At 41.0% G+C, this 288,358-nt stretch overlaps 4 protein-coding genes across 7 annotated transcripts; 3 read left to right on the forward strand and 1 right to left on the reverse strand.

Annotated features, from left to right (window-relative positions):
- The first annotated feature begins 7,402 nt into the window (after positions 1–7,402).
- Positions 7,403–177,079, forward strand: TAF3 (TATA-box binding protein associated factor 3). Its single transcript, XM_084869257.1, has 7 exons — positions 7,403–7,806; positions 13,833–14,075; positions 131,429–133,245; positions 147,273–147,355; positions 171,753–172,008; positions 174,811–174,917; positions 175,877–177,079. The coding sequence occupies exons 1-7, from the start codon at positions 7,641–7,643 to the stop codon at positions 175,989–175,991; spliced, it is 2,787 nt and encodes a 928-aa protein (XP_084725383.1). The 5' UTR covers positions 7,403–7,640; the 3' UTR covers positions 175,992–177,079.
- Positions 158,067–158,640, reverse strand: LOC311619116 (non-histone chromosomal protein HMG-14-like). Its single transcript, XM_084877118.1, has one exon. It carries the CDS (start codon positions 158,503–158,505, stop codon positions 158,233–158,235), a length of 273 nt encoding a protein of 90 aa, XP_084733244.1. The 5' UTR covers positions 158,506–158,640; the 3' UTR covers positions 158,067–158,232.
- A 38,398-nt stretch (positions 177,080–215,477) lies between the features above and the next one.
- GATA3 (GATA binding protein 3) lies at positions 215,478–234,265 on the forward strand. Of its 4 annotated transcripts, XM_084872054.1 has the most exons (6): positions 215,478–215,746; positions 216,186–216,812; positions 218,977–219,513; positions 224,675–224,820; positions 229,011–229,136; positions 233,073–234,265. In XM_084872054.1, the coding sequence occupies exons 2-6, from the start codon at positions 216,572–216,574 to the stop codon at positions 233,355–233,357; spliced, it is 1,335 nt and encodes a 444-aa protein (XP_084728180.1). In that variant the 5' UTR covers positions 215,478–215,746; positions 216,186–216,571; the 3' UTR covers positions 233,358–234,265. The 4 variants fall into 4 exon arrangements, with proteins under 4 accessions (XP_084728180.1, XP_084728181.1, XP_084728182.1 ...); XM_084872055.1 differs by lacking the exon at positions 215,478–215,746 and having other exon boundaries at positions 216,423–216,812; positions 224,678–224,820; XM_084872056.1 differs by lacking the exon at positions 215,478–215,746 and having other exon boundaries at positions 216,423–216,812; positions 233,081–233,279.
- A 9,695-nt stretch (positions 234,266–243,960) lies between these two features.
- On the forward strand, positions 243,961–244,389 carry LOC311630145 (cytochrome b-c1 complex subunit 10-like). Its single transcript, XM_084898959.1, has one exon. It carries the CDS (start codon positions 244,020–244,022, stop codon positions 244,185–244,187), a length of 168 nt encoding a protein of 55 aa, XP_084755085.1. The 5' UTR covers positions 243,961–244,019; the 3' UTR covers positions 244,188–244,389.
- The last annotated feature ends 43,969 nt before the right edge of the window (positions 244,390–288,358 follow it).

A 288,358-nucleotide genomic window follows, 5' to 3' on the forward strand; every position in this document is an offset into this window, starting at 1 on the left:
ACGCCCCCCATTGGGGACTGAGACCACAACCCAGCCATGTGCCCTTGACCGGAATTGAACCTGGGACCCTTCAGTCCACAGGCTGACGCTCTATCCACTACCAGGGGTCCTCAAACTTTTTAAAGTGGGGGCCAGATCACGGTCCCTCAGAGAGCTGGAGAGCCGGACTATATGAACTACTAATTCCTACTGTAACACCTCGGCTGCGCTCACTGCCCAAAAAACCTGGCGGGCCGGATCAGACTCCTCTGCGGGCCGCATGTGGCCCGCGGCCCGTAGTTTGAAGACCCCTGCACTAAGCCAAACCAGCTAGGGCAAAAGTTTACCCTTGCATTATTATTGTATATTTTTCTTTCCATATGAACAACTAAACTTTTGCCCACCCCTGTAATTTCCAAAAAGACTACAGAACAATAAAAAATAAAATAAAAACACACACATTCTCAACAATTTAATGTATAACTGTTGAGTTTTAAGTAAACTTTAAATAAAATACATATAGTGTGGCTCAGTGGTTGAGCACCAATCTATGAACCAGCAGTTATGGTTCAATTCCTGTTCAGGGCACGAGCCCAGGTTGTGAGCTAGATTCCTCGTGTCGGGTGTGCAGGCCACTGATCAATGATTCTCTGTCGTTGTATTGATGTTTCTCTCTCCCTCTCGGAAATCAATAAATTATCTATATAGTAACCTAAGTGAACATTATGGCAGAATGACAAGAATGACCAGTCAGTGTACTGCCACAGTGGCTGTGCTTCTCAACCAAAAGCCAGGCCCATGGCTGGCAAGTGCTGTGGCAGTGGCAGGAGCCTCCCACCTCCAAGGCAGCAATGAGGAGCAGTTTGCTGAGCAGTAAGGAGCAATGGGTCCTGACTGGGAGAGGATGTCCGACTGCTGGCTTAGGCCCAATCCCCACAGGGAACAGGCCTAAGCCGGCAGGCAGACACCACCCAAGGACACCCAGACTGCAAGAGGGCACAGGCTGAGCTGAGGGACCCCTCCCCACTGAGTGCATAAATTTCGTGCACCAGGCCTCTGGTGTGTGTGTGTGTGTATGTGTGTATTTTTTTTTTTTTTAATGAAAAAGAGTAGAAAAAATGATAATGCATTCTTATCCAACAGCAGTAAGACAAACTTCCCTAGTTGAAATTGCAAAAGAAATGACAGAAGTGTTTGTCACTGCCCTGGCTGGTGTGTTCATTTGGTTGGAGTGTGTTTCTGTACACCAAAAGGTTGTGGGTTCCAGTCAGGGCACATACTTAGGTTTCTGGTTCAATCTCCAGTTGGGGTGCATCTGGGATGCAACAGATAAAATTTTTCTCTCCCTCTCTCTAAAATCAAATAAACAGCCCTACCCGGTTTGGCTCAGTGGGCCTGCGGACTCAAGGGTCCCAGGTTCAATTCTGGTCAAGGGTATGTATCGATTCTTGGTTGCAAGCACATCCCCAGTGGTGGTGGGGGTGCAGGAAGCAGCTGATCAATGTTTCCAACTATCCCTCTCCCTCTCTATAAAATATATATATATATATATATATATATATATATATATATATATTAAATGAAAAATAAATAAAATCAAACATATCCTCAGGTGATGATTTAAAGCTGGGTATGTCACTAATATACTAAGAAATCCTATGTCAATGAAAAAAAGATGTCAGTTTTTAAAATGGGCAGTGAATTTGTAGTCAACTGGCCTTTTTATCCATCAAATTATTAAAGATTAAAGATAGACAAAGTTGCCTGTCTGGTGGGGTTGAGCATCTACCTATGAACCAAGGGTTCAACTCCCATCAGGGTACATGCTTGGGTTGCAGGCTTGATCCCCAATAGTGGGGCATGCAGGAGGCAGCTGATCATTCTTGTAATTGATGTTTGATTCCTCTCTGAAATCAATAAAAACAAAAAAAAATTTAAATGGTTTAAATGGTAAATGTTTTTTTAAAAAGACACAGTAGAAGGAATCAATCTCATACACTGTTAGTGCAAGTTTACCATCTCTTTGAGTGATTTGGCAGTGCCTATTAAATTTCAAAATACACATAGTTTGTGTCATTTCCGCTTCTAATAGTCTAGTCTACAGAAGTACTCATACTACAAAGACTTGTCCAAGGATGCTCATTCAAGATCATCATGTGATCTTTCAGAGCAATGCAGGTAGAGACCTAAAAGCTTTCAGAGAAGAACATCACAAAGTTTCAGAAATAAAAATGGCTTCAAGCCAAGGAGAGAGGACTAAGGAAAGCCATTGTGATGACACTGATCTTGAAGTTCCAGCTTCCACAACTGTGAAAATAAATGTTTAAGCCCCCAAGTCTGTGCCATTTTGTTATAGCACCCTAGCAAACTATACTTTTTATTTTTTTAAAATATGTGTATTGATTTTTTTACAGAGAGGGAGAGGGATAGAGAGTTAGAAACATCGATGAGAGAATCATCGATCAGCTGCCTCTTGCATACCCCCTACTGGGGATGTGCCCGCAACCAAGGTACATGCCCTTGACCGGAATTGAACCTGGGACCCTTCAGTCCACAGGCCGAGGCTCTATCCACTGAGCCAAACTGGTTTCGGCTAAATATACTTTTAAGGAGACCAGTCAACTATTTAGCGAGTAGAACACAATGCTCATCCCAGAAGGAGCAGCCATTTGTTTTGACAGGAATAGGCACATGCTCAGGATTTACGGATATAGATATGCCTTTCCTGCTTATGGTGTTTGATGTACGTACTGGTGTCCTGTATTGCTGTGTCAGAGCAAGGGAACCATTTACAACAAAGGAGGTTGGGAGTGGGCACATGATCGTGGAAATTTGGTCAGAAAGACCAGTAGAGCTGTCAGCCTGACAGTGTAGGGGAACACCCTTTGAAGGAACATCTAAAGCACTAGCTCATAGGCAAAGTGCCCCAGTATGCCACATACACTTAAATCCATGACTTACTTGCCTCTGCTGCTGGGTTAGGTAGATCACACACAGGTGGAAGCTAGAGTTTCCCTGCTGGGAAACTGTTCTGGTCTCTGCAACTCTGGCTTCCCCAGGTTGACAGTTTGATTTCCAAAAGGGGGGATGTTTTCACCAGGGTAGGCAGAGTCCCACTGAAATTTTACCTGGGCACTTTGGCCAGGAGACAGCATGTAGAGAGGAGTCAGTGTTGGCAGGAATAATCGACCCTGATCACTGCTATTACATAATGAAGGCAAGGAGAAATGGTACCCAAGTGGTCTGGTTGGGTGCCTCTTGCCTAATGTTATGGTCTACAGACAGGTTTAGCAGCCAGTCTGAAAAGGGCATAAAAACCAGGGGCTCAGACCTGCAGAAATGGTCTGGGTGGTGCCACTAGGTAAGCCACCGAGGACCAATAGTGGTGCTAGGTGAAAGTGAGAGAAATTTAGAACAGTGGAGGAGGAAGACAGGATCAATGGAGGCCCTTCTGTGGCAATAAGGGCTGTAATTTGTCTCCTCTCTGATTTTTCTTTAGGAAAGAAGTCCCTTTCTCTTCCCCCTCTTCCCCCACCTGCCTCCTAATTCCAGGAGGAGCTGTTCCTCAAATTTATACCAAGAAGTAAATTTAAGGTTATAAGTGGACTATAGTTGCCATGGTGTGAATACTTAATGTACTGCCAAAATGCATGTTGGAATCTTTACTCCCAGCATGATGGGATTAAGGTGGAGCTGTTAGGAGGTGATTAGATCATGAGGGTGGAGCCCTCTTTAATGGGATTAATGCTCTTTTACACCAGATCCCACAGAGCTCCCAGGCCCCTACCGCCTGGTGAATATATGACAACAGAAGATGACTGCAGACTTCCCACTCCAGAACTGTGAGAAATAAATCTCTGTTGATAAGTTACCCAGACTGTGTACAGTGGAACCTCAGTTCTTGAACCTAATTTCATTCCGGAAGGCTGTTCAAGAAGCAATTTGTTTGAAAACCAAGTCTTTTTCCCATTAGAAATAATGTAAGTTGAATGAATCAGACCCCCAAATGATTCCTTTTTCACCTTTCTCATGTACACAGTATATGTTTAATGTACTGTTTAAAAATTAATTCTTTTCTTAAATTTATCAAACCACCCCCTCCTAGCCTAAAGTGAATTTTTTAGAGGCTGGATGGGTGGATGGGTGAGTGGGAAATGATTGACCAAAGAACCTATATGCATATATGCATAATCCAGGGACACAGACAATAAGGTAGTGAAGGCCTGGGGTGAGCTAGAGGGGGGTGGGGGAAGGGAAGAGGAACATCTATAATACTTTCAAAAATAAAGTTAATTTTAAAAAAAGAATATTTTTCATATATCACTGCCTCTGAAATGCCCTCACCAGCTAAATGCTTATCTTTTTATCCAATCAACAAGAGTTTTCTACCCATTCAGTTGCCTGTGGTTATTGTTTTGTGAGCACTTTCACGCCCTCAGCAACATTAGCACTCTGGATGGCCTCTTTATGTTTTAAAACTGTGCTAATTGTCACTAGCAACAAAAGCATTCTCTCTTTTGTTCGTTGCCTAAGAGAGCCTCAGGATCAGCTTGAAAGGGCTGTCAGGTTGAAAACTGGAGACATTTTCCCTGTAAACAATTTTGTAAAGAACCCAATTGTTTGAGAAGGCAGACATTAGAGAAATGAGTTTTGACTATATTCTGTCATGGCAGCCCAAAAAGACTACGATAGTAGGGAATATTGTAATGCTCGGCTTAGATCCCCTCAGGACTGAAGGACTTCCGCCTTCCTTGGCATGGCCTCTGCTGCAGAAAGCACCTTTGCCAATGATTACACACCCTTTCCAGGAAAGCCTTCACACAATGAGGGCTAACATTATATTTTTTACCGACACAGGAATATAAAGGTCATCTGCCTAGTTTCACCTCAGAGAACAACTGAAGGGCCACCAGCTCCTTATGGGATTGGCTGAAGTCCTCCTTGAATGTGCATTGCAAGAAAGGGAAAAGTTAAAAACAAAAACAGCCCGGACTGCTTTGGCTCAGTGGATAGAGCGTCGGCCTGCGGACTGAAAGGTCCCGGGTTCGATTCCGGTCAAGGGCATGTACCTTGGTTGCGGGCACATCCCCAGTGGGGGGTGTGCAGGAGGCAGCTGGTCGATGCTTCTCTCTCATCGACGTTTCTAGCTCTCTGTCCCTCTCAATTCCTCTCTGTGTAAAATCAATAAAATATATTTAAAAAAATAAAAAAAAAATAAATAAAAAAAATAAAAACAAAAACAACAAAGAAAACGAAAGTGCTTTGCAAGCTCTTTCCCTTGAACGGGGGTGGTGGTTCCAGAAGCATTCCTTAATAAACCTGCAGTTTGAATTTCATCTCAGAACTGGCTTTCTGGGGGAACTGAACCTGTGACATATAATCATGTAGGGGAATGTCCTTATTTGGGGAAGATACAGATTGAACTGTTTCTGGGTTAAATGCCATGAAGTTTGCAAGTATTTTCTAATTGTTCTGGAAAAAGACAGGGATTTGTATGTGTATGCACACAGTACATGGCAAAATGTTAACAACTGATGAATGAAGGTCAAGTGTATACCTATTTATAGTTTCTTCTGTAGGTTTAAAATTTTCCAAAATATAATGTTAAGGGGTTAAAGCACACACATGGCAAATGAAGAGAAGTCCAATGTAGAGCTATAAAAGGAAGCTCCAAAAGAATTGACTGAACAGCAAGAGAGGGGTGTATTCTGAAAATCAAGGTACCAAAGTTTCAAAATTAAGACAGTGTTCAACATTATCAAATAATTACAAAAAGTGGCTCACCCATACATTTAGTATCCAAAGGTCCCTGATAATCTTGGGGTCAGAAAGGTCAATGAAAAAAATGTTATAGGCCCCTGCCACCTAGCACCTTGCTCCTTCTCTACAGATGATCATTTAGTTGAAGTACCATATATTCCGTTATATTGTGTTTGTTTTTTTTTAATACTATATTTTATTGATTTTTTACAGAGAAGAAGGGAGAGAGATAGAGAGCTAGAAACGTAGATGAGAGAAACATCACCAGCTGCCTCTTGCACACCCCCTACCGGGGATGTGCCCGCAACCAATGTACATGCCTCTGACCGGAATCGAACCTGGGACCTTTCAGTCCGCAGACCGAAGCTCTACCACTGAGCCAAACCGGTTTCGGCTATTGTGTGTTTTTTAAAATATATTTTTACTGGTTTCAGAGAGGAAAGGAGAGGGAGAGATAGAAACATCAATGATGAGAGCGAACCATTGATTGGCTGCCTCTTGCAAGCCCCTTACTAGGGATTGAGCCTGAAACCTGGGCATGTGCCCTTGACCGGAATCAAACCCAGGACCCATCAGTCCACAGGCTCACATTCTATCCACTGAGCAAAACCGGCTAGGTCTGTTGGGTTTTTAAGACTTAAAAAAAAAATAATAATAATAAATATATATATATATATATATATATATATATATATATATATATTCTTGAAGGTCTTGAAATAGTCCCTGTAGGGGTAATATAAAGCCACTCGGATATTCACAATTTATTGGGAGAGGCATATAAACTCAAATACTTAATGCACTGTGATAGGTATAAGAATGGAGAAACTGAGAATACAGAGGAGAGAACAAGGGGAAAGGAAGAAGTTAGTAGGGAACACACACACACGTTTACTCTGTATATTTAAGAAACGGTAAATGAGCCATTACAACCTGTCTTAACCATGGGATTAGTTTGCTTGCAAATAAAACTTTAGAAATGTATTCCCAATATTTAAAAATCGAGGCACTTATCACAAAACCCCAATTTCTGGCAAATTGGACAGATCTGGTAACGCTGGGCTGAGGCTGGGAGAAGGCTCTGGTGGAGGCAAAAGCTCCCCATACCCTCAGCCAGCTCCATGGATTTAAGGTTCTTGTCATTGACCTTGATTGGATTTCTGATGCCCCAAGGCCAGTGCCTAACTCGTCTCACCCTAGTCCCCACCCTACTTGTTAAAGGCTCGGAGTGGCGTGCTAAACATCCTGGGCAATGCCATTAATCTACATAATGGTAAAAAGCTCAGGTTGTTGTTTTCTTTGTTTTCTTGGAGCAGAGGCCAGACGGATGAGATTCGCGTTTGGGGGAGCACTTAGGTTCCCACGCCCCAAATCCCGCCCCTTGACTCCGGACCACTCGGTTTCCCACTTCTCTCTAACACTCGCATTTTCACTTCATTCCTGATTTTTGCCCCTAAAAAACCACCGACGGTCCCCTCTCCCTTTCTGGCCAAGTGAGCACCCACCCCCCACCCGGAAGGCCCGAGCACCTGCCTCTCCGGCTGCCTCTTCCACCTGCGCCCGGCAACGACGTTCCCTGAAGCTCCCCAGGCTCGGGAGTTGATACCGATAGCATCGCTCCGCTCCGACGGGGCGGAGCTTCCCCATCGGTGCGCTCGGCACTAGGCTAGTGCTGCCTAGCCCCGGCCACCATCCAGCGGGAGGCGGAGCGAGTCCAAAATGGCGGCTCTCAGGCTGGCGCGCTCCGTGCTGCTAAGGTTTTGAGGTGGTCGCCAGGGGTCGGGGGGAACGATTTCCCCGCCGCGGGGGCCCTAGAGGATGAATCGGGGGCTCTGCTAAGGCTAGGCGGCGGCGGCGGAGAGAAGTGGCAGCGAGTGCTGCGGTGGAGTCCACGGAGCGGGATGTGCGAGAGTTACTCCAGGTCGTTGTTGAGGGTCTCGGTGGCGCAGATCTGCCAGGCGCTGGGCTGGGACTCCGTGCAACTCAGCGCCTGCCACCTCCTCACGGACGTCCTGCAGCGCTACCTGCAGCAGCTGGGACGGGGCTGCCACCGGTACTCGGAGCTCTGTGAGTACCGGGCTGGGTGCGGGAGGGCTGCCGCCTCTGGACAGTCCCAAGTGACACCTCGCGTCTCCCGGTCGCTGCTATCCCGGCATCTCCGAGGCGCCCGTGTCCTTCACCCCCCTGCCCGGAGTTCGGGTATCTTCCCGGCCCCTGGCGCCCCATCCACTCCCACTGTCCCTGGAAACTCTAGTCATCATCCCTTCGGTGCGTCTTCCTCGTCCGCTAACTTCCCGCCTCCAGCCGGGAGCCCGGTGCCGGCTCCCAGCTCCACACCCTGCTCGCTCGCTCGCTCGCTCGCCTCGGATCTCAAACGGCGCGTTGTCGCCGGTCTGGCTCACGGTCTGGGGTCTGGCTGCGTGCAGGACCACCTCCAGGATGTCTCTTACTTTGCTTCTCTCCCTGCCTTGCCTGCAAACTACAACTAGTTGTCACAGGCGCTCCGTCTACCGGCCGCTTCGTACGAGGCTCGCCACCCTCAGCTCCCCGCACGCTCCCTGGTTGACAGCTCTGCTCCGTTAGGGACTCTGTCTCCCCTTTCCGCGTCTGCTCACTTCCCACACAGCATCTCTGCCCACTCTTAACCCAGGCCAGCGTGGTCAGTGTCACTTGGATGAACTTTCACTGAGAAGAACACGCACCCATAGGTTTCCTCCTTCATATTTTTTTGTCTGGTTATCAAAGTGTGGTGGGGTGGTTATAGACCATTTCCAGGTAATCTGAGACACAGTACTTTTTTGGCTTGTAAGTGAATGCCTGAAAGTGTCTTTTAGCTGGGAGGTACTTGATATTTTGGGGATGTTTCATAGAAGCCACACATCGTCTCCTTGTGATGGGATGGTCTTGTTTGGAGAGGGAACTAACTACCCCTTATTTAAATTTCAGATCCTTAAGGCAGTACACTGGAGAACTGGGTGAAGTGTTTCATAGGAAATTTTGTTTTTTGTTCAAGTGAAAAATTGAGGCCCATGGAGGATACACTTTACTTCTTAGTCCCAAGTTCCATTGCAGCTTCCATGGTGCTGCCAAAAATAATGTATCCATAACACAAAATCTTTTAAGAATGTGTTTTAGTTGTTCACAGGCTGAAGACAAACAATAAACAGTTCCTTTTGTGGGCATTTTTCTTACCTTCTGCTATCCTTGCCATCCTATTTGCAATCATGCTGAGCTACCTTACCTGCCTTTTCTGAAACATTTGAATCTATCCACTCCTATGTGCATGCTGTTTTCTAGAGTGTCCTTCACCCCCTGGCCCACCAGTAGAACTACTTATATTTTGAGATTCACTTATCACATTTGCTTTAGGAAACTCATGTTATCTTCTCTCATAAGTCTGTGCATATTTCTGTTGTTATTTAACACCTTGGTTTGTAATCATGTGTATTTAGCTCTCATCTTGTCCCATCTCCTCTCCAGTAAGCAAGTTTATAATGTTTGTATTCTGTAACCTAGCATGCTAGGCCCCCAGGAACTATTTGTTGAATAACTAAATGAACTGATAACCCACTACCATAATACCTATGTAATTTTTGAATTTTAAAAGTGTGTTTTTTTTTTTTAATGTTTGAGTGCATTGATACTTCTATTCTAAATTTGAAACTGCTCATAGCTCTTATAGCTATCTTGAAAGTACACCACCAGCACACTTCTTGGCTTTTGCTTCTTTTCCTCCCCTACTTCCCTCCCACCATTTCATGATCCTTGAGAATATTGTTATGGTTATGCATAGTCCAGATTATATTTTTGCTACCAATTTCCCTAAATAAGGACAGATGTACCATACCTTAAGGTTATCAGAAAATCCCCTGATTATATAGTTACCTTTTACACCTGAAACAGAATATGTGCTGGCAATAGAAGTAACCAGGTATTCCAAAGTCATTAAGTGATTTTTGTTATGAATTAATGTGAACCCCTTTTCTAGTTGCTCAGTTTCTGTAGTTGATTTCCTTGCTTTCAGTGGGAATTCAATTATCAGATTCATTAATCTCCATTGTGGTTTGGTGACTTAAAAATGCCAATTTTTGGTATACTTATTCATTACAAACTTTTAAAAAAAATATATTTATTGATTTTTTACAGAAAAGAAGGGAAAGGGATAGAGAGTTAGAAACATCGCTGAGAGAGAAACATTGATCAGCTGCCTCCTGCACACCCCCCCCATTGGGGATGTGCCCGCAACCAAGGTACATGGCTTTGACCGGAATCGAACCCGGGACCCTTCAGTCTGCAGGCTGACACTCCATCCACTGAGCCAAACTGGTTTCGGCTCATTACAGACTTTTTTTTTAAGATTCTAAGATTTTTTTTTCTTTATTATACTTACTTTAACCTCGAATTCTGTAACCTCACATTACCACTATACAATCTTATATCCAGGGCCTTTAAACCCTTTTTGTCTTTTTTTTTTTTTTTTTTTTTTTTTTAATATTTATTGATTTTTCACAGAGAGGAAGAGAGAGGGATAGAGAGTTAGAAACATCGATGAGAGAGAATCATCGATCAGCTGCCTCTTGCACACCCCCTACTGGGGATGTGCCCGCAACCAAGGTACATGCCCTTGCCCGGAATCGAACCCAGGACCTTTCAGTCCGCAGGCCAACGCTCTATCCACTGAGCCAAACCGGTCCCGGCCCTTTTTGTCTTTTTGACAAACAGTTATTGAGCACCATTTATGAGCTAAGCACTGTGCTAGGTTTTGGAGACATTAAATTACTTAGGCACAGTCCCTGCCCATAGGTTTGTACATGGCTGTCAAAATGTCAACAACAACAACAAACTGATGGTATTTATTACTTTTAAAAAAATTATCTCAAGTTAAAGCAAGCATCAGAAGTTACTATAAATTCAACAAATAATGCATTTTTAGATTTCTCTAAGGCAATGATTTGTCAAAGCATACATGGGCTTTATATGTTGTATTATGTATAAAATATGTATGAGCTGAAATCAGATGCTAAATATTTCAGAATGATTCTTAGCACTTGCACTATAATTTTTGTTTGTTAATCCTTACCTGAGGATATTTTTTCCTTTGCTTTTCGGAGAGAAAGAAGGGGACACACACACACACACACACACACACACACACTAGTTGCCTCCTGCATTCACCCCGACTAGAGATGGAGAACAAACCCAAAACCCAGGTACATATCCTTGACTGGGAATTGAACCTTTCACCCTCTGGTGCGTGGGCCCAACACTCTAACCACTGAGCAACACCAGCTAGGATAGGAATACTATAATATTTGCATAGCGTAGGCAGTAAAATGCAAAAGGAATAAGGTAAAGGAGAGGCGGTTGTGGGCTATGGATTCTGGGGCAAGATTACACAGAAAAGATGACATTTGAGTTGAACTATGAATTATGGTTGTCTAGGAGGAGAGCATGCCAGGTTAGAGAAAAACATAAACTAAGATACCCAAGTGGAATTAAACATGATAAAAGTACTAGTGAGGTGGCCCGCTTGACATATTTAGCCAGTTGAAGCATTTTAGAGGAAAATGTTAAACAGAGTGAAATCAGGTAAGGGAGGAACTTAAAAGACAGAGAAGTTAAAGTGTGGTAGAAATCACTGCATACTCCTAAGGAGGGGAACAGTGCGATGAAAGTGATATTTTAAGAATATTGTGCTGTCAGTCAAGTGCAAGAAAGACTCAAGTTGGGAGAACTTGGAACTATACTGAGATCATGATTTTAGGAATAGACAGAAAAAATTCTGAAATCCAGGGCCCAAAGGGAGTTTCACCCCCTGAAACTATTAACAGTTGGATATCCTTCCAGAGCTTTCCTCATGTTTGTGGGCAAGCAAGTATCTAATTTTTACAAACTTTTAAATTATTCTTTTTTTATTTTTCAGCATGATTTAGTTTCAGACATAGAAGTTTGAAGTAATCATAGGTGATTTCAGTAAGAAAACAAAATTCTTAGGGTATTGAAACTCAGAAATTGAATTTTCATAGAAGCTTTGAAAGATGCAGGGGTCCTCAAACTTTTTAAAGTGGGGGCCAGATCACGGTCCCTCAGAGAGCTGGAGGGCCGGACTATATGAACTACTAATTCCTACTGTAACACCTCGGCTGCGCTCACTGCCCAAAAAACCTGGCGGGCCGGATCAGACTCCTCTGCGGGCCACATCGGGCCACAGTTTGAAGACCCCTGAATTGTAGAGAGACCTTAAGTTCTGCTAAGGGTAGGCATAGGAGAAACTACTTTTTCTGAAGAGTATCTCACTATATCTAACTTGTATTCTTTTTATCTGTATGTCTTATAAATTTTTATAAGGAAAAATATATATATTTTTAATATATATATATATTTCATTGATTTTTTTACAGAGAGAAAGAGAGAGGGATAGAGAGCTAGAAACATCAATGAGAGAGAAACATCTATCAGCTGCCTCCTGCACACCCCCCACTGGGGATGTGCCCGCAACCAAAGTACATGTCCTTAACCAGAATCGAACCTGGGATCTTTCAGTCCGCAGGCTGACGCTCTATCCACTGAGCCAAACCGGTCCCAGCTAAATGGTGTCTTTTAATTACATTAAAAAATTTTATATGTAAATTACCTTTATGATCTAAGTTCTTTCTCTAAATTTCCTTGGGTTTAAAATGATTCAGCAAGCAGTGAATGATGAATAAGTAAAGTAACAAATCAATATCTCTCTTCCTCCTTTCCTCCCCCTCTTTAAATAAATGAAAATTTGACTCAGCAGTATAATTCATTCAACAAGTATTTATTTTTAATATATTTTTTATTATTGATAGTATTATAGTTATCTCCCATTTCCTCCTTTCTCCCCCCACAAGTTCTTTGGTTTATCTCTTTTTGTCTCCCCAACCCCACATCGAGGTATGTCAGTTTGTTACATGTCTCCATGCTTAGGCTTTCATTTTGTTGGTTAATTCATTTTGCTCATTAGAGTCCACAAATAAGTGAGATCAAATGATATTTGTCTTTCTCAATTTGGCTTATTTCACTTAGCATAATATTTTCCAGACTCATTCATGCTGTCCCAAAGGGTGAGAGATCCCTCTTTTTTATAGCTGCATAGTATTATAGCATTAATAGTGTAAATGTTCCACAGCTTTTTTCCACAAGTATTTATTGAGTGCCAACTATATGCTAGTCATTGTCTTAGAGATGACTAAGATGCATCCCTAAGAGATCATTGAATAATAGAGAAAATATAATGGTCATTTACTTAGGTAAGTACAGCATTCTAGTTATCTAATAAAAAAATACTAATAATATTTATTGGGCATTTAATTGTGTCAATCACTGTTCTCTAAACTTTGTTTAATACCAGCTGATTGTTAGTATGAATTGTCTGTGGTATTCTGGTTGGTCGTCAGATCATATTTAAAATTGATTTTAAAAATCAGCTTTCTAGCCCAGGGTGGTGTGGCTCAGTAGCTTGGGCATCATCCTGTGTACTGAAGGGTTGCTGGTTCGATTCTCAGGTGGGGCCCAAGCCAAGGTTGCAGGCTCAATCCTCAGGGGCATGCAGAAAGTAGCTGGTTGATGTTCCACTCTCACATCAATGTATCTTTCTCCCTCTCCCTTCTTCCCTTACTCTAAAAAAATCAATAAAGATAATTATTTTAAAAGAGAATCAACTTTCTAATATATATTTTAATATGTTTTTATTGATTTCAGAAAGTGGAAGGGAAAGGAAGAGAGAGATAGAAATAATCAGTGATGTGACAGAATCATTGATTGGCTTCCTCCTGCATGCCTCCCCGTGGGGATCGAGCCCGAAACTTGGGCATGTGCCCTGAAGGGGAATTGAACCATGATTTCCTGGTTCATAGGTTGACACTCAACCACTGAGCCACACCAGTCAGAAAACTCTCTAATATTTAAATAATATGCTAAAATTTATTCAATTCTTTCTGACAGCTAGGTCTTGAATATGTAACATACTTGATTTTGATACATATTTACCTAATATTTCTTCTTAATATTTTTTAAATATTCATGGGATTTTCTTAAAATAATTTGCTTTGCTTTTGACTTTGTTTCAGATGGCCGAACAGACCCAATTTTGGATGATGTTGGTGAAGCTTTTCAACTTATGGGGGTTAATCTTAATGAACTAGAAGACTATATTCACAATATTGAACCTGTCACTTTCCCACATCAAATTCCTTCATTTCCTGTTAGTAAGAACAATGTACTCCAATTTCCTCAACCTGGAAGTAAAGATGCAGAGGAAAGAAAAGAATACATTCCTGATTACATGCCGCCCATTGTGTCTTCTCAAGAAGGTTTGTGATGTTTTTGTTTCTTACTCATATATATAGTTTAATGGGTTTTTAATTTTTTTAGTTTTCTTAACTGAATTATGTAGAATGCCATACTAATTTATAAATTCTAGAAATGCAATAAAAATATTTTAATTCTAGAGGCTTAGTGCACAGGCATGGTCCCTAGGCCTGGCCAGGGATTGAAGTGCGAGCTTCTGGTGTAGCTGACTTCTGGGCCCTGGGTAGCACCTGGGTCCCCGGGCCTCCTCGAGCCCCGCTACACCTGCAGAGATGCAGTGAGTGTGGCCAGATGCCTCACTGGGCCGCCCAGAGGTACCGCACGGAACCCAGGCGGGCAACGCTCTCTCTTCCAGCCATCCTTACAGACGGGCTCCTGCACAAACCCACAGGGAGCCTGACTGGCCCAGCTTACCCAGAGGCCGAGAGAGTGCGGGTGGGCTCCTTGCAGGCTCCGAGCATGTGAGTGCCTGCTGCCAGTGCTGCGTCGCCAACTCCGACCATGTTCTGCACCACCCCTGGTGGTCAGCACATGTCATAGCAAGCGGTCAAACAACTGCCTGAGGGTACAATGTGCATATTAGGCTTTTATTATATAGTATTATTAACAAATTATCCTAATCTTTAAGTTAACAAACTTGCAGCTAGCATCACCAGGTAGACATGTGGCATAATCAAGGTTATGTCTGATGAGGCACTTATTTCCTTTGTAAATTTCATGAAGGGAGAACAGAACATGACCACAAAAAAGCCTATTGGAGAACTGGAGACCTGGTACACGAATTTGTACACTGGTGGGGTCCTCTCAGCAATCATGGCTGATTGGGACCAATGGGGGCTGGCTGGCCTGGTCTAGGGACCACAGGAGGTTTGGCCAGCCTAGGGGAAAGACCATGTGAGGTTGGCTATGGGAGAGCACTGACCACCAGTTCTGCATTGAGCGTCTGCCCCCTGGTGGTCAGTGCACGTCATAGCTACTGGCCGGCTGTCCAGTCATTTGGTCGCTTAGGCTTTTATATATAGAGATGAGATGTTTAAGTAAATAGAAAGCCTTTGAAGCAGAAAAATTGGGGTAGCTCTTTTTCTCCTGCTTATTAACCCTTTGCACTCCGTTGTCCCCTCTCAGGGGACATTGGAATTCTAGCATATCACTCGGATGTCCCCTCTCAGGGGACATTGCAGTTTATTAGTGATTATGGGGAATTGAGTTAATTCAACGCACGTTTCCGCCGCAAAGTAGCGTCGAGTAGCTGGTAGCCAATGTCCAGAATGGTTTGGAGTGCAAAGGGTTAATAATGTGAGTCATATGTTCCTGGGACATTCACTAATATTTTACAGATTTACCTCCATTTTTTAATGATATGTAGACATGTTTGGTTATATAGAATTTTTTATTATAAAATAATAGCTAATCAGGCATAGAAACTACATAATCCCCTCACCCAGCTTCTTTGTAACTGCCTAAAATTCTGATTCTTCCCCACTTTTGAATTTATTTATATTTGCAGTCTTTATTGCCCTTGAGGATACCTTACTGTTTATAATTCTGTAAAGTCATTCTTTCAAAACCATTATTCCCTAATGTCATTGTTTTTTTTATCTTGGAGACTTATATTTGTTAGGACTTCTCTAAGCATATATTTACTTCATTTTTAAAAATCTTTTTAAAAATCTTTTTTTATTGATTTCAGAGAGAGATGAAAACATCAATGATGAGAGAGAATCACTCATCAGCTGCCTCCTGTACGCCCCCTATTGGGAGTCAAGCCCACAACCTGGGCATGTACCTTTAACTGGAATCGAACCAGGGACCCTTTCATTACAATCTGAAAGGCCGACACTCTGTTCACTGAGCCAATCCAGCTAGGGCAATATACTTACTTTAAAAACATAACAAATGCATTTCAATATCAACATTATCGAAGGAAGATTTCCTGGTCAGAGGCCTGATTGAAAAAAACTGACATTTTTCCTTATGGACAAGTCATGAATGTCAAATAGGCCTGGAATTCCTTCTTTGCTGTTGTCATTAAATGTAATTTATTAAGCTTTCTAGGCATTTTTTATGAGGGTCATACGAAATATTAATCCATGATATGTTCTCCTGTACTTTAAAAATATCAATACTATTTGCGTGGCTCTGGAATTTTTAGGTGAAAGGCACTTAGAAATACACAAAATTTGGATTTGTGCTAAGAAAACTTAAGGCATTGTGTAGGAGAAAGACACTAATATGTGAATAACTGGCACATCAGTGGTTCTCAAAATGATAGTTGATTATGAGTTTTCTATCAGTGAAATAGACAGTGGTAAAATTTAATGACCACACTTATGCACATTATCAAATGGCATGTGATTGCGCCGAAACTGCTATCTTCATTTAAAAAATTTCAGCTCAGCCTAGCCATGTTCAGCCAACCTATGAATCAGAAGGTTATGGATGGATTCCCATCAGGGCACTTGCCTGGTTTGTGGGCTCAGTTCCCAGTAGTGGGCGTAAAGGAGGCAGCTAATCAATGATTGTCATCATTGATATTTATCTCTCCCCCCTTCTCCCTTCCTCTATGAAATTACAAAAAAGACATAGAGAAAAGAAATTTGTTTAAAAAAATTTTTTTCAGCCCATTTTGTCTCTGCCTTTTGGAGCTTTCTAAATCTAACTATTTTGTAATTTGCATATCTTTCTGTCTTGTATTATACCTTCTATTTAATAGTTAAACTGATTTTTTTCTGGCCTCTTTAATAATTTGGACTCAGGTGGACATTTAATCTAAATCCTTGATGTGTGCATAGGCTATGTTTGGTTCATACATCACCGTATTTAGAGAGTGATTTTATAAATAACCTCTAATAAGCTCATACTCAAAACCAAGGCTAGGACTTTGATAATAATTTCCACTTACCCATTTGGTCCTTTTGTTTTATATTTATAGCATGCAAATAATACACAATAAAATTCTCTCAAAGTGATATAGTTATCATGTTTAAATATTGCATAGGAAGTATAACTAAGATATCAGATTTATATTGGGAAGTGAAAGAGTATGAAAAACAGGTTAGTAATTTTAGGTCTGAAATTACTACAGTAAATTTTGAGTTTCTCTTCTAGAATTTTGAAGCAAAGAATCTTATTTCTTTTGACTTTTTATGCAATCTATAATAATAAAAACATAATTTGCTAATTAGACCAGGCGTCCTTCTTGTTGACCTTCTGGACAAAGCCGAGCTGTGAGGGAAGCCCAGGTCCTGGGTGTCAGAGGGAAGCAGGCAGCTGGGGGAAGGAAGGCCTACTCTTCACAGGTTTTGTGCATCGGGCTTCTAGTATAAATTATAAACATTTTAAAAGGAAAATAACAAGCTTGAACACTGTTCTCTTTATTTTTTTAATATTTATTTTAAATAATTCTTTATTGCTTAACGTATTGAACATTGTTCTCTTTTAGCACATATGGATTCTTTAAGGAGTAGGAATTTGCTTATCCTATGCATATGATTCATAAGGATGTATTAGTAATAGGCAGTATAATAAAATGGCAGTATAATATAAGCTATGCATATGATTCATAAGGATGCATTAAGTAATAGGCAGTATAATAAAATGCTTATCAAAACCTTTCCCCTATTCAGGGGAGAGGACATAAAATGTAATCCTGTGGTTACTATTTTTTAAAAATATAGCCACAGAGGTCATCTTAAATCATTACAATCTGAAATTTCTTTTTCATGGGTATAGAATGTTAGAAAGTTCCTAGTCTTCTGTTAGTGGTGTGAAGTGTGACAGACATGAAAAACTTCGATAACATCTGTTTGCCAGAGTCTTTATTTTCCTTTTATTTCCTCAAGAGCCACATGTGAGATGCCTAACTTTGGTCATAAAATATTAGCAAAGTGCTGTCATGGGACTACCATTTTATCAATCTTTCAACTTGGTTCATGTCAAAAAAAAGCACTAGAATGGCTTCTCTATGATGGTGAATGTATAAGAATAGAAGGACTTAACCACAGTTAGGGAAAAAAGGAAAAGACTAGGACTGAAGAGGACAGCAGGATATATACAGTGTTTCCCCGAAAATAAGACATCCTTCGAAAATAAGACCTAGCGCATGGAAAGATAAGACATCCCCTGAAAATAAGACCTAGCGCAACTTTGGGAGAAAAAATTAATATAAGACACTGTCTTATTTTCGGGGAAACAGTGTAGTAGAAAAAGCCTGGGCTTTATGAAACCATTCAGACATGATTCAGTAGTTACTGAGTTTATAGTGTTATCAAGTTACTTTACCTTTCTGAACCTTATGTTTATCATCTGTAAAAATGTATCACAATAAATAATTTTTAAATACAAAAACACAAACTCATAAATACAGAGAACAGATTTGTGGTTGCCAGAATGCGGGGGGTGGGGTGCGAAATGAGTGAAGGGAGTAAAAAAATTCAAATTTTCAGTTACAAAACAATGTCATGGGATATAATGTACAACATGTTAACTGTAGTTAATAATACTGTATTGCATATATGAAAGTTGCCAAGTGTATATATCCCTGACCCTTTAGGTTTTTTACACCACCCTCTGTTTTTGCCTTAAATGCTTTTTAGGCCCCTTTTGTTATAGCTCCCCACCTACCAAACCTGCCTCTGCTGAATCTCTTTCATTTTCTTCCAGTGTATTTGTTGAAGAATCTGGGTGGTATGACTTACAGGATTGCCATAGTCTGGATATTGCTGACTCTATACTCATAGTACAGTTAAATGTGTTTCTTGCAAATAGGCAGCGAGAATCTGAAGCTGGATCAGAACTATAGTTCAATACCTTTGGCAGGATATATGCAGTGTTATGTTCCTTCATCAGGAGGCTAATTTCTAGTTTTCACTTTTTTTTTTTTTTTATATTAGCGGTGTTGATGCTCAATGCCTAAATCCATTCATTCATTAGGGGTTGCAAGGTAGAGACATTCATCATTTTGTTTTTATTTCATTCTTTTTTTTTTTTTTTAAATATATATTTTATTGATTTTTTACAGAGAGGAAGAGCGAGGGATAGAGAGTTAGAAACATCGATGAGATAGAATCATCGATCAGCTGCCTCTTGCACACCCCCCACTGGGGATGTGCCCAAAACCAAGGTACATGCCATGCCCTTAACCGGAATCGAACCAAGGACCTTTCAGTCCACAGGCTGACATTCTTATCTACTGAGCCAAACTGGTTTTGGCTATCTCATTCTTTAGTGGAATAATTTTATAAGGAAATCCTTTCCCTCATCTATTATTGAGTTATTTAGTGGTACAATTCATAAAGAGAAAGGAAGAGAAATGCTTGATTCTTTGATTTTATATACCTAGTTTTTAAGAAAATGAGTTGGTTCTTGGTCAAACATAGCTGACTAATTATACCGTATTGCAACACAGATTGTCCCATCTTTGGCCAGTGGCAGCTTCTTCAATCAGGCTTCTGAGTATTTTTGACATGATTCTAGTAGTCTGGTAGAGCCCATCTATCTGCTATATCAAATTGTTCTAAGCTCATTTGTATATTCTTGTCCTGTACTTAGAATCAGTCTTTTACCAAGAAATCCTGGCTTCTTGAGAAATGGCATTTCAAATCCACAGTCCACATGTGTCAAACACAAGGCCCGCGGGCCAAATCCAGCCCGCCAGGCCTTGCAATGTGGCCCGCACCGCGCTGTCATCACTGCACTCCGCTGTCAGTTTATGACATTGTCAGTTTATGACTGTTCAGTAAACCATTCGGCCCGCGATTTAGACTGGATTTTAGATTTTGGCCCCTTCTCTGATTGAGTTCAACACCCCTAACTGAGCACTTGGTGTACTTATTACAACTGGGTCATCATTGTTACCAGACAATAGTAATTAAATATTTATACTTAAAACATACATGTAGATGTATGTGGATAGGTAGGTAGATAACCGATAAGGTAGCTAATGAGTTTATATAGATGTTTCCAATTCAAATTCAGGACCATAGCGTTTTTACTTTTATGTTACACCAATAAATAATTTTGTTCATAACAAAAATTTAGTTCTCAGAGATATAAAAAGATGATAAAACATTCTATAATTATTTATTTGCCATATCCTAGATTACACATACAATATTAATACTGTATTGTTCATGATTACTGAAATGGGTAAAAAAAATTTTATTACTTCTGTCATCCTATTCACTCCCATTTTTTAATGATTGTACCATGTGCCCATTGTTAGATCATGTAGCTACTTTCTTGAGTTCTGTCACCTCATTTTCTGAGTTCTTCTAATTTAAAAAAAAAAAAAATGTTTTTAATGATTTCAGAGAGAGAGAGAGAAACATCAATGAGGTGAGAGAATCATCAGTTGGCTGCCTCCTCTCTGCTCTCCACTGGGGATTGAGCCCACAACCTGGGCATGTGCCCTAACTAGCAATCGAACCGTGACCTTCTGATTCATGAGTTAATGCTCAACAACTGAGCCACACCGGCCAGGGCTGAATTTTTCTAATTTTTATTTTTAGTCTTTCATGCCTTTTAGGCCATTTTAAAATAGAATATTATAGTTCTCATCTGTATTTTGACTATGTGTTTTTCATTTGCTTTCATTTTCTAGATGCTATTTTGATATCTTTTTTCCTATAGAAATTGCACATGTGAATATAGTTTTTTGAACATCTAGAAGGAAGTTCAAGGTAGTTTTCTAACTTGACAATGCTCTTCGTGTATTGTTCAAAAGTAGAGTAGCTTTCTGAAATTTTCTATGTTCTTCACCAATTTTATCTGAATTTTCTCTTTCCTTAATACTAGTTTTTCTTTTTTCTTTTCTGCCCAGTTGTGATTCTAGTCCCAGCAAGTTTCCTCTCAGTGATCTCTGTCCTAGAGAGAGTAGCAGAAGGTTGGGTTTAAAAGCTCAAGGGCTTTTCCTCTTCTCTCCCCTGTAGATCTCACCCCTGCCCTTGTAGCCAGACCCTTAGCCTTAGCCACTCTTCTCACATGACCTGCCAGACTTTTAGTGAATACCTATTAGCTTTTTTGAGGTTCTTCTCTTTCGAGCCAGTCTCCCATTGCTTCTCTCCACTTGTTTCTGTACAAATGGGGTAGTACTCAGGTCTCATGGCTTTTGGTGGTTGGTCATCACCCTCTTGTATTATGGCATTGATGCATATACTTTTGTCATCTTGTAATGTAAATTGCTTTATTTTATGTGATGTTTTGGGGAGATAAAAAAACTGCATTACCACACCTGCTACTTTCTTCCAGGATTCCCTTTATTGTCTTTCCTTGCATTTATCTCTTTTCTTCAGTGATGTCATACTCTCTTCATTCTCATTATATGACTAATTCTTTTTCTGTGCCTTTCATGTACTCATCTTCCATAGATCTTCGACCTCTAAAATATTAGTGCTCCCAAAATTTGTTTCTTGACCTTTTCTCACTGTACTCAGTCTCAGTGTATGATCTTCTCTACTTTCATCTATCATTTGCATACTGTTGACTCTCCAAACTGTATCTCCATACCACACCTTTCAGACTCTATATCCAGTTGTCAGTGGGCCATTTCCACATTTCCCAGAGGCACCTCGAATTGGTATGTCAAAGGCTATACACATTCTTATTCTTAATACACCTCTGTTATTTAGTCACTTAAGCTAGAAATGTGAGGCGTATCTCTGACCCCTTTCCTCGTTTTACTTCTTCATTTCCCATTCCCAATTCTGCTAATTTTGTTTTCTAAAAATTTCTAAAATACTCTCCTATCATTCCCTTTGTTTAAGTTTTTATCTCTTGTCTGAACTATCCTTATCTTCCATGATAAATTGTTAAATAGAAGCAAGTATATTCCATAGCATAAAACAATTTATTAGCTTTCTCTGCTTACAGTTTCAATAAGCAACCATTTTTTCTCAAGAAAAACAAAAAATGTCTATGGAGAGCAATTTCTTTTTTTCATTCAAAATAGAAACAGCTTTATTCATTGCAGAGAAAAGGTGTTTATTCTTACAACAGAGTACTTAATGAATAGAAGAATGTTAATGCGGAAATTTGCACTGCTAAATTATTATCACTAAAATATTAATATTGTGTTTATTTGCCAATCTACACTAATAAAAGAAATATGCAAATTAACCACCACTCCACTACACCCATCAGCCAATCAGGAGTGACTATGCAAATTAATCTAACAAAGATGGCAGCGGCCACGGAGCTGGAGTGAGCAGGAGGCTTGGGTTGCCTCCCTTGATGGAGGAAGCCAAGCTTCCTGCCTGCCCCGGTCGGCCCTGGCTTCCGCTCAAGGCTATAAAGTTTCAATTATAGAAGATAAATAAATCCCAGATATCTGCTTCCAGTCAGCCCTGGCCTCCACTCAAGGAGGGGCTGGGAACTTGGGTCACTGGGGGCTGTGGCCAGCCTGAAAAAGGCTATCAGCCCCTCACCCAGGTCACCCTACGCCTCAAGGGAACCCCCACCCTGATCCGGGACACCCTTCAGGGCAAACCTTCAGCTGGCCCCCACCCATGCACCAGTCCTCTATCTATATTAATAAAAAGGTAATATGCTAATTACAATGGGAGACCTTCCAGGAGACCTTCGGATGTTCTTCTGGACAAAGCCATGGTGGCAGGGCCGAGGTAGAGGTGATTAGAGGCCAAGAGGGGAGGGCAGCTGTGGGTGATCAGGCTGGTGGGGGGCGAGGCCATTGGGGGTAAGCAGACTAGCAGAGGGGCCAGTAGGGGGTGAGCAGTCCATCAGTGGGGGTCAGTTGGAGGTGATGAGGACAGTGGGGGGGGGGACAGTTTGGAGTGAGCAGGCCAGCAGGGGGGAAGTTGGGGGTGAACAGGATGGTGGGGCGGGAGTGGGGGCAGTTGGGGGTGAGCAGGCTGGCAGGCAGAGTGGTTAGGGACAATCAGATAGGCAGGCAGGCAGGCAGGTTAGTGGTTAGGAGCCAGCAGTCCCAGATTGTGAGACGGATGTCTGACTGCCGGTTTAGGCCTGATAATTTGTAAACCAGCAGAAGGGCATCCTTTGAGGGGTTCCAGATTGGAGAGGGTGCAGGCTGGGCTGAGAAACACCTCCTTCCCTAACCCCCCTTGCAAGAATTCCATGCACCAAGCCACTAGTAGAAATATAAAAGCAGCTTTCACCGAAGCCGGTTTGGCTCAGTGGTAGAGTGTCGGTCTGCAGACTGAAGGGTCCCAGGTTCGATTCTGGTCAAGGGCATGTACATTGGGTTGCGGCCACATCCCCAGTGCGGGTGTGCAGGAGGCAGCTGGTCGATGTTTCTCTCTCATTGACATTTCTAGCTCTCTATCTCCCTTCCTCTCTGTAAAAAATCAATAAAATATATTTTTAAAAAAAATAAATTTAAAAACAACTTTAAGGTAATTTGTCCTTGATATCACATGGTATATTCATAGGCATTATCTCATTTAATCTTGAAACAATCCTTAAATAGCAGGTGCTGCTATCATTCCCACTTTACAGAAGGAGTGGAGTAGTGGGAGTTTTTTAAAAAAGGATGAATTGCCGAAACCAGTTTGGCTCAGTGGATAGCTTGGGGACTGAAGGGTCCCGGGTTCAATTCCGGTCAAGGGCATGTATCTTGGTTGCAGGCACATCCCCAGTAGGGGGTGTGCAAGAGGCAGCTGAGAGAATCATTGGATTCTCTCTCATCGATGTTTCTAACTCTCTCTCTCTCTCTTCCTCTCTGTATAAAATCAATAAAATATATATTTTTTTAAATAAATAAATAAATAAATAAATAAATAAATAATTTTTTTTTTTTAAAAAAGGGTGAATTAACTTGCCTTGTGTTACATTGTGCATTGGGAGCTGAGCTGGATTAGGATAGTTGATTTCATTCAGCGTGTAGGGTCCCCACTATATATCGAGTCCTACACAAAGAACCGTAATTAAAGGTAGACACATGAATAAAATCTTTCTCCCTCCTCACTTTTGGCCTTGCTTTCTGTGGTTGTTGGAAATCTCTGCTTGGGCAGGACACTCCTAAGTGGAATAATAGTACCATCATTAAGGCTGTCTTCTTAATGGGCGGGCTTGCAGAATGCCCCGGGCCCCAGATTTCAACCTCACATCTAGCTGCTCCCTTCACCCTCTCAGATACTTTCCCTTATGACCTTGCAGGGCTGGAGTGCAAGGGTCTAGGCAAAGCTTTCTGTGCATCCACAGTAGTTGCCCAGAGTTATGGTATTTGTTTGTTTTTCTTCTGAGCCATAAAGGTTGTATGTGAAATAAAACCAAAGGCTGATTTGTGGTGACTTGTCTATGACATGCATTACAAATTTCTTTTTATAAACCTGTAGGGCCCTCCATGGGGAGACTTCTACCTATTTTTACATAATAATTTTCTTCTCATTGCTTCAGTTTTCAGTCTCCAGAATCATTAACTTGCTTCTGCCTCCCCAAAGGGACGATGCACCTCCATATCTTTACTCAGGCAGATTTGGAGTTCCCCTCCTTTTGGTGCCCATATGATATATCGGGAGGGGCAAAAGTAAATTTACAGTTGTTCATATGGAAAATAATACAATAGTTAATAAATAGTAATATAAGAATAAACTCTGTATTTCACATGTTCACAACTTTAAATCTACTTTTGCCCCGATATATTTCTGCCATAAAACTTCATATATTTTGTTATAATTAATAGTTGTATTTGTCTCCAGAGCTTACACTGGTCTTGCTTCCTACTTATTTATTTATTTATTTATTTATTTATTTATTTTTGTTAAGTCTCACAGTCTGATATTTTTTCCCCATTGATTTTTGAGAGTGTGGAGGAAGAGAGACAGATAGAGAGAAACATTGATGTGAGGAAGATACATGGATTGGTTGACTCCCACATGGGCCCTGACCTGAACTGGGGATCAGACCTGCAACCCAAGTATGTGCCCTTGACTGGGAATGGAATCAAAGACCCTTTGGTGCACAGACTGTGCTCTAACCACTGAGCGCACTGGCCAGGGCTTGCATTTATCGCTTTAAATCCTACACTCATTCTCCATTTCACTTTTTGCACAAAACCTAAGTCCTATTACTCTACCTGACTGCTATCCTTAGGAAAATTTGTTCAGAATTTTGGGGAAGCAGTCCAAAAAGTAACTTACTTAAAGTAGCAAAGCTGTTAAGTGACAAATATGGCAGTGGAGTCCCAATTTCTTAGTCTTAGCCCAGTATTCTTTGCATTTTTTCATTACCATTATGTTTATTCTCAAAGTACAAGTATAGAAACGGAAAGATGTATCTTGTGACACTTTAAGTGTTTTCTTTAACTTTCAAATTGACTTCTTGAATAGTTACTTTTTTCAAAACCATGTTATGATAACATTTTATTAAATCTTTTACTCATTTTTCTTAGAAATGGTTTCTTGACAACATACAGATTAAATTAAATAATTTTAAAATATGGGTGTTTCTTGCTTTGCATTCAAACCACCAAAATTAGCCCTTGCCTGGCCGGTATTGCCCAATGGTTAGGGTTCGGCCCAGGAACCAAGAAGTTGCAGGTTGATTCCCAGTCAGGACACATGCCCGGATTGTGGCCTTGATGACTAGTAAGGGGTGTGCAGGAGTCGGCCAATAGATGATGTTCCTCTCATTGATGTTTCTAGCTCTGTATCCCTCTCCTTCCTCTCTCTTTAAAAATCAATAAGAACATACTTTAAAAAAATAAAATAAAAAGTAGAGGTATATACATTTCAAAGGAAAGATTAACAGTACCGGCATACACAGATTTGACAGACTCCAATTTATAGTGGACTTGGCCAAAATTTTTTCCTCCACTGAATTTGTTTTCCCCCTTTAATCTGTTGGATTTATAAAAATAATACATAATAATAATAATAATAATACTGTTATAATAAAATGATTTTTATGTTCCTAAATCAACAAGTAATCCATCTTATCAAGTGCCTTAGAAAAATTAAGAAGAAAAAAATCCTGATGTTTTACTTACCACAATCACCAAAATTGTCAATTTCCCTTTAGGCATCCAGATCAAGAAAAAGGTTTTATTGTTTTTCCCCAAATTTTTAAATTTTCCAGAAGCATAGCATTTTTGCTATCCAGTCATATTTCTTGGAAATTTTCGTGTGTGTGTGTGTGTGTGTGTGTGTGTAGGGAGGTCAAGGAGTAGTAGGGCAAGAGATGTGCAATGGCTGATTTAGCATAAGACCCCAAAGTTAGTGCTTTTTCTGTTGAATTAGGATTCATTCTGTCTTGTTTTCCTATATTGGAATCTTATTGGGGACAGTGCAGTGATTCTATTTTACTTAACTAATTACCTGCTATGGCTACATAGAGCTTTCCTATTTCAGACAATAATATTGTTATTTGCTTCATTTACTGTGGTTATTTGTGCCACTGGTGCTAAAACAAATTTCAGAATCATTTTTTCATTTATTCATCAAGTACCTCTGGAGCACTTATTGTATGCCAAGCACACAGCTTATTTCTGGAGATATAAAGGTGAACATAAAAGAAAGGGCTGTCTTTGCCTTCCTAGAGCTTCCAATCTGTATGGAAAAAAAGTTTAGACTGATATTTTTATATAATTTCAAATTATAATTTGTAATATTTCCCTAGTATGCTATAAGGAATAAAAAAAGCAATGGATATTTTTGAAAAATAGTTAAGATAATTAGCTTGGTAAATTCTGGTGGTAATGATTATGAATTCAAGAGAGAGACCACTGAAAGTATTGATACAACTTGTTGCAGTTGTTCAGAGAGAGATGATGGGGCCTGAATTCTGACTGAGATGTAGAGGAAGGACCAAATGGGAAGGATGTTGACTGGACAGGATTTGATGATAGAGAAGTTGTGGAGAATATACTCGAGGTGAGCCAAGGTTTCAAGTGTCAGAGACTGGATAGGTAATATAAATGTCTAAATATCCAGGTCTTAAACAGACTGATCTGATCTGGAGGTAAAATTTAGAATGTACATTATATCCTTCAGGCAATGCTTTATTATTATTACTAGAGGCCTGGTGCACGAAATCCGTGCTTTCTGGGAGGTCCCTCAGCCTGGCCTATGTCCTCTTGCAGCCCGAGAGCCCTTGGGGGGTGTCTGATTGACAGCTTAGACCCGTTCCCTCTGGGGAGTGGGCCTAAGCTGGCAGTCGGACATCCTTAGCGCTGCCACAGAGGCGGGAGAGGCTCCCACCACCACCGCTGCATTCATCAGCCGTGAGCCTGGCTTCTGGATAAGTAGGCAGCTCCTGCATTGAGCCTCTGTGTGCATCAGTCAGAGTGCATCAGAGCGACTGGTCTTTCTACCGTTGGGCTAAAACCAGCTCTCTGACGTCCTCTGAGGGGTCCCAGATTGTGAGAGGCCACCTACCAGGCCAAGGGACCCCACTGGTGCACGATTGGGGCTTGGGACGAACACAGGAGGTTGGCCAGCTAAGGAGGAACCATGGGAGGGCTCCAGGGCATATCCAGCTCGTCTTGCTCAGTCCTGATTGGCTAATCTTCCAGTTGAATCATCTTCCCCCTGGTGGTCAGTGCACGTCATAGCGAGTGGTTGAGTGGCCTTAGCATATCATTAGCATATTACGTTTTGATTGGTTGAACGGCCAGCTAGATTACCAGACACTTAGTATATTAGGATTATTTTTTAAAAACACAAATCAGCCCTGCCAGCTTGGCTCAGTGTTTGAGCATTGGCCTGTGAACCAGGGAGTCATGGTTTAATTTAATTCCTGGTCAGGGCATGTGCCTGGGTTGGTTGCGGGCTCCATCCCCACTGTGGGGCATGCAACCAATCAATTCTATTTCTCTCTCCCTCTCTCTTCCTCTCTGAAATCAATCTACATATATAAAAGCCTAAGTAACTATTACCACTGATCAACTGGCTGGTAGCTGTGATGCACACTGACCACCAGGGTGCAGAGACTCAATGCAGGAGCTTCCCCTGGGGTCATTGTGCCACCACAGCCAACCTCCCATAGCCAGTCAACCTCCTGCTCCCTTCCCCACCCCACACTGTACTAGACAGCCCAGATCAGCCCCAGTTGCCAGCCAGGCCGAGGAACCCCACCAGTGCATGAATTCATCCACTGGACCTCTAGTAAATATATATATGTATATAAAAATAGGGTTGTCATCCTGAAAACACACTTACAGTATAATAATGCTGATGTGTGAAGTGCTATGGCACATAGTAGGACTCAGTTCTCCTCTACTTGGGGATTTTTCTCTATTCTGGTTACATGAGGTATTGTTCCATCTTTCCCATGTAAAATGAACTTCCAGCTGTCTCAGGTTAATTGACTCAGGCCTTGAAGACTATAGCATAACTAAAAATTTTATAACATTGGTTAGCTTTGAGAGAAGTAAAATGAAGGTATTTATAAATATGCAAGTTCTATTGGCCAGATCTTTATAGTTATCTTTCAAAAACCAGTCTCTTCCATTGTTTTTTGGTAGTGGACTTTAACTAATCGTTTTTAGTAACTTCTAATGAACTTTTGCTTTTTTTTCCCCCCAACTTTTTCTAACCCTGAGTCATATTTAAGAATTTTTATTTTACACAAAACATAAGTAGTTATTTGCATATAATTTTACCACAGGAAAGAAGCAATGTTTCTCTTTTTTGTTGTGAGCACTGTGATGTTATGTTACAGTGTTGAATAATTATGTCTTGTTTTAATACATTGGCATGTGCACAATTAACACACTAAATTATTTCTCCCTCATGTAATCAGATTTGGTTTAAATTTATAATTCATTTTTATCAAGTATTATGTTCTAAAAATGTAGTACTTAAATATACTCTGCTAGTTAGTAATATTTAATTATCATTCATGCTGGAGACTTCAAATTCTACAGAATAAATAAGAAAATTAATTTCTTTTTTAAAAATGTGGAAATGATTACAGATCAGTAGGTGGCACTCTTTCCTTTTCTGTTAGTGTTAATGAATATCCACTTAAATGCCAAAAACTGTATTCAAAGTCTTAAGAAAAAGCATACAAATTATACCACTGCTGGCTTGTTTTAGAAAGAATAATACAATTTTGTTAATAATTTAGCTTCTGTGTAATTTTGTTAGAACAGTTACCTATGAATATATTTAATATTTATTTTCCTTAAAGAAACTTTTATACCTAGAACAGGATTCCTTTTGTCATTTATTAAAGGCTTTATGTTATTTTTTCTGAAACTCTAGATATTCTTTCTTAAAATTTGAAATTATTATTCATTAATGTCTATGTTTCTAGTTTTGATTTTTAAACGTTGTTTTCAGAGCCCCATTATAAGATAACTTTTAAAATGAAGACATTTTCCTCATTTTAACATAACAGTTTTCCTTATTTTTTTAGTGTGCCAATTCCTTTTTTATTTATGAAGAGAATATTTGGTTTGTTGAAATAGTTAATACCATTTTATTTTATTCTTTTTATTCAACATTACTTATGTTCCACTTTTTAATCTTAACATTTTTGTTGTGTTTTCCTTATTCCTGTCTTTTATATTTACTATTTTTAAAGAATTTTCTGTAATTTACTTAGCCATTCTCTTATTTTTAGACATTTTTAATGTTTTAAATATTACACTGTTGCATCAAATATCTTTGTGCATGTTTTTCTTTTATATTATTTCCTTATGATAAATTCCCAGGGTAGGAGTTTTTAGGTCAAAGATATAAACACATTTATGGCTTTTGACATGTATTATACATTGCTTTCCAAAAGAATTGTATCATTTTACGATGCCATAATGAATGTGTAATTATACTAATATCGTAGCAGTCTCACTGGAATTGAATTTCAAAGTATAATTTTTTTTTTTTTTTTTTTTTTTTTACAAACCTAGATTAAACATATTTCAAGGGGGCATTTTGTTTTAAATTTCTTAGTTAAAATTTGGGAACCTAAAAAACTCCCACTAGAATATAACTATTATTAGTACTGTGATATAATCCTCCAAGTGTGTGTGTGAGTGTGTGTGTGTGTATATGTGTGTGCATTTATCTACACACAAGCCAATTTTAACATAGCTTAATCAAGGCGTGTAACCTTATATACTGGATTTTTCCCACTTAATTAGCCCTCCTACTTTATGCTCATCATTAAATAATTTCTATTTGCCTAGACAGTGTTATGTGTAGGAGTGAACAGGAAATGAATAAAGTGGACTTAAATGATTTGGTTTGGGTTTTTGTTAGTCATGAGAAGGGTGTACATAAGCAAGAATATGTTGGGAATAGGTTGGTAGTATAGAGATAATGCAAGTTTGTTAGATATTTCAATTTGAAATACTTAATTACTGAATATCTTTGAGTATATGCCTCATAGTAGTTAGCTATTTCACTACAGAATGATGATTGAGAGATCTCATTAGATATAAAGAGGAAGACTATTATTCTATGTTGCTATATAATCTTTATAACCCCAATCTTATTTTATGTATGTACACACACACTCATTTAATCTTCACAGTACTATGAGATATGCATTATTAATCCTCACCCAAGGATGTGCCCCCCAATTTTAGAGAAAGAGAGAAGGAAAGAAAGAGAGAAAAAAACACATTCATTTGATAGAGAACTTCGATTGATTGCCCTCCCAAGTGCCACGACCAGGGATCGAACCTGTAACCCAGGCATATGCCCTGATCAGGAATCAATCCACAACTCTTCAGTATATTGGATGATGCTCCAACCATCTGAGCCACACCAGCAGGGCTATAACCCCATTTTAAATGGCTGTATAAATAGCCATCCCTTAGTGTTAGATATTGAGACCTCTTCTAATTGCTAACTTATATGATTGCCACTGCAATAAAAACTTTAATTCATACGATTGTCTCAATATTCCAGATTATTTCTTATGATTGAATTTTTAAAAGTTTGATTACTGTGTTAGAGTATTAAAGCTTCTAAAATATGTTTTTATTGAAATTTCTTTCAGAAGTGTTAATTGACAGTACCAGTAGTAATATAGAATATTCATTCCTTTCATTTAAAACAGTGTTTCTAATTTAATAGATGTGTTTATTTTCATTCTTATTTTTAATATATATATATTTATTGATTTCAGAGAGGGAGAGATACCGTATTTTTCTGATCATAAGACCCACTTTTTTTCCCCCAGAAGTGGGGGGAAAAAGTCCCTGCGTCTTATGGTCCAAATATAGCCTACACATATACTGTAAAAAAAAAGTTTTTTTACTTGCCCTGCTCTGTGTGGTCTCTGTGTGCTTGCCCGGCTCTAAAATGGTTCTAAATGCTGCTGTTTACTTTACAGGGTTGATTACATGTGTTTATGACTGTGATGTTGGGTTTTAATGCACATAAAATATTTTAGGGCACTATTTGTTTCAGAATCTTTTTTTCTTCATTTCCCTTCTCTAAAAACTGGTGCGTCTTATGGTCCGGTGCGTCTTATGGTCCGAAAAATACGGTAAATAGAAACATCAGTGATTAAAGGGAATCATTGATCAGCTGCCTCCTTCACACCCACACTACAGATTGAGCCCACAACCCTCGCATGTGCCCTGACTAGGAATCAAACCATGATTTCCTGGCTCATAGGTTGAATGATGCTCAACCATTGAACTATGCTGGCTGGGTTGCATTTTTATATTAAATTTTTTTGGTACTAATATTTACATAATTTGAGAAAGTGTTCTTAACCCTCAGAGGTCTAATTTTTTGTTTTTGAGTTTTGTTTTTAAGCAGTTCTTACTATTTGAAAGATTGGCATTTTATGATTTATACTCTTTCTTAAAGGCTTTCAAAAGAGAATAGTTACTTTTTTTTTTTAATTGAATAAAACTGAGTCTGTCTTGTCATTGCCATATGGGTCTGTTGAATTGTTTTATAATTCTGAGTCACATTATATAATCTTAAGGATTATATTTTCCTCTATCTTGAAACATTTTGCTATTTTATCATCATAGGAATTATTATTACTCATAATTATTCATTAATTATGGCCAAGTATGCTCTGAAAAAAAAAAAGACCAAAATAATAAAATGAAAAATGATGAAATCTCCCAGATAAGGATGATTCACTAGTGAAATAAAATTCCACCCTTTATTTTTGTAATTGTGGCACCAGAGTACTGTATTCTATTTCAATAGTATATTAAAGAATATTGGAGACACTATCATTTTGGTCTACTTTTAGATTTCATTTATAATGAAAAAAAAAATTGGCATGTTTCATAATTATTGGACATATCAAAAAATAAACGCAGAGATTGTAACATTTCTAGATGGGATGATGATGATGATGATGATGATGATGATGATGATGCTAGTGATGATGAAGATGAAGAAATTGGACCTATATATAAAACCTCAAACTCTGAGTCTTCAGATGACAGCATCCTAGATGAACTTTTTTCAACTTACATTTGATAAGTGAACAGTATTTTTCAGGACAGACAATAGATATGATGTCCTCATCAAGTTAGTCATTCACAGGAATCACTTCATGCAATAATATTTTTATGATAAGAACCTAGACCATCCCATTTTGCTAATACACCAAAATTTACATGATGCAAAGGGTTTGCAGTGTTTAAATTCTTATTTCAATTTCAAATAAAGTTATTCATCTGTAAATTATTCATAATTCTATAAATGGCTTAAAAAGATAAAGGTTCCATTGGACCTAGATGTCAAATGGTAATGGCCATTTTTCTTGATATCTTGAGGGTTAAAGGCAAGAGAAAAAAAATTGTCAGATTTAATAGCATTTTTGCATCTTAACACTTCTTTTTAGTGTGTAATTCTAAGTATGCCTGACAGACACAATTGGGAATAGTTAGAAGGAAATAGTAGTTCTGGACCAATCAGCAATGGAATGAAAAACTCAGGAAGTCCCAGTGCTATGGTAAAGGAGAAAAACTCACTTTTCTTTTCCTTTCATGTACAGTGTGTTCAGATTAAATTTAAAGGAGACTTGAGATGTAGGTCAGAAGATTTTGTCTACAATTGGGTATTACCTATGTGTGGAGTCCATCCCAGCAGGTCATCAACCAACAAACCTTTCCAGGTCCCTTGATAGCTGCTGGATATCCTATTGCAAGTTAAATATGTAACAGAGATATACTTAGTTTTGCATTAAGCGATTTCTTAAAGTTCAACTTCAAATGAAATTGTTAGTGCATTAATTTCTGTTAAAGCTGGCTTTGTTAGGAAGAAAAGGATAGCTAGGTCTGTCCTCTTTGGTAGTAAGAAAAATGGTTTGGGAAAATGAGTGGCGTAAAATTCTATACCTTTATATACTGTATGGTACATATCATACGTCTTTTAAATACTATACAATTGGCGAGCCTGCCACAATGGCATTTAACCCACTGTGGCAGAAGAGCCTATCAGTAAACAAATGTTTATAGTTTAACAGATATTAAATGCTTCAACAGATGTTTTATGGCAGGGTTTTGTTTTTTTTTGAGACTTTTTCTTTTCAACTTTGCCCTTCTAAATTTTAACAAAGAGAAATAACACCTGGTGAGTTTATATCACACCTTGAGGCTCTAGTGCTGGCAGCGGGTGCAAGTGGCAGCTCCAGCGCTGGCAGTGGGTGCTAGCAGAGGTGGCACCAGCAACAGATGTGCGCATAGGGCAGGACTGCAACACTCGGGAGCAAAGAATTTTCAGTAACCAGCAGAGGCTCGCCCCCGCTCACCTGCTTCACCATCCTGCCATGGCAGACATCGCCATGTTTTAAGCTCTGCCTCCTGCTGATGCCTGCCATGTTCCACGCATGTCCCCTGGTGTTCAGCACATGTCATAGTGACCGGTTGTTCAGTTGTTTGGTTTTTTCGCCAGTTGTTCAGTCTATTTGCATATTAGCCTTTTATTATATAGGATGGTTGGGAACTATTCAGTGACATATTACAGGATTTGCTTAACATGTGGATCTTTGTCTCCTGATAAATCCTCTCTGATGGGTCAGAGTAAATTGCTAAGCTAACAATATCAATGAAACTTTGTGTTATTTTCTGTTCTCATTGATGTACCTGTAGTTTAAGTCTTTATTGTGTTTTAATTAAGATGCACACATGACAGTTACTATACTTTGCATTGATTTGCTCTCATGAATGAGCATTCATTTTATTTTTGGAATTGATAGGACAACTCATGCTGTCAATTTGGGAAAATCATATGGGGGAGACAAAATCCATACTGTATGTAAATTTAAAGTTAAAATTGATATTACTTAAAATATACTTATAATACATCTTCTAGTATTTAAGAGATAAAATTTTGCCTTAGGATTTCAGATTTATTTTCCAGTTCCAGGGATTGGTTGATATCTCTCTCTTTCTCTCCCTTTTCCTTCCTCTCTCTCTTTTCCTTTTCCATTTGTATTTGCATATTTATTGAAGAAACTAGGTTTTTTGTCCTGTAGAGTTTTTCCTACTCTGAATTTTGTTTATGGCATTCTAATGGTTTTGTGTTACATGGTCTTCTATATATCCTCTAAATTGATAGTTGGACCTAAAAGCTTCATCATTGTTAGGTTTGATTGCTTTGGTAACACTATTTCATAGTTGGAGATGTGTGTACTTCCATCAGAGGACACATAATGTGTGTGTGTGAAAGAGAGGGGTGGGGGGGAGAGAGAGAGAGAAAGAGAGAGACTTTATTAAACATTGAACCTTTAAGTCAACAGAACTTGGAAAATAGTTACAGTATATTCTTCATTTTTTATTTAGAGTACTTCTAAAAGAAAAATTGCTCTTTATTTACTATTTGGTTACCTAATTGGTACAGTTTATATATGAAATACTGGATAAATGTTTGATCTCTTTTCTTTGTCAGTTTTTCTAAGTAATAAATTAGTTCCCTAGTTTCTTGCAGCAGTCACCAATTAGTTATACATGTTTTTTTGTTTGTTTGTTTTTGTTTTCTAAGTATCATTAAGAACTCATGGATTCAAACACATTTGGTGGTGCCCATTGCAGTTATTATTATCCTTATTGGTGTTCGTATTGTCCAGTCTTTGGCATGTGGGACTAGTGGCATACTGGTATTGGCTCATACCCACTTGTCAAATCTGATTGTTAAATATTGTTAAACTAGAGGCCTGGTGCACGAAATTTATGCAGGGGTCTGGTGCTCTCCCTGGGCCTGGTTGGTGATCGAAATGCGAGGGTCTGGTGTGGAAGGGCAGGTCCCAGTTGACCTCTGGGCCCAGAGCAGCACTCAGGCCCCTGCACACCCCTCTCCGTGACCTCATGTGGAGATGTGGTGAGTGCTGCTGGACACCAAGGGCTGAGGCACAGCATGGGCCTCTGGGCCACCCAGTGGCACTGCATGGAAGCCTGGCGGGCAGTGCACTCTCTCCCGGCCGGCTTCACAGACCAACTCCTGCATGAACCCACAGGGAGCCCGACCAGCCCCTGTGGTCCTGGCGGCTATGGCCCAGCTCACCTGGAAGAGACTGTGTGTGTGCGGGGCGGGTTCTTTGTGGGCATCCCGCACCTGAGTGTGGGGACTTCCCCAGCGCACAAGCCCTGGCATCCCAGGGGAGGGTAGCAGGATGAGTGAGAGTGAGCTCGGAGGACACTCAGCATTCTCACCGCACCTCTGTCCCCGCCAGGTAGCCAGCGAGAGGTCGCAGTGTGTTGCTGATGCCCACCATGTTCCGCGCCGCCCCCTGGTGGTCAGCACAGATCATAGTGAGCAGTTGAAATCCTCATCTCCTGGTTGACCTCCTAGTCGAACAACTGCCCAAGGGGACAATTTGAATATTAGGCTTTTATTATATAGTTTGTAGGTTTGTTGTTTAACACAGATTTTATTAAATATTAAATCATGTAAACTTACCATTACATAAATTATATAAAAAGCAAAGGTACTACTGTACAGAGATCATACATTTATACATTTTTTCATATATAAATTATCTTCTCCCAATTCCACATTCAGAGACATCAGATTAGTAGCTTGAAATCAGTGATGGTGGGAGTACTTATCTCACAGAAATCAGCAAATGCTACAAAAGCAAAGGCCTTGATTTATTGTTTTGTTGAGAAAGTGATAGTGAAAAATGTTGGAAACGTAGATTAAACTTCCAAATGTGTAGTGCCTGTAGTACCATTATAAATAGTACCAAAAACATGAGGAAATATTCTTTCATTATTTTAAAACTATTATATATGATTTAGCTAAGAAGTACCTCACATAGCTATCAAACAAGTGAAGTTCTAACATAAGCCTTTGTTTTACTTAAGGTTAAATCAGAAGTTTACAAACTATTCCTGGCCAGCTTGATTTAATAAAGAAAATTGTATTGGAACACAGCTATGCCTATTTGTTTATATATTGTTTGTGGCTGTTTTGTCATACCAGCAGGCTATCCAAGAAAGCTATCTGAAACTGCTAGGATAGTATGAAAAGGACTTAGAAGCCAACTTAAAGAGGTCTCACTAACTGGTATTCTGGTGAATGTTTCACTACTGCTTCTCAAAAAAAAAAAAAAAAAAAAATTAATGCATGTATGTGCATTTACAGTTTATAATAAATCTAACAAAAATGTGTAGTACATAATTAATAGATAATAATAATAATAATAATAAGCAATGCTCTCTGTTGTAAATTCCATATAGCCAACTGATTTTCACAGAATACTCTTGTTGATTTTTGCTAAACTCTCACATTAATGACCAAACTACAGATATAATGGCATACTATTCTAACACTAATGGTGGTTGATATTTTTCCTTATGTTTAAGACAAAAGTGAGACAACAAATATGTAAGTTGAAACTTCACCTATTTATTAATATGAGTGAGTTCTCAGTAGGATACTGGTTTTTGAGTACTAAAAATGAGTGTGCTATTTACAACGGAATGGCTATAGACACAACACACTTTTAAATTAAATCTGCATTTTCAACATTTTCTCCATTTTCTTAAGTCAAGGCAAGGCAGCATTTGCCCATTTCCATGCTATAAATACTCTCACCATGGCCAATTTCAAGCACCAATGCAATGTCACTGAATACAATGTTGGGAAAAGAACTGGTGACTTACACTATCAAACAGATGCAATTGATGTAAATTATTGAAAGAATAATGTAATTAGGAGTGATGAATTCTAAGCATTTATTAATTTTATTTTTATGTAATTTAATTGTAAGCTTACAAGATTTAATTTTAAATTATATACCTACTCCGGCACACCAGTAGGTCTCCCTTTTTGCAATAGATGTATATTTGAAAAAGTTGATGTTATCAGATTTAAACAAATATTTCTTGATTGATTTTAGAGAGGAGAAGGGACAAAGAGAAACATCAATTTGTTGTTCCACTTATTTATGTATTTTTTTGTTTATCCCTGTATCTGACCTCCGTGTATTGGAGGTTATGCACTAAACAACTGAGCTACCCAGAAAAAGGCCATATTATCAAATTTTTAAAAATAGAATTTAAAATAAAGCCAAAATACTTCCTACTTAAAGGATGCTTGCCCCAAATTCTTTCTAAAGTCATGAATCCTTCTATAAAACAAGTAATGATCTCAGCTTCAGATTAGTTTTTTGAGGACATCTATCCATACACAATTAAGACCATAAAACCAAGAGAACTTTCTAGAACTCTTAGGGGAAAGAGTTGGTGCTCACTAGGGGAAAGATAGATGGTGCTTTGTATTAAGAATATTATGATAATGATATTATAGTTCCATCACAAAAGAGTACCTTGAAAACCATAAATTCCGTAGTTATGTTTAAAAATACTTTAAAAACTTACTTCTTTATGGAATTAAATACACTCCTCTTTTTATGTGAATAATGACTAGTGCAAGTAGGCACTTTGTGATATTATTTGGGTGGCCATCCTAATGCCTTAAATAAATGCAAAAGGAAGGAGAAAACGAAGATTGAGTTAACTTGCAGGATCTGCAGCAGGCCACGTAAACATTTTTCTGAAACTGTGTCTTTTCTATCACAGGTACATCATTTTATCCCATTAGCAAGTTAGAACTGGTTCTCACTACTGCTCTCTTAGACGATCCGTCTAGGAGAAAGTTCTTTGGAATTGGAGGAGAAATTGGCAGGATGCCTGTGGAATAGCAATAGGTACTCCCAGAGAGTCAGAGACTTGGTGCCGGAAAGTCTTTGGAACATTAAAGTAGACACTGGATAGTGTATTATTTGGTGGACTGTCACAGGACTCTACTTAGACATGTTCTAAAGTTTTAAAAGGCATTTTGATTTTATGTTGCTTGAATTCTTCATCCTATTTGTGAGTTATTTCATGAAAGGGTAATTGTATTTTGATTTGAGGGAAATAATTGCTTTTTTCTTTCACACGGGTATAAATATCACCCAAGCAAAGCTCTTAGCTTTCTCCTAGCTTTTTTACATGTTATTTGTCTCAGTATCTTAAGTAATGTTTTGTTAAGGTTAAGAAAGAAAAAGGTAGAAGAAAATTAGAGAAGTTATGAAACTTTATTAGCTTTCTAAATTTATTAAGTGAATGCTCTGATTTTCAGTTTACCACATCCCAGAGTTCTTTTTAACATTTCTGAAATTTTTTTTTTCTACCGATCTTAGGGATTTCTCAGATAAAGGTATTTCTTTATCTATTTGTCAGATGAATTATTTTGGGGAGATAGGAGTGGATAAAAGTAGAATTTGAGGATTAATGGGGTTGACAGGTTACAAATCAGTTTGAAAGATTTCAATAGCATATTAACCTTTGAGCTCTGTTTTGTTACAAATGAGACATGAAATTATATTACTCTCCCTTATATCTTATCCCATAAGGGAACCACTCTTTCAAAATAGCAGTTGATCTAGGAGTTAAAAAGAGTCTTTCCCAAAGAATTTTAGTGTAAATTAGTAAAATTCTCATCTTTATTCTAAGCCACTGGTTAATAAATCATCAAAGAAATGAGTGATGTGACAAGCAAGTTCCAGGAATTTTGTATACTTTGGACTTGGATTCTGGTTCTGTCATTGGTTTATTTGTTTGTTTTTTAGTTATTCTCTAAATTATGTATGTATGTATGTATGTATGTATGTGTATTAGAGAGATCAATTTGTTGTTCCACTTATTAATGCATTCACTGATTGATTCTTGTATGTGTCCTGACCAGGGATTGAATCCACAAACCTTGGTATATTGGGACCCAGTCCAACAGCTACCTAGCCAGGGCCTAGATTTTATATAATTAGACTGTCTGCCTGGTGCATAAATTCCTGCATGGGTCAGGTCCCTTGGCCTAGCTGGTGATGGGGCTTATCAGGGCCATCTCACCTACTCCCAATCAGGGTGATCAGGGCCAGCTGGTAGGGAAAGTCGGGGAGGAACCACAGGAGGTTGGCCAGCTATGGGAGGTTGGCTGTGGGAGCACACTGACCACCAGGGGACAGCTCCTGTGTGAGCAACTGCCCCCTGGTAGTCATTGCACATCATAGCTACCAGCCAGTTGTATGGTCATAAAGGTCACTTAGGTGTATATATATTCTATATAGATTTCCTTCCTGACACTTGGTGCTTTAGAATCTCCTATATGAGATAATCATGCCATTGAAGCTGTAGTTACAATCTTTGACAGGGTTGATTTATTCTTAGATACTAAGTTTTTCACAAGATCTGGCCATTATCCATTAGTTAGGAAGACTCCAGGCTTTCTTATTCGTGAGAGGGTGCAGAATAGAACACTGAATTGGGATTCAGAAAACTAAGTTAATCCTTGAATTCCCAGGTGTATCATGTTGAACAGTGTTTTGGTTTGTTAACTGAGTTCTGTCTTTTTGTAATTTTTGATCCTCAAAGACACATCTATTTAAGAGAGAGAGAGGGAGAGAGAGAGGAAGAGGGAGAGGGAGAGGGAGAGGGAGAGAGAGAGAAACATCAATCTGTTGCCTCTATATGCACCCGGCCTGGGGATTGAGCCCAACCTGCTACCTGGGTATGTGCCCTGTCTGGGAATCAACCCTTCAACCTTTCAGTGTATGGGATAACACTCCAACCAGCTGAGCCACACAGGCCAGGGGGACACATAAATAGTCTTGTTAATCAAGACTTACTTTAGGATTGTTGTGATTTCAATATATACAACACACTTAGAGTAGTACCTTGAACATAGTCAAGCACCCAGTATATGGATAGCAGCTATTAATTGTTTTAATGTCAACATCATCATCAGATCCACTAGAACATTATAGGCTTTCTTTCCCTTCTTCTTTCTTTCTTCTTTCTTCTTTCTTCTTCTTCTTCCTTCCTTCCTTCCTTTCTTTCTGCCTGCCTGCCTGCCTGCCTTCCTTCCTTCCTTCCTTCCTTCCTTCCTTCCTTCCTTCCTCCCTCCCTCCTTCCCTCCCTCCCTCCCTCCCTTCCTTCCTCCCTTCTTCCTCCCTTCTTCCTCCCTTCCTTCTCCCTTCCTTCTCCCTTCCTTCTCCTCACCCAAAATATTACTTTACTTGTAGAACAGGAAATTGAGAAAGTCCTTGCAGACTATGCCCTTGGCTCTGCTGCCTATGTGAAAATAGCTCTCAGAGTGGATTGAGGTAGAGAGCTGTGTGTTTTCAAATAGGAAAGAAATGAGAACTGAGCAGGTCTCTTCCTTTGCCTCCTCAAATAATGAAAACAGGTTTTGTTATTGTTTTCATAGTGAAAAAATTCTACCCTTTCACTTCCTTATGTCTTTTATTGGCAATGCTGTCTGACCAAAAATGACCAAACCCTTGTATTGTTATAGCCCACTCGTTTCAAGAAATGTGACTTAGCAAAATGCCAGTCTAAGCACAAAATTCACAGTCTCTTATGGTTTGTACTAATCAAACTTTGACCTACTGTGCCTTAAGACAGTACTTAATTTTGAAGGCTTGATAGCATCAGATTTCAAACAGAGACAACAGTTGACAGTATTGCTGTAGCACTTGGTTTCTGCTTTGTGAGTGGAGCTTTAAGTGGAATTTTATGTATGACATTTAGGAATGAACCAATTTACTGTATGTTGAACATTCACCATGTGTTGCAGTCTCTGCTTATTGCTGCAAATACATCTTTTATTTAATCATTACATTCACACTGTGAGATAGGTCTTCATTTTAGATGAAAAACTAAAGGCAGAAAAGTTAAATAATTGTCTAAGTCCTACATTTCTTATGTGGCAGAGTCAAGTTTTAAAGTGAGGTTTCTAGGACTCTCCATGTATCTATTTTAATTGTTTCTTAACTAATCTTGTATTAAATAAGTATGAATGATAATTGGGGATGAATAGGGCTTCTAAAAATTTGTGTTCTTTCTCTCCTATTCAAGTTACATGATCATAGACTTGTTGGGTATGACACCAGAACTTTGCAGTATCTTTATGTACATACTTGTGTGTGTGTGTGTGTGTGTGTGTTATTTTGCTGCTTGCTTCTTCAGGCCTTTATTCATATGTCATCTTCTCATTGAGAACTTTCTGGAACACTTTGTTGAAAATCCTAGTCCTTTTTCTATATATCTATGTTGCTCAGATTTCTATATTCCATATGAGGCATTGCTAATGCTGATGTTTTTATTGGGTCGGCAAGTAAGTAATTGCGGATTTTTTAAAGAAAATCAAAGACAATTTTTTCATGGAACTAAATAACTTTATTCTGTAATGTATTGCCCATTTTGATCAATGACCTTTTGCCATCTTTCAGGCAGCATCATAATCCCACGTTCAAAAAACTTCTGGTTTTTATTAGCAAAAAACTGAATCAGGTACGATTTGACATCATCATCATTATTGAAATTTTTACCATTCAAGGAGTTTTGTAAAGATTGAAACAAAAAGTAATCAGATGGTGCAAGGTCAGGACTATATGGTGGATGTGGCAAAACATCCCAACCAAGCTCCATTAATTTTTGCCGAGTGACCAAAGATGTGTGTGGCCTTGCATTGTCATGATGGAATACAACACCTTTTCGATTTGTCAATTCGGGCCGCTTTTCTTCAACTGCATTGTTTAATTTCGTTAGTTGTTCAATGTAGACATCAGAATTGATCGTTCGGTTGGGTGGTAAGAGTTCAAAGTAGACAATTCCTTTGTAATCCCACCAAACTGATAACAAAACCTTCTTTTGATGAATATCAGCTTTTGATGTTGTTTGAGTTGGTTCACCTGGCCTGCTCCACGATCTTTTCCGCTTCATATTGTTGTAAACAACCCATTTTTCATCGCCAGTTATCAGTCGTTTTAAAAATGGATCATTTTCATTACGTTTCTTTAGCAAATTGCAGCTGCTAATGCGTTGCGTTAACTGTGATTCTTTCAGTTCGTGAGGAACCCATGTATCAAGTTTTTGAACATAGCTAAGTTGTTTTAAGTGATTTTCAATGCATGTATGTGATACATGAAGCTTCTCTGCAATCTCACGTGTTGTACTGTGACAGTCTGAATTGATTATTGCTTTGATTAGGGCGTCATCAACTTCAACTGGACGACCAGAGCGTTTTTCATCTTTGAGTGAAAAATCACCAGAACGAAATTTGGCAAACCAATTTTGACACTGCCGTTCTTTTAAGGCTTCGTCACCATAAACAGCACATAACTTTTTATGAGCTTGCGATGCGTTTTCCCTTTGCGGAAATAAAAAAGCAAAATATGACGAAAATGTTCCTTTTGATTTTCCATTTTTCAACGAACGCCAAACGAAAACCACAAAACAGATCAAAAAACTTTTTTTACTGATTAACAGCTGAATAGCCAACTATCAAATAACAAAATGTGTTTTACATTTGTACTACGTCTGCAAACTAAAAATTCAACTGAAGCCATATATGTGTGAAACCCGCAATTACTTAGCTGCCGACCCAATAAATTGAAAGGTTCTATCTGCCTATTTTGAAAGCAGTCTTCAAAGTTTAGAACTATAATAGAAAACTGAAATGACCTATTAAGTTATTTTGTCCCATTCCAATCACAGCTTCTTTCTTCCTTTAAAAATAACCTCTATACTGACTTCTGATTATATATAGAAATTATTTTACAAGAAGGCATTTCCTCTCATATACTACTTGGTTACACAGAAGGGTACTTTATATAAAAGACATGACAAATGCTAATTTATTTTATATACCAATTTTTAAAAAATCTTTATTGTTCATATTATTACAAATGTTCCTCTTCCCCCCCCCCCCCCGCCCCATTGCTCTCCTCCACCAGGTTCCCACCCCACCCTCTGCCCTTTCCCCACCCCCCATTGTCCTCATCCATAGGTGCACAGTTTATGTTTAGTCTCTTCCCACATCCCCGTCTCCCCTTTTCCCCAAGAATCGTCAGTTCACTCCCCTTCCATACCTCTGATTCTATTATATTCAACAGTTAATATTGTTCACCAGTGTTTTTTTTAAATTTCCTTGTTTTTTAGATTCACTTGTTGATAGTTACGTATTTGTTGTTCATAATTTTTTTTTCTTTCTTTCTTAATAAGTTTTTATTTTTCATATTATTACAAATGTTCCTTCCCCCCCCCCCCCCACCATTGCTCTCCTCCACCAGGTTCCCACCCCACCCTCTGCCCTTTCCCCTCTCCCCATTGTCCTCATCCATAGGTGCACAGTTTATGTTCAGTCTCTTCCCACGCCCCCCTCTCCCCTTTTCCCCAAGAATCGTCAGTTCACTCCCCTTCCATACCTCTGATTCTATTATATTCAACAGTTAATATTGTTCATCAGATTTTTTTAATTTCCTTGGTTTTTAGATTCACTTGTTGATAATTACGTATTTGTTGTTCATAATTTTTATCTTTGTTTACTTTCTCTTCTGAAAGAACCCCCTTCAGCAATTCATATAATTCTGGTTTGGTGGTGATGAACTCCTTTAGCTTTTTTTTATTAGTGAAGCTCTTTATCTGGCCTTCGATTCTGAGTGATAGCTTTGCTGGGTAGCTTATTTTTGGCTGTAGGTTCTTGCTGTTCATCACCTTGAATATTTCTTGCCATTCCCTTCTGGCCTGCATGGTTTCTGTTGAGAAGTCAGCTGACAATCGTATAGGTGCTCCTTTATAAGTTACTACCTTCTTTGCTCTTGCTTCTTTTAATATTCTCTCTTTATCTTTTGCTCTTGGAATTTTAATAATGATGTGTCTCGGTGTGGTCCTCTTTGGATTCCTTTTGTTTGGAGTTCTGTGCGCTTCCTGGACTTGTAAGTCAAATTCTTTCACCAGGTGGGGGAAGTTTTCTGTCACTATTTCTTTCAGTATGTTTTCGATATCTTGCTCTCTCTCATCTTCTGGGACCCCCATAATTCTGATGTTGGTTCGCTTGAAGTTGTCCCAGAGGTTTCTTACATTATCTTCAATTTTCTGGATTCTCTTGCCTTCTAGCTTCTGTGGAGGAGTGTCTTCTGGCTCTTTATGTTCCAAATCTTTGACTTGATTCTTGCGATCTTCCCTTCTGTTTTTAGGACTCTGTAGAATATTTTTTATTTCAGACAATGTATTCTTTATTTCTTGTTGATCCCTTATCATTTCTTGTTGACTCCTTATTAATTCTAGTTGATCTCTTTTCATATCCTCATAGGCCTTATCCATCTTTTCTAGGAAATTCTTGAAAAACCTTATAAGCGTAGATTTGAACTCTATATCCAGACGCTTTTTGTCCTCCATTTCTTTCGTTTGTGATCTATTTTGTTGTCGCATTTCGCAGTTACAGATGGGACGGGGTTTCAGGGTGGAGCCTGCAGCTTTGGCTTCCGTCAGCCCCGCCCTATGCGGGTCCTTCAGTGCTCGCTGCTGGCGCCTCTGAGAGAAAGGTGCCCTCGATTTTCGCCTGCTGCCAAACAGTCTATGCTCTCCCACAATGAGCCCGGTATTGGGGTTCAGTTCAGTTGGAAGTGGAGTTGGAGGTGGCGTTCACAGCAGTCTGGAGCCCCAGTCTCCTTCCCGTCAGGGCAATCCCGCGGCACAGCCGGCCGTCCCTTCTCTGGGCGCTGTGTGCGCGCCTCCGGGACCTCCTTTCTCCGCTACCCCGGGGTTCCGACTTACAGCCCAGCTCCCTATGGCTGAGCCTGGGTCCCCGGGGTCTGGCCCAGAACTGGGGTTCAGAGCAGTCAGGGGCCCAGCACAGTCGGAGTTTTATCTCCTTTCCGCTAGGGAACGCCCGTCAGGCACTCGGCCTCCCTCCTCTCCGGCTCCGTCCTCTCCGCGCGCCGCGTGTCTCCGTACCTTAGGCTTTTACAGCTCCTCCGTGCTTCCTTCTGGTTTTCTCCTTGCTTCTTGTTGTAGGATTTCCAGTCAGTCGACTTTCCTGTAGTTCTGGGTAATGTCCATTTTATATTTTAGTTGTATTTTATTAAAATTGTTGTGTGCGGCTGCGGCTAGTTGCCTACCCGAGCAGCCATCTTGGATTCTCCTCTGTTGTTCATAATTTTTATCTTTATTTACTTTCTCTTCCGAAAGAACCCCCTTCAGCAATTCATATAATTCTGGTTTGGTGGTGATGAACTCCTTTAGCTTTTTTTTTTATTAGTGAAGCTCTTTATCTGGACTTCGATTCTGAGTGAAAGCTTTGCTGGATAGATTATTTTTGCTGTAGGTTCTTACTATTCATCACCTTGAATATTTCTTGCCATTCCCGTCTGGCCTGCATGGTTTCTGTTGAGAATTAATATTCTCTCTTTGTCTTTTGCTCTTGGAATTTTAATTATGATGTGTCTTGGTGTGGTCTTCTTTGGATTCCTTTTGTTTGGAGTTCTGTGCGCTTCCTGGGCTTGTAAGTCTAATTTTTTTTACCAGGTGGGGGAAGTTTTCTGTCACTATTTCTTTCAGTATGTTTTCGATATCTTGCTCTCTCTCATCTTCTGGGACCCCCATAATTCTGATGTTGGTTCGCTTGAAGTTGTCCCAGAGGTTTCTTACATTATCTTCAACTTTCTGGATTCTCTTGCCTTCTTGCTTCTGCAGAGGAGTGTCTTCTGGCTCTTTATGTTCCAAATCTTTGACTTGATTCTTGCGATCTTCCCTTCTGTTTTTAGGACTCTGTATAATATTTTTAATTTCAGATAATGTATTCTTTGTTTCTTGTTGATCCCTTATTATTTCTTGTTGATCCCTTATTATTTCTTGTTGATCCCTTATTATTTCTAGTTGATCCCTTTTCATATCCTCATAGGTCTCGTTTATTTTATCGGCCTTTTCTAGGAGATTCTTGAAAAACCTTATAAGTGTGGTTTTGAACTCTATATCCAGTCGCTTTTTGTCCTCCATTTCTTTCGTTTGTGATCTATTTTGTTGTCTCGGCATTTTTGCTGCTTCCCTGATGGGGCAGAGTTTCAGGTTGGAGCCTATAGGCTTGGCTTCCATCAGCCACGCCCTATGCGGCTCCTGAGTCTCAGAATTCCTTAGGGTCCTTCAGTTCTCGCTGCAAGCACCTCTGAGAGAAAGATGCCCTCGATTTTCACCTGCTACCAAACAGTCTATGCTCTCCCCCAATGAGCCCGGAACTGGAGTTCAGTTCAGTTGGAAGTGGGGTTGGAGGTGGCGTTCAGAGCAGTCCGGAGCTTTTGTCTCCTTCCCGCCAGGGCAATCTTGCGGCACAGCCAACCTTCCCTTCTCTGTGTGCAATGTGCGCGCTCCAGGACCTCCCTTTGCCGCTCCCCCGGGGTTCAGCCTTGCAGCCCAGCTCCCTCTGTTTGAGCCTGGGTCCCGAGGGCCTGGCCTAGAACTGGGGTTCAGAGCAGTCTGAACTGGGGCCCAGCACAGTCCGGAGCCTTTGTCTCCTTCCCGCTAGGGCAATCTGGCAGCAGAGTCAACAGTCCGTACTCTGCGCTCAATGTGCGCTCCCCCGGGGTTCCACCTCACAGCCCAGGCTCCCTCTGTTTAAGCCTGGGTCCCCAGGATCTGGCCTAGAACTGGTGTTCAGCGCTGTCGGGTCTGGGGTTCAGCACAGTTGGAGCTTTTATCTCCTTCCCGCTAGGGAACGCCAGCCAGGCACTCAGCTGCCCCTCCTCTTCGGCTCCGTCCTCTCTGCGCGCACCGCGTGTCTCCGTACCTTAGGCTTTTATAGCTCCTCCGCTCTTCCTTCTGGTTTTTTCCATGCTTCTTGTTGTAGAATTTCCAGTCAGTCGACTTTCCTGTAGTTCTGGGTAATGTCCATTTTATATTTTAGTTGTATTTTATTGAAATTGTTGTGTGTGGCTGCGGCTAGATGTTTACCTGTGCAGCCATCTTGGATTCTCCCCCTATATACCCAATTTTCAAGTTATCGGTGATTTGCTGTCACCTACAAAAGGTAGCAATTAAACTTTTATATCATTTTGAACACCTTGAGTTAAACATGTGATGTATTTTAATCCATTTCAGCTCTTATCCTTAATAAAGCCCAATTGCTCAATCTTTTGCTAGCATAAGCCTCTTCATATTTGCTTCTTATTCCTTTTTACTTGATCCTAGCAATCTGTGATAGGTTCCTTGCTATCTAACATGTCAAAATGTTACAAGCTCTTACTTAGGGTTGGTTTCCATTGATTGCCTTTTCTTTTGAGTATGGATCAAATTTTCCTTTTTCTTCATATATCTGATAATCTTGTATTATGTTCTTGACATTGTGAATGATAGTTTAGAGAGAGTATGTATTCTGTTGTATTCCTCTGAAGAGTTTTGATTGTTTTGTTGTTATTCCCAGCTCAAACGAAACCATGTACCAGGCCTGTAGTATGCATATAATATCTTTGGTTAATCTCTTCCCTCCCTTCTCCCTCCCCCCTTCCCTCTGAGATTCATCAGTCTGTTCCATGTTTTTGTGCCTGTAGTTTCCGCTCCTGTGTTGAGCATCTGCCCCCTGGTGATCAGTGCATGTTCATAGCTACCGGCTGTTGGCTGGTTGCTTAGGCTTTTACTAGTATATATATAGACTAGAGGCCTGGTGCACAGATTCGTACACATTGAAAGGAAATTAATTAGAAGGTGGCTGATGGGGTAGACTGGTGAGACGGGCCAGGCACACCCTGGAGCCAACCTCTCATGGTCCCTCCCCAGCTGGCTGCACCTGGGGCAGTACTGGGGCTCGAAGGGTGTCTGTGGAGTGAGTGGGGTGTCTGGGCAGGTAGGGTCCCTCAGACTGACTTATGGAGATCGGGCCGAAACTGGCAGTCCGACATCCCCTGAGGGGTCCCAGAGTGCAAGAGGGCACTCTGTAAAATTGCTGTTGCTTGGCAGCTCCTGCATTGAGCGGCTGCCCCTTGGTGATCAGTGTGCATCATACATACCGGCCTGTTGGCCAGTTGGCTGGTTGCTTAGCCTTTTTATATATATAGATATCACAATTTGTTTACCCATTCTCCCATTTATGGACACTGCACTTGTTTCTTGTTTGGGGGTATTTCAAATAAAGTTGCTATGAACACTTATGCTTTTTTTTTTGGATGAATACCCAGGAGTGGAATGTTTATGACTAATAAATTATTCTTTACCTGTGAGCCTGGGGTCTTATAACTTCTATCATAATTCATGAAACTGTGGCAGACTTAACTTCTTTAAAAAAAAAAAAAGTTTTTATTGATTTCAGTTTGGAAGGGAGGAGAGAGAGAGAAATATCAATGATGAGAGAATCATTGATTAGCTGCCTCCTGCACACCCCCTACTAGGAATCAAACCCACAACCTGGGCATGTGCCCTTGACCAGAATTGAACCCGAGACCCTTTAATTCTCAGGCCAATGCTTTATACACTAAGCATGTGGTTGGCAAACTGTGGCTTGTGATCCACATGTGGCTCTTTGGCCACTTGAGTCTGGCTCTTCCACAAAATACCACAGCTTGGGCCAGTCTATATTGAAGTGGCGTTAGAAGAAATTTAAGTTTAAAAAATTTAGCTCTCAAAAGAAATTTTCAATCGTTGTACTGTTGATATTTGGCTGTTGACTAATGAGTTTGCCGATCACTGTATTAAGCCAAATTGGCTAGGACCAGACTTAACTTCTTAACTTGCAAATAGGGTAGCAGTTCAGACTTTAACTGTTTAGTTTTTTGTTTTTTAATTATTATTATCTGAGCTGCCTGGAATCTGCCCCGCACAGGCATAGTGCAGAGGTCAATCAGAGACTTAGCCAGAATTTATAAACAGAAACTGAGCTCCCCCCCTTAGCTCTCCCATTTGTAGGACTCTCCCCTCACTTTCCAGTTGTTAAAATTCCAAAATCTGTTGGCTGGTTCCTCAAGCCTGTGAAATTGCAGGTTTCTATCTCAGTCTAGTCATCTACCTAGTGAAGCAAAGAAATCAATAGAATTGGGAAATTCATCAGTGCCTTTTTTCAGCTGATGACTCCCTTTCCCAATCTACTTGCTTTTGGTTGCTCTCCAGTACCTTCAGATAATAGCATTTGTTTATTTACTTATTTACTTATTTATTTCCTCACCTGAGAGGAGGTGGGGGGGAAGAGAGAGAGAGAGAGAGAGAGAGAGAGAGAGAGAGAGAGAGAGAGAGAGAGGGAGAGAGAAACAGAGAAACAGAGAAACAGAGAAACAGAGAAACAGAAAGAAACATTAATGTGAGAGAGAAAGATTGATCAGTTGCCTTCTGTGCATGCTGGGCTGGAGATCGAACCTGAAACCTAGGTATGTGCCCTGGGAATTGAACAGGCAACCTTTCAATGCACAGGATGACACTCAACCAACTGAGCCACTCCAGCCAGACAGATAATTGCTTTTATTCTTTTGTCCACAGTTCCTGATCGTTTTCTGGGAAAGGCCAGGTCTGACATGTGCTATTCTGTCATTCCTGGAAACTAAACTTCATTCACCAATTTTGGGGTGAGGAAACTATTTCAAACCCACAGTCTGGGTACGGGACTGCTCCTTGTCATTGGTTTAACTTGTTCTTTCTGGGTCTTCTTTTTCCTTATCACTTATTCTTTTTTATTAGATGGCCAAGTATATATATATTTTTCTTTTTTTCTAAAACGTCTGTTGATTTTACCAGAGTATTTTAACATTGGTTGTTCTCAGTTGATATTCTTAGGTACATTGATCGTATTTCAATAGATAGTTAAAAAATCTTCAGGAAAATTTTGAAGTATTGCCTTAGTGTTAGTTACATTCCTTTACTTTGATTTTCTTTTTCAGGACTTTTTATAACTACCGTGTTTCCCCGAAAATAAGACATCCTCTGAAAATAAGACCTAGCACATGGACAAATAAGACATCCCCTAAAAATAAGATCTCGTGCATCTTTGGGGGGGGGAAATTAATATCAGACACTGTCTTATTTTTGGGGAAACAGGGTAGGACTTCTTCACCTTTTAGTAACATTTCTCTTATTAATTCTCTTTAATCTCTTAATTTTGATTTTCAGAATTTTCCTTTCACCTTCTATCTTTCTTCAGACATTGTTTATTTGCTCTTTTTTTTATTTCCTAGTTTAGCCTTTGTTTCTAAAATGTTTTTGATTTCTAATTTTAATTCTATCATCTCATTTCTGAGTTTTTCTATTCTAACTTATTTTTCATATTTTACATAATTTTAAAAATTCTTCTTAGCTGGTTTTGAAATACAATACTTTTTAGTGTTAACTTTTCTGTTCTTTCAATATGTTTTTCAGTTTTTCTTTTGTTTTTGGTGGGATATTAATCTGCTGCTTCTCCTTTTCTTAGATAATAATTTTGTTGGGGTTTTGACCTTGATACTTTTCTATTGTTCGTTTTTGTTGGCATTAGTTGACTTCTAGAAAAAGGCCTGATTCAGAGAGCCGTTCTAACTTCCCAGAGCTCCCTCTCTTGGTGTTTGCATGTAGTGTTAAAAATACAGCTGCTTGATTTCTGCAATTAGCAGGCAGCATATCTCTGCCCACTTTCATCCCCTGTTCTGCTCAAGTTCGATTTTATTCCCAGGAGTTTCTGCTCATTATGGGGCCCTGTTCCAGAAGGGAGCTCTGGAAGGTCAGTTCCAGGGTTCACAGAAGCTAGACTTCACCAAAGGGCCCTGAGACTTGTCTGGTTTGGAGTAACCAGAACCCCTGCAGTTTTTGACACTGTTCTCAAAGTCTCCCTGCCCTTTGCAATAAATGTCTGTTGATTGTTAGGAAAGGGTTTTTTGTTGTTGTTCTTAGTTGAAGACAAAGGCTCTGTTGCGTTCCTCTACTTTTTCTGTAACAGATGTGATAATGTACAGGACTTGTGTCTTTTAGTTGGTTGTCCACATCTGTGTGTATTTTGGAGTTGCTGGGGGTTTCTTACCTCTTAGTTTTGTTGTAAATACTATCAATGGGTTCCTGATTTTGCTATCTCCTTGCTCTACTGTTTTAATGCTTCAGAGCAGTGGTTCTCAACCTTTCTAATTCCGCGACCCTTTAATACAGTTCCTCATGTTGTGGTGACCCCCAACCATAAAATTATTTTTGTTGCTACTTCATAACTGTAATTTTGCCACTGTTATGAATCGTAATGTAAATACGATTCATAATGGTAGCAACCCACAGGTTGAGAACCGCTGCTGTAGAGCCTAAGACCATCGGAAAACACAGATATTTACAATTCATAACAGTAAAATTACATTTATGAAGTAGCAACAAAAATAATTTTATGGTTGGGGATCACCACAACGTGAGGAACTGTATTAAAGGGTCGCAGCATTAGAAAGGTTGAGAACCACTGCTTTAGAGATTTAGAGAGATCCAAAAATGCTGCTGTTACTAGCTACCAGCATATCCCCAGAATTTTCAAGATTGATTCATTTTGTATATACCAGTTGTCACTACTTTTTGTTACCAAATTGTATTCCATATTATGAATGCCACAATTTACTTATCCATTCACCAGTTAATGGATACTTTTGAAAGGGATTGATAATTCTCAGGGGGAAAGAGGTGTCTGTGTGGGAGTATGGGAAGAGACTGGACAAAAATCATATACCTGCCGGGACCGGTTTGGCTGAATGGATAGAGCGTCGGCTTGGGGACTGAAGGGCCCCAGGTTCGATTCCGGTCAAGGGCATGAACCTTGGTTGCGGGCATATCCCCAGTAGGGGGTGTGCAAGAGGCAGCTGATCGATGACTCTCTCTCATTGATGTTTCGAACTCTCTATCTCTCTCCTTTCCACTCTGTACAAAAATCAATAAAATATATATATTTTTAAAAATCATATACCTTAAAATATATATATTTTTAAAAATCATATACCTATGGATGAGGACAGCAGAGGGGTGTGGGGGGTAAGGGCAAAGGGTGGGGTGGTGACCAGGTGGAGGGGAGTTATGGAGGGGGGAGGCAGGGGGGAGAAGAAGAAACAATTGTAATAATCTGAACAATAAAGATATATTAAGGTAAAAAAAAGTTTTTAGTGACTATGAATAGAGCTGTTGTGAACATTCGTGTATAGCTTTCTGTGTAACCATGTGTTTTCATCTGTCTTGGGGAAATGTCTAAGAATAGCATGTAAGGGTCATATGACTTGCTTGTCTTTCTGTCATTGAACTGTGAAAGTTCATGAAAGTTCTTTGTGCATTTGGTCACCAGTTCTTTATTATATATGTATTTTGCAGATATTTTCTCTTAGCTTGTGTTTTGTGTTATCATTTTATTAATAAGTTCTTTCAAGGAATAGGTATTCTTAATTTTGAGAAATTTTATTTTTTATGATTTTTTTAATGATTTTTATGTCCAATGAAATACTTACCTAACCCAAGATCACAAAGGTTTTCTCATGTTTCCTTCTATAAGTTTTATAGTTTTAGATTTTACATTTAGTCTATGATCCATTTTGAATTCATTTTTGTATATGATATAAGAATAGTTTGAAGTTCCTTTTTGTATGCATATGGATAACCAATTAGTTGGTATCTGCACCATTTGTTGAAACGTAATTAATTCCTGGTCTATTGAATTTACTTGGATCCTTTGTTGAAAATAAATTGGCCGAATATGCATGGAGAGATTGTCTTTGATAAGATATTTCTCTATTACTATGGGAGAATTACAGTAGAGATACAGGTTGATTCCTGAATTTGGTAAGGTTGTTTGGAAGAAGTTCTGAGTAAAGTGTGATTCAGAGGGATGAGTGGAGTGAAGTTAGTGGGAAGTGAGAGGCAGAAGTTTAAGGAGAGTGGAGAAAGTATGAAAGTGTGGTTCATAAAGTAGCAAAGCAAGCAGGCTAGAAAGACAGTGAGGTGACTGAGCTATGTGAGAGCCTTAGTTGGAGTTGGCACTAATACTCACCAGATGATGTGTTTCACTTTAGCAATGTCTAACATTGTTTGGAAACAGGCACAAGCAACTTGGCAATTGGATTCATCCAGGTTTAGGGTTTTCCTAAATGAGTGAAAGAGAAATAGAAAGGTGGTCAGTAAAGGTATTTCTCTTGAGTGGGCAACACTTTCACTTAACTAAAAAAATCAAACAATATAAAAACTATGCATTAAGAAAGTTCCTCCTGCTGAGACCGGTTTGGCTCAATGGATAGAGCGTCGGCTTGGGGACTGAAGGGTCCCGGGTTCGATTCCGGTCAAGAGCATGTACCTTGGTTGCAGGCATATCCCCAGTAGGGGGTGTGCAAGAGGCAGCTGATCGATGACTCTCTCCCATCGATGTTTCTAACTCTCTATCTCTCTCCCTTCCTCTCTGTACAAAATCAATAAAATATATTTTTTAAAAAAAAGAAAAAAGAAAAAAAAAAGAAAGTTCCTCCTACGGTCTTTGCCTCTCCATTTCGTCCACTTCTGCTCCCTATGGGTGCTCACTTTTATGTTTCTCTTTGCAGTGTTTATTAATGCAGATACAAGCAACTATATTTTATTTCCCCCCATTTCCTACACAAAATGCAGCATACAATGTACACTGTTCTGCACTTTGTCTTTTGTTCTTGTGTGTGTGTGTGTGTGTGTGCTTTTTTACTCCGAAAGCACTCTGGGAGTCTGTCTCCATTCCAGAAAGGACTTTTCTTTTTTATTTGTAATATACTACTTAAATTGATTTCAGTGAGGAAGGGAGAGGGAGAGAGAGAAACGTCAGTGATGAGAGAGAATCATTGATTGGCTACCTCCTGCTTGAGGTAGCCAATCGAGCCTGCACCCCGGGCATGTGCCCTTGACTGGAATCCCAACTTGGGACCCTTCAGTTCACAGGCCTACACTCTATCCACTGAGCAAAACCAGCTGGGGCTGCACTTTGTTTTTTAAAATTTTTACTGACTATCTGTTGGTGGTTAAGAACTTTTGAGTTATCTTAATGATAGATTTACCAAAATATTATAGCAGATTTATTTGGGATGTAAAATAATTTAAAATGCTTTCCTTTACTTTTTAAGTTCCTTCAGTGTGCCTCTGTTGCTTTCATTATTAGTAAATTTAAAATGTTTATCTTAGTTCTTTTAATAGATGTCTACTCTGCTGCCTAGGCAGGGGAGTGCTTTCATGGCACTTGCATTCTAGTGTGGGCCAGTGGTCACTGAATAAGAAAATAGGAATGATAATAGGTGTTGTGTATGCAGAAAATTAAAATACAGAGGTATGATCGTGACTTACCATGGGATTTCAGGGAAGGCTCCTCCAAGAGGGAACATTTAGGTTGATGTCAGTGATAACAAAGAGCAGATCATGATTCTTTGGAAGAGGAGTGTGGGAGGTAAAGGAGTGAGCTTGTGCCAAAGCTCTAAAATAAGATTGCACTTGATGTTTTCAAGAAACAGAAATATGTCTAGAACCTCCTGAGAGGAGAGTAGCATGAGATGAAGCAGGGGTCAGTTCTTATCTGGTAATCAGGGAGAAGAATGAGGATTTTAAGTGCAATGGGAAACCATTGAAAAGTTTTTAAGTTATTAGAAAGAAAATAGAGTTATAGGAAAGGCTTAGTTGACAAATGGATGGAAAGGGAACCTAGAAAGCCCAGTTAGAGACAAGTTTCAAGAATAGCTGCACTGTTAAATGCATCTGGTGGGTGCTTAGGTTGAGGACCAAAAAGAGGCTCATTAATTTGTTTTTATGTTGTACTCTAAATGTAACCCATCTGAAATGTAACTCTGAACTTAAAAGATAAATTTTAGATCAATATGCACTTTAAATTCCAAGCTGGAGAAAGCAGTTTTTGAAGATGTGATTTCAAGTATTCATTTAAAACCTATTTTATATTTTAGAGCACATATGTCAAACACAAGGCCCGCGGGCCAAATCCAGCCCGCCAGGCCTTGCAATGTGGCCCGCACCGCGCTGTCATCACTGCACTCCGCTGTCAGTTTATGACATTGTCAGTTTATGACTGTTCAGTAAACCATTCAGCCCGTGATTTAGGCTGGATTTTAGATTTTGGCCCCTTCTCTGATTGAGTTCGACATCCCTATTTTAGAGTAAGGAATTAGTAGTACTTAATTGCTCACTTTTAGAATTATTATTATTTGCTTCAGGAAATCTAGTGTTTAAATTGAAGCTCAAAAACAAATATTTCCTGCCCAGCAGGTGTGTCTCAGTGGTTAAGTATTGGCCCATGAACCAGGAGGTCACAGTTCGATTCCTGGTCAGGGATCAATCTCCAGTAGGCAGTATGCAGGAGGCAGCCAATCGATGATTCTCTCTCATCATTTTTTACTGCTACATGTTGAATAGAAGTAACTTTGAACTTGCTCTTAATAGGAAATAATAAAACTCTAATCTTAAGAATGGGTTATTGGGTCCTTTGTGTAATCTGTAACTCATTTACTACTAATTCTGATATTCTTATCAGAATTGTTGTACTTTGGAACTATTCCTGTATACTATAAAAAACCAGTTCTGACTTTTCAGGGAGAATATCCTTTAAAAAGAATCTTCAGATCCATCAGCATTTATTCTTCAAATTTTTACTTTTAATGTAATTCTCTACTACTCTCTACTTATTTTTGTGTTTTTTTCCTCCCCCCCCCCCCCTTTTCCACTGGTCAGTTTGAATACATTTCTTACAGGTTATTGCCTAATTAAAAATAACTTAATGGTGGTTCATTATAAGTTTAATTTTCATAATGTAAATTTCATTTTTTTTATTGCTTTCCACTAGAGAATTAGAAATTAACTGGTAGTGAGAAATGAAGTTCTTTTTGTTGAAGAAGAGTCGGTATGGTAACTAGTTAAGCCACCAACAAAACTCTTCTGACTTGAAAAGTTTTAGTCTTTACCTAAGAGAGCTTGACACATTTCTGCTTCCTTCTCTTTTTCTCTGTCTGTTCCATGGACCTCTCAACAACCCTTCTCCTCCTTTCTCCTCCCCTGTCCTCCCCCACTTCCACCAAAGACTTTACACTCTTGCTGACAGTTTCCTGCTTGTGGCTGCTTTGTTCTTGATCCCCTCTTCCTCTACACCCTCCAACCCCCATATTTAAGTTGCTGAAAGAATGTATTCTAGGCATCACCTTTCTTGAAGCTCAGAGTCTTATGTAAAACAAATTGGTTTCCTTTATAGTCAAGAAGTTCTTGTATTGCTTTTAAAAGTACAATTTCCATAACTTAGATTGTATGTATCTGTGATAGAAATTATCTGCTTCTCTATAAGGAAAGGCAGACAGGCAGTTTTCTTCAGTTCTAGGCATAAGGAATCTTTTGTTTTTGACAGAGATTAAAAATAGTAATACATTGAGGTCATTGAATGTTTGTTCTTAAACTTTATCAGTTCACATTTTAAAAATATTCTATCTAACAATATAAGAATGAAAGATTAAAGTACATATATGTAACTTTAAGTCTCGTATTGATTTCTTGTGGTAGAGTGTTTACTTCAGACAGAGGAGCTATAATAGTGATTATGGTTGTTTTGTTATTGAGATCCATGTGTTAAGCATAGATTGTTAATTATTGCTGGAACCAAAGGCATTCTTATAGAACTAACTTATTGGTATAAAGAAATACTTGCTGATTAAAAGAAATAAGTGGGAGAGATAAATTTTCTCTGAGTCAAAGTTGATTACAAATAACTATTCTATTTTGATATTACCACATCATGATGGGCAAAGGATTAGATTTAAAAAATCCATATATTTAATTAATAAAATTTTAGGTTTTTCTACTCGATATGCAAATTAGATTAAGAAATATTATTATTGATTAATTATCCAAATATTTCTAATTTTGTTCATCACTTAGAAAAAGTTTGTCTTTTAGCCAGATGGTATATAATTTGAAGCCATATTTCTTGAGTTTAGTTATTTCAAAACTATAAATTTTATCAAGAAACGTTTAAGATAAAAAATTAAATGATTATTTAGGTTTAAAGTAATACAAATTGTATTTTATTGTTTATATTAAAGAAAGGCAGCAAAAGTCCCATGAAGTTCTTGGCTTTCCTTTTCTAAGGTTCTCTTTTTACTGCAAAGGTCTACACTAATCAGTAGAGGGCACTGTTGTAACACGATAGAAGTGTTTTATTGATTCACTAACTCCCCCATCTGTCTTTGCAGTTTGGGAAGTGTTTTTAAAAGCAATGTTCTCTGTGTAATTAAAATCAGTTCCCTGTATAATTAGCAATGGAGACTTATTCTTTGTGGCTGAGTTTAGGATGGCGTTATTTTTTTTTTTACTCTGTATTGTTCTATAGCCAATGCCAAAATTGTCGCCTATTAAAATAAAGAAAGTTGTATTATGGTTTATCAGCACTAAGCAATATTGTAGATGGAAATACATAAAATTGCAGTATGTTTCATTCAGGTGCTCTGAGCAAATTATTACAATAAGGAACATTTAAAATTCCTGGTTCTATCTTGAGAAATAGCGGAGTTAATGTGCCATAGTAATAATACTAGTGTTCAGGTGCCTTGAATAATAATAGAGGACAACAAATTCTTTCAGGGTTTTAAAAATGAATCAGCATTAGTACACTGCTTTAAAAACCCATTGATCTACTTAGCAGATTCTTTATATAATTTCTTTTTTATGCTTCCTTAAAACCATACAGTACTGATATAGATTCTAACTACTAAAATAGTGAATATTAAAGCACAATTAAAGTTATACCCCTCTTAAAAAGGAACGTAAATGTCATATAAAACAACAGTAAATGTGCATTCATTGCCTGGCTACGATAGGAAGTGTCTAGGGGCAGGGAGTTTAGAGATGAGATTCCTAAAGATATAATTTATCCATAAACCCCAAAGTTTCTATAAGTAGTTTAAAAATAAATCTTATTTCAAATCAAATTATAGATTATTAGCTATAAAATTTTCAGGAAATTATAGAAATTTAATCATGTTTGAAGTTAATTTCATTCCATGCTTTAATGTTTATTAAAAAATGTTTGAGAATTAGGAATCTTTATGGTTTATTTTTTAATCTTTAATTGGTAGCCACATGAAATTGTAGCATTTTCTTTAAGTTATTTCTTTAACTTTATGAAATAATCTAGGTAAGGGCTGCAATTGAGTTGATCTCGGAACAGGCCTTTATTCTTAAAGGTGGAGAAGGGCTTAAATTGGCTTACTTTGTGTATATTACAGACTTTGAAAAGCAGAATAGGTAATTTAATGTTGACTTAGCTATTTACTTTTACAAAGAAAATGTAAAATTTGAGAGTGGAGTAAGATTATTGAGGAAAACTACCATGTAAAATTCTTTTAAACGTTTAGAAATATCTCCTATGTTTTAGTCAACGTAGACGTAATTTTAGAATATTTTAGTGGAATTGAAATAAAGCATGAGCTGAAAATGTAAAACCATCTAAGAAAGCCCTCTCAGTCACTTTTTCCTAAGTTGCTCTGATGTTATAGATGTCTCCAAAGAAGACATTGTCATATTCTCCCCTTCCTCACTCTAGTCCTACAATCCTCTGTGCTTAGGGTATGTCCTGGAGCCAAGGGTTTTGAAAAAACAGTGAAATAATAGAACACTATAGAAACTGTACTTGTTTCAAAACTAAAAGTATGGTAGGTCGATTAGGAAAGTAACTTAATGCTATTTATCCACAGATATAAAACTACTGTTTTCTTGTTTCTTATTACCAAAGTGAGAATTAAACAAGTTTTCATTTTGTTGAAGTATTTGTATTTAATACTTAAGACTTCCCCTATATCATTTTGGTAATGATTATTGTTGTGTTTTCCCCCCAAAGAGGCCGTCACAGGTTTTAGTCTTGACTATTTGTATTCAGCAAGGTCAAGATAAGTTTTATCTCTTCAGATAAGTCAAGTGCATTAGGATAGATAGGTAATAGTAAAATGCACTAAAAATATTATTGCAGAGCTCTTAATGAATTTTTAAAGCTTTAAGCTTGTCATGTAAAATGTACCTCTTATTGTTTTTATTTATTTGTATGGAGCTCTAGAGTGCAATTAATTTTGCAGACATTTTAAAGAAAAGACAGGGACAGATTAAAGTAATGTTTTTAGAAATCCTTAATTGCTTCAGATTTAAACCTGTACTGATTAAATTTTAGAGGCTAATTTTGTTTAAAGAAAAAAATACAAATAATAGATATTGTAAGGCATTTATAAATTACAAGTATAACTTCACTTTCTTGTTAAATTAATCATTTTTATGAAGTTATATATATCTCAACCATGGTATTTCCTGCATAAATCAGATTTCTGCTTCCTTGGTTGGGGAACAGTGGTTATCAAGAGATGGTGGTATTTTATTATTTTATTAATTTCTCTCCTAATCTAAACATATAAATAAACTATATTTTTAAAAACAAAAAGGATTTTTTTTTTTTTTTACTTTTTACACAGAGGAATACTTTTATGGCTTACACCTTATATTTATGAATATATGAGAAAACATAAACTCTAAAATATGTTTTTTAAAGTTTTTCAGTTAATTTTTTGTGGGAAACATGATCACAACATTAGGAGAAACATTAATTAATTCAATCAATTAAATTACTATTTCTAGGTGCAGATTACATGGAAAGTTTCCCACAGGTTAATTATCTACAAATACCACATAATTGTTCACAATACATATACTAAGAAATTACGTATTGAAGTAAAATTCTTTTCCTGCGTAAGCATTGCAATGAAACAGAAAGCCTTTCTAAACTTTATGGGCTTACGTACAGTTCAGAATTATACTGTGCTTGCTGATGTTTGCGTTTCTTCTTAAAAATTTGCTGTTTTTCCTTTGATGCTCATTTTACCAGTTTGTAAGTTTAAATTGACACCAGTTTGTTCGTTTTTCTTGTTTTAAATGAAGTTTGCTTATCTTACCTGTTAATTGACATAAGATCAAAACCAGTTTTGACGTTTATTTTAGGCACTATTTTTCAGTCATTATTTGTATGGTGGTAATATATACTCTATTGCTGTCATAATTGTCCCTTCCCCCCCCCCTATCTACATATTTCATACATTGTTTATTTATTTAACCATTTAAATTGAAGGTAATATAAACATCTGGCACCATTTCTGGAAAGTGTTACCATTTTCTTTGAAAGTTCCTATAAATGATTGGTTTTAGCCTTACCTTTATTAATCTTTATAATATGATGTACATTCCCACCTACTTATCCATTTCTCTCTCTGGCTAAAGAATGACAATTTCCCCCAACATTAAGTTGATTTATTTTATTGTTGGATTAGATAGATTGTGCTATAACAAAGCAAATTAAAAGGTATGAAGGAAAATCTGGAAAATGGCACTGAAAAGCAGACACTTCTAGAGTGAAGTGTGCTGCTGGTCTCCAGTTGAAAATAGTTTCAAATAGAAGTTGACTGTCTCTTCAAAAGTTATCTTTGTGTGGTGGTCCTAATGCAATATTAGGAAAATTAGAGCTTTAAAAATAGAACAATGGTCCTTTTAAAATATATCTAGTTTAGTGAATGTACCCCCCAAAATCTTTGGTGTCTAATTACTCAAAACAGAAACAAAAAAGGAGAAATCCTTATCTACTAAAGGAAAAGTACACTGCAAAAAGTGGCAAGTTATTGCATCTCTTTGTGGAGAACATTTTAACTCTTCTTAATTCAAGAGGGCAAAAAAATGCAAACTTGATTTCAAAAACAAACACATTTTAAAATATTCATTTTTTTCTTCATAGGACTGATTGTACTGACAGAAAATAATCAGACTCCAAGCACGTGATAGTAATATCAGATTACTATTAAGCTTAAAGCTTATATTTACAAAAAGAAGGTTTGTTTTCCTTCTTACATATGGTTTGTCTCTTCTGTATACCTAATGACCAAAAGAAAAATGTTATGTATATATGTTAGTTTGTGCAGTAATTTTATATTTTTCTTTTCTTCATTTCTGAATGGTCATAAATTAGGAAATTCTAATAGGAGGAAGATGAGACCATTGTTTAAGGTTAATTTCCTAAAATAATATAAAGTGGATTTTTAAAAATTATTATTTTAAAAGATTGTTAGCCAAAAACAGTGCTTGAGCTTCATGATTAGGAGTTTCCATACTTCTAACTGTGGACCTTAATTTTTTTTTAACTGTTTTATGTATTTTATTTTTAATGAAATGGGCCATGTGCAGATATTTTAAATTACAACTTATTTTCTAAAAGTTTTCTGTTGGTTTTATAAGAATTACATTTGGAAGAAAAACAAATTTATTATCACAGTAGCTATGAAATGCTGTTATTAGAAATGGGTTTATTATCCTCATAGGAGAAACAGGTGAGCTGTGTACACAGTCATAGGTATTAATTATGTTACATTTTGTGTATTTCTTTTTAATTAGCTTATTTGAAAATATCAATGTATTGTCCTAAGAGTTGCAAACGTCCTTTGGTTATTTTCTTTATCTTTGGGATATAGCGAAAATCTATTATTTACTGAAATTTTCATCTTATGTTTTGAATGTTTTCCCACCTATTAAGATTTCTTCACCTCCCCAAATAGATTGCTTAAACTTGGGGAAGTGCATGATTCTTCCTACAGACCTTTTTCTTGTACTGGAAATAAGACAATGCTAAACCTATCACTTTTACTTAGATTTGCTTCCTTTATCTTTAGTAAATCTAAATAAAACTGTCATCCTGATTTTCAAACCTCTTGAACTTTCTGTTCATTTTCCAATCTGCTCACTACCTTTCTTCTTCTTTTTTTAATGGAGATTCTACATCTGGTGTTTATTTTTTTCTATTACTATATTTTTCTTTTACATTTTTAATAATACTTTTACTTTATAACTTATTACTTCCTTTTTGTAACCACAAATTTTGATAAGTTGGGAATTTTACAGAAGAAAAGAGAAAATTGCCAGGCTCTGAGAATATTGAGGTGTAAATTAATACTGATTTATTAAAAACTTTTTAAAAGAGCCTGAATTTGTAACTTTGGAACTCATCAGTAGGGATTTGAGGTATATTAGTGTTATGATTATGGATATGTAGGAGGTATTTTTCCACTCACATTTGAATGTATTTCTTTGTATTTTAAAAACTTTGACTAAAATACGAAGACACATTTCTTAGCCCAGAATTGTCAACAGAAATTTGTTTTGTTTTTTATGTTGAAATTTCTTGCTCATTTCTTTAAGACATATAGAAAAATTATTGTAAAAAAGTACCTGTTTATTTAATTCATAAATATTTAGATTATGAATGAGAGCATTTTGAGATTATGGCATGATGTATTATTAGAGTTTTCAAATACCCTTTTAATAAAACAAAAAAAATAGAAATACTTTTCCTTTATCATTATCTTACATTAAGAGAATCTTAAGAATTCTGAGATCACAACCTTTCTATTTACAAAATAAAGCTACTCAGGCCCATTGTGATGAGGTGTCTTGATCAAGGTTAAAGCTAGTTAGTGAGAGAAATAAAAATTGCTTGGTTGTTTTTAAAGACCATATGATAAATCGGTCTCTATCTCCCCTTCAATGCCTATTAAACACCATATATGTTGTTTTGAGAAGGGACCAACTAGAGAGGTAGTTCCTATAGTGTAATAACAATTCTAATCTGAAATACTTTTGAGCTAATGTTTCTGTTATCTTACCTGCCACAGTTTCCTTTGAATGCCTTTTATTGTACTTTTCAATTTGGCATTTATTCAGTAGACATATATGAGTACACTAGAGGCCCAGTGCACAAAATTTGTAAATGGGGAGAGTGTGTCCCTCAACCTAGCCTGCACCCTCTCCAATCTGAGACCCCTTGAGGGATGTCCAACTGCCCATTTAGGCCCAACCACAGTAGGGCAGTTGGACATCTCTCTCACAGTCCAGGACTGCTGGCTCCCAATTGCTCACCTGCCTACCTTCCTGATTGCCCCTAACTGCTTCTTCCTGCCAGCCTGATTACCCCCTAACCACTGCCCTGCCAGCCTGATTGATGCCTAACTGCTCCCCTGCCAACCTGTTTGCCCCTAACTGTCCTCCTCTGTAGGCCTGGTCCCCCCCAACTGCCCTCCCCTGCAGGCCTGGGTCCCTCCCAACTGTCCTCCCCTGCTGGCCATCTTGTGGTGGCCATCTTGTGTCCACATGGGGGCAGGATCTTTGACCACATAGGGGCAGACATTTTGTGTGTTGGAGTGATGGTCAATTTACATATTATTCTTTTATTAGATAGAATACTATGTGCCACTGGCATGTAAAATGATATAACAGATAGTGCCTGACCTCTTGTGTTATTAATTATTCTAAAGCATGACTTTAAAAAGACTGCAAGAATCCCCTACATGATTTGGCTCAGGGGATAAGGCTTTAGCCTGGGGACTGAAGGGTCCTGGGTTTGATTCAGGTCAAGGGCAAATGCCTGGGTTGCAGGAGCCAGGAGGCAGCTAATCAGTAATTCTCTGTCATCATTAATGTTTCTTTCTCTTGTTCCCTTTCCCTTCCTCTCTGAAATTAATAATAAAAAAATAAAAAATAAAATAAATAAAAAAAAGACTGCAAGCTATTTCATTGTGTAATGTCTCCAGGAACAGATTGAGGCCTAATCCTATCTAATAAAAGAATAATATGCAAATTGACCATCACTCCAACACACAAGATGGCTGCCCCCATCTGGTCAAAGATCCTGCCCCTATGTAGACACAAGATGGCCAGCAGGGGAGGGCAGTTGGGAGAGACCAGGCCTGCAAGGAAGGGCAGTTGTGGGCGATCAGACAAGCAGGGGAGGGCAGTTGGGAGGGACCAGGTCTACAGGGGAGGGCAGTTGGGGGCAACCAGGCCAGCAGGGGAGGGCAGTTGGGGGGACTAGGCCTGCAAGGGAAGGCAGTTGAGAGGGACCAGGCCAGCAGGGGAGGGCAGTTGGGGACAACCAGGCTGTCAGGGGAGTGGTTAGGGGGTGATCACACTGGCAGGCAAAAGCAGTTAGGGGCAATCAGACAGGAAGGCAAGCAAGCAGTTGGGAGCTAACAGTCCTGGAATGTGAGAGGGATCCCCCCACCCCAGCCCCTGTGCACAAATTTTGTGCACCAGGCCTCTAGTGCTTATATAATTTTAGGAGTCATCTTTTAATAGGTAAGGTAAAATACCAAAGAGTCAAAGTCCTGTCAATAATTGAATAGATAATACAGTGTGGAACACTATATAGCACTGAAAAAATATCCAACTACACATAATGTAGAAAATCTCCCAAACTATAAACTCAGATAAAAGAAGCCAGACGCACACAGCACTGCTTATGCTCTTATAAGACTGTGTGCTGACCTTGGGAGGATGTGAGTGACTGGGACAGGCATGAAAGAATGGGCGGCTGGTAATGTTCTCTCTCTCTTTTTTTAAAAAAAATTAATTATTTTTAATTCTTTATTGTTTGAAGTATTATATATAGTATTACATATGTCTCCTTTTTCCCATTGACCTCTTCCTAGCAACCCCCATTCTCTACCCCCCACATATGCCCTCACCCTCCCTAGTGTCTGTGTCCATTGGTTTGTCTGTGTGCATTGGTTATGCTTATATGCATTCATACAAGTCCTTTGGTTGATTTCTTATAATCCCCACCCCCACCCTCCCCTGCCTTCCCTCTGAAGTTTAACAGTTGATTCAGTGCTTCTCTGTCTCTGGATTTATTTATTTTTTTTTCCCATCAGTTTATGTTGTTCATTATATGCCACAAATGAGTGAGATCATTTGATATTTACCTTTCTCCAACTGGCTTATTTTGTTTAGCATAATGCTCTCCAGGTCCGTCCATGCTGTTGAGAATGGTAACAGTTCTTTCTTTTTTATAGCAGCATAGTATTCCATTATGTAGATGTACCTCAGTTTTTTAATCTACTCATTTGCTGATGGGCATGTAGGTTGTTTCCACATCTTAGCTAGTGTAAATTGTACTGCTATGAACATAGGGATGCATATGTCCTTTCTAATTGATGTTTCTGATTTCTTGGGATATATTCCAAGAAGTGGGATTATTGGGTCAAATGGAAGTTCATTTTTAAATTTTTTTGAGGAAACGCCATACTGTTCTCCACAGTGGCTGCACTAGTCTGCATTCCCACCAGCAGTGCACGAGGGTTCCTTTTTGTCCACATCCTTGCCAGCTCTTGTCATTTGTCCATTTGTTGATGATAGCCATTCAGACATGTGTGAGATGGTATCTCGTTGTCGTTTTGATTTTCATCTCTTGGATGATTAGTGACTTTGAGCAAATTTTCATATGCCCCTTGGCTTTACATATGTTCACTTTCAAAAAGTGTCCTATGTCCTTAGCCCATCTTTTGATTGGATTGTTTATCTTCCTTTTGTTAAGATGTATGAGTTCCCTAATAAGTTTTGGAGACTAGACCCTTATCCTATCTAATAAAATGGTAATATGCAAATTGACTGTCGCTCTAACGCACAATAATGCCGCCCCATGTGAGCACAAGATGGCCAGCAGAGGAGGGCAGTTATGGGTGATCAGGCCATCAGGGGAGGGCAGTTAGGAGGGGTCAGGCCTGCAAAGGAGAGCAGTTGGGGGCAATCAGGCCTGCAGGGAAGGGCATTTAGGGGTGACTGAATCTGCAGGGGATGGTAGTTGAGGATGACTAGGCCTGCAGGGGATGGCAGTTGGGGGTGATCATGCCTGCAGGGGAGGGCACTTAGGGGTGACCAGGCCAGCAGGGGAGGGGAGTTGGGTGTACCAGGCCTTCAAGGGAGTGCAGTTGGCGGGGGGGACCAGGCTTCCAGGAGAGGGCAGTTGGGGGCAATTAGGCCTGCAGGGGAGGACAGTTAGGGTTGACCAGGCAAGCAGGGGAGGGCAGTTAGGGGCATGCCTCCTGCATGTCCCCCCACTGGGAATTGAGCTCACAACCTGGGAATGTGCTCCGATTGGGAATTGAACCGTAGATCTCTTGGTTCAGGGTCAACACTCAACCACTAAGCCACACCAGCTGTATATATTACTTTTTTTAGTTTGCAGTCAAAACTACTTTGACTATATATTAAGTTAAATTAGAATGTTTATCCCTATTTTTGTCATAAGATTAAAATTAATAATAACAAGAAACTTCTATTTGGAAAATGGCACAGTTATTATTTTAAATGATATTTAGAAATGTACTATATTAGTAAGCCCCAAAGTGGACTCCAGAAAGAATTACAAAATGTAACTGCAGGCTTTTGGTAAGAGAATTCAGCAACATTAGAAATAATGGAAGATGTTTATAGGATATTTAGTTTGCTTCTTCTACCTATTACTGTGGTCGGCAAACTGCGGCTCATGAGCCACATGTGGCTCTTTAGTCCCTTGAGTGTGGCTCTTCCACAAAATACCATGGCCTGGGTATTGAAAAAGTGGCATTAGAACAAGTTTAAGTTTATTTTTATTTTTTTAATTTTTTAATATATTTTATTGATTTTGTACAGAGAGGAAGGGAGAGAGATAGAGAGCTAGAAACATTGATGAGATAGAGTCATCGATCAGCTGCCTCTTGCACACCCCCTACCTGGGGATATGCCCGCAACCAAGGCACATGCCCTTGACCGGAATCGAACCCAGGACCTTTCAGTCCCCAAGCCAACGCTCTATCCATTGAGCCAAACCAGTCTCGGCAGAACAAGTTTAAGTTTAAAAAATTTGGCTCTCAGAAGAAATTTTAATCATTGTACTGTTGATATTTAGCTCTGTTGACTAATGAGTTTGCCGACCAATGATCTATTAGGTAACTCACTTTGGCCATAATTCTTTTTCTGCCTCAAGTGTTACTTTTTAAATATTGCTTTGGTTTTGTTTCTTACTCTTATAAATCTATATTATTAATAATACCTATAACAAAAAATACATACTTGGATTTTAAAAGTTTCATTCCTTAGATTTTTGGGAAAATAAAATCTTAATTTATTAGAGTACCTTCATTTGAAACATTTTTGCACATCTGAAAACAACAACAAAATATTTTCTAGTTAATATGATTATCTGTCATGAAATTTAATGTATTAGGTTAGGTGATGGTCTGGAGAGAATTCGTGGATGTACGAAATAAAAAATATACAGTTACTGTGACCAGTATACCCAATGCACTATAAAACAGTGCTTACGAATATTTAAGATAACAGAAGATAAGAGTAATAGAAGCTGTTAATAGAATTTTCTTGTATTGTCCCCACTGTCAGATTGCATGATAGGTATCATCTTTCTGCCATTGTTTCTTTTGAGGGTTATATCCTAAAAATGCATTCATAGTCCTAGAATAAGCAACTTGACATAGAATAAGTTGCTTCTTCTTGTGCTTTAAATCCCTCAGCTATGTTCACTTTTTGAGTGATTTCTATTCTGACCACCAAGTTTATCAGAATCAGCTGCTTACTACTCATCACTAGAATATTTACATTGTAATTTGGCAAACATTTTTTTTGATGATGAATACTATAGAATGTCTAACATTTAAATGACATAATCTATTAATATTAACTAAATTTCTGCGAATCCAGCATATCAGTGGCCAGAGGGACAAAGAGGTAAATTAAGGAGAAACTATTTGCCCTACCAAAGGATTCCCTTAAAAAGTTAGCTCATATGGTTTTCCTACCAGGTGTTGTAATACTCTGGTAGATCTTAAGAGTATTCAGTTATATATTAATATCCTAGATCCCTAACCTTCAAAGGTGCCTTTAATTAATGCCTCCACATCATCAGTATATCAAAATTCCTTTAAAAGAACCATATGCTATAAAATAGGGTGATCTAATTAAATTAGGAAGGAGATAAATAAAAGACTTTTTGTGTCTCAAACACACAAAAAATGGACAGCAATTTTAGTACAAAATTTAGCAACACAGCGTGAACTTTATAGGTAATTTGTTTTCTTATATCAAATATGTTTATATGTTTGACACATATAGCAAGACACCCTTAATTTTTAGAAAGCCCCTCAAATGTGATCGAGTAATAATTATGTGTTGACATATAATAACAAGATTATCCTAGAAGGAAGCATTTTAGTGTCAAATGTCAGTGAAGCAATAGACAGAGCTCTTATAAGGGGAGGCTTAAAGCTTGAGTTCTAGTTTCAACAGGAAATCTAATTTACTGTGCAACTTTGGATGTTATTTTCTTTACTTGGTTGACTCATTTTTTAAAATTACAAAACTGTATTCTGTAATTCTTATGTAGAGATATTACTAGAGACTGTTAATGCACGATGTTGACCAGCGTACATTTGAGCTGTTTGTATAAATTCACAGGTGTGTCAAGGGATGAATAATGTAAAGAAGTAGTAAGTTCAGTTAAACAGATATTGATTGGAATTCAACACTAAATCAAGCTAGTTTGATTTATCCACAAGTTTTCACAAACACAACTATATCATATTTTTTGCTGATCTAACAAAAATCCTATATAAAGGCTAATATTCAGATTGTCCCTTTGGGAGTTGGACCACTCGCTATGACATGCACTGAGCACCAAGAGGTGGTGCAGAACTAAGGAAGGCCCTAATCGGGTCTGATTCCCGGTAAGGCCTAGAGGCCCTACCTGTGCACAAATTTTGTGCACTGGGTCTCTAGGAGAGGTATAATTTTGATTCATTCACACTGGACAGCTATTGTGTTGGCTCTTAGTGTGTGTGTGTGTGTGTGTGTGTGTGTGTGTTTGTGTGTGTGTGAGAGAGAGAGAGAGAGAGAGAGAGAGAGAGAGGGAGAGAGAGAGAGAGAAAGAGAGAGAGAGAGAGGGAGAGAGAATCTAAGAGAAAAGAGATCAGTGCTTCCAACTCATAGTCCTAGAATAAGCAACTTGACATAGTCAGGTACTTCATGTTTTAAAAATTCTTGCAGCACACTGATTGAAAATCACTACTAAAGTGATGGCACTATATATTTTATTGAATTATAGGGAAACTATTAGAAACTTAAAGGTTTTTTATCCTTATTTACATTTTGGAAAGTTATATGTAATTTGTGGCATTGTGCAGGATCTGCTTATTGGAGAATATAAAAGAAAGATTGATTTTAGTATGTTATTTTAGAAGTTCGGTCAATTCAACACATGTATGCCTCATTTATGATATGAGGTCATACTCCACAGTCCTTGCCTCTAAGAAATTCACAGTCTCAAGATAGGATCTTAGAGGCTATCTAGTCCATCAATTTCATTTTATTGTGGTGGAAATAATATTAAGAGTATGAGAAAAGGAATCTTCAGAAGCAAGCAATAAGAGCAAGATGTTTGGTCTTTAGAAAAAGAACGTGTTACAATTATTCCTAAAGGATGGTGGAAGGCCTTGGAGAGGATTTAAGGAGATAACATTGTAATCACAGGAAAAGGCATATAAATTTGATGGATGAAACATGCACAGGGATAGATTTTGACTCAATTCAAGGAAGAATTCTCTAACAATGGAAGATGTCTAAAGGTGTGGATGTTCATATCAAAAGGTGGTACAAGTGGTGACAATTCAAGCTTTGCCCAAGTGATCAGATCATGAAGTTCTTTTTTTTTTTTTAAATATATTTTTATTGATTTTGTACAGAGAGGAAGGGAAAGAGATAGTCAGAAACATCGATGAGAGAGAGTCATCGATCAGCTGCCTCTTGCACACCCCCTACTGGGGATATGCCCGCAACTAAGGTACATGCCCTTGACCGGAATCGAACCCGGGACCCTTCAGTCCCCAAGCCGATGCTCTATCCATTGAGCCAAACCGGTCTCGGCCAGATCATGAAGTTCTTGCAAAAAAAATAACCATTAATAACTAGTTTAATACAATGAATTATTTTTATATTACTTTTTACTTTGAAATAATTACAGACTTAGAGAAAACCTGCAGAATAGCATAGTCTTGGCCAGGTGACTTGGTTGGTTGGAATGCCATCTCATACACTAAAAGATTGCAGGTTTGATTTGCTTATTCTGTTTCTGTATATATACATTCTGACTTGAACACCCACAACTGCCCTCCCCTCTTGGCCTCTAACCGCCTCTACCTTGGCCCTGCCACCATGGCTTTGCCCAGAAGAACATCCAGAAGGTCTCCTAATCTAATTAGCATATTACCCTTTTATTAGTATAGATAGAGGCCTGGTACATAGGTGAGGGCCAGCTGGTTTGCCTGGAAGGGTGTCCCAGATCAGGGTGGGAGTTCCCTTGAGGAGTGGGGTGGCCTGGGTGAGGGGCTGAGTGCCGTTTTCAGGCTGGCTACGCCCCCCAGCAATCCAGGCTCCCCAGTGGGGACCCTCACCCCCTGGGGGTGTGGCCAGCCTGGATGAGGGGCTGAGGTCTGTTTTCAGGCTGTCCACGCCCCCCAGCAATCCAGGCTCCCAGCCCCTCCTTTTTTCTTTTTTCTTTTTTTACTGCCTCCTTGAGTGGAGACAGGGCCACTTGGAAGCAGGTATCTGGGATTTATTTATCTTCTATAATTGAAACTTTGTAGCCTTGAGTACAGGACAGGGCCAGCCAGGGCTGGCGGGAAGCTTGGCTTTCTCTATCACTGGGGACAACCCAAGCCTCCTGCTCACTCCAGCTCTGTGACCCCCACCATATCTGTTGGGTTAATTTGCATACTTGCTCCTAATTGGCTGGTGGTCATAGTGGAGTAATGGTTAATTTGCATGTTTCTTTTTTATTAGTGTAGATACAAGCTAGTTTAGAAAATGATTAGGGAAACTGAATCTAAAGCAGCTTATAAACTGATTACCATTGTTAATGGGGTTGCTGGGAAAATTAAATTACAGAGGCTTGCCATCTTATGTAAAACAGGATAGCCATGAACTGGCTTGAAATTTTGCTTACAAAATTGTTGCAAGTGTGGAGATAACTCTCTGTGATCCCTAAGAATCAAAAAAGGTTTTATCCTCATGATGAAGGGACTCTGTGTGTAGCCTTCTCTCTTTCTTTCTCTTTCCCTTTTTTTTCTTTCCTCACTTCTGCTGCTTATAGGGAAAGGAAGTAGGAGATCAGAAAGGAGAGTAGATGAAAATGCAACCTAAGACTTTCCTGGTGATAAGTGTAGACTGTTTAGGAAAGATGAATTGACTGCCTGTGACTGAAATAGATAAGCGCCCCAGGAGTGGTTTAGTGCTGAATCATCTGAAGTCTGAGAACAAACCTCAAGGAAGGCTTTTCATTCCAAGTTAAAATTGGGATGATAAAGGAAGAGTTAAGGATTAGAGAGGAAGATACTTGATTATACCTGTAGAATATTAAAATCCTTTATAATTTTAATTGACTATTAAAACAGAACCCCATAGTATATTATAGAGTTGAAAAAATGAAGGCATTTTAAATCTGTTAAATACAAGACCCTTTCTCTGAGCTCTGAGTCAGTGGTTCTAACTTCATTCCATGGACCAGCAGTATCAGAATAACTTGGGAGCCTTGTTAAAAATGGAGATTTCTGGGCTCATGAATTCATCTTTTAAAATAGCCCTGCCATCATGCTGGTCTGACCCACCTGTCCAGTTAGGGTCCATTGCTCTGCATCCCATCACCTCTCATTTCCAATTCCCTCTCCATCAGTTTCTTCTCATAGCCTATAGACATGTTCAGATCTTTCCTATCTTAAAAACATTTATTTAAAGCCCTTCTTTAATTCTATCTTCTTCTAGGCCAAGATCTACACCCCATCTTTCTTTCTTGTACAAGGAAGTTTTCCAAAGCTGTTAGCACATGTTTTTCCGAATCTACTTTTTAATGAACCTTTTCAACAGTGGTTTCCAAAGATTCATTGGGACACAAGGAGATCATGTTTAACTTCTATTTATTTTTATCTAGATTTATTTAAAAATTAAACTTTATTAACATTTGGTACATTTTACTATGTTTAATTTATTTACATGTCATACATTTAAACATTGGTCAGTACCCTTTATACAGTGCTTAGGCATTGACTGCAGTTATTCACTTGTTTGTTTGCTTTCAGTGTGTGAACAGTTTATATGGGCCCAGGTAAGTGAACTTATGGGTTATGTAGTTGTTTCCCAGATGAAATTGCCAATATTTGGCTATTTTTCACCTAATATGAAAAAGACACTAGCCTAAAAAACTTTGATCTCATTAATGTTCAACACAAGCTTAGTAAAGTAACAAGAAAGTGGCCATGCTTACATGTCCTAATATGAAAAAGACACTAGCCTAAAAAATTTTGATCTCATTAATGTTCAACACAAGCTCAGTGAAGTAACAAGAAAGTGGCCATGCTTACATGTCCTAGTGCATGCTGCTTGTTAGCCACATTGTGCTTTTAAAGTATCCAAATATTCTGATCTAGCAAGAAATTATCCCTTGTGGGAGAAATCAAGATGGCGGCTTAGGTAAGCACCTAAGCCGCCATCTTGCACAACAATTTCAAAACAACAACTAAAAGACAAAATGGACATCATTCAAAACCATAGGAAAGCTGGGTGAGTGGGAAATCTACAACCAGAAAGAAGGAGAGGCTCACGGATCAGGGGAGCCGCAAAGCGCTGAGGTAGGGAGACGTGCGCGCAGAGGAAGGGCAGCTGAGTGCCTGGCTGGTGGGAGGGGAAAGGAAGCCCCCAACTGCACCAAACCCCAGTTCTGAATGCACTGAACCCCAGTCCCGGCCGAAACCCCGTGGATCCAGGCTCATACAGGTGGAGTCTGGCCTGTAGAGAAAGGCACCCAGAGACTCAGAGACTGGGAGACTCAGGGGAGCTGGGAGCAGCAGTGAGCCGGATCTAGACACACCCATGGGCTAATGAGTGCACCCAGAGAGGCCTGACTGTGGAGGTTGCTGCAGCCTCTTCATAGTGGAAGGATTTAGAAGCTCAGGACTGCACCGGGATTAAAAGTATTATACAGAGACCCAACCCAATTCCGGGCGAGCCCCTGGGGCACCCACTCTCTTGCGGGGGGAATCTGGACTGTCAGGCAGAAACTCAGGGTATCCGTGGAAGGCAGAGGTCTGAGGCGTGCACACAAGGGCAGGACTGACAGGAAGCCAAGACTGTCGGTTCACCCCTGAGACTCCGCCCCATCCCAGCTGAGCACAGAGGCTTTTGCAGTTTTGCAAGTCTGATTCTATAATATAAGACTGTCTCCAATACAAAAGGTATCCCAGCGTAGACACAGACACAGCTGATACTCACATCCAATTGGCCTGGAGGTCAATTCCTCCCAGTGATACCAACAATAATCAAGACTTAACTACAAAAAGGTTATATATGAGGTCCACAAAAGGGAGCATCAAGAGTGTCTACCTCATCAGGTAACTGGGGAGGCTGACACACCGGGCCATATAGGACACCAAACACACAAAACCACCCTACCAACTCAGGGAAGCAGCAAAAATGCTGAGACAAGGAAACAGATCTCAAATGAAAGAAATGGAGGAGAACAAAAGACTGTATATAGAGTTCAAAACCACGGTTATAAAGTTTTTCAAGAATTTCCTAGAAAAGGCCGATAAATTTAACGAGACCCTCGAGGATATGAAAAAGGACCAACTAGAAATTAAATATACACTGACTAAAATAAAAAAAATATTATACAGAGACCCAACAGCAGACTAGAGGAACGCAAAAATCAAGTCAAAGATTTGGAAAGAAATAGACTTACAAGTACAAGAAGCACACAGAACCCCAAACAAGAGGAATCCAAAGAGGACCACACCAAGACACATAATAATTTAAAATGCCAAGGGCAAAAGACAAAGTGAGAATCTTAAAAGCAGCAAGAGAAAAAGTTAAGTTACCTAGAAGGGAACACCCATACGATTATCAGCTGATTTCTCAACAGAAACAATGGCTGAGAGCACTCCCCAAATATGAAGAGTGAAGAGACCAAAGAGGAAATCCTAGAAACACTAAGGTTTAAGAGACAGAAAAAGTTTTGGGGCCATCCTCTTGGAACTGCTTTTAGTAAAATCGCTGGTGACTTCTTGATTTCAGTAAACATTTAAGAACTTTATTCATATGGCTATGGCCTCAACATTACTGACTTTTTCCTTTTCTCTGAGAAAACTCTTCCCCCTTCTACTTGCTCCCCCCATTTTCTCCTTTGCTTTTTCTGCCTCTTAAACCTTAGTGTTTCTAGGATTTCCTCTTTGGTCTCTTCACTCTTCACATTTGGGGGGTGCTCTCAGCCATACAGAAAGCTTTGATTACAATATCAACAGCAGGAACAACTAATACACAACAGCACTTAACTACATGCCAGTCATGTCACTTTAAAAATTTTTTTTCTTTATTGATTAAGGTATTACGTATGTGTCCATATCCCCATATTGTCTTCCCCACCCCCTCCTGTCCTCACTCCCCTGTTGTCCTGTGTGCACTGGTTAGGCTTATATGCATGCATGCATGTCCTTTGGTTGATCTCTCCCCCTTATGCCCAAACTCTCCTGCCTTCCCTCTGAGGTTTGACTGTCTGATCAATGCTTCTTTGTCTCTGGATCTGTTTTTGTACATCAGTTTATGTTGTTCATAATATTCCATAAATGAGTGAGATCATATGATATTTATCTTTCTCTGACCAGCTTATTTCACTTAGCATACTGCTCTCCAGTTCCATCCATGCTGTTGCAAATGGTAAGAATTCCTTTTTTTATCGAAGCATAGTACTCCATTGTGTAGACATACCACAGTTTTTTAATCCACTCATCTGCTGATGGGTACTTAAGCTGTTTCCAAATCTTAGCTATGGTGAACTGTGCTGCTATGAACATAAGGTTGCATATATCCTTTCTGATTGGTGTTTCTAGTTTCTTGGAATATATTCTTAGAAGTGGGATCACTGTGTCAAATGGGAGTTCCATTTTTAGTTTTTTTTAGGAAAATCCATACTGTTTTCCACAGTGGCTGTACCAGTCTACATTTCCACCAGCAGTGCACAAAGGTACCTTTTTCTCCGCATCCTCTCCAGGACTTGTGTGTTGATTTGTTGATAGCCATTCTGACAGGTGTGAGATGGTACCACATTGTCATTTTGATTTGGATTTCTCAGATGATTAGTGACTTTGAGCATGTTTTTCATGCTTTCTTATTGTTTTGTTGATGGTTTCTTTTGCTGTGCAAAAGCTTTTTATTTTTATGTAGTGCCATTTGTTTATTTTTCTCTTTAGTTTTCCTTGCCCTCTGTGCTGGGCCAGCACAACCAAGAGTTCGGTGAGCTTGAGTTGGGGCAGTGAAGGATTAAAGAAAAGACAGACTCGATGGATCCCCTGTGCCTGGCTGAGGCCACAGAGAGTGATCCAGATGGCAAGCTGAGCCTTTATTTTACAGTCAGAGGTAAACATGGTAGTGGTCACCATAGTTACAATGTTCTTGTGAGTTTCACTTGTTTTGGCAGCACTTGCTGCACCTCCCATAGCCCATTAGCTACACAGGAAGGATCTAGGGAGCATCAGAAGGTCACGCTTAATTATGCTAAGAGGGCTGTGCCCTCTAAGCTGGGACTTGTTTGTGCCTTTGCCAACAAGTCAATCCGAGGCTTAACCCTTTATCTGCTCCATACAGACATATGTCTGAGATTTTGCTGCCTGTGGATTCTTCTATTATTTTTATGGTTTCCTATCTTTGTTTAAGTCCTTTACCCATTTTGAGTTTATTTTTGTGTATGGTGTAAGCTGGTGGTCTAGTTTCAATTATTTGCATGTATCTGTCCAGTTTTTTCAGCACTATTTTTTTGAAGACACTGTCTTGACTCCATTGTAATTTCATGCCACCTTTGTGAAATATTAATTTATCACAGCTGTTTGGGTCAATTTCTGGGTTCGCTATTCTATTCCATCAATTTATATGTCTGTTTTTGTGGCAGTACCAGGCTGTTTTGAGAACAGTGGCTTTGTAATACAGCTTGAACACTGGTATTGAGATCCCACCTACTTTGTTCTTCTTTCTCAGGATTACTGCAGCTATTCAGGGTCTTTTTTTATTCCAGATGAAGTTTTTGAGAGTTCTTTCTAGGTCTGTGAAATATGCCATTGGTATTTTAATGGAGTGCAATGAATCTATAGGTTGCTTTCAGTAGTATGGACATTTTATGATGTTGATTCTACCAATCCCTGAGCACAGTATATTCTTCCATCTTTTTATGTCTTCCTCTATCTCTTTTTTCAGTGTCCTGTAGTTTTCTGTGCACAGGTCTTTTATCCCTTTAGTTAAGTTTATTCCTAGGTATCTAAATTTTTTGGTGCAATGGTAAATGGGATTGCTTTTTTAGTCTCTCTTTGTAAGTTCACTCTTGGTGTATAGAAATGCCATAGATTTCTTGGTGAATTCATTTATTAAGTCTAGTAGTTTTTTTTATGGAGTCTTTGAGGTTTTCTATGTACAATAGCATGTCATCTGCGAATAAGGACAGTTTTACTTCTTCATTTCCAATGTAAGTGCCTTTTATTTCTTCTTCTTTTCTAGTACTTCCAGTACTATTATCGAACAGGAGTGATGAGAGTGGGCATCCCTGTCTTGTTCCTGTTCTTAGTGGAAATGGTTTTAGTTTTTACCCATTGAGTATGATGTTGGCTCTGGGGTTTGTCATATTATAGCTTTTATTATTTTGAGGGGTGATCCCTCTGTTCCTATCTTGCTGAGAGTTTTTATCAAGAAAGAATGCTGGGTTTTGTCAAATGTTTTTGTTTTGTTTTGTTTTGTTTTGTTTTGTTTTGTTTTGTGTGTGTATGTGTGTGTGTGTGTGTGTGTGTTTTGTTTGTTGTTTGTTTTGCATCAATTGATATGACTATGTGGTTTTTATCTCTCAATTTGTTTATATGATGTATCATGTTTATTGATTTTCAGATATTGTACCATCCTTGCATCCCCAGGATAAATCCTACTTGGTCATGATATATGATCTTTCTGATGAATAGCTGGATCCGATTTGCTGGAATTTTGTTGAGGATTTTTACATCTATGTTCATGAGGGATATTGGCCTGTAATTCTCTTTTCATTGTTTGGTCTTTATCTGGTTTTGGGATTAGGGCACATGTGTCAAACACAAGGCCCGCGAGCCAAATCCAGCCCGCCAGGCCTTGCAATGTGGCCCGCACCGCGCTGTCATCACTGCACTCCGCTGTCAGTTTATGACATTGTCAGTTTATGACTGTTCAATAAACCATTCGGCCCGTGATTTAGGCTGGATTTTAGATTTTGGCCCCTTCTCTGATTGAGTTCGACACCCCTAGATTAGGGTAATGCTGGCTTTATATAATAGAATGAGCTTGGAAGTATTCCTTACTCTTGGTTTTTTTTTGTTTGTTTGTTTGTTTGTTTGTTTGTTTGTTTTAGTAGTCTGAGAAGGATATATTTTAGTTCTTTGAATGTTTGGTAAAACTCCCCTGTGAAGCCGTCTGGTCATGGGCTTTTGTGTGCTGGAAGCTTTTTGATGACTGCTTCAATTTCCTCCATAGTTATTGGCCTATTGAGATTTTCAGATTCTTCCTGATTAGGTTTTGGAAGGTTGTATTTTTCTGGGAGTATGTCTATTTTCTCTAGGTTGTTCATTTTGCATTTTGTTGGAATAAAGTTGTTCATAGTATTTTTAAACAATCCTTTGTATTTCTGTGGGGTTTGTTGTAATTTTGCCTCTTTCATCTCTAATTTTGTTTATTTGGGTCCTCTCTCTTTGCTTCTTGGTGAGCCTGGCTAGAGGTTCATCATTTTAATTTCTTATTTGATTTCATTGGTAACCCAATCATTGTTTATTAGAATGCTATTCAGCTTCCAAGTGTTTGAATTTTCAGGGGGAGGAGGGTTGCTTTTTTTTTTTTTTTTTTTTTTAGTTTTTTTCTAATATTATGCCATTATAATATTAGAAAAAAATATTCTGTGGTCTGAGAAGATTGATATTATTTCAATCCTCTTGAGTTTGGGGGACTTTGCTTGTGACCCAATATGTGGGTCATGTGCACTTGAGAAAAACATATATTCTGTGGCTTTGGGGTGAAATGTTCTGAAGATGTCAGTTAAGTCCATCTGATCTAGTGAGTCATTTAGGATTGCTGTTTCTTTGCTGATTTTTTTGTCTAGAGGATTTATCCAGTGATGCAATGGTGTATTAAAGTCCTTTACTATAATATGATTGTATTGTTGTCTATCTCTCCTTTGATACCTTCCAGTAGTTTTGTTATGTATTTGGTGCTCCTGCATTAGGTGCATATATGTTTATCAGTGTTATATCCTCTTGTTGTATCGATCCCTTTTGTATTATGAAGTGGCCTTCCTTATCTTTTGTTATGCCTTCACGTTGAGGTCTATTTTGTCAGATATAAGTATTGCTTCCCTAGCTTTTTTTTTTTTTTTTCATTTGCATTTGCCTAAAAGATATGTTTCCATCCCTTCACTCTCAATCTGTGTGAGTCCCTTGTTCAGAGGTGGGTCTCTTTTAGACAGCATTTATATGGGTCATGTTTTTTATTCATTCAGCCCCTCAATGTCATTTGATTGGAGCATTTAGTCCATTTACTTTTAAAGTTACTATTGAAAGGTTCTTGTTTATAGCCATTTTTATTTTTTGTGCCTGTGTTCTTTCCTACCTTTTTATTTCTTCTTTTCTCACCAGTCCCTTTAGCATTTCTTGCATTGCTGGCTTGGTAGTGATAAACTCCCTTAGCCTTTTGTTTGTAAAGTTCCTTATTTCCCCTTCAATTTTGAACGATAGCCTTGCTGGATATAGTATTGGATTCAGTCCTTTGCTTTGCATCACTTTGTAGATTTCCTTCCATTCTTTTCTGGCCTGATTTGTTTCTGATGAGAAATCATTTGATAATCTAATGGGAGATCCCTTTGTAGGTAACTTTTTGTCTCTTTCTTGTAGCCTTTAAGATTCTTTCTTTGTTCTAAACTTTTGCGATCATAATTATGATGTGTCTTGGTGTGAGTCTTTATGCGTTCATCATGCTTTGGACTCTGTGTTTGTGTGACTTTTTTCTTCCCCACATCAGGGAAGTTTTCTGACATTATTTCTTCATATAGGTTTTCTAACTTTTGTTCCTCTTCCTGTTTCTCTGGACCCCTATTATTTGTATGTTGCTTCGTTTCATGTTGTTCCTTAGCTCCCTTAGTCTCTCCTCCTATCTTTTAAATTTTTTTTTCCTATTTCAGTTCTATTTGGGTGTGTTTTGCTTCTCTGTCTTCTAATTCACTAATTCGGTCCTCCACTTCTCCTAGTCTACTGTTGAAACTTTTCATGGTGTTTTTTTATTGCAGCTATATCACTCTTCATTTCTTCTTGATTCTTACATAAGTTGTTAATTTTTTTTTCAGCCATCTGGTTTATGAACTGAGTGACCCTTTTTCTGAATTCTTTTTCTGACATATTGCATGCCTCTGTTTCACTGAGCTGCTTTTCTGGTGATTCCTCCTTTTCTTTTCTTTGGGGGTTTCTTTATCTACCCATTGAAGAACTGCTGCACTGGAGACATGCTTATGGTGCAGGCCTTGTTTCAGTGGGGCTTTGGTGCTCACTGAGTCCACATTCTAAATGTGTCACTTTTGGATGTGAGGAGTTGAAATCTGGTGTCTCACCCTGACCACTAGGTACACTGGCTTCTGGATCTCCAATGGGGTGCAGTTCAGCTACTGTCTGAGGCCACCCTGCAGGAGCTACAGCGAGAACCACAGTCCTCTCCTCCCTGCTTGGAGCTTGGAGGCTTTGGAGCTGTCTGCACCAGGTTGCCGGTTTACTTGGTTAAACTGCAATAGAGTAGGCCATTCATATGCAACAGCCGCTACTTGGAGCTTGGGTGTGTTTGTAGATTGTGTGGGGCGGGGTCTCAGGGTGTCACTAGGCTAGGACGTGGCAAACAGCGATGGCTGCCCATCAGCCTTCTCTGCCTCTCTGACCACATCCCCATGTCTCTCACCCCAGCACAGCAAACAAATTCTTGCACGCAGCTCTGCAAGCACGCCACCCTCACTTTCTGACCTGATGGCAGATATTCCAGCTTCTTAACAGGAACTGGATTTCAGACAGATTGGGAGCTTGACTCTCTTTGGGTTGAAGAAAGCAAGGCCCTTCGCCAGCCGGGATCCACCGCCAGCCCATATTGCATGTGCGCCCCTGTACCTCATTTTTTCAGTACTTATGCCCTGAATGCTCCTTTCTCTTTCAGTCTAGTTGTAGAGCTTCCACTCAGCTAGCTTTCCCATGGTTCTGGGTGATAGACGTTTTGTCTTTTATTTTTTATTATTTTTTATTATTTATTATTTTTATTTTTTAAATATATTTTATTGATTTTACAAAGAGAGGAATTGAGAGGGACAGAGAGTTAGAAACGTCGATGAGAGAGAAACATCGACCAGCTGCCTCTTGCACACCCCCCACTGGGGATGTGCCCGCAACCAAGGTACATGCCCTTGACTGGAATCAAACCCGGGACCCTTCAATCCGCAGGCCGACGCTCTATCCACTGAGCCAAACCAGTCCCGGCGACGTTTTGTTTTTTAGTTGTAGTTTTGAAATTGTGCTCGGCAGCAGTTTAGGTGTGTTTACCTAAGCCACCATCTTGGATCTCCTCAAACATAAGACTTTTAATCCTTCTAGTTTTTGAAATACTTGCCCCCACTTATATCAACATATACCCCCCCCCTCAATGATTTGTCTATTGAGTCTTTCAGAAGCATTCAATTTAGTTTTTATTAGAAATAAATCTCTTTTTTACTTACATTTTCTTGGTTAATATTTAATTAAGTAGCTACAGTAACAAGTACAACTGACAATAAGCTGGTTTGAGCATAGTGCAACTAATTTTTGGTGAACATTTTTGGATGGTGATATTTATGGAACTGCTGCATGAATTCTGTAGACTGGATGTGTCAGTGCATATGTTTTAGAGCAGAATGGAGAGCAGTAATTAATCTAGTGAATCAATTAAATAGAGGTTACAAGTTTTTTTTATATATAGATTAATTTATCTCCCCTTGGTTGCTAGTAGTTAATTGTTTTAACTGCTTTTATAATTTTACCTATTTTGATATGAGGGAGTAACTTTGTGATTTATTTCTATTACTAGTTACTTGCAGAAAAGACTTATATTATAGATGCTTATAGAAAAAGCCACAGCCCTAGCCAATTTGGCTCGGTGGAAAAGCATTGGCCTGCGGACTGAAGGGTCCCAGGTTCAATTCAGACCAAGGGCACATACCCTGGTTTTAGACTCAATCCCCAGTAGGGGGCATGCAGGAGGCAGCCAATGAACGATTCTCTTTCATCATTGATGTTTCTATTGCTCTCTCTCTCTCTGAAATCAATAAAGAAAAATATTTTTTTAAAAAGGAAGAAGGGAGGAAAGGAGGGAGGGAGAAAGGGAAGGAAGGAGGAGGGAAGGAGGGAGGGAGGGAAAAAAGAAAAAGCCACAGAGCCCTAGCTGGTTTGGCTCAGTGGATAGAGCTTCAGCCTGCAGACTGAAAGGTCTCGGGTTCAATTATGGTCAAGGGCACATACCTGGGTTGTGAGCTCAAGCCCCAGTGGGAGGTTGTGTAGGAGGCAACTGATCAATGATTCTCTCACATCACTGATGTTTCTATCTTTCCCTCTCCCTTCCTCTCTGAAATCAATTAAAAAATATATTTAAAAAATCTCCAAGAATTTGGAATTTAAAAAAAGAAGAAAAGAAAAAGCCATGGATACAAGTTAAATGTACCTACAACCATTTTTAAAACCCTGCAAATTATATCATTTTCCAAAAACTCAATAAAAATTAATTTTTTAGTTGTTTATTTGTGTGCTAACTGTCCCCAATGGTACAAACTCACTAATAATGTGTTGAAAAGAATGGTTGATGCTTGTGGTATACTACTTACCTAAATACATTTTTTCTAAAAATATCATTAAGCTCTTTGAAAATGTTTTATTTCCCCTCTTCTTTCTCTTTACCCTCTTCTCTATATTTCTGTTAGAAACTTTTTTCTTAAGATATTTGATTATGGTATAAGGCAGCTAATTTAAGCATCTGTTTATCACTGCCTGGCTAGTCAGAATGTAAAATTTCAATTGAATTACCTCCCTAGAGAGCTTTGAGCTCTTAGGGTAAAACACATCATTTTCTCTTTTCTCCCCTGAGATTGTCAGCAGAAAGAATTCATCTAAATAGTTTACACGCATTTTGAAAATGTTGTATCTACTGGACTTAGCTTTGTTGTTTGTGGAACATTGCCAATATAAATGGAATACTTTGCTTGTTAACTCAAATGTAGTATTACAATATGTCTATAAATTGTAGCAGTGAATGACTTTTGCTGATAGTTAACTTATAACCAGTTTTCATACTAACAAACAAGATATTTCTTCTTTTAAATTTTTAATTTCAAAACCAGATGTGTAATTATTCATTCAGTCATTAAATATTTATTGAACAATTACTATGTGTATAACTAACTATATATTACAAAATTCAAACTATATATTACAAAATTCAAATATACATTATAAATAGTTGTTTTGCCCCCTTTTTTTCTGGAAGACTTTGGGTTTTCTATGTACTTTTCTCATTTTTGTAAGAAGTAATTAATTGAACTAAACTGAAAATATCAGTAAGCAAATTCAGTGGAGACTGTCTTGTCAGGGGTTGGGGCACAGATTAGTGTGTGTGAGCTCCTGTGCTTTCAACATGGGGACTCTTCATACCTTTTTTAAAGTACAACTTCATTAGAAAGCACCATAATTTTCTTTTCCTTGTTCTATTTGGTTAAAAAAAAAATTGCAGATATTAAAAAATAAAACACCAAATGAAAATTCATTTGGTCTAGTTTTTCTTCTGTTACAATAAAAAATTATGATTTTAGAAGTATCATATAGTATTTTATAACTTCTTTTGGTATAGTAAAATATCAAATCTTAACCTGGTAAAAGAGCATCAAATTATTAAAATTAAAGTATTTATTACATCAGATTATCAGTTCTGCTGTGAAATTTAGATTGGTTTTTGAAACATTATTTCTTACGAAGTTCCAACAGTACCTGTTGGTTGGTCTTAGCTGTCTGTTTTTACTTTGAAATCTCAATTGGAAATGGAAATAATTCTTCATTATTTCAATGTATTTCATTAACATTTATTTTTTTAATAGGCTTTCAAAATACAGCCTAAGTATTTGAGATGTATATTGGGGGAAATGGTAGTATTTCTTGAATTACTCAGTAGTATATGTTTTAAGAGAATAATATCAGGGCTTACATTACTGAAAGAAAGCTTTGTTATTTAATGGAGGCCTATCAGGGAGAAATGTTTAATCTTGGTGTGTTTTTTTTTAATTTGGTAAGTTCATCTCTTGAAAAACATGGTGCTTGCTAAGAGGAGATAAACATGTAAGTAAGGAGGAGCTATGAGTATGTAATTTGCTGCAATTCTGTCCGATGTGTTGATACTTTATCAAACTTTCATCTTCTCAGATATTTTCTTGTGCTTGTACCCTATTTCCCCGAAAATAAGACAGTGTCTTATATTAATTTGTGCTCCCAAAGATGCTCAGGGGATGTCTTATTTTTCCATGAAGAAGAATACAGTACACATTTATCTTTAAATGAAAATAAAGGAAATTTATTACCTGTATACAGTACGGTAGTACGGTAGTTGTCAACACAAACCAGACAAACTGTGAATCCTACAGTATCAAGAATTTACTCATTTATTCAATGACAATCATGTCATCATCTTCTGGAACATCATCATAACAATCCAATTCCTGAATTTCCTGGTGAATTTCTTGTGACTCCATTTCTTTCAGAATCAGTGGACCAAATCTCTCATGTTTAGCGGGGGGGGGGGGCTTATATTTCACTCAGAAGGAAACCTGTAAGTAGGTCTTATTTTCGGAGGATGTCTTATTTTCGGGGAAACACGGTATATCTTATATGGCTCCTGTGACTTAGCAACTTGCTTTCCTTCATATCATTGATTGTATTGTCACTTATTTTTCATTCCCCAGACCAAATGTCTCCTGGTCATCTGCTTTGACTGTTGCCACTTCCTTCTCATTGGTCCCCTTGCTTCCAGCACTGTCCAGGCCTATCTGATGTGTGTTTACCAAGGTTATCTTTCTTCTGCTCTTTCAGCTTCAATTTGTACCTCTGTTTGGTTCATATCAACTTTTTATCAGCTATTCTCAATCCTTATTAGGAGCTTTTTTATATAAATTTACCCCCATAATTAAAGTACCACTTCTTTTTATATTTCTATATAGCCCCTGTCTATTTAATCATCCTTTTCAAAAGACCCCTTAAGAAAAACAGAAAGAGATAGGATTGGTCTCTTTTCCCCTGGCTTTAACCGAATGCTTTCACCAGCAGAGTAGTGAAATATATTTCTTCTTTCCAGCTGTAATCTGCCCTTTTGTAATGTGCCCACCAAAGAAATTGTATTTTATTAAGACTAAAATTATCCTTTTTCCTTTCTGTTTTTTGTATGTTATTTTAGAGCAAACTCTCAATTGACAATTAGCAATGGAATATAATACAAAGTTATAGTTCTCTATATGTGATTTTGGAATGTTGCACATTTATAATCTTTCTCTTCCCCTACCCAACACACATATTCTTCAATGACATGATTACTGTCTACTGTCTGTCAGCAGGGAGGATCAGCCCTCAAGAACATATTAGGTCATAAGAGCAAATAAGAAATGACCACATAAGGTTGAAAATTACAATAAATAAAAACAGAAACAAACAATAACTGTTGCCTATATTATGCCTCAGTGCTATCTGGTTTCAAATGTAGGTCTCTGTGTGGAGAGGAGTTATCTGTTCATCCTAGCAAGTGTGGCATGGAATGTAAGTGAGCTTGTGGATTCCCAGAATGACTTTCTATTGATCAGTGTTTTTATTTTATTACTAGTGGCTCAGTGGACAAAATTTGTGCACATTAAAAGGGAATTAATTAGAGGAAATATTTTAATATTGCTATTTGCCCTTTTTCTTTTAAAAAAATATATTTTTATGATTTCAGAGAGGAAAAGAGGGGGAGGGGATAGAAGCATCAGTGATGAGAGAGAATCATTGATTGGGTGCCTCCTGCATGCCCCCCACTGGGGATGGAGCCCACAACCCAGGCAAGTGATCTTGATTGGAATTGAACCTGGGACCCTTCATTCTGCAGGCCAAACTAGCTAGGGCTGCCCTTTATAATAGAAGTGTCAGAAATGAAAGAAAATTAGTAAAATGTATATGAAAATCTCCCTCCTGTCAGAGTCTGGGCACACTGCAGGACCTAGAGATAAGTCCCCACTCACGTCCTGGCCGGTTTGACTCAGTGGATAGAGTGTCGGCCTGCAGACTCAAGGGTATGTACCTTGGTTGCAGGCATATACCCAATAGGGAGTATGCAGGAGGCAGCTGATCAATATTTCTCTCTGATTGATGTTTCTAACTCTTTATCCTCCTTTTCTCTCTGTAAAAAAAAATCAATGAAACATATTTAAAAAAATTAAAAAGTCCCCCTTACCACCCGCACACGCTTCAAAAACGCAGGAGACCCAGACCTGGCCGGACCCCGCCTATCTATCCCCTTCAGTGGGGGTGGCGCAGCCTCAGGTCCCCCAGACTGGCGCCGGGTGAGACTGCAGTCTCAGGTGCCCCGTCAAGACCTCAGGGGTCACAACCTGAGGTCTCCCGGCCCAATGCCTGGGCAGGGGGCACAGCCTGAGGTCCCCCGGCTTGGAGCCAGGGTGGGGGATGCAGCCTGAGGTCCCCTGTCAAACCCACCGGACAGAGGGTGTGGCCTGAGGTCCCCCGCCCAGGCAAGGCGCCATGCAGCCTCAGGTTCCTGCTGTTCGGTTGTGACGTTACAGCATCCCAACTAATTTGCATATTCCTCTATCATATAGATTATTATTTTTTAATTCTCACCCAAGGATATTTCCCCCTTTTTTTTTCTTTTTCTTTTTTCTTTTTTCTGTTAAGAAAAAAAGTAGAAGGGAGGGAGGGGGCGTAAAGAGAGAGAGAGAAACATTGAGGTGAGAGAGAGACATCTGTTGGTTGCCTCCTGCCTGCACCTGCCACCAAAGTATTGCCCTGACCTAGAATTGAACCCACCACCCTTCAATCCACCAGCCAGTGCTCTAACCACTTAGCAAATGGGACAGGGCTACTGGTCAGTGCTTTAAATTGGAGTTGGCTGGAAATCTATTTTCTATTCATTTATTCAGTCAGTTGATACTTATTAAACATCTATTATAAAAATGTCCAAATCATCTATAAAAATTTTATATACACTTGTTGAACATATAAAATATGGAACTGTTTTAGTATATATTTTCCTTAGAAGATTTTTCTTGATGGGCTAGCTATATAGACCATGATTTTATTTAAATAAATAAGTTTGATAATGTTTTGAAAAAAGATGTTTTCTTCTTTTACTTTGTAAGAAGTTTTCATTACTCAACCTTCAAACTATTCAAATTAGGGCCTTTTCCGCTTGAAAAAAAATTTAATATTTTTTTTAATGTGCTTTCAAGCCTCTACCTTTTTTCAAATGGCAAATCCTAAATGAGGGGTAGTTACCGTGGTGAATGAAACTTTTCTTGCATATAGTAAAACTGTCATTTCTAAAATCTCATTTTTGGACAGAGTTAGCTAACAACTTTCAGTTAAGTAAGGGATCTTTCATAAAGTAAATATTGTTTTTCCCTTTCAGTATTGAGCTTTTAAGGAAAGAGCAATATATACAGAGGTGGGTAAAGTAGGTTTACAGTTGTGAGTATCTGAAACAGTTTATTATTTATGTATTAAGTATTGCATTATTTGGCTTATTACTATCTCTGTGTCCATAGGTAAGATCTTTGGTTAATCTCTTCCTACCCCTACTTCTCCTTTCCTCTGAGATTCATGAAGTAGTATTGATTAAAATATAATTTCTTTCAGCATGCTTATGGAAACTTTTCCAATGTTCATTTTTTTTAAAACTATAAACCAATAACCTAAAAACTATTTTTTAGGTTACATATTTAAAGTTACTAAGATGCATTGCATTTGATTATAATTTACTTAAAAATGCCATATATTATAAACCTGCTTTCTTTATTAGGGATTTATTTAGGCATGTGGTGTCAATGATATTAAAGCTATTTGTAATGGAGCTTAATAAGTTTACTGTAACACTATAATGTATATCTTTAAGATGAAGGAAAAAATACTAGAAGTAAAATTTTAAAACGAATAAAAACATTCCTGGAGTGTTTCCAGACCTAAGCATAGTCCATGCCACAAAAGTAAGAGGTCTTTTTTGAATGAAGTTAATTACCCAAGGGATGCATGTTGGTCACTCTTTAAAATTCTTATGAAAACAAAGAAATTAATTATCCCATATAAAAACAAGTCCTACTCTTTCTGGCAAACATTCAATTAACTTTTTAGTGCTTGCTATTTAATGTTGTTTTTGACCAACCAACCATTGAAAACTACTTTCCTTTGAAATTGGGCTTGAGTGGAAAACAATGTTGTGTGTAGCTGTTTAGATGGCCAGTTACATTTGATCATCAACTGTTTTCCCATGATCTTTGAAATCAATGGCTCGTTTTATTTCAGACTAACAGTGATGTGTGCCTTATGCACGGTTATTTTGTGTGTTTAGTATTTTAACAGAGATAACCTCTAACATCTATTGGGGATAATCAGAAAAAGTCTCAACTTAGTATTATTTCATATTAAAATTTTTCTATCTGATCCACTAAGGCATGTGACAGTTACATTTAATTACTTTTTTTCCCCCATAAAATAAGTGGTTGACTTATTCTTTTTTGTCTTTTTTTTTTTTTTTTGGAAGTTATATTATAAATTTGATAATTTTAACATTTTTGCCACATTGGCTTTCTTTCTCTTTGAACACACAGACATATGCACACACATATACACACATCCCAAGCTTTGTTTTCTGAATAATTTGATTGCAGATATTGTTCAACCCGGTATGTTCATGTATTTACTAAGAGCAAGGACATTTCTTCTACATAATCACAAAGCAACCCATTTAGAAATTTAACATTAATATAATGTTGTCTAATATTACATTTTCTCCAGTGTTTTTAATTTTATTTGTAGCCATCTTTTTATCTCTCAATTTAAGTTATGTCTTTTTAGTCTAACAATCTGTTAGCTTTTTCTCTAAATCTTTTATTACAGTGATATTGTTGAAGATTTCAGGCCAGTATGGAGGCATCTGGTTGTTTCCTCATGTTTAGATTCAGGTACAAAAAACTTGGCAAGGATACCTCATTAAGTAATACTGTTTCCTTTTCAGTGCATTACTTTAGGAGGCATGTAATATCGGTTTATTCAGTTTTTTTGGGGGGTAGTGGTACCATGTTTCCCCAAAAATAAGACATCCTCCAAAAATAAGACCTACTTACAGGTTTCCTTCTGAGTGAAATATAAGGCATCCCCCGAAAATAAGCCCCCCCCCCCCCCCCCCAGGCTAAACATGAGAGATTTGGTCCACTGGTTCTGAAAGAAATGGAGTCACAAGAAATTCAACAGGGAATTCAGGAATTGGATTGTTATGATGATGTTCCAGAAGATGATGACATGATTGTCATTCAATAAATGAGTAAATTCTTAATACTGTAGGATTCACAGTTTGGTTTGTGTTGACAACTACCGTACTACCGTACCGTATACAGGTAATAAATTTCCTTTATTTTCATTTAAAGATAAATGTGTACTGTATTCTTCTTCATGGAAAAATAAGACATCCCCTGAAAATAAGACCTAGAGCATCTTTGGGAGCAAAAATTAATATAAGACACTGTCTTATTTTGGGGGAAACAGGGTAGTTATTAAATTAATACAGTCTGTCTGATTTTTTTCATTTACAGATATATTGTCCCCTTGTAATTAATGACTAATAAAGTGATATTTTGAGACTGTGAATATTCTGTTCTTCAGCATTTATTGATTATTCTTGCTTAAATCAGTTATTACAATGGTGGTTATAAAGTGTTGATTTTTCATTGCTTTTATTTCTTCTACATGAAATTTTTCTGTTTAAGAAATAAAAATGATTGTCCCTCTCCCATTCCTATCTTCTTTTTAAATTATTAGACAGGACTCTGGATTATTATTATTTTTTATTCAACTAGTTATACTCTATTTCTATCATTATGTCATTTTATATCTTGTTGCTAAATTATCAAAAATTTGCCCTAACCAGTTTGACTCAATGGACAGAGTATTGGCCTGTGGACTGAAGGGTCCCAGGTTCGATTCCGGTCAAGGGCATATACCTTGGTTGCGGGCACATACTCCATAGGGAGTGTGCAGGAGCAGCTGATTGATGTTTCTCTCTCATTGATGTTTCTAGCTCTCTATCCTTTTCCCTTCCTCTCTGTAAAAAAAGAAAAATTTTTAAAAAATCATAAAATATATATTTTTTAAAAATAAAAGAGACATGAAGTCTACTGGCCTCCAGTTTGAAAAAAAAGTTATCAAGAATTTGTCCATTGAACATTTTCTTACTTTCTGTCACAACAGGATGTTCAGGCTCACTATACTTCCCTTTTCCTTGTTTCATCCTTGAAAGCAGCCATTTCTCCATGAAATCTTGTTCCTCGTAATGGGAAATGTTAGCCAAATTTATGAATTTTACTAAGTTCAGAAGTGTTCAACTATATTTATAAGTGTGTGGTTTAATATGCTCTTATCTTAGGAAATCCTTATCTTTAAGGCAGGGAGATGTTATGGTTAGTTATCTTTGAAATTGCTTAAATGGTGCAGAGTTTAACATTGTATTACACATGACATTAGACTTAATTGTAGAAGTAAAATTTTAGGAGGAATACTAATATAGTCGATGGGAATATTAATCTCTTGAATTTAATAATCTTTTTCATGCAGACAAAATTATTTTTTTATTAGCATGTGTTTATTTAAGAAACATTTATTATCATACTAGGTAAGTCTGTGAGTATTGAGGTAAGTAGGACACAGATCTTACCCTTGAGGAACTTTCATTCTATTAGACAACATACAACAAGTATTCAGATACACAGAATGTGAGTTAACTATAAGTATCCCAAAAAAGTTAAGGTGCTGTAGGGATTTAGAAAATAGAGATTAGTTCTGATTTACAGAATATGGGAGGTTTCATGGGGTGTTTGAGTAGAGCAGAAACAAGGGCCACAAGGAGGGAAGTAGTAGAAATGGCTAGAAATGAGATTGAAACCAGTTTGGGGGAGACCTTAAATTTCAGGTTCAGCTTGTTCTGAATCCAGTAGGCAGTAAGGGACTGTTTATTTTTGAGTAGTGTTGTTTGGATATGTTTTTCAGAGCTAGTGGATAGATGTCTTTGGAAACTAGTTTAAGCAAAAATTATAGGGGTGCACGCAGTAAAGCTGTGTCTTCCTTAACCCGGGAAGATAGGCTATGTTTTACTTATGCTTTTTAGTCCTAATACAAAATGAAATTAAATCATCTTGGATATACGTATGTAATATGTTATTATATGTAAATGCTATGAGGAATGACCTTCTCTGTCTTATTCATGATCAAATATTCTCACTCTAGCATAGTGCTTGGCACAGTAAGTATATATCTTATATTTAAATACTCAAATGAATTAGAAAGTGAGTAAAAGAACAAATAAAACTTAGATGGATGAACTAATTATGCAGATAGTAGTAATAGGAAAAGTTGGAATAAACTTTTATTTTGAATAGAAATATTAAAGAGAAGAGACCCAAACAGAGGTTGCAGCTGGCAGATGGTAGGCTGTGTTTCATTTGCACAAACTGTTGGCCTTTGTGGGGTTTTTTTGTTTTTGTTTTTAAGAAATTTGAAATAGTTGCCTGCATTTGAAATTTTGGAATTTTTCTGGTTCCTCTTGAATAACTGGTAGATTTGGCAATAATGGACATGAACAAAGTAAAGTAGCACCTGGCTTTCCTCACTTTGGGTTGGACATGTAAGCTTCAGTTCACCCAGTGTCCCCCCCCCCCCCCCCCCCCCCGCTTCCCACTACTCCTCTATGAGACTGTCAGTTGTATAATATTTATCATCTTGCTCACACTGTCCTTTTCCTGTCCTTTCCATTTCTTTTAGTAGAGGTAAGAGAGAAAATGAAATGTTTCTTATATCCATGTCTATTTTAAACGTGGGGAAAAACTTATTTTTTAGGAAATAAGCATGAAAAGTATTCTTAGTCTTTAAAATGCAGTAAAACATGTCTATATTGAAAGAATACACACCAAGGGGCTGTTTCCAAAACAAACCCTGTCTACCACCTGAAAGCCTTAGAGTTTGAGATCCTAAGTAGACTGTAGGGAAACGGACAAGTGTTAGATGAAGTAGTAGACAGGAAGAGAAAACATGAGTCTTAGTGTTCGAGTACGCGTAACAAGTGTTGTCTCGAGAGTCAAGAGAGGCATGTGGTTTGGAAATGAGCCAATGATTTTGACAGAGTTTTTCCTAATTTTAATTCAAATAAATTGTTGATTACTTTCTCTTTTTTTAAAAGACATAATCTATTTATTTTCATGTGTATGAAAATGTAAGTATTCTTTGTGATCCAAGTTCATTTGCATTTTGAGTCCAACTAGGAAGAGTTCAGATGGTTAGATATACCTATCTCTATTTTTATGAAGTTTACAGCTCAAGGGGTGAAGCTATTAGAAGGCAATACATTCCTTTAAAAGCTTAAAATTGATAAAAGATTCTGCCTTATATAGTTTTTGCTTTTAAAAATATGTGGTAAAAGAAAAAAAATTGTGTTCCAAAAGTTTTTTGGCAGTTTCCAATCAGGTAAATGGAAACTTAGTAGAATTTGATTTAATAAATTGCATGGGGGTAATTAAAAATGCTCCTGGAACAGAAGTTAATCCTATGAGAAAGACTTCTGTTTTTGCTACTTGAGTACTTTAGAATATATAGGTGATGTTTCTCCTCAACTCCTAGCTTTCATTTAATTTTTCCTACTGAAGTCATTGTTTTATAGTGTCTTATATTTTAATTTGAATATTGGGTAGTAACATTCCTTTCAATTTATTGGCACATCATCCTAGCCAAGAAGTAAAACAAGATATCTGATAATGCCTGCATTTAAAGAGAGCCGGATTAGATTATTCAATACCCATTCTGACAAAGCTATCAGAAACAGGTGGTAACTACAGCTACATGGTTCTTATTCAAAGGAAAAAACCTGATGTCTGATGGGAGAAGGGTCGATTTGCTGATTAAGATTATTACTCTGAAGCTCTCTTTTCTTTCAGAGGTAAACTTTGAAAAAAACAACAACAATAAAAAATCTAGATGGATTTCAAAAGGTGACTGTTTTAGGAACAAATTACAGATTTCTGCTAAAATTGCTGTTAACCTGCTTTGTGGAACCAATGTGGTATCGACAAAGACACTTTATTCTTTTGTGATCTCTTGTAGCTCTTGACATCCCTTAGTAAGGTGTTTCTTATTCAGCACTGTGCATGTGAAGTCTAGCCTTCCATGACTTTACTTTTTTGCATTTTGGGCTGAAATTTAGGTGACTGTCATTGGGTGAACAGTGTTAATTGAGTCAACTGGCTTAGCTTCCTGTAGACTTGAATAGCTTGAATAACTTTTAGCAATTTTTATAGAATCAAACCCAGGTTATGGCACATATGCACGATACCACAGCACACAGAATCTCTAGAGTTAAAAGCCTATGCGTATTTATGTCTCCATTTGTTGTGTTGTCACCTTCTAGTTTTGGAGCACCACAGAACCAGCAGCCCTTTAGGAGTTTTCTCTTTGAGACTGGACTCAAAGCATAGAATTGTAATTCTAGTGAGATTGTTTACACTGTATTCCGGAGTGTGAGGTATATGTCCCTGCTGGCAAGTGAGGTGGTATTAAATGACAAACAGACCAGTATTTAGGTTTATTCTTTTGTATTTTACAGTTTATTAGATCTAGTGATTTCACAGGTATAATTGCTTATAACATGGATAAAGTGGACATGTAAAATAGAAATTTACTGAATTTTAAGAGAAATAAAGGGATTATAGTAAAGGTACTATGCCAATATTCCAAAAAATTATAAAGACCAGTTGTTTGGGAAATATTAACTTAGTTGGACCACAGGAAGAAAAAGGAAAAGTAAATGGCTTTCCCATAGTTAAGTAGGTGGTTTGTAGTAGAGCCTTATTGTGCCATATTCATTGTGTCCTGTCCCTTCTATCACATTGCCTTTTATTCACCGTTTATACCTCAGGAAAAAAAAAAAAAAAAGTAAGTCACTTAGTACTACCTGTTTTTGTTTTCAGGATGCTGCTCTTTTAGACAGGCTATCAGATTTCCTTCTGTTTCTGTTCATAAAAGGAATACTAGTTTTCTGTTCCCCATACTTTCTACATGTTGTAATCTGCTTTGCTCTACTTTTTAAAATTAGGAAATAGATGCTACCATCCTTACCCCTTGCATTTGGGAAGGAGAATTCTTACAAATCCCTTTTCTACCAACTTTTTTCCTTCCTAGAATACTCAATATGTTCATTGTTTTGTTAATTTGGGTATATGGGTGGTTATTTTAGTTTTTGTTATTTTGGGAAGCATAGAATTTTTCTAGAATTTAAGACCTTTAGTTTATCACTACCTTGCTTTCTAAAACGGTGGCTTAAATAAAACAAGAGTTTAATTCCCTGGTTAACAATGTGGTTGCTATAGGCTTGCAGGACAGCTTTCTTCCAGGGACTCAGGTCTTCACATCATCTTGCTTAGCGCATTCGTCCTAGACTACATGGTGTAAGCTGAGTTACTTCCAGCTCTGTGTCCCCAAATCCAAAGAGGCTAATTTAACATGGAGATGACTCACAAGTAACACGCTGCCTTTCATACATACAGGTGCCCTGCTTATTTACATGGCCATACCTGGCATCAAGGAAGGCCACAGTGGAATCTCTAGCTGGACAACCACAGGTGCCCAGGAAAAAAATGAGCACTAAATTCTAAGGGACGACCAAGGCAGTTCCATGTTCATCTTCTTAATATATTTACCTCCCAGGCTTTGCCTTTTCATTAAAGAAAGGTTCTTTGTCTTAGTTTGAAAACTGCTACTATGATCATATGGAAGGAACCATGGAAGATTTTTGGCAGGAGAGCATAAGTGATTAGATCAGTGTTTTAGAAAGAACAGTCTTAAGGCGGTATAGAAGTTGGATTGAAGCTAGAAAAGACTAGGAAAGGAATATGCAAAGTGAATTCTGTAATAATCAGCAAAGATTGTTGAAGATTTAAACTAAGTCAGTAGCAGCAGGAAAATATAGAAAAGATGGTCAGTTCTAGAGATATGTAGAAGTTAGAAATACTAGTAATTTACAAAATATAGAGTTTGCCCTGTGCCCATCAAAACATTTACTCTGCATTTTCAACTTGCTTAAATTCCACTGTTCCCTTTCTTTCCTGTCCCCATTCTCTCTGTCTCTCTGAGTGTGTGTGTGTGTGTGTGTGTGTGTGTGTATTTTTTTTTTTTTTTTTTTAAGCAGGGACTACCAACTCAAATGCCTTCCAGAACAAGGAATGAACATGTTTAAGGAGCCAGGGGGTGGATCTAGATATTTGAACTAGAAAGTGCATTTGCTGTCTGAAAAGTAGGTGGCTACTGCTTAACTCAACTGATTATGCCCCAGACAGGAATACAAGCCCCCTGTTGCTAATTTTTTGAAAATGGAAATCAAAAATTCAAATTATTGCTTGAAACTCCTGATTTTGAAATGTTGGTAACTTAAGTGTTAAATTTTAACAATAGCTATTTCATAGGGTGGCTACGAAGATTAAATGGTTTAATAAATAAAAAGTTCTTAGAATAGTACTTAGCACTTTATGAATGTCATCTGTCATTATCCAGTATTATCATTGTCTTTATCCACACTCTTATATCTTTCTCTCTTCCTCTAAATTTGAGTCAATGGCCCTAGCTGGGCAGCTTAGTTGCTTAGAATGATAAGCCAAGGTTGTACATACAAGAATTAATTAACCAATGAGCCCTAGTTATTTTGGCTCAGAGATTGGAATGTCGCCCCTCAGACTGAAGGGCCTTGGATTCGATTCTGGTCAAGTGCATGTACATTGGTTGCAGGCTCAATCCCTGGCCCTGGTCAGGGAGCGTAGGGCAGGCAACCAATCTATGTGTCTTTCTCATGTCAGTGCTTCTCTCTGTCTCTCCCTCTCCCTTCCACTCTCTCTAAAAATCAGTGGGAAAATATCTTTAGGTGAGGATTAACACAAATGAATGAATGAGTGAAATAAATCTGAGTTAATTGCAGTCGCTGAAGAAGAAAACCCATACAAAGCTTTTTCTCTATAAAGCATCCAGGTTACTCCATGCTGCCAGAATCTCAAAGCACGTAATGAGACAGAAGCTAATGTAAAATATTTTTCAAGCCACAGAACCCTTTCTTCAACAAATGCTTACATGGGAACCTGATATGGAAGAAAGATTAATTTGAATCTGCTCTATTTGAAGTGGTTATGGGTACACTGAATAGAGCAGTGGTTATGCAACCTTCACTTGCATCAGAATCACTTAGATGAACCCTGACTGGTTTGGCTCAGTGGATATAGCATCGGCCTGCAGACTGAAGGGTCGCAGGTTCGAATCTGATTAAGGGTATGTACTTTGGATGTTGACATATCCCTAGCTGATCGATGTTTCTCTCTCATCGATGTTTCTAACTCTATAACCCTCCCTTCCTCTCTGTAAAAAATCAATTAAAAAAAATTTTTTAAGAACTACTTAGATGGTTTATTATAGCATAAATTTCTGGTCCTAACATCATGGTTTCTGATCAGTGGGTCTGGAAAGGGCCCAAAAATTTTCATTTCTAATAAGTTCCTATATGATGCTGCTGTTGCTCCTAAGGCACCACAACTGAGAACAATGATGCTTAGAGCTTACATTTATGTCAAGAGACTTGCTTTGAACCGTAGGGGGTTTATTTTTAGCTAGTGTATGGCCATTTCTTCTTTCTTGGAGGCCCGTTGTCTGGAATGTGTTTGGCAATCTAGATCAGTGGTCCCCAAACTCATTAGTCAACAGAGCCAAATATCAACAGTACAACAATTGAAATTTCTTTTGAGAGCCGAAAACCGACTTCTGCGTATGGGCCAGAAAGTTTCAATCGCACTGTACGTGTGCGCCGCACTTGGTATTTTGTGTAAGAGCCACCCTCAAGAGGCCAAAGAGCCGCATGTAGCTTATGAGCCGCAGTTTGCCGACCACTGGTCTAGACAAAGCAAGATCCACTGACCAGCAGCAACATCGTCACCTGGGGCTTTTGTAAATTCAATTCATGGGTCCCCATTCAGACCTACTGAACCAGAATCTCCTGGGCACCCAGGATCTGTTTTCAGAAGGTTTCTGGTTGAATGTTTTACATGTTAAAGTTTTTTTTTTTTTAGAACTGCTGAACCTACTCAGAAGTTGGGAATATCTTAAAAAACACCGTGGATAGAACTATACTAGTTTTTATCACCATCAGGATTTGACCTCCACCACTTTCTATACCTCAGAACAGCATTCTTGCTAAGTGAAAGGTCCTGATTGTACCAGAAGCTTCTCTGGCCTTCACTGTACTGGTATCATTGGGTAAACTGCTGGATCAGTTAGCAACTTTAATTTCGAAGTGATTCAAGTTATAGAAGATGAGAATATGGGAGGACAAACTAATTATGTAAATAGGATGCTGAATTAAGTTTTAAAAATATTATTTGTGAGCTGAGACCGGTTTGGCTCAGTGGATAGAGCGTCGGCTTGGGGACTGAAAGGTCCCGGGTTCGATTCCGGTCAAGGGCATGTACCTTGGTTGCGGGCAAATCCCCAGTAGGGGGCGTGCAAGAGGCAGCTGATCGATGACTCTCATCGATGTTTCTCTCTATCTCTCTCCTTTCCTCTCTATACAAAATCAATAAAATATATATATTTTTAAATATTATTTGTGGTTAATAACCACAAATCTAGGCCAAACGGAAACTAACATTTTAAAAAAATATATTTTTATATTGATTTCAGAAAGGAAGGGAGAGAGAGAGAAACATCAGTGATGAAAGAGAATCATTGATTGGCTGCCTCATGCATACCCACTGGCGAAGATTGAGCCTGCAACCTGAGCATGTGCCCTGACAAGGAATGGAACTGGTTCGTAGGTCTACACTCAATCACTGAGCCATGCCAGCCAGGCCAACATTGTTTAATAGTTTAACATATGCCAAGTACTTTACTAGGCCCCATTTAATTCTTGTAACAACAGAGAATTACCACTGCAAAGTATATAAACATATCTTCATCTAAGAATCGGAATCCACTAGGAATTGGCACAGCCAGGATTTGAATCTATGTCTGACACTGAAACCTATGTTTTTTCCCCTTTGTGGTCATAGTTATTGCCCAGAGCTCTCACAGTCCATCACTCTCCTCCTTATTGTTGAGCACTAAAAATTTGAAAAACCCAGTGTTTATGGTGTGTGATGTATGTTGTACGTAGGCAACACTAACTACTGCAGCCTAATAATTCCTAAATATTGGGTCGGCAACTAAGTAATTGCGGATTTTTAAAAAAATCAAAGACAATTTTTTCATGGAACTAAATAACTTTATTCTGTAATGTATTGCCCATTTTGATCAATGACCTTTTGCCATCTTTCAGGCAGCATCATAATCCCACGTTCAAAAAACTTCTGGTTTTTATTAGCAAAAAACTGAATCAGGTACGATTTGACATCATCATCATTATTGAAATTTTTACCATTCAAGGAGTTTTGTAAAGATCGAAACAAAAAGTAATCAGATGGTGCAAGGTCAGGACTATATGGTGGATGTGGCAAAACATCCCAACCAAGCTCCATTAATTTTTGCCGAGTGACCAAAGATGTGTGTGGCCTTGCATTGTCATGATGGAATACAACACCTTTTCGATTTGTCAATTCGGGCCGCTTTTCTTCAACTGCATTGTTTAATTTCGTTAGTTGTTCAATGTAGACATCAGAATTGATCGTTCGGTTGGGTGGTAAGAGTTCAAAGTAGACAATTCCTTTGTAATCCCACCAAACTGATAACAAAACCTTCTTTTGATGAATATCAGCTTTTGGTGTTGTTTGAGTTGGTTCACCTGGCCTGCTCCACGATCTTTTCCGCTTGATATTGTTGTAAACAACCCATTTTTCATCGCCAGTTATCAGTCGTTTTAAAAATGGATCATTTTCATTACGTTTCTTTAGCAAATCGCAGCTGCTAATGCGTTGCGTTAACTGTGATTCTTTCAGTTCGTGAGGAACCCATGTATCGAGTTTTTGAACATAGCCAACTTTTTAAGTGATTTTCAATGCATGTATGTGATACATGAAGCTTCTCTGCAATCTCACGTGTTGTACTGTGACAGTCCGAATTGATTATTGCTTTGATTAGGGCGTCATCAACTTCAACTGGACGACCAGAGCGTTTTTCATCTTTGAGTGAAAAATCACCAGAACGAAATTTGGCAAACCAATTTTGACACTGCCGTTCTTTTAAGGCTTCGTCACCATAAACAGCACATAACTTTTTATGAGCTTGTGATGCGTTTTTCCCTTTGCAGAAATAAAAAAGCAAAATATGACGAAAATGTTCCTTTTGATTTTCCATTTTTCAACGAATGCCAAATGAAAACTACAAAACAGATCAAAAAACTTTTTTTACTGATTAACAGCTGAATAGCCAACTATCAAATAACAAAATGTGTTTTACATTTGTACTACGTCTGCAAACCTAAAAATTCAACTGAAGCCATATATGTGTGAAACCCGCAATTACTTAGCTGCCGACCCAATATATCAGAGCTTTTGAAATGAATTCTATACCTTATAAATTTTAAGCATGTTTAATTCTGAATATTAAGCTAAATTTTTTTCAGGGACATTAGCCTAACTGCTAACCAAAAGCTAGAAATAACTTGGTGAATTTTGAACTGAATTCAAATATTTATTTGCGTATGTAATCATGAACCAGGGCAGAATTTTCAAAAATTATATCAGTAAGTTGAAACCAGATATAATGCATATTTTCTTTTTCTTTTTAAAAAAAATTTTTATTGATTAAGGTATCACATATTTGTCCTCATCCCCCCATTCCCATCCCAAACCCATCCCCACGCCTGCCCCATTCCCTGTTGTCCGTGACACTGGTTAGGCTTATATGCATGCATACAAGACCTTTGGTTGATCTCTCCCCTTTTCCCCCAACCTCCTCTACCTTCCCTCTGAGGTTTGATAGTCTGATCAGTGCTTCCCTATCTCCAGGTCTGTTTTTATTCATCAGTTTATGTTGTTCATTATTTCCCCTAGATGAGTGAGATCATGTGATACAAGAAATACACTTATAAGAACCGAATAATGAGACAAGCAATAATGGTTATGCTGAGAGACAAATGAACCAGTCTGTAGTGAGTTCCTTTCTGGGCCAACAGTTCTTTTGAGTCCCAATTTCAATGTCAAACAATTCCTTATGTGTACATGTCAGCAATGATATTTCAGTTCTGGATGGTGGACAAATGGTAGTAATGCAGGTCTGACCCTCTTCTGGTTTGATCCTGGGCAACCTGCAGCGACAAAGAGAGTTGAGAGACGGCAAGAATGATTCGACTTTGGTCATGGTGTCTAGCTTGGAAAAGAGGGAGCTAAGAACATGAGTTGGGTACTGAGTACTGATTATGTAGTTGAGTCTGATTAACCTCCTGTTACACATGAGGAGCCAGCAGTTCAGAGAGAGAAAGCCACATGCCCACTACTTAACCAGGTACTGAAATCTTCCAGAAATGAAGAGCACTAACCCCTGAGTCCCAAGTAAAGAGGAGCAGACGTTGTTACCTAATGGCATGTGCTTCAGAGGGACTGGGGCAGGGGGGGCAGGGGTTGATGATTAAGAAGCAAAATGAGGAGCAAGCAGGGACTTACCTCACTATATACCACATACAAATTGGTCTATATTATATGGGGAGAAAAAAATGCCACCAGTTGAGGAGGCTGGATAAACACATCCTCAGAGATTTAACAGGAAGGTGAAGCGAGTATAATAGAGAAGACCCTGGACGCAGGAGATTCTGCTATGGATAATCATGAGTTTTGGAAGGCACTGAGTCCAGAAAGCATGGGAGATAGGGGCTGGAAAGTCACCCAGGCATCAGAATCTAGGTGATAATGGATGAATAGACTGAGAGATATGGCTTCTGGGATGACAGGTGACTGAGTTAATAGGGGACGTCAAGTATGCCATTGGTCTTGATTTTCTCTTAGAAGGAGGTGATAATCTGCTTTATGATAGGTCCCTTCTGGGGTTTGGTCTGTTTCACAGTTTATGTCAGTGAGGTAGACAGTATTGAGTAAGGGAGGTATGGCCCTACCAAGAACTTAGCTTCCATCTTGCAGAGTGTGCTGTACTGGTGTTACTTAGATTAACTGTACATTGAGCAAGTCGTATGACCTTCTCAAGCCTCAGTGTTTTCGCTTCTAAATGGAGATAAGTCCAGTGTTACAAGTATCTAAGATTTACAGTTAATGTGTATATAGAGCCCCAAGAGGGACTAGGGTTATAGTAGATGCTTACTGACATTTCCTCCCAGGTATGTATGTAGAAAACTATTTTATACATTCCTAGTCATATTCTATGATGATTTGTTCATTTGTTGTTATCAAAATATACATGCACACACATATACATGCATATATATCTCTGTATATAAAAGGCTAAGCGACTGTCCACAGGCCAGTAGATATGATGCCAACTGACCACCAGGGGGCAGGCACTCAACTCAGGAGCTGCCAAGCTGCAGTGACTTACCCTGGAACTAGAGAGGAGGGAGCCTGATTCTGGGGTGCGTCACCCGAGAACCGTCTTCTCTTAATCCGAGACTCCTCAAGGGATGTTGGAGAGCCAGTGTTGGCCCGATCCTTGCAGACCAGGCCAAGGGATCCCACCTGCCAGAGAGACCCCACTCACTCCACAGACACCCTTCGAGCTGCAGCACCAGCTGAAGTGCAACCGGCCTGTTGGGGAGGATCTGCGGGAGGTTGGCTCCAGGGCATGTCCAGCCTGTCTCACCCAGTTCCTCCCTGCCAGCCACCTTCTAATTAATTTCCTTTCAATGTTCACAAATCTATGCACCAGGGCACTATTCCTACATAATAAAAGCATCATATGCTACTAGTAAGTGTCTGACCAATCCACCATTTGCTCATCCGCTCGACCACTCGCTGTGATGTGCAATGACCACCAGGGGCCAGAAGTTCCAACCAGTACGTTAGCTTGCTGCTGGGGTCCGGCTGATTGGTACTGGGTAAGAGGGCCTGACATGCCCTGGAGCCCTTTCGCAGTCCCTCCCTGTCTGGCCTGCCAACTTCTCATGATTCCTCTCTGAGACAGCCCCTGATCACTGGCCAGGCCGAGGGGACCCCACTGGTGCATGAATTTGTGCACTGGGCCTCTAGTCTATAATAATAAAAACATAATATGCTAATTAGACATGACATCCTTCCAGATGACCTTCCAGACAAAGCTGGGGCTGCGAGGTAAGCCCGGGTCCCAGGTGCCTGCCCGCAGCCGGAGGGAAGCCTGGCTCCCAGATGCCACAGGGAAGCCGGTGCTGGTAGCTGGGGGAAGGAATGCCTACTCGTGCACGAATTTTGTGCAACAGGCCTGTAGTCTACAAAGCCAGCAATCAGAATGCCATAATGACTGGAACAACCAGTCACCATGATGTCCACTGCGGCCAGTGAACTGGCCGATCTGGTGCAGGGCCAGCCAGCCAACCTCCCTTGGTCCCATTCAGGACCAATCACCCACGGCCCCTCCCCCAGCTGGCCCAGCTCTGATCAGGCCCATCTCCTCCTCCCAACAGGCCTGGCCCCAATCCACCTTGATCGGGGCCGGCCAGCTGGACCCCACCCATGCACGAATTCATGCACTGAGCCTCTTTTGTGTGTGTGTATATATATGTATATATTTATATAAGTAAATAAAATGCTTGGTTCATTTGTTGGATTTTCCTCCCTAGATGAATGGTATGGGTGAATTATGTGTTCCCAATCTTTATTTATAATGTTGAGCTTTTCATGCTGTTCATATTGTTCTGAGAGATAAGTGATAAAAGGTATTTCTAGACATCTTATCCCAAATAAAGTCATATTGATTTTTGTGTAGCATAGAATGAAATAGAAAATAATCTCCTGATGTTCTGTTCCATATTATTTACAGAAACAATTTTGAAAGAGCAAGTTTGTATTTGTACAATATAAATGCCTTATCTTGTTTACTTGATATAAACTGGCATTTTTGAAGTCAGAACAGAGAAAAAAGTCACAGTTAATTGTTGTTCTTTAACATAGTATGGCTAAACCTGAAAAGCTTTTTGACTTGCAGATAAGACATACTTGAAATAAAGCTTACCTTTTTGCCAAATATTTTAAGAAAATTTGGTAGCACTGAAGTAGATTGAAACTGTTTTTGTTCATTTAAAAAGTTAAAAATTATGGTAACAGTTATTCAGATCATAGCTAACAAACTGTTACTAGTTTCCCATATTTTAAAGCTAACTGACTTTGCATTTGAACCCAACTGCAATGCAATGTAAATATTTTCTTGAAATGGCATGGGGTAGGGCCAGCCAATCTGGAGGATATTAGTGGTGTTCTGTTTGAGTAAAGTTTTAATCCCTAGGTAATTCGCAAGAGCACTTTCTAGGGTCAGAAGCTGTCTTAGACATTATATATTTCTTAATTTCTCCTTGGTCTTCTGAATAGTGCATGTGATTTCTCTTGGAAATCTAATTAGTAAAAGACATAATTACTTTGAAATAGGAAGTAAGGACAGTTTTATTTGGTTATTCTCCTATCATTTTATTTCGTTGCTAAAAATATAATGTAGCATTCAGACTACTGGGCTTAAGTTATTTTAAAAATTCTTTGTATTACATTACTTACTCAAACTATTTAAATCAGAAGTAAACTAAAAGAATTTATTAACTCACTTTGACATCCCTGCCCCCTTAAACTTTTTTTTCTTTCTGAGATGTACTGAGCAATTTTTTTCAAATTCAGATCATTACCCATTAATGGTTGTTAAAAACAGTTTAGTGGGTTGAAATCAGCATTTAAAATTTAAATAAAATACATTGCTCATAGTAAGGATAGGTACTATTTATTTCATGACACTTTTGTTGTACGTGTGTGTGTGTGTGTCCGTCCATATGTAATGTGAAAAACCTAAAATATTTTTTACTGTGGGTCACCATCAAAGTTTGAAAACTGTTACTAATTTAAGGTTAAGGTTTTATATTCTTTTTTACAAGTTTACATTTTAAAATCTTGAGCTTTCAAGATTTTAATGTTTGAATGTTTTGAAGAAAGTTAAATGATAAAAATGATAAAAATAATTTTTACTTTCTAAAATTATCATATGATCAAAAGGCCAAATGCCAGAGCTAAGCAAAAATCATGCTTCTTTTCATTTTCTTTTATTGATTTGAGAGAAAGGAAGAGAGAGACAGAGAAAGAGAAGCATCAGTTTCTTTTACTTATTTATGCATTCATTGGTTGATTTTTATATGTGCCCTGATTGGGAACAGAATCCACAACCTTGGCATACCAGGACAACACTATAATTAGCTGAGCTACCAGGCCAGGGCCAAAATTATGCTTCTTTTAATTAAAACAAAAAAACAGATACCTTTATTAAGGATCTCATGTTAATTAATTAATTAATTAATTGACATATTTAACTGTATAAGATGTACTGAGCAGTTTTTTTCAAATTCAGATCATTACCCATTAATGATTGTTAAATTATAATTTTCCATTTCCAAGAAGTTACAAATTTTTGTCAGGCCTGTGTGAATTTTTTTTCTTTTTAATAATTTTTTAATCTGTTTACTGAATAAATTCAACTCTTAGTATTCAAACTCAAAGGAAGTTTTAGAAGTTTTTGCCTCTGTAATTGTCATATTTCTCAAAGCTATAATTAAGTACTTCTTACTTGAATTTTTTTCTGCTCACTAAATAAACTATCATTGAGCTAATGTTATTTTTTTTTAATATATAGTATATTGTTGATAGTATTAGAGATGTTTCCCATTTCCCCATTAATGTTAATTCTTAGAAGGCTTTAGACTAAGTTTGTATTTGGGTTCTAATATTGTGGATATCTTTATTGCTTTTTCTGAACTCAGGGGAGGACCAATATGTGAGTTTTAAACTTGTAGGATTTTCCCATTATGATATTTGTAGAACCTTTTTTTTTTAATTAATCTTTATTTTTGAGATTATTACAGATTTCCTCTTTTTTCTCCCCATAGCTCCCCTCCTCCCAGTTCCCACACAACCCCATGCCCTCACCACCCTATTGTTTGTGTCCATAAATAATGTATACATGCATGTAAGATCTTTGTCTAATCTCTACCCGAACCCCCTAAACCCCATTCCCTCTAAGAATCATCTGTCTGTTCCATTTTCATGCCTGCTGACAGAGTGGAGTGATTGGGGCCTGTGCCAGCAGTGGGTGCAAGTGGCAGCTGCTGCCCTGATTGCCCCTCAGGAGCAGGTGGGTGTGTGGAGAAGCCCTGAGGGGCAATCACGGCCAGCAGCCATTGTTCGCACCCATTGATCTTGCCGAGTGATTGGGGCTGGCGCCAGGAACTGGCAGCTGATGCAAGCAATGGCTCTTGTGCCAGCGGCAGGTGTGAGTGGGGCCAGCACTGGCAGTGGGTATGAGCGGCGGTTCCAGCGCTGGCATCTGGTGCAAGCGGGGCCAATGCCAGCGCAGGACCAGCACCAGGTGGGACTGCAGTGCCAGGTGGGACTGCAGTGCGAGGGAGCAAAGAATTTTCAGTAACCACCGCAGGCTCGCCCCGATGACAGCAACTGGTGCCCCACCTTGGTCTGGTGCCCTACTCACCTACTCCACCATCTTCCCATGGCCAAGCCCACTATGTTCTGCACATGCCCCTTGGAGGTCAGCACACATCATAGCTACTGGTTGTTGGGTTCTGGTTGTTTCAGTTTATTTGCATATTAGCCTTTTATTATATAGGATTATTATATAGGATATGCATAGCCTATGGACAAACAATAGTGCAGGGAAGATCTGGGGAGGGGGCAACAGCAGGGTGAAGGAGGTTAATGGGGGTGGAGAGGAGACATATGAAGTACTTTCAACAATAAAAATAATTTTTTTATTAAAGTACAACATAACCGAGATTACTGCCTGGCAGTTAAGCCTTGATTGTTGACTCAAAGCAATTATACTCCCTCCTCACTTAGATAATCAGTTTTTAAAGCAAATGGCTAGCTATTCTTAGTCATACTTAGCTATTGGTGTTCCAATATATATTTTGACTACCGAATGCCAGTTTTACATATTGAAGCATATAAAAGGTATTCTGTTTTCAAGCAGTATTACAGGATAAAAACGTTACTCCTTAAAACATTTAGAAATAACTTGGAGTTCATTCTGTTTCAGTTATATGTCACTTTAAAAATACAAAAGAATATTACAATGCATAATTGATAGGATGTATTGGTCTTTCATAATTAGTTTATTATCAATAGAAAACTTGTATCACAATTTGTACATTTAAACCACTTAATAGCATTAGGTTTTCTTACTGTGTATAAATCTTCTACTATATAAGGTTTCTGGTCTACTTACCAAACAGTTCATGTCCTCATACTATGTTTATTAAAAGCTTTTTTCTTTTTATTAGTATTTTTTAAATATATTTTTATTTTATTTTCAGAGAGGGAGGGAGGGAGAGAGAGAGAAAGAGAGAGAGAGAAGGAACCATCAATGATGAAGAGAATCATTGAATGGCTGCCTCCTGCACGTCCTCTACTGGGGATTGAGCCTGCAACCTGGGCATGTGCCCTTTATTGGAATCGAATTTGGGACCCTTCACTGAGCCAAATCGGCTAGGGTACTTTTTTTTCTTTTTCTTTTTATATGAAGAAACAAAAGTAATTGAAATGGACAACTATGTTTAAATCCTATTATGCTTATGACAGAAATCTCCCAATGCAAAGCAGTTTAAATTTAAGGCTGACATTCTATAACCTTGATTCATGGCATATGGACAAAAAAGTTGTAAGAGCAGGGTATCAGATGTAATTGAAAATTGCTTTTTGTCACATCTTAAATAATATATAATTTGTGTGTCTGTTTCTAAACCTTTCTGTTACAGGTTTTGTGTATGTTGTGTGTGTATGTGTTTTTGTGTGTGTAACAAAAATGGACTACTATGCTCTTTGGAGGAGTCTTTGTTTATTATCTGTAATCTATAACACTAGTTGATGAAAACTACTACTAAATTTTATTCTAGTGTTTGCCATCGTTTTATATTTAAATCGGTAAAAGTGGCTAAGTTATTTTTTCTGAATTTATTTTTGAAGTTAGTATTACTGTGTTTGGTATGTAGCAAAATAGCCATTTTCCCCCAACACTAGTGGTCACATTACTTTCTAGTACTTTGGTTCATCCTGAATTAAATACAGAAGTTGATGCATGATATAAGCCTAACCAATGGACACAAGACAACAAGAGGGTGAAGGCATGAATGGATTGGGGGGATTGGGGGAGTGATGGGAGGGGGATAAGGACAAATATATAATACCCTAATCAATAAAGAAATTTAAAAAAAGAAGTTGATGCATGATGATAGTTTTTTAAAGAGTACCTTCCTGATTGGAATACAAACAAAACATGAACTCTTGTCTCTAGTTTTTTTGATTCCCTGTACAAATAGTGCTGTAGTTAATAGTCCATCTTATTTTTTTACATTTTTGCACACATGATTGATTCTTTATATAAAAACTAAGGTTAGATAATCTCGAATAAGAAATTTGTATAGAACTAATATTTGATGTGAAGTTATAATGGAAGTTTTTATTTTCATTTTGAAAATACAGGGACATTCTTAGAAATTATATTTCACACTTGAATTTTGTGAAATCTAATAGAAATAGAGAACTGGGACAATATTTAGGCTATAATTGCATTTAAAATTTTTAGTGCAGTTGACAATATTTAGGGATATAATTGCATTTGAAAGAAATTTTTGGTTACCCTCATGCCATTCAAAAGAAAGCATTCAACTTATTTACTATCAACATAGATAAGTTTAAATATATCATTTTTAGATGGTGTGTATTATTTACTGTTTTATACTTGGTGTCAGTGTTTAAGAGATGAGGAAGAAACAGAAAGCAAAAGCTGATTTTTTTGGTAGACTATACCAAGTTTGTTTCATTTGTGCTAACATGATGAGAAAATATATTGGTATAAAAACATTGAAGAAAGTGACATGTTTTGATTTTAAGTACTACATCTGAGTAGCCTGAGCTTTTTGTCCTGCAATGTAGTTGGGTTGGCTTAGTGTCTATGTTTCATTTATCATTTAGGAGTTTGAAATTCCCTATGAGCCTTGCTTGTTAAGTCCAATGGCCTGCCTATCAAACAATAACAAACATAGGAGTCAGTCATGTAGGTCATTTACACATCTTTATGGAGATATGTCCACCATTTTCTCTTTAATCTTTTCCAACACTAAACTCATTTCCTTTGGTAGAAGTTAAGATTTCACTATCTTGGTGATTGAGCCTGTAAGCAATCACATGTTCTTTAAAAACATATTCATATATTTTTTAAAATATGCACAACATTACAGAAAAATTTAGGAAGTAGAAAAGAATAACACTCATAACCTCACCACCCCAATGCAACAAAAACTATCTGTGTATTTTTGTGTGTATGTGTATTTTTTGTTGGGTTTTTCTTTCCTTCCTTTCCTTCCTTCCTTCCTTCATTTCAGAGGAGGGAGGTCAATTTTAAAACTTAGAGAGAAATCCTGACCTCTAGAGAAGTAGGCATATTATAGATAGGTATATAGTTGAAGGTGTGCACTTAGGATAAAACTTTTATTTACAAATCAGAATGATTTTTGTATTGTTAGAAATTATCTATTGAAGATAATATTTACTGTTTAGTTGTTATAATCAACAAATTCTCATAAACTTGAAATTTTTATTAGTACTTATTGGGGTTACATTGGTTAATAAAATTATATAGGTTTACAGTGTAAATTCTATAATATATCATCTGTATATTGTATTGTGTTCACCACACAAATTCATGTCTCTTTCCATCACTATTTATCCCCCCTTTTAATTTTTTCTGCCTCCCCCACTCCCATTTCCCTTCTCATATACTTAAATTTAATGTAATAACTGTATTTGTTCTACAATGCAGTTATGTTTTAAGGGAGGGATTTTTTTGAAATGAAAAAAAAAATCTCTTTCTGATTTTCATTCCACTCAAAAGAAAATGTTTTATACAGGACTTACTAGCCATAACTAGAATTATAAGATGTTTATATTAATTGAGAGAAGTAAATGTTTTCTCTATTTTTATAAAAATCTTTCAAAATCTCTATTATTGTTATCAACTCAGTCCTTTTGAGTTAAGGATGATTGAATGATTAAGATGAATTAAAGTGGTTCTGAAGTAGTAAAATGCAAAAATAATGTGCAGAGGTGATAAGAAAAGGGGAAAATAAGTCAGAGTGGATAAGCCCAAGTAAAAAATTAAATATCTGTATAAATATAAAGTATACACCTTGAGAGAGATCCCAAAAGGCTAAACAGTTACATAAGAAAAATATATTTTGAGGTAAGAGGCAGGTATGTAGAAAAGGAGAAAGAAGCAGACAAATATATATTCAGCTGAATTCTATATAACTGATTCTTGATGGTTTTAGTATTATTGTTTTAGTCAGCAATACTAAAGGTGTATTTAACACTGTTATTCATTTTTTTATTCTCTTTACTACAGAATTAGCTTAGGAAAATATAGGGGTTGTATTTTTGTAGCACATATAATATGGTAATCTTTCTCTAGGGGAGAAAGGATTTTTATCTTTAAAAATCTCACAGCTTTCCTGGCCTGCGTAGCTCAGTGGTTAAGTGTCAACCTATGAACTAGGAGGCCATGGTTCGATTACCCGTCAGGACACAGGGGTTGCCGGCTTGGTCCCCAATGTGGGACATGTTGGAGGCAACCAATCAATGATTCTCTCTCATCATTGATGTTTCTATCTCTCCCTTTCCTTTCCTATCAGAAATAAATAAAAAATCCTATATACTAAAGAGGTAATATGCAAATTGATCATCACTCCAACACACAAGATGGCCACCTGCATGTGGTCAAAGATGGCCACCCTGTGGACACCGGATGACTGCCATAAGATGGCCAGAAGGGGAGGGCAGTTGTGGGTGATCAAGCCAGCAGGGGAGGGCAGTTGGGTGGGACCAGGCCTGTAGGGGAGGGCAGTTAGGAGCAACCAGGCTGGTAGAAGAAGGCAGTTAGGGGCTACCAGGCTGGCATAGGATAGAAGTTAGGGGTGACCGGGCCAGCAGGGAAGTTGGGGATGACCAGGCATGCAGGGGAGGAAAGTTAGGGGTGATCAAGCATGCAGGGGAGGGCAGTTGCGGGCAACCAGGCCTGCAGTGGAGCAGTTAGGCATTGATCAGTCTGTCTGCAGAGTTGTTAGGGGCAATCAGACAGATAGGCAGGCAAGCAGTTGGGAGCAAGCAGTCCTGGATTGTGAGAGGGATGTCCCAAATTGGAGAGGGTGCAGGCTGAACTGAGGGACACACGCCTCTGTGCACGAATTTCATACACTTGGCCTCTAGTTATAAAAGAAATCCCACAGTTCTCCCTTTCTAAATTGTGTGTGCCAAATCTGTCATATACTATAAATTTAACAAGGAGAACTTAATGTGAATATACATTATCAATTAAGTCTCTTTATTGCCATCTGATGCCAATAAGAGCAGCTAATATTAGTAGTAGCATTGTCTAATTTTTCTTGTGGTTTTTGTTTTATTTAGATAATTATGTTATTTATTAAATACCCAATACATTTGAATAATAGTTCAAATGTATTGGGTATTTCATTTGTATCATATGTCTTATTTAATTCACTTCTCACAGTAACTAAGAACTGGTTTTATTATTATCATCCCCATTTTACTGATGATGAATGAGGGTGTGGTGAAGTCAAGGTGTAAACTTGGGTTAAGAATGAACTTAGAGATCCCCTACATTTTCACTCTGGGATAAATCTTTCATGGATACTAAGAGAACACAAATTTTCATGAAGATTCTAAAATGCGAGAAGATGGTAATTATAACTTGAAGATTGCAAAATAGAAGTTAAAAAGCCCATAAAATCTTAGCTTGTGATAACATTGTATGTACTGCAGTTTAATTGTGTAAATTCATTCTAGACAATCAGGCAGTGAGTACTGATACTGAGAGCAGATTTCCTTTGTTTAACAAACACTTATAGGCAGTTATAGTATGCCAGATACTGGATACGCAGAAATGATTATGATAGCTCCTACCTTTTCTGTATTGTCTTTGGCCTTATGAGTAAAACAAATATGTAAATTGATTGTTTATCATGCAGTGTGGTAGGTGAAATAACAGAAATGCACTGGGTATTTGAGGAGTGCAAGGTGCTATGAATATGGCATTCTGCCAGAATATATTTTTCATGTTATAGTTTTTCAAGAAAATTACTATATTACAGAGTGTGTGTTTGTGGGGGCTGCGGGGGGCCGAGAATGAGTCTTAGAAATTTAACTAGAGCCATATTCAATACTGGGAGTGTAGTCAATTTTTAAAAAAGTAAAACAAGATGAGCATGCAATTACATACACTGTTAACCCAATTCTTACTTGTTTGTGTTATTGATCTCATTTTCTCTTGACCGAATATTTTCAATTTTCCCCTTCCCACCATTTCCTTACATTCTTAGAAAGGAAAAGTCATCTATATCAGTCATAGTATCACTTGGTCCTATTTAAAATCGTATGGGGGTTAGATCTGTGCACTAAAGAGGTATCACTTTTCACCTGGGCTGATAATTCTCTGCCTTTCTCCCCTCTTAGAAAACACAAAAGCTCATTGAATGCAGGGTATGTCAGGCAAGTTTGCATTCAGTCCAGAAGAGAGAATGGCATCTCAGTTAGTCAGTATATCATTGGATAATACAAACCCCAGAACTAATGGTGAAATGTTTCCTGCAGCAAATATCCAAAAGTTAAGACAGATAGACACTGATTGATAATTTATGGAACTAGAATATAAATGAGCAACTAGAATCACCAATAAAACTAAAACATCGCTATATTCTCTAATGTAAAGTAATCCCAAATGTAGAGACCATTAATTATGTTAACCTAATTCTTAGCCTAAAATATAAATGTTTAACCAGCATTGGTTTGTTATACATAATACTAAGTGAACAAGATTAGAAGGAAACCCAGTTCTGCTTAACTCCTTATAGTTTGAGTTTGACAGCCTTTCTCTAAAAATTTGCGATGGGAGGTCTCAGAGAGTAAGCCCCAAATAGCTGGTTACTCTGAAATGAGTAGGTATATTCTCTTCAGTGTTTCCTTCATCTGTTGTGTATTTCCTGTTACTAAAATACTATTACTTAAAACATACATTTACTCTAAGAACACAAACTCTATGGCATTTTGCTTTTTAAAATGTCAGTTCACTGAAAAATACAAGAGGTTACGTGAAATAAATTCCAGATCAGGATACACAATGGAAAGAGTTTATCTCATCACTTATGCTCACATCATAAAGTTTTTCATGCCACGGCTTTATGGAACTCACCTAAGGTATGGAAATACCCAGTGTAGAGCCAAGTGCTGCATTGTAAGCTGTGGTGCAGCTTTTGATGAAACCTCACTAGTGCCGTTGGAGAGCAGATCTATTACTGAAAGTAACTTTGCCAGTAGTGATAACATCTACAAGGGGAATTTCTGTGTGGGTCCCCTTTCTCTCCTTCTTTATCTTGTCCTCTTCCCTCCTCCCCTGCCTCCCTAAATCCAAATAGAAAGAAAAATAGGACACTATTCACAGGGATAAAGTGATAGTAAAAACTTCCTGGGCATTCTCACAAAGGCGTGAGCACAACACACACGCACATACATGCGTGTACACACATACACGTGTACACACACATACATCAGTGATCTGTTATAAGTCTGTAGAGATGATCCTTTCTGTTCTAATTCTCAATGGGGAGGAGGGGTAAAGAAAAGGATCATACATAAAATGAACATATAATACAAACTACATATAAAATTATGAAAAACATCAAGCATATTTCTTTACTATTATATATTAGAAAAAAAAACATGTTTTCTAGATTCTATAATAAGATGCTCATTTTTTCATATTTCGCATTTTTGAAATCCAGACGCCTCTATGGTCACTGCCTGGCAACTGTCCTGACATAGTTGTCACTGCCTGCACATATGCACTAAACTTGCAGAATAAGTGTCAGAGGTGCTCACTGAACACAGACTGCTGTATGTAACACTGAATGCATAAAGATTGATATTATGTGTTAAAGCATGGATTTTTACAACTCAGGGTTGAAAAATAATTCAGAAGAATTAGACACTAAAAGTAAAGTGTTTTAACAAATTTATTTAACTTCTTTTTAATGTTTGGATGATATATTAACATCTAAGTCTAGAACAGCTTGTTCAGTTAGTCTGAAATAAAGTTTCTAAGTGATAAAAATGCATTCTCATAATTTCATTGTCAGGTTTTTTCCTTAATGGTACATTAAATAAGTGTGTTTTATAATTATGGCATCTTATTCAAAGGAATATAGTAGTTATTCACTCCTTATATAAGAGTCTCCATCTCCTACTTTTTAATATTAAAAAGCACTATGGTAATTTTTTCAGAAGTAATAGTTGGTATTAAACCACAAATCTCAGTAGTACATTCATTGTTTTTTAAAATAGACATTGAGTCCCTACCACGAGGTAGGCACTGTTCTTGGAGCCGGCCTAAGCCGTCAGTCAGTTAGACATCATTAGTGCTGCCGTGGAGGTGGAAGAGGCTCCCATCACCGCCACTGTGCTCACCAGCCGTAAGCCCAGCTCAGGACTTCTAGCTGAGCGGCGCTCCCCCTGTGGAAGCATACTGACCACCAAGGCAGCTCCTGCATGAGTGTGTGCCCCCTGGTGGTCAGTGTGCATCATAGTGACTGGTGGTTCCACCATTTGGTTGATTTGCATATTACCCTTTTATTATATAGGATTTTTTGGAGAGAGAAAGAGAAACATCAATTTGTTGTTCTACTTATTTATGCATTCATTTGTTGATTCTTGTATGTGCCTTGACCTGGGATCAAACCCTCAATTTGGAATATGGGGACAGTGCTATAACCAACTACACTACCCAGCCAGGACAACAGTGTAAAGGAGTATATGATTAAGGATCAAACATCGGTTATTTTTCAGTTAAAGTAGAGAATTTGGTGGCAAGCTTAACAGAAGTTGTAGGTCTTGAATTGCATTTTTTTTTCAATAGACTACTTTTTAGAGCAACTTTAGATTCACAGCAAAATTGAGCAGAAAGTGCTAAGACTGCCATATGCACACATCCCTGACGCCCCAGCCTCCCCCATTATCAACATTCCCACTAGAGTGGTATGTTTGTTACAATTTTTGAACCTACACTGATGCATCATTATCAGCTAAAGTCCATAGTTTACATTAGGGCTCACACTTAGTGTTGTACATTCTATAGATTTTAACAAATGTGTAATGACATGTATCTACCCTTATAGTATCATACAGAGTAGCTCCACTGCTCTAAAAATTCTCTGTGTTCCACTTCTTCATCCTTCTCCCCCCTGATCTATTTAGTTGTCTCCATAGCTTTGCCTTCTCCAAGATGTTGTGTTTGGAATTATATAGTATGTAGTCTTTTCAGACTGACTTTTTCACTTAGCAATACTATCCTATATAATAAAAACATAGTATGTAAATTACCCCCTGGACTCAGAGTTGTCTGGGAGTTCAACCAGAGGGTGGGACTGGCCGGGGGAAGGGAGGGAGGCACAGGCCAATGGCCAGCAGCCGCTAGGGACCCTGCCAGTGCATGAATTTTGTGCATTGGGTCTCTAGTGTATTTACTATTTTATTACCTGCATGTACTACAGTTTATTTACCTATTCACCACTAAAGGACATCTTGGTTGCCTCCAAGCATTGGCAATTATGAATAAAGCTGCTTATATGTTCAGGTTTTTGTGTAGACATGAGTTTCCAACTCCTTTAAGTAAATGCCAGGGAGTATGAATGATAGAGAGTATGGACAGAGTATGTTTAGTTTTATAAGAAACCACCAAACTGTTCCAAACTGGCTATACCATTTTTCATTTCTACCAACAATGAATGAGAGTGCCTGTTGCTCCCCATTTTTCATTGTTTTAAATTTTGGCCATTTTAATAGGTGTGTAGTCTCACATTTTAATTTAAATTTTCCTGATTACATGTAATATTGAGCATCTTTTCATATACTTATTTGTCATCTGTGTATCCTCTTTGGTGAGGTTTGTTCAGGCCTTTGACCCATTTTTTAATCAGGTTGTTTTCTTATTGTTGATTTTTAAGAGTTCTCTATATATTTTGGTTAACAGTCCTTTATTAGATATATCTTTTGCAAATATTTCCACTCAGTCTTCTCTTTATTAAGCTGCATCTTGAATGATGATGAAATAGGCAAGAGAGGGAAGCCCTTGTACAGAATGGTAATAATAGCCTAAATTTATCGTTTCTGGGTTTGTACTTTTCTTGTGGGCATTTTGAGGGTCTTTTACTTATTTCAGTTTTTAGCACTTGATGCCCAGCACATAGCAGGTGCACAGCAAACACTCACTCTTTTGCTGTTCTTTTTCACATGGCTTCCAAACCCGATACCATTCTTCACTGTTACTGCCATTTCCATTCTAGGAGTGTATGAGAGCCACCAAACTGAGACACTACCAGACACAAAGTTAATATGGCCTTGAAGAAGAACTACTTCTCAGTTTTCTCTGAGCTCAAGGCTTACAGATGTAGGTGATGAGTAAATATTAAATGCACAATTTAAGCCTCTTGGGTTTTTTTCTTCTGTGCCAGTGAGAGTTCTAGGAGGAACTAAAGGTAAGCAAAAATTAGTTATGTGGATTTTCAGCTTTCTGCTAGGATGCATTCCAAAGCAATTACTAATGAATTTGGAATAATTGTCTCAATCATTTCCAACTATTAAAGGAGATAGTCAAGAATTGGTGTACGGGCCCGGCCGGTGTAGCTCAGTGGTTGAGCATTGATCCATTAACAAATAGGTCACTAGTTAGATTCCCGCTCAGGGCACATTCCCGTGGTGCAGGCTCAATCCCCAGTAGGGTATGTGCAGGAGGCAGCCTATTGATTATGTTTCTCTCTCATCAATATTTCTATATTTCTATCCCTCTCCCTCCCTCTTAAAAAAAATCAATAAAAACATTAAAAAAAAGAATTGGTGTAATAAATAAAAATTACTCCTTTGTAAACCATTTTTAAATCAACTTAATATTATAAGATTCTTGGTACTTTGAAAATGGGGTGAGTTTTCTGTTTTATCTGCAATTCATATTAGGGGGAGAATACAAACCATGATTTCATTTTTTAAGTGGTGTGTGTGTGTGTGTGTGTGTTTGTGTGTGTGTGTGTGTGTGTGTGTGTGTGAGAGAGAGAGAGAGAGAGAGAGAGAGAGAGAGAGAGAGAGACTAACTTATTTAAGAATGATTATCAATTTTCTTTTATTTTTTTTTGTCTACTTAATGCTTTGGATAAACATATTGGAATACTGCCAAAAATTTAGGTGGCTGAATACTAATTTTGCTGAAATTAGATGGAACAGCCATCTCCTGCCAATTTTCTTTCTAAATTATGCACATATTTGACTCTTGCAAGACATAAATCTGGTTAAAAAAAAAACAAAAAAAAAAAAACAGAGTCCTAATTTTCTGGTTAGTAAGACCTTCAACAGACTATTCATGTTTCAGCTTTAATTTTTATGTAGAAAAATCAAAGGGAAGTGAAATTAGTAAAAAATTACTAGTCATGTTTCTCATGTGGCCCAAGTATTAATTTGCAGTGTTAAATAACTAACATTCATAACTTGTCTGACACGAAGGAGTGAGCCATGGAAAACAATTAGTGCATCTTTCAAATGTAGGATAGTTATTGAATAATTACTTAAATAATGGTCAGTAATGGAATACAAAGGGTTATCTTTTAGCTAATCCTCAAGTAATGGAATTGGTATATCTCTGATTTTTTTTTTTTTTCCTTAGCCTTTCAGGGTTTAGAAGAATGAGACAAAAGTGATTATGGGAACTAGAGGGAGCCACTGGAGGCCAGCAAGGAAAAGGAGACCTTATCTTAAGCAATTAATCAAGAAACTCATATTGTAGGACAATTATTCAGAACTAATTCTAAAATAGCTTTAGAGCCCCAGGTCTTTGGATATTTTTTTCCAGAATTTTGTCAAGGTCATTTAGAGCACTGGGACAGTCTTGCAATAGAATAAAAGTTGGTTAAGAGCACATATTACTCTGTATCTAGGAGTATGTGCAGTATGAAAATATAGCATCAAACAACTTAAATGTACTTGTAATTTTTTTTTACTTTATTTTTATTTTTATGGTAGTAAAAGTGCAAAATAGAACATGATATCTCAACGATTAACAGCCTTGCTCAGTCTGCTTTCCTAAGTACAGTGGCCTTTGTCTGGCTTGTTTGCTTCAATGTGTAAAAGTTGATAATAATGTTGATCATGTATGCATAGTAATTTTTAAATTTTTATTTATTATAATAAAAAAAATTATAGCATATTATAATAATTTAATTTCTATCGGGTATGATTGTCTTAAAATCTGGACAGCCGTTTTAAGCTTCGTATTACTTAAAAAATATTTTAATTGATTTCAGAGAGAGAAAGGGAGAGAGAGAGAAAGAAAGGAAAAAAAAATCAATGATAAGAGAGACTCATCCATTGGCTGCCTCCTGCACTCCCCCTACTGGGGATCAAGCCCGTAACCCGAGCTTGTGTCCTGACTGGGAATGAGACAAAATATCCCGTGTTTATGGGTCAACCACTGAGCCACACCAACTGGGCTACTGTTATTTTTTTCTTCTTCTCCTTAGTGGAATAAACAACTTCTTTTATTTAATAGTTTATCTTCTTTATATGCACAGTGAGCATTTTGAGACCTTTCCTTAGCTTTCTTATCTACCTTCTTCAATCTTTCCCTTTCTTATAACAAGCTTCCCTGCTTAAAACTCACTAGTGGTTTCCCATTGAGTGAGTGCTCAGACACACTCTAATCATTGGGCACAGCATTGAAGATAAGGCCGGCTCCCTCACATGCATGCTTCTCACCATTTTCTCTTAACCAGCTTTTCCTCCACTCACCAACTGTACAAGGCTGTTCCTACAGCAGGACCTTGGTCTTGTTCTCTTTCCCCTGAAATACTTATTCAAAAGATTATCCTCTGGCAATAGTTTTCTCATGAATCTGTTCTCAGCTGAAACATCACTTCCTCAGTGACTGTTCTATCTAAAATACCTCTTTCCCTTCCCAAATGTGACATCCTGTTTTATGATCTTCCTGGCACTTCATCACTATGAATTATCTTTTGTATTATTTATTGCCTATGTGCCCTCCCAGCATTTAAAGTCCATGAGAAAAGAAGCCTTGTCTATTGTTTACTTAAATCTGTGTTGCCTGTTGTACATAGGTCATAATAAATATTGGTTGGGTGAGTGTGTGTGTGTATGTGTGTGTGAGAGAGGGGGGGGGGCTGTCTTCGTATGTCTTTATTTTGTGTACATTTTTATCCGTACTCTCCTCCAGTTTTTGTCTTCACCACTAGACTTAAGCTGTTCACTCAGATCACCACTTTACAGAGCTGCTGGGGTAATCTTTTTATAAAGCATATCAAACGCTTTTAAAACATTCAGTGACTTCCCATTAACCTTTAAATGATATCTTAACTCCTGACCATGACCCATGAAGCCCTGTTTACCTATCCAGTTTATCTTGTTTTATCTTCCCCTCACTTACTCTGCTCTTGCCACACTGGAATCCTTTCAGTGCCCTAAACATGTAAACTCATTATATTATGTGGCTGTTTCACATGCTGTTCCATGAGTGGATAATACTGTTCTCCTAGTTTGTCTCTGACCAGCTATCCTAATTATTCAGATCTCTGCATAATTAATCAGCTTCAGATAGTTTCTTCACTCTAAGAAGGTGTCACTCCTACCTTCCTACTTCTTCTAATTGATTTTTAATTTTTTTAATTACAGTTGACATATAATATTACATGTTTCAGGTGTATTACCCAGTGATTTGACATTATTTAACTTACTAAATGATCATCCACATAAGTCTAGTACCCATCTTACACCATACATAGTTATTGTGATACTAGAGGCCCGTTGCAGGAAGATTCCTGCAAGAATAGGGCTTCCTGAGGCCTGAGCAAAGCAGAGAAGGGAGTGAAGCCCCCCGCCCCCGAGGCGGGATTCCCTCCCACAGCCACCCCGCAGTTTCCCTCCTGCCACCACCGCCCTGCTTTCCGCTTTCCCTCCCTCTTCCTAGCATTTTTCCAGTAATTTTTATACCATTGTGAATTTCTTTGTGGCTTGTATATGGATGGTTTCTTAGGAGTTTTTGTTTGTGTTTTGAGTTATCAAATTTTAAGAGGCCAACAGCAGATTTTTATCTGCTACTAGTAAATATGAGGATGTTTGGAATTTATAGCATGAAACAAGGAGAGATACATAAAAATAAAAAAATTTAAATACTGATTTTTCTTTCTTCCTATCAAATTTATAATTTGGCACTGAATTAATGTTTCTCTTACCATTTCAAACTAGAGTCACACCAAATTTGGTCTTTTTTTTTCTTTTTTTATTGATTAAGATGTTACATATGAGTCCTTATTGGTCTTCTTTCTAATCTTGCTTTTTAACAGCCATTGTATAAATATACTGAACTTTTATTTTTAATTGTTTTTGCTAAAACCTCTGGGACTAAACATGCTTAGTTGGGAGAAAGAAAAACAGAGAATGTGTGGGAAAAGCTACAGGGGCTGGCTCTTGATAGATGCTAAGAGAATGATGGCAATAAAAGGCGCATGTGCTGCTGTTACTACTACTGACATTGACTTCTATTATTTGAACAGTTTTCAAAATGATTTTACATTGTGTGTTTACTTATTACACCTGTGATAGTCCTATGAAATAAGTAGGGTCAACATTATTTTGTGTGTATACAGATAAAGAATCTTGTGCTCATCAATACAAATTAATGGTAAAGGGCTGGTTCTATAAACCAAGGTCATCTTCTAGTCCATCACTGTTTCCGTTGAAAAGAAATGCTGCCTTAATAGTAAAGTATGGTTTGGGATAAAGTGTGTGCTTCTAAATACTAATCCAAAACCCAGAGGTCATGAGGCAAGTTAGTGTACTAGAAAGGATTGTATACAAGAGCTAATTGGTGAATGGGATGTCTTATATAAGTGGGCACAAGAAGGGAAAGAAAATGGACAACATGGGGCAACAACAAAGTTGTCCCCTTCTGGACCCTTGACTTTAAGGATGTCCAATGTAATGTTATTTTAATAACTAAAACAATTTCTCAGTATTAGATAAAAGGACCATAGTAAGCATTTAATAATAATTTAGACAACTGACATATTTCATTGATCCTGACACACCATCAATCATAAGAAGCACCATTATTTTATGTACCGCTAAGAAAAAAACAAAACCACACAATGTGAATAGACTATGAATTGATTCTTTCTTATTAGACAAAATGTTTTCTTGTAACTGCACAGAATAAATATTACTTCTTTAGATTTTTTTTAATGGTTTGTTGATTGAAACATTGAGGAGTTGCAATGTCCAGTCATTCTACCAAGAATGACAAGTTCACCCATATGCAGGCCATAACTGCTACATCACTGACACTTACTCAAGTAATAAAGACAAGGATGCCTTTGATTATAAAACACATCCGTTTCAGAGTTGCACATTTTAACACCATTAGAATCAATAAAATATGATGAAATTATTATTATTTTTCTGATAGTAAAATATATATTATTATCCTGTTGATGATTGCTTAGCAGCTAAAGGCAAAAGTGGTTCCTCTCTTTGTGAAGCTTAGTTGGGGATACAGATAAGAAATATATTAACCATTAAACACTTTATTTTGGAGGGAGAGAATGACAAGATAATACTTCTTTGAGAAGACAATAATTAAGCTTAAGACTTACAGGGTGAGAGAGAGACAAGCATGGGAATCGTGAGGTGTTCCCAGCAGAGAGGAACAGAATCTGTATAAATACCCTAAGGAAGGAAAAACTTGATGTATTCCAGAAACTCAAAGAATGATCATGTGGCTTGACCAGTGTTCTGCACATAGCTAGTTCTTTGAATTTAAACTAAAATATCTCCCAGTTTGGGTTTAGAAGAATGTCTTGCCAGATATGGATGGTCACAGTGTTAAAGTTCATAAGGCACATTTAATCTTTTCATTAAATGCCTTCGGAGGCCTAGGATTACTTTCAAGCAAAATCTTTTATTTTAAATCAGTTCTCCATAAAAGTATTTGATGTTAATGAAGTTATAGCCATATAATTAATTATATACAGTTGATCCTCATTATGCATGGATTCCGTGTTTACAATTTTGCCTACTTGCTAAAATGTCTGTGTAACTTCAAAATCACCTTCACAGTTATTCAGAGTGGCAAAAAATTAGAGGTACCCCCAACATACATGTTTGCTCTGAGTTCGAATAAAGTGGCCCTCTGCCTTGTTATTTCAATTCTCATATTGTAAACAAGTGTCATTTTCAAGGTCTATTTAGTGCCACATTTTTCATGTTTTTTGCTTTTTGTTGAAGATTGTGCTGTTTAAGATGATCCCCAACCACAATTCTTAAGTGCTGACTAATGTTTCTAAGTGTAGGAAGGCTGAGAGGTGCTGTACAGAGAAAATGAGTGTTAGATAAGCTTCATTCTGACATGATATAGTGCTATTGGTCATGAGTTCTATGCTAATTAATAAACAGTGTATATTAGATGAGATGTCTTTAAAACAGAAACACACATAAAATATGTTATGTATTGATCTGCTAACAAAAATGTTTGATCAAAGCCTCGTAGGAATCTTTCCCTTAGAAGCAATGGTTCCGTTTTCACTAATTTAGTTTTGTGATAATTTTATAAGGACATAACCATCACAAATAACATGAATCCCACTGTACATGTATATGGTGTGAATGGATCGTTAATATGTTGCTGTGTAGCAAGCCATCTAAAAATTTAGTGGCTTAAAACAGCAACTATTAGCTCACAATTCTGTGAGTTGGCATTTTAGGCTGGCTCAGCTGTGCAATTCTTTTGCTGTATGTGGATGGGTTTGGTTATACATTTATGATCAACTGCTGATCAGTGGCCTCACTCATGTCTGATGATTTGGCTGGGGCTCTAAGCCATACACTTCTCATCATCCAGCAGGTTTGCTTGGCTCATTCATGCGAGGGTAGTTGCAAGTTGCTCCAAAGCAGCAAGAGGGCAAGCCCCAGGATGCAAGTGGTTTTCAAGCATCTGCTTACGGTCACATTCACCAACACTGAGCCCTCACGTACAGGGTCACCTAAGTGCAAGTTGGCTCACCTCTAAGAGCAGCCCATAGAAAGGGCATAGGTGCAGGAAGGGAAAGAATTTTTCTTATTTTTGTACAGTCTAACTCATCATTAAGCACTTTGCTGAATTCTTTACATAGTTTGCCTTACTGTTATTCAGAAACCAAAGAAACAGTACTATCTATTAACCCAAATTGGCATAAAGGGAAATTGAAGTTCAGAAAGATTAAGCATCTGCATAGCCAGTAAAGGCAGATCACACTTGTCTGTGTGATTACAAAGTTTTTATTTTTTTCCCCCTCTTATTATTTTGCCTTCTGATAAATGAATGGCTAATTTGCCTGATTTGTCTTATTCTGGGAACAAAAAGAAACAAAAGCAATAAGATTATTTTCACAACTATAGGAAAGACACAACTTCCATTGTCTCTTAGAAAAAGAAACCATGTCCTATGCAAAGTCTTACAGTTGTAGTAAGTTTAAGAAAATCATGGTAATAGTGATTTGTGAGTATGTGTACTTGATTTTGAATTCGGTTTTCACAAAGGGCTTACATCCTGGATGTGGAATCTTAGTTGTAATCGAATTTATCCTGAAAGACTTAAAGGAAGATGATGAAAATATTAGAGATATTGACATTGTCTGACGAGACCTTCTTGTATTTATTTCTTTTTTTAAAAATCCACAGTATTACCATAGCCTGGCCCTTTTATGCTATTGTAATCATTGTTGAACTGAGAAGGGTGATTAACGATAGCAATTTATTGTATCTGAGGAGGAGAGAAAATAGGAGATGTTGTCGTTATCATAAATCATATCATAAATAACCAAAAAGAAGCACTCAGAATGCTTGTGTGGTGTCAGCAGCCGGCCCTTTCAGGCATGTTAGACCAGGATGTAGCCATAGAAACCCCAAAGTCATATTGTTATCTTACTCTTGCTGCAGTTATGTGATACAACAGTATTAACATATAGATTAGGCCATTTATAATACTAGGTGTCATTGCAGGGTGGCTTGCTTATATAGCATTTTAGTTTCTTATTGTGCAGAATGTTAGTGACGTAGTGCTTTTTTACAGGTCAGTTTGTGTAGAAGTATTATAACACATCTTCATTCTGCTATTAATTTGTGTTATTGATTTCTTGTACTGTATGGATTGTCATTGCCCAATTGTCGTGTCTTTGCTAGTAATTTTTTTTTTTAAGTAAATGGGTTTGTTTAAAAAATACCTACTCACTTTTGCGCATTGAATTGTGTTTTAAGGGTCTAATTACTATTACATTATAGACAGGATGATTTAAAATATATTTTATGAGGGAACGTAGCTGGGACTTTTAAGATTTTAGCCTCATTTGGAACCCAAAGATTAAATGTTGAAATGGATTAAGATTGTTTTTATATTGTTCTCATTCCTGTCTTTTCCAGGCATACAGTGTCTGCCTATCTTCCAACTGCCCTAGACCTTCCCTCCTCACAGTAACTTCCCACCTGAGTGTTACCCTCCTGGCAGTACCCTACGTTCCAAACCCTTTTAATCCTTAGCATTCCTTCAAATTAAGTTTCATTTTCTTATAGTTTCCTTCCTCAAAAAGTAGGAAAGTATCATTCACTTTTTAGGTTTATGGCCTTAAATATATGTTGGTGGCAGACTTTTAAAGATCTGTCTTTATCCAAGACATAAATCAAGTGGTGAGAATGCCAAACGTTGTTGCATGAGGTCAGTGAGATATTGAGGAGCAGAAATAGCTCCATCATCCCTTTGGGACATTCCACATGCATGGTTAACTGCATGTAGAGATGGCCCTAATAGTGAAGATCTTCAGCTCTTAGATGTTAATACTTACATGTTACAGATGAGAAAACTTAAGTCTGGGAGAGGAGCGGGTTGTGCTAGATTACATCATGGAACTGGTAGCAGAACTTAAATGTAGTGTCAGTCCATCTCCCTTTCTAGTTGACATTGTGATTTCTGTCTTACATGACCCTGGATATAGCCACATATGTACCTTGTACCTATTCCTGCCACAGCATTTAAACTGATAGCCACAACATGTGGTTAATTCTTAAGGATAGTAAATCATATCTCATTTGACTTTATTTTCCTAGAATATAACATAGTGCTTGCCACAGTGGTATTCAGAAGACAGTGGGTAGGTGGGTGGATGGATGGGTGGATGGACTGACAGATGGACGGGTGGACGAGTGAATGAATAAGGAGTGAATGAATGAGCATTAGTAGTATTTAATTGCTTCAAAGAATTGGTTATAGTAACTATACTTAATAATCCAGACAAGTGGAATGGTGTTTCTGAAAAATATATATATTTTAATGTTTTTTTAAAATTGATTTTAGCCCTAACCGGTTTGGCTCAGTGGATAGAGCGTCGGCCTGCGGACTCAAGGGTCCCAGGTTCGATTCCGGTCAAGGGCATGTACGTTGGTTGCGGGCACATCCCCAGTAGGGGGTGTGCAGGAGGCAGCTGATCGATGTTTCTCTCTCATTGATGTTTCCAGCTCTGTATCCCTCTCCCTTCCTCTGTGTAAAACATCAATAAAATATATATTTTTTTAAATTGATTTTAGAGCCCTAATCAGTTTGTCTCAGTGGATAGAGCGTCGGCCTGCAGACTGCAGAGTCCCAGGTTCGATTCCAGTCAAGGGCATGTACTTTGGTTATGGGCACATTCCCAGTATATATATATATTATAACCTGGGACCTTTCAGTCCACTGAGCCAAACCGGTTTTGGCTATATATATTTTTAAAAATTGATTTTAGAGAGAAAGGGAGGGATATAGAAACACCAATGAGTGAGAGACATTGGTTGGCTGCCTCCTGCATACACCCCACTGGGGATTGAGCCCACAGCCCAGGCTGTGCCCTAAATTGAACTATGACCTCCTGAGCCACTGAGCCACACCAGCTGAGTACAAAATATATTTTTTAAATGAATCCTTTCATACTTGTTAATAAAAGAGGACTCTGTTATAAAAACAGTGGGATGCATAAACTAACAGGAAAATGGGCAAATTTGTCATCATTTGCTAGAAATTAATTTCTGCACATGTATTTTTAAAAAATCAGAAATCTTATTTTAAATACAATTAATTTTGAATGAAATATATGCAGGTAGCATTTTATTGTCTCAATATTTAAGGTTTAAAAACACAAGTATATTTCCTGCTTAATTTAAGATCATGCCTCTGAATTTTAAAGTTGCACTCATCTGTGCAGTTAAATGAGATAAAAAACTTTCATGCCATATGCAAGCAATTACTTTTTTCCCCTAATATCCATGAGCGTTTTAGATTACCGTGTTTCTTTAAAGGCACTTACTATTCTAGTTAAAAAGATATTTTGTTCTAAGTCAACATTTACAGTAGCTTAAAAGCAACCCCTAAAAAATCCTTTTGGTGTATTCAGACCTTATTTATTGCCTTGTTTTGTTTTTGTTCAGGAAGTTTGGTGAAGAAGCATGTTTTTTCTCATTACTCCTCTGGGATATAGCTGTGTGAATATTTATCTGTGTCATTAATGAAGGAAAATTAGAATGGGCTTCATAGTGTCTCCCCCTGCCATCAATATCTATGAAGTTTTTAAAAGATGTACATTAATATGGATCCAATTTATTTCTTGTATGTAATTTAAAAAGAATTAACTAACTGAAAATGTTAATTTGGTGAACCTTGGTGTAGGGTGTTCATGAGTTCTTGTATTCTGACACCTTTTTCTATATGCTTGAAATTATGTGAAATTAAAAAGTTAACAAATAATTTTATAATCAAATATTGACTTGGAATCATGGATTATTTACTTTAGAAGTCATATCTGTCTTCCCTCTCTTTCTTAAGTTATTCTACCAATGAAATACCTGTTTTAAGTCTCTTCAGCTGTGCTGCTAAGTTTGTGCCGAGTCATTTGTGTTATTGCACATATTTCCCCCTATTTGACAAATGAGAAAGTGTACTATATATGCAAATCATTTGGCAAAATGAAGTTTCTCCTTTAAAGAAAGAATGAAGTTACTTCTTAATGCAGCAGTATTTTCCTTTGATTGAATTATAACAGTCATATTTTAGTTAATTTATATGACAAGTAAGTTTGTTGATAGTAGACATGAACCTCTACCAGGAAGCAGGAAATTAACCTTTTTTTTTTTTTTTTTTTTTTTAACAGTAGGGGTTCCTACACTGCTTTAAGGTCCTTAGTATGTCTTTGTTGGTGGTGATAGAGTCTTCTTTTCCTCCTAGAAGTAAAGAAATGTAATCATTTATGATATTTTTTGGGGGGGTGCGGTGAATGACAGTGCTAATAATCACTTATAGCAAATAGAATGTCAATAGTCCTATCATTGTCAACTTTGGCTAAATATTAACACAAGCAGAAAAGGAAACACTTTTTATAAATAATTTCTTACTATACCTTTAGCAGCATGAGCATTAACCCTTATCCAGCTACCCTTACTACAATGTCTGTTATCCTACAAAGTCTCCAGGCAGCTCCAGATTGCTCATCGCAGGGAGATATATTAGGGCAGATGGCTAAGGTGATAGCCTCTCCACCTGCAGATGTTAATTCTGGACTTGCACTCTTTTATTTGGTTTGCAAGAGATTTGAGTTAGGAGAGGATATTTTTGTTTGTTTTGTTTTTTAATCTTCTCAAAAAGGATTTCAAGGTTATGTTTATTTTACAATGTATATATCTATTATTGACCAGTATCCTATATAATAAAGAGGTAATATTCAAATTGACTGTCACACCATTATACAAGGTGCCTGCCCCATGTGGTCACAAGATGGCCACCACAAAATGGCCAGTAGGGGAGGGCAGTTGGCGGCAATTGGGCCGGCAGGGGAGGGCAGTTAGAGATGACTGGGCTGGCAAGGGAGGACGGTTGGGGGCAACCAGGCCTGCAGAGGAGGGTAGTTAGGGGTGATTGGGCTGGCAGGGGAACAGTTAGACGTTGATTAGGCTGGCAGGAGAACAACTAGATGTTGATCAGACTAACAGGGGAGTGGTTAGTGGGTGATTAGGCTGGTAGGCAGAAGCAATTAGAGGCAATCAGGCAGGCAGACAGGCAAGTGGTTGAGAACCAGCAGTGCCAGATTGTGAGAGGTATGTCCGACTGCTGCTTTAGGCCTGATCCCTGATTGTGGTCCCAGAGTGGAGAAGGTGCAGGCTAGGCTGAGGGACACCCCTCTCCCCCATGCATGAATTTCATGCACCAGGCTTCTAGTTATTTAATAGTTTGAATACTTTAAACATTGTATTTAAAATATTTTTGAACTCTAATAATCAGTTTTCACTGTACTTTCAAGGTAAATGATGCTAATGTGCTAGTCATCCAGATCAATGAAGTAAAGCACTAAGAATTTGAGACACTTGTTTAAAATCTCACAACTAATAGTTTTCCTTGAACTTGTTTTCCCCCCAATATTTGTTTATGGCATAAATACAGAGGAGTCTTTTCCTTCCAGTTTCCAAATATTGAAATAGTAGAAAATGAGTTAGTTCTATGGAAATAAACACCTTTAAAATACTCATATAATAATGTCACATTTCTTTCTTTTTTAAAAAAAAATATATTTTATTGATTTTTTTAGAGAGAGGGATAAGGACAGAGAGTTAGAAACATGGATGAGAGAGAATCATCGATCAGCTGCCTCTTGCACACCCTCCCACTGAGGATGTGCCCGCAACCAAGGTACATGCCCTTGACCGGAATCGAACCCAGGACCTTTCACTCCACAGGCCGACACTTTATCCACTGAGCCAAACTGGTTTTGGCAAGAATGTCACATTTCTGACTTTGAAATACAGCTTTTATTCTGATATCTATATTTGTATTAAATTAGAAAGAGCATATGACTCATATTTTCTTTTCTTTTTTTTTGGTAATTTTTTAAAATTTGTCTTTATTATTGAAAGTATTACAGATGTCCCCTTTGGATTTCTTGTTGTTGTTGTTGTTACTATTTTTCCCATTGACCTCCAACTCATATTTTCTTCCCTTTTTTCTTTTTTTTTTCTGATTTGAGAGAGAGATATTGGTTTGTTGTTCCACTTATTTGTGCATTCATTGGTTGATTCTTATATGTTCCCTGACTGGGGATTAAACTACAACCCTGGCACACCAACCAACCAAGCCACCTTTATGTAATAATGTATCAAGATCAAATATCTTGTAATATTAAACTTCTGTTAACCAAATTTTGTGCTATTTTATAATAAAACTTTATGAATGAGTATAGGAGCATGTTGAAATACTTTTAGGGTACTTTACAGATTATTGGTAAATGCTTATTATAATTCATATTCACACAGAATGCTTTACTATCCTAGTTAAAAAGAATAGTAAATTGTTATCAAACTGAAGATAACCTTCAAGTTGGGGTTTGGGTGACCATAAAGGATAAATCATTCAATAGCCATCATATATTTATCTTATTCCAAACTTAGAACATTGGATTAAAATTATTCATGTAATGAAAAGCCAGAAAGACATTTGTATAATCACCAATTAAGTCTGATTTTGAGCAGAGTTGTATTCATTTGGTTGAATTTTGTGGTATTTTAAAAATTAAAATATATTCACTCAAGTGGAAAACTTTCTTATCAAGAGAATGAGTTAGAAAGGAAAGTACAATCTTACAACAGTGAAAATGAATAACTACAGCTACCTGCGTCAACATGGGTGAATCTTAGAAACATATGTTGAGTGAAAAAAAGCTAAAGAACATTGTAGTGTGATACCACTTATAAAGAGTACAAAAAGAAGCAAACTAGATACAAATATGTAAAGGAACAAGGGAATGATGAGTATAAAAATCAGGTCAGTAGTTATTTGTGGGTGAGAATGGAGAGAGCAAAGGATGAATCAGAAACAAAAGAGTTCCAATGACATTGCTTCTGTTCTATTTACAAAGTTAGGTGGCAACATCACAGGTATTCATTCATTGTTATGCTGTATGCCTTCCATGTACATTGCTTATACTGTCTGGTATGTATCAGATGATTTCTAATTCAGAAATTTGTTGGAAATTTCACACCTTTCCTGTTCTTATTAAAGTTTAAGGCTTTCTCTTCCAGCACAATTACTTTTTCATCCTGAGGAATTTTGATGCTACAATTGAAGCTTTCTTATAAAATCTTTAAACATAAAAGTAATTGTTAATTAAACTAATCAAAATAAGAAACATTTACATGTTAAGTATTCCTAAAATCAGCAATTGTAATAGGTTAGCTTTATAATTTATTTATATCCTTCTAACCATGTAAAGCATATAGATGCATATAAGTTAGCAGCAAGGACTTGAAATAAACAACAACAACAAAAAGAAAATAAACAATAAAAATAACAGAAACAGAATAACAACTCCTGCTGATAGAGACCCACTTTGAATCAAGCTTTATGTTTTTGTTTTAACTTTCTTTTTTCTCTTATGAGAACAACCACCATTCTTTTTTCTAAAGTGAACCAATCTGTTTTCTCAAGTATTTGCAGGAAAGGAGTAGTTTTTCCTAGCCCTGCCTACATACCTTTTCTTCTGTTCTAATGCCCATCTGGTGGTCATCTTGCCAGTTTCAATTTGAAAGAATCTTACACTAGTAAAATAATACACTGTGTAGAAAACTCAGATTTTCAAGTTGTCCTGCCTATAGCACAGACATTCCATCTGGTAGACCTAGCACTGTCTCACTAGTAGTTCCAGGAGTTCCCTTTCAAGGGACTGCTTCTCTTAGAGCAGTTTCCTTTGCTCTTCCAGGGCATCGACCAGGGAGATCTTGGTCCAGATTAGGCTCCAGAGTGAGAAGAAAAAGGTGCACTCTAACATATTCTGAAGGTCTGCTATGCTACTTATTGAAACCTTCCTCCTTCTTCCTTCCCTGTTTCTATTAAGGACTGCATTTCTCACTCACCAGGGCTCAAACCTTGAAATTGTGTTTGAATTCTTCCTACACTCTTACACCTAATCATTTATCAGATTCTATTCATTCCACATTCAAAATAACATCTGCCTCTACTGCTTCCTATTCATTACTACTATTTTATATCAGACCCTTATTGTCACTTACCTACATCATTTCAGTAATCCGTAACTTGTCACTTCTCTATTACTATCTGTTACTTCCTATTCATCATATACCGTATGTTCCTGCCAAAAATAATTTTGTGAACAAGTACCCTGTTATTTTTCTCCCTTATCTAAAAATCTTCATTAAGTCCAAACTACCAGTAGGATAAAGATTATGTTCACTTTCCCAGAATTCAAAACTTCTGGGACCTAGATGCAACCTCAGTAAACTTACTTTCTATTATTTTCCATCTTGCACCCTACTTCCCAGACAAATTATTTCCACACACTTCCTATGTTCGCTTCCATCTCTTTGTCATCTGTTCTGTACTTCATCATTCCCAATAGCCAGAAATCCGAAACGCTGCTTAATTAATTAATTGAGTCTTCCCCAGACCTTTGACATTTCTCCTTTGAACTACTGTAGCACTTCATTGTCTTATGGTACTACTCACTTTCTATGTACTTCATACACTTTGTCTCCCTGCTAAACTACAAGCTCTCTTAGGTTATGATTTATTTTTTACTTATTCCAGTAGTTCTTTCAGCCTTTATTATTGTGGTATATGCTTAGTTAATAGGTATAGAAAGAAATAATCCGATCTTACAGCAGCCCAGTCAAGTAGTCAAGGCAAGTAACATTAGCCCCTTTTGAAAGGTCAGGAAACGGGTTCAAAGAGGTTAAGAGATTGCTGAAGGCCTGTTGCTCTATAGTGTCAGACCACCAGCTAATACACCATTTTTCTGATACCACAGCCAATATGTATTTCACTGTACCACTTGCCTCTCATGGTGGCTAGCATTAAGCAAGCAAACTAGAAGACATAAGTAGTATATGAATTCTGTCCAAGTTGGAGGAGTGCATTTCCAAAATCCAAGAATTAAACTTCGTTATAAAAGTCCTAAAAAATATGCATTTTTATCATTTATGAGGATAGTAGTCATATAATAACCAGTATCTGGATTTTTTTTAAATATATAGTTTATTGATTTTTTACAGAGAGGAAGGAGGAGGGATAGAGAGCTAGAAATGTCGATGAGAGAGAAACATCGACCAGCTGCCTCTTGCACACCCCCTACCGGGGGATCTGCCTGCAGTCAAGGGACATGCCCTTGACCGGAATCGAACCCGGGACCTTTCAGTCCGCAGGCCGACGCTCTATCAATTGAGCCAAACCGGTTTCGGCTAGTATCTGGATTTTTTAGAAGTGTTAATATATGTTTGTTTTTGTGTGCATGTGTATGTGTACGTGTACATATACACGAGAGGAAGAGGAAACAAGAGAAACAGCATTTACTCAGGTTAGGAAAAGAATTAATAAAAGGGAGCCGATGACAAATAGGAAATACTTAGCAAACTCCAGATTCCGAAAGTAGGGCCAAGCCACTTGAAAGGAAAACAACTGTTTGCCTCTGCTATCACTAATTTCCACTCTTCAAAGAATGACGGCATGGAAGTTTGGAAGATCCTTGAAAACGTAATCGCTTTACTTTCTAAAAGAGTCAAAAAAATTTCTTCAAATCATGTTTACATTTACCTAGAAATCATTACTTTTATTTGTTACAGGTTTGTTTTTTTGTTAATATTTCAGTAACACTTTTTTTCTCTTCCTTTACCAGAAGAAGAAGAAGAGCAGGTGCCCACTGATGGGGGGACATCAGCAGAAGCTATGCAAGTTCCCTTGGAAGAAGACGATGAACTTGAGGAGGAGGAAATTATTAATGATGAGAATTTCTTGGGCAAGAGACCATTAGATAGCCCTGAAGTTGAAGAAATGCCTGCCATGAAGCGACCACGACTAATAAGCACTAAAGGAGACACCCTGGATGTAGTGTTATTGGAAGCTCGAGAACCGCTCAGCTCAATCAATACCCAAAAGATCCCACCGATGCTTTCTCCAGTCCATGTACAGGACAGCACAGACCTCACACCTCCATCACCAGAGCCACCAATGTTAGCTCCTGTTGCAAAATCACAAATGCCAACCACAAAACCTTTAGAAGCAAAGTCATTTACACCCAAAACAAAGACTAAAACTAGTTCTCCAGGACAGAAGACTAAATCACCTAAAATGACTCAGTCACCAGCAATGGTCGGAAGTCCTATTCGGTCACCAAAAACTGTACCCAAAGAAAAGAAATCTCCTGGACGTTCTAAGAGCCCTAAAAGCCCCAAGAGTCCCAAGATTATAACTAATATTCCCCAAGCGCCAATCAGACCTGAAACACCAAATAGGACTCCTTCAGCTATAATAAGTGAAAAAATTAGTAAAGAGACCCTTCAGGTAAAACAAATACAAACACCCCCTGAGGCTGGGAAGCTGACCAATGAGAATCTGCCAAGAAAAGCTTTTGTGATCGACAAAACGATTGATGACTCTATTGATGCTGTGATTGCACGAGCTTGTGCTGAACGAGAGCCAGATCCTTTTGAGTTTTCTTCTGGATCAGAATCAGAAGGAGACATTTTTACCAGCCCTAAGCGAATTTCAAGTTCAGAATGTACAACTCCAAAAGCATCCACTTCCTTGAACAATTTCACTAAGTTAGGATCCACTCCTCTGCCTCTTTCAGGTGGAACATCAAGTTCTGATAATTCCTGGACAATGGACGCCTCCATCGATGAGGTTGTACGGAAAGCAAAAATGGGAACAGCTTCCAATGTGCCCCCCAGCTTTTCTTACCTCTCCTCTCCTTCAGTCTCTCCTCCCACACCCGAACCTCTGCACAAGCTGTATGAAGAGAAAAACAAATTGCCTTCCTCAGTGGACATCAAAAAGAAGTTGAAAAAGGAACTAAGGACGAAAATGAAAAAGAAAGAGAAGCAGAGAGATAGAGAACGGGAAAGAGACAAAAGCAAGGACAAGAGTAAAGAGAAGGATAAAGTTAAAGAAAAGGAGGTTAATAAGGAAGCCAAGTATCCATGGAAGGAATTCCTGAAAGATGAAGAGTTAGATCCCTATAAATTTAAAATAAGAGAATTTGAAGAGGTTGATTCCAAAGTGAGATTGAAAGATGGACTTGTCAGAAAGGAGAGAGAGAAGCATAAAGATAAGAAGAAAGATAGAGAAAAGAGCAAAAGAGATAAAGATAAGCGAGACAAAGACAAAGTTAAAGATAAAGGTCGTGAGGAGAAAGTGAAAGTGGCACCAGCCCCCCTGGTACTGCCGCCCAAGGACATGGCTCTGCCCTTGTTCAGCCCCACTGGGGCCGTGAGGATCCCAGCCATGCTGCCCTCTTTGTCACCCATGCTTCCTGAAAAATTGTTTGAAGAAAAAGAGAGGCCTAAGGAGAAAGAAAGGAAAAGGGACAAAAAGGAGAAGAAGAAAAAGAAAGAGAAAGAGAAGGAAAAGGAGAAGAAGGAGAAGGAAAGGGAAAAAGAGAAAAGAGAAAGAGAGAAGAGAGAAAAAGAAAAGGAGAAACACAAGCATGAAAAAGTAAGCTGTTTCTCATTTTCATCACTGTCTGAACAAAGTCCTATTGAAAAACACAGGTAAACAAAGCCAGCCATTTTATCTGTAATTTGGATGCAAATCACCCATAACTTAACTGGAAATATGTTTGTAATAAGGTTACAAAATTTATGTTTAATTATAAAGCCCATAAACTTGTTTGTTTTTTTTTTGTTGTTATTTTTTTTTAGATGAGCATCCTTTTCTGTTCAGGTTTCTTATAGCATATTCTTAAGTGCTTTTCCAGCCTAATTTTATTATTTTTTTCTAATTTTTTTTTTAACAAAAATTTTTTTTAATATATTTTATTGATTTTTTTTTGCCCCCCTTCCTCCCTCCCATACATACCCTCCCTCCCCAGAGTTTTATGTCCATTGGTTGTACTTATATGCATGTACACAGGTCCTTCGGTTGATCTGTTATCTCCCCCAGATCTTCCTCCCCTCCCCACTGTAATTTGACAGTCTGCCTGTTGCTTTACTGTCTCTATATCTGTCTCTTGGTTCATCAGTTTATAATGTTCTTTATCATCCACAAATGAGTGAGGTCATGTGGTGTTTCTCTTTCATTGATTGGCTTATTTCACTCAAAAGCCCATAAACTTGTAATCAAGCTCCTTGTGCACTGGAAAGTGTTAAAAACTCATAGCTTAAAAGGACTCTAGTTACAGAGTATAAACTCTATTAACTGCACTATTCTCTGGCAGTTTTAAGAAAAATCTGTAATCTTAAACTGAATAATATTTTTGTAATTATCAAGACTACATACTATTTTATGTAGTCTACCCAAATATTAGATACCAAAAAACACAAAAACAAACAAACAAACAACAACAAAACACACCAAGCATTCATTTTTCTAAGAGCATGAGAAACTATGGCACTTAAAATTTTAAGAGGATAGCAAGGCCTGAGGAGTCCTTCACTGATTTTCTTTATCATGAGCCATTTTTACAAGTATTTAAGGTTATGGCTGCCCATTACTTTCTGTAATATCTACTATCCTTCTATTTTCTGCTTTAATAAGATTAGGACATGTTTCTTAGTATCAAGGCTATTTTAGTATCAAGCCTGGATGGTGGCAGAAAATAATTCCAAATATTTTATAATGTAAGCAAATCAGGCTTTCATAGAGTATAGCCAAAGAAACTGATATACAGCCTACAGTTTTGTAGAAACTATGACCTCAATTCTTTGGGCTCAGAATGTGACCTTTAATGGCTTTGCTTTTCAGTCCATGGTTGTTTGGATTACAGTAGTTGGTTGATTTGAAAAAAATCTTTTTAACTTTCTTAAAAACTATTCAACTATTTATGGTACCATACACACAGATCATTAGAGATTGTTTTCCTGACTTCTGGAAGCAATCCTTCTTGAGTTTGACTACAAAATAATACATAGTGATTTTTTCCACATAATAAAATATGATGTATTTGACCTACAGTAGATCTATTACTAACAATTCTGCAATATTTTAAATTTCAAACATACTTAGGAAAATTAGTTTAGCTAACATGAAGTGGGAACTCTCACATTTTTCTGCCTAACTTTATTCTTTCTCTAATAAATAACCCTTGGCTATTATCTATATCTGTATCTATATATCTATATATATATCTATATATATAGATATATAGATATACACACACATACACACACACACACACACACACACACACACACACACATATATATATACATATACATATATATAAAAAAGGCTAAGCATCTGTCCAACCATCTGACCCAGGGGTCTTCAAACTACGGCCCGCGGGCCACATGCGGCCCGCAGAGGAGTCTGATCCGGCCCGCCAGGTTTTTTGGGCAGTGAGCGCAGCCGAGGTGTTACAGTAGGAATTAGTAGTTCATATAGTCCAGTCCTCCAGCTCTCTGAGGGACCGTGATCTGGCCCCCACTTTAAAAAGTTTGAGGACCCCTGAATGATGCACAATGACCAGCAAAGGGCAGATGCTCAATGCAGGAGCTGCCAAGTTGTGGTGACTTGACAGTGGTGGTTCTTGAGTGACGACCCCAGAACCAGAGAGGAGGGAGCCTGATTTTAGAGTACATCACCACAGAACCACCATCTCGCACTCCGGGACCCCTCGGGGGATGTCAGAGAGCAGTTTTCGGCCTGATCCTCACAGGCCAGGCTGAGGGACCCCACCTGCCAGAGGGATCTCAAAGGGCACCACTCTGCAGATGCCCTTCAAGCTATGGCACCACCCCAGGTGCAGCTGGCTGGCCGGGGAGGGACCCTGGGAGGTTGGCTCCAGGGCCCATCTCACCCAGTCCCACCCTGCCGGCCTCCTCCTAATTAATTTTCTGTCAGTGTGCATGAATCTGTGCACTGGGGCACTAGTAAAATATAGAGAAATAAAATGGACATTCTGATAATAATTGAACATTGGCAAATTAACAAAGCACAGAAGTTCAACTTTTCTTTCCATTTTAAAAATCATTTTATCACTATGTTATTTTATGTAGTACCTGGCACTTCCACATACCTATTTTCTTCTCCCAACACACCTGTGACATAGGTTTAGCAGATATTGCTATCAAACATTTACCAATGAGAAGCTGAGAGAGTGACTTGCCCAAGTCACAATCACACAACCATCAAGAGCCAGGTTATGTACCAGGTACCTGCAGATATACCTCACCTCTCCGAATATTTACTAGTAGAGATCTTGTCTGGCAGCAATTAGTCACTTACCATCATATACCTAGTAACTTGGCACCTGAGCCCTCAGCAAAGAGGATACTGTTGCTTTCATCACCATCTTAATTTTGAAACGTCAGTGGAGTTGTTTCAATGGAATTTGAGTATTGTCCACCAGAGTAGGTTTGTAGCAGTGGTCTGTGCCTTTCCTCAGCATCTGCTGGCTTTAGAAAGGAAAAGTCCCTCAGAAAGCCTTGGTTGGAGGCAAAGTCTCAGTTACGAGTTGCACAGATTTCACCTAACAGAAGCCTACAAATCCTTGTGTGAGTTTTGATGGGTATGGATCAGATAAGTGCCAAATATAAGAAATTATAAAGTCAGCTATCTTACGGTCTTTAAAAGTAATAAACAGCCGAAACCGGTTTGGCTCAATGGTTAGAGCGTGGGCTTGCGGACTGAAAGGTCCCGGGTTCGATTCCGGTCAAGGGCATGTACCTTGGTTGCAGGCACATCCTCAGTGGGGGGTGTGCAAGAGGCAGCTAATCGATGATTCTCATCAGTGTTTCTAACTCTCTATCCCTCTCCCTCTCTGTAAAAATATCAATAAAATATATATTAAAAAAACGAAAAAGAAAAAAAAAAGTAATAAACAGTATTGTCTCTAGAGTTAAACCTGGGTTGAAATTTTGACTTTTTAGCTGTATGAAATTAGGCAAGTTGTTTTTGTTAGGATTAAATGAAATATCATCTGAGATGTGCTTCATGCTGTATCTGGCATATAAGTGCTAGGTAAATGGGACATGAAGGTAATAGTGGTTGTGAGTGTTATTATTCCATTCTGAATCAATCACAAAAAGGTAGAAATATAGAGTTTGCCACTCATTGAACTTTATGAGCTAACTTAAGCATGATAGGGTGAGTCAGCTGTGGTTATATTTTTTCTGCTTTCTGGTCATGTTTCTTATTTTAACTCTTTATGCAGATAGTAAAGTATAAAACCTAGTACAGCCCATGGAAATGCTATTGACAAAGAGTAGAAGTTGAGATATTAACTTAAACATTGACTTCTTTTTCAACTTCACTTAATTCCCCCACAAGTCATATGAGTTAATAGATCTCAAACCATATGCATTAATGAAAGTAGACCTGTAATTGGGTCACATATGGTCTAAGAAACCTCTTATATATCCATAAAAGAAAGACAACATGGGTAAATAAAAATGAAGGATATCTAAGCTGCCCCAAGGAAATGTCTTTGTCAAAAGAATGAGGGACAATAATCTCATTTTTCCTTCTCATCCCAACGAACTCAACAGGAGCAACTCTCACAGACATTGACCTAGAACAGCAAGCAAGGGCATTGTTTTAATAAAGAAAATGATCTTTTATATAGTTATTTTACCTACCTATAAAGTTTTTACCATCTATACCCACGTGGTTATCAATATAAGAATAATAAAGATACCATTAATTAAACAGGGATCTGCATGGTAGGTAGAAGGTGCCGTGGGCTTTGGAATTTAGCAGATCTGAGAGAAGAGCCAGGATAAGTTTTTTAGTTTCTTTAATCCTTAGGTACTTCATCTTTAAAGTAGGAATATGATAATCACTCTTTTTAAAAAACAGCTAGAGTTAAAATGTATGAGTAATTATACGCTAAACAGTATGTATGTTTAATTCCTTAACACAACTCTGTAATATAGTTACTATAGTTATCACTTTAAGATGAGAAACAGAGCCCTGGACAGGTAGCTCAGTTGGTTAGAACATCCCCATATGCCAAGATTACATCCCCATATGCACATACAAGAATCAACCCATGAATGCATAAATAAGTGGAACAACGAATCATTTGCTCTTCTCTCTCTCTCTCTCTCTCTCTCTCTCTCTCTCTCTCTCTCTCTCTCTTCCTTCTCTCTCTCTCTCTCTCTCTCTCTCTCTCTCTCTCTCTCTCTCTCTCTCTCTCTCTCTCTCTCCCCCCTCCTCTTTTCTTCTCTTTCTAAAATCAATAAATAAATAAAAATTAAGATAAAAAATGGAGACTTAGAGAGGTTAGTAAACCTGCCCAAGATCACATATATAGTAAGTGATTTAAAAGGAGCCACAATTTCAACCCAGGGCATTGGGTGCTATAATTGATGTTCTTAACCACTATACTCTCCTAATTGAATTACAAATGGATTGAGTGAAATAATATATGCAAGGCATCTGGCTCAGTGACACATCAGAAAAAATGGTTTTTCTAGCAGTGGTAATAATACAAAGTGTGGTGATTTATGTACATTCTTTCAATTCCTCTTTATAAGCAGTAATATGCACTAGTCAAGGTTAGGAATGTGGTCTTCCACCTTTTTACGACAGGATCAAACTGACGTTTTATGGAAAACATATTAAGAGTAGTTATGTTTTTTTTTGTTTTCTTAATATATTTTATTGATTTTTTACAGAGAGGAAGGGAGAGAGGGATAGAGAGCTAGAAACATCGATGAGACAGAAACATCGACCAGCTGTCTCTTGCACACCCCCTACCGGGGATGTGCCTGCAACCAATGTATATGCCCTTGACTGGAATTGAACCTGGGACCTTTCAGTCCGCAGACCGGCGCTCTATCCACTGAGCTAAACCGGTTTCGGCAAGAGTAGTTATGTTGAGCAGTCACAAATATAGCCATAATGGCTTTAGCAGTGATAAATCTAACAGTACATTTCAGAGCTGTTTAAAAATCTTGTTTCAATTTGTGTCAGTGTATGTATTGCATAAGTTGTTGTTGTTGTTTTTTTAAGGGGGATCACTGTGAAAAAATAAAATGGCTCATCTTTTATATTAGTGGAATCAAATAGTTATATATATATAACCTTATATTGAAGATAAGCCAAAATTTGTCAAGCTATTTTTTTATGCTCTTATTTGAATATGATCTAAAAAGTCATGGTAGAGTTTCACTACCCCCCAAAATGATGTCACAGTCTGTAAATAAATAGGCCCAATGCTGGCCCACAAACAGCATGGGCTTCGGAGCAGGCTGATTTGGTAGATACCATTTATTAGTTATTCACCAATCTCTCTAACATCTCTGATCCTCTGCACCCTTCTCTTCATCTCCTTCCTCCTGTTCAATACTTGGAAAAGACAGCAGCATCATAAAGTATGGTTTCCATCTGCTTAAAAACAATAGTTTCATTCCTTCTCTAAGCATATTTTGGCTTGAAAGGCCTTCTTCTCTGCCTTCTCAGAGAAAACAAGACTAATTTGTGTCATTTCAGACAAGTTAAGTAGATGACTATGACAATTCTGAATTTTCTTACAACTAACCAATAACGTTGATAACCCATAGGTGATTGAATTTGTTTATAATGAAAAGCTCATCAGTTCTCCAAAAATTTTAAAGGGTTCTCCAAAAATTTTATTCTATCAATTAATGAATTGTATGTTTTTTGGATTTTTGGGGGGAGGGGGAGTTCATTTTGTTTTGTTTTGAGCTAACATCAGCTATTGTATGAACTAACCCAGCTAGAAAATGCTACTAGCAGCTGCTAGTTACTTGAGTGCATACACTTGGTACTTGCCAGACCTGACCAGATTTGATTAGTTAATTCTATAAGAGCTCTGAGGGTTTGGTACTGTTGCTCTTATATTATAGTTGAGAAAAACAGAAAGGTTGAGTAACTTGAAGTGTCTCATGAGTGGAAGAGCTGTGTCTTGGCCCAGGTATGTATGTCCAACCAAAGCCTGTGTGTTTTGCTAACCAAAATGGCTCTCTCAGGCCAGTCACCAGTACAAGCTGATGAGAGGGATAAAGCATGGCTTCATACTCTGGAGCAAGGTAGGGAACCCTTTTTCTGCCAAGGGCCATTTGGATATTTACAGCATCATTCCCTTCATATAATTCACTTAACATAAATTTATGTTGCTATGAAAAAAAGCTCCTAGATTTATTTAATTTCGAGTCCTGTCTATGGTTGCCTTGGCATGACCAGACCAAATGATTTCTTGGGCCATGGACAGCCCACTGGCCAGACATTCCCCACCTCTGCTCTAGAGCATGCTGACATTATGATTTTAGAAGATTTTAGTCCCTGAAGATGTCTTAGAGACCTCCTGTTCAACTGACTTATTTTAAAGAACAGACAGTAGAAGCTTTAATAACTTCAGTAATCAGTTAAAATGTTGAATATATCTTTACTCTATCCCCAAATCCTTTAGTAGTATTTCCCCCCAAATAATCTTTTATTGAACTTAAACAGTTTCTTTTTCCGAGACTGATAAATAATCTTACTGATTCATGCCTTTAACCAATGGTTGTCACCATTTTTCTTTCTATTTAAAGTATACCTTATTTCCAGTCTTTCTCATCAGCTCTTATAATTATTGAAGGGTTTTAGTAAATAAAATAACACAGTAAAAAGGGGAAACATTCCCTTCCTACTTCTTACAACAGTCTGGTCCAAGAGGAATCCAGTAACTAACGTTTAAATGCTATGTCTGAATTTATAGAAATTTACCAAAGGCCATCTTCAAGTCTTCATATGAACTCTGAGTGCTTAATGATAGCCTGAGTTCTCTTTCATTTGTCCTTGCTGGATTCCACTTATTTATCTTGGCCACAATGGTAGATTTCCTTCTGACTGTCTTTTTAATATTTTAAACACAGTATCAATATTTTTAGTTAGACTGTGTTTCAAAATGGAAATAACCTTAATTGCAAAGGAAGACAAGAAGATGGTCACCAGTGTTATAGTTTAGCATGCAAAATGTTAGGTTATTAAATTTGGCTTTTATCACTACTATTGTATTTCTGTGTATTTTTCTGACATACTAGCATAGATGGGAATCTGAATTAGCATTGGCTGAACTTGTTGCCACCCTACCTAACACTCATATGTGGTTGTTGTTTTTTTTAATGAAAGAAGTTTAACATTAAAAAAAAATAGAAAATAAAAAGTTGGCCAGATTATATTGACAAAGCTGCCCATTACCTTTGCAGAAAGTCCCTGTCAGAAGATAAACTTTAAAGCTGGAATGCATGAAAGAGTTCCAAGATAGAATTTAAATTTAAACTGATTCTTTATAGATAAGCTTTTTAAAAATCCACCTCTTTGCTTCAAGTCAGGATTTTAAAAATAAATTTCCCCTTTAAATCTCTTGAGCGATTTTCATTTTTTGCAAGGCCGCACTGCTGGTGTCCTGGAAAAATGGAGAGTTAGAGCTTTATCAGTTGGTGCCCTGAGGTATGTGGCAAAGAAGCTAAATCCTTGAAGATTAGCAAAAAAAATGCAGCACATGGCAATAAGGGGCTTATATGACTACTAGTATTAGTTCAGGTGAAAGAAGTATTGCTTATACATAAAACTGGACAAATCCACTGACAATGTATTTTTAGTTAGCTACAAAGGAGTCTTATATTACTGGACTTTGCCTCTTTGGTGAATTGGGAAGCTTAGTAATCCACTGTAAATGCTCTTCTGCGTGCCCCAATTCTCAGCATCACTCTAAAGGGCTGTTCTTTTATTTTAACCCTTAGATGCTCATGTTTTTCCACATTTTTGGCTTGCAGCCATTATAAGATAGCATTAGTTATATTGTTTAAGTAGCTGAATTAGTTACCCTTTAGTTTGTTGATTCCTGAAAAGGACACATGAGAAATAACTTTACTATTGTAGGAAACATCTCTTATTTTGGTAGGCATTTGGATAAACTTATTGTAAACAAAAGTCTGGTAAGAAATTTTTATTTAGAAATTGTACTTTCTATATATTAGAATCCTTATTAATTTTTCTAAATGCTTGAATTTTATATTTAGGTTAATCTGATTTAGCTTCTTTAAGGATGAAATTAAGGTCTGTAAGTATTTTTAAGTAGAGTAACCAGATGTTCTGGTTTGCCTGGGACAGTCCAGTTTACACCTGTTATGTGATATAGTGCCCACTTTCTCTCTCAAAGGTACCTCTGTTTGCATGATGTCTTCATCCTCATTATAGCTAAAACTTAGCTAAGGTCGAAGTTCTAAGTCATTCATCAGGTTTACTAAATATTTATTGTCTTCAGAGCACATTTTTTACCATTTTTAATTTTACTTACAAAATGTATCTCCATTTTTTTAAATTTAATAAATCTTTATTCAGATTATTACAATTATTTCTCCTTTCCCCCCCATAGCTCCCCTCCCCCCATAGTTCCCACCCTCTGCCCTTACCTCCCCCCCACTGTCCTCATCCATAGGTGTAAGATTTTTGTCCAGTCTCTTCCCATATCATCCACACCCTTTTCCCCTGAGTATTATTAATCCACTCCCATTCTATGTCCCTGATTGTATTATATTCACCAGTTTATTCTGTTCCTCAGATTTTTAATTCACTTGATTTTTAGATTCACTTATTGATAGACATGTATTTGTTCATAATTTTTATTTTTACTTTTTTCTTCTTCTTTCTCTTCTTAAAGAATACCCTTCGGCATTCCATATAATACTGGTTTGGTGATAATGAACTCCTTTAGCTTTTTCTTGTCTGTGAAGCTCTTTAGCTGACCTTCAATTTTGAATGATAACTTTGCTGGATAGGTAATCTTGGTTATAGGTTCTTACTATATTCATCACTTTGAATATTTCTTGCCACTCCTGTCTGGCCTGCATAGTTTCTGTTGAGAAATCAGCTGACAGTTGTATGGGTGCTTTCTTGTACGTAATTAACTGTTTTTCTCTTGCTGCTTTTAATATTCTCTCTTTATCTTTTGCCCTTGACATTTTAATTATGATGTGTCTTGGTGTGGTCCTCTTTAGATTCCTTTTGTTTGGGGTTCTGTGCACTTCCTGAACTTGTAAGTCTATTTCTTTTACCAGAGGGGGAAGTTTGCAGTCATTATTTCTTCAAATAGGTTTTCAGTATCTTGCTCTCTCTCTTCTTCTGGCACCCCCATAATTCTGACATTGGTATGCTTGAAGTTGACCCAGAGGCTTCTTACAATATCTTCAAATTTTTGGATTTTTTTTTTTCTTTTTTGCTTTCCCAGTTGAGTGTGTTTTGCTTCTTTGTATTTCAGATCTTTGACTTGATTCTTGTGTTCCTCTAGTCTGCTGTTGAGTCTTGGTATAATATTTTTTATTTCAGTCAAAGTATGTTTAATTTCTAGTTGGTCCTTTTTCATATCCTTGAGGGTCTCAATAAATTTATCAGTCTTTTCTAGGAAATTCTTGAAAAACCTTATAACTGGGGTTTTGAATTCTATATCCAATCTTTTGTTCTCCTACATTTCTTTCCTTTGTGATCTGTTTCCTTGTCTTCTAATTTTCAATGTTTCCCTGAGTTGGTAGGGTGGCTTTTTGTGCGAGGTGTCCTATATGGTTCAGTGGGTCAGCCTCCTGAGATGGACATTCTGGGTGCACCCCTTTGTGGACTATCTGTACAGCCTTGTTGTAGATAAGTTTTGATTGTTGTTGGTGTCACTGGGAGGAATTGACCTCCAGGCCAATTGGCTGTGAGGACCTGCTGTGTCTATAATGGATGAACTCCTGCATTGGAGACACGCTTATGGGGCAGGACTTGTTTCAGTGGGGCTTTGGTGCTCACTGAATCTGCCTCTTGAATGTGTCACTTATGGATGTGAGTAGTTGAAATCTGGTGTTGTCTCACATTGACCACTAGATACACTGCAGCTCCACTTTTGTTAGCTAGTTTTTTTTTACACACGGTATCATTTAACTTTTTTTTTTATGGTAGATCATAAATAAACCATGTCTGGATTCTTTTGCCCTGCCACATCATTTAAGACATCAAAAATCCATCTACTTTAGTTGAATGGAAGGAAACCCAAAGTTAATCTCTATTTCATATAAACTAGTTAGTCTTCCAAAGAGAAAAGAAATATTTTACAACCAACCCTTGCCATCTCACAAGTACATTAATCAAAAAAGACATTGTCAGAGAACGTGAACAGCTTTGTGCAAGACATCAGCATTACCAGAAAAAAGAACTCACAGTGTATGGCAAAAAGTCAAGGAGCTATACTGTAGAGCAGGGAATGAATTGGTGTCAGGAAACCTAGATTTAGATGATTTGGTTACTAACTTTGTGGCTCTTGGCAAACCACTAAACCATTTTGAGCCCTCAATTCATGGGGATAATAATACCTTCCACACCTACCTAATAAAGTTGTGAAAATTAAATTGGATCATGTGGATGGGCGATACTTTGTGAAGTGCTATACATGTGTGAGTTATAATTATAGTGTAGTATGGTAATAGAAATGGGTCAGATATACAATGTGAAGCATAATAATAATGAAGATTTCTTAAGGGTAGAGCAGTGAACAGCTTTTTTAAAAATTAAAGCTTAAGTGTTATATAATAATTATATTGTGGATTGAAGGAATAAGGAATATTACTCTCAATACCTCATCACTTATGAGTTTGTGACCCTAAATTTTTTTAGAATTGAAGAAATCTAGGAACTTTATGTAATTTTTCATTCTTTGAATCAAAATAACTATTCAATCCTACTTTTGCTATTTGTGTGATCTTAGAATGGAAAAGGGAAAGAAAATGGAAAAGAAAAGAAAAAATGGTGATTTCATATATGATCCCTGTAAAATGAAAACCATAATATGTATCCCACCTATTTATTTAAAAACATAAATGAGAACATCTGAAAAGTAACCAAGTGCAATGGCTGCAAATAGTATGTGGTTTATAAATGTTTGATTGTAATATATTTGTTTATTCTCCCACTGATTACACAGGAAGGTGAGAAAAATACAGAAGCCTTAATAATTTACAAAGTATACTGGACCATTGGTTTTCTGATTGGTTAGATATGGAACTTTTGTTTTTGTGGGGTGGAGTAGGGTGGGGGAAAGTGAATGCCAACTTAGCTGCTTATACATGGATATTGCCCTACCCCGACCCCAGGGACTTTGATCCCTGAGGGCCTTAAGGGAAACCACTGGACTGGACTGTCCAAGAAACTGGGCAAATGAAGGAACCATCTTTTCAAAATGGGACCATCAAGAGGAGCAGGGTTTTATGGGGACATTGATAAGTTAAATTTTAGATGTGATTAGATGAAATATTCATAGGCTATTTAGTTGAAAACGTTCAGTAGACATTATATTTTAGTCTTAGGTTCATCATTGCTAATCTAGAGGGGAAGAGTTTAAAGACATGGCATATTTGAAACTTAAGATGAAAGCCATGGACATGGATGAGATCACTGAACAAACTGTAGAATGAAAAGAGGAAAGGACCAAATAGAGTCAGCACAAGTAGAGGGCTTTGTAAAGGAGAAAGGAGGAAATTGATAATATGTATAATAGAAAAACATACTGGGACATTAGGAAATAATTCATGTCTAAAAATAGTGGTTTCAGTGGTATTATTTCAGGGACTGAAAGTAGTTTGTAATGGGCTAAGGAACCAATGAATTGGAAACTGAGAAACATGAGAGGTTGTTAGCCAGAGATTGAAGAGAAGGTAATTTAAAAAAAAAAAAAAAAAGTCAAGCACATTTAAAAGCTAGATGAAAATAATGAATAGAACTTAGAAGTTGAAAATGCTATAAATAAATAAGCTAATTGATGGAGGAGGTTTCTTTAGAAGACAAAAGGAGATGGGCGCTAGTGTATTTGTGGATATAGAAAAGTTTGTAGGGAATTGAAGGACTTCCGTAGCTGCCAAAGTCATAAATCTTAATCTAACAATGGATTAAAAATAAACTTTAGAAAGGGACAGTTAAAAACATGAAAAAATAGTAGATTTGGTCAATGTACAATATATATAAGTTATATGAAGATAATATATTATTATGTTATACTACAGGCCTGATGCACAAAATTTGTGCGATAGTAGGCCTTCCTTCCCCTGGCTGCTGGCATCAGCTTAACTCTTGCACGGAGGACCCGGGCTTCCCTCTAGCTCCTGGCACCCAGGACCTGGACTTCCTTCATAGTCCCACATTCGTCCGGAAGGACGTCCAGTCTAATTAGAATATTACGCTTTTATTATTGTAGATAGCCATTCTTCTTTAGAACCACCAGACTGTTTCATCATTATTTAATTCTTGCACTTAAAATATATAATCAGTGATCTGCAATTAGTTGTCACATTGTGGATAGTAATACCCAAGATCAGGGATATTAAACACATGGCATTTCCTAGAACAGTTTTAGTCAAAGAACTATCCAACCAAAAATGGCAATAAAGCCCTATTGAAAGATATTGATATAGATAATAATTTGGAACTGCAGAGTTATTGTCCAGTTTGTGCATTCAAAATATTTATTACATCATAGGACCATCAAATCAAAAATTGTGAAGAACCCTTTTAACATCATATTTAATTTATATACATAATACCTTTCTATTAGTGAGAAAGAATAGTTTCAAAACTTGTGAGATCTTTTAACTTCTTCAGCAGTTGCCTTCACCAAAAGTCTTTTGTAAAAATACGTATTTTTTATTTTACATTATTTCAGGTCTTTATACTATTGGCAAAAAAATGGAATGGTTTAATGCTATAAATTACACTTGGTGTTTCAGATTTCCTATTGTATATGATAATACAAACTTAAGATGAGTTTAATGCCTTTTACTTTACAGTGGCAAAATCATTGTTTGTTTTTTCTATTTTTGCTAGGCCTGGAGACTACTTAAATGCTCTACCAAATGGTTTAGATAACAAGTTTTGTTTAAATAATTCTAATAGTGTAATCCAAGAAATGAACTAAAACTAAGAAAATACAGAGTTTACTGCCACATTTACCTAAAGCAATTAAAGTTTGTAGAATTTCTCATGATGCCAGGTAGCCTTTAGTTGTTAAGAAACTAAAACATTGAGTATTCCAGATTATCTCTATATCTGGCATGTTAGCCATATTTAAGGCTTACACCTGCTTGTCAAGTTTATGGAGATGGGGAAGTAGGAGAAGAGGTAAGAGGTACTTCTGTTGGGGGGTAAACACACACACACACACACACACACACACACACACACACGAGGTCTGGTGCACAAAATTCATGCAATCGGTGGGGGGTGGGGGGGTGTCCCCTCAGCCCAGCCTGCGCCCTTTTGCAGTCTGGGATCTCTTGGACATTCTTAGTGCTACCACAGAGGTGTGAGAGGGTCCCGCAACCACCGCTGCACTCATCAGCATGTGCTAGCCAGCTATAAGCCTGGCTCAGGGCTTCTGCCTGAGCAGTGCTCCTCCTGTGGGAGCACACTGACCTGCATTGAGTATCTGCCCCCTGGTGGTCAGTGCACATTATAGTGAGCGGTCATTCAGCTATTCGATCAATTTGCATATTAGCCTTTTATTATATTGGATATGTATATATTAACATTTAATGTCCTAACTTCAACAGATAAAAGTGGAACCAGTTGTCCCAGCCCCAAGTCCAGTCATCCCCAGATTGACTCTCCGAGTTGGTGCTGGCCAAGACAAGATGTAAGTAAAAACGTTTTGAATTAGAGTGAAATAATATCAGCTGAATCTTCTCTATTCTTTCCTAGTGGATTTAGAACTCTGCAAACCTTTTCCAAGTATGAACATGTGAGAGTCTTCATTTTCAAATTTTTATTGTTGTCTTCCTCAAAGTAAATGTATATTGTTTTATTTAACATATAGGATCCTTTTGTTTCTCTTGTTCTTTTTTTTTTTTTCTTTCTTTTTTAAAGACTAGCACATGATGTTGATTCTACCTAGTTTTATAGGTTCTGATTATCTGAAAAGTTAGTAACTGTGTATTTAATAGACTAACCACCATGTTACACTCAGGAGGGATGTAATGTTACACTTTCTCAAGTATATATTCTCTATCACTATAACAAAGAACGAGATTCCCTGCTTACTCAGATGGCACATGGCTTTATTCTGTGTCTATAAAACAAAGATACTGCCAAAAGCCTGGTGAAACAGTATATAGTAGTAACAACTGCTGTGTTTTTTGTTTGTTTGTTTGTTTGTTTGTTTTTTGAGAATGGGATATGTAACCCCCATGTGTGCTTTTTATTTGTGTTCATTTTCACACAACCCACCCTTTTTTAAATTAAATTAGTTGTCTATGTTTCTTTCATTCATTTTTATGAATTAAGGCCTATATGATGATAAGGTGATAAAACAATGATTTTTATTTTTTTGTAAATCATGTTCAAATCATTCGTTTTATTCTAAAATCATATATCATTTAAATGAATTTCACAAGTTAAATATACAAGTTTACTAAGCCTGAAAATGAATTCAATTACATTACAAACAATCAAATACTGTATAGAAAATAGGCTTACAAAGCATTTAATTTTTACTCAGTATTAGCATAAAAATGAAAGTAGAACTTATGAGTGTATTTAGTGGATAGAATAGACAACAGAAATATGTCTTGTGTTCTCAGTGGTTCATCCCATCTTAAAATTTGTGTTTATTTTATGCTGTTGCTTTTGTTAATTCCATATGCAATGTATTGAAAAAAGTTCAGTATCATGATGATGAATGGTAGCATAGTCTTCTAGCATCATGGTCTTCTGAAGATTCAAGGAAGAAAATTCAGATAGTTCATTATTTTCTTTACTAAATTAATTGTGTAATTTCCATGTTTCTCTTTATGGTTGTGTCAGTAGAAATCTGAACAGTGGATGGTGTTATTGCTGACAAGCTTAGAGACAATGTAAGAAAAATACTATAGACTCAGTTCTTTTTATCCAACCACTGGTATACCTGATGCTCTCACTCTTACCTACAAAAATTTAAATAAACTTATTCCTATCCCTCAACCAGTAGAGGACATATAGCCGATTATTAACAAGGAGACCCAACCAAAGTAACTTGCTCGTACTTTCTTCTTGAAATTCTGTATTTGGGCTCATTTCTTTTGGGGAAAGATCTTATTATTATTTCTCTTTTACTGGTTCATATTTATGCCTATTTTCTCAGTAATTCACCATTATTTAATCTAGGGGTGTCGAACTCAATCAGAGAAGGGGCCAAAATCTAAAATCCAGCCTAAATCGCGGGCCGAATGGTTTACTGAACAGTCATAAACTGACAATGTCATAAACTGACAGCGGAGTGCAGTGATGACAGCGCGGTGCGGGCCACATTGCAAGGCCTGGCGGGCTGGATTTGGCCCGCGGGCCTTGTGTTTGACACATGTGATTTAATCTTTACTTCCACATGAAAGTTTGGCTTATTCCCTTTAGAGAAAGAGGGTTTGTAAAAAAGCATTGATAATAATAATTGTCTCATCCATCCTTACTATTTTTCTCTTCTCAATAAATCACTCATAATGTCTAAGATATTGGAAGACATGAGAAATAAAATCCTGTTCCCAATGTTAGGGAAATTATAATTTTGCTAACATTCTAGACAAATGTCCATGAAAGTATAATATTATTTAACATATGAACTTTCAGACATTTAGGTAAATAAAACCCCTATGTTATATGAATATAATCATTTAGCCAAAGTCTGACTCAAGTACTTATAATGAACAAAAGAATATATTAAGTGAAATATATTATATTTTAAATTAAAATAAGACAGAGGAAAAAGAGTCACAAGTCACATAGTAATAGGAGGGAGAGACACAGATTTTGTATTTTTATAAAAGCATGCTAGAGAAGCAGAGCAAAGAAACTAGTTGGTTAAAAGGAATGATCCTTAGAAGTAAAGTTAAGGAACATTTCAGAGCATTATCTTGTCACAAAAGGAAGGCCTTTTATTGGGTCGGCAGCTAAGTAATTGCGGATTTTTTAAAGAAAATCAAAGACAATTTTTTCATGGAACTAAATAACTTTATTCTGTAATGTATTGCCCATTTTGATCAATGACCTTTTGCCATCTTCCAGGCAGCATCATAATCCCACGTTCAAAAAACTTCTGGTTTTTATTAGCAAAAAACTGAATCAGGTACGATTTGACATCATCATCATTATTGAAATTTTTACCATTCAAGGAGTTTTGTAAAGATCGAAACAAAAAGTAATCAGATGGTGCAAGGTCAGGACTATATGGTGGATGTGGCAAAACATCCCAACCAAGCTCCATTAATTTTTGCCGAGTGACCAAAGATGTGTGTGGCCTTGCATTGTCATGATGGAATACAACACCTTTTCGATTTGTCAATTCGGGCCGCTTTTCTTCAACTGCATTGTTTAATTTCGTTAGTTGTTCAATGTAGACATCAGAATTGATCGTTCGGTTGGGTGGTAAGAGTTCAAAGTAGACAATTCCTTTGTAATCCCACCAAACTGATAACAAAACCTTCTTTTGGTGAATATCAGCTTTTGATGTTGTTTGAGTTGGTTCACCTGGCCTGCTCCATGATCTTTTCCACTTGATATTGTTGTAAACAACCCATTTTTCATCGCCAGTTATCAGTCGTTTTAAAAATGGATCATTTTCATTACGTTTCTTTAGCAAATCGCAGCTGCTAATGCGTTGCGTTAACTGTGATTCTTTAATTTCGTGAGGAACCCATGTATCGAGTTTTTAAACATAGCCAAGTTGTTTTAAGTGATTTTCAATGCATGTATGTGATACATGAAGCTTCTCTGCAATCTCACGTGTTGTACTGTGACAGTCCGAATTGATTATTGCTTTGATTAGGGCGTCATCAACTTCAACTGGACGACCAGAGCGTTTTTCATCTTTGAGTGAAAAATCACCAGAACGAAATTTGGCAAACCAATTTTGACACTGCCGTTCTTTTAAGGCTTCGTCACCATAAACAGCACATAACTTTTTATGAGCTTGCGATGCGTTTTTCCCTTTGAGGAAATAAAAAAGCAAAATATGACGAAAATGTTCCTTTTGATTTTCCATTTTTTAACGAACGCCAAACGAAAACTACAAAACAGATCAAAAAACTTTTTTTACTGATTAACAGCTGAATAGCCAACTATCAAATAACAAAATGTGTTTTACATTTGTACTACGTCTGCAAACCTAAAAATTCAACTGAAGCCATATATGTGTGAAACCCGCAATTACCTAGTTGCCGACCCAATACTTTTCTATTTTTAATTTGTTTTCTTTTCAATAAAACTGCTTTTGATTCAAGGAGAAAAAAAGGTTGAAAAATGTTACTAGCTTTGTTTTGCCTTGGTTGACTTGCCACTAATACTGAAACACTTCATAGATATTTTTTCTATGTTAGAAGCTAAATAACAAAAATATGACCAATAAATCTTAAGAATGACTATATTTAAAGTTTATTCTATTTTTAATGGGAGTGAAAGATGAATGAAATTTCCTAGCAGTTGAACAACTGGAGTACAAGTTGTTATTGCACTTAAAAATTTAACAGATTCAAACCTATATGTCTCAGTATAATTCCAAGAGAAAGCAGATATTAAAAATGTTCTTGTTCAGTCCTTCAGCCCTTTTCTGATTATTATAGACAAGGAAGTGTTGACCTTTTTATCTTACTCTCTCATTTTTATTGATCTAAAATTATGATGGAATCTCCCAAGTATAATTTCTTCTCTTGGCACATTGTAGTTTGTTCATTAACAAAAAGATGCTGGGTGTTTAAGAGAAAAAATAGTATACTGTTAGAAGAACTGTCTTTAAGTTTTGGGAAATGCTTTTACTACTTAGTAAAACAAGTGGGAAGATTATAATCAAAGCATTTCCATCTTACTTGTAAACAATTACTGCAGTTCTTACACGGATGCCACATTAGAAGACCTGGGAAAATTTACTGGATTCCATTCTAATGCAATTAGAGCTAATTTTGTTCTTTAAATGAATAAAAGGTCAGCTAGTAAATCTAGCTTATCTTGAGTCCAGACTTCAATAAATTGTTTTATTTAATTTGTTGTAAAAGATCTTATCCTAAATGGGTCTAGGTCTTATTAGTTCACTTAGGTTTTAAAATATTTATGACCACCTTTTTAGATATGATTTGAATGATAGTTGGAAAGTTTCTCTCTGCAGTGTTATCAAGGCCCAAGATCACTAATTGAGTGAATATAAGAAGGTACTTAAGATTTGTTATCTAGAAAAGCTGACCCTGAACTTCCAGAATTTAAATATTCCTTAACCTGTGATGGCAGAGATAACTTAACTATATCATGGTAATCTTTTGGATATTTTCTGACTATAATTTTCCCTAAAGATCAAACTACTCACACTTCTAGTGTTTAAAAAGAATAAGTACCTACTGGAAACACTTAGGCACTCTTATTATTACTGACAACCACATGGAAATTTTAAATTCTTTGCCTTTTATTATTTCCTGTCATTTTATGGGGCTAAGTAATATTAAAATACATAAACAGTCTGCCCAGTTATCTGCTAGAAAGTTCTGACTGGATGGATTAGGGGTACCTCAAACAGCATTTCTATAACTGAACACACCATTATTTCTCCAACCTTATTCTCTTTCTTGTGTTTATTATCTTAATATTGAGACCAGAACCTCCATTTTCAGTAAATGTTATTATATGTTTTCTTCTTTTTAATGCTGACTGTGTTTTATCATCCTAAATCATTCTGGATAAGATGCATATTACAAACGTTTTTAAAAAGTACTTGATTATGGCCCAACCTGCATAGCTCATTGGTTGAGTGTTGACTTACAAACCAGGAGGTCACGGTTCTATTCCCTGTCAGGGCACATGCCTGGGTTGCAGGCTTGATACCAGTGTGGGAAGTGCAGGATGCAGCCAATCAAATGATTCTTTCTCATCATTGATGTTTCTCTCTCTCTTTCCCTCTCTCTTCCTCCCGGAAATAAAAATATACGTATATATTTTTTAAATATATATTTGATTATGGTCTGTCCGCTGTGGCTCAGTGTTTGATCATCGACATATTAACCTGGAGATAACGGCTTGATTCCCAGTCAGGGCACACGCCCAGGTTGTGGACTCAGTCTTTAGTAGAGGGAGTGCAGGAGGCAGCCTATTAATGATTCTCTCTTATCATTGATGTTTCTATCTTTCTCTCCCTCTCCCTTCCTCTCTGAAATCAATAAAATATTTTTTAAATACTTGATTATGAAAATTCAAAACATAAAATAATAAATTAATAAATTTTCACTACCTTGCAGACTTAACACCTGAAGATTTAATTTTGCCATACTTGCTTGACTTAATCTTTTTTCTTCTATTTTTCTGAATAGGACATTTCCAAGTAAATTCAGCCTAATGTCATTTTACCTCTTTTTTTTTTTTAATATATTTTATTGATTTCTTACAGAGAGGAAGAGAGAGGGACAGAGAGTTAGAAACATCGATGAGAGAGAATCATTGGCCAGCTGCCTCCTCCACACCCCCCACGGGGGATGTGCCTACAACCAAGGTACAAGCTCTTGACCGGAATCGAACCCGGGACCTTTCAGCCCGCAGGCCAACACTCTATCCACTGAGCCAAACCGGTTTCGGCTCATTTTACCTCTGAATTCTTTAATATGCAGCTCTAAAAATATAGTAATTTTCTTGTATAATCACAATGCCACTATCTACATTAAATATGTGAACATATTTTCTATTATCTCATACCCAGTCCATATTAAGATTTCTCCATTTGTCTAAGTAAGATCTTATGTCCGCTGGTTTGTTTGAATCAGAGTTCAAATACTTATGTATCTTAGTGCCTTTTTAAAAATGTGTTTTTTAATTGATTTTAGAGAAAGAGGAAGGGAGAGAGAGAGAAACATTGATTGGTTGCCAAACTGCAGTATACAAAGTTGGTGGAGTTGATGCCATATTTACCTCCTGTGGTGATGGTTGAGTTTTGATTTTGGAAAGATCTCTCTGTCCCTCCCCCTCTATCCTCTACCTCTTTCCCTTATTCTTTTTAATGTTCAGTTTGTCCCATCTTGGCCAATGGGAACTCCTTCCTGTTGTCTTCGGAATTTTAACACATTCCCTTTCATCTTTGATAGCTTTCTTACTTTCTGGTATAAATATTCCCAGTTTATCTTATTGTCTGCCAAAGACCTGGAATTAATAATTCCTTCAAGGAAACTTGGTTCCTTTTTTAGGAATCACAGTCTGGTTCTGCAGGGTCCCATTGCTACTGGGTAGTCATTGCTAGGCCTTTACATGACCAGAACTAGAAAATAGTTATTCTTATAAAGAAACAAACTATGAGTTTATGCTCATATTTCCAATTGATAAAACTATTGAATTAAGTTATAGATTAGATTTTTCTCAATCTGTTTATTCATAAAATAAACCCACTGTGCATGTCTGACTAAAATGCTATCCTCCTAATGTCACCTGAAATGACTTATTTTTTTCAGTGTAGCTGTGTCACCAGCATGATATACCTTGAGTTTCATTCATTTCCATTTATTTTCAACTTGCAGTTAATTTTAGAAATTTAATTTTTTGAATATGTAAAACTTGACTCCAAAGTTGAAAGAGTATAAGATAAGTCTTGCTTCCATCCCTGTCCCTCTATCTTTATACTTCTTTCCCTATAGATTACCATTTTTATTTCTTTTTTTATTCTAGTATATCTTCTTGTAAATATAAATAATGTGCATTATTTATTATTTACCTGAGTATTAATGCTCTTTTAGGGTATAGTACAAATTTTGAACATTAGACAATAGAAGTATAGTCGTTTGGGTTGGAGTCCTTTGGAAATGAAGATTCTACAAAGGCTATATTTTCCTGTACTTCATGCAATTTGTTCTGTTTTTAAAATAGGTCCTTCTGAATTAAAAGATAAAATGTTTTTACTTGATATGTACTTGACTATGTGATAAGATAAAATATTTTGTGAAAATTATGTAAATATTCAAGAGGCAAGCCATGTGAGCTTGAGTAATTAAATCCATTTACTGATACAGCTGAATTGTAATGAATGCCAAAAGTTGAGTTATAAGGATCAAGAATGAGAAGTACTTATTGATTTGAAGAATCAAAATACAACTGATTCTCATAATTGTCTTTGGGTATTTCTTCCTTTTCGTCAAATGTGAAATATGGAAATGACCGTTACAATTTGGTATTTTAAGTACTGATAACTGTAAAATATGTTTCTCCTGAATTCTGAATATTTATTTTTATTCCTAAGACAAATACTTGGTATATCTTATGTTTTGACATGACAAATAACCCTTAACTTCTTAAAACAATAGACTTTTATTACTTCTTGCTTCCTGTGGTTTAAAAACGTAGTTGACTAGTTAAGCTGCTGCCCAGGGTTAGTTTTTAAAAGGGCAGGCCTGAAGAATGTGCTGTGAGCTCACACACATGGCTGTTGACAGGAGGCTCCAATTGCTGGTCATATGGGCTTCTTCCTAAAGCAGCTTTGATGTCCTCATGATGTAGCCCCTGGCTTCCCCCAAAGCCATTGACCTTAACGACAGCACTGCCTCTATGACCTCACTTGGATGTCCAAACTCCTGTTTTCATGGTATCCTGTTAGTCTTATAAGTCAGCCTACCCATTCTGTGAAGGGACTACACAAGTGTGAGAAACTGGAAGGCGGGACCACCAGAAGCAAGCTACTACATTTGGTCTTAGTATTTCTGAGACTTTTAAAGTGAAAGTAAGAAAGCTGGCCCAAATATGCGTTTTTAGGGCAATATTATATAGTGGAATCTTAGAGATCTTGTTTTGTTTCTGGTAAAAAGGAGCTAGTTTAAAATACATCATGGGACTCTGTTTTATGTGGTATTTCATTTTTTTTTTTTTTAAATCCTTATCTGAGGATATTTTTTCATTGATTTTTAGGGAGAATGGAAGGGAGGGGGAGAAACAGAGAGAGAAGCCTTGATGCAAGAGAGACACATCAATTGGTTACCTCCTGTACTCACCCTGACTTGGGCTGGGGATCAAGCCTGCAATTGAGGTTCATGCCCTTGACTGGAATTGAACTGGGACCCTTCAGTCCACAGGCCAACGCAGTATTCACTGAGCCAAATCCACTAGGGCTATATGGTATTTCAAAGATGCAAGCTATTTCTGAAGTTGATTAAAATTTTAAATCAGAAGAAGAAAAGTGAGTTGTGGATTAAGGTACATTTTTTTTTAATCAGTGTTGGGTTTTTCATGTGTATTTTTTTTCTCCTAAACACTGAAGAACTCCCCTCATCAGAAGTTTATTAAAATTCATGGAGGTGATTACAGGTTTTTAGCTACGGCATCATTTGTTGCCATTGAAAAATAGCTGTTCACCTTTAAGGATAGATAAGTAAGCCATTGTGAGGGAACTTTTGAACTTTGTGTGCAGTTTAGTAGCTAGTTATTAGACTCTGATGATTTAGATTACTGGCTTCATAGTGTTTGCACACAATAGCTGGATAGTGAGGAGCATTAAACTCCCTGTGCAGACATATCCACATTGTGTTTGCCTCTAACCTCGGAGGCTCTGTGTGGCTGGAGAGGTGAAGATTGGCTCTTTATTGACTTGTCACTCTGTGAGTTTGCATTACAGGCCAAGCAGCTCATGACCCATTCTGTTTATTTCACTGTTTTGTGGTGGGGAAACAGGTAAAGAAATCCTGCTGAAAATCCTTCCTTCTGCATGTTTTATGAATAACGCCAGTGTTTATAGCAGTTGGGGAACTCTGATCAAATCCTCCAAAAGATGTAACGTTAGCAGCACGGAGCCATTGTGGAGCACAGCTGTGGGTGGTGTTGGTTACTCTGTGAGACTTGCCTTCTTCAACACAAAGTGCTGGAGGAGAACTTACTATGCAGTTAAATAGGAAGGAAAAATTGATACTTCAGGTGGGAAAATATGGACAAGCAAAACACTGTTTAGAAGAATGCAGCAATAAAGCTTGGCAAGAAAGGCCATTAAGGAATCTAAAATTACTTTTAGTTTATAAGTGATGTGGAATTATATCATCTTATACTGTTTATATATTTCTGTGTAATATTCAAAATTGAGGAGATAAAGGAATTATTCATAAAACTGTGCATCTACTTACCACAGAAGTAACTTAGCAGCTAAAATAAAAAACTTTTAAACTCTAGTAAATTTTCTCATGAAACTCAAGAGTTGGGTACTTTAGTGCCTACATGATACTAGTTTAATAATCTCTGGGAAACAGAAAATTAGGACATGTTTTGTCTCATCAACATTGAGTACTCATTTTAATGTTTGGCCTTTTGCTATTTAGAAAATTTGAATGACAAATATACACTTTTAAGGAGTAATTTAATGGAATTGGAGAATATTTGACACTTTGGAAGGATTATTTTATTTTAAGTTATTTTTATCCAAATGTAATTTCTCTAAATTGAAAAATAAGATATATACAAGTAGATATGTCTGAGGTTTCAGATTCTGCCCATAAAATGAGTCAACAGTCTGTTTATATCCATTGGCTATTACTAATGCTAAGCCATTCTCAAAGGTACCATTTGCAGGCTTTATAGATGAGGGAGAAATCTAAGAAAAATAGAAAGAAAATGAAAGGGGATTGGAAAAGAGTCAGGTAAGGCAAATAATATTCATTATGTGTCCAGTATAGCTTAAAACAATTTAAAAGCATTTTCAGACAAAAATTAGGATGAAATCTTTTTTTTTCTTTCATAATTGAGATTTTATTTTTTTGACAATCAGTACACTGACATTTCAATTTGTACACAATTCTTAACATACGTTCCAAAAATGTAAAGTCATGTAATTGTGATTCTTCTCTAAACAGTTATTCCAGTGACTTTCCAGCTTAAAATTTAGAGGCTAACTTTCCTTAATAGAGTATCAAGTACCAATATCTTCAAATGTTGATACGCTGTTACATCAAAGTCCCACTAATTCACAATTTAATATCATATATACTACATAATCAGATTTTCAATCTCTCACAGCACATTGACAAAGTTACTAGGAAAACTGGACTACCACACCAAAGATGTTACAGATGCACAAAATTCTGACAGGGAGAGCCAAGATCAAGGAGTGGTTTTCTTTAGGAAATGAGCCTACCAAAAACATGGAAATAGAAGTAATTTAAAATGTTCAAGACATAGCAAACGCATGACTGACTCCAAATCGCCATTTAGTATGCTTTGTATTATAGGATATAAAAACTACCCCCATCTATGGAATGTTAAGCTGACACCCAAGACAATCAAAGTCTCCCATATTCAATATCCCACTATTTTCTGGTTGTACCAACAAATAAACAACCAGCAAATGATTTCACCTCTTAAAAAAAAGCATTTACGCTTTAAAAAAATGGGGTGAGGTGGAATTCCCTCCTTAAAAATGTTTCTAGAGCTACTAAAAAACTTGCATTTACAAAATTGTTGATAAAAATATTCCTCTGGATTGTACAAGAAGGGAGACAGGGACCACTGATAAGACATGGTATATGACATTAATCAGACTTGGCTTCTTTTTCTCCTGCTTCATCTGAGGTTGGACTCCTTGTTTTTAGTTTCTCCGTTTTCCGCAGGTACATCTTCTTTAGGCTCCTGGTCAGCCACTTCGGCCTGCTTTCCCTTAGCTCCCCTTTTCCCTTTCGTTTGCACCTTTTTGTCCACAGACTTATCCTTTCCCGCCGCCTTCTTGGGCTTCGCCTCCACTTTCGCAGGGCGAGGGCTTGGCTGACAACCTGGCGACCTCCTCTTTGACTCCTCCTTGGCCGCCCCCTCCGCAGAGCTGAGCTTCCTCTTGGGCATCGTGGCGCGGCGCGTGTGCTGGGTGCCTCAGGGCCGCGGCGCGCCTAGTGGTTGGGCTAACCTGGGCTGCCTGGCCGCTGCCGCATCTCCCGCCGCCCAGGCTGCTCGGACCCGCGATGGGGACAGTGAGAGAACCAGATCAAAATCTTTTTTTTTTTTAATATATATTTTATTGATTTTTTTACAGAGAGAAAGACAGAGGGATAGAGAGTTAGAAACATCGATGAGAGAATCATCGATCAGCTGCCTCCTGCAACCTCCCCCGGGGATGTGCCCGCAACCAAGGTACATGCCCTTGACCGGAATCGAACCCGGGACCTTTCAGTCCGCAGGCCGACGCTCTATCCACTGAGCCAAACCTGTTTCAGCATAGGATGAAATCTTCATTACATGCTTATACCTTGCATTGGTGTGGTAATTATTCTTGCTCTGGGAATCAATGGATGGATGAGGAATTAGAATCCATGCTAGTAAACAGAAAGCTCAGTGGTCTTGGAACCAATTAAGAAGTAGTGTGGGAGGAAGGCAGGCAGAAAGGAAAGAATAGGGGAAGGAAAGAATAGCCCATTTTTGAAACATTTTAAAATAGACAAAAATACTTAAAAGTCATATATTTTTATATTAGTAAAAGCATTCTCTGCAATATTAGACATATGCTTATTAAAATTGATGAATATGTGATCAGATACTGTGTTTAATACTGCAAATAAGCCCTAACTGGTTTGGCTCAGTGGAGTGTCAGCCTGCAGACTGAAGGGTCCCACCAAGTTAAGATTCCAGTCAAGGACATGTACCTTGGTTGCAGGCACATCCCCAGTAGGGGGTGTGCAGGAGGCAGTTGATTGATGTTTCTCAATGATGTTTCTAACTCTATTCCTCTCCCTTCTTCTTTGTAAAACATCAATAAAAATATTTTTTTAAAATATTGCAAATAATTCAAAGACCATTAAGATACACACTGTACTTCTAAGAAATGTACTACCCAATGTGGATGATAGTGACAGATATGCACATAATTAGGGTACAGTGCAACCATGGATGTTATATTTCTTTGAAAAGACCCCAGACTCTGAACCAACCCTAATATCTAAAGGCTGTTCAAATTATCATTTCAATTATGTACAAAACGAGCACAGTTTTATTTGGTTCTCCTCACTTGACCCTTTTCTAATTGATCTCTGCTAGTGATGATACACTCAGTTTAGATATACTAATTGAGTAGGTTTTTTATTTAGCTTGGGACTTTTATTCCACAAGTTTAGAGCTAGGCTATGATCAACATTTGTCTGGAAGGCTTTAGCCAAATCTTCATATTTTCCCAGTAATTTATTAAATTATAACATGTTCGTACAGAAAAATGAACAAATTATAAATGTACAACTCAACCCATTTGAAAATTCCAACAACATGTAAGATGTACAACACTTGTGACAAGTGTTTTTAATTTATTCTTTGGTTGTTGTCGTTAATTATAGATAAACCAAAAGGGAAAAAACGCATATAGAGCCAATTTCTGGGCATTTGTGGTGTATTTTTAAAAAACTTTTTCTAAATACATATTCACACATTCTTACTTGCTTTTGCTTTTTCCTTACAAAATTGGACCCTATTATATGTACTATCCATAACCATTTTGGGACATATATATGTGTATATATTTGATGTGTGTGTGTGTGTGTGTGTGTGTGTGTGTGTGTATTATCTCTTCAAATGACAACATAGTATTTTCTTAATTCTCATATTTTGGGATATTTAAAATAATTATAGTTATTCTAATTTTTGGGGTTCTTGCAATTGTAAACAATACTACAAATAATGTTCTTTAGCCCTGGCCAGTGTGGCTCTGCTGATTGGAGTGTCTTCTCTTCCATCAAAAGGTTCAATTTCCAATCAGGGCATATACCTAGGTTATGAGTTTGATCTCAGTCAGAGAGTGTACGGGAGGCAATCGATCAGTGTTTCTTCTCACATCAATGTTTCTTCTCTCTCTCTTTCCCTCTCCCTACCTCTCTCTCTAAAAAATCAATTTCAAAAAATCCTCTAGATTAATAAATAAAGTTTTTTACCCTGTATCTTTGCATAGCTATCTATTTTCTCAGGATAGATTTCTAGATGGGAAATTGCCGGTTAAAACATTTTTTTAAATATATTTTATTGATATTTTTAACAGAAGAAGGGAGAGGGATGGAGTTAGAAACATTGATGAGAGGGAAACATCGATCAGCTGCCTCCTGTACACTCCCTACTGGGTATGTGCCCGCAACCAAGGTACATGCCCTTGACCAAAATCAAACCTGGGACCCTTGAATCCGAAAGCTGATGCTCCATCCACTGAGCTAAATCTATTAAAGCAAAACTGAACATTTTAAAGGTCTTGGTAATCATTCAGAAATACTGTGCCAAACACTCCTCCCATAACCCCATCTTGACATGCACTAGGTGTTTTCATACCAAAAAAGGTATTTTCTTGTTGTTTTCATGTTCATGTCTTTGATTACCATGAACATTGAACAGGTTTGTTTTTTTTGTTTGTTTTTTTACTGTATAAATCTTTATTGTTCATATTATTACAAATATTCCTCATTTCCCCTCTTCCCCTCCGTTGCTCCCCTCCACCAGGTTCCCACCCCACCCTCTGCCCTTTCCCCACTCCCCTTGTCCTCATCCATAGGTGCACAGTTTATGTTTAGTCTCTTCCCACACCCCCCACTCCCCTTTTCCCCGAGAATCGTCAGTTCACTCCCCTTCCATACCTCTGATTCTATCATATTCAACAGTTAATATTGTTCATCAAGTTTTTTTTAAAATATATTTTATTGATTTTTCACAGAGAGGAAGGGAGAGAGATAGAGAGTTAGAAACATCGATGAGAGAGAACCATCGATCAGTTGCCTCCTGCACACCCCCTACTGGGGGTGTGCCCGCAACCAAGGTACGTGCCCTTGACCGGAATCAAACCCGGGACCTTTCAGTCCGCAGACTGACGCTCCACCACTGAGCTAAACCAGTTTCGGCTTGTTCATCAAGTTTTTTAATTCCCTTGCTTTTTAGATTCACTTGTTGATAGTTACATATTTGTTGTTCATACTTTTTATCTTTATTTTCTTCCTCTTCCTAAAGAACCCCCTTCAGCAATTCATATAATTCTGGTTTGGCGGTGATGAACTCCTTTTGCTTTTTTTTATTAGTGAAGCTCTTTATCTGGCCTTCGATTCTGAGTGATAGCTTTGCTGGGTAGAATATTTTTGGCTGTAGCTTCTTGCTATTCATCACCTTGAATATTTCTTGCCATTCCCGTCTGGCCTGCATGGTTTCTGTTGAGAATTAATATTCTCTCTTTGTCTTTTGCTCTTGGAATTTTAATAATGATGTGTCTCGGTGTGGTCCTCTTTGGATTCCTTTTGTTTGGGGTTCTGTGCGCTTCCTGGACTTGTAAGTCTAATTCTATAACCAGGTGGGGGAAGTTTTCTGTCACTATTTCTTCCAGTATGTTTTCGATATCTTGCTCTCTCTCTTATTCTGGGACCCCCATAATTCTGATGTTGGTTCGCTTAAAGTTGTCCCAGAGGTTTCTTACATTATCTTCAACTTTCTGGATTCTCTTGTCTTCTTGCTTCTGTGGAGGAGTGTCTTCTGGATCTTTATGTTCCAAATCTTTGACTTGATTCTTGCGATCTTCCATTCTGTTTTTAGGACTCTGTATAATATTTTTTATTTCAGACAATGTATTCTTTATTTCTAGTTGATCCCTTATTATTTCTTGTTGATCCATTATTATTTCTAGTTGATCCCTTTTCATATCCTCATAGGTCTCGTTTATTTTATCGGCCTTTTCTAGGAAATTCTTGAAAAACCTTATAAGCGTGGTTTTGAACTCTATATCTAGTGGCTTCTTTTCCTCCATTTCTTTGTTTGTGATCTGTTTCCTTGTCTCGGCTGCATTTTCGCAGCTTCCCTGAGTTGGTAGTCTTAAAAGTGTGTTCAGCTTGGATGGGGCGGAGTTTCAGGGTGGAGCCTACAGCCTTGACTTCTGTCCTATGAGTCTCCTGAGTCTCAGTATTCCTCAGGGTCCTTCGATACTTGCTGCAAGCACCTCTGAGAGAAAGGTGCCCTAGAGTTTCGCCCGCTATTAAACAGTCTAGGCTCTCCCCCAATGAGCCAGGAACTGGGGTTCAGTTCAGTTGGAAGTGGGATTCAGAGCAGTCTGGAGCTTTTGTCTCCTTCCCGCTAGGGCAATCCAGCAGCACAGTCAACAGTCCCGTCTCTGAGCGAAATGTGCTCGCCTCCGGGACTGCTTTCTCCGCTCCCCTAAGATTCCGCCTTACAGCCCAGGCTCCCTCCTTATGTGTCTGGGTCCCCAGGCTCTCGCCCAGAACTGGGGTTCAGGCTGTCGGAACTGGAGTTCAGCACAGTCCAGAGCTTTTTTCTCCTTCTCACTAGGGAACGTCAACCAGGCACTCAGCCTCCCCCTCCTCTCCTTCTCCGTCCTCTCTGCACGCGCAATGTGTCTCCGTACCTTAGGCTTTTACAGCTCCTCTGATTTTCCTTCTGGTTTTCTCTTTCCTTCTCGTTTTAGAATTTCCAGTCAGTCGACTTTCCTGTAGTTCTGGGTAATGTCCATTTTGTATTTTAGTTGTATTTTATTGAAATTGTTGTGTGAGGCTGCAGTTAAGTGTTTACCTATGCCGCCATCTTGGTTTTCGAATGTTAGCTCAGGTTTTTTTTGTGTGTTTTTTTTATCTATTCGATGTCTGTGGGGTTTTTTATTCTGTATTACCTGTTTGTGTTCTTTACTGGGGTTCTAATAAGAATTAAAGTTATAGCCTGGTACTGGCACAAGAACAGACAAATAGATCAATGGAATAGAATTGAGAACCCAGATATCAACCCAAATCACTATGCTCAATTAATATTTGACAAAGGAGGCACAAATATACAATGGAGTCAAGACAGTCTCTTCAATAAATGGTGTTGGGAAAATTGGACAGACACATGCAAAAGAATGAAACTAGATCACCAACTTACACCATTCACAAGGATAAACTCAAAATGGATACAGGACTTAAACATCAGACGGGAAACCATAAAAATACTAGAAGCATCCACAGGTAGCAAAATCTCAGACGTATGCCAAAATAACTTCTTCACTGATACTGCCCCTAGGGCAATGGAAGCTAAAGAGAAAATAAACAAATGGGACTACTTCAAAATAAAAAGCTTTTTTACAGCAAAAGAAACCATCAATAAAACAACAAGAAAGCCCACGGTGTGGGAGATCATATTTGCAAATATTACCACTGATAAAGGTTTAATCTCCAACATTTACAGACAGCTTATACAACTAAATAAAAGGAAGATGAATGATCCAATTAAAAAATGGGCAATGGACCTAAACAGAATATTTTCAAAAGAAGACAGAAGGAAGGCCAAAAGGCACATGAAAACATGCTCAAAGTCACTAATTATCCGAGAGGTGCAAATCAAAACAACAATGCGGTACCATCTCACACCTGTCAGAATGGCCAACATCAACAAATCAACAAACGACAAGTGTTGGCGAGGTTGCGGAGAAAAAGGAACCCTCGTGCACTGCTGGTGGGAATGCAGACTGGTGCAACCACTGTGGAGAACAGTGTGGAGTTTCCTCAAAAAACTGAAAATGGAACTCCCATTTGACCCAGTAATCCCACTTCTAGGAATATATCCCAAGAAACTAGAAACACCAATCAGAAAGGATATATGCACCCCTATGTTCATAGCAGCACAATCTACAATAGCCAGAATTTGGAAACAGCCTAGGTGCCCGTCAGCAGATGATTGGATCCAAAAACTATGGTACATCTACACAATGGAATACTATGCTGCCATAAAGAAGAAGGAATTCTCATCATTTGCAGCAACCTGGATGGAATTGGAGAACATCATGCTGAGTGAAATAAGCCAATCAACGAAAGAGAAACACCACATGACCTCACACATCGGTGGATGATAAAGATCTTTATAAACTGATGAACCAAGAGACAGATATAGAGAAAGTAAAGCAACAGGCAGACTGTCAAATTACAGTGGGGAGGGTAGGGATATCAGGGGGAGATAATAGATCAACCGAAGGACTTGTATAAATGCATATAAGTACAACCAATGGACATAAAACTATGGGGAGGGAGGGGATGTGTGGGAGGGAGGGAGGGGGGCAATAAAAAAAAATCAAGAAAATATGTAAAAAATAAATAAATAAATAAATAAATAAATTTAAAAATAAAATAAAATAAAATGGAAAAAAAAAAGAATTAAAGTTATTAGTTTTTTTGTTTTTGATTTGAAAGAAATCTATATAATAAAACCATAATATGCAAATTGACCAAACAGCGGAACATCTGGTCACTATGATGCGCACTGATCACCAGGGGGCAGGTGCTCAATGCAGAGAGGGAGGCAACCAGTGGTGGCGGCGATTGAGGATAGGGACCGGTGGCGGTTGTGATCAGGGGGAAGGGCTGGCCAGTGGGCAGTGCCAGGTTGCTAGCCAAGGCAGTGCCAGCAGGGGCCCCCTGATCACTCCATCTGCCTGTCACCCTGCAGAGGGAGGCAACCGGTGGGGGGGGGGGGGGGGGGCAGGCTGTGAATAGCACCAGGCCACCAGCCATGGCCCTAATCACCAGCCAGGCCTAGGGCCCCTACCCTATACATTGGAAACAGTCTCTTAGGTTTAAAAATAAAAATCTGGCAAGGCTACTCTAACACTGAAAAAAAACAGGATGATGCAGCGATTACATGAATGGACTCTGGCTTGCACATTTTGTGATCAGCCCTGATTCTGACACTTAAAACTGTGTGATAAAGCCAATTACTTAACTTCTCTCTGTTTCAGTTTTCCACCCGTAAGATGGGGAAAATGATACTACTGCCTCAGAAGGATCATGTTATACACTCCTTTTTATAATCAGAGCAAAAAAATGTAGCTGCCCATACAATAAATAGCAAGATGCCTTCCTCCTGTATAAAAAGTATGTTCATTGATCCATGCAGTATCCGGATTACCAGAGGGATGTCCGACTGCAAGTTTAGGCCCAACATCCCCCAAGGGGTCCCAGATAAGCTGTCTGTAAATGTTGGAGATTAAACATTTATCAGTGGTATTATTTGCAAATATGTTCTCCCACACCATGGGTTTTCTTGTTGTTTTGTTGATGGTTTCTTTTGCTGTAAAAAAGCTTTTTATTTTGATGTAGTCCCATTTGTTTATTTTCTCTTTAGCTTCCATTGCCCTAGGGGCAGTATCAGTGAAGAAGTTCTTTTGGCATACGTCTGAGATTTTGCTGCCTGTGGATGCTTCTAGTATTTTTATGGTTTCCCGTCTGATGTTTAAGTCCTGTATCCATTTTGAGTTTATTTTTGTGAATGGTGTAAGTTGGTGATCTAGTTTCATTCTTTTGCATGTGTCTGTCCAATTTTCCCAACACCATTTATTGAAGAAACTGTCTTGACTCCATTGTATATTCGTGCCTCCTTTGTCAAATATTAATTGAGCATAGTGATTTGGGTTGATATCTGGGTTCTATTCCACTGTTTTCTAAATTCATCATTGCTGTTGAGAAGTCAACTGTAATATGTTTCTTCTTTGAAAGTACTTGTTCTTAGAGTGTAAGCCCACAAACTGAAGAGTCCTGGATTCAATTTCTGCCAAGGGCATGTACCTCAGTTGCAGGCTCAATACCTGGTCCTGATTGAGGCAATATGCAGGAGGCAACCAATAAAGATGTGTTTCTCTCACATCTATGTTTCTCTCTCCATCTCTCCCCTTCCCTTCCACTCTCTCTAAAACTCAATGGAAAATATATCCTGGGGTGAAGATTAACAAAAAGAAAAAAGAAAGCAAGTAATTGTTCTATTTTTCCCCTCTGGCTGCTTTTCAGACTTTTCTTTTTGTGATTTATAGTTTCACTGTGATATGTCTACAATAGGCCCACGGGTTACGTCAGAGATCTATCTGTTCCTACGTCGTGACTTATCACGATTTTCACCATAAGCACTTACGTCACTCACATGGAGCACATACACTACAGTAATGAAGTGAAACAGTAAAAAAAAAAAAAAAAATTAACAATTCCTGACCTTTACTTGTGATAAATAATAATAAAATTAAAAAAAACACCATAAAGCACATACATATGTACATATGTCAAAATGACTGAACTTTCTTTTATAAATAAATGGGAGATAGCAATGTGACCAGGAAAGGAAACAACGTATGTCAAGTCCCACATAGCCCAAGAACTGCCTGTATTTATCTTACCTGGGGTTTATTAGGCTTCTTAAGTCTATGGATTGGTATGTTGCATCAGTTCTGTAAAAGTCTAAATATTCTTTGTTAACATTTTGCCTTTGCCCCTTTCTCTCTAGCATTATGATTAAATTTATACTAATTAGACTTTTTAATTGTACTTTTTAATTCTCTTTGCCTCTCAAGGCTAAGTTCTACATTATTTCTTCTGTCTTACTATTCAGTTTCTAATTCTCCCATCCATTGAGTTTTACACTTCATTTACTACATTTGTCATTTCTATAAAGTCTGTTCTTTTCAAATCTACTAGGTCACCCTTTTAGCCCCCTATTACCTGCCAATAATTTCAATCTTTGCCTTTTATTTTTTAAGCATTGTAAGTAGAGTGGTTTTGTAGTTGATAGTTCTAGTATCTATGATCATTATGAGTCTCTTTATATTGGCTATTATTTTTTCTGCTTCTCCCTGAGGCTGCCTTGCCTCTTTCTATGTCTGGTTATCTTTCATTATCTACACTTTTTTTCTAAAATAATTATCTGTGTTAATAATATTAATAATACTTCCTCTCAGGATGATTTGTGCTGGATACCTGGGCACATTATGAGTCCAAATGACTTGAAATATTACATGGAGTGCCCTGGTCCACCAGAGCTGAGAATTCATAAGATTCTCATTCATCCTTTCCTAATGGGTGTAGCCTGTTGGGAGTCCTTAATGTGGGGAAGAGTTCTCTTAGACTTTACACTTTGGCAGTCCCTGGGCTTTGGAACCTATCCTCTTTATCAAAACCAAAGATCAGATTTGTTTTATGAGCAAATACCCTCAGGCAAAACATCTGTGTTCTACTTACCTCTGAGTTCCTGCATTTTCTTTAGTTTTGTTTCCAGAACCCATGTTTTAAACGATTCTAGGAAATTGCCTCCACAAATAGTGTGTTTTAAATTTTTAGCCTAACCATAAAAATAAAGAGTGCTTGCACTATAGATATAAATGCAATAAATATAATAACATAAATATAGTAATAACTTTGGACTCTCATCCTTTCTAATAAAAGGGTAATATGCAAATTAACTATCACTTCCACAAAAGTAGTGGCACCCATAGCCACAAGATGGTGGTGCCCAGTCCTCTCAGCCCTGCCAGAGTCCCTCAGTCCTGGGGTGGGGGCAGTTAGCAGCCGCTGAGCAGCCTAGTGGAATGCTTGCTTCATCGTCGCGATGACAAGGAAAAGTGTTCCACCCCGACTGCAGAGGTCTGGGGGGTAAGGGGGGCACTTGTGTCATCGCCCAGCAGCGAGGCAGGCATTCCACGCCTGGCCACGGAGGGGCCTCTGGGCAGACTGGGGCGCGGATGGGCCCCTGGGCAGCGGGCGCGGAGCGGCCAGGCCTGGCAGAGAGCTGCTGGTGTACAGATTCGTGTGCTACTAGTCTTATATGTAAGGCAACAGTCATTCAGTAAGCATCAAGAGTCAGTGGTGTGTTAGTTAAGATCACAGGTTCTGAAATTAGACTGCCTGAGTTTAAATTTTGGCTCTGTCACACAGTAGTCCACTAATCTCTCTGTGCCTAGATTTCTGCTTCTGCAAGAGGAAAGTTATGGCAGTGTTTATCTCATTTGGTTGTTATGAGGATCAAGCGAGATAAGGCAAGTAAACATTTAGCCTAGTTCCTCGTATGCAGTTGGCTTTCAAGTGCTTAGAACAGTTGGGTACTTAGTAAGTGTTCAATAAATATCCACTATTATTTATGTTACCCATTTATTGAATGTCTCCTACACAAACAGTGCATGTTAAATTTTCTGATCTTTGACTATATTCAAGTTTGAAAGGTATCACATACTTGCATGAAACAAGTGGAGATCAATTAAACAGCATTAGTTATTTGCTTCCATAATGATGGCATTTTTTGAAATACTTTATCGTCTTAAAATCTTCTGATCAGATAGCAAAAAATCATGCTTTTTAGTGGAGGTGGTATGAGAAAATGGAACTATGCAGACTGATAATGGTAGTACTGGGGGTTGTCATGCATAAGAACCATGAGTATATTGCTGGTGCTAACACATTTGTACATAGTGTTTGACATGTTTCTCTAAGTTCAGGTTCTCACCAAAACTCTCAGAAGCAGCTATATTTTCACTTTGTTGATCAGAAAAGCAAGGCCTAGATAATTGGGGAACAGTAGGAAGAGATAATATGGTGCAGTTATTTTAGAGTATAGCTTGGGATTCCTAGTCAAGGTAAAAGGTGCATACTCTGTGACCCAGTAGCTTTATCTAGGACTGTAGCCTTGGGAAATTCTTGAATGTATTTAGAGTTAGCATATAAACATGTACAAGGCAATATGGACTACACTCAGTAGGGCAATGAGCAAAAGTCCTTTGACTTACCCATGCCATGGAATATCATTTAACAAGTACAATAAGTAATATTGATCATATGTATCAACATGGATAAATCAAGAGACTTAAAACTAAGTGTGCGACTAATAGATAAACTTGGAGATCTAAGGCACAGCATAGCAATTATCTTCAACACTACTGGATTATACACATCAGAATTGCTGATGTTGTAGAAGACCAAAGAAACCCAAGCAAGACTTAAAGAAATGGAGGTATACAGTTTTATTACACCACCAGTCTCAGAGGAATTGCCTCCAAAGTCTGAGCCAACTAATATGGTGGAAGCTCTTCTTTTATCCCCTTTGGTTTCTTTGTCCTCCAAATATGGGTGGGACTTCTGGACCTTTCATTGGCTTTGCAAAGAACCCCTGTGTTGGGATGGGGCCTTGAGGCCATATCTAAGGGTCTGCCCTGGTGCCAGTGCTGATAACCTCCTTTGGGGGTTGTTCATTGTTCATGGTTTATGGCCTCTGTAAAATGGGAGTAGTACTTTAGATAGACAGGTCTTGCAAGACCAGATTGTGGAAAAAGGGGCAGTGACTTAATTATAGGTTATCAAGAATGTATATTAGGTTACTGGCACAGATTCAGATTGCTAGTGCCCCCCAAACATCAGGATTACATTAGAACTATTAGCCTTTTAGCCTTCTCACTAAGACTAGATCTTAATTGTTCTGAACACAAAAAGAAATGATAATTATGTGGCATAGTAAAGGTGTTAGCTAATACCACTAATGCCACTGTACTAATCATATTACATTATACAAATATATCAAATCAACACATTGTACACCTCCTACTTACACAATGTTACGTGTCATTTATATCTCACAAAAGCCAGTTACAAGAAATATAGTTTGATATTGTTTTTACAAAAACAGATCTGCCAGCTTGAGGAGAGTGTTTACTTCTGGAGGAGCGAGGGAGAGAGACCTGAAGCAAATATTGCAGAGGGCTAGCCTCTAGTCTGTTACCTAAACTGTCTATTTTCTCTGCACTTGAAATGATTTATATCTTTTTTCAAGTAAAAGAACTTGTAAAAAGGAAAAAAGAACGAAGCTGTGGAATCAAAAGGCCAGGGTTCAAAGCCTGCCACCCATTTACCCAGTTCCTTTCTATCTTTAATCCTATTTCCTCATCTATAAAATGGGATCACTATAACTTCTTTGAAGTTGTTGTGAGGACTAGATGAGATTAGCCTACCTAATAAAAGAGTAATATGCAAATTGATCATGCCTCCATCATGCCCACCAGCCACACCCACCAGCCAATCAGAACAAGTATGCAAATAAACCCAACCAAGATGGCTATAGCCACAGAGGAAGGAGTCTTGGGTTTCTCTGACAATGGAAGACGCCAAGCTTTCTGCCTGCCCTAGCTAGCCTAAGCCTTCACTTAAGGCTATAAAGTTTCAATTATAGAAGGTAAACAAATCCAAATAGAAATGGCGGCAGCCACGGAGCAAGCAGAAGGCTTGGCTCCGCTCCAGGCTACAAAGTTTCCATTGTAGAAGGTAAATAAATTCCAGATACCAGGGCCTCCACTTGGGTCACCAGAGGGTGTGGCTGGCCTGCAAACCATCACAGGCCCCTCACTCAGGCCGCCCCATTTCCCAAGGAAACCCCCACTTTGATCTGGGACACCCTTCAGGGCAAACCAGCTGGCCCCCACCCATGCACCAGGCCTCTACCCTACCTAATAAAAGAGTAATATGCAGATTGACCATCACTCCAACACACAAGATGGCTGCCCCATGTGGTCAAAGATCCTGCCCCTAAGTGGACACAAGATGGCCAACACAAGATGGCCAGCAGGGGAGGGCAGTTAGGGGTTACCAGGCTGGCAAAGGAGGGAAGTTGGGGGCAAACAAGTTGGCAGGGGAGTGGTTAGGGGGTGATCAGGCTGGCAGGCAGAAGCAGTTAGTGGCAGTCAGGAAGGCAGGCAGGTGAGCAGTTGGGAGCCAGTAGTCCTGGATTGTGAGAGGGATGTCCAACTGCCCTCAAGGGGTCCCAGATTGGAGAGGGTGCAGGCTGGGCTGAGGGACACCCCCCCACCTCGTGTTCAAATTTGTGCACCGGGTGTCTAGTATATATATATATATATAAAGTGCCTAGTATAACATCTAACTTCTTATAGGCACTCAGTACATCATATTTTTAAATAACTTACCCAAGGTCTCATAGTTAGCTTGTGTCAGACCTAGAATTTGAATATAGATATCCTGACTCTGAGTCTAGTGTTCCTTCCACTGCATGAGTCCTGTGACAGATATTGTTAATGAAAGGACAGATCCTCATTGCACAGCTCTAGTTATTAGTTGGTAACATCTACAGGAAATGGGCTAGAACTGCTTTTCTCCCCCCATCGAACATATGTGACTCTTGAATAAGTTGAGAAGTGAGTGGGTGAAAGGCCTTCAACTCAGGTCTGTAGCTGTCTCTGGACTCTTCAGAAAAGTATTTTGCTACTAGAAGAAGAAAGTTACTTTGTAATAATGTTTTAAAAATATTTAGTTTGATTCAACTGTCCTGTTTTGACTTATCCTTTTCTCTTTTGTTGACAGTGTCATCAGCAAAGTGGTCCCAGCCCCCGAGGCTAAGCCAGTTCCGTCTCTTAATAGACCCAAGACCCCACCACCAGTGTCAGTCCCAGCCACTGTGCCAGTGCATGTCACTCCTGCCCCAGTGCCTTTGCCACTCCTTGCACAGTCCACCGCGTCCCCCGCTTTGATGCCGACCCCGTCCCCTGCCATCTCTGGAGCCGGAAGTTCAAAAGCCCCAGTGCGGAGTGTGGTAACGGAGACCGTCAGCACTTACGTGGTATGCAGCATTTATTTTGCAGTGTTTTCTTTAAAGTTACTTAAAAGCTTACTCTTTTATCATGAAAATGTTTTCAATTAAAAAGCAATGTCATATGTATCATTATTGAATTTCAGAGGCAATTCTTTATGACTGGAAAGATATTTTCATTGCATTTTCAAGCTTTTGGCAGAAAAGTATTGTATTTCAGTGTTCGCATATTTAGTCTTCATAAATAATGTCAAAGCATTGTTCTTCTTTTTATTGTTTTAGAATATGATTATATACATATATACAACAATATCAGTGTATAAATATAGAGAATAATAGTGATATTTAAATCTCACACTGAACTTTTGATCAAGCAATTAAATTATTCACTTAAGAGTATAATTTATGTAATATATACAGATCTTATGGGCCAGCTGCTGTTACTAAGTAACAGCACTAATTATAGTATGTCATTGGCTAAGGTCCAGAATATACCAGACTTGGATAATAAATGAAAATGAACTCCCAGACCAAACAGCTCTCTGAGTACACAAGTTTGTCTTCAGATTGCAAAACTCACCTTGTTGAGTGAGTTCAGCAATGACATGGCTTTGACCACCAAATACTCTATATATAGACTGTGACTATAAGCCTAGTGATGGCTCGAATCTCTTCAAGAAGATATGATTGAAAAGTGGTGTGGTGGGATTCATGATAGTTGTTATAAATCATGCAAATACTATATTTTTAAGGCATTTTGGAAGGAAATTTCAATAAGTCATTACATGTTGGAGGCACTATAATGATTCAGAGGATAAAAATCTTGAAAGTATTGAGAGAGGATATAAAGACCTGAAAAATTAACAGAAAAGGATTAAGTTGGCTATTTAAGACAAAAAGGGAAATGTGATACAAAAATCTGTGATCATCAAATTGGTCCATTTGCCGAGCCAGCATGGCTCAGGAAGTCAAGGTTCAATTCCCAGTCAGGGCACATGCCCGGGTTGCAGGCTTAAACTTCCGTGGGGAGTGTGCAGAAGGCAGCCAATCAATGATTCTTGTCATTAATGTTTCTATTTCCCTTCCTCTCTGAAATCAAAAAAGTATACTTGTAAAAAATTGGTCCGTTCAAGGACCAATTGCTGTAGGTGTTTAATTGAAGCGCAAGGCAGGTTGATCAGAAAAGATTTTATGTTTGACCTCCATTTCATCTGTAATTAAGGGGTTTATGTTAGACGAGATTATCACTATAGTTTGTTCTAGCCCTAAAGTTTCTGGTTCTCCAGTGGACTTTTGAGGCTAACTCCTTGAAGATGGATCAGATTTACATAGACAATGTGGATGAAAAATGTCTCTCCTAAGAGACATTTTTTTAGACTGAGAACAAGAAGTGTGATTTGGAGGAAAGATAAGGCCATAGAGCAAAACAGCTGATTTTGTCGTTGCACAATAGTGTGACTTTTGGAACTGGCAGTTACCTTTCCGTAGCTGCAGTTTCCCCATTCTTAACCTATCCAAGGGTTGTTTTAAGATGGTTAGATGAAGCAGATGTTTGGAAGAACTTAGTGAGCTGTCAAGTGTTCAGTGTTAGTTGTGAGGGATAATATGGCAAATTCCTCTTGTAGCAACAGAGTTATGGCCTTCTAATTTCAAGAAAGGTCAACTAGCAGCAAGACTGGCCATGCATGGCAGCTGCAGGGCATAGGCTCTGGACTGGTCTTAACCCTAGACAGCTGGCATGTGGTAACTGGTGGCTCTCTCCCCTTGGAATTAGAAAGGGCTGAGTCAGAGATGTAGCTGCCCACAGCTTTCTTTAGGAAGCTTTCCTATGAACACGACTCTTTGTAGAGACTTTAAAACATGGCAGGCCTCAAATAGCACATCAGTGGACTGAAACAGCTATGTCCCCAATACACCCATTACACACAAAGAAAGCCCCCCACCTTTTTTTTTGCATACCTAGTCAGTGTTATAGTTAAAAGTGAAGGAAGGAACCATACTTTACAAAATAAACTGAATGAAATTATATGCTGTGTTATTGTAAAAGCGAGTATTTAGCTGTTGCTGTTTTTGAGTGACCATCATAGAATTGTTTCTTCCAAACTGGTTTGGTTAATGTTAAATTTGAGGAAGTGAAACAATTAGGGATGTGTCTTATTTAGAACTGGTAAGTTAAGTAAACTCCAAAGCACATCATCTTTGTAGAAAAATAATATTTAAATGTGTAGTTCTTTGGCTTCATGAGTTCCTTATTTCATTTGCCCTTTAGTGATTGTACTTTGCTGAAAATGTCATAAAGGGAATGGAAAGTTACTTAGTAACAACTCTTTTATATCCTTGATCTTATCAACTAGTTCAGGAGAAAGTTTAGCTAATAAGTAATAAGGTGATACATGCACTATTGGCTGTACATATGAATTCCATGCCTGTGAATGCGACTGAGGAAATACATATCGTTGAGCTCTATAGTTCAAAAGTATCAGTTGTTATTGCCATAAAGACTCTAATTATTATGAACTTCTGTGTTTACAGTATTTTTTTTAGATAAAGTTGACTATAGGCTATATTGTTCACAGAAGTTATTATAAAATGCTTTTTTTAATGATTTAAACAAAAGAGTTTAAAATATTCGTTAGAAATGATTCCAGAATGATGATGATTATGATTATGACTTTAATAACTTGTTAACCACTTTTCTTTTTTTAGTTTAATATGTCAGTGTATTAGGTTCACAGTATAAAGTAATCACTCTTATCCTGCCTTCTTTTTGGTTCTTTCCCCCCATTCCATCTCTGTTTACACACACCTCCTCAACCCCATTTAAAACCTCAGATCCGAGATGAATGGGGTAATCAGATCTGGATCTGTCCTGGATGTAACAAGCCTGACGATGGGAGTCCCATGATCGGCTGTGATGGCTGTGATGACTGGTACCACTGGTGAGTGCTCCAAGCATCAATGAGTGCCAGTCACTCCATGGAGGGGTGACACTGCAGAGTGGATTAGTGACTTTGGTCCATCTTGGATTGTCTCCCCTTCAAGTGCTATCCTCAGAATCATGTATAGGGCAAAAATCACTGAGTCAATAAAATGTAATTAGTTTTAAAAATCAAGTCTTTGGACTATTGTTATTCAACCTAAATTCTGAATATTTTGCTTAACTTAAATACCATTCTACTGGAAAAGAAAGGAGACATAGGGATCCCCCTTTCCTTTCCTTCTAGTAATTGTCTGCTAAGCTTCGTAGTACCATTGAGATAACCCCTTTGTAAACGTGTCATAAACTGCAGAAATAAAGGGACAGCTTATCTGTTTTTTTACTTCTCTACCACTGTTCCCCACTACCAAAGAAATGCTACCAAAATGTATGCAAATAATCTCATTTTATCTTTAAAATATCAGATATAAAAAGATAGAAATCCATTCAGTCACATGATATATGATAGGTATAAGATAAAAACAAAGCCATTGCTCAGGCCAAAACCAATTTGGCTCAGTGGATAGAGCGTCGGCCTGCGGACTGAAAGGTCCCAGGTTTGATTCTGGTCAAGGGCATGTATCTTGGTTGCGGGCGCGTCCCCAGGAGGGGGGTGTGCAGGAGGCAGCTGACGGATGTTTCTCTCTCATCCATAGTTGTAGCTGAAAGGAAAAATGGGCTAATTAATTTCTCCAGTAGTGCCTATAAAAGGGACATTATGTAATATCCTTTTGTCCAACAATAGTGCTACATAAATTAGAGTTCTATGGCTTGGATTCCTGGTGAATATACCATAGGCTTAAAATTTATTATTTAAAAGTATTTAAGAACATAAAAAGAAAGAGAGAGACTGTGTGTGTGTGTACATGTACATGTATATGTATAACTTCTTTATCCAAAACTCTTTTTCTTAACATGTAGGCCCTGTGTTGGAATAATGGCTGCACCACCAGAAGAAATGCAGTGGTTCTGTCCCAAGTGTGCCAACAAGAAGAAGGATAAGAAGCACAAAAAGAGGAAGCATCGTGCACACTGACGTCTCTGCAGCGCGGACCAGTGGCGTGGCCTCGAGGCTTCTTTCCTACCACTTCAGATGGGGATCCATGAATTCTGCTGTCCCATCTACCGCTAAGTTCCTGTGGATGAGGAATCTTGGGAGACCGAGGACCAGAGAACTGCAGCATCTGCTCTGGATGCTTCCCACTGGAACAGACTGGCCCATGGCCACATGATGGTGTGGCAGAAGGAAACTCAAGTACAGGTGTGGCACAGGGACTGCCGGGCCTTCATTTTTCTATTACCAGTGACAAGTATTAATAAAAGACCATAATCTTCCCTTCTGATTTTCTTTATTCTCTCCAAGGCCTTTTCATGAAGGTATTAGATGAGAAGATAATGTGTAAACCACCTTGGCTATAATTTAAGGATGATATCATTAGGCTGTATACAGTTTTCAACTTCTTTCCCTCTATAGTAAGATAATCATAATAACATAAATGAAAACTCCAGTTGGAGTATTGGTAAATATTTTTGTGATAAAAGTTTATGAAGCGTCCCCTCCCCCCATTTTTAGTATTAACATGTAAAATGTTCAGGCTTTTGTGAAATACCTTATATTTTTTAAGAAAAGGGTTTCTATCATGTCCTATTTGCTCTCATGCAAATTATTTTTGTTAACTCACATTTTCTGTCTTTGTTGCATTCTAACCCTTCTTTAGACTGCAGGTGTTCTTCTCACTGCTTATACATTTCATCAACTTGTATAAAAACTCTTCAGACTAGAAGATCTGCCCTCATGTAAATAATAAATATTTATGAAGCAGTTATTTTTTAAATTTTTATCGTGTTTAATTCTGGCTTTCTCTGTAATCCACTGTGATTTCAGCCATGTCTGTAATTACTGCTGTACATAAGCAAAGAAGGCTAGAAAACAGAGCCATAGTTGGAAGTTACGTACCATGAGCTGAACCTGCACAGTGCCCACAACACTGTGGGAAAGGGCCCTAGCAGTTAGAAGGAAAGCATGGCAACTTAGGCCTGTAGTTCATTATTTGAAATTGGTTTATTATCTGGTTTGTTTCTGTAAATTTCTTTGACTTTTATTAAAGGACATGTAGATTCCTCAAAAGTAAAAAAAAAAAAAAAAAAAAAAAAAATATTCTGTAGCATTTTGTGTTTATATTGTTTTATTTCTGCAAATCTGTTCATTAATATTGTGGTTTAAGGCTGTAATGAAGAATATTAAGAATTTTTAAAGAAAACGCATCAAATTTCAGGGTATCACAAAACTTTATTATATTACTATACTGCCCACTATTTATTATATGTTATAGATATCTGAGATATAAACCAAATATTTTATTTTTAATGTAAAACATCAAATTTTATTAACATATTTTAGCAACTTTGGAATAAATATGGACTTTTACTTGATTTTGAAATAATCCCAATTTGGGCCAGTGTAATGGATATCTTAAATGCTAGAATATGGGCATTGAGCCTAATACAAATATATTAATAGAAATTGTGATTTTTTTAATGCCAAGTAAATTGATATTAGTGTATGAATTAGTCATATTTTAAGACCTATTATGTGGTTAGAGAAATGAAGTTTTCTGCCATGAATGTTAAATTGCAAGTCAGTGCAAATGGAGTAGCCCTTTTAAGAGTACAGTATTTCATTGCCGTCCTTGTTCTAGAAGCCAACTTTTTTACCCCTACCAGAACAACAAAGCAAAGCATCTATGTTGAGATACATGTTTTTGTTTTATTAATTTGAGATCATTCTAAATACTTTATACAATATTTTCACATGCACAAATATGCCCGTTAGTGCTTTTTGGAAAGTGAAGAGGGGTGGGGAAGTGCAAAATAAAGATTGTTGGCTATTTCATAGTTTGCTTTTCCATTTTCTTTATTTAGGATTTAGTTCCTTGAGGCATGGTCAGTGGGTCTAAAGTTGCCACGTTTAAGTGAGCCGGTTTGAAATAAGAATGGAGGTGCCTATATTTAACTTTTCTCCCAATCCTACCGAGAGGCTTCAGCCCTTACTACATTGAAGGAATTTCAATCAGTTTGTCCCTTGCTATTTCATGGTTGCTTTCCTAAATCCAGTTCATGATTTTATAAATGGCCTTTGCAATAATAAAACCAAAGAATCATTTTCAGGGGGCTGGATAGCTCAAGGGATTAGTAATGGAATACAGAGCCTTTCACCTCTAGGTCAGTGAGTTGAATCCAGCCCAGGTCACTAGAGACCCAGAGTTGTTACCGTCTTCTGACTGTTCAGTGGCCTGTGTAAAATGGACCGGTGGTCTCAGTCTCCACTGGATGGCTGTCTGTGCACCAACTGAAGGAAGCTCAAGAAGCTGCAAAAAGAAATGTAGATTCAAAAATAAAATACCTGTGTTACAAAGCAGTGAAAAACTTGGGCATAGTCATTCTTCACAAAGTAGGAGAAAAAGAGTAGCTTACCAATGCCACAGGCATGACAGAGAATAGACAGGACTCACTTTCCTTAGTGAAGTCAAAACACGAATGAAAAGGCCTGTATTGGATGAGGGGAGAACGGTATATTGTAAAAGATGATTTCATGAGGAGAAAAGTTTTAGGGGACCCAAGCACTAAGAAGAAAATGGGTTTTGGCTTTTGAGGGAGAAGGAAATCACAGAGCAGCAGCAACTTGAGGAACTACTGTGACTGAGAAAATTTGATGCAAAGGAATGGAAGTGTTTCCCTTTCGTCCAGGTGGCAGTAAACCTGCAGACTATTTTCATGTACACCAGCACCATCGCCTGACCTTAGCATCAATCCTTCATAAAGAGACATAGTTAGGGGGGAAACTGGCCTGGTTTCATGTACACCAGCACCATCACCTGACCTTAGCATCATAAAGAGACATAGTTAGGGGAAAAACTGGCCTGGCTGGTGATTTTATTGTAGGAGGTGGCATTTAAGAAACAGACACCCTCCCTCCCAGGAAAAAGAAACTCTTCTGGTGAGATAATCTGCCTCCCAACCCCTGTATAGCTGGCAAAACGTAATTTCTATGACTGACACCATGTTTCTCTTCTGAAGGTGTCTGCAGTTAAGTACAGTGAGGATCTTTATCCTCTAGCCGATTTGTGGTTCCAAATGTCCTGAAGAAAATCAGAAGTATCGGCATTCTTGCTTTGTCCGGCTTTTTTCAGAGATGAAATACAGTGTATTACTCTCTTGGATCACCTAAACCGCCTTTGTTCTTCTTTCATTAGGACGATTAAACAAAGACCTACTAACCAAATTAAAGTATAAAATGAACCCAGAGATATGGAAACCTTGCCAGGACTAATACTAATGAATGAAGTTCACTGAAGGCATGCTGGCTAACTTTTCAATACAAATGGTTCTATGGCCAAACTGTAGATCACAACAGTCTTTAGAAGTTGAAGTCTAAAGTAGATGAGTTGTCCAGACTTAGGAATGAAATAGACAATGTTCTAAATAATGTCTCTTTCCACAATAGTAGCAGTCATTCTGTTAGAAGACAATTTCTTTGAGAATGTTACATTAGTTGTAACCTAGAAAGTATAAAGTGATTATTAATCTATACATGCATGCCATTAAATGACACTGGAAATTTGATATTTAGATGAACTGAATAATTTATTCTTAATATCATCTATATATATAAAACCCTAATATGCAAATAGACCGAATGGCCAATCAATCGGTCACCATGACGTGCGCTGACCGCTAGGGGGCACGTGCAGAACATGGTGAGCATTGGCAGCAGGCGGCAGAGCGCGGAACATAGTGGGCATCAGCCACAGGATGGTGGAGCAGGTGAGCAGGGTTGCCAGACCAAGGTGTGGCACCAGTTGCTGTCATCCAGGTGAGCCTCTGGTGCTTACTGAAAATTCTTGCTCCCCACGCCACTATCCTGCCAGACACGCACACCTGCTGCCTTCGCCGGCCCCATTCGCACCCACTGCTGGCATCCAGTGCTGGACCCAATTGTTCTGCACCATCAGTGGGTGCAAGCAGTGGCTGCTGGCCCCAATGGCCCCTGAGGGCTACTCCACCTCCCCCAGCTCCTAAGGGGGGATTGGAGCAGCAGCCACCACTCACACCCACTGATGGTGCCGGCCCCAATTGCTCCATGCTGTCAGTTGGTATGAGCAGGGCCAGTGCTGTCTGCACATGGGAGCAACAGTGATGGGAGAGGAGCTGTTGGCAGACAGGGGACTGGGGGCCACAGCAGGAGGGGTGAGGGGAGGGTGGGCTGAGACCCACCCCTGTGCCCACTGCAGCCTCTCAGCCCACAGTTCTTTTCAAGGTGCATGAATTCATACACTGGGCCCCTACTTTAAACATAACATTTAGTTTACATAAAAGTTATTAAAACAACTGCTAGTTACTTTTTTTATCCTGGACAACTGGGTTTTTAGTTTTTAAAACTTTTTAAAAATACATTTTATTGATTTTTTTATAGAGAGGAAGGGAGAGGGTCAGAGAGTTAGAAACATCGATCAGCAGCCTCCTGCACACTCCCCACTGGGCATGTGCCCTCAACCAAGGTACATGCCCTTGACTGGAATCGAACCTGGGACCCCTGAGTCCGCAGACTGATGCTCTATCCACTGAGCCAAACCGGTTAGGGCAAAACTTTATATATATATATATATATATATATATATATATATATATATATATATTGATTTCAGAGAGGAAGGGAGAGATAGAAACATCAATGATGAGAGAGAATCATTGATCAGCTGCTACCTGCATGCCCCCTTACTGGGGGTTGAGCCTGAAACCCTGGCATGCGCCCTGACTGGGAATTTAACTCTGACCTTCTGGTTCAAAGGTCAACACTCAATAACTAAGCCATGCTGGTTGGGCTGTAAAAAGTTTTAAATACTGTGGTTTGTTCATCTGACTTCTGCTGGGCACATTTCATGGAAATGGCAAGATGTACTAGACACATGCAATTTTCTAGTCTGGCTTATAGTGTTTCTCTTTCTTCATGGTTTTACTGTTGTTTGTGCAGTATACTGTGTATTAAAAATGTATTTCATTGATGCTTAAGCATCTTTCAAACCTGTCCTTTTCCTATTTTCCAATAGAGTATCTTTCCTTGTATTATTTTTATTTTTTATTCTTCACCCAAGGACAAGGACATGCTTAAAGAGAGGAAAGGAGGAAGGGAGGGAGGGAAGGTGGGAGGGAGAGAAGGAGAGAGAGAGAGAGAGAGAGAGAGAGAGAGAGAGAGAGAGAGAGAGAGAGAGAACATCCAATCCATAGGAGAGAAACATTGATCAGTTGCCTTCTGTATATGCTCCAACCTGGGATCAAACCTGCAACCTGGGTATGTGCCCTAACCTGGAATTGAACCCACAACCTTTTGGTGACTGGGACAGTGCTCCAACCCACTGAGCCACCCTGACCAGGGCTTGGTTAAAGTTTGCTAGGTTTTAGAATGTTAATTTGCTGTAAGTGGATTTCTAACCAATTCTCCATTTTATTCTATCAATTTGGACATGGCCATTTAAAGTATTCACAGAAACATACACTGAGTGGCCAGATTATTATGATCTCTGAACACATAATAATCTGGCCACGCAGTGTATATCCTATATAATAAAAGGTTAATATGCAAATTGTCCCCTCAACAAGGAGTTTGACCAGCCAACAAGCCGGCCAACTGCCCATGTCCCCTCCCCCTGGCCAAGCTTTCCAAACCCCACCCATGCACAAATTTATGCAGCGGGCCTCTAATTTATATATATATATGTATATGTGTATGTATATATATATATATATGTGTGTATTTATGTATATGTGTGTGTGTGTGTGTGTGTGTGTGTGTGTGTGTGTGTATACACACAGAGTAGCCAGATTATTATGCATTCAAAGATCATAATAATTTGGCCATTCAGTGTATAGTAGGCCCAGAATATCATGCACTGAGCCATATCCATAACTTCTCAAAGAAATCATTAGTTATTACTCTAGGCCCATGGTGAGCAAACTGCGGCCACGAGCCACATGCAGCTCTTTGGCCCCTTAAGTGTGGCTCTTCCACAAAATACCACAGCCTGGGTGAGTCTATTTTGAAAAGGTGGCATTAGAAGAAGTTTAAGTTTAAAAAATGTGGCTGTACTGTTGATATTTGGCTCTGTTGACTAATGAGTTTGCTGACCACTGAGTCTAGGCAAACTACATCACCCACTGTGGAGATACAAAGATAAAATGAGATCAATGGTGGGGAAAGGAGATATGTAAGACTTTCAACAATGAAGAATTTAAAAAATAAAGGAATAAAAAAGATAAATGAGACATTTCTTCTGTGTTGTAGAGCCCTGTAACAGAAACATGGTACACACCTCAAAAGATGGATCCAAATGAGACGTTATGGAAAGAGACAGTCACTTTTGACCAATTTTAAATTTTAGGTCAGTGAAGCTAAGAAACATCCTACCAGAAAGTGTTGTAAACCAATAGAGACATAGAATATTTATAGCATGAATCCTCCTTGTATGTAAACTACAAAAAGAGGAAAATACATTATATGCTTACAGAGGAATACAAGGTTCAGAAAGCACCGTAAGAGTCTAATAGGCAATAAGCCCTGGCCAATGCGGCTCAGTTGTTTGAGCACCCTCCCATGTACCTATCAGATATGAGCGCACACACACACGCACACACACGCACACACACACACAACACACACACCTTCCATTCCCTGTCAGAGCACATGCCTGGGTTGCAGCTTGATCCCCAGTAGGGGGTAAGCAGGAGGCAGCAGATCCATGTTTTTCTTATCAATGTTTCTATCTCTCCCTCTACTTTCCTCTCTCTAAAATCAATAAAAACGTATTTTTAAAAAAGTCAAGATGGGCCCTAACCAGTTTGTCTCAGTGGATAGAGCATCGGCCTGCAGACTGAAGAGTCCCAGGTTTGATTCCGGTCAAGGATATGTAATTTGGTTGTGGGCACATCCCCAGTTGGGGGTGTGCAAGAGGCAGCTGATCGATGTTTCTAACTCTCTGACCCTCTCCCTTACTCTCTGTAAAAAATCAATAAAATATAGATATTTTTTAAAAGTCAAGATGGCAGCTTTCTCTGTAGGTGCAGGTGCGGGGGGGAGCTAGGCCTGAGCAAGCTGGGGCTGCTTCTGGGGTACAGGTACTGTCTGATTTCTCCACCTCGGAGATGGCTATACAGATACCACTGTAACTATTTGTTAAAACTGCATATGTAAGTTAGCTATTTTTGTGCTTGCTATCTCCAACAATTTTAAAAAATCTTGATTTGGAGGCGGGGGGGGGGGGGGGGGAAGGAAATTGACCAAATTATAATTCTCCCAGGAAGAAGTAAAAGATTGGCCCTCTTCAGAGAGATAAAATCAATCTACTGACGTAAATGTATCCTAAATACATACCTAAGTCAAAATGTGTAAATCCTTCCAGGACCAGGTAGAGCACTAGGCACCCTCATGGGAGCCACATCCCACACCTGCCACAACAAAGATGGAAAGGTTCGGGCAAGGAGCCCCAGAGCAGGACCCCTGCCTAAGGCTGTCGGTGAAGCTGCACAGGTTTTGGCCAGAAGAACCAACTCCACCTTCAACCACGGGTGCTGAAGAGGCTGTTCCCGAGTTGCACCAACTGGCCGTATGGGTCCCTTTCCCGCATGATCCGGGAGATGAAGCTTCCCCGCTGGAGGGCCAATCCTCACCCTCTGCGGTGGCTGTGGGACTAGAACCAATGACACTGCGTATCCAGGAGGCGTCCAAACTGAAGGTGTGAGCAGCCGTGATAGAGCCACCTCCTCGAGGCCAGGGCAGATCCTCCCCTGGCACAGCTGGCCCTGGGCCCCGGGGCTGCGGCTCTGTCCTGCTCTCCAGCCCTCGCCAGGGCCCAGAGGTGCCCCGGCCACTCGGGGAGGCCCTGGCCCCTCACAGCCACACAAGTTCCCTGCGGGCCAGCAGCGGCCACAAAAACTAACCCCAGATCCTACCTAGTTAATAAGATTTTGGATGTTGGGAGGGGGAGGGGGGATTTTTATTTTCTAAATCCTGACAAGCCAAAAGTCAAAGGAGAGTTTACTTAAAGGAACAATAAGGTAAATTTTCACCAATGAATTAAGGTAAGGGGAAAACACATTAACAAACACCTACATGAGGAAAGCCTTTTTTTTTTTTTTTTTTTTTTTAAACTTTGAAGAATTAGGTCCAACAGTCTGACCCATGGCTCCTTATCTCTGGGTCTGTTCTTGTTCATCAGTCTATGTTGTTCACCATTTCCCCTAGATGAGTGAGATCATGTCCTACTGGAAATATACTTATAAGAATAAAAAATGAGACAAGCAATAATCGTTATGCTGAAAGGCATATGAATCAGTCTGTAGAGAGTTTCTTTCTGGGTCAGACTGTTGGACCTCAAAGGGAGGGTGGGGATAAAAGGGAGAGATCAACCAAAGGACTTAGGTGCATACATATGAGCCTAACCAGTGGTCAAGGACAATAGGGGTGTGGGGGCATGAGTGTGTGTGTGTGGGGGGGGGGATTAGAATGGGGGGTTGAGGACAAATATGTGATACCTTAATCAAAAAAAAAAAGAAGAAGAAGAAGAAGAAGAAGAAGAAGAAGAAGAAGAAGAAGAAGAAGAAGAAGAAGAAGAATTAGGGAAACAGCTGCAACCAGAGCCTTCTAGAAGCTCAGCGACATCCTACCAAATGACGTTCTTCACCAAAGCCCCAGAGGTCATTTGGTTGTTTTTTACTTTGTTTTGCTTTGGGGAGAATCAAGCCCAGAGCTGTAAAAATTTTAATTTGAAAACTTTACGTGGGCATACCACCTTCCGTGTATCCGTTTACCTGCCTGAGTCACAGGGACAGGGCACCTCCCAGCGCCTTTTTAAGAAGTATGCTTCAAGTCAAATATCATTTGAAGTTTAGTAAAATATATTCTTGGCTTACGATATGTTTACCAACTTTAAGGAATCAAGTTGAATTGGCAAGACCTATACCTCATTAAGATGCTTACAGGGGTTTTGATGAGCTTCATGCATTAAATCGATACTTTCTGCTTTACATATCTTCTTTTCAAATTGGGTTTAGATCATCAACTGAATTTTAAGGAATCTAGTCAGAACCTGAATTTGAATCCTGGCTCTGTTGCTCAACTTCTGAATGAATTTGAATAAATAATTTAATTTCTCTGAATCTCAATTGTCTTCTCTGTAAATGGAGAATGAGAACATCTGCTTAAATCATTGGGAAAATTAAATGAAATCATATATAAAGCAGGTTCAAAGAATGGTAGCTATAGTATCTATTGTGATATATATATATTAATGGATTAAGCATATATATATATATATATATATATATGCTTAATCCATTAATATATGTGAACTTGCTCTTTAAAAAAATGTTCAGTGTTCCATGAATTCTGGATTTTCTGTGAGTCTCAGATTTTGAGTCTCAACACCCCTTTAAAAGAGTAATATTTTTTCTTTTTTTTTTTTTCATTATTGATTAAGGTATTACATATGTGTCTTTATACCCTCAATACCCCCTCTCACGCCCCCAGTCATGCCCTCACCCCCCTGGTATTTGTGTCCATTGTTTAGGCTTACATGCATGCATACAAGTCCTTTGGTTGATCTCTCTCCCTTAACCCCACCCTCCCCTGCCTTCCTTCTGAGGTTTGATGGTCTGATCCACTATTCTGTCTCTGGATCTGTTTTTTTTCTTTCTTTCTGTTTGTTTGTTTGTTTGTTTGTTTTAATATATTTTATTGATTCTTTACAGAGAGGAAGGAAGAGGGATAGAGAGCTAGAAACATCGATGAGAGAGAAACATCTATCAGTTGCCTCTGGCACACTACCCACTGGGGTATGTGCCTGCAACCAAGGTTCATGCCCTTGACCGGAATCGAACCTGGGACCCTTGAGTCTGCAGGCCAGTGCTCTATGCACTGAGCCAAACCAGTTAGGGCTGGATCTGTTTTTTTGTTCATCAGTTTATGTTGTTCATTATATTCCACAAGTGAGTGAAATCATGTGATATTTATCTTTCTCTGACTAGCTTATTTCGCTTAGCATAATGCTCTCCCAAAAGAGTAATCTTGATTATACAGTTAAGGCTTGAAATGTTGGACAATACATTAATGACGCAATTTTCTTATCAATTACTTTTATGTTGGACACAGAAGGTCATCAAGAGAGAGAGGCTTCCTCCCAGTGCCTTCTCCAGCGTGGGCACCCAACTCAGGTGTGTACATGTCTATATGGCAAACACAGGTGGAGAATAGAGAGAGAAACAAGCCACTCTCCCAGACCTAAGTACATCCATTAACAGGACTCTATAATTCATATTAATATGGAGCAACTCAAAATGCAGTTGATTTGGCTGGCAGTGGCATTTTCTAATTATTACACTAAACAATATCAGAGAACTAAACAGAACAGTAAATCAAAGTTCAGTTTCACCTATGTTCAGCAAGTCCATAATTGCACATCCATTCTTGAACAGCCACGGGCCCTAGTGCAATAAATGTATCGGATAAAGTAAGGAAACCTACCTTACACTTAAAATGAGGAGAGATTTCTCTGAGTGTTCTAAATTCAGTCCATCTGCAGGGATTCACTAATTGTTAGAGCACCCCCTAGTGGAGGAGGTGCAGTTGGTTCTCTGCCTTTAAAAATCTGTTCAATACACAAATATTTGTGTTCCTTCATCTCAAGCTGTTCAATAGAATTTTCTGTGATGATGGAAACGCTCTATAAATTCTTCACCATCCAACACAGCAGCCATGGCTACATGAGCAATAGAGCGCTTGAAATGCGGCTACTGGAACTACGAAACTGAATTTTAAATTTAATTTAATTTTAACTAATTGAGATTTAAATAACCACAGGTGGCTAGTAGCTACCACATTGCACATTGTTGTTCTAGAATATACACGTATGCATATATTCCTTGCTACTTTCTTGCAATCCTATTCTTTCATGTGGCCAGTAAGGACTGTGTTAGAAGGTTGTGTGAGAAGCACACTGCCTAACTAACCACACACCCTGACTCTTCCAAGGGCCTCGGCCCTTTGGTGTTGAAACAAAGAGGCTGCATGAGATCTCTGTGCTCTTTTGGCACTAACATTTCGTGTTTGAGACTTGAAAAGTAAAAAATAAATAAGTTCTGTTTAAAAGGTGACATCTACTATTTCAATCTGTTCGTTTGGACCATCACTAAGGTAGGAAATGGCCCAGCAGCTACCTGTCAATACTTCTGAATCATCATGAGGCAGGAGATGACCTAAAGTAAGAAGAATCTGCTCAACAGCATCTAATGGGGCTACAGGATTCTTGTTGTGACAAAGGTTTGACAGTGTCCAGGTCAGACCACATGCAAAAGACGACATGCCAGGAACTGCAAGATAAGCCAACAGTGGGTCCACTGCACTGGTGCATTTGATAACCAAGTCTCGGAAAACTGAACCATCTTGTGAAGCACCTAGGAGCTACTGAATCGCCAACTGTGCCTCCTGTGCTAAGAAATATTGTCACTGGGACAGATGAACAGGCGCAGGTTGTAATAGATGTGGGAGCACTGGCCGTCTTTCCCAGCCTGCTAATGAACTCCAAAACTAACGTTCAGAAGGAAGCTACATGGACAATGTCAAACATCACAGCTGGCTGTTCGGATCAGGTACAGCAACTTGTGGGTCATGGATTAGTCCCTTTCTTCATTGTTCTTTCTAAGGCAAACTCTAAGACACAAAAGGAAGCTGTATAGGCTGTGACCAACTATAAAAGTGGTGGAAAGGTAGAACAAGATGTATACCTCATTCATTGTGGCAAAATAGAACCACTGATGAACTTCTTCACTGCGAAAGATACCAAGATTATTCTGGTTATTCTAGATTCCATTTCAAATATCTTTCAGGCTGCCGAGAAACAGTCTACTGATTGAAGAATGTGGAGGTTTGAACAAAGTTGAAGCTCTACAACAGTGTTTTTCAACCTTTTTTGGGCAAAGGCACACTTGTTTCATGAAAAAAATCACGAGGCACACCACCATTAGAAAATGTTAAAAAATTTAACTCTGTGCCTATATTGACTATATATAAAGTAATTCTCTTGAATAGGAATCAAATAAACACAAAGAAAGTATTTTATAATTACTTTATTATGAAATATTAAGTAAACAAAATAGTGAAAAATTATAAAATTCTTGTCTTGTCTGCACCTACGGCACACCAGGCAACATCTCGCGGTACACTAGTGTGCCGCGGAACAGCGGTTGAAAAACGCTGCTCTACAAAACCATGAAAATGAGTGTGTGTAAAAGGCTTCACTAAACAGGAAGATCAAAATGCTGTGCCAGAAACTACCTCTGAAGGTTATACATTCCAAGTTCAGGATGGCATGTCTGGGACCTTTAACTTTTAGATTGTACAACTGAGGCACAAAGTTTTTGTTGTGTACTATGTTTGGTGAAAGTATTTCTTACTGTTTCTCTACTAAGAACTCTTTTAAAATGTGGTTTGTTATTATAGCACTTTCTACAATGAATCTATACTTGAACAGATCCAAACCGTACATACTGTACAAAGCTTCTCCTCTCAGTGAGTTTCTTATTTCTATGTGGAATTTCATATCTTGCAGTCTCCTGAAATAAAGATTAAATTACACACACAAAAAAAAATATGTAAATAATAAAAGGTGACATCTAGCCCAGCTGGTGTTGCTCAGTGGTTGAGCATCAACCCAGGAAACAAGAGGTCACTGGTTTGATTACCAGTCAGGGCACATGCTCGGGTTGCAGGCTTGATCCCTAGTAAGGGGCCTGCAAGAGACAGCCGACCCATGTTTCTATCTCTCTATCTCTCTCCCTTCCTCTCTCCAAAAAATCAATAAAAACATTTTTAAAAATAAAATAAAAGGTGACATCTATCCAATGTCTTTTTTTTTATCTCAAATCCATAGGTGAAAGGATATGTGTGTTGTGTGGATGGAACCAAATCAGAAATGACTTTTTCTCAAAATTTTTAAAGTGTCTGTTTGGTTCAAAATAGCATGAAGAATATGCTTAACGTAAAATAAAGAAGCAAAATTAGGGTACAGAGAGCTGATACAGGAGCCATCCTTTCCATATTGGTTACCTCTTGCAAGAGAACATATCTGCAGGCCCACAGACGGACTTGCTCCAGCAGGCGGGATGGCTGCAGCGTGGAGGGCGGAGGGCGTGGGGAGCGGGGCTGCTGCCGAGAGAGAGAGAGAGAGAGAGAGAGAGAGAGAGAGAGAGAGAGAGAGAGAGAGAGAGAGAGAGAGCATTTTCCGCTCAGGCATGTATCTTTAATTACAAAAGGATAAAAGAGGGGCACTTCCAATGCTTTATTGTCAATAAAAGGGAAGAAGGCAAGTGGACAGAATGTGATGTTTTCAACTTAAACTAACAACTTTCATTAAGTATGTATTTTATGTGTCCAGGAGTCAGCCCCTGGGTACAAAATATCAACAGTTTCTATGAGGTTTTAGTGAAAAATTTCCATGCTATTAACATGAACATAGGATATGCATGCACTGAGTCCATGGACACTGGAACTACTTCCATGAGGTTGCTAGTATCGAAGCCATAACACAAGCCCTATCTATCGCTACTTCATTTCTTGGGTTATTTTCTTAAATGTTTTTACGTACAAACCATTGTCACTGAACTTTGTTTCAGATCACTAAAAACAATAGAGAAGGTCAACTACTGATTACAAAATACCAAACCCTATTTGTGGGCTTCAGATTACCAGCCTCCCAAATCCAAGCTAGCCCAGTTTCAGTTCGTAGTCACAGACAATACGGCAATTTAATGCAGCGGAAACCCTGACCCAACTCAGAAGGTGGTGTTTCTGCTGTAGGAGGTTATATTCACCTCCTTCCCTGGCAACCGGGCGATGTGGACCTCAGAGACGTTGCCCACTTTGTGTCTGAAAAGAACGCGTATCAAAATGCGTGTGTATAGAATCGTCTGAAGGACATTTGTAACAAAAACACACCATGTAATTACTATGTACAGTTCACAAGACTTTATGGTTACAGGTATCCTTGTATAATTTTTGCAATGATGGCTGTTATAGACACAAAAATCACATTAAACGGCTATCATCTTTAATATGTATAATGCCCTTGGAAACAAGAGTATGGTTAGTAAGTTTGCAAGTTTGCTTATTTTTCAGTAAGTTGTTAATCATGTTTCATTAGTGCCCAAAGATCAGAAGAGAAGCAAAAGTTTAGGAAGGACAGTAAGGAAAGGTGCGGGTGAGCTTCCCCTCCCCCAGGCAGGACGACGGCCCGCCACTAAAACCAACAAGCTTCACACAGCCATTTGCTGGTCCTCGCTGACATTGTCTGATTTCTTTCCCCACTAGAAAACTTGTTGTTGTTGTTGTTGTTGTTGTTGTTGTTGTTTTGTTTGTTTGTTTTTTATATTAAGAGGAGTAGTGTCAGAAACTGGACAAATAGTGTGTGTGAAGGCGAGTGGAAACAGTACATCTTATGTAAAGAAGCGGCACAAGGTTTAAAAAGTGTGCTAGAATTTCAGTAACTTGATTGTTTAGACTCAGGTGAGGGCACCAGCTCTCTGAGCCAAAAAAAAAAAAAAAAAAAAAAAAAAGAAAGAAAGAAAGAGAGAGAGAAACATTAATCGTGTTGTACCTAAGCCAACCCACTAATCAGGAATACAAAATATGGTGCTAAGATATGGAGGCGCTATAGAAATGCCGACGAATAGTGAACATGAAAGTAAACATTCCAAACCCCCAGCCCTCTCCCACCTAATCTGATGGAGCCACCCAATGCTCTACACAAGGGTAAGCGGAGCCGGCTCCCTCGGCTGTCTATCGCAGGCTTTTAAATGGACTTCTATTAAAAACCCAGTTGAAGTATCTCCTGGGATCAGCATGGCGTTTAGTTGCCGGCTGGCCCCAGTGGGTTCAGCCACCCTGCGCGCCCCCCCTCCTCACCCCCATAATGGAAAGCACCACGTGATTGCCCAGGTCCACCCCAGCTCTGTTTTCAAGGTCTTTCCTGAAAGTTGGCCACATAGATAACCTGGTTTCCATGCTATTTATTGCCTAGGAAGGAGGAAGGGTTGAGCCCAACCCCTCTGGGATGTGAACTTGTGGTTCCAAGGAGTCTAGGGAATCAAATCTGATGCTTTCAGGACTGAGCTGCCCCGCAGAGTGAATCCAACAGTTTTCTCTTAGGACCAAAAAGGGACCTGCATTACAAAGGCTCTTTCTTATTTGTGTCCCCCAGGGGGAAACGGGAAAGAGAAAGAAGAAAAGAAAGTTTTCCCCGGTACTTTAGGACGTGTTTAACCGATGGCCTTTGCAAACAGCAACTCTTCTGCATGAAGAATGTATTCCGTTCAATATTCTTTTTATGAACTGAAACATCGTTGCACCTGGAACCGCCATTTGCTGGTGGCAAATCTGGTTCACTTTGGAGACTCAGTATCACCTCTTCCATCAAAATTGATTACTCTGAAGGTTAGGGGAGATTGTATGGTCAGGTCAACTGCTCCCCTCCTCCCTGGCGTTCTAGCAAAGATAAAATTCAAATGATGTTTCTACAGAAAATAATTGCCGCCTTTTAAGAGATTGCATCAAAGATAACAGAGTAAAGTCTGTCTCTTTGTCCCTGGACTTAACATACTTTGGGGTTTTCATTTTGGGTGAATTTAGGGCACATAGCATTACTTATGGCTTCATCTAGTTCAAGAAATGATGTACCAAACAGGCAAGACATTATTTTAAAACTGTAGAAAGCCCAGCCCGGGGGGTTTGAATGTTGACCTATGAACTAGGAGGTCATGGTTTGATTCCCAGTAGGAGTGCATGCCTGGGTTTCGGGCTAGATCTCATTGTAGGGTGTGTGGGACACAGCCCATCAGTGATTCTCGCTCATCATTGATTTTAAAAAGAAATCCTTATTCGGCTATGAGTTTTGGAAAAGACTTTGCAACCTCCAGTGTGTTGCAGGGATGTGCATCTCTGGCCACTATATTCCTTACAAAGTACTGAAAAGCATACTTTTATCTGATTGTAGTTACTCCAAAGACCCTTGCATCAATTTCTCAAGGTTCTGCCACTGTTTTGAAGACGTGCCTGTGAAATCCAGTTCCTCAGACTTGCTCTGCTTTCGTGTGATTAAAACATAGCACGCCCTGGAAAAGGATCATGGGTCAGCTTGGTCCAGGCATTTGGCTGATGGTTTAAAATTATTTAGAGAAACTCAGGTACTGACATACTATGATATATGTGTATTCAGGTGCAAGAATATTTCCTCCTCATTCAAAAGAACTAAAAATTTAGGCCCCATTTCTGGCACTTTAAATAAAGTTCCCTTTTGCAGGATTATTTATCATGGTTAGTGGTTGCCATCCGTCATGAAAAGTTAACAAAGACCTATTGGGTTTATCTATAGGCAGCTAAACAAACATATCTCTCTCTTCTGTTATCTTCTTGTTAACAAAGCCCTATCAGGATGTTCTAACCATCAGCATTTACTGCACAGGGGTCCTTTATCTGGGATGATATATAGAGAGCCCATCAATTAGCGTGAGGATTTGTAGATACCTGCCATATATTCATGAGAGTGCTCCTCTCCCCTCTCTCTCCATCACGCACATCGCAGTGTGGTTTTGTGAGAGGTGTCACTGCTCACCTCCTGGGCTGTGGCTCATCTGTTGCGGTAGTTAAACTGTCAGAGTCGCCGTCGGTCCAGGCAGAGCTGGGACTCTGAAACAAAGCCAAGGACCAGGGCTGCTCTTCTTAACGAACACAATTGCGTGGGCCAAGGTCCCACACCGCAGTGTGGAAGAAACAGAGAAACACGAACCTTGGTATAAATGTTGCCTTTGCCTAAGCATTTTGCAAAAACAACAACCACAGCAAAAAAAATATAATGTGATTCCCCACTTACTTTATGCAACTGGAAACATCAAGGCAAACACTTTAGCTCTGGGTGTGTGGCTGAGGGGAGGGGGAAGCTAGTCACCACAATGGCGTCTTGTTTCTATAAGTTAACACCTTCTGATCTCTGCTGCTCCTCTCCCTAAAGGCTAGGCTGGTTCCCCAGCGCCATTGAGCTTGACTTCCAAGGCTCAACACTATCTTGTGTCCCAACCTCTCTTGCTTTTCCCCATCAGGACACATCACATTTTCTCACGTTCATTGGACCCACCCGGCTCTTTTTCCAACCTTGAACTTTCCTGTACCCTCTGGAACACCCTTTGCCCCTGCTCTGCTCCAACAGGCCCTGAGCACGCCCGGAGAGCCACGGAGGTGACATTAGAGGCCCTCCCAGGCATTCCGTCCTCTGGGCTCACACACCATCATTGTCATGCTTTTGATAGATTATTTATTGGATTTATGATAATGTATTTGCTGTCTTTCTCCCCACTCCACCTGTGGGCTGATGCAGTTTCTTACTTCGCAGTCTTAGAGCTTAGTAGGGTGCCCATTGGGGGACATAGTGTCAAATGAAGGATGGATATAAATGCTTATTTTTCTATTGCTGTTCCTCAGCATGTCCGGGGATTTCCTGGAAGGAAAGAAGGAGGTCCACAGAGCAGTGAGGAGAGTTGGTATTTCTGTAAGACAAACTGGGTCAAAAAGGGATAAATAACCCTCTCTTATAGGATGTTCTGAGTATTTAATGAGCATTATCTAGTAACCTATGAGGGATGTGGTTATTGTTGTTATATAATAACTAGAGGCCCGGTGCATGAAATTCATGCACGGTAGGAGAGGGAAGTCCCTCAATCCTGCCTGCACCCTCTCCAATCCAGGACCCCTGCCTGCCTGATTGCTCCTAATTAGCTTTGCCTGCCAGCCTGATCCCCCTAACTGTTCTCCCCTGCTGGCCTGATCCCCTTAAGGGCCTTTGCCTCTGCCCCCACCACCATGGCTTTGTCCGGAAGAATGTCTAGAAGATATCCTGCCTAATTAGCATATTACCCTTTTATTAGTATAGATATTGTTATGGCCTTTGGTATGAGTGCTTAAGCTTCCAGGCATCTGGATGAACATTTTCCTAGGACAGAGTCTCCATCAGTTTGGTGTGCGCCAAAAAAACTCAGTGGGGTGAAGAGTCCTGTGTCATGTGGCACCTTAAAACAAATCAGTCGCAGCCGAAACCGGTTTGGCTCAGTGGATAGAGCGTCGGTCTGTGGACTGAAAGGTCCCGGGTTCGATTCCGGTGAAAGTCATGTACCTTGGTTAAGGGCACATCCCCAGTAGGGGGTGTGCAAGAGGCAGCCGATCGATGATTCTCTCTCATCGATGTTTCTAACTCTATCCCTCTCTCTTCCTCTCTGTAAAAAATCAATAAAATATATTTTAAAAAAACAAACAAACAAATGAGTCCCAGACTTGTCAGGCCTAAGTAAAGACATCCTGTGGCCACCAGAGCACTACCTGGAGCCAGGTGCACCTGCACTTACCTGTAAGCTGGTCTCCAGCCTGACAGCACATGTGGACACACCCTGACACCCACACATCTGTGGCCTTTCCCTTCTACACCCTCAAATGCCAGGTTCCAGTGCTCAGAGACCCCGGTCTCCACCACCTTTCCCACCAACACCGTGGGACAGTCAAATATGACCTTGCCGAGACCCTGTGAGCCCAGGCAGGGCAGAGCCCACCCAGGAACTCAGTCCGCATCCTCCTGGTTCCTCTTCCAGCCTCAACCTGCACTGCCAGGACTTGGAGTCTCCTTTTAAAAGGCCAGGTCAGCTTCCCACACACACCCCACTTCTTGTAACCTCTGCTCAGGCCACTGCAGCCCACCCCACACCCATGGCCCCTCTCAGCTCCAGCAGCGGGATGCTCTCAATGCCAGCATCCCATCACCCCTTCCGGAAGGCCTTGCAGAAAGGTGAGCTGGCCTGAGGTTCCTTTCTCTAGATTATTTTCTTCTGGGCATTTTCTTCTGGGCATGAGTGGGAAGGAGAGACCCAGGAATCCCCTGCTGATTTCCTGGGGCCGGGGTTCCCTCCCTTTCTCCCCAGGACCTCCCTTGCACTAGGGTCCCCACTGTCCCTCGGGTGGGGACCTCTTTAGGGGCTATGGGGACCCACCACACCTCCTCTTCTGTCCCTGTCCCCCAGCCCAAGCCAGGTGTTGTCACCGTGTGGTTGGGCTGAGCATCCTCGCACTCTAAGGACTGGATAGAAGGGGTGTCATCGTAAAAAACGGCACCCCCTCTGTGCGACAATGCCGCCTGCGCCAGAGGAAGTGGGGCAATCCCTGACTTGGGGGAAGGGAGGTTAACCCTCGAAGCCCTTTAGAGCACATTACACCTGCCAATCCAGGAGCCTGGCCCCCAACCTTCACCCCCCACCGCATGCCTGTCCCGCCGGTGCCTGCGGAGCGTGAGCCGGCTCTGAGGCCGGTCCGGTCCGGCTGGCGGTGCGGGCGGCGGACCGCGCTCCTCCCGCTGCGGGTGCGGCGGACGCGCCTCCGCGAACGGTGCGGAGCCGGGCGCTCGGGCTGCGGGGCCGCTGGGCAGCGGCTGGGCCCCGGCTGCTGGGAGCCGGTCTCCCCGGATCAAGTTCACAGAGGCCGCACCGCAGCGGAGACTCAGGCCGAGGGCCCCAGGGAGTCCACCGCTCCCCTAACCAACAAAGACTGGGAGCGGGGACGGGGAGGGAAAAGGAGCTCCGGAAGGAGGCCAGGAGGGACGAGCTGGAGGGAGAAGGTGGAGGAGAGCGGGGCCGTGGCCGTGGCGGCCTGAAAGTCTGGGGTTCGGATGTGTGTCACGGTAGAGGCCAATCTGACCTTGACGGACTGCCCAGACTCCCCTCCATCAGCCCGGGCCCAGGCCAGCGCACAGAGCAGACTAAATCCTCCCCCATTCCCAGCGCCCCGACGTGAGGGACGCCGGGCCAGGAACCCGCACCCCAGCAGCAGCGCCTGGCACTGGCCAAACTGGGGAAATAGCCCAAGCCCGTGCGCTCCCGGCAGGTGCTGCTCCGGAGCCAGGGCCGCAGGCTTAGCCAGTGGTGCCCGCTGGCCCCGGGAGGAGGGAGAGGGGAAGGTGTCTGGGGAGGAGGGAGAAGGGAGGGTGCCCGGGGAGGGCTCCGAGGAGGACAGAGCTAGCAGAGCAGGCGAGTCCTCGGGAGGGTGGCATGGCCTGGGAAGCCGGGTCCCGCCCATTCTTAGGTGCTGTCACCGCTTCTCCTTATCCTCAAGGCCACCGAGGTGGGGTCTGGGAGGACCCCAAGGGCAGGTGGGGAAGCGGGGAGACCTCTGGTTGGCGTGCGGGCCTGTGGGGCCCCCGCAGTCCAGCCCTGCGCAGCCCCTGCCGCCCAGAGCAGGACAATGGCACCCCTGGTACAAGTGCAAACTAGTTTCCGTGTTGGGGGAAAAAGAGAATAAAAGTTTAATAAACGTGTGCCGTGTTGTGAATGACTTTGTGACGACCTCTGCTGCAAATGGCCTATGCATGCGGAATAATGGTCTCCTTGCAGAGAGGGAAATAGCTTAGTGCTATCATCGTTGCCTCGGTAACCATCAGAGTCCCCATCTAGCAAGAGAGAAATGAGTTATGAAAAGGCTTGAGTGAAGAAGGGATTAACACATGATCCCAGGGACAGTATGTCAATCAAAATCAACTGAGAAATTACACTGCTCTATTTGAGAATTTCTCCGGAACCCCAACGCCAGTGGAGTAAGGGTGCGTGTGCAGATATTCTCCCCCCACCCTCTCTCTCTCTCTCTTTCTCTCTCTCTCTCTCTCTCTCTCTCTCAAGGAGGGGGAGTAGCATCATGATGCGTCTTCACGACCATCATTGAGAAGTTACACGGGAGGGTAAAGGCTCTTTAGAAGGAGGGTTATTGAGGGAGACAGAGCCTCTGCCCACCCCCACTCCGGGGACCTCACTGTTGGGTCCCTCCTCTGCCCCCCCCCCCCAGCCCCGCTGCCCCCGCTGCCTCTAGCACAGCCCCCCACACATACACACACACACACACACACGCCTCAGGTCACAGGCACTGGCCTCAGCCGAACCCAGAGCTGCAACAGAGAGGTTATTGGGTCGGGAACCAGGTCCCAGCCCGGGAGCCTGGGCAGCAGCAGCCTTTGACGCAGGCTCTCCTAGGGCCTCGACTCCGTTTTGGAATCAGGTTCCCGGAAAGGAATGGCTGAGTCTGGTGCACACCCCCCCCCCCCCCCACATCCGCGTGTGAGATCCCCCAACGCCGCTGAAATGCCCATGCGCGCGCTGAAGTCCACACTTCCCATCACCTCCAGCACAGAAATCGGGGGCTGAAAAACAAACAACAACAAAAACACACAAAAGAGGGCCACTCAAATAGGCATTCATTGTTGGAGTCCTAACCCATCAGGCGTCCGGAGCTGTGGGACTACGGGCTCTGGGTCCCAGAGGCCCTGTCTTCGGAGACTTCCGCTCAGGCACTTGAATTACGAATTTTGAAAGAAACCTCAATACACCCCTCCCTTAAAAAAAAAAAAAAAAAAAAAAAAAAAAAAAAAAAGTCTTTAGGAAATTCCTAAGAGGCACCGACCCCGGAGAGAGCACAGGAGGAACTTGGTGGGCTGGGGCAAGGGAAGCTGGGCTTCCCCAGACAGTGACCCCAAAATAGTGGCCTTAGCTTCTGGCCACGGAGCGATGGGGTTGGGGGACCCTCAGCGCTCCAGTTGAGGAAGCTGAGGCTTTCTCCAGCCCCGGAGGGTCAGGTTGGGTGAAGGCAGGTCACAGGGTCCCCATGTCACTCACCTCCGCACACTATTCACCTCCTGCCCACAGCCTGCTCCGTGTCCCAGAGGGAAGGGGCCTTGGCCATCGCCTGGTTCAGCCCCATCACTTAGCACATGGGGAAACTGAGGCCCTGAGGTAAGGCAACTACTGAAGGTGCACACTGACAGGGCCTGGACCAGAGCCCCATTTCTTTACTTCACTTTAGAAAATTGGCCTCATGGGAAAAAAAAGTTTTCAGGAACTGTTCTCAAACAGAGTGCCTGACTTTGCCCTGGGGGGGGGGGGGGTGGCGAGGAGGAGGAGGAGGAGGAGGAGGAGGAGGAGGAGGAGGAGGAAGAGGAGTGTGAAGGTCTCTCTGCCCACCCCTGTGTCTTCATTCATTCATTCACTCATTCATTCATTCGCCCTCCCTCCGCCAGCCTCACTCCCCCCCCCCCCCCCCAGTCCCACACAAGTTCCAAGTCCTGAGCGCCCCGCACGGTTAACTAAATCGCCTTGACCCTGGCGCTATTTGATATTTGCCTCCTTGACACTCATTTAGGAGCTCGCAGCAGCAACGCAGACATTGGACAAGTCCAGCCTGAAACCGAAGCCTCCTGAAAGGGGGAGATGGGGAGAACCTGATAGCTGGAAACTCGTTTCTCCAAAGGCTTTCGGGACATTTTAGCCTGGCTCCAGGTCCGCGGAGCGCCAGGGCGCCGCCAGTGCGGGTGTAAACGTTAAATGTTAGCTATTTGTTCCAATGATTGGCATGAAAGTCGACTCTTTCTTGTCTTCTTTTTTTCCTCCTTCTCCCTCTTCCCTTTCCTTTCTCTCTCTGCCCCTCCGGATTCCCACAAATACTGATTCAACCAGTGGCTCCTCTAATCCGCCTCCCCCCTCCCCTCCCCAAGTCAGAAAACTGACCGAACAAGGGCGGCCAGGACCGGGCCAGGGGGGCTGTGCTGGTTCTGCTCCACTTCTGGAGGCAACTCTACTCGCCGCGACCCATTCCCCTCTCCTTTCCCTAGTCCCTTATTTCTTTTGTCCTTTTTTCTTTTTCTGATTTTCCTTTCTTTCCTCCCGCTCTGGGGTGGGGGGTTCTTTATTTATTTTTACCGGCGCAGGAAAGAATGAAAAGTGTCAGTAGCATATGAGAAATTCAGGGCTGCTGTGTTCTCTATTGACGAGAGACAAACAGATGGGCAGATAAGCAAGTCGCCTGGTTTCAAAAGTTCCAGTTTTTTGCTTGAGGGGAGCACCCGACAGAATGTCTTACTCCAAGCCCCAGCAATTACGTTTTTTCCAGAAAAGTTGGAAGGGACACACAGTTGCTAACCACACTCCCCCAACCCACCCCTGTCCTAGTTCTAGGTATCAGCCCAAGCTCCCCAACCCCACCCCTGAATTCTATAAGCAATAACTCATGTATTCTGGACCCTTCCGTTCCGAGCGGCTTGCCCCACCCTCCCCATCCCACCTCACCCATTTATTTTAGCTGCTCTGTCACTACCTATACCTCATTCCAACCTAACCTTTTCAGACTCTGATTAGTGAAGCTTCGTTCTCCTCATTCACTCACTCTCTTCCCAGCCCCCCTCCCAAACCCACTTTCTCCCTTCCTCCCTCCTCCTTAAAAAAATTTTGGAGCCAGGAAGATAAGATAGGCAATCCTCTATCGGGAATCCTGTAATATTAAAGATCAAATGTGGCATCAATGGAAGACCAAATGCGGAGAGAAACAAAAGGGGGAAGCTGGGAGATGTGCATCAGCTAATTACAGCTGCAAATATTATGCAAATTTATCTTGGCACAGAAATGGAGAAAGCGAGTTTAAGTGCGGAGATAATGCTGGAAAATTGAATGTTCATCTGGGCATGGGAAACAGCCCAGCAGGCTGCACTGGTCTGTTTCATCTAGGGAAGCACTGGTTTTACCCTCCTATCAGATCATTTGCACTTCATTGGTGGGGACTGAGAAATTAATATTACTTATAATTGATACTTGAAATTCTTGGAGTGATGTGTCCTAAGAAAAAGAAGAAAAGAGAAGGGAGAGGGGTAAGGGGTGTAGAGGAGGAGAGAGAATAGGTGAAAAGTCACAGTATTTAATACTAAATTGGAGCTAGACATCTGAAGTCCACTAAGACCAAAGTGAACTGAAAAATAAAGGGAAAATATCCCAGAAAATCAGGTCTGTCTGTCTCTCTGTCTCTCCTACTAAAACTCGAAATATATTTATCATCAAGATTCAAGTTTTTAAAATCTATGATTATGTGGCTACCCACTCTGCTTGAGGGTATGGGACAGAATCAGAAATGGAGACCTGAACTCCACCTGGCTGGGAATCCTAGTGTAACCCTGAGGGAGGAAATGTGAATGGTGACCAGGACTCTTTAGTAGATGTAAGCAGTGGGAGGAAAGTAGACTTAGCTCCATAGACCCTCAACTTTGCTTCTGCTCCGAAGGCACCCCATTTCCTCTATTTTTACCAGCCCCTATTCACCATTCTTCAGTCTACTCTGGAACTGTCTGAAAATTACATTCCCAGGAAACAAGCTTCAAATCCTCACATTTCAGAAGTAAATGTTCCTAAGAATAGGGGAGGAAGAAAGACAATAGAAACTACAAAGAACAGAAAAAAAATCCTTAAAAAAATAAAAAATCAAGTCCTCCTCCCATCTCCCAGTACAAAATCGACTGCAACCCGGAGAAATGTGGAGAATTTCAGATGAGCTTTATTCAGGTGCGAGGCATCCAATTATGAAGAAATTATGATCATCTGACGTCAGGAGGAACAATTGGAGAGCGAATATGTATGAATCTGCTCTCATTGGTTTGCATATTTGCAAAGATTGTTTAATCCAAGCAACCAGAAAGTAATCAACAGGCACAAAAAGCTTATAGAGCAAATTACCAGTGACTCCTGCCCCTTGGACTTCCTGAAGCCTGGAGGTTGCTAGCGCTGTCAGTGGGGGATGGGGGTAGGGGTGGAGTACACTGGGTCTAGCCTTGTATTCTGAAATCTGTCCTAAAAGAGGCAGAGAGTAAAGCCTGTTGCGTTAATTGGCTTTTGTTCCTTTGGTGTTAGGGCAAAAGACAGAAGAAACAAAAATGCCAATTATTGTAACTAATTAAGCATTAAATGAGATGTGTGTCCTCTTCTCTCTAACTCTAAAGCAGGGGGAGACGATGAGTGTAGGTGGAGGGGGGTGGTCTGGAAGAACAGGAGGACCCACCTACCACTCTGCTTGGGGAGAAGGAAACCTATGCACATTCTGCACGTGTTAACAGACAAAGCCAGAAGAGCTGAAATATATATATATATATACACGACACAGAGAGGAAACTGGAATTTTTTTTGTTTTGTTTTTTGTTTACTTGGAATGGGGCTGGAATGGGCAGCAGTCAGGGGTTGGAAGCTGTGTTGGCCAGGAGATGGTGAGGGGAGGAGAAATCTCAGAAAAATTAACATCATTGGTACCTTTGTATATAAAGATGCAAATGGGATTTTATCTTAACTTGGCTCTGTGCTTTAGTCAACGTTTATGATTAATTATCTCCTTTTTCATAAAAATAAATCATGTTAAAAATTAGGATTTTGGTGCTGGGGAGAAACTAAGCACTGGTTTCAGGTCGATCTTGTTAATTTCAGCCTGAAATTGACACACTAATTAAAGAGCAGCATGGTAAAGCAGGAGCAGGCAAGATTATACCCAGTTCTTTTTTTTTTTTTTTAATCAGATCTACCTTATATTTTCCCAATTAAAAACTGCAAAAGCAGTTTCATTGCCCCAGGATAAAAAATAAGGGCCCCCTTTTCACAACGTTGGCCATCACTTTCTACCATCAGATTCATTGTGATGTATTAGATGCAATAAATTATCCCATGTAACAAAACATTGGGAGCTGAAAGGCAGATAATCTGGAAAGCAGAGATAAGGATTCATTATTCCAAATCATTATGAATCCAACGTTGCCTCTGACTTCTTTCTTAATCAGCTCCTCTGATCCTGGATATGTGAGCAGTACAGATAAGGAAAGAGTCGTTTATAATTCTCCACCTCGTCTAATATTTTAAAATAAAGTCAGAGGCAAGAAAACGCCATAAAACACTGGTGAGCAGGCAAGCGCCGAATGAAAAATCACTTCCATGTTATTATATCCACAGTAAGATTTAATTAAAATTCTCCACGTCCACGTGCTTTATTTTCAGATAGGATTTTTCCCCATCACGTAATAATTGATAGGAATTTGCAAACGGGGCTATTTATTTAGGGCGTCTGGGTGGAATAGGTCTTATATTTAAAAAAAAAAAAAAAATTCCAGTCACTGCTTTGTGAAACTTTCATTTGAGATGTCCATGGTTCCACACCACCCAGCCCCCCACGGCCCAGTCCTGCACCACCCACCCACCCCAACCAGCCTGCAGTTCTCCACGGGGAAACCGGCAAAGTCATAAACCTGAAAGTTGAGTTTAATAAAAATGTTATGTTAGGAAAAAAAAGAAGAGAAATGAAAGAACTGGTTGTCCCCACCCCAGACACCGGTTATGCCCTCCCAAAACACCCTCCCCTATCCTACACATTTGTAATAAATTAAATCTCAATGAATGGCATTGGAAGATTAGAACTTTTAAACCAATGCTAATATTGAGTGTGTGTTTTGATCTGGCAGAGTGAGCGCTTGAAAGAACTAAACCAATCTGAGGGTAAATGCATAGAAAGGTAAAAATTGACAAGGGGGGTGATGCTGGTGAAGGGTAGGCAGACAGAAAAATATTACCTGTGTTTTAGGGGGGGAAACAACACTGGGATGTTGGAAACCTGAAAGAATAAATATATGGTTCCTCCAACCCTGAACAGAACAACCCTGAGTGGCCACACATTCTTAGAAAGACTGGAGATTCTGTCAGCGATTATTTCTTCCTACAGGGTCTCCTTTTTCTTTATCCAACAGGTGAACTTCATATCTAGGTAGCCATCGCAGAGATCTGGGACACACTGTTTCTATTATCTATTAGTCATTTACTGATCTATCTTCTACCTCCCCGTGCCCGGTGACTTCCCTTTATCCTTAAAATCCAATCAAATGCCGTAGGTTGTAGGATCGTGGCCCAACGCACCACAGGATTTAAAGCAGTAGATGCTGGTGCCAATCTGGCCGCACAATTGCCTCTGAGAACCCAGACCAAGCTCTGCCCTGAGGCCCAGGAGCCTCGGAACACTTCTCTACCAGGTTCGGCCTCTGAACCCACGTCCAGGAGGGATGATGGCCTTCCAGGGTTAAGGGGTTAAAAGGCCCGGCGGTGGGCGCTCCAGAGAGGGAAAGGGAACCAGGGGGGCCAGCAGCAAGTTGTGTGCGCAGGCAGGGGCGACAACTAGAGGAGAGGAGCACCTGAGTGTGTCCCTCTGTGTGTGTGGCAGAGAGCTAGGTCCCTGCCTTCTTTCTTCCACCAAAAGGTCCTGAAATCTTGGGAGGAAACCCCTTCTCTTCTCCTGGTCAGGTTAGCAAGAGAGAATCCCCTGCACCCCGGAATCCTGAGGGTCTGTGGGAGCCGAGTGGCTTCACCCTGTCTCCTCTGACTTGTTAGGATTGGTCACCCTGGGAGCCGTGGAGCCTCAGCCTTAAGCGCAAACAGTCAGCGGCCCCAGAATAAGCGAGGGCCGGTGGTTTGCTCTTTCAGGCGCAGGCACATACGCACACTCACAGAGACCTGGGCCACGAACCAGTGAGCCAGAGCAGGGGCGTTTAAAATTCACAAAGCGACTTGTAGCTTCATTAAAGCAACGTCTTTACGGTGTGCGGTGTGCGGGGGAGGAGAGGCGGTGTCTACAAATGGCGAATAAATCTCCCGCGGTCTCACTGAGGGACCGGAGCGCAGCCCTCACTTAGTGTACATCTCAGAACAAATTCCCTCCCCCCTTCATCCTTCTCCCTCCTCACCACCTCACCCTCCCGTCGCCCCCAAACCCTCTTGCCATAACTCGCTCTTGTACCCCTAATGAAGCAGCAGTGTCCACCTCTGAGTCTATCAAGACTCAGAGACACGCTCGGCTGGCGTTCCTTCTCTGAGTCTTGCCCCTCCAGAACCACTAAAATGAAAATCAGTTATAGTTTCATTAGGTCCCTTTTTTTAAAAAAAAAAAGTCCGAGTGTCTTTGGCAGCCGGACTTTGCTCACACGAAGCCTTCCTTGGCTGGGGGGTGGGATGGGGGAGCGATCGCATTTCTCAGCCCCTCGCCAGGCACTTTAGACCTGGAGACAGGCGGGTGCCCGCGTCAGCAGAAAGGGGACCGCGGCGGCGTGGGGCGCCCAGACCCGCCGGAACCGCGGGCGCCGTGGACAGGGTGGCGAGGGGTGCGTGCGCGGGGTGGCCCGGAGGGCCTGGGGAAGCCAGACCCAGAGCCAGCCTTGGGTTCCAGGGGGGTTGGATCCTGAGTCTAAGGGAAGGGACAGGGCTTTCCACTTGGAGGCGAATGTGTGTGTGTGTGTGTGGGTGGGTGGGTGGGTGGGGGGAATAGAAGGGAGGGATGGAAGATTGGGCCCATAATACGCACCCGAGTGGGGAGGGGGCTTTGGAGAAAGGCATGAAGAGCCCACAGGCTTGGTGCACGGCCAGTTGGGTGGGTGATAGCTAAGACCAAGGCTGAAGAGATAGTTGTCTAAGTGACTAGGAGTCCTCCAGGAGACAGTGAGTGGGTTTAGATTCCAGGGGGACTCAGGACCCTAAAAGCGCTCAGGAGTTCCCGCCACCCTCTTTCCGCCACAGACCGAGGCCCGACCCTCCGCGGCCTCTCTGGCACAGTCCACACAGCCCCGTGGGGTGCGTCAGGGCAACAAGTTGGTGAAAGCTTGTCAGCAGAGTGACCTTGCCCCCCTCTGAGTCCTCAAAAAAAAAAAACAAAACCGCGCAGCCGGGCCGACTCCGCACCCTGGCGCCAGAGAATTTGGCTCTGCCACTTGGTGGCGGAAGGAGGGCCTGGAGGGCAGGAGCGGGAGGAGGGGCTGAACTTGTGACTGAGGTGGGCTTCGGGGTTCTCTCAGTGGCGGGGAACCCCCTTCTCATCTCCTGGTCAGGCTAGCAAGAAGCCCCTGTACCCCCATTCTCAGCTTAAACCAGGAATCCCGAGGGTCTGTGGGAGCTGAGGGCACAGACAGGTGGTGGAATGTCTGATTCCAGGGGCTTCAGGCGGCTGGAGGGATCTCCGGGATCTCCCTCCCACCCGGACCCTGGTGCCCGGACCTGGGCATCGCTCTGTACCTGCTCTCCAGACACCTCGCTCCACGGAAAGTCTTACTCTCACGCAGAACCTCCTTGAAGCTCCCCTAACTGCTCCTCTCCTTGGGTCACCGCCCCACCTCTGCCCCACTTGTTCTGACCTTGCTGACCAATGGCCTTGGCCTCCCTGCAGCCCAGCCGCCTGATGCTGAACTCTGCACCGTTCAGCTGGGCAATGCCTCCCTACCGCCCTCCTTCCAGCACAAGAGACTCCGTGACTTCCTGGCCTGGCAATGGACACTTTTTGTTTTATTTCTCCCCAAAGATTTATTTATTTTTAAAGTCAGTCTCCATAGTCTTATTGTATAAATATTGTGAAGGCAAAACTCTACCTGTCAAAACAAATGGACCCTGACCTTTCTACCCCAATGTTTATGGAGTTTCATTTTACCCTTGCAGAAATTTATTCAGGACAGACCCCTCCATAGGTTATTTTGATCTCCCACCGGCAAAAGTAGGTAGGATCCCGGAGGGGAGGGTGTTCAAGGGGAGGGCTGGAGAGTCTGGATCGGTGGGTAGACAAATAGGACCATTTTCCTTAGACATTTTCTCTTCAGAGCAACTTCTGCTTCTCTCTCTCCCCTGTCTCACTCTCCTAAAAGGGAAATTTCCCCTAGAAGTATTTATGAAAAGAGTTGGGACCCCTATAGAGCCACCTCCGCAAACTTCTTTGGGGATGCATGGGTACCTCTGCCTCTGAGTGTTTCCATGCCCACCAGGAGGAGGGCCAAAGAGTCACCCAGCAACCTGCTTTTCCTAACTTTTACTGGCCAGCGGTGGCCCAAGAGAGATGTGGCTGGGGAGTGCCTGCAGTTTCGGAGGTGTCAGCATGAACAGAAGCAGGAGGAAGAGGAGGAAAGGAGAGGGAAAGCCCTGCGGGGTCCAGGCCCTGCTAAATGCTGGCCACCAGTTGTATCTCTAAAAACATCCACTGGGTTCCCACTTCTCCAAAACGGGGGAAAACTCCACGAAAGCTTTTATATCTATGGTAGGTAATGACCCAGTCAACACTACGGATGACATTTACAATGTGAATTCAACCCCGCCAAATACAGTGGGCTTTGTTGGCTCTAGGGGCTGATCACGTTTGAGGCGATCTTTCCCCATCTCCCCAAACTCTGCCAGCTTCGTCCATCCCTTATGTGCAGTTTGCGTGTTTGCAAAGTGGGGGGGATGGTGGTGGTGGTTCATTCCTCGCTCAGTCTTCAGCCCTCCCTCCCTTTCCCCCTTTGCAACCCGGAAGCGCTCGCTCAGTACAGTGAGCAGGAGAAGGCGGAGGGAGGGAGGGAGGGGGTTCCTAGGAAGGATGCACATCACCCAGGTTTTACTTCTTGCTGGAAGCCTGCGTGAGATGCCGTAAGCAGCTGGGGCAGTAAGGACCACAGCGGCGGCGACAACAGTGCCTAAGTCTGCCTGTCATTTCTGCCTTCAAATCTCCGGCAAGTCAGGAAATAATAAAAAACAGCTGGCCGGCAGGAGCAGGAGCGAGCTACCCAGGTCAGTGAATATCGCTATCTTCTCCCTCTTAACTCTGCGCTCGCTTCTCCGGCTCCCCCGGCTCCCCGTGAAGGGAATTGAAAGGGCTCCATAGGGATGGATAGCTGCCCCTGGGAAAAAGTGAAGTAGACCTGAGTCCTATTGTTCGTTCTGGTCACTGGAAATCCTGGGCTTTCGGCAATGACCTTGGGCGAGCATGGTGTGTACATGTGTGTGTGTGTCCTTGTTTGGAGAAAAGAGCTAACAGAGCGAAGCGCATGAAGAAAAACTAAACCGAAAAATAAGAGCCGGCAGAAATGCTTGGGAAGGGCTGGGCACGCATTTTCCACTCGGACAGGGCAGAGCACTGGGGGAAAGGACCCGCTTATGGAGGAGCAGCTCCGTCTTCTTTCAAGGTGGCTGCAGGGTCCCAGTGTCAATTTCATGTTTATTTCCCTCTGCTTACAAGTGTGCATTTAGGCTCATTGTCTCCGCATATAATTAAAGAAGCAGCTGTGTGCTGTGAGATAAAAGTTGGAGCCCAGCTGTGTGGGCATCTGACATGGAGTTGGGGGGAGGCGGGGCGCGGGCGCTGATGGGTTGGAAGTACCTTTGCTTCCAGAAGCACCCGGAGGCAAATAAGAAAACGCTGCCTGGGAGAGGGTGCAGAGGGTTGTGGGGAGCAGGAGAGGAAGAGGAGACAAGTATTTTACTTTCTCCTGGGACTTTGGATCAACAGACTCCCAAAGTCATTCCATCAGAGGTTCCCAACCCAAACAGATGAAATGCAAGGGAGGCTGAGTGAATCGAGGCAGGAGTTTCTATTAGATCTCTTTGCCTCCTCTCAGATACGAGGGTGTGAGGAAACGGACATGGGGTAATTCTTTCCAGGGCAGAGGGTGAAAATGACTCCAACCCGCAGGAGCTCCCCTCTGTTGGTTTCCCATGTTTTCTAGTTCTTCTTTCCTCCTCTGTCAGCCACATTCAGGGACGCTTGGATTGTGGATGAGAGATTACAAAATTGAAAGAGACAGCAATAAAGTAGCATTTACAGTGCTTCTATCCTTTAGCGGCAGAAAAGGTGTGTGTGTGGGGGGGGGCTGTTGGTCCGGTGACAGGCTTGGTAAGGGCGTCCCAGTGAAGCTGGTAGAGTGGACCTGGTGTTTGATGCTTGCAGGGCCCAAATGGCTGTTTGCGGGAGGGAGGCTTATCATTAAACCTTTTAAATGTTTGTGTGATTTTTAGGGAAGAAATTGTTTTCTGCCTATTTGAATCCTGGGCAAGGTAGGATGTCCAGGTCAGACTGACCAAGACCCAGGTGGGTTTGGGGTCCCATTATTGATTCCCGCATGGGACCAAGCAGGAGGCTCAGCTCCCAGCGGTGGCCCTGCAAGGCCTGAGGTCCCTGGCTTAAGGAGCCAGATGAGTTCTGAGGGCATCGGTGGTGAGTGGTACTGGGCACACAAACCCAAGCACCTGTACCTGCAGGCCCATCCTCTATTCTACACAAGAGCTCTTCCCTGGCCCCAAGGACTAGGGATTGTCTGACCAGCCAAAAGCCCAGAGACAGTAGAAGCTGCATTTCCCTTTATTTGATAATTCCACCCTGCCTTTTTTCCAGAAAATATATAAGGTGGGGGTAACTGGTAACTGGGAGTGCAGTGAGGGCATGGGAGTGGATGCCCTTGAGTGCTCTGCTGGAACTTCTTTGTTGGGGTGCCCTGCAGCCCAGGACCACACAGAGAGTCGGGGAGAGTCAGGTATGTGGGAGCTGGGTGGCTGAGAACCCATCTTCTGGAGGTTAAGGCAATTTGTGGCTGGGAACTGTGGTAAGTGGCAGGGTATTAGGGACCCTGACAAGGTGTGTGAGGAAAGGATAATTAACAATAATAGTAATAGTAATAATAATAATAATAATAATAAAGCCAGTGTTCTCTAGCAGGGGTTATTCTAACCATTTCTGGGGTGCACTGAGGTGTTGCCTCATTTTCCACATCTGAGCCCTTTTGCACGTGAATGTGCATTCTTTTCACAGTGTCTTTGTGTGCCGACCACATATTCTTGATCATCTCTTTTTCTTAACGCTTGGAGTAACCAGAGAGAGGTTTAGCAACAGCCATGCCTGGGCTAAGGCAGCCCCCTGAGCTGGAGTCAGAACCCCCCTTTGCGCTGCTGGACAGAAGGGGCTAGAAGTGGTGACGGTAGGTGCTGGCGTTGTAAGGACTAGAAAGAAAAAAACAAAACACGTTGTGCAGGCGCTGGAGCGAGTCTCCCTAGGTGTCCGTCGCTGCGGGTCTGCAGGCACACGCCTGTGGTTGCTGTTTTGTTTTATGTAACAAATTGCTTGGGTTCCACCAAGTGGCAGGCGGCGGCGAGTCCAGCGCCAGCCGGGGGCCTGGCGGGGAGAGGCGACCGGCTAGGCTCATCCTTCAAGGGAAGAAAGGCGACGGGTTGCACGCAGGATGCAGGATAGCGTCTTTCCACCTGAGCAGGGCGCACTCACAGGTTACCGCGGGGTCTCCAGCGAATTCGTGCTTTTAGAAGCCCGCCTCAACTGTCCCCTCACCTGACCTCCTCCATCTGCCCTCTCCGGGTTATAAACTCCCCCTTCCCTTGCAGCATGTGGTCGATTTCCCAGCAAAAAGTGCACCCGGTTTTCTGGCTCATGTAGAGAAGTCAAAACGCAATGGCTCCAAGATAAAGCCCTTCTGAAATGCCACCTGGAAGTGGCTGGAGGAGAGTCGCCAGGAGGGGAATGCTTGGGACTTGGGGCCGGGACCAGGGTTAGGGCAGACGCGGTGGCGGTGAGGCGGCGGGAGGCCTCGGGGAGTGAAGCAGGTGCCCACCTGCAGGCCCCATCGCCTGACAAACGGTGCGGCCAGGCGTTCGCTGGGTGAATCCCGTATGCTGACCACCTCCCTGGGAGTCCCCATTGCTTCCGCCAAACGGCCTGAGGACACCCTATAGGAGGAGGGTCTAGCCTAGCGAGCCCCAAGAGCCACCTGGGGGACCAGATCAGCGGCCAGGGGCCCCGGAATCTCTGCGTGGACCTGCTGGAGCACTCCCATCCTTTCCTTCTCTTTGTGGCTCCCCCTTGTCCCCCCCCTCCCAGCCGCAGAGGCAGGAGGGAGGCAGAGCTGGGACGTGCGCCCGTCCTCTGAGGTGACTTGCATTCCTTTCCACTCACCCACGAGGGGAAATCTTTCTCTTCCACCCAACCCCCGGGGCTCCCCGCTGTGCCAGCCCCTCAGACCTCTGCATTGTCAAACTAGAAAACAGAAATCCCCGGCGCTCTCCCTCCCTCCTCCCCCTTTCCGCTGCACCCCTACCTGCCTCCCTTTTTATCTCGCTACAATCAGGGTTTTTCTCAAACTCCGGAGAAGTAGCTAACGGCTGACTGATGGAGGGCCAGGATCCCCCCTTCCCCAGCTGGAGGCCCGGCCTGACGGTGGGGGCGCAGCGGGAGGGGGCCACCTCAGAGGGCCTCTTCTCTGCCTTGGACGCTCCGCATCCACAGCTCTCGCCGCTCCTCCGGGTCTGGGCGGGATTCTTTCCGAATTTTAACCGGTGATAGATGACAAACAAACAAACAAACAAAGTAAATAAAACCACACACCACGCCCAACGTGATGATGGCCCATTTCCCGGGGACAGGTGGACCCTGTGCCTGGCGCGGGTGGGCGTGGGAGCCGGGAGGAGGGTTGCACCCGGGGAACCTCTTCTCGCCTGAGTTCCCACGGGTTTCCCCTTTGACGTTTCCACCGCCAGCATCTTCCCATGGCCAGTGTTTTGAGGTCCCCCTTTTCCTCTGCGTGGCCCAGGCCCCCTGCTCGCTGTGTCATTTGAAGAGAACAGCCAGCCCGGCCCACACGCTGCCTGCGCCTTTCTCACCGCCTTGGGATCTCGCTACTCCTCGGTATTTCAGTTCATGCGGGAAAGAGAAAGGGGCTCGGGTGGGGCCTGCGGATGGACGATGTGTTTAACCTGTGCGCCGTGAGCGGGCTCCCCATCGCTCTGCCGCCCGCGGCCGGGCAGGGGCGCCTCGGGCTGTGTCCCCAGCGTAACCCTCCGGCCCGGCAGCCGGCGAGCTGTTTATACAGCTTTACCTGGGCTATTCTCGTAGCCAGTAAAAACCCTCGCCCGGCCACGGTAACCTAATACGAGGGCCGAGGCAGGCGGAGGAGGAGGGGGTGATGATGGGGCTGGCTCAGTGGAGAGCGAGGTGTGCACGCGCCAGAAGGGGGTTCTCTCCTTTTGTCCCTTCTCCCGGTGCAGAAAGAAACGGGGACGCGGTTCGCGTGATCGAGGTGGGGGGACCTTGGGCTTAAGGAGGAAGGAGGAGGCCGGCGTCCACGTCCCTGTCTTTTCTGCTTTTCACTCTCTCGCAGGCGTTGGGGACCCGAGCCCCAAGCATAGCAGCAGCTCAGACGCTTGCCGCCGGCAGGCGCGGAGGTCCCGGGGGCGCCCCGCGGGGCTAGCGAGGCCCAGCCAGGGCATTCCAGGACGAGGACGTGGTTCCTCCTCTCTCCCCGCTTTAACTTGCCCCATTGGCATTCCCACACCTAAGACAAAACCCGAAAGGAAGGGAGCCGACGCTTCAGCAGATCTTTCCTCCCAGCCCAGGCTCTTCTTCTTCCCGAGCGCCGGGTCTCGGCGGCAGCCCCCGGCGGAGGGAATCGAATTAAACGCCTCTTGGAGGTGATTGTCTCTCGCTAATTGCCCTCACAATGGCCACGACAGTGGAGTTGCCCAATGAAATGTCCCGCGGGGCTGCGCTAGGCTCCCTGCGACGCACTGGCCGCCGCCGCTGGCCCGGAGGTTGCTGACCGCCCGCCCGGGGTGCGAACCCAGCTGGTGCGGGCCCGGCGCCGGCCTCGGCACCTCCGGCCTCCACTTCCTCCCAGACGCACGGCCACCGCGGCCCGTTCACACCATGTTTTATTGACCGAGCGCAGGCAGAGAAGATGGATCGCGCTGGCATGGGGCAGTGATTTCTCCCCCCGCCACCCCCCCTCCCCCTAGCACCGGCGGGCTGGGGCCTCGGGGCTGCGCTCCGGTGTCTGGCCTTTGCCGTCGCTCCGCGCCCTCCCCCAGCCCCCCGGTCCCGCAGGTTCCCGGCTCCATTTCAGTCTTTACACTGGGAGGCCGGGTCCGCCCAGGCCGGCGCCGCGGCTCCGGGGGGAGGGCCCGGCGGCGCGGCCGGCTCCGCTCCCCTCTCTCCCGCCGGCAAATATTTGCTGGGAACCCGACTGCTCAGCGCGCTCCGCTCGCAGAGCCCTTAAGTAAACACGCTCCAATGACCGCCCCGGGCGGCCCGCGGCGCGCTCGCTCCCCGGCTCGGAATTAGTAGTAACTTTATGACTCCGACCCCGAGGCTCAGCTTTTCTGGGTGCCCTCCCTTCTCCGCGGACGGCGGCTCCCAGGACCTCGGCCCCGCGGAGCTCGCCTGGACGCGCCCGGCGCCAGGCTCGGTGGGTGCCGCTCCCGCGTGGATCTCCGATCCCTGAGTCCTGGGGTGAGCCTGGGGCGGGGGGGGGGGGGCACGCTCCTCCCCTCTGCGCTGCGGGGCTCCGGTTCCTTGGTGGGGCTGGGCTCCCCACGTCTATCTCGACTTGAGTCTCTACAGCAGCAGGAAGGGCGGATAGGTGGGACGCGTGTGTTTGGGGGCTGGGGGGTGGGTCCCAGTGTAGCCCAACCGAGGAGAGAAAGGAAGGCTCCATTTCTTACCCTTTCCCCAAGAGGGCACACACACCTCACTCAACTTGATGCCTACGGCAGCCGCCTGGAAGCCCGGCGGCGTTGCAAATAGGCCACACTGGCTCCTGCCGCCCCCCAAGCTCGGACTCGGCTCCTGGGGGTGGGGGCGAGGGTAGGCGGGCAGTGGTTGCGCCGCTGTCTGCTTGGCTTCGGGATTTGCTTGCCTCCGGGGTCCCAGGCATCCAAGCCATCCGCCTGCCCCTTACCCGGGTGAGGGAGGCCTCGCGCCCTACTGGAGCCCAGGGCGACGGCATCCTCCTGGGTCTTCTCGCTCTCTCCTCCGGGGAGAAGGGGGGCTCGTAGGCAAGCTGAGCAGAGGTGCCCGGGGAAGGGGCTGTCAGGTCTGCCGAGGGGCGCTGAGCGTCTCCGCGGGAGGCCAGGATCTGCTCTGCGGGCTCTGTATGGCAGAGGGGAGTCAGGACCACCTTGTCTCCCCTTCCCCCGGCCTCGAGCCCCCTCCCCTCTCCTCCCCTCTCCCGCCCTCCCCCGGAGGAGGAAGCCCAGCCTGCATTTGCCGGCGAGGCCGGTCTAGCCGGCGCCGGGCCCAGCCTAGACCCCCGCAGCCCGGCTCTCCGCCTCAGGCCAAGCGCCGGAGCCTCTCTCCAGCCGCGCTCCCTTCCCCCTTCCTTCCCCTGGGTCCCGAGGCCGACCTCGGCCCACCCTCCCCGGGATCCCTCTCCTCTTCTCCTTTTTCCTCCCCCCCCCCTACCTTCCGACCCCCCTGCTCTGTGCTCCCGGCTCTGGGGCTGGGCCCGTGACGTCAAACACAGTGTGGCGTCGGCGAGACTGGCCGGCGCGGGCCATCAAAAGAGCAACGTCCTCTTTCCCAATTACCCACTGTCAGTCCGGGAACAGGGGCGGACCGGCTGGGAATTAAATGTTAAATACCCCCTACAGGCTGGCTCCATTACACCGGGCATCCAGCCGCAGCCCCCGCGCCTCCCGGCCGGCTCCCAGCCACCCAGACCTGGAGCGGCCTCACAGATCTTTTATTTTTTCAGGGTGGTCGGGGTGGGGGGAGGTGGGGTTCTCCATCCCAGTGCAGCCGGACTTGGGTGCGTGTGATTTAATTAAAACGAATAATGCCTCCCCCCGCCCCCTCCCCAACCTCAGGATGGTAGGTTATCAGAGCGGCGCCGCTGCACCGGAAGGCCTCCTTTTCACAAATCTTTTCTCTTTGTCTCTTAAACATTGCTCTCTGCCTCAGAAGTTAACATTTTCAAGTTGTGGCGCGGGCAGCCCTTCTCTCCACAGGAGGGGGCTCCCTTTTCCTTCCCGGCTTCCAGGCCTGGGGCAGCTTTGGACAGAGGTCAGGCGAGCATACATCCTGGTCCTGGACTGACGCTCGGAGGAGAAGCGCTGTTCATTTTTTTTTTTTTCCTGCTTCCATTCTTAATCTCGGGACTTTTTAGCAAATATGTGTATGTGTGCGCGGTCATCTGTCCCCGTTTGCGGGGCGGTTTCCGGCGAATGTTAGGAACTAAATAATTAAAAGGTTCGGAGAGCGCTGTGAGCAGCAGAGGCTGGCAGCTTGACTGGCCCTAGAGAGCCGCGGTCAGAGAGAAAGGAAAATCGATGCTCCTTTGCCCGGCCGGCCTGATAACCGGGGACGAAATGGGCTCAGGAGAAACGGGGTGGGTGGTGGGCGGCGGTGTTGGTGCATAATTTAGGGATTTTTTTTCCCTCCTGTCCCACCGATTTCTAAAAAACATCAGGTTTTAAGAAGATGGAGACGCAAGAGACACACTCCAAACTCAAGACCCAGAGGACCCACGTTTTCACTACTTAATTCAAAATAACATTTTACTCATCTTCCTATAAGGATTGTGCATTAAAACAACTCCCGCCCGCTCACCAAGTTAAGGCTGAATGTGAATATCGATGTTTTTGCATGCAAGGAACCCTCCAGCTCCAATTTTTGTATTTGAGGAGCGAAAAGGGAATCATGTCTTCCATTCAAATGGAACCCACATTAAACTCTTAGTACCGTCCTTGGGAAAGCCTGCGGGAGAACTCTGGCTCTCCCATCTCACACTTTGTGCAGGGCGAACAGAGGGTGGGACCTGAGTCTTCTCCAGCCTGACCCCGGCGCGGGCCCCGGCCGCCTTTTCGGGCCGCGCGGCTGCAGGAGACTGAGCGCCACTAGGGGATGCAGTGGCTCAAAGGACCGGGACGGGCCGCGGAGGTTGGAGGCCGCGGGGCCGGCCAATCGCGGCCCGGCCATGGCCTCGCCCGCTGATTGGCTCCTTTTCCAGCCCCGCCCCGCCCCGCCCCGCCCCGCTCCTTTTCCAAGCCGCGCTCCCGCCGCCCGGGGTTTGGGGCTCAGCGGCCCGAGTCCGGAGCCGCGGTGAGGTGGCCGCGGTTCTGTCCCGCGGCCGGTGAAGGAGGCTGGGGAAATGCGCTGGGAACCGGAGTCAGTAAGGAAAAAGTTGGGTAACTGGAGTGAAGACCCGGGTTCCATCTTACCAACCCCTCACTGCAGTTGGAGCTATTTTGGAGTCTTTCTCCCTCTTTCCTTTCCATCCATCCCATCTCCACTTTTGCCACTGGAGTTCAAAAGCACAGTACGATTGCAACTATTAGGTCTGAAAACGACAGCTGCAACAGCTGACACATTCGGGTGGCTTGTTAACTCAAAAGGCCAGGGAACACATTGACAACGACCGACCCCAAAAGTGACGCGGAGTTTCAATCAAAGGCATGTTTCTCTTGCCCGATTTCTCAGTTCGTAGACATTTCTCTCCAGAAGCAAATCTCAAAGTACCTGGACGTTAATTTTTTTTTTCCTGATAAGTTTTACATGCTCAGAGCACCAAGTCCATGAACTTCTCAGTACTCCCCAGAATGATTTTTTTTTTTTAAATTGCCCACTTAAAAAGTCTGAAAAAGCAACTGTGCCTGTAGAAATTAAGTTTATGAATGGAGCAGGCCGGTTGCACCGGCAAGGAATAATCCACCCAGCCGGAAAGAATTGGCAGGAGCTGGAGCCACATTTAAAGGGCCAGAGCGCGAATTCCCTCCTGCCCGCCCCCTCCGCCCCCTCCTGCCCGCCCCCGCCCCCGCCCCCGCCCCCGGCCGCTTCGCCCACCAGCCGCCCCCGGGCTCCCCGCCCCGGCCGCCCTGCGAGGCGCCCCTTTCCGGTCAGCGAAGGGGCGAGAGGAGGGGTTGGGGGTGAAGCCCTGGAGCGGGTTTGGGTTGCAGTTTCCTTGCGCGGGGGAGGCTGTCCCCTCCTCGCCAGCGCCAGGCTCCTCCCTCTCTCGCAGATGACACTAGAACCTCCTTAAGTTGCGTCGCGCCACAGCTGTCTGCGAACACTGAGCTGCCTGGCGCCGTCTTGATACTTTCAGAAAGAATGCATTCCCTGTAAAAAAAAAAAAAAAAATACTGAGTGAGGGAGAGAGACAGGAAAAGAGAGAGAGACGGAGAGGGCGCAGGACAGAGCCAGCCACGCAATCTGACGGAGCACTCTCTGCTCTGCTCTTCAGGTCACACGCCTCCTCCTCCTCCTCCCTGCTCCTCGCTAACCAGGTTGGTACCGGCGACTTTTTTTTTTTCTTTTCTTAAGTTTAATTTTTTTCCCTCCTTCTCTGCATTTGGGGAAAAAAAAACTGTACAACATTTAAAACTCAACCCTCTTCTTTGGGAGAGTTTCTAGAGGCTGGAAGAAAGGTCCTGGGACCGATGTCCCCCGGAGGGTGGAGGGAGGGAGTGTGGTCCGAGTTGGAAGGGCTCAGTCAGGCTCCCTCCCGGGCTCCCTCCCGGGAGAGCCGGGCTGTGGGGATGACCTGTGGGAGCCTTTCCCTCCCGGGCTGCGTCCGGGTTTTCCCGGCTCCGTGGGAGGTGCGCGCGTGTGTGCGCGTGTCCCGGGGCGCGGGCCGGCGGCTCCAGGGCAGGTGGTGCCACTTCATAAACTCAGGTGCCAAAGAACTCAGGGGCTCACCCAGGTCTCCCCTTCTCTCTTTTGCAGGTTGACCGAGGAGGGCCTCCGCTTCGGAGCCGCTGAGGAAGAGACTCCCTTGCAGAATTCCAGCCGTCCTCGCCCCCATTTGCCATTTGGGGCCCCTTTATCCTACTGTACCTGTATTTTTAAATTTTTACTTCTTTTTTCTTCCTCTTTTCTTTGCTAAACTACCACTCCAAGGTGTATATATATATATATCTTGCTCACCTTTCCTTCCCACCTTTCCCATTCCCATACTGAGAGAAAATCATTAAACGGCCCCCGCTCCTCCGACGGCAAGCTCACCTGCAGATCCTCGCAGCCTCCACCCCCTGACATCCCAGACCGACCGCCCTCCCTCTCCACCCGCGGGTTCCGGGCCCGGCGAGAGGGCGCGAGCGCAGCCGGGGGCCATGGAGGTGACGGCAGACCAGCCGCGCTGGGTGAGCCACCACCACCCCGCGGTCCTCAACGGGCAGCACCCCGACACGCACCACCCGGGCCTCGGCCACTCCTACATGGACCCGGCGCAGTACCCTCTGCCGGAGGAGGTGGATGTACTTTTTAACATCGACGGCCAGGGCAACCACGTCCCGTCCTACTACGGAAACTCGGTGAGGGCCACGGTGCAGAGGTACCCTCCGACCCACCACGGTGAGTCCACCCTGGGCGCGGAGACCCCGCTGCCCCAGGGGTCCGGGGGAGGCCGGGAGGGACCAGGGCTGGGGAGACACTGCCAAAGCTCCAAGCGCCGTGAGTGCTTCATTTTTAAAAAACCTGGGGCCCGGAAATGGGCGAGGAAGCCGCCTCGACCGTCTGGAGAGTGTGTTTGCACCGCAGTCCTCCAGGCGCCTCTCCGCGGCTGGAGACCCGGGGCCTGGCGCGCACCTGGCCGGCGCGGGGCCGCGGGTCGGGGGCCTCGGAGGGCCCAGGCGCCCGGGGCCAGGCTCTGCCTCCGCGGCGCGGCTCCCCGCCGGCCCCCGGCGCTGGCCCCAAGCGGCGCAGACTCGGTTCTTCCCAAGGGCTTCGCTCCTCCAGGTATCTCGGAGCTCCTTCTGCCAGCGAACACATTTCCCGAAAGGCCCGAGAGCCGCCTTTCTCCACATCCCAGATTCTGACGCTTCCCGCAAAGCTCGAACCTTAGGTTTCTAGGCAGGTCTAGCTGCGCCTGGGCTCGGAGGAATGGGGTTCTGGCGCTTCAAGGCGTTTTGGTGGAATGACGACTCTCCTGAGGTGGAGGAGGCATTGGCAGTTTCCTAGGTTCCCGGCTGCACAGAATTTTCCCGCGGCTTGGCTTGTAAGGTTGCCTCCTTGCTGCTCCCCGCAACGCTGGCCTTACCGCCTGCCCGGGGCCTACAACAGTCCAGGAGGCTCCCAAAGGAGGTGGAGGATCCACCAGGGTTTCTTTTATTTTTTTTTTATGGAGGAGCGATTTCAGTGGCCTTAACTTTGTTTTTCCTTTCTCTTTCACCTTGAGAAGAAGTTTGGGAGTTCTGAAATGCTAAAAAGAAACCCAGTCCTGTGTAGCTGGGGAGGGGGGGGGGGCGCTAACGCTTCCCAGCAGCAAGAGTGTTTTTAAAAGAAGAAATAGCAAAGTTTTAAAGCGTGAGGCGCTCTCAGCGCCCCGGTTGGCTGAGATGACAGAGCCCCTCCGGCAGCAGGCTTCCTCCCCCTGCTGTCACCCGTTTCAACAATTGTTCCTGCGGATGGGGCGCTCTTTGCCCTCGTTCTTCGCAGATCGGCAGTTAAGTGGAAATGCGTGGATGCAGGCTTCACATTATTTACTATACTACTTCCTGCATAATCTGAATCTTGACCCTTGGTGTTCAGAGAACTCTCCTTCCCCTCCTCTCTCCTCCCCTTCCTCTCCCTCTTAAGATTTTAGTTTCAGTATTGTTCTTAATGGTTGAAATAGGACGTCAAACGCTGAGGCAGGCACTGGATTAAAAGATCAAGGTGCGTGTGTGTGGATTTGAACTTGCAGTTTAGACTTCCCCCTCTCAGGGTGTATGTATGCACTTGTCTTGGGTCGTGGCTACCTTCAGCCGTGGGCGAGTGAAACATACACATGCACTGGACTTGTGTGTATCGGGAGCTCAGGTGGAAAACTCACAAAGCACACCGGGGGAAGGACAACGTGGAGGGCATCTGGGCCTTAATTTATTTTCTTCTACAGGACTGGGGAGGGTGGGAAAGGCGTCCCAGGGTACAGTCTTGAGAACTTTCTCCAGCAGTCTGAACAGTTACCATTTCCCTGCAAATCCCATATCAGGCCTTGCCAATTATGAGCCAGCATTGAAGTAAAGGTTACTTGCAAGTAACCCTAAGAAGCTCCCCTCACCTCTCTCCCCAGCCCTTTCCCTCCTGCTCTGGGCACTGCTGCTGGTGGACTTTCCTGGTGTTGAGTGCTCCGCGCCAGGCTCACCCCTTCAGGCCTCATCACTCACAGCTGACTCTTATCAGGCCGGCTGGGATTAGGTCTAGGATGGGGGACCCCGGCCAGTGAAGGAAGCCAATAAATCAAGTCAGGTTTCTAGAGAGGGACCTCAGGGGATGTGATTTAGAAAGTGTATCTGGAGAGTCCAATAAGCCAAGGGGCCCTTCTTCACTCCATCTCAGCACCTCTTGGATGTCAGGCCCAGGCCCTTCATTCTTCGGGCGCTGATGGGACACTGGTGTGGGAGGAAGGGATGAAGTGTGTGCAGCCCGAGGTACTGTGTTTGGGATTTTCCTGTCAGGGAGACTGGGGCAGGCGGGGAATCTGAGGGCCTCCGGGCTGTTCTCACCAGCCTTTCTGTCTCCTGCCCTTTCCCCGCAGGGAGCCAGGTGTGTCGCCCACCGCTGCTGCACGGATCCCTGCCCTGGCTGGACGGTGGCAAAGCCCTGGGCAGCCACCACACCGCTTCGCCCTGGAACCTCAGCCCCTTCTCCAAGACGTCCATCCACCACGGCTCTCCGGGGCCTCTCTCGGTCTATCCCCCGGCCTCGTCCTCCTCCCTGTCGGCGGGCCACTCCAGCCCGCACCTCTTCACTTTCCCGCCCACCCCGCCGAAGGACGTCTCCCCGGACCCGTCCCTGTCCACGCCCGGCTCGGCGGGCTCGGGCCGGCAGGATGAGAAGGAGTGTATCAAGTACCAGGTGCCGCTGCCCGACAGCATGAAGCTGGAGTCTTCACACTCGAGGGGCAGCATGACCACCCTGGGAGGGGCGGCCTCCTCGGCGCACCACCCCATCACCACCTACCCGCCCTACGTCCCAGAATACAGCTCCGGACTCTTCCCTCCGAGCACCCTGCTGGGGGGCTCTCCCACCGGCTTTGGGTGCAAGTCCAGGCCCAAGGCGAGATCCAGCACAGGTAGGCGCCTGCTCTGCCCTGGGGCTGCTCCTCCTCCTCTTCTTCTCTTCCTTCTCCTAAATCCAGGACCCGGAAAGGAGAGCCCAGCCTGGCTCCACTGGGTGCGGCTCCAGACCCCTCAGATTTGATTTCTTTCCATTCTAACAGCCGCAAAGAGTAAGGTGTGTCCCCTCTCAGTCCAGTCTTCAAGGCAGCGAGGCAGTGGGATCCAATTAAACCCCCCAACGGGGAGAAAGGAAAGAGACAAACACAAACACAAACCCTCCCCCTGCCTGCCTGTCTGCTGGGGGGTGGGGGGTTATGGGCTCTGCCTGTAACCTTCCGTCAGTTTCCAAGACCAAATGGGAGGCGAGGGAATAACTCTTGAGTGTTTAATGCTAAAATGAAACCTCCTGAAACCTAAACAAACACAGGTCCCTCCTCTGACCCTTCCTGGCCTCTGAGTTCTTTGACTGTTCCTCTCCGCCCTGCTCTCCCGGGGTCATTCAGTCAACAGAGGACCGTCCTTTACACAGACCTGTGTAAATAAAGTGCATACATCTCTCTCTCTTTTTTTTGCACTGGGCGTGACATTGCACGAGCAGCCCCCATATTCTTTGTGTGGAAATAAGGGTTCTCATGGTAACTTTGGGGACAGCAAGGCAGGCTGTGTCCTAGGGAAGCGGCTGCATGTGAATCAGAAGTAGCCAGGGCAGGGGCAGGGACAGGAAAGTGTCTCAGGACATAGTGCTCGGTGGATCTGAAGCCAGAGGAGGTGGGAAGGAAGGACTGCAACAGATCCAGGTGTGTGTCTGTGCTTCCTCCGCTCATCCTCTCTCCAAAGAGCGCACACCCTGTCTTACCAGCGCACTGTTTATTTGTTCTCTTGCATTAATGTCCACCACCTCCCAACCCACACAAAATAATAATAATAATAATAATAATAATAATAATAATAATAAAAGAGAATCCATCACCAATTTTATTTCTAACCAAAGCAGTTGAATCAGAAAGTTTGGGATTCGCTGACATGAGAGTCAGTTACGTTTTTAGAGATGCTTCTGTGAAGACGGTTGTTGTGTGGTGGGTGTGTCCATTTCAGGGGGGGTGAGTGTCCCGGTCTATTCCTACCGTCTGGCCTCTGTCCTCCATCTGTCGAGTTTCTATATACAGAGAAGTGGTGAAAACCACTTGTTTTTTTTTATGGGCGAGATGAGCAGTCTTGAAGCAGAGCTGGCAAAACCCCGGTTTAGAAAGAAAACTTGAGAGGGAGGGCTCTGGGCACCCAGTGACCAGGAGATCAGCTCTCAGGGTTTTTTCCAGGGTGACATTCACTCCCACCGCCTGGGCAGGACTGTCTCTTTTTAGTTGATATGTTTTTGCTAATCCAATTATTTTCAGACTGCTGCACGCGACAGTTGCATTGTTTATCCCGAGCCAGGAACTTTGATAGAGTCCGGATGCGGTTAGGCTGACAGAAAAACTCAGACCTGCATGCTCAGTACATGAAAGCCGGCAGAGGGAGAGGGAGGTAGGCTGCCGGTGGAGTCAGAGAGAAAGCGAGAGGGAGAGTGGGTCAGGAGAGCGGCCTGGCTCCCTGGTCAGGGGCTGGGCTTGGCGCTGAGTGGGGGGGTTGGAGAGAAATGGGTGCAGTTTTCTGCGGAAAACTTGGGAGCAGATCAAAGGCTTGAGGTCTGATTGCAAAGAAAGCAGACCTGTGCCTTTTGAGGTAGCGATGGGATTTTGGTTTTTAAGTTCTCTTTTCTGGTAGGGCTAAAAGTTTTGGGGGAAGATCGTGGTATCTGAGGCCCGTGCGGTGGTTTGTGTGTGGGGGAAGAGGACAGAGTACCTTTTCCAGAAGCCTCTGGTTTCTCTGCCCTCATTCCCATGTCTGATTTCTCACCCTGGGTTGTGCATACCTTCGCCCCTCCGTTTAGTCTTTTTCTTCCTCTCATCTTTTTCCTTAAGGCTCTGAACGTGAACATGAGCATTAGGGAGGTGGGGAGAGCTGTGGTTTCTCTAAACCAGAATCAGGGGCACCTATATACCTGTTTTATTTTGTGTGTGTATGTGTGTGTGTGTAGGGGGAGAGATAAGGAGCTGATTGAAATTTGGCTTTTTACTTCCTCCTCTAATTCCTTTCTCACAGTTAAAAAAAAAAAAGCACAAAAAAGCAAGGTTAGCACACCTGGGCCTCGAGGGAGCTGGGACTTTTGGGAGTGTGGGATCGGGGAGGGGAAGTTTCTAGACATTTTCTGTGTAAAGGCGGTGGAAGTGGTGGGCATTCTTGAGAAGGGGGATTCTTTTGGTTTTAGTGGTTGCTCTTTTTTTTTTTTTTTTTTTTTTTTTTTTTTTTTTAAAAAACAAACAAAAAACTCCTTCTTTGCACTTACCAAGGAGGAGATCGAGAGGAGAGGGTTGTCGCATTTTGAGACCGTTGAGCTGTGGTTAGGGCACCTATTGCTTTTCTAATGAGGGCTGGCGCTGACAAAAGACAAAGCCTTTCTGCAAATGGCCACTTCTTAGCTCCCCACCTCCTGTGGGCATCCCACTTCACCTTCCTCTTCACAGCCGCCACCCCTGCTCCCAACCCCGTCCTTCAGCCCAGTTTCTGGATTTCAGTCGGGGCCGAAGGGGTGTTTGAAAATGGCTGTTGAATGTCAAGAGGCCACGCAGCTTTGTGGTTCTTGTCACCTAAGACAGAGGTGTCTGTGTGAGTTGCTCACACCAGGCAGTGAGTGAGGGGAGGGAGAGAGAGAAAGCAGGAGACAGTCAGGGCCTCCACTAGGAAAATTGGTTGTTTGTGGAAGTCACGGACCAGAGGCAACAAGGAGGAAAGAGAAAAAAAAATAAGTAAAACCCACGCGAGTCAATCGCAAACTTGCGGAGTGAATCAAGACAGAAAATTGCTCTACTGAGCAGCGCTTTGCTGCGGAGGCAGCCGCTGCTAACTCTTCAGGTCCCTCTGAAAAGGAAGCTGTCATCCTCCCCACCGCCTGACAAAGGAAAGGAAGTCAGACTCTCTAGTCAGGCTGGGAGATCGCCCAGCCCAGGGTGCTCAGGAGCAGGGAGCCAGAGAGACCTCACGCCAGCTCTGCCAGCGGCCAAGTAGGAAAGGGACAAAATGGCTGGGAGCCTGAGCGGCCCCTGCCTTGGCAGGATGGAGAGCAGGCAGCCCCAGCCAGGCCAGGCCAGCATCCCTGTCCCCGGATGGGGCTGACCCTGTGCCCACTCGGGGCACGGAGCCTGCAGGGCTTACCGGCCTCCTGGCTCTGGCAGCCTCTGGCACTCCTTACCCACGTGCCCCTTCCTTTTCCCTCCCTGCCTCCCCCACATCCAGCGGCTACTGCCCGCAGGCTTGGACCCCCTGAAAGGTGTCTGGATGCAGTTCAGTCCAAAGCCTTTTTTGAGGACCGATGGAGGCTATTGGGTCCCTTGAAAGTGCTCCTGGCACACCAGGACCGTGCTTAGGTAGATAATCACGGGGGTTCTTGGAAGGATCTGTGGAGACCCTGAGATAGGAGCGGTGTTTTGAATTTGGAACAAGAGAAATAACAATAAGATCTCTCTTAACTCCTTGACACACATTTCATTATTTTGCGGAAAAGGAAAGTGAACAAAAACAACTCAATACTGGCATGGACTCCAAAGTGAAAGCAGACAAAACCCTTTTGCATTTCCTAAACGTTCTTTTCCTTCTTCCAATTCAGCCCTGGGGAAAAGCATGGGTCACAGGTGTAAGCTCTCTGATTCCCTCCTATTTGGTCTGGGGTCTCTGGAGGCAGCACAGGCCCTGTCCCCAGGCCAGTCGTGCCCTCCCAGCGAGGAGTCAAGATTCCCCATTACTCCGCTGGGTTTTCTTCTCTCAGCCCAGCCTGTCTTCCTAGTAGTTTTGAGTTAGCTGGTTAATCTCCTAAAACAACCTTTAGGAGCTCATCTCTCTTTTGCCCATCCCCCAACGCCTCCCTCCCAGTACCCCAAAGAGAGCAAAGTCATCCTCACTCTGGCAGAGCCCCTGGCTCCTGCAGGATTGGGAGCAGCCCCCCGCGGGATAGAGGGGGGGTTCTTTTCTTTGGGGTCCCTTCTCAGGGCAGCCGGGTGTGGAGAACAGCCCCCAACAACCAGACAAGTTCACACAGAAACAGTCCTCCTCCTGTGAAAAGTTGAAAAGCATTCAGTAAGCAAACTCCCCGGGTCCTGAGATGGTGTTTTGAGGGATTCTCCTCTGGAGCTTTCCCTCCGGAGGTGGGTCTGGCTCATTCTTCTGCCCCTGAGTGAATGCTGCCCGAACCTTGCCTGGCCGGTTTTTGTTGATTTTGTTTGTTTGTTTTTTTTGGAGAAAGAGCAATGGGGGCAGGCCCCAGTTAATGAGCTGACCAAGAGCTCCCCCAACCCCTTCCCTAACTGGCCTGCTCTGATCTCCTGCCTCACACTCTGCCCCTCTCCTGGCCCTTTCCCTCCCCTCACCTCCAGGTCCCTTGCCCAAAGATGGCACTTCAGTCCTTGTCACAGTATCTGGGAAACTGTGCAAAACCTTGGCCTTTTCTAGAGGAAAAAAAAGATGTGGAAATGAGTGGGACCTGCTGGGTTTTCATCTGTTGCTTGCCAGCCAGGGACATGTACAGTTTTATGGGAAGTAAAATCAAAAGCCCTGGCCACTAAAATCAGTCAGCCAATTGATCAATCTATTCATCTATTTACTATCTGTTTACCTATCTTGCCATTGATTCAATCTTCCCTTTCTCCCCATCCTAATCTTTATGACTTAATCAATCTGTATAGACAGACTTATTGATGAGAACGGGTCACTTTTGTTTTCCTTTGAGGGAAATGAATGGGATGTTTGCTTTTGGGTGTCTGGGGCTCCGAATTTTCTGAGGGAACTCTTTCAAGTTGAAATTTGCCTCGGTCCTCAGCACTGATCTGGCCCAGAACGAGGCTCTGCTGCAATATATTCATGGGCCGCTTCTACACGTATGGGTTAGGCCAGGAGCTGGCCATCCAAGAATTCTTTTCAGCATGGCAGCTGCCTTCAAGGGAGATGGGGGTGGGAAAGTTCCCTAACAGAGGGAGAAGAGAGAAAAAACTTCTCTGTTTGACTGTCATTCTCTAATTCTGTGCGCTATCAGCGTTTCTGCGTTTTTTCCTTCCATAAGTGACTTATGTGTGATCTTGTTTCTAGAAGGCAGGGAGTGTGTCAACTGCGGGGCGACCTCTACCCCCCTGTGGCGACGCGATGGCACCGGGCACTACCTGTGCAACGCCTGTGGGCTCTACCACAAGATGAATGGGCAGAACCGACCCCTGATCAAGCCCAAGCGAAGGCTGGTGAGTGGTCTTTGAGAAGCATTGATCCAATACTAACTAGTTGGTGTTCTTCATTTCCTCTCTCCTGGAAGGAGAGCTTTCTGCAGGAAATTGTCAGGACAGCTCAAAATCATGTCAGCTTGCTCAGGGTAGTATCCCTCCTCACCCCCTTTCGTTTTTCAAATTAGATGCACAGAAAAGCTTTCTCTCTTATTTTCCTCTCCAGCCACTTACCAAATTGTTAAGGGTGTTGATTTTTTGGTTATCAAATCTGAAATGTATCCGCTAATAGAAGGAGTGCTTGGACAGGATCAGGACCACTGACTTAAGATGCCTTGATAATGACTGACAGATGGAGAAACCTCGGATGAGAACAGAAGGTCCCAGGCACCTCCCAGAACTTGGTCCTGAGGTGGTAGAAGTGGTCACAGCCTCAGTGCTGGGTGAATCTCCTGTGCCAGTGATTAATGGGGCCAGTTAACAGGATTTCACAAGCCGAAGACATTGTATGCAGTGGAGTTTTTCATCTTAGAAAGTGAGGACTTTCCACACTTAATTCCTGTGGGGGAATTTGTGTGATTCCCAGATTGCCTCTTGGTGTCCCCAAGCATTTGGTCTTAAACCCCGCCACTGCCCCCCCCCCCCCCAATTGAACTACGATCACTAGGGTGCTAGTTTTTATCCCCCCTCTTTTTTCTTTCTTAAACTTCTTAACCCTTTACAAACACTCGAGAAAACCTGGCGCTATCAAGCATCTGTTAGGAAACTGGCAGAAGTTCATTTGTCAACTTGTGCTCAGAACCTCAGGCCGGCTTGAATAGCAAGTGCATGTAACAGACAAATAAAAGCACACTTGGCAAAGCATAACTTTACAACCACAGTCGAGAAATCAAAATGTTTTTTGTGGTGATGACATTCACCATGTAGAGTGGGGAGGAGGGGGTTTTCCCCATGCAAATTAATGTTGAAGAAGCATCCATCAAATTCTAAGAGGGAAAAAAAAAAAATCGAAATCCTTTCTATTAAAAAAAAAGAAAAAAAAAGAATTATGCGTCTTTCCCATCAGATTTTAGTGCAATTCAACACCTTTCACATCCTCTTCAGAAGAAGGAAAAACTTTCTAGGGATGGAAGTGCCCACGTGACTAATTTTTGGCAATCCTTAGTCTCTAAGCTTTATTCTTTCTGATCTTTGCCCCTTTCTCCAACTTTCTCAACCTCCTGGTCCCCATGTAGTTTTTTTTTTTTTTTTTCCTTTCTCTCATGTGCAAAGCTAACTTCCTAGGAAAAAGCTGCCGGATATCTGAGCACTGGAGATAACTCATAAACAACAACTCAGCTTCCCTAACCTAAACGTTAAGATGTTTGAACGGATCAGAACAAGACGTGTTTGAAAAAAAAAAATGGCTGGAGGTGTTAGCACAGAATGAATATGATCACACCACAAAAGAATGTTCTGAATCACTCAAAACCTGGCCTTCATTAAAAAAAAAAAAAAAGAAAAGAAAAGAAAAAAAGAAAAAACTAACAACAAAAACCTCTTGTTAAAAATAAGTCATTGTACTATTACAAGTTAACTTTTTTTCCTTAAGGTAAAAGTAAAGAAGGAAAAAGGGGACGTAAAGTCTCAGGCTATGGGCGGATTGATGAGCCGGAGTACATTTGACATTTTCTTGGGGTTTCTTCTGTCTGATTGCACAGGAGGCTCTCCTTGCATTTTACATAACACTGTCTCCATTCACCTTTCAGAAGCAATCGCTAGACTCTGAGTAATAATTACTTTTAATTCTAGAGTTCATTGGCTATCACTTTTTCAGCTGTCTTTTCTGTCTTACTCATCTGTTCCGGGTGGTTTTATATTTTTAGTTCCATAGAATTCATATGCTCTGTCCCGTCAGACACTTGGAGCAAATTCAGGATTTTTTTAAAAAATTTTTTTTATCCCTTAGATGCATTTGACTTCTGAGTACCTAGAACCTTTCTTTTTCTTCTCTCCTATATTTCCTGTCCCTCCATTCCAGCTGTGTGTCTCCAGATTGTTATGTTCATGTTTTGCACAGTTGCAGATTCACTGAGGCCACCCAGCCCAACGTGTAGCCAGCTCCCCGTCAGATGCATATCTAACACTGAGTAAACTCACTCAGGAAATGGGAGAAGTGACCGAAGGGAAGAGCCATAGAATTCTTTCCTCAGTGTTGCCGGGCCAGGCTTTTCGTAGGTTGGACAACCAACGAGTAGCTTGCTTTATTAATGTACTTTGTCTCCTGCTAGTGAATCAAACAGTGTGGCTTTGGGAAGTTCTGCATAAATTCGCAGAAAGTCCGTAGACCAGACACGCTTTCTGAGTCTGCTCCTGTTTATGAAACTGCCAATGTGCTCTGATTTTACCAGTTGGCCCGTTGTGCTTGTGCGATACATTCCAAGTTGCTGGGCTGGGAATTCCGGTCCTGAGTAGATATCAGTCTACTATATCCGAGTATTTCTTTTAAAGGGGGAAAAAAAAAAAAAGTACAGGAAGATCATAATAATCACATAATAATGTAATTGTCAAAATCATTAAACACTGATTTAATGTATTCTTTTCCTTTCCAAGAATACAGAAGAACCAGTTATTTGAGTGTTAAATTATCACGTTTCATAAAGGCAGGTGGAGTTAGAGGGAGGTAGTTTGTATTGAATTATTTTTAAAGCGGACCTTCAAAAAGTAGGACCTTTTCGATTATGATAGGTAAGGACTGTTTTTAATTTCCAGTTCCTTAGAATGCAGAAAGTAAGTACTGGTACTGCAAAAAGAGAGGCTCTGCCAGTTAAGCCTGTAGGATGGAGGAGCGTGTCTATGGGGCAGTTTAGTGGCTCTGAAAGGAAAGGAAGCAGTCTGGTTAACTCAGGATGGCCACTGGGTGTTCCATACCCAGCAGCTTCAGATCTCTGAAAAATATTGATGGAAAAATACGCCACAATTTCTGTCCCTTTTGTCCTATGCTTCTAAACCTATGCCAGATTAAAAAACTTTTGTTTTTTTTAAATCAAGCTAGCTGAATTCTTTCTCCTCTTCTTGCCTGTCATAATATTTTTGAATTCAGGGGCAGGAATAATTTTGTGGTTAACTTTTTCTTTTTATGTTGTGGGGGACAGGGCTGAGGAGTTGAGAGGTGAATGTTAGAAGTGACCCAACTCCATTTTCCCCCCAAATGTTTTTGAGTTTAATTTTCTTTTTGACAGTATGGACATAGAGAATAGTCCCCCTTGTACATGTGTGCCAAAAGAAAGTGCAAGATAAATTTCTCTTTTAAAAGAAATGAAGGCAGTGACACAATCAAATAATTAAAATTCAAGTTGAGGCTGACATTTGACCCGCAGCTATTGTGCTCCGTGAGCAGCAAATAGGAAATACCTAATTTCCAGAAGGTGGGATGAGATGAGAGCAGGAGGAGGGGCCACGTTCCTGTCGAAGACCAAAATCCCCTCCTTCCACTTTGTCTCATTAACTAAAACCTGCCTAGAGAGGACGAGGATGGCTGTCACCGTGAGTGACAGAGGCTGAGCGCCGGCTGTGTGAATGTAGGGCTGCTGCACATTTGCCGAGGTCTTGTTCGCACTGGGTGTCCTGCCTGGTGCTTCCTGAATTATGCACCCATGGATGCAAGCTCACCCCGGTACCGGCATCCTCATTCCCTTAGCACTCTGCTCTCCGTAAGCCAGCCTTGTTTCCTTAGGGGTCTGCGAAGTGCTTTTGGTGCCTTTGGGGCTGTGCTTACTTTGCTGTTAGTCACTGTGATGGCCAGGCGCCTCACTGAGAAGTCGTATCTGAGCGGTTGCATTTGAAAAAGGCCTCTTGCAGGCCTGGCGAAGGAGGCTACTGGTTAATGCAGAGTGGCCACCCGTAAAAACGAAACATCTGGTGGACTCTGTGTGCTAGGGAGAGGGGGAAACGGACGCAGAGGATAGCATTAGCTTCCCGATCCTCCCAAGTTCTACCCGGGAGCGCAGCAGGCCAAATTCTGACCATGCGGCTGCAGGCTGGCACGCTCCTCTGCCAGTGGATCTTCTGTATTTTTCTTTTTGAGGCTGCTTTTGGGGATCTTCCTTACTTTCATGTGGGCCACTTGCTAGTTTTGATTTCAATGATAATTTTTTTAAGTCTGTCTCTGTAGTTCTGAAAACACATTTAACATTTGTTTTGATTTCTCCCCCCCTCCCTCCACTCCCCAGTCGGCAGCAAGAAGGGCAGGAACGTCCTGTGCAAACTGTCAAACCACCACTACCACGCTCTGGAGAAGGAATGCCAACGGGGACCCTGTCTGCAACGCCTGCGGGCTCTACTACAAGCTGCACAATGTAAGTGTCACGGGAGCCAGCCACCGCCGTCTCCCTGGCTGACGATGCCCAGTGCTCAGCGTCATCCGTCCCAGGTCCCCCCTTGTCCATCTGCATGCCGTCCTCTGGGCCAGACAGCAGGCCTCCGATCATCAGTGCAGCGGGACCGGTGTAGGGAACTGCTCTGTAGCGTAGCCTTGCTGAGAGCAAAGGGTTTAAGGACAGACAATCCAGCCCCCTTAGTACGTGCGGAGACTATGAGGAAACACTGAAGATAATGGAGCAATCTAACATGGGTGGTGGATTTGAGTCTGGGTTTTTAAGGGGAAAAAAACTTCTCCTTGGAAAACAAAAACAAGTCACGATTTATATTTTGATGTTTTCTTGTGTTTGTGTTTCTGGCAAAAAGAAAAGTAACTAGGATTATAATGCACGGCACAGAAATCTCTGAAGCGCAGAGGACCGAGATCCAGTTACTGAGGGGCAAGTCTTGGCTTACCCTGCGCCGTGAATTTTAAATGGATTCTCTGTGTAGAAGACACGGGATGAAATGTCTGAGAGATCTCGTCTGTGGGCTTTGTCCTAATCAGCAGAGAACTGAGGAAAGTTGAGGGAGGATCCCAGAGCCTTACCCAGACTAGGGAAAAGAAATCCTGCCTTTCTCCTTCTATATACCATGTTAGCAGAATGATAATTGTCAGTCAGTCACCTGGGTTTAGCTTTGTCAGTTCTAACCTTTTAATTTGGGAACCTCCCATGTCACAGTGTTTTTGCCTTAACCCCCCCCCCCCCCCCCCCAACTCTGGCTAAAAGGCTATGACCTAGTGAGGCCCGAAGTTTGCCTTCGTCCCAAAGACAGAATTGTCATTTCCCTCTTGCTGTCACGCCCTTCTTCGGCTCCATCAGATTTTCCCAAAGTCAGGTGTTATTTGGCTTTGGCAAAGTCTGGGGCTGAATGGGGGAAAAGGCAGAGCTTTTTGCTCACGGCCATTCTGGCAGTCACCTCTTCTTACCCAGGAATACCTGGGAATTGGGGAGGAAGTGTTTCTGGTTAAATTTTTTTGAGTCACAGGAGAACTTCTTAGGGTGACCCCAGCACCCTTGTCTTTTTTTTTTTTTTTTTTTTTGCCTTTTGGGCATAAGTTGCTGAGATTACCAGAGAGCCTGCAAAACTCACCTCCCTGCCTTCAGTGTCACCCTCTTGCTACGGGCCCGAGCAGGCCCAGCATGATGGAACTCGGGTCTTCCTAGAGTCGGTTCTTCTCTCTTAGGTCCCTGGACTGTGTCTACATACACTTATCAGCATTGAAGCTTAAGTCCGATCTCACTCAGGGGAATTTGCTTGCTCACTGCAATGGAGAGAACAGATTTGTGATGAGAATCTGAAAGATTTGGGGCATTAGAGTTTATGAGTTATCCAGTCATTAGCACAGCCTATAAAATTATTTTGGGGTTGTAATTTATGATTTTCAAAGAACTTTTCATACTATTTGATTGCTGTGGAGCCTCAAATAGTCTCATGAGGTAGACAGAGCAGAAATTATTTCTATTTCCGGTTTACTTAGAGAAATTATGACTCAGAGAAGCAAGTAACTTGTGCAAGGGAAGATGGCTGGGGAAGTGGCAGAGGCAGGGCCGATTTCAGAGAAGCAGGTGGCTTTCCTGGGGAGCATCAGAACTGATGGGGACCAGGAGAAATGCAATGCCTTCTCGTTTTAGAATGTACCCGAGTTCAGTTCAAAGCAGTGAATTGTGTGTGTTCGCATATATCTTCCCTAGTTCCACAGAAGTATGGGAAATTAACCAGATTTAAGTTTCTTTGACTCCTTAGCCATGATGAGATATGATCTCACTTGAGTCCAACCTAAGAGAAATGTTTCTGAATATTATGGATTTCTCATCAAATCAAAGAAAAGTCCAAGAACTCTCTTCACCGCTCGTCCTCCTCCTATTCTTAATTAGCTCATGACTGCATGGGTGGGCTCCTGTGGGAGAGAAACTTGCTCATCAGTAAGAGTGGCTTTTCTGTCTTCTCTGGTTTAATAAGAATTCACAAAAGGAGGCTATCTATGCTTATTTAACAATGAGAGATACTAATCCATTAACATTCTCGTCGGGTTTGTTGTGGGTTCTGCCCATCGAGATACCTGCATAAGTATGCCATAAGTTAGTTCCCTTTCTGCTTATCTGGGTGTTTCGATAACTACCTATCTCAGTATCAGTGAATCTAGGTGGTGTTGGGACTAGTTATCTGGGTTTGTGTGGCTATCGGTGTAACTAGATATTATATTTAGATATCAGGCTGTGTGTGTATCTAGATATCCGGGTAAAGAGCTGTGTGTCTGGACATTATCTGGGGGAAGATTTGATGTGACAGTAGATTCCTATCACCTCTGTAGGCAGCACCTTTACCTTGATTATAACTTAGAAGGAACCCAGAGATGTTCTTTTGGCAACGACCTTTTAGTTCTTCTGCCATCACTTACGCTGCCTTCCTGGCACAAGGGGAAATCAGGTCTCAGCTCCAGTGTGAGGTTCTGTACCCCCCACTGTCCCTGCCCCGACCCCCCCGCCCCACTTCCCACCTCCCACCCCACTCACCCCGTGACCTCTCCCAGCTCAGCTCCAGGAAGCTGTGTGTTTGCTGCTCTCAGAAGTGCAGTCAGCAGCCTGTCCCTCTCGGCTGTTTGAATTCTTTCTTCCTTAACTGCCGTTGGTTTGTTTTTGGAACAAACAGGTAGATCCTAGAGCCATGAGGAACTTCTTTTTCGCCCCTCACCCTTGAGGATGTTTTTTCCCCCAAGGAGTCAGGAATGACCGAGACCCTGACATTCCCTCCTTGAGTTGCTTTGCCACATTTCCCTGGAAACATGGCCAGGTGTGGTTTGCTGCACAGGACAGATGACTGCTGCTGCAGTTAATTTGTCTGACACCTCATGGAGAGTGGTCTCTGTGGCTTTGTAATGTCCCCTCTCTTGATTCAGCCCCCCGCGCCCCCTGCAAAGCAAATGTATCTAAAAAAGAAAACCAATGAATCTTATGGAGAAGAACTGTCTCAGAGGTTGAAGACCTGTGATCTTTCGAGTTGTTGCTTGTCTCTGTCTTTAGTTTCCTGGTTTTTTTGATTTTTAGGATGAGAGCACTTTCATGCTAGGACAGTGCTTTGCATCCCCCAAGTGGTTTAGCTGTTTGTCTAGTTAGAAGGGGAGAGTCAGAACTAGGTAGAAATTGCGATTTTTCAGTCATTACAGTTGCTGTAAGAGGGACAAGGGATGACCCTTTGAAAAGATAGGTTGTATTAAAATATGACCCCAGAGCATACAAATTCCCGGGGCAGATTTGACAGCACCTCTCCTTGCCAAAGGCCAGGTAGGAGAGAGGCAGCCAAAATGTACTTCGAATCGGGGTAGTCGTGGTTTCCCGAAGCAGATGCACACCAACACTTCTGGCCGCCTCGGCAGTGCTTTTCAGTCCACCACGGAGATCAGGAGAGGGGACAGCGATATTTCCCCCTTGAAGAGGCCTCCATCCTGATGAAATAGTCTCAGGAAATTCTAACAAAGAAAGACAAGTTATTATATTTTAGGGAAATACAGTCATACTGGGTAGGTCTCTAGAATGTGGTCCTTGGGAAGGCAGAGTTCCCGTAGGCAGATTCCCCCACATGACCGATAATGGATGAACATGATTAATAACCTCTGCTTGGAACACCTTTTTCCTATGGTCTCCTGGGTTCGGAAACTGATAGAGGCCGGCAGTCAGACCTCCGCCGCTGACCCAGCCCATGGGCCCGTGGGTCCCCGGGAAGGGGGCAGGAGGGGGCGGGAGGGAGGGGCCCCGGGAGAGCAGAGCCCTGAGCGGGGCGGTCAGAGGGACCTGTGATGGAGTGGGCAGGAGCCTGTGCCTTTTCAGAGCCAGCAACAAAGTAAAAAAAAAAAAAAATTGATCTTTGTTTAGATTAACAGACCCCTGACTATGAAGAAGGAAGGCATCCAGACCCGAAACCGGAAAATGTCTAGCAAATCCAAAAAGTGCAAAAAGGTACACGACACCCTGGAGGACTTCCCCAAGAGCAGCTCCTTCAACCCGGCCGCCCTCTCCAGACACATGTCCTCCCTCAGCCACATTTCGCCCTTCAGCCACTCCAGCCACATGCTGACCACTCCGACGCCGATGCACCCGCCGTCCAGCCTCTCCTTTGGACCTCACCACCCTTCCAGTATGGTCACCGCCATGGGTTAGAGTCTCTGCTCCATGCTCAAAGGCCTCCAGGCAAGAGTGCCTCCAGCCCCTTCCGTGTGCGTTTCTGCAGGAGTATATCATGAAACCGAGAACCGATGGATATCTGTTCGTTTTGAAGGCAGAAGGCAAACCGTTTGCCACTTTTGCTGAGGAGCTCACTGTGGCGTCTGCGTTCCCAATCACTGAATCTGGATCCCATTTGTGAATAAGCCATTCAGACTCATGTTCCCTATTTAACAGGGTCTCTCTAGTGCTGTGAAAAAAAAAAATAATGCTGAACATTGCATATAACTTATAATGTAAGAAATACTGTACATTTGAAGAAGACTTTATTGCATCTGGGTAGCTGTAAGAAGGCATGAAGGATGCCAAGAATTTTAAGGAAGATGGGGGAAATCAAGTATGGGAATTAAGAAGAAACTAGGTCTGATGTCCAAATGAACAAACTGCCAGTTTTTGTTTCTCTTCGCTGGCCACAGGTGCTTGATTGCATTAAAAAAAAAAAAAAAAAAAAAAAAAAAAAAGTAAAAAAGAAAAAAAGAACCAAAAAAAAAAAAAAAAAAGTCGTAGGCGAATCATTTGTTCAGAGCTGTGGGCCTCTCCTTAGGATATTGAATCAGTTCGGGCAATCCATGGTAACACTCACATTTTGCCATCGAGGGTTTCAGATAGCCTTTTCCCAGGCCTACATGCTGCGTGATCCAGTCCCTGTAATTGTTGTTTGTATGTATAATTCAAAGCACCAAAATAAGAAAAGATGTAGATTTATTTCATCATATTATACAGACTGAATCGTTGTACAAATTTATTTACTGCTAGTGTTAAGATCTGCTTTTTTTTTTTGTTTAATATTTTTCTTCTCTCTCAATTTTTGGTTGAATAAACTAGATAATATTCAATTGACCTAAGGTGATTGTCCTCCAGAGGGCTTCTTTTCCCTTTTGTTTTTTGATGATATTTATTAAATAGCTTCTAAGGGTACAGCAGCATCTGTCGTTCCACTCACTCCTCCCGCAGCCTGTGCTATGAGGGTAGCAGTGTATGAGCTACCGACATGCATGTCAGCGCCTTAGGCCGGACAGCCCTGGTCCCGGGGAGCAGCCTGGCTGATTGTTAGCTCTGTTGTACTCTGTGTTAGTGATCACTGCCTTTCACCTAATCTGTTGGAATAATAATAATATAAAATAAATAAAGTGAACATATTTTAAAACAACCCAATAACATCTAAAGTGTCTAACGTGTGGCCACGCTCTTCTAGAACCTGGTAGCTCTAGCTAATTTAAGCAGAAGAAGTTTAACAAGTAACTACACCCAAACACATGAAGTTACTCACTAGGAGATCATGCGAACCCCAGGCCATCCACGCTAGTTCCTCTGGGAAACGGGGTTCTTCAGAGCCTTCCATGCAGTCCCGAGGGTTTATTTACGCGGGGGTGGGAGTAGCTTCCGGGGCCCCTCCATGAGCTGCAGCTCCCTCTTCCTGGTGCATCTTGAAGGAATAGCCAGTCTCCTCACAGGAGAAACCAGGAGGTTTCCTTGCTGAGATTCCCAGGCGGACTGCCGCCGAGGGGTTCCTCGCTGTTCTCTGCAAGACGTTGGAGGAGCTGGGCTGGCTCTTGAGGTCCTTTCTGTTGCTTTTCTACTGTCGAATAATACCACATGGAGAGTTTATTGGAATGTTTGCGAGACACGAAATAACCATTTTGTAACGTATGCTGTATAGTTTCCTTTTCCTCTGTTGACCGGATGTGTAACTATGACACACATTTAAGAACTTCTGTTAATCACCTTTCTGCTTTCTCTTAGCAAATATTTTAAACCTAAAGCTAAATGTTGAAATAAAGGAGTCGAGAATCACTGAGGTGCAGATGGAGATCTTACTGGGTCCTAATTCATGATCTACACTCCCAATGTTGTTTTCCGTTGCCTTCGTGGCACCGAAGGAAATCATCATCTATTGCCATCTGAAACTCGGGAGATTTTATGGTACGGTTCCAGTGTCTCAGGATTCGCCACCTCGCTTCTTCACGCACAGATCTGAGCTCATGAATGCCCTTTCACCTTAAGAACAGGGAGTTCACATTCCTGACATTCTTAGGGTGGGAAAAGGCGGGGGTTGGGGGGGCACACAGAAAAAAGCCCAAACTCAGTACTCTAGCTCCATTTGTTTTAGGTACTGTAGTGGCATATTGGACCTTATTCCTTCTTCAGGGAAATGTCATGTTATCATCCTGTATATTGAGCCAACATTCTAAGATTTTGCCAGAAGATATGAGAGATTTGAAAAATATATACGATAGCAATGATTCAGTTTCTTAGAAGGTTATATATTTTCATGGTTTCAATGGTTTTGCTTTTCAATTAAAGTAAATATAAGACACACTAGGAGAGCAATCCTAGAGAGGGTTTCACCTAGAAAAACGTAACAAGATCGCTGATCTACAGCACTGCTTAAATATTTTTGAGTACTGTACCTCTAATTAACTCTCAACCTGTTTTGCCTCAGTTTTGAAATAGTTGCATTAGCTCAGCCATAGATTACTTGAGAAATATGTACACAAATTTGGGTTATTTCTCTAAAACACTTTAAAAGCCAACATAATAGAAGAAAAATACCATGTGGTTATTGCACAGCATTGGTATTTGTGAACTCCTCTCATATTTCTAACAGTGAAGTTTATGAAGGAAAAAATTTGAATCTAAAGCTTTTTATGTATTCAACAAGTACCTAGCGAGGGTCTATGTTGAAGTCCATTTAAAACCACTTTTTGTTTTTTAAGCAGATCAGGAGATAGAGAAACCAAGACTGCAGTGTCTCATTCTTACTTTGTGACATTTACGTGTTATTCCCCTTTCACAAAATCTACGTGCGGTTCCCATTTGGGCCCCTGGGCCGGTTGCCAGGCAGACAGTGGGCCACAGAAGTGGGGAGACCCAGAGCCTGCCTTCTGAGCTCAATGTCTGTTTTCTAAACTTTGCTGTTTTAAAAATTATTCAAAAAGCTGGTTCCTCGTCATAGAACTTCATTTTAGTATTTCCTGAGTCTAGGGCTCCGGGAGGGGAGCAGATGCTGCCCAGGTACTGGGTGCCTGACTGAGTGGTAAAATACCTGTTCATAAAATTAAAACACCCAAACTCAAATGCCATCCACTATCTGCCTCTGATACTTCCCTCACGATGGTGAATTGTCTTATTTACATTTCAAAGATTTAGAATTATTGCTCCGTGTACTCTTGTGACATTGCCCTACCCTCAACCCCAAATCCAACCCCAAATCTAGAACCATTTTTGTGGTCTCTGCTGGACAACAGCCATTATCAACTCCTTTGTTGATAAATTTCCTCCAATTTCCAGGCTAAGGAGAGAATTAAAAATTTTAATTAAAAAATAAAAGGCTAGCTCTAGCTGACTTGGCTCAGTTGATGGAGCATTAACCTTCAGACTGAAGGGTCATGGGCTCAGTTCTGGTCAAGGGCATATGCCTGGCTTGTGTACTACCAGGTAGTCCCCGTTGGAGGTTGTGCAGGAGGGAGCCAATCAAATTCATCATTGATATCTCTCTTATCCTTCCTCTCTGAAATCAATAAAAATACATTAAAAAAAATAAATAAAAAGCCAAAAGAAAACTTTCGAACGATGATGCATTATATTGCGGGTTTATCCACAGGACACAAGTTTGAACCCTTCTCCAAAACAGCTAACACATCAACTCCTTTCCTGTGCTTTCAAATGAAACAAACTGTAGAAAAACATTTTAATTTTTGTTTATTCCATCTTGTCCAAGTGGTGTGAATACACCCTCAGATGGGACTTGTCCACACCCTTTGCAAAAGCCCAGGAAAGGGAAAACCCCAGAATTCAGAGACACTCATTAATCATTTGAACATATGATGATGATGATGATGGGCCCAGGAGTCTGGGAACTTGGGTTTGGGTCCTGTTTGTGCCACAGAATGATCTGAGGCCATTGGTTAGATCTCTCTGGGAGTCGGCTCTTTATCTGTTACTTAGATGAGATGATGATGATTATTACTTTTGAGAACATCCTTGATTAGGTAAGGTGTCCTTACACCCTTGTCAGAATTATGACCAGTTCATATGATTCCAGAAGGGGCTCGAATTGTCCCACTCCCCTCTGTGCTTAGCATTATCTTGCAAAACAAAAATTAACTTGTATTTTGTGACTGTCGACCCAGGACAGGAGTTAGTGTCCCTGTCTGCAGAGTCCCTGCTATTTCTGAAATGTGTCTAGGCCCCTCTTGAGTGGAATACACAGGGCTTGCTTGTCCTGCTGATGTTGGCAGTGTGGTTCATATTTCACTCATCTATTGCGTAAAGAAATTCTGCCTGAACTGCTCACAGGCTATTCCAGGGCAGAGCCAGAGACTGGTCTTTCTCTCTCCTTGTGCCCCCTCTCTCTGATCTCTCTGGAGAAGGGGATCAACGTAGGAAGCAGATCAAACTTTCCCAAAGCTGTTCCTTTTCCAGGACTCCATGTGGACTTGGATATCTCCTGGCTCTTCCTCACTGGTGTTTGAGCTTCTTTGCTGGGGATCTCGGTACATTAGCCACATTGTTTGTGGTGCATTTTGACAATCCCCTGTCATGTCTGTGTGCAGAGTCTGGCAGGCTGGCATTGGAGCTGGGATTTGGAGAGCAGGCCCACTCCCCCTGCCCATCCCTGTCCTGCCCTCCTGACCCTGCCCCCATAGAACAAAAAGCATGCATTATCAAGCACTCCTCTGTACTGTGGTTCCAGTGAAAACCCACACGCGTGCAAACACCTGGAGAAAAGTTTGTCTTCCTAAGGAATCCGTTTTGCAACTTAGGGATGTAGTGTGGAAACAGGCAAGGCAATCTGCTCCCAAAACTGGGTCCTCATTTGGTGAATTGGTCTGAACGGGATCGCACATTAGAAGGATTGGTTGGTGTCTGCACAATGCCTAATTACTACCAGGTAGTAAACTAAGAAAGCAACCCAATTGGGGATTTTTAATTTTTTGGCTTTGGCATAAGGAACTTCCAAAAAATGAGTTTTATTTTCTCTGATTATAAAATTAGTTAATTTTATATTATTAACCAAATTTGTAAAGTATCCCTCCACACACACTCAAAAAATATTTTTTTTTTTTTTCCAAAAAATATTTTTTAAAGAAGCAGAAGAAACAGGACTTTTTGGATTGCTGTTGAGTTGGCTATGTGCAATCCAGTCTTTTGAACAGTTGATCTGAAATCCTATGACTCTGGAGGGAGGGTGTGGCAGGGTGCTTGGGTAGAGCATTTGCTTTTTGAGGGTCATTACAACTCTATTTTGTAAACTGGAAAGGGTCATTAAGTTAAAAGCATCTTGTAAAAGGTGGTCGCTCTCTCTCTTCTCATGGGTTGGGGAGGCTCACTCCCCTGTGTTGGTATTGCTGCTCGCAAGGATGGCTGGTACCTTTTAAGTACAGATGCCAGGGAGCTCTGAACATACTGCCTAATGTTCATACTGCCTGATCCAGCCACAGCTTCACCCATGGCAAATGCCGGCTCTGAGCTGAAGCTGTCCGGGTTTCCCTCCATTGACATCCCATAACATTGAGTCAGAAATTCTCTTCTCTTCTCTAGGCAACCATTCCTGTTAGGCCAGAAAGTGGACCTGCTTCTATAAACTGACCCTAGGTGCATGCAGCCATTCTGTCCTTTATTTTGATCACCTTCAGGGTTCCCTTGGTGAGGCAGAATCACCTGAGGTGCCTTGTAGCAGGCTGGGGGTCCCTCAGAAAATTCCATATTTTCAGTGGTCAACTGATTGAGTTCACTCTTCTGAAGACCACGGGACTCCCAACAATGGCCTGGAGCCCTGGTCTTCCTAGAAGGACAGGGAAACTGACTCACCCACCCTTGGGGCTCATTTAGGCTGGATGTTGAGAGGAATCAGACCGAAAAAATGGACTGGGAGGCTGTCATATGACACAAAAAAGACTATCAAACATAGATCACAACCTATCAAACCACTAAGAAATGATAGCTAAGGTTCCCATTGAGCACATCCTGTGTGGAAAGCAAACTGATTTTCTCACTTGATTTCCAGGAAAGCCCTGTCAAATGGAAAGTTTATTATCCTTGCTTTGTGGGTAAGAAAATTATGGAGTAGAGAAGGCAAGTAAGGTGCCCAAAGTCACACACTGGTGAGTGGGTTTGCTGGGACTTGAACTGAGTGGGGTGCGGAGCCCACACCTTGGTGGAGGTTGAACCATGAGGAGCAGCCAGCTCTATTGTGCTCAGCATGGCAGCCCTGCGTCACACAAGACACTCCAAACCTTTTGTTGGATACACGAATGACTCATTAGACATAGTGGTCTCTAATCTGACTACATTCTGGTTGAGTAGCAATAGATGTGAGGTAGAAGGATGTGTTTGCAGTTCCCCAGAGGCTTGGTAAAAGATCTCCAGGAACACTGAAATCTAAGGCTCCAAGACAAACTCTTCCAAATGTCAAGTCCACTGCCCTGATAAAGCCAAAATCTGTATTAGTTTTCTACTGCTGCTGTAACAAATGATCACAAATGTGGCATACTGCCACACACATTTATTCTCTGACATTTTGGGAGATCCAAAGTCTAAAGTCAGTGAGCCAAGGTCAAGGTGTGGCAGGTGTGGTTGCTTCCAGAAGCTCTGGAGGAGAGTATTTTCTGCTTTTTTTGGCTTCCAGAGGCCTCCTGCATTCCTTGGCTCATGATCCTTTCATTGTATTGCTCCAGCCTCTTGCTTCCATCCTCATAACTCCATCTCCTCTTTGGTAAAAAAATAATAGTCCCCCCCGTCTCCCCCCCCCCCCCAGAGAAAGGTATGATTTAGAGGTGACAGTAGAGGGAGGGATCCTCTTCCCTTCCTCTTTGGGGTGAGCAGTTGGGAAGCTGGGGAGGTTTTCTACTCTGCATAGTTTATGAGCCCCAACTAGAGATGGGCCCGTGATCTTGTCCTTGTTTGCATCAGACATTAATCAACTGATAATGACCTCACTGTCTGTGCAGGTCTCTTCTGACAGGAAGGTAAAGAAATAAGGAAATGGAGACATTCTTTTCTTAAACCTGGGGCAGTTTTATACATGACTCCTGACCTATCAGGGTGACGCGGGGTCTTTGGACCCCGTGGTGAGGTGGGAGTGTGATGTTGTTCATCTTAAAGATGCATTTATTGAGACATGTTGATAAGATGGGCAGGGAGGAAGCTCTCTTTCTGTGTTTTCTTGCTATGGGGACCTTTCTGTAATGATGGAGTATAATAAAACGGTGCATACCCATGTTACTCTGCCCTTCTTGATTGTGTGGGAGTGAGGGCGTTTCCATGACAGCATTTCACTGGCATGCAAGTTTGATAGCATGGAATTTCAGAGCCTTTAGTGGCTGAGGAGCAGGAAACATGTGGGTAGGAACTGGCCTTCTCTCAGCTCCCAGCATATTATACCAAATAAGTGAGCATCTAATCTGACTATGTGTGAAGTCAACCCTCCCTGAAAGAGGCCTACAATCCCTTTGCAGTGACATGATGTGCCTGGCAACAATTAAATGGTAAACTCGGATCTGGCTCCCTGGTTGAGCAGGTTCTATGTTTATAACAGAGACGACAGGAGGGCCATGCCTCCCTCACTGGATCAGGGGCCTGGAACTGCCACTGGGCCTCCCTAAACGTGATTGGTGGTGGCGTGAAGGGATGGAGCTTGGAGCTGGATTCACTGTGCTGCTGCTCTGGCTGGCGTTCCACACCCCACTTCCCCCAGAGGCTGACTCTCCAGTTTGTGGATTCGACAGGCCCCACGTGCAACCTCTCCTCACAGACTGCAGATTCAGCCCCCTCCTCGGCCCCTCAGCACATCCGCTCCAAGGGAAGGCAGGAGCGTGTACGGCCCTCTTTACTAATCGCCAGCAGCTCCGATGCAGGTAGAGGTTTCCAACTACAGCATGTCTAAGATGAAGTTTGAGGATTAGGTGTCTCTGCTTTCCATTACCACAGATAGAAGAGCTGGCGGAATGTCCACCCTCGTAGCCAGCTGGCTGGACAAAGGTGAAAGGAGAGGAGGAAAGAAAGAGTTATGTGTCAATCCACTTTTTCCATCCTCGCGGTCCTCTAAGGTGCCCTGCTGGCCTGTGTCTTCTCTCTGTCACGACCTGGGAAACTGAAGCCTACAGGGACATACCTGCGTTACCCAAAGAGAGGCCTGTCCCCAGGGGCTTGTCCTAGTCTGCGGAGGGCTGGTGGATCTATTCTCAGCATTAGCGGTGAAAAATAGAAAAGCCTGCCACATCAGTCCTAAACTTAAGAGAAATGCTGCTGAGGAAAAGATGTTTGCTTTCTAGATAAAGATATTCTGAATGGGAGATTTCACCTCAATTTCATATCTTTAAAAAGTCCCATTACTGTCACTGGATGCTTTAGTCCCTGTTTAGAACCATGCTTTGCACCCTTCAGCAACTGAACTTAATGTTTGTGACGATGTGACAAGAAAAAGGCCCAGCTTGATTCTAGAGTTTCAGTGGATTTTCACTGAAGGCAGAGCAGTAGTTTAGTGAAAAAGATGCTCAGGATGGGCTGAAATTTTGCAAATTAATACAATGTGTTGGCTTGCTCCAAACTTCCCCATTTTGTTAAGGATTACATTTCTACATGGTTTGCAGACTAGATGTTAATCAGTGGTTGTTGGCCAGAAAGGGCTAACCCTACCAGCAAATAAATGCATTTAAGATGTTGGAGAGTGACCGAGGAGGAATATGTACGCAGAGGCCTAAAGAATATGAAACCAGTTAAGAACTCAAAGGTCATTTTGTTCAGGGCAAAATTCTTGTGCATGGTGCTGACAGTTTGCCCTCTGGGTGTTTTCAGAGCTTAAAGGATCAAGCTCGTCCACGTGAAATATGGAATGTCTCCTACAGAAGCCCCATGCCTCCCTCAGCCAACCTTTTGGCCCTGTAATTAACATGGCTTCAGCTTCCTGTTGGATACCACCCTGCTGAGAGCTCTAGTGTAGGCAAGGCCTCACGGGCTGGCATCTCTGGAGGTTGTTTAAAGAAGGCTTAAGTAATAAAATAAAATGGAACACTCAACACTCCATAGCTTATGTTAGGCTAAGTGAAGGGAGGGGAGGGTTGTCATTTTCCGTGTCTGGGATCGGTTCCCCGTGACGATGGAGCTTCTTTGCCACTGTGCAGAAAGCACACCAGGGCTGATGAGATTGTCACTGTCAGGATGGACTGCCATGCATGGAGGGACAAACTGTGGCCTTCCATTTAAAAACTGGCTTATTTTCCTAGAGGTTGATGGGCGAGAGGAGGCTTTGTGGAGCTTTGCATGTAGAAGAAACCGTTAACACCTTAAACCTCACACCGAGCACCCATGGGAATGCTAGGCACTGGGGGATGATGCGATATTTGGGCCAAAGGGGTCTTTCTGTGTCTCTTAACACAGAGCACAGTGCGCTTTGTTCAATAATAACACCAGCTAATGCATGAGGTGGCCACCAGGTCTGGAAGTGTAGCTATTGTTTTATCATGTAAGGAAATTAAGTTCAATAACCACTGGCGTCATTTTTATGTTTCTAGACTTGGTGGCCACCCTGATCACTGAGCACTTACTATGTGCTTTACAGGTGTTTTCTCACTTAATCATTCCAACAGCCCTAGCATGTAGGAGTTATTATTTATCATTCCCATTTTTCATCAGAGAGGCTTAGCTAGAGAAGCTAAGGTGAGTGATAAACTCATAGCTTGTCAGACACCAGAGCTGTGTTGTAAGTTCTGCTCTCTCTCTCTCCTCTGAGTGGCCAGCCCTTCTCAACCTAATCAGGAGCTGCAGGAAGGATGCTGTGGTCCTAGTCCTCAGGCTCTTGCATTGTTTTTCTGAGAACATGGGCTCTTTCCATGGGCTCTTTAGGTAGTTTCTCCCTTATAAGGCAGTTTCTCCCTTATAAGGCAGCCTGACCACTTAAACTTCTCTCCCAAGGAGGTTACTTACCCAACATCTCACAGCAGGCAAGGTGAAAACTCACAGCCAGTGTGCTCAGGGCTTCAGGGCCTCAGGGTCCGTGTCCCTTGGGGAATGTTCTCGGCAGAGGCAGTTTGTGTTTAGACTTATTGGTCACTGGCAGTCTTTGGAGTTCAGCATAACCTGCCATGTGGAAGGAAGCTCTGGTCTTAAAATCCCCTTTCAAGACTGAAGGAGGCTGCGGTTGCCTACTGGACACTTGCAAAGAGTGGTAGTTTTCTTTTAAATTGCTTGCTTGCCCGAACACTGGAGTAGGTAACGGGCACCGCTTGGAGACTTGCCGCTCTTAATTATGTCCCAGCTGGTAAAACTCAACCAAAGTCATCACAAAACACTCAGTCCAATAAAAGAACCCACTCTTTATAATGGAGAAATTAGCCAGCGTTGAGCCGTAGAGGTTAGGGAAACTGCCATAAAATATAATTATAATAATAATATTAATAGTGGTACACTATACATTGCCTCCTGCCTTTCATCCCAGATCTGAGAGTGGTTGGCTAATACTAATTAATATAGCTTGCCCTGTATGAGTCCGGAAAAGGAAGCATGAATTTTTAAAAAATTAATGGTGCTCCTTGGTTTGGTCAAAATAAAGATAGACTGGAGCAACTGGGGTCACCCTGAGCTGCGGACCTCGCCGTGATGCTGAGCAAGTTCCTGGGCCCGCGCTACCTCCAGCTGGCCAAGAAGTGGATTCCCACGGTCGGCATGTGGGGCACCGTGGGTGCCGTGGGGCTAGTGTGGGCCACCGACTGGCGGCTGATTCTGGACTGGGTGCCCTACATCAACGGCAAGTTTAAAAAGGACTAAAGTGGCCTCCTCAGACCCCTCTGGTGACTGGTGGTGCCAACAGCTTCCTTCTCAGCACCTGCTGCATCTGGAACAGCCCCAGCCTTCAGCATGGATCGAGAGGAAAACTACAGTGTGACTTAGGACTTTCTATGTTTCTGAAAATAACTGTGACGTGTGAATGCATTAAACCTTGCTCTGAAAAAAAATAAAAATAAATAAAGATGGAGACACAATCCTGGAGCCTTTGTCCAAGGACCTGAAGGGAATTCCAAAGTCATGTATTGAATGGAAGTGGGAAGCACTCAGGACTGGGTTTCAGACTTCCTGAAACCATTGGGTCTCCTTGTCACTGACTTCCTGCGACAGATTCTGGAGCCAGATGGCCTGAATGCAAATTCTGGCTCTGTCACTTAATAGCAAATAATGTCAGTTGCTTCATTTGTAATAAGGGGATTTAGTCATTGTAGGGGTTAAGTGAAATACTGTATATAATGTCCTGAGAACTATACCAGTCACCAATTTAGCCTATAATGTTGAAGAGTTATTATCAATCTCTATAATTGCTGAAGTCTTTCTAGAGTTTAGTTACCAATGGATTACCTGGCAAGGATTAGTTGATGGCAGGGTCATAAGAAGTACCTAGATGGACAAGGATCTTTTGAGTAGGAAGAGTAAGAGGGCTAAAAATATATACTTACCATGTTCTATCTCTGCCATGCCCTCCAGGGGTCTTTGAACAGTGAACTTGAAAGCACTTCTGGGCAGAGGAGGGAGTGGGTTGTTGAGAGGCTCAACATTGGCACAGCACTAATTATACCAGCAAGGGATGGGGGAACAAATCGAAGCACTCATGATGAAAGCAAAACAAATGACAACCAAAATGACTTGCCTTTTGAGAGGCGCTACTAAACTTTAAAAGGGCAGTTACAGGACAATGAAAGACTTTGCTTTACAAACACACTAAACAGGAACGTAGAGGTGGTTACTCATTAGGAATTGGCCAACAAAGCCAAATTTCTAAATGTCTGTCTGAAATTCCATTAAAAAAATTCCCTAGAATTCTAAGTTCTGGTATAGCAATGGTAAGTACAGTTCAGGTATTAATTTGTACTTTTTTCTGTCAGTGTTATAAAAAGGCAAGCACTAAAATCATCAGTATGAGAAATGGATGTCTGCCAAGGGCTGGGGTTAGATTTTTTTTCTATCTCTTGAACACACGAAGCTTGTGACTGAGAGTGATGAAAAATATCCAGAATGCTAGATATTCTCAGATTTTGTCCTAACTTCCTCTTGTTACCTGATACCGGACAAGGGGCTCACTTTCCTTGTGCTAGAATTTCCTCATTTCAAGACCATGGAATACCATGGTAATTTTAGTGTATGGTTCCTTGGGTGAAGGGTGTATCAATCAGAAAGTGTTGTCAGCTCCATTGTGGCCTATTTTGTTACCCCCAAGGGTTGGTAGTGTAGCCAAGACTGGGGTCAAATAGGTGGGCAATATTGAAACATGTTCTAATGCAACGTGCCATTTAACCCAACATGTAAAATACTTGTGGTGTCCAGAGTAAAATGTCAGCAGTGTGGATATCAGCCCCACACGTATTCAGAGGGAGCCTCAAAAAAAGGAAAGGTTTAAAAAATGTAACACTATTGAGACCTTGACCTCCAGTGATAGGATTTGATGTAAGTCACATTGAGGAGGGTCACAAAAGTGGTGTTTACATCTGAAGGAATGTGTGTCTACATGTTTTTCCATGGATGTGCAAGCATTTGCATGTTTATGTGTTTATATTGATATTCCAATCCAAATATATATAATAGTTTAGGTTTATTCATTATCTTAAAATGCTTATATATTTTTACTCTTCCATCTAAATAGGTATCAGAAGCTTAATGTTTGGGTAGGGAAGAGGATATTTTTCAGGGAAGCCTTCTCTATTGTAAGGCAAAATTCACTGAAAATTCACTGAAGTCCTCTGTGATGATCTCATGTTTGGATTGGGGACCAACTTGACAAGAACTCAGAAGCCCTATTCTTCCTTGGAGAGGCAGGCATGGGGAGTGTGTAGCCTTTCTGTTTGTAGTTGCTGGCCTGTGCTTCTTGTGGAGCACAGAGAGGCTGGGAAGAGTCCGTGGGACGTCATTTAAGGGTCAGTCAACTATCTAAACTCTTACCTAAACCAGTTTTCTAAAGTGTTCAGGCAATCAGCATCATATAGGACTTAGGTTTCTGACTCTTCCCGAATCTGGAAATGTTTTAGAACTCTAGAGGGTCAAGGAAGCACATTTTTTCTTTTTGGCACTTTTGGAAGATGTGTTTCCATGTAAGCAAGGCTAACTTGTCTGGTTATATGCTATGGCTGTGCATGTACAGTAATTCAATTACATCCTAAAGAGGAAACAAATTTTTCAATGAAAGTATTAAGTGCCCACTATGTTTAAGACATAAGGCTACACCTTCTGTAGTGATCCAAGGGTATGAAAGGTGCACAAAACTTCAAAAATTAAAAAGACATGATTCAGACACATTCAGAGAAACAGGTTTGACTGCATCTCCTGCCTCTGGTATCCTGTTGACTTGTAGCTAGAGCTGATTAATAGCAGTGGTAAATTCCATAGAGTGGTTCTTCATAAAGAAAATTAGTGGCTGCATAAACTCAGATAGTCTTAAAATTAGGCAATAAGGATAAGTCCCAGTTAATCCCCAAACCTCCCAGAGCTTAACTAGAGCTCATGAGGACAGAATCCTTAGATCACACATTTTTATATTGTAGAAAATATGCTTTCTCATCTGTAAAATGGGTGTTTCTATGGTGATTAGATGAGATAACATAGGTAGAACATTTAGCCTAGTGATGGCATAGAGTAGATATTCAAGAGATGGAGACTATTATTAATATTACTAGAGGCCCAGTTCATGAAATTCGTGCATGGGAGGGGGTGTCTCTCAGCTTGGCCTGTACCCTCTTGCAATCCAGGACCCTGCAGGTATCAGGCCTAAATTGGCAGTCAGATATTCCTCTCACAATCTGGGACTGCTGGTTCCTAACCGCTCACCTGCCTACTTGCCTGATCACCCCTAACCACTCCGCCTGCCTGTTTCATTGTCCTAACCACCTCTACCTGCTTGCTTGATCATTCCTAACCACTCTACCTGTCTGCCTGATTGCCTCTAATTGCTCACCTGCCTACCTGATCGCCCAAAACTTCTTTGACCGCTGCTGCAGCGGCTTCATCCAGAAGGATGTCCAGAATGATGTCCGGAAGGTCTTTTCTACTGTCTGGTCTAATTAGCATGTTACACTTTTATTATTATAGATTAGAACCATCAATATACTTAACGCCTCCAAAACTATGCTAAAAATAATAAGTGTTGGTAAGGATGTGAGAAATTGAAACCTTTGTACACAAAAAAATTAAAAATAGAACTATCATCTGATTCAGCAATATCATTTTATTCACTTCTGGGTGTTTATCCAAAATAACTGAAATCAGGATCTAAAGAGCTATTAGCACTCCTATGTTCATTACAGCATTATTCACAATAGCCAAATCATGAAAACAATCGACAGATGAATAGGTAAACAAAATATGGTGTATATGCACAATGGAATACCACTGATCCTTGAAGAAGAAGAAAACTGCAATATATGATAACATGGATGAGCTTGGTGGACATTATGCTAAGTGAAACAAGCTTTTACAAAAGTACAAATTTGCCACAATTCCACTTATATGAAGTATCTAAAATAGTTAAGTTCACAAAATTAGAGAGTGAAATGGTGGTTTCTAGGAGCTGGGGGAATTAGGAAAGTGGGGAGTTACTAACCAATGAGTATAATGTTTCAGTTACACAAGATGAATAAGCTCTAGCTATCTGCTATACAGCATCATACATGAAGTCAACGGTAATGTGTTGTCCACTTAAAATTTTGAGAGGGTAGATCCTATGTTAAGTGTTCTTTCCAAGATTCAAGATGGAAGATGGATGGGGCTAAATGGAGAGAAAAATTCAAGAAGTGGGAGAGAAAGGGATCAGCAGCAAAGGCTTGGAAAAAGGAGGCTGAATCAGTCTTTGGAGAAAAGGAAAGCATAGATGGAAAAAGATTCAGAAGTGGGAGGGAGGCAAGGAAGAGGGTGCCATGACAGATGTCACACCTCCGGTTGTTTGAGGTCGATGGCAGGGACTGGAGATATATCATAACAAGGACCATGTTCTCAGTAGGCAGGAGTCCAGGATGTCCACAGGGAAGGCAGGAGGGCTAGGCAGGTTGTGGATTACAAGGGACCCCTTTGGGATTCCCTGAGAATTCTATGGGGAATTGATAGAGAATCAGTAGGAGATGACTAAAGGGTGCCAAGCAGCAGGGCAGACCCCAGTGAAGTTAGGGACTTTCTCCAGCAATGCTCAGAAATCTAGGGAACAGGGTGGGGAATTAGACTGAGACTGGATATCATGGCATGCCAGGCCAGATGTCTTTTTTGAGACTGATCTCCATAGTAAATAATGCAAATGAGCAGGGAAGACAATAAGACTTCAGGAGAAATAAATTGCTTTCTACTGCTTGGTTGGAGGTGGGAACACGGGCGCTAAAACACTGAGGTGCCTCTGTGCCCAGGCTACCTTTTCTGGTCCACACCCTTTTGGGGACCTCCTGTAGGCAACTGTCAGACTCTCATTGCATGATTTTTTTCTTCTATGAAAGATGATAGTGACTCCCCTGAAAGACAGGAAAATCTGGCCCATTTTTTGTACTCCACTCTACTCATCTGTGTAGGATGTCTGCCTTCTTTATGGCCCCTTTAATAGGCAATGTTTAATCATCACTGTCAGTCAGGCATTGAAGGGCAGCCTTCAGCATCAGTGGCCTGATGGCAGTTTATAGTCCCAGGGCTGTATGTCCCAGAGTGATATTCAGGGTTGCAATTCTGTAAGGATGAAGAACAGCAGCAGCAGCAACAACATGAACCATGACTGATAGAAATCTGCAGGTAATTTTGCATCAACCTGTGAAGTTGATGCAAAATTACCTGGGTGAATGCACTCAAGTTCATATTTAAAACTGTGTTCAACATCAGGTGGCCTTCTGAGCTACCCCCTCTGGAAACCCACCTGAAGTTTTGAGAGACGCTGAAAGAGAGAGGGGAAAAAAGGGGGATGGTGAATTTGGATCAAGAGCACTAGGGTTGGACTCAGAAGACCAGGGTTGGAGTCCACAAGCGTCCACTAACTAATCAGGTGACCTCTGGACCTCAGCCTCATCATGTGTAAAATGGGCACACTAATATCTACCTGGTAGCATTATTGGGGAGATATATGAGATAGTTTGTGAATAATACACACCTCACAGAGTTATCATGTGATGTCATAGTTATTTGTTTTTGATGTTTGTCACCCCCACTGGATGAAGACTCCCTTGAAGTAAGAAACCACGTGTCCTTGGAGGCATGCCAAGTTATCAATAAATGTGGAGTGAATGAGTTGCTGGAGATCACAACTAGCATTCCCTAAACAGGTAGGTACCAGATTCTATACATGCATTATCTTATTGCCTCTTTGCAACAATGTTATGAGGGAAATATTGTTATTATTTTACCAATGAGGGTTAGAGAGGTTAAAAACCTGCCTAAGTTCACATAGCTAGTTAGTGGTGGAGTGACCGCTTAGCCACTGTTCTGAGTTGTCTCAAGAAAGAAACACAGGAGCAGGAAAATGCTTAATTCAAGGAGTTGAATCTGAGGGCTTTATCAGCTATGGTGAACCCAAGATCGGAGATATTTGGTCAGGAGCTCTAAGAGTCTTCAGGTTATATCTCCTACTGGAACTGGGAAGAGATCAGGCTACTGGTCTGCCACCCACATCGTGTATTAGGCAAAAAACATTCACATGCTGTTCCCACAAACAACCTCCAGGAGGGTGGACACAATAGAGGGCAACCCTGCTAGAGACGGGTGAGTACTGGCGGGGCTGGGTGGGCTCTGAAACTTGGAATGCCTGCAGTGTTTCCTGCTCCCAGGCTGCTGCTCTTATGATTAATGGGGCAGTGGAAAATTCCCCTCTTGGTTGACTTTTTCCCCTGAACTGAGAACTCGATTTAGGAGCAGAAAGTGCCCCAGGGTGATGCTTTCCCATTTGTCAGGATGTGGAGCGCTCCACCTCACCTGGGCCAGGTGGGAGTTGGGCCAGATGAGGAGAGGGCCAGGTGGGGATTGGGTCGGGCAGCATCTCCACAGGCTCATTTGCTCTGGGCGTGTGGAGTTGTTATCTTCCAGGTCCCTAAGCTTCTGTCATCTTGCTTTATGGAATGCAGTCTTACATGGCGTTAGTTCCATGATGTGAAAGTAAAATATTCTGCTCTTGAGTAGCCTTCATTCCCAACATTTCAAAAGAAAAAAATGATGTCTTTTAAGGGTTCCAGAAATATGCTCCCAAATTAACAGTGGTTACCTGCGAGATGGGATGATTGGTGCTCTCACTCTCTAGTACTTTTCTTTCCAGATTTCCACAATGAGCCCGAATTGCTTTAATAATCAGAGCACAAGAGGAAAACTCCCACATGCTAGCCTTCCTTTGAGCTCACCCTGGTTCCTCACTGCACTGCTTTGGGGGAGGCAGAAATCCAGCCATCCTCTTTTGAGAGGACCTACTTTGGTTTACCCTTGAAGCAATTCCTGGTCCTTTACTTTTTTTATTGCTTCTATTAAAAAAACACCAACAAATATGAGATCTAAAATGATTATTATTCTCCTATGATGAGTTTAATCTCTTAACTAATTTTTTACTTTCCTTCAATCTTTTCTGTATCTATCCATGACATTATATCTCAGGCTCTCCCCTTTAGAATAATGCTGCTGAGAATTAGTGAATATTTGCCTTTTAAAAACATTGATTCTTCACCATAGTACAGGTTTCCTTGTTTACCCTTTTTATAATTATTTTCCTCTCAAAAAATTCCTTTCAAACCTTTGTTTAGGAGCATTAAGGTTAAGTCTTTGGTGAAGAAGATGGGAGAAATTAGGAAAGAAGTAAATCTATCTGATTTATCTCCTGGATTCGCTCATACACAAATGCTTTTTTCTCAAGCTGCTTCCAAATTCATGTGCTTTATGGAATCAGAGCTGCACTTGGAGTAACAGAAGGATTAGATTTCAGTACAGAGATACACACTTCAGTTTAAGTAAAACTGATGGCATGGACACCAGGAGGAATCATTCACTTTGCAGAAAGATGCTTTGGTAATATAAAGGATTCGCCATAGATTACTTTATATCACCAACTCCCCAGTGCCTTCAAAGGTGATTACTACAAGATTCATTGTAAACACCATCACGGAGAATTTGCAGGAAGTCAGACATTACCTCCACTGTTTTGTATTGTTATAAACCCCAATGTCATGTTTCTCACTTTTTGCCCTTTGAGAGCAATGTGCTCACAGCAGTTTTCTATATATAAGCTAGTACAGAGTGGCTAATTATGGTAATGCTAATTTATTATTATTATTAACTGGAAGTCATGAGACTGGGATTCCTGTTGGTTTAGTTAATATCTTGTATGTGTTCTTGGGCAAGTTGCATAGCTCTTGATACCCCTTTGTTCATCTGTCTAGTCAGAATACAGCCTAAAGTCTCGGTAGGTCCTTGTCCATCTAATTTACTTATTTTTTCATCACATGCAGCTGTGTAGATAGGTGACTAGGAATCTCTTGGGAGTCACACAAGCGGTTTTGGAATTTTATTTTATCTGGTTGTAGTTCTATTGCTTTTTAAGGAATTTAAAGGAAGATATAAGAGAAGGAACAACATTTCTAGGAGATGGTGGTATTTGATGATTACACACTTTTAGGAAGGACCTTAAAAGCTCAGCCTGGATTGACCCAACCTTAGACATTCCCATTCTCCCTGCAGAAATGACCAGGAAATTGAAGTATAATTGTCTTGGTCAAAAATTATAATTATTTTTAAACCTCAGGACCTTTTTGGGGTGGATTTCTTAGGCGAGGTCACTTTTGTCATCACTACTGACCACTTCTTACACTCTGTCCCCCTTTATTTTAGCTGCACGTCACTGCGAGCCTGTAGGTAGTTTCCATGGAGCACATTCTCCCTCCCGCTTGTCTTTTCTCTCCGGGATTCCTTCTGGAAGGTAAATGTGGGAGGTTTTGATTTTCAGGGTTCCCTGTTTCCTTAGAATAGTTCCCTTCCACCGAGTCATGACCCTTCCCAGATGAGAGAACTTATTGTGTTACCACCCAATGTACCTTCTCTGGAGGGTCTAAGATGAGTTGGGGGTAGTAGACCACCCTGTGATGGGTTAATATCGGTCTGTGTGATTCCTCTTGCAGCTCTAACTGCACGCATTGATGAGGCAGGGGTCCATGCACATGCATGGTGGCCATGTCCTAGAAAGGCTTTCCACCTTCTATTCTTGTTCCTGCCATTATCCTTTCAGACACAACAGTACATGTAGATTCTGGGCCTTGAAGCAATCTGTGGAGAACATTGACATCCTCCAGCCTCGACCTTCATGTCCTTCAAAAATTCTCTCTTCTCCCTCCTTTCCATGGTGAGAAGCAGATATAGGAGAGAAGAGGTACGATCTCCCCAAGTACAGTTCTGTAAGGGGCCAGGTGAGATCCAGAAGCAGAGACTCAGAGTTTATCAAGCCAGAGCTTAAGGCTGGGTTGTAAATCTACAGAACCAAATTGTAAGCACCTGGGGCTGACTGTAAACCCTTTGAGGCCAAAGCTGCCTACTGCATTTTTTTTTTGGGGGGGGGGGATGGGAGTGGGGCCCATCTGCTGGCCCATCTGCTGGCTCGGGGCTGGGACTGTACCAAAGAAGGATGAAAGATTTGAGCCAGAGGCTAAGGTCCTGTACAAAGCAGAATTCACGAGGAGCACAAATAGCTATGAGGAGGGGGGTACAGTTGGTGTGAGAAGAGTGAGGGAGTGTGAGGTTTGGATTATGAGCTTCAGCTCTGAGAAGGAGTTGGTAGCAGAGGTCCCTCCTTAAACCACCAGCCCCAGGGGGCCAGAGGGAGTGGCTGGGACCCCTCCCTAGCCACCCACTCCCATTAGGAGGGAAGAGGGAGTGGCAGGAGCACCTGCATTTGCCTCTTGCCTCAGGAGAAAAGGTGAGGCAGAGACACCTGCTGGGACTGCCTCTCCTTTCGGAAGAAGGGGAGCTGCTGCCAGCCCACCCCAGGGGAGAGACAGATGGGGACAGGAAGATGCTTGCAGGGTTTAAAGAAGGAGGGAGCAGATCTCTGAGTAGTGGATGATTCCTTGGAGAGCCTTATCCAGAATTTTCTAGGCCACTGTAGTTGCCTCTAATTTAGAAGGCTCAGAACCTGGAAGAATGCTGTTCTGGAAGGAGGAGTTAGGGCAGAAGAATCCTATCATTCTCAGGGTTGGATTCCGACCTGTTGGAATTTGCCCCCTGGTCTAGCTTGTTCTCTTTCTCCCCCCCCCCCCCCCGCCCCCATCATTTTTAGTGGGAGAGGGAGCAGCAGGAGCCAGAGGATTTGTCCAGCTTGTTCTATCTAACCTTCCCAAGCTTTCCAAGGGCAGCGACCCACCTACTTGGGAGAAACCAGGTCACTAGATTGATGGCTTTCCAGGTTCTGCTGTGGGGAGGACAGCCCAGTGCTGCCTGCTGGCGTCTGTGCTGGTGTTCAATGACCCATCCAGGCGACTTACCCACCTGGGTTTATCAGACCCTGTGATCTGCTACTCTTTTCATAGGCAAGCTGCCCATTGCTCTTTGGGGTGTGCATGTGCGAGTGTGTGAATTTGATGAAAATGGGGATGTTTTTCTAGTTCAGAAGTTGAGAACTTGGAATAAACCTCTTTCCACCCCACAAAAAAGGACTGTGCAGCTGGCAAGCCTCTAAGGCCAGTCAAGGAAGAGGGAAGAGTTTCACTCCCTAAAGTCTATTTTCTTCTTACACCAGTTTCCAATTCACCCCGATGGTTTGGGGATTTTCAGTGACTCAACCAACAAGACAGGCCAGCAGGCACAACTCCCTGAGTGATCAGCCTCCTCCCCAGAAGAGTTAGCCAGCTCTCACCTGCCTGGGGGGAGAGGGATGGGAAGGGCCAAGAGGAGGGAAATGGGGCCTCTGGGTTGGCAGACTCATAAATATTTGTGATCAAATATTAAATAGGGTATTGAGTTTACCCCCTAGGCCATCCAATGCCCAAATTCTGTTCAATGGCAAGGGAGAGTGAGGACTCCTTCTCAGAGCTTCTACAAGCCAGAATCTTAATGATATTTCACTGTTGGCTTAAAACCACGAACTCCTATTGGGTGTCTAAAGACTCATGTCCTTAGCATAGAGAAAGGACAGCCTTCTCTTGAAGTTTGTGTTTTAAAATGGCACTATGAACTTCCATGCCAACCCTGGGAAACAGGCTGCCTGATGGGAGGCATCCAGGACAGGAGTAATTCTGAAGGGACACAAGAAGTCATGACTGACTCAGGCCAGGAGCAGGCAGGCTCCTCACCTTTCTTATCCTCAGGAGAATCTCAGACATCAAAGAGAACTGCTAGGAGGAGGGAATCAGATCCCTAACTGGGATCAAATACTGGAAGAGGCTCCAGCCAGGTAGCTGAAACTTATCATCTTAGCCATTATCTGATGCTGGCAGAGAGGAGCCAGCTGACTTCCCTGAGAATGACCAGGAGCCATTCCTCATGACGTTCTGGACATTTATAACCCTGCTGAATATGCACCTGGGCTTTTTGCAAATAATAATCATAACCACGAATAATGGCAGCTGCTATCATCCTAGTCATACTGCTCTTTCTGTCTCCAACCTTGGTTCTGTACCAACACGAGGAAGGAACAGAATCTTGATGATTCCCCCAAACATGTATCTGATGAGATAGTTGCATCAGTTATGGTTTCCAGTTGCGCTTGAAAGGAATCAAAGCTTGGAGGAAAAGTGTTAATTGGAGTGGCTGCTCTTAGATGCCCAGTGGTCTCCATAGCTTTGGCTGCCCCAGGCTTGTTTGCTCTAGAAGCATAAGCCTGAACACACCCAGGCCCAGAACAACAAGCTCCAGCCTTCCCTTCTCCTGGCTTGGAGCTGCACCCTGGGCTCTGAGGCAACGGAGTGGTTTGGAGGGCAAACACTGCCTGGTGGTGGCCACAAGTTCTCTCTTGGTCCCCCCGCCCCCACACCCCTGCAGTGGGAAACAATCAAGCATGGGGGGAGAGGGGGAGAGTGGAGGGGGGGTTAAGGGGGGGGGGCTGTGCCTTCTTGAAGATGTTTTCCAAAATCCCAGGTCTTAAAGAGGCCCATGATGATGCAACTCTGTGAAAGACACTTAGATTCCTGTTGGAGGCATTCAGTGTGGAAGCCCAGTCTGGAAGCAGAGCCTGGTGGAAAAGTTACAGGTGTGTATTCTCTACCTGGGTGTGCTCATTGTGAAGACGGTGAGATGAAGTGCCAAGATCCTAGGCCATCAGAACCCTGACCAGCTCCTCTCCCACCCAACAGAGGGAGATGGAGAAGCCATTAGGTGCCCAGGAGAGGCCTGGTCAATCTCTGTGGCACCTGGCCTAGGCAGTCAGGAGAGAGTTAGCTTCCTGAGCTCCAGGCGGGGCTGTTACCAGAATCTCATGCCCAGCATCACACCTGGGAAATGATGTGCCATTGGGTTGAGGGCAGGGGTTTTCAGTCAGGTTTGGGTTCCAATCCCAACTCCACCGCTGGCCGATCTCTGCCAAGTCACTTGACCATAGTCAGCTTCAGTTCCGCAATTGAAAGTGAGGATAACAACATCTCACAGGGTTGCTGAGGTGGTGAGAGGCGACCATGTAGTCCAGCTCTGAACTCAGGGTTTGCATTTAGTAAGCACTCAAAATTAGTAGCTAAATTATTCTTTTTTGTTGTTGTTGTTAATTCTCACCCAATGATTTTTCCATTGCTTTTCAGAGAGAGTGGAAAGAAAGGAGGGAGAGGGAGAGAAACATTGATGTGAGAAAGACACATTGAATAGTTGCTTCCTGATCACACCAGACCAGAGAAAGAATCAAACCTGAAACCCAGGTATGTGCCCTGGACCGGGAATTGAACCCAAGACATTTTACATGGGATGGTTCAAGCAACCCTAGCCAGGGCTGTAGCTAAATTCTTAATTTAAACTTTCAAAAAAACCCTGTTTCTTGCTTAATGGTTCTGCCAGTCTGTGTGCTACCAAGAGGGAGAGGAATCTCTCCGCTGGAGGTCTGCATTCACCAACTGACAGAGGAGGGAACCCTGAGTGGTACTGACTGGGGAGGGAGGAGTGGGAGACCGGGTGACTTTCTCTGTCTCTCTTCTCATTTCAATTGTTTGCCCCTTTCCTAATATGTCTTTGAAAGTCGGCAACTTGACATACCACTTTTTTTAAGGGAAAAAGAGAGTTAAAATAAAACCATTGGTGCCCATTTCCTTTATAAAATGACATTTACATTTTTGTCAGTTATACCTACATTGATGAAAAATTCAACCACCACTGCTAAGGCTTAAGAAAAACAGCAGTGCCCTGGCCTGAACTTCCTCCATTCTCAATTCCTGTTTCCCGAGGAAACTGCTTCAACTCTTCTGGCTGTTTCTTGTGTATGTTACTTTCATAGCTCCAAACAAAGTGCTTATATTCCTCTTCCCGATTTTTCACTTTTATACATTGTGAACATTGTGTTGTGACTAGGGTTGCCAGATTTAGCACGCAGAAATGCAGAGTGCCCACTTACATGTGAATTTCAGGTAAACGATGAGTACTCTACTAGGATTAGTACGTCTCATGCAACATTTGGGACATACTTATCCTGAATGATTATTCAGTGATTATCTGAAATTCAAGTTTAACTGGGTGTTCTGTATTTCACCAGGCAACCCTGGACAGGATGGATAAAATTTTAACTTCTTCGTAGCCAGCCTACCTCTCATGCTATGCCTCAGAGCCACTGTCTTCAAGGGACAATCCTAGGAACATGTACTTAAATATTTCTTTTCTGTCCCATCCTCTCCAACCTTTGATCTCATCCTCTTTTATTCCTATTCAGGGGCTTCTGGGTGAGCATGGCCAAGAGCAGGTGCTATAAGCACACACTGTGCCCAGTGCTCTTTCAGCTGGAGAAGGGCTGAATCTTTTTCTCTTTCAAGTTAACCTCTGAAAGAAAGGAAAGAGTTTAAGGCCAAATATATATGGGATCTACATCCTGCCCGAGTCTACCTGGACCATTATAATAATCAAGAACTGTTAAGCTAATAGCATTTAATTATAATACTTTAATTCCAATAGTTAAATCCACAAAACAAACAAACAAAAAAAAAACCCTCTTTCACACCTTATTCTGCAAGAATATCTCTCCTTTTTTTTTGCCTGAAGAGGGAATTTGTGAAATATTTATGACACCTCTCCCCACACACCCCCCCCCCCCCCCCACCTCCTCCGGCATTTGCTTTGGGAACCAGTGTTATTGGCCCTTAATAGAAAGGTCTTAATTTTGCCCTGGAATATGCTCTCCGTTCCGAGTGCTCAGCCACATGCTAATGAGCATAGGATGCATTTGGCTTCACTTCCCTGGGATTTAGAAATGCAAGCATTTATAAGCTGCAAATGGTAAACTCTCAGTGTTCACTTTGTTGAAGAGTTTCTCGTTGCACAAACCATTTTTTTTTGGAACACAAGAAATACGTACTTCCCTGGGCTCAGGGTGCGTTGCCTGCTATGATCTTGGATTCCCCTTCCTCCAAGAAACCTGTGTGGAGGCTGCTGTGATTCAGAACTACAGAAAATTATCTGATTTACAAGTCACAAATGTCCTTTTCTTCAACTCTTGTCCTTTCTTTAGGTCAGGGCCCTGGCTCCTTCCTCCTTCTTATCTCTGTGTCTTCATGCGTGCTAGGTGAGGAATGTCCTCACCACACCCTCCCAGTGACCCGAGCCCCAGGGCCAGGCCCTCAGACCCCGAGCAGGCTGTGCCCTCCAGGAGCTGTCCTTCAGGAGCCCGCACCACAGCCAGTCCTGCTCCCTGGGTGCCCTCAGCGGTGGTATTTAGTGTTTTTTCCGAGACCACGGGCTCTGGGAATAGATAACTCTTTTTATAAAAATCTCAAATATTCGTTTCTAGTCCTGGTTTAAAAAGAGACACCCCCACCCTGTGCACGCTCTATTGAATGAGGTGCGTGGTTTTATTCCGTGCTCGTAGCTGGAAGCTGTGGTTAGTCGCTAAAAGTCTTGGATTTTCTTCACATAGTTTGAGTCACAGAGCTTTCTGCCAAACAAATTAATAAAAGTTTCCTACTTAGCACCTTACCCTCTAAGGCCGGAAGTATTCATCCTCCTAATTACATGCTACCTTATGTCCTTCGACTGTGGCTACTTATTATTTCTGTCTTCAACCAAGTATTCCCATAGCTTCAAGTTTCCTTACGTGTCCTTTCTCTCTTTTCTTCCTCTCTTAAATCTCATTCTAGGAGGAAGTTGGTGAGAGGGCCAGAAATGGGCCACAGTATTTAATCAACTCTAAACCACCATATGCATTTTAATTTATGCTTAAATAGCATGTATTCTGAAAAAGTGTTCTTCAGGAAATAAAACCCCATGGCAAGCCCATTTTCTTTTCCTTCCTTCCTTCCTTCCTTCCTTCCTTCCTTCCTTCCTTCCTTCCTTCCTTCCTTTCTTTCTTTCTTTCTTTCTTTCTTTCTTTTTCTTTCTTTCTGTTTCTCCAGTTGGAAGCTAAGCTCAACTGGGGCCGAATTACACTCAGTTCTCAAAAACTGTGGAAACTTTGGGGCCATCATGTGAGGCCTGTCCGCCCACTTACTCAGTAAATATTTATTTAGAATAAGAAGGCTGCAGTGAATGGAGGCTTCAACACAGAGTTAGGTTTCTACAACTTCTGATTCTGGTTTGGAAGTTGACTCTGGCCTCTGGCAGCCCACTTAAACCCTGCCTCAGTTTCCCCATCTGTAAAGTGGGAATTATAACTGTAGTCACCAGGGCAGGGCTGTGCCTTAATTAGCTAATGATTGTAAAAGGCTTTGAAGAGGCTCCTAGAGGCAGTTCAGTGTTAAGTATTATTATTAAATGGGCCACACCATCGGGCAGCCAGCCCTGGGGAGACTAACCACGGATTGGACTCATCTCTTGATGTTGGCAGAAGTTGTGTCCAAAACACCGGGGCCCCGGGTGAGTGACACGTGACAGCTCTTGGTTAGCCAGAGATCAGCAAAATGAAGCCTGGTCTCTCTCGAACAAGAAAAGGTATCATGTCCTGGCAGGTGTCAAGGACACGAGTGGGAAATGAGGGCCGGTCAGACAGCAGGGAACAGACAAGGAGAAGCCGAGTTGAAGAGATCCAACTTGCATCATTCAATGTTTATGAAATCCTTTTCTAGGTACTGAATACCAAGGGGACTTGAAAGAGCAACAAGAAGTTTCTGCCCTCAAGAAATTTCCAGTCTGGTTTGATGTCACAGGCACAAATATGTTCCAAAAAAAAAAAAAAAAAAAAAAAAAAAAAGAAGGAAAAGGGTGAGTTAGGTAAGTTTTGGAGGCAGGAAATTCCTAAGGATGTTTAAAAAACAAAAACACCTGGAGATTGTTTTGCAAATTTACCGAAGTCTGATGGCTCTAACGGAGTCAAGGGCAGAGGTTCACACTGACCTTGATAATAGGAGCTATCAGAGCAATGGTTTCCTCCTGCTTTTCTCTCATCCACGTTCAATCCTGGCCCAGGACTTCTCCCTGTCATTGGTAAGGTGGGTTGACTTTGTGAAGAATAATCAAATTTGTTTTTGGTAGCCAAAGGTTTTTTTTATTTTTATTGTTGTTTTAAAAAAAATATTTTTTATTGATTTTAGAGAGAAAGGAAGAGGGAGAGAGATAGAACCATCAACGATGAGAAACAATCATTGATTGGCTGCCTCCTGCACACCCCACACTGGGAATGGAACTTGCAACCCAGACATGTGCCCTGATCAGGAATCAAACCACGATCTCCAGGTTCTTAAGTGGACACCCAACCAGTGAGCCATGACTGCGGGGCCATAGCCAAAGGTTTTTTTAAAAAAAACTTTTTAATAAGTTTTCTTTGTATTACAAGAGTAATAAAGGTTCATTTTAGAAATTTAAAAAATACAGAGAGCCCTATCTTGTTTGGCTCAGTGGATAGAGCGTCAGCCTGTGGACTGAAAGGTCCCAGGTTTGATTCCGGTCAAGGGCATGTACCTTGGTTGCAAGCTCCTCTTGGGCCCACCGTCCTTGGTCATGGTGCATGCAGGAGGCAACCAACCCGATGTGTTTCTCTTACGTCAATGTTTCTCTCTGTCTTTCACTCTCTAAAAAATCAATGGAAAAATACTCTTGAGTGAATATTAAAACAAAACAAAACAGAATACAGAAGAAAAACCTGGATATCACCCATAATTCTACTATTCTGATATAATTATTATCAATATTTTGATATATTGCCTTTCAGTTTTTTGTGTTTTTTTTTTTTTTTTTTCCCCAATGAGGTCAACAAGTTTTGATTATAAATAGATTTCTTCTCCCTTCCATTGCCTTGGAGATCTGTTGTCCCAACCTCCGACGTCAGTCATGTCTTCTTGAGCAGAAATGCTCACCTTGTGGCCTGTGGAGCCACAGGGGCTGAGGGGGAAAAGGAGCTTCATGCAATTCCAAATGCCTTGCTGGTGTTTTTCTCTCCAGACTGTATCCCTTCTTCATTTTTTTGTTTTATTGTAGCAAACTACACATAATAAAAAATTTGCCATCTCTACCATTCTTAAGTGTACAGTTCAGTGACATTCAATACATTCCTAATGTTGTACAACCATCCCACCATCCATCTCCAGAACGCTTCATCTTATAAAACGGAAACTCTATATCCATTAAACAGCAACGCCCCTTCCCCTTCTTTTGAGGAGTGACATTGACCTCATCTTTGTCAATACACTCCTTTATCAATTGACTGGTGGTTCTCTAAGTATCTTTCTTTTCATTTGTCCAGACAACCATCATCTACAGCTATATCCTGGCCTGGAGGGTGCCCAAACATGGAAAGTGTAGCCCTCTTGGGCTGCTCATTGCCAACATTGCTAGTCCATCCCTGCTCCCTTCCTAGAGCTGCTGAAGGCAGCCACTGCCCATCCTCTGGCCCTGAAACGAAGCCTCTCCGCCTTTCTCCTACTGCCCCCTGTTTCCAACACCAACCAGGCGAACACTCCACCTCCCGCTGCCATTTCACTGCTCCAAATTTCATGTATTTTGGTCGGGCCTCTTTCTTCACTTCTATTTCTCTTTCTTCCTATCTTCCTAAGCTGACACCATCTCTATAGTCATTGCCTTTCTTTTCTTTTTAAAAATTATTTTTATCGATTTCAGAGAGGAAGAGAGTGGGAGAGAAAGATGGAAACATCAACAATGAGAGAGAATCATTGATTGACTGCGTCCTGCATGTCACCACTGGGGATTGAGCCCACAACCCAGGCATGTGCAATGACTGGGAATTGAACCATGACCTCCTGGTTCATAGGTCGATGCTCAACCACTGAACCATGCTGGCTGGACAATTGTTGCCTTTCTTAAACACTTAGCTCTGATATGTTAAACTCTGTACAAATCCTGACCTACTCATTCCAGGACCCACTATATGTTAGATGCTTGGATACCTAACTTTATATAACCATTTCGGGTGATTTAAAAAATTGCAAATAAAAAAAATTAATTAGAGAGAGAGAGAGAGAGAGAGAGAGAGAGAGAGAGAGAGAGAGAGAAATATCAATTGCCCCTAATGGGGACCCTTTGGGGCATGGGACAATGCTCCAATCAACTGGTCACATTGCCCAGAGACCATTATGGGTGATTTCTAAAGACATTATAGCTATTACTACTTAATACTGAGTTTTTATAAAAACTGTGTGGACACAAGTCACATATACACATACACACATACATATCTTATTTCTTTAATGAAAATTTCTATTTTCACTAAATACAGGATCCTCTCTCTTTTTTTATCAGCTTGGTTCTCACATTCAATGCTTGGTGCATGAACTTATTTAATTTTCTTAAAATTCTATGAGGTAGATATTTTTGTTATCTCACTTTCCAGAAGATCACCAAGGCCATGCAGCTATAAGGAGAGGCCCAGTACTTCACCCAGGTCCGGGTCCAGGATCCTCAGCCCATCCCCTTGGCCATCACTAACTTTGGGATCTGAAGAGTCATTTTAGTTCAGATGAGGCCACCAAGGCACCAAGAAATGAGTGGTCTTTCTAAGTTCCATGGGCATTTTCCTTGAAGCTGAGAGCCTAGTTCTTTTTACTCCTACTCTAGTGCTTTTGATGATAGAATAATTAGTTTTATTAGTCCTTCTGGGAACTAGCCCCGGGTCTGTCTGACACTGTACAATATAGCATAAAGTCACCAACAATATATCTACTAAAGTTGAGTCCCCAGTCTAATTGCTTTTAGTCATTGCTCTTGGTTCCAAGTATTCTCTTTAAAGTGAGATGATGTAACAAATAATGACCTCTCTTTTCAATTTAATGATATGATCCTTTAATCCATCATCTTTAATGATAGACAGTCACACAGAGACAACGTAGCATTTGCTCTCGAGACTTTTCTTTTCTCTCAGGAGGGAAGCCCCCAAGAGCCCAGCAGGATGGGTCTTTTGTGGGACCTTGTCGGGAAGTCTGGGAGACTCCCTGGGGAGGCAGTTGACATGGACCTTCCTTTCTGGCTTTTCCTCCTCTTTTAGGTGCTGCTTTACCCGAGATGGAACATGCTGTGTATGAAGGTTGACACTATTAATCAGAAATCCCTTACAGGCATTACCTTTTTGGTTTGGGGTTTGTGAGATGGCAGTTTAAGCGTCAGCCAATATAGAGCTGACTGTCACTGGATTTGTCTCCAGTGAGGTTTTTTTTTATTTTTTTATTTCCTTGGGTGATGCTTGGGTGTTTGAACCTTATATGCATATGCATCTCCCCACTTTCTTATCACTATTAGCACATGGATAACTGCCTTGTCACTTTATAATTTCCTTCATTCCTAAAGTTCTTCTTGGTCATTCCCTTCCCTTTAGCCAGAAGGAAGGAATCAGTTTAGGCCCTTGATAAAGAGCACCTTGCCCCTTCTGTTCCTTAATGTTTCTTGAGGACGAGAAATTCCTTCCTACACTCATAAAACGGAGACCTGGGAGGTAATTTGGATTCATCTCCTTGGCCAATGGTTTCCCACCGACATTCTCTGGATTTGCAGAAAACCCTTCCTATATCCCCAATTTAATTACTGAAATATTAATAGTTACAATTTACAAAGTATTTAGTATGTACAAGGCATTGTACAGTGCATTTTATATATTGTTTTATTGAATTTTTATCATAATTCTAAAAGGTAATTATCATGATATATGAAAAGCAGCTCAGATATAGAAAAAATAAATCATTTACCCAAAGTCACACTATGAGTGAAAAACTAGGCCTCAAAACAAAGACTTCTGGCATTAATATCTCTCTCATTATGTCATGCAGCTGTGACAGTAATCTCTACCATGTTCTGAATTTGTTGGAAGACCCTTATTTTGGTGAGCAGGGATTCATATCTGGATCTCACAGGGGTAGTATGAATCTGTGGCCTGTTTACAATGCCACTTCCATTTGTTCTGATTCCAACATGCCATGTCTTGGTTTCAAATAAAGAGGCCGAGGCCAAGTTTTGACTGGGGGAATGCTTTACTTTCAAAAAGGAGAGAATTCATGGACACACATGAGCTTGGATGAACCAGTTTGAATTTCAAGGTTTTTTTTTTTTTCTTTTTTTTTTTTCCAAAGAATTTTCACCACATTAACCTAAAACAAATTTTATTTTTGAGAGGATTTAGCTGTGGTAACTTGTTTAAGATCTACAGATGGCCTGGCCCATCAGAACACCTATTTGGAGGCTTCAAGAGGATGACCTAGAGCTGTGGTCAGCAAACTGCGGCTGGAGAGCCACATGCGGCTCTTTGGCCCCTTGAGTGTGGTTCTTTCACAAAGTACCACAGCCTGGGCAAGTCTATTTTGAAGAAATGGTGTTAGAAGAAGTTTAAGTTTAAAAAATTTGGCTCTCAAAAGAAATTTCAATCATTGTACTGTTGACATTTGGCTCTGTTGACTAATGAGTAAGACATTTTCTCTCTTGAAGATTTATTGAGAATTCTAGATTGAAGGGGTTTTCAGGGTCCCTTTTTTCTAATATGTTTATTTCATAGACGAGAAAACTCAGAGTCAATGAAGCTAGGTTACTTGCTCAAGTCCAAAAGTGTAATACTTGGTAAAGACAGGAGAACCACAAAAACAACGAAAGACTGGGCTTTCAGTCAATCTATGGTTGGGGCTCACTTTTTCATTTTTGTTTCTTTGACAGTCTACAACTTTAAGATTATTTAATAAAATGTTAAACCTGTTATTGGTAGTGAAATCAACCTTAAAGTCTTGGATATAGTAACCCTGCATGCACCCCACCCCCAAAACACATACACACACACACACACACACACACACACACACACCCATCTTCACCTTGGTAACCAGCTAAAACAGGCTAGAATAGGGGTAATCATAGGGGAGAATGACTAAAGAATGGGATCTACTATTCCTGCTACCTTTCATGAAACAAAATTTATTTCTCCATTTCCACAGACTTTAAATGGCTACAAGATACACTGTCTTTCACGTATTAAAGGGAGAGCCAAAGAAGAGATAAGAGGCCAGACTCCTGGGGCAATGTGAACACAGCCTTAGCTAACCAGAACTTTTAGCTGACCAGGAGCCATAGGCTCATCACGTCTGATAACAAAGCTTTTACTGTCATTGGCACAGTTTATAACAGATGATCATTGCTCTGATGCTCAGTTTAATTTTATTTTAAAAAAATCTGATTTCAGGATGAAGCTTTGTTTGGTTGGGCTCCTCAAACAGCCTCATGCTGCCTCTTGTGTGTGGGGGAGCTTAGCTTGAACATAGAAAGTGCTATATTCTGCTTCAGATATTCCCCAATTCGTCTCCAGTTTGGGATAAAACTCTGCCCTGAGCTGAATTCTGGCTCAAGACTCAGGGTCATCTTTAGAGGGAATGCAAGTGCCCAGGGCAAGATGTGTTGGGCTGAGATTCCCTGCACCAAATATGTTTTTAAAAGGTAATGTCTTGTTAAAAGGAAGCCGGAGGGAGCTATGAAGGAGATAAACGTAACAGAGGCAAGGCCTGAGGGGTGTTTCGATTACTGGAATGAAGGTAGGGGTGGAGGTGGAGGCTGTGTTTACGAAAGGACCTTGGAGGGTTTTTAACGCAATAAATGAACTTTTGATCCTAGTTCCCATATCCTTATTCAGCCCTCATCAGCAAGTAGAACACCATGGGCTTCATAATGCCCAGGTCCACCCAGATGGGAAACAAGGTGACTGGTCCTTTTGTTTTAACTTAGAGATGTGTCTTCCGTGAGCCAAAACTAAACCTCAGGTGTTTTCTTTTCAGACAAATAGAGATATGAGAGATAAAGTCATGAATTTCCCAGATACATTTTCTGAAGTATGATCTCTCTAGAAATGGTCAACTCTAGGAGACCCAGCCTAGGGCCTGGTTGGTGAAATTAGATTTGGAAAAATCTAGGTAATGGTGTCCGAGTTCCATTCTTTATTGAATATATCCACTTCTTTAATTATTGGTACCATCAAAAAAAAAAAAAATCTGGAAGATGTAACATTTAACCTATGATTACTAATATCCTTTGATTTTTATCTGTTGATTTAGGAACTTAACACTCTGACCAACTGAGGATGCGGTGGGTTTGAGTTCATATCCTGTTCTGTCTGAAATAATATGAATTGCTATGGAGAAAAGGAAGAAAGGAGAGAAGGAAGGTTGTTAGGTTGCTTGGAAATGGGAAAAGCAAATCATCAGAGGAGGGGTTATTTCTTCTCCATTTAGATTTGGGGCATATTGCCTTAGTGCCCTGTTCTGTCATAGCACTGAGCTCTCTCCCTGACCAAAAGGAACAGTGAGCTGGGTCGTGGATGATAATTTATTGCTAAGATTTTAACTGAAATAGTGTCTATCATCTTGGGACTCAAATGAACCAACTTGATTCTTCCTTGAGCCTTTGGTTTTTGAAACAGCTTATTGGACAACGAAGCCAAGCCAACCACAATACACAGTTTGAGATCCAAATGTTTGACCCCTTACTTATTTCCAATGTACTAGAAAAACAAAACTAGTTTGACACTGCTTAAACATAGGTCGAAAAGGAAACAGTTTTATTTACTTACCCATGGATTTAATTTACTCCAAAGACATGGTATTAAGTGGTTGTTTTGACTGTAGACTCAGTCTAAGGACGAAGGCACCTGAAATCAATATTCTACATTCACAGGATAATCATTGCCCACTGGGAAATTACCATGTTTGAAATGACTGATGAAGAAAAAAAGATCGGTAGAAGACCACACTTGAGACTGTCCAATTCTATGTCCTTCTCAAAGCTTCTGGATGAGTTCATTTATATAAGAAAAGTCCTTTAGGGAAGCATTCAAAATAACAAACATCAATCAGACGTTGTGCTTATAAGTTGTCTTTTTTCTTCAGCCTTGGGAGGGCTCTACAAACACTCATTAATCTTTCCGAAAGCTGCTGCCAGCCAGGTACTAGTATCTTCCTCCCCACGGAGAAGGAAGTGGTGGTGTCAGGTAATGCTTCTTTTCTCCAACATTTCACCTTGGAGTGGGGTGTGGGCATCATTTCAAATGTACAATCCCCAAACCAGAATATAGGAGGTGGATCTGGACTCTGGACATTTAAACAAAATGAATACGGACGGAGCCAGAATTCCTTAGCATACGTAAAATTGGTAAGTGAGGAACCTAACAGAGTTTGTACTTTCAAATAGCACAAGCCACTCTAAGTGAGAGATGCCATCCTTTCTAAGGGTTATACAGCTTTTCATTGAATACATGATTTCATGGCCTGCTTTCTCCAAATGATATATACCCTGCCTGTATACCTCATGGAAAGGTACAAATGTGGCTTTGTTTCTGCAAAGCCATTAGTGAATTTGGAATCCCACCTCTGTAAACATTTTCCCCTCAGAATGGGGGTAAATATCTCCGTGGTGAAACCCTGCCTCTGGTCAGAGTGTTTCATAAGGCTTCAGTGTAGAAACTGGCGAATGCATCTTGATGACAGTTTGGTGGGTTGATTAATTTCTGCCTCTCGCAGTTATAGCTTTTTCCTAATTTCCCCAGCTTTTGGGGGAAGAAGGTACAGATGCAAATTGCCTGAAAGGGGTGGAATTACCCTGAGGTTTGCTGAGGCTATGAGAAACAGGATTGCCTGGAGGTTAGAAAGAGCCACAGGTGGACTGAAGGAACTGTGCTTCCTTATTTTGGCAAAGGGTACCAAAGCCACCCTGCTACCCTAGTGAGAAACCTGGCAGTGGTCTGTGATTTCTCCTCATTCACCTCTAAATGGTTACAAAGCTCTGTTAATATTATCTGAAGAACTATTCTAATGGCATTAGTTCAAACCTCATCTTTTTTTCTTTCTTTCTTTTTTTTTTCCCCCTGAATTTTTCCAACAGTGTCTTGACAGGTCTCCTTGTCTCTCATCTCAGTGCACTTCAATTATCTCCAAATTCGTTGCCAGAGTGAGATTTCTACAGTGAAATTCTGACCATGTCCCTCCCCTGTGGAACTTTCACTAGCTTCCTATGGTCTTCATGATAGCATCCCATCTTCAAAGCATGCCATGTGAAGGATATTATCTGACCGGGGTTAACACCTTCAGCCCAACTGTTACCACTCAGGTTGAGAGCCATATGTCAGCTCTACAAGCACTAGCTCATGGTCCTGTGGCTCTGCTGACCCCTTGATGGAGGCTGTTGTCACCTCTTCCAGAAAGCTTTCTCTAAAACTCTCCCCTTCCATTCAGATCCGGATGAAAATGCCATTGATGTTGCTAGTGATGCCACACGTTCTTTATTTGTTCCAGCAATACCCTGTATTTCCCTGTGTCCAAGCATTTCTCAACCAAGGCCATTGTTTTCTTGCCTTCCTTCCCCATTGCACCATGAACTCCTTGAGGGCAAAGAATGGCTTTTCTCCACCAAGAGCAGAATATAATGGCACTGAGTAAAGTTTGTGAAATTAGTGAATTAAGAATTTAGAACTATACTTTCTCATCATTGATGTTTCTATCTCTCTCTCCCTCTTTCTTCCTCTCTGAAATCAATAAAATGTTAAAAATAGAATTTAGAATCATATTTATTATTTGTAGAAAAACATTCAGAAATACATCTGTAAAAAGTTCAGCATTCCCAAACTTATTTCCTTAAGTTGTTTTTTCAGGGTACACAACTTCTGGCTGTGGAACTCAAAAAGAGCAATATTTCATTTTCTCTGTTTTCATTCTAACACATAAACTGGACATCCACTTTCCTCGTGCTGTGTCCTGCTCTCCATTTTGACCTTAGGATGACCGGTTCTGTATCGGTCCATGGTCATTCAGGTGTTTTATTGTTCTAACATGTGATAATAATTATACTTGAAATTTACACGATATCCTATCTCAGAGGAGAGCAAGTACTTTTATGGACAGTATCTTGCTAATCTTCCATCCATTGCTGTAGAATAAATGGGACATAGCTATTATTATCCTTATCTTACACATGAGGAGATGGGAGTTCAAGGGGATGAAATGATTGACTTCAATAAGTATGGAGTGGGCTCAGTGAGCAGCCATGAACATTCTTTTTTTTTTTTTTTTAAATTTTTCTTATTGATTAAGGTATCACATATTTGTCCTCATCCTCCCATTCCCATCCCAAACCCCTAGCCATGAGCATTCTTTGTTCAATTGTTAGGTTCTTTAGACTTTCTAGGTGAACAGTCTTTTTTGGTGAAGCTATGTGGAGACAGAAACATCAGAGTTTGTTTGCCTTTTTTCTCCCCATTAGATTTATACTGAATTTTTTGTAGTATTTGGCCTGTTGCCTTAGATGGTGTTTATTTTTCAGTGGAGTTGTTTATAGTATGGGGTTGGACTTGAATACTGTTAAGACTTAAGCAAGTTGCCTGTCAAAAGAGAGTAAATGGCTAAAAGTTTCTTTTGGGTTTGGGGAGATCTCTGAGAAAAAAAGGATCTTCAATCAGACACTGATTGAATGAAGAGACAGGAATGAATGAAATAGTATCTCATGGTTCCTTACACCTTTATGTTTCTTGGTCTGGTAGTAGCACTTTGGGGTAAATTTCAATGGGTGAATTCCCACGTGGCCGAGATATTTAGTATAAAACTGTGTCCCTGGGATGTCTGTTGGCAATAGTTAGCAGCTTATCAGACTAGCTTGTTCACCATGGCTGCTAAATTATGTGTTTGGAGAAATCCAGGGCCTGCTTTGCCTGGGGACTTAAAATCGTGCTCAAAGTCGAAGGAGCTTTATCTTGAAATGTTTTATTGGCCGTTCTGAAACTCCCTTATGCAAGAATGATGAAGCCCAGGTATGTGTAGTGTAAGGTGTGGTGTTCATACAGTTGCCAAGCGAGACTTGCTTTTTTTGTGTGTAAGTTTTGTTGAGACTTGGGCAATCATGATTTGGGTTTTTTCCAGGCTGATCTACAATGTGCTCCCTAAATAATTTGGTCAGCTCTTGGGGCTGTGCTGCTTCACTGGGGCTATGCAGACCTGCCAAGACTTTCAGATGGAGCCTTTTCTCTCAAGTTAGGGCATAGTAACCCACCCCTAAAGGCCAGTGGAGATGGCACTTATAGTTTGCCTCTCCTAGAATGGGGGAGCTAAGTTTTCCAAACCTTGCATGAGCTGTTACAAATTTGGGTTTCTATCTCCTGGATTTCAAGTAACTGATTGATTACCTTGTAACAATAATAATTGGTGAACTCAAGCTGGGGAGAGAGTGAGTGTCTTAGGCTGGCTGTGCAGTGTTGGTAGCTGTGTCAGGCCACCAACAAAATGGAAAAATTGTAGTGGCTCTGCCCCTGGAAGCTGCTTAGGTTCCAAGGCCTCCATGTCTTCTTCCATAAACAGGGGAGGGAGGGTTCCTGTCCTATTCATTGAAAAAGTTGAGGATTAAGATGACACAGTGTATGTGAAAGTCGTTCATCCCCGATAAAGCTCTATGGAAATCACTGAAGAGATCTGTAATGTGGAGATAAAGACAACCAATTTGTAGGGTTCTCTCGGAGACCGGATGAGATAACTTTGAGGCTCCTAGCATGTTGCTTTACACATGGAAAGAAACAAAACGTTGTTTCTGTCCCTCTCCCCACTTTTTCTACCCAAGACTCTGAAGTGATCCTTCTCCTCCTCATTCCCCCAATCTCTCGACCTATAAGGGAAGTTGAGGTTGCAGTTAGTGCTCTGTTTTGGGTTGTTTCCCAGACGAGTATATTTCCTTTGCTTGCCCTTGTTAGTGTAGGCCTTGACTGTCTTAGAAGGATCTTTGTGTCTTCAGTCCCAAGCTCCTGCATCTCCCCCGTCCATCCCTTGGGGCTTCTCGATCAGATGCCAGCCTCCCCTGCAGCCTCCCCAGCACTGACTGTCAGGATCTATCATTTCTCTACAAGCTCACATGCATACAGAGGTTTTGAAATACCTATATGTAGCCCTTATTTTATCTGCCTAATTTATATCAATCTATCATTTTATATTATAAAATCCATGATGGCAGGAACCATATTTATTTATTTTCAAATATCATACTCCATCCTGTTCTGTTTCTGGCTCATGCAATAAAAGCAGATAATGAGTAAATGGATGAGCTAAATAAATAAATAAATGAGTAGCATCTACCTCTCTGCAATTGCTTATAGATATCACCTTCCAGTATATTCTGCTAAAACCAGTTATAAACTCTATGCTTTTCAGTCATAAAGTCTCTTGGCAGTGAAGCAAGGGTATAATTACAACGATCTCTTGAGACAGTAGTAGTCTGATCATCTGCCATCTTGAATATTGTCTTACCGCTTCTGTTCCAATGACTCATTATGACTTTGTCTCTACAATGCCAAAAACGTTAGTCTACTTAGTTTCACTAATTAAAAAAAAATTAGCCCATTTGATTGACTCAGGTGAGTCAACCAGTTGTTTGGATGTAAGAAGATAAAACAAACTGTTGATTGAGTATTTCGTTTTTGAACTGGTTGTTGGCACCACTGCACAGCGGGCTCTATACAACTTCAAGTGGCACCAGCAAGGCTAATGCTGCCCGGTGGTCAGAAGGCAGGATTAGCACAGAGCCTTGAATTACACATTCAACTCAGCTACTCTGTGGCCTTAGGCAAGTTACGCAAATTTCCCTGTCCGATATTTCCTGAAATAAAGGGAAGTTATAGATGGGATAATAGTGATAATTCTGAGAATCTGTGCCCCATTGTGGGTATAATGTGTACCTGTTGCTCAGGGATATGGCCAAATACTTTGAAATGCTTGAGTGCCGTGGGAGTGAACAGCGGTCTGTTCATTACTTCTTTTCTCCGGGATTTGCACTGTCTCTTCCTCTCCACCTGTTGTTTCCACTGGGTTTCAAGCCAATGAGATCTGTAATGCACTGAGAAACAAACTCTACTGAAAAGCAATATATGCAGTGGTATCATGCCTTTATTTAGGAAACTAAAGAAAAATAATCATTATTATTTTTAATTGGAATTTAATCCACAATCTTTATAAGTTTTTTTACAAGACATGAAAATGAAAAATAGCACAAAATACAATTGAGGTATAACCTAGGAAAACAGTATGTGATTTTAATTTGAAAACGTTCCCTCACTTTTATTGAGAAATAATTGACATATTTAAGTTTGTCATAATTATAGTATAAGTTTAAGGTATACTGCATGATAGTTTGATGGACATATATTGTAGAATGACTAACACGATAGGTTCAGCTAATATGTAGATACAATAAAAAGAAAAGAAGAAAAAGGAAAAACATTCTTTTTGTGTTGAGAACTGTTAGGATCTACTCTCTTAATTTTTCTACGTATCCTACAGCAGTGCTAACTACAGTCACTACCTACTACGCCCCTACATCTACATCCCTCCTACTTATTTACCTTGTAACTGGAAGTTTGTAGCTTTTGACCATCTTTCTCTAATTCCCTTGCCTCTGGTAATTACAGTCTGATCACTTTTTTCCCATGAGGTTCCCCCCCTCCCATTTTCTTTATTTCTTATTCTTTTTTTTAAAAAAAGGTTCCATATATAAGTGAGACCATACAATATTTGTCTCTGTCTAATGTATTTTATTTACTGTAATGCCTTAGGATCCATGTTGTCGCAAATTATTTTTTATATCCATTCAGCAATCAATAAACACTTAGATTGTTTTCATGTCTTGGATTGTAAATAATGCTGCTATGAACATGGGGTGGGTACAGATACCTTTTCAAGTTATTGTTTTTGGACATATTCCTAGAAGTGGAATTGCTGGATCATATAGTTTTATTTTCATTTTTTGTTACAATCCTCCATACTGTATTTGAAAGCTTTTATTTTTAAATATGCCACAATTATTACAAGCACACCAGGTTACTGTGCTCATAAAACAGTTTCATATAATGGTATTGCTGATCAAGACTCCATTTTTAATTTTCAGATATTTATTTAATGAAACAATGTTCATAGGAGACTGTCATTTAAAATTTCATGGTAGATAAATTGGGGAAGAAAAAAAAGCAGAGTTTAAGATTAAGCAAAACTGATGCTCTGAGTCTGTTCCCGAGAATAAACCACTGCAGAGATTGGCTTCAGCTTTCCCCCCCTCTTTTCTTTCCCATCTCTTCCTTTCTCTTTCCATTGTATTTAGTCCCTTCTTTTATTCTACTCCTGCTCGGCATTCTTTTCCCTTTCTGGGGAGCGGGGAGGGGAGTAGATGGAGCGGGAGGATGTGGTCGGAATTGATGAGGCGAGAAGCATTTCAGTTCCCGTTTTCCTCCACCTCAAACCCTTAGCAGATGTGAAGCTTAATCAGATCGTCGCAGCCCAGACCACGAATGGAAACTCCAGAAACCGCAGTCCAGGGACATGAGGCCACAACTACACTCTCAGTGGCAGAATCATTCTAGAAAGCATTCTGACCATTCATTTCAGTCACACTGGCTAGAAATGCATCTAACGGCGACGAAAAAGGCACCACAAAAACTCGTTATTGTTTGCGAGTTATTGTGAAGGAATCATCTGATTTGATAGGAAAATAGAGCCCTCGAAGGCCAGGATGTTAGCGTGCTGCCCACTCATGACTGCTCTCCTGCCCTACATTGAGCACCATGGTTTGCATGATGCCATTTCAGAAGGGAAACTGTCCTCTGGGAAATGTATTGGTCTCAAAATAGTGGATATGTCCTAGCTTCCTCATAATTTGGGTGGTGCCTTAGATCCCATAAGCTTGAAGAATACAATCATTAATGCAATTGCATCCAAATTTCTTATTAATTAAAAGACAAAAAGATAACAAGGATAGAAAGCCTCGAGATGTGCCTACATAATATACTAGCTTACAATGGAATTTGGGTCCAGTTTCCCATCTTCTGACCCATGGGCATTTATACTGGTGTCCAAGCTCAGGGGAGTTCACACTCATTTCCTAGAGGGAGAGCTGCCTCCAATGTCACCAGGCCTAAAATAAAGAAATTTGGTCTCATATACTTTTTCACGGAAGTTCCACTGCTAGGCAGTTCTTTTTGGTGTTGGCTGATTTGGGCATTGAAACTGTGTAGTTCTGGATTAGAGAACTGATGTGTAATTAATTCCTGGAGAGGACTCCGGTGACAGATGGAGAAACACTGTCACCAAAGACATGTTCTTTAGGATGACTTGCTTTTCATTCGGAAGGCAACCGTGAGCTTGAAGGTCAGGCTCCTGATTTTTGTAAAATAAGGAGTCTGCATTAGATCAGGTTGTTTCCAATTGTGGCCAGTGAATTCAATTTGGTGCAACCAGCACTGAAGTACTGGAGTAGGATAGGAAATATCAGAACACATCACATGCCACAGAGGTAGGCACTCTTTCCTGAAATTTTTCACTCAGGCACACGTAGACCTATGTGTGTGCATTGGGTTGACATAAACTTTCTTACTATGGAAAAAAAAAAAAGATTGCAGCCACGGCAGTAGAAGATTGCTTTGTTCTTACATCAGAGCCACGATTAAGATAATTCCAGCTAGAGGAGGATACTTTGTCCTTGATTTATTTAGTACAATATGTTTTTTTTTCTACAGAAGGGAAAAAAAGAGCATTTTAAATTAACTTTTCCCCCTTTTCCAAAAGAAATGTAGCTAATTTTAGACACCATAGAGAATGCAGATAAGCACAAAGAGAAATAAATTAAAATTTGTTCTTATTACCTAGAGATAACTACTCAATATTTTGATGTATGTCTATTTTCAATCTTTAGGTTGTGTGGTTGTGTTAAATGGGATTGTTACTACATACAATTTTATAACCTGCTCTTTTCAAATAACCATATAATATTATATTAACTGTCTTCTGAAATACCATTTAAAATGGCAAAAATTGCATTCAATTTAAACACCTTTTAAAGCAAACTGACAAGTGGATTAAAAAAAAAAAATGCTGTCAAGGACAACATCAGCCATTATTGCACCTGGTATTTGCAAATGAAAATGTCAAGATAGGTCCAAGGGGGAAGATGAGCAGTGAACTGGGCGCTCTAAGAAAGAGGGAAATGCATTGGGAAAATGAAATTCAAGCGAGCTTTCTCTTTCACTCCAGTAACACAGGACCCACAGATGCCAAGAAATGCTAAGAAATTTATTTTCATTTTGGCTGGACACAAAGTGATAATCTAGGATATCAACAGTTTACTTCAAGAGGAGTAAAAATTATTATTGTCTTTGATAACTTTATTACATTATTTATCACACGTTATTTATAAGCCCACAGAGGCTTCCAATTTTTTGAAGCTCTTTTTAATAAATGGCCTTGTTTGGACCTTGTGGTAGCCCTAGATGGAGAAGTAGGGTCGCCTTGTGATCTGTATTTTAGAGACAAGGATCACTTCCTTCTCAAGAGATAAAGAGCCACACAGCTTGCACGGGGCTTGTCACGTGGTGCGGGAACATCTCCCTCTGTTTCCTACCCATGTGGGTTCCTTTGTTCTGCTTAAGCGTGTATGTCATATGCCATCCCGCTGTTGTATCTGTCCCCTGTGATGAGGGGATGGGTTCTTCGCACCAGCAGGAGGGGTGTGTGCCTGACAATTGCCCTTGTTGGTTGCCTGGAGGGATCCCAGTCCTGGGGAATGATGCCCACTATTGAGGCTGAGGTCACCTGATCCCTTCTCTGTGCCAGGAAAGCTCATTCTGTCCGGGGCTGGGCTGCTTTGTGTCCTTGGTCACTCTGATGCACAGATGCAGTGGGGAGAGGCGCTCAGACTTCTACTCCCGCTGCTGGGCAACAGATGCCACGTGCTGGATAACAGGATGCCGTGAAGTGACTGTACCCAGAATGCCAGGCTTCTAGATCCTGCCGTGCTCTTTTTCCCCGTGGCACCATCAGACCCATTTTCACTATCTTTGTGAATGTCAGGTGGGTGGGTCCAAATGATTACCTTGGCTCACCGTTGAGACTTAGTTGGATGAAACTACGACCTCTTATTTCTAGAAGCTTCTAATCTGAGTCTAAGAAATGTTGTGATTATGTCAAGAATAACCAACCAGTGAGGAATTCTTGTCAGCTTTTTAAATTGAGCGGAAGGCAAACTAAAACACAAATGAAATTTCTTATAAAACTATGGTGCTTGCTTTTAGGTTGAAACTTCCTTTATAAAGATGAGTGCTAAATACCTCATCAACCAAACCTGAGTGGGAGAGATTCAGGCTGGATGTGTCTGCTAAAGAATGTCACTTTCTAAAAGAGAGGGTGTTTCCACTTTGGCAGTTTCACAGCCCCATGAAAGGTCTCTTCTGCTTATATCAGATCCGTCCCCAACACGTGTGTAGAAATGAACAGAATATTGAAACCCCACCGAGGAGTCCTCTGTTTTTCTCAGGCTTACAGTGTGCTGACTTGCTTTTCTTGGTTCTCAAACGATGCAATCCGACAGCACAGCAACTTCCTGTTTGAGGGTTAATTATTTCTTTTTATGCCTATATTTAAGATGCTTAAATCTGTGATTCATTCCTTATAATTAGATACAATGCTTAGAATATAGCCATGCCTATCACATTAATATTTCTCCTTTGTCGGCTATAATTTCCCCCGCTGAGCAGTTGCCAGTGGACTCAGATCATGAAAACATGATGATAAGTGCAGCTATCTCAAGGGCAGCCTTAACTTGGCAATCGCCATGGCTGTGAATCAAGAGGCTGCAGCTGTGTCCCTGTGGCAAGTTGACACCCATGAGCCCCTGGGACATGTGCACCTGTGTGGCTTGAAGGAGGGCTCTTTTCTAGTTCAGTGGCCCCACCTTTCTGGCTTCTTTGCCCCTTGAAAATGAAACCAAGAAATGACTTACAGAGAGGGAGAGTCGTCAGCGAGAGGGTGGAGAATGGAAAATAAGACCTCACGCATGTGAGGGAAGGGTGCGGAATAGTTTGAAGTTCACTTGAGGTGGCAAAAACAGTCTTTCTCCTCTCCCCTTCCCTGGCTCTGTTTAAATAAGTGGAATTTGCTTCAGCAAATTCTGAGAATTAAGCCCACTTCTCTCCCATCAGTGCTTCTCACTCAAGAATAAGCACTTAATTGGAAATGAGAAGGGGCGTTCTCTCTTCCCCAGCAGATATACCTCTACAAGGGAAGGAATAAAGGGAAAGAAGCATGAACCAGAAGCAGGAAAAAAAATGAGGAAGTGAGAAAGAGAGGGTTGGAACAGAGCCAGAGGAAGAAAGAGAGAGTCACCATGCCTTGAATGGGACAGCTTGCTTTCTCAGCATTGCCAACAGCTTAATGGCTGTCACTTTAGCACATGGGACTTCCTCTTTCTCCAGTCACACTGAGCTGGTGTTTCACTATAACAATAAGTTAATTGAATAGCCTGTTGACAGATGGGCACGCCATGGCTTCAAGCTTTGTACTTTTGTTATGTTTCTATGTGAAAGAGTCTGAGGTAGCATTTATCTTTTAAAAGAAAATCATCATCATCATCATCATCATCATCATCATCATCATTGTTGTCGTCATCATTGTCATTGTCATCTTATAGCCCTCCCCTTTTCCTCCTAAGCCTCATCCTCCCACAATTCAGCCTTTTAAATTATTTCAGCAGTAGTAGAGTATTTCTAACTGGGGGTATTTGGGCTTGTTGGCTAGTATGTCAGGGACAAAGATTCAGAAATTTGTGCCATAGAAGATCTGGTTATTGTAAAAGAGAGATACATGTATTCTACTATAATGCTGAAAAGTATGAATTAGATCCTGAGACTTACATCCATCTGCTTTCACACATTTTCATATATTACACCCACTGGACAGAGATACAGTGTAAACATGTTTCCCTTTTGGATATATGTTGTGTTCTCTATAGCCCTTTTTATCACATTGTGTTTTCAGGCAAGTTCTACTCTTTTGCAGGTGCATATACAACAATGCCAGTTTTAAGTTGTGAGTAGCAGAGACCACTCTGCTCGGTCCCCATCTCTTTCTTTTATCCTGATGCCTTATCACAAACCATTTATTCTTGGCGGGGTCTGTGTGTATTGCCACTCTCTGATTTGACTAAATTGACTGAATTGACTAATGAACCACTTTTTGGTTTCATAAAAATGAACCAGACGGACTGTCCCACAGAAAGCATTGCAATCAGTAGATTGTTAACACTGAATGAACCAATTTGTATACTAACCCCCCTTTTCCCTAAGGTCTAGTACACTCCAATCTCCACATACCTGTGGAGCTTATCTCCCCGGAGTCAGGGTCTGGACTCCATTCTTCTCTTGCTGGGGCCTCAGGTAAGTAACCAATGGCAGATATGATAGGAGGTGCTTTTCTACTTGCCAATGCGTGGCTGACTTATGAAGGCTGGCCTGAGGGTTGGGAGGTCGAGGGCTAGGCAGCATCAGCAGGCGATGATCTCCTGTCCATAGCTAGCAGCAGCTGTTGATGCATACAGCTCTCTGCCATCACTAAGGGGCTTACATCCCTTCCACTCATACTCCTCCTTCAACCAAAAGTCATCCTTCTTCCCACCTTGAAAGGTCTTAAGGAAGTTAAAATGAAGTTGAATTAGAGGTTCAGTCACTCCAATGAGCAGATGACCTGGGAAAGATGCAGGGTCAGCAGGTCTTGGGTAGGCTGAAGAAACTGCATTTTCACCAAGGACTGAAGGAGATTCTGATGCAGGTGGACACCAGACTTCACTATGAGAAAAACCGGGGAGAGGATTGACTCTTAGAGCCTGCATTTCCCTAGTGCTTCCCTTAGAAAGTCAGCAAATATTCTATGCCACAAGCTCCAAGCATGTGCCATCTGTTGTGTTCGGTCTTGGTGAGAGAAAGGCAAAAAACACGAACTCTAGCCTTTGTTCTCCTGGAGCTGGCCACTCCAAAGGGTCTGTGCAGCCCTCACAGGAAGGCAGAAGATGAACAGAGTGGGTTGAAGGAGGTTTTCAAGTTGAAGAGAGGAATACTTGAAGACAATGAGAGTGTTTCATTGATCCCAACTTACTGAGATCTGGAGTTGAATTCAATGCTGACAAAGCTCTGACTTGCTTGATACCATTTACATGGTGAATAATGAAATAGTATTTGGTGACTCATTAGCTGTCTAGAAAGCCTTATCACATCCTAAGTTGAAAATACTTCAGCTCCTTAGGAAGAAGGGGGATTTCTGGGCTGGTATCTCACCGCGGGACTCCCCTGAGGAAATGTTGGATGCATAGGGCAGGGCCTGGGACCCTCCCAGTTCCTTTGGCATCAGCAAAGAAAATCAGTGCAGGCAAAATCATCTTCATGTGGGAGCCGGAACTTTGCCAGTGGCTAAACCAAAGCTGAAGTCTCAGGTTAGGAATGAATTCAGATGAGAGCACAGACTACAGCCATGAGGCAGCCTGAGGAAGGGGAGAGAAGCTGGGGTGGGGAGGGCTATATGTGAGTGGGAGAAGTCACTGTAGAATAGCCAAGGCCAAGCTCTTCCTTTGTAGCTGGGGTGGGTGGGAAAGCAGGTCACTGCTCGCAAGGAGGTGTGGGAGGCCCGGGCGTGTCTCAGAGGACTGGATGCTGGGAGAACACGTTCACAGAGGGGTGAGGCCACTGTCCTCTTCAGGCCATTTTGAAGTAGGGAAACCCCTGGAGGAGAAGGGGCAAGTGAGAAAGATGGACAGGAGCCAAGAACTGTCCTGCTTCAGAAAGCTGTTGGGTGATGAGGGGCAGGGGAGAAGGGGAGGTTGAGAGTGTAAAAGCTTGAGCTCATTTATGTTTATTGAGACTTAAAACCAAGCCATAGTTCTACCCATGGTGGAGTCTGATTGTCTCCTTCTCAGGTTTGTGCCCCCGCTGAAGAACAAAGAGGCTGAGGAGGTGTAGGCTTCATGTGCTGGGATCCATGCTGCCACAGGGCCTGGGCTGGGCTGACAGCTGTTTCCAGGGTCTAGGGTTTCTAGCACAGGTGAGGAGATACAAGCAGAAGCACTGAAAGGAAGGCAAGTCACTTCTGGAATCATGAGCCAGCTTGACTGGGGAGGAGCCCAGCCTCTTCTTGGATTCTTGTGGGCTTTGTAGAGTAGTGCCAGCATTTGCTTCCTGTCACCTGTGGCCTGCTACTGAATGTTAGAAAAAGTCCATCTACCCTTCTAGACACAGATACCTTCTCAATGTATCTGGACCAAGTGAGGGCCACCTTTGGCAGGAGAGACACTTTCTTAAAGAAACAGACACAAACTAGGTCAGTTTCAGGGGTGGAGTGTTGCAATGATTTTAAGGAGAAGCAAATGGGTGTTGCAACTAGGGATGGGCAAACAAGTTCTGAAAAAAATGCCCCCTGCCTCCACCCCCACTCTACTGAACTTTCTCTTGTTTCATATTAGAGCTAAATGATGGTTCAAAAAATGTTTTTTTCTAGTTATTTTTTTTTTAAATAGTAAGAACTATTTTTCCCAATGCACCTCTTTCCATTTAGTTTCCAGTAGAAGTTTGGAATTTAGCAGCAATGATCTCTAAGCTTGTGGAATCTTTGGCCTTCAGAGCCTTTCGGGTGGTAATGTAGGGTAAAAGAAATGTAAACGTCCCTTTGCTTTCAAAGGTTTGATCTGGAAAGGACCTTGAGATCACTCTTAGCTGATGGTAAAGCTGAAACTGAGATTTGCCCACCGTCTGGGAACTTGGTCTAAGCCTTCCTGTTAAGCCATTTCATAAAAATTACTACAGACATCTTTTGAAAAACATCTGGAGAAGCAGAGTTCATTTTCGTTGGCAACATTCGTCATCATCATTATTTCTGAGGCTCAGGAAGTGATTTTTATTCACCTTTATTCAATTAATTATTTAATTTATTGTGCAGAATAGGCATCTGGGTAAGGAGGTATGTTGTTCCAATATCATTTGAAGGAGATTTGACATTGCCATCTTTTCAACTAGGGAGGAGGGGCCTGAGAAGTACACCTAAAGGCAAGGCTGTATTTTGCCAGAACCTTCCTGTTCCATTTGAGTTGGAATCTAGGAACACTTAGCGCTGTTGTAAATCAAACTTGTAAATAAGTTTTATAAAGATCTCTAAGCCCATAGCCAAGCTCACCAGGTGACATATCCACTCCTCACCTGCATGCCCACCTGTTTCTTTTTTTGTGGTGCTACAATATTCTGTCTTGTCCTCTAGTCATTAATTTAATATGTTGTGTTCCCTGAACTGGATGTTGAATGAAAATTTGCCCCTACACCATACTTACTGAGGGCTGCCCTACATATGTGGCATGGAGGGACTGTGCTGATAGGATGCCAGTTTGGCATTTTATTTGGTTGATGGTGCAGTCACCGTTGAGGCATGTTCCCATGGGATGTGCCAGAGAATCTGCTGATTGGCATGATAGGTTTGAAATCTACCCGGGCTCTGAGGGAAGTTTGAGGTGTCAACATCTCTCTTCCATCTTTGTTCATCTGATATTTGATTATAAGCCATGAAACCAGCATGGGATATTTTCTTATTTCCTTTCAGAAAGAAGAATTAGAATGTGACCAACAGAAATGAACCCTTTTTGAGCTCAGTGACAGTCTCTCACCAGAGTCTAATTTCAAAAATGCTCTCCAGGTCTAGGCCTCCATTTTTAAGTGCATAAGTGGACCACTTTGTATGTCCTTCCATAATGGTGTTCATCAGCTCTGGGGCCTGGAGAGGTCAGGATTCCAGCAAACAGGTCCCAGAAGAGCATGTGCCATTGATGAGGGAAAACACATTCAGATTCACTTCCAAACTTGTAGGTGCTTTTGGCTTCTGGGATCTGAGCTGGTACTGCCAGGTGTGGAAACGCCTCATCGCTAGGTCATGGGCTCCAAAGTCATGTCTGTTTGCTTGTTTGCTTTAGTAGAGGAGGTGGGTCTGGAATGGGTGGTTGGGGGGAAATACAGAGCTGAAAGACAATTCTCCTTTAATTCCTGATGTAATAATAAATTATTGGGGTGTGTGTGTGTGAATTGATGTGGAGAAACATCAAATATTCTAAAATCTTAAAGTAATAGAAATTCTTGTAAGATCATTAAATAAGCTTTATTCTGCTCCAGACAAAAGGACTTATAAGTTATTACATTTAGAAGTTACTTGAAGTTGCACAGAGGCTCTGTGTGCAGCAAATTGTAGTCTCTACAAGTGTTTTCTGTGAGGGGCGGCCTGCTGCTGAGATCCCAGCTCTGTGTTTTGGAAAATTCTTTTCTTTGTTTGGCAGCTGCTCCATTAATTGTATCACGCTTAAAACCCGGGAAAAACAAAGCAACCCAGTTCTTTTCTTGTAGTAAATCACTGGTTGTTACTATTATTATTGTTTCTATTCACGTCAATTCTTGAGCAAGTGCCATGATCACGTGGTGTGCTTCCTTCCACAGCTCAAAGTGCTTGCCCACATTTGCACATTGGATCCTCACAACACTGGTGGGTGAGAGAGAAGGGGAAATATTAGAAACGTGGACAGAAATGGGTATGTCTCTGATACTTGATTCTCAACTATAAGATTATAGACTCACGTTTCCTCCCCACGTGCCCTCATTACCAAAGAGAGTATTTTCTTTGGCGGAGCTAACATAGAGAACAAATCAGCAGAATGTGCTACTCTGAGCTGCTTTCTCCGTGCTGGAACGGGGTTTGCTCTTAAGTATCCCCATTTCCTAGCATTCAATTCTTTGCTCTCACAAGAATGAGTAAATCCAACAAATATTTGTCAGAGTCCAGACTGTACGTGGCCTTGTGCAAAGGCGTGATGGCAGGGGACACAGGGAAGGATGGAGAAGATCCCAGCCCCCCAGGTTCCTGGAGAAAAGTAAGGTTAGCACCCAGGAAGAGTAAAACAGACAGAGACACTACCTGTACTGAGCGCCAAATGAGTGATGCAGGCAGAAACTGCTGTCCAACCAAGTTCAGCAAAGACGAACATTGCAGTCCTATAGGATAGATTGCCCCAGAAGCCTTGCTGGGGAGGAAAGAAGTTCACCATATAGCTCATTAGGGCTGGAGGCTTAACCTTTTTCTCTCAGTTCCTTCTCTTCCCATCTCTACCCTCCTCACCCTTTCCTGACTCCCTTTTCCTTTTTTTTTGGTTCATAAACATAGATGATGATCATTTTGCCTGTAATCCGGCCTTAACTTACAGTGCTTATGTAAATGTAATTATTTACCCTGATCATTCTTGTGTAAATGTAGTCTTAACTACAGTGTTGACATTTTTCTAAGGATTGCTAAGAAGTCTGAAATGGACCATCAATGTTCTCGTGTATAAGTCAGTTAGGGGGGTCATGAGGATAGCTCATAGCAGCGTTTTTCAACCGCTGTTCCGCGGCACACGAGATGTTGCCTGGTGTGCCGTAGGTACAGACAAGACAAGAATTTTATAATTTTTCACTATTTTGTTTACTTAATATTTCATAATAAAGTAATTATAAAATACTTTCTTTGTGTTTATTTGATTCCTATTCAAGAGAATTACTTTATATATAGTCAATATAGGCACAGAGTTAAATTTTTTAACATTTTCTAATGGTGGTGTGCCTCGTGATTTTTTTCATGAAACAAGTGTGCCTTTGCCCAAAAAAGGTTGAAAAACACTGGCTCATAGAGCTCCCAGCCTTCCTCTTCCGTCTTCGTCACCAACAATTTAATTTTAAGCACATTAGAACACATACCTCAAATTTAAATGATTAAATTTTAACAACCAATTTAATCATTTAAATTAAAATCAAGCAAAAAAATAATCTCTTAACAATAGCCACGAGGACAATGGCAACAACAAAAAATTGAGTAAAATGAGACCTAGCAGCTGTTTATAAGGATTGGAAATCCTGCACTCATTGTCCTCAAAGAACTTCTGGATTCTTTCCTGTTGGTTCCCAACCTTGAACCAACATTCCCTCCCCCCCCCCCCCCTTTCTTTTTATTTTTTTACATCCCTACCTCCTGCCCACCATCATTTCTGTAAGAAGCAGGGGATTTTGGAATGAGACAGTTGGATGTGTATCTTGGCTGTGTTGCATGGAGACCTAGGGGTGTTTCTTATTCTCAGGAAACCTCATTATCCCCATCGGACATGGCAGTGCTAATGTCTATTTTGTTGGATTCCTGGAAGATTAAAGGAGATCCTGCTTGTGAGGTGTTTAGCAGAACCCTGGCAGGTGTCAAGGACTCACTGAGTAGGGTTAGGGTCTGGTTCCCCTTTAAGGGATTCACATGGAAGGTCTGCTGTGATGAAGAGATGTGGGGACATCTTTTCCCATTTGCACTAAGTTGGGCAGGATTGGCTTGCATTAGGGGCTCATGCAGTGATAGTCTGCTTTAGATCCATCACTTACCAGTTATACTGTTTGAGCCAGGTGAGATAACCTCTTTGTGCCCTAGGCTTCTCACCTCTAAATGAGGAGAAAAATTGTACCTACTTCATCAGGTTGCTATAAGGATGCAAAGACTTACTATATACAAAGCAATGAGTAGTTCCTGACACACAGTCAATGCTCAATAAATGTTGATTATTTTATTGTATTATACAACTCACTTAACATATTTGAGTGGAATTACAGTCAGACTTCTCAGAGGAAGGCAGTTTCTTTTCTACCCTATGGTCTTTGGTTCTTACAAATTTTAATGAGATACAAGCCCTGCTGTTGTAGCAGACGTCTTCATGTTATTTCAGCTTCCTGCCATTGACACATCCTGGCTGACATTTTAGTAGGTGTAGGAAAAATGTTGTGGTCTGGTCCATGTAGCAAAAATATTTGTGGGAGGCCCCTCTGATTAGCTTTATTATTGCTTTTAATGCACTGCACATGGGCAGTCAAACATGTTTGGAAAGAGGCCATATTGGTTTTAAAGACAGATGATCTAAAACTAGCTTTCATTCAATTGTGGACTCGAGAAATTCCAGCTAATGTTTCTAAGAGCTGCCACCAAATATTTTGTGGTATTCTCCCTGTGACTTCCAGTGTTTCTTTCACTCGTTCCCCATTTTACACATCCAAATCTGGGTTTCTAAATGATGTAGATATAAAATAACATCTGAGTTTCAATATTTTTGCTTTTACTTTAATATAAGTTACACATGCACATAGTTTAAAGAGTCAGATTACAAGGCTTATTATGACAAATGTCAATTCCTTGCCCAATACCCCCTGCTTGGTCTAAATGTTTGTGTTCCTTCCCAATTCATATGTTGAAGGCTTAACCCCCAATGTGATGGTATTAGGAGGTGAGACCTGTGGTAGGAGCTTACATCTGCAATTTTCAAACTTTTTCATTTCATGGCACACAAACTAATTACTAAAATGTGGTGGCACACCAAAAAATATTTTTTTCCCCCCGATCTGACAAAAAAAGTATAATTTTGATTCATTTGCATCAAACCTCTAATTATTGTGTTGTCATTTTTTAAATTTGGCAATCTGAGGGAAAAGAGATCAGTGTCCCTGACTAAATAGTCAGATATTGCATGTTCTAAAAATTCACATCGGTACACCATGGCACATCAGTTGAAAATCGCTGGCTTAGGTCATGACGGTAGGGCCCGCAGGATGGGATTATGTAAGTGCTTTTATGTAAGAGAGCCCATAGAGCTTTCTAGGCTTCTTCCCCAGGTGAGAAGTCAGAGACTCTGAAGAGAGCTCTTACAAACCATGTTGGCACCCTGATCGCGAACTTCTAGCCTTCAGAACGGTAAGAAACACCTAAAGTTTCTATTGTTTATAAACCCAGTCTACAATAACAGCCCAAACAGATTGAGACGCCCTTCCCCCTAACACTTTCCTGATTCTTAGAGGAAATCATCTTCAACTGTTTTAACTGTTTCTTTTGGCATTAATTTCCATGATCTCAAAGTAATGTTTTTTAGTGTTCTTTTTAAAATTTCACTATCAGGTATTTTCTGTTTTCTTCCTGCTTTTGAAGATGAAACTTTCTCTTTCACCAAACCTATATCTCATCTACTTTCTAATACCTCTTTCAACACACTGCCCATCTTCCCTGTTCTCCCAATACAAGTATGTGGTAAACATAGTTATACTATTTTAACTATGTAAATTCTAATTGCAACTAGAATTTGTTATTCTATGATTACCTTGCTTTCTTACAAAACTTTGATTTTGCTGGAGTTAATAATGTCTTGTTTTCACTTGGTTTTTTTTTAATCATCGATAATCCCCAAACTTCCTTCACTTGTTTTAATCTCCTCTCAATATAATCAAATTCACCAATTATGCTCTTAATTCATTTTTTGGAACGTTCTCTCTCTCTAATTGCCAATCTGATGATTGCCCAATAGCCTTGAAATCTCCCTTCACCTCATCCTAGGGATCCCTTAGCCCCTCTGTGGGGTTGGAATCCTGTTTTCTGGTTCCTGAATCTCCCTCCATGTCTTCCCTTGTTTCCTCACTTCATTTGCTGGAGAAACTCCTTTAGTAGCATCCTTAGAAAGTGTGCATGGGAGATGAATGTTTGAGACCATACACATTTCCAAATGTCGTTAGCCTAGCTTCACACTTAATAATCTTAGTGTTAGTTGTAAATAATTTTCCTGAGTTTCTTCAAGGCATTGCCCCATTGTCACCTACCTACCTTTCAACACTGACACGGAGATGCCTGAATCCATGATGTTTCTTGATTTGGTACATGGGAGTTTCTTTTCCCTCTCCTCAACATTTTAGAATCTTTTCTTTGTCTCTAGTGATTGAAAACTTCACAGAGATGTGCCTTGTGTGAATCTCTTTTTACAATGTGGGGCATTCAGATTCTTTTAATCTGGACATTCATATTCCTAAATCCTGGGAAATCTTGAATAATTAATTTGGTTATTTCACCTTTATCTATCTTTACTCCTTCCTTCCTTCCTTCCTTCCTTCCTTCCTTCCTTCCTTCCTTCCTTCCTTCCTTCCTTCCTTCCTTTCCCTCCCTCCCTCCCTCCCTCCCTCCCTCCCTCCCTCCCTCCCTCTCTCTCTCTCTCTCTCTCTCTCTCTTTCTTTCTTTCTTTCTTTCTTTCTTTCTTTCTTTCTTTCTCTCCTTTCTTTCTGGAATTCCAGAACTGTTGTCTATTTTTCTTTTATTATATTTTCTATTTTTCATCTTTATGCACAACATTCTGGGACATTTTCTGACCTTAATTTATAACACTTTTGAGATTTTATTTTCTGATATATATAATTTTTTAATCCTCACCCAAGGAATGAGGATATTTTTCCCCATTGATTTTTAGAGAGAGAGTAGGAGGGAGGCAAGAAAGGGAGTGAGAGAAAGAAAGAGAGAGAGAGAACCAGCCCTGACTAGGGATGGGGATCAAACCTGCAACCCATACGTGTCTTTGACAGAAAATCTAACTTATGTCCTTCACGTTTGCAAGTTGATGCTCTAATCACTGAGCAATGCTGGCCAGGGCTCTGATATATTTTTATTGAATTAACATTGACATATCATATTTTTAACTTCTAAAAGCTCTTTCTTGATCGTCCCTACTTTTCCTTAAAAAGAAAAAAGAAAAAAAATATGCTTCTTTTATATATTGATGATTTTTTTTTTGAAGTGTTCATTTTCCTGCATAGTGTGTCTTCCTTCCTTGTTGTCTTTCTCTGTTTTGGCCTCTACTTTTTCTGTTAAAGGCTTTTTCCTTGAGAGTCTGTTGATACTTTAAGGGTGGGAGCTTAGTGCTCCAAAAAAAGGTTAATTGGATTCTCAGTGCTCCTGAGGAGGAGGTACTGACTGTAGCTACATCTGTAGGGTAATCTGGCTGGGCCATTTGTTTGGAAAGCCTTCACCGCAATTTTTTAGAAATTTTTCCGTAGGTTTGTCAATTTGTCTAGAGGATACTGTTCTAGTTTCCACTTTACATGAAAACTCTAGACGCCAGTGTTCTAGGTGAGTGGGAGAAAGAGCTAGGGATCCCAACTTGCAGAATGTAAATTTTAATTTTAATCCATTTGTTTTCTTATGGCATCCCTCACTCACAACTGTGCCTTCAGTACCCCAATCTAGCAATGTTCTACTTTAGCTTTTGTAGAGAATAAACTTCACATTTCTGTGAAAGTAGGGAAGGGCAACTGCCTGATTATAGAGAGTATGTATCTCTTTTCTTCTTAAGTGATTTTAACTCTCCATCTTGTTTACAGCCCTACCTTTACTCCCACTGTCAGAGATATCTAATGGTAACATACAGGTCTTTTGAGGATAGGGGTGGCAAAATTTGTTTCTTGAATTTCCCTGCTGTGGTTGAAGGTTAAGTCTGCTGCATTTTGCAACATGATGGTAGTGCTCATGATTCAGCTTACCCATACCTGCTAAACCCACACCCTTCTTACTTTTATTTTTTAGCTTCCCAAATTTTGTTTCTTCTTCCACTATTTTGTCCTTGTGGATTTATTCCCTAAATTTCTTCACTCTTATTTTTTTGGGGGGGATTTCAATAGATATTGGAGAATTTGCATGTTTCAACCCATTTATAACTAAAAAACCATGACAGATTTTTTTCAGAATCAAAATCTGGAACACTGACATGAATGAGTATGGTATTATTTCAGT

Source organism: Pipistrellus hanaki (genome assembly GCF_964339955.1).
Source record: "Pipistrellus hanaki genome assembly, chromosome: 1".
NCBI lineage: Eukaryota > Metazoa > Chordata > Mammalia > Chiroptera > Vespertilionidae > Pipistrellus > Pipistrellus hanaki.

Excerpts from the sequence above, each read along its gene's own strand:
- TAF3 (XM_084869257.1), top strand. The coding sequence starts at position 7,641 with ATGTGCGAGAGTTACTCCAGGTCGTTGTTGAGGGTCTCGGTGGCGCAG. Across the intron at positions 147,356-171,752 it reads GGTGCTGGCCAAGACAAGAT|TGTCATCAGCAAAGTGGTCC; the intron begins GTAAGTAAAAAC and ends TTTTGTTGACAG. Across the intron at positions 172,009-174,810 it reads AGACCGTCAGCACTTACGTG|ATCCGAGATGAATGGGGTAA; the intron begins GTATGCAGCATT and ends TTAAAACCTCAG.
- LOC311619116 (XM_084877118.1), bottom strand. The coding sequence starts at position 158,505 with ATGCCCAAGAGGAAGCTCAGCTCTGCGGAGGGGGCGGCCAAGGAGGAG.
- GATA3 (XM_084872054.1), top strand. The coding sequence starts at position 216,572 with ATGGAGGTGACGGCAGACCAGCCGCGCTGGGTGAGCCACCACCACCCC. Across the intron at positions 224,821-229,010 it reads TCAAGCCCAAGCGAAGGCTG|TCGGCAGCAAGAAGGGCAGG; the intron begins GTGAGTGGTCTT and ends TCCACTCCCCAG. Across the intron at positions 229,137-233,072 it reads TCTACTACAAGCTGCACAAT|ATTAACAGACCCCTGACTAT; the intron begins GTAAGTGTCACG and ends ATCTTTGTTTAG.
- LOC311630145 (XM_084898959.1), top strand. The coding sequence starts at position 244,020 with ATGCTGAGCAAGTTCCTGGGCCCGCGCTACCTCCAGCTGGCCAAGAAG.